This window comes from Pseudophryne corroboree, chromosome 2 (assembly GCF_028390025.1).
Source record: "Pseudophryne corroboree isolate aPseCor3 chromosome 2, aPseCor3.hap2, whole genome shotgun sequence".
Classification (NCBI taxonomy): Eukaryota; Metazoa; Chordata; class Amphibia; order Anura; family Myobatrachidae; genus Pseudophryne; species Pseudophryne corroboree.
Window position 1 is genome coordinate 581068854 of NC_086445.1, and position 271180 is coordinate 581340033.

Below are 271180 nucleotides of genomic sequence, written 5' to 3' on the forward strand. Positions count from 1 at the left end.
TTCTTTATACATACATACTAGTTACGAGTATACTATCTCTTTATCAACCAGTCTATATATTAGCAGCAGACACAGTACAGTGCGGTAGTTCACGGCTGTGGCTACCTCTGTGTCGGCACTCGGCAGCCCGTCCATAATTGTATACTAGTATCCAATCCATCCATCTCCATTGTTTACCTGAGGTGCCTTTTAGTTGTGCCTATTAAAATATGGAGAACAAAAATGTTGAGGTTCCAAAATTAGGGAAAGATCAAGATCCACTTCCACCTCGTGCTGAAGCTGCTGCCACTAGTCATGGCCGAGACGATGAAATGCCAGCAACGTCGTCTGCCAAGGCCGATGCCCAATGTCATAGTACAGAGCATGTCAAATCCAAAACACCAAATATCAGTAAAAAAAGGACTCCAAAACCTAAAATAAAATTGTCGGAGGAGAAGCGTAAACTTGCCAATATGCCATTTACCACACGGAGTGGCAAGGAACGGCTGAGGCCCTGGCCTATGTTCATGGCTAGTGGTTTAGCTTCACATGAGGATGGAAGCACTCAGCCTCTCGCTAGAAAAATGAAAAGACTCAAGCTGGCAAAAGCAGCACAGCAAAGAACTGTGCATTCTTCGAAATCCCAAATCCACAAGGAGAGTCCAATTGTGTCGGTTGCGATGCCTGACCTTCCCAACACTGGACGTGAAGAGCATGCGCCTTCCACCATTTGCACGCCCCCTGCAAGTGCTGGAAGGAGCACCCGCAGTCCAGTTCCTGATAGTCAGATTGAAGATGTCAGTGTTGAAGTACACCAGGATGAGGAGGATAGGGGTGTTGCTGGCGCTGGGGAGGAAATTGACCAGGAGGATTCTGATGGTGAGGTGGTTTGTTTAAGTCAGGCACCCGGGGAGACACCTGTTGTCCGTGGGAGGAATATGGCCGTTGACATGCCAGGTGAAAATACCAAAAAAATCAGCTCTTCGGTGTGGAGGTATTTCACCAGAAATGCGGACAACAGGTGTCAAGCCGTGTGTTCCCTTTGTCAAGCTGTAATAAGTAGGGGTAAGGACGTTAACCACCTCGGAACATCCTCCCTTATACGTCACCTGCAGCGCATTCATAATAAGTCAGTGACAAGTTCAAAAACTTTGGGTGACAGCGGAAGCAGTCCACTGACCAGTAAATCCCTTCCTCTTGTAACCAAGCTCACGCAAACCACCCCACCAACTCCCTCAGTGTCAATTTCCTCCTTCCCCAGGAATGCCAATAGTCCTGCAGGCCATGTCACTGGCAATTCTGACGAGTCCTCTCCTGCCTGGGATTCCTCCGATGCATCCTTGCGTGTAACGCCTACTGCTGCTGGCGCTGCTGTTGTTGCCGCTGGGAGTCGATGGTCATCCCAGAGGGGAAGTCGTAAGCCCACTTGTACTACTTCCAGTAAGCAATTGACTGTTCAACAGTCCTTTGCGAGGAAGATGAAATATCACAGCAGTCATCCTACTGCAAAGCGGATAACTGAGTCCTTGACAACTATGTTGGTGTTAGACGTGCGTCCGGTATCCGCCGTTAGTTCACAGGGAACTAGACAATTTATTGAGGCAGTGTGCCCCCGTTACCAAATACCATCTAGGTTCCACTTCTCTAGGCAGGCGATACCGAGAATGTACACGGACGTCAGAAAAAGACTCACCAGTGTCCTAAAAAATGCAGTTGTACCCAATGTCCACTTAACCACGGACATGTGGACAAGTGGAGCAGGGCAGGGTCAGGACTATATGACTGTGACAGCCCACTGGGTAGATGTATGGACTCCCGCCGCAAGAACAGCAGCGGCGGCACCAGTAGCAGCATCTCGCAAACGCCAACTCTTTCCTAGGCAGGCTACGCTTTGTATCACCGCTTTCCAGAATACGCACACAGCTGAAAACCTCTTACGGCAACTGAGGAAGATCATCGCGGAATGGCTTACCCCAATTGGACACTCCTGTGGATTTGTGGCATCGGACAACGCCAGCAATATTGTGTGTGCATTAAATATGGGCAAATTCCAGCACGTCCCATGTTTTGCACATACCTTGAATTTGGTGGTGCAGAATTTTTTTAAAAACGACAGGGGCGTGCAAGAGATGCTGTCGGTGGCCAGAAAAATTGCGGGACACTTTCGGCGTACAGGCACCACGTACAGAAGACTGGAGCACCACCAAAAACTACTGAACCTGCCCTGCCATCATCTGAAGCAAGAAGTGGTAACGAGGTGGAATTCAACCCTCTATATGCTTCAGAGGTTGGAGGAGCAGCAAAAGGCCATTCAAGCCTATACAATTGAGCACGATATAGTAGGTGGAATGCACCTGTCTCAAGTGCAGTGGAGAATGATTTCAACGTTGTGCAAGGTTCTCATGCCCTTTGAACTTGCCACACGTGAAGTCAGTTCAGACACTGCCAGCCTGAGTCAGGTCATTCCCCTCATCAGGCTTTTGCAGAAGAAGCTGGAGGCATTGAAGAAGGAGCTAAAAGGGAGCGATTCCGCTAGGCATGTGGGACTTGTGGATGCAGCCCTTAATTCGCTTAACAAGGATTCACGGGTGGTCAATCTGTTGAAATCAGAGCACTACATTTTGGCCACCGTGCTCGATCCTAGATTTAAAGCCTACCTTGGATCTCTCTTTCCGGCAGACACAGGTCTGCTGGGGTTGAAAGACCTGCTGGTGACAAAATTGTCAAGTCAAGCGGAACGCGACCTGTCAACATCTCCTCCTTCACATTCTCCCGCAACTGGGGGTGCGAGGAAAAGGCTCAGAATTCCGAGCCCACCCGCTGGCGGTGATGCAGGGCAGTCTGGAGCGACTGCTGATGCTGACATCTGGTCCGGACTGAAGGACCTGACAACGATTACGGACATGTCGTCTACTGTCACTGCATATGATTCTCTCAACATTGATAGAATGGTGGAGGATTATATGAGTGACCGCATCCAAGTAGGCACGTCACACAGTCCGTACTTATACTGGCAGGAAAAAGAGGCAATTTGGAGGCCCTTGCACAAACTGGCTTTATTCTACCTAAGTTGCCCTCCCACAAGTGTGTACTCCGAAAGAGTGTTTAGTGCCGCCGCTCACCTTGTCAGCAATCGGCGTACGAGGTTACATCCAGAAAATGTGGAGAAGATGATGTTCATTAAAATGAATTATAATCAATTCCTCCGCGGAGACATTGACCAGCAGCAATTGCCTCCACAAAGTACACAGGGAGCTGAGATGGTGGATTCCAGTGGGGACGAATTGATAATCTGTGAGGAGGGGGATGTACACGGTGATATATCGGAGGGTGAAGATGAGGTGGACATCTTGCCTCTGTAGAGCCAGTTTGTGCAAGGAGAGATTAATTGCTTCTTTTTTGGGGGGGGTCCAAACCAACCCGTCATATCAGTCACAGTCGTGTGGCAGACCCTGTCACTGAAATTATGGGTTGGTTAAAGTGTGCATGTCCTGTTTTGTTTATACAACATAAGGGTGGGTGGGAGGGCCCAAGGACAATTCCATCTTGCACCTCTTTTTTCTTTTCTTTTTCTTTGCATCATGTGCTGATTGGGGAGGGTTTTTTGGAAGGGACATCCTGCGTGACACTGCAGTGCCACTCCTAGATGGGCCCGGTGTTTGTGTCGGCCACTAGGGTCGCTAATCTTACTCACACAGTCAGCTACCTCATTGCGCCTCTTTTTTTCTTTGCGTCATGTGCTGTTTGGGGAGGGTTTTTTGGAAGGGACATCCTGCGTGACACTGCAGTGCCACTCCTAGATGGGCCCGGTGTTTGTGTCGGCCACTAGGGTCGCTAATCTTACTCACACAGCTACCTCATTGCGCCTCTTTTTTTCTTTGCGTCATGTGCTGTTTGGGGAGGGTTTTTTGGAAGGGACATCCTGCGTGACACTGCAGTGCCACTCCTAGATGGGCCCGGTGTTTGTGTCGGCCACTAGGGTCGCTTATCTTACTCACACAGCGACCTCGGTGCAAATTTTAGGACTAAATATAATATTGTGAGGTGTGAGGTATTCAGAATAGACTGAAAATGAGTGTAAATTATGGTTTTTGAGGTTAATAATACTTTGGGATCAAAATGACCCCCAAATTCTATGATTTAAGCTGTTTTTTAGTGTTTTTTGAAAAAAACACCCGAATCCAAAACACACCCGAATCCGACAAAAAAAATTCGGTGAGGTTTTGCCAAAACGCGTTCGAACCCAAAACACGGCCGCGGAACCGAACCCAAAACCAAAACCCGAAAAATTTCAGGCGCTCATCTCTAGACAGAGCACTCAATTCTAACCCCACACGTCATCTGCTTGTTTATGTATTTAAGTGCGCATGGTACTCCCTTCCCCTCGGTTTAATCCTTTCCCTAAAACAAGTTGTCAAATTCTACTAAGTTGATTATTTCTGTAAGCAAACCACATATTCCTATTACAGTACTTCAGTTTTCACATACACTGTTTCACTTTACCAGGTGTCTTTTCTCATTAGCTATAACTTATAGGTAGCGACCACAATCATAAGCTTCAAGTAAAAACCTGCACAAACCAGTCAGATAGCTTTCTTATATGGAAGGGAGTAGACAAAAACATTAGCAAAAAGAAACAAATAGCCACAAACCTCAAGCTTAACAAACTGACACGGAATCCCTGATACTGAAAGGTAAGTGAACATCTCATTTCAGTATAAATGAATCACTGTCCTATTATACGCCCAATCAATTAAACAGAACAGAAACCTAAAATGTGCTTATACTGTAGATCACGGTCACCGCAGGCCATCGCCAGACATCCCTGTTTCATGTGGTGCTAGACAAATTGCATTGCCAGTAAATAGTCAAAGCTACAACAAGAAGTATATCTTATTCTTATCCTACAAAAAGATAATTTTATTTTTCCCAAATAAGGCTTCCTGTAACATATGGAAGGCATAAGACCTTCGTTGTGTAAGTGGAATTTAATTTTTTTTCTTTTGCCCAACTAGTTATTTTATAATAAACAAAGGCAAAAGCACAAAACTACATTATACAAGAGCAAAAAGACTGGACATTTTACTAGTGTAACTAATTCCATTTAAATATAAGACACAGAAGTAGATTGCATTCACAAATTAAGGTTCAATGAAAATTATTTTTGAACAATTTACAATTTCAACAGTTTAAATTTAAGAATTTAATTCAATTTCAAGAACAAAATCACTTTATTTGCAAAAGTAAATTGCACGGTGAAAAAACTGAATGGAAGATTCTTGATGTAGATCTTGAAATAAGAATCCACGCTCAGTATAGTTTTGAGATCTGTGAGCTGACTTTGCATCCTCTGCTCAGACCTGTTTGGAATATGAATTTGGTTTTCATACATAATATAGAAGACATTAAGGTTGGTTTTGTTGTGACTGCTTTAAATGAGTGATCAAATAAAATTGGAAATCTGGATTGCCACGCAGCATAGTACAGGTAATTAACCTCTTAGAAAAAAAAAATCAGTTTCAAACAGACCAAAGAATAAAACAGATTTGTGAAGCTTTTCCCCATGTACATTTGAAAACATCAAAACTTTAATTAAAAAATATCCAATTAAACAATTTACAATATAGGGAAGATTCCTTCAGGCAATTTTTGATTTTCAGATTCAGCCCATCACATCAATTGTGTATGTATATATATGTAGATAATATATTTATTTCATACATATGCAGCACATGAGATTATTGGATTTATAAGAGTTTTTATTTTATTGTTTGCAATTGATCTGTCCACTCATTATGCATATTTCTAGCAATCATCAGAAAACCTAACACTTTCGTACAAAAAGTTTCTGCAGTTTCTTGGACAAACAGCAAGTTGGACTCCTGACTTGTGCAATTACAAAAGTGACTACTCGCTGAAAGCAGAACCTCAGCAGATAGAATTACTGTGAATTAGAAAATCTGAACAAAATATGGTCTAATTCTGCAGGTCTGAAAACATTTCCTGATACTTTTAAAGTGTTTATTATCAGTCACACCAAAAAAAAACAAAAAACTAAACCAAAAGGCTATATACTGTAGTATGGCAATATTGTAACTGCCATCATAATGGAGTGGTCAGAATTCAGCTTACTTCAAAATTACCATCTTTCATAGTAACACTTATCAAATGTATCAGAGGAGAAATGTGAAGATTATATTTTAAATTGATCTAAAAAGGTAATTTTGTGATCAGAACACTGCAGCCGTAAGTTTTATTGGCAAATTACCAGTGAATTGTACTATTGCATTTGCCGATGCTGAATAAAATTAAAGTGTTTCCGTTCTTTTAATAAACACTTCAGTTAATTAAGCACAGGTAACTGCAAAGGTAATGGGAAGTTAAGGAGCAAAACATTTTGATCAGCTGAAAAAACATGTTGGAGGCTCATATTTAAAATAAGTGTTTTTAAAACCTCAATTTCTTTTTTCTGTGGAAGGAATAATACTTTATGAAGGAACTTCAGGTAATTTAGAATGAGATACAGATCTCTATACGAATGCTGTTTAGGTTTAATCAACACTCTTTAAAAAAAAAAATCCATGATGGTAGCAGCCATTCTAACAAGAGCAATATAATATAATAAAGCTATTTGTCCTAAGTGGTCCAAAATGTTTGCTAAGTTTCTGCCTATTAATTTATGCATGATTGCTTAGAGAAGTGCAGTCCTCAGTGAGCATGTTTTCCAGTCTCCTCACAGGGGGCCTGGTTCAGAGGTGGATGCATTTGCGCTTGTAACTGCATCTTTTTACGCAACAGTACTGCAAAAATCTGCTAATGCTGCAGCCGCTGGAATGTGTACAGACAATACAACTGACTAAGGCCCTCATTCCGAGTTGATCGCTCGCTAACTGTTTTTAGCAGACGTGCAAATGCATAGTCGCTGCCCACAGGGGAGTGTATTTTCGCTTTGCAAGTGTGCGAACGCCTGTGCAGCCGAACTCTGCAAAAACATTTTGTGCAGTTTCAGAGTAGGTCTGAACTTACTCAGCCCTTGCGATCACTTTAGTTTTTTTGGTGCCGGAATTGACGTCACACACCCGCCCTCCAAACGCCTGCATTTTCCCTACCACTCCCAGAAAACGGTCAGTTGACACCCATATACTCCCCCTCTTTCTGCCAATCTTCTTGCAATCGGCTGTGCGTATGGATTCTTCGTTAGATCCATAGCTCAGCAACTATCTGCATTGTACCCGTACGATGCGCATGTGCATTGCAGTGCATATGCATGCGCAGTAGAGACCTGATCGCAGCGCAGCAAAAATCGGCAACTTGCGATCAACTCGGAATGACCCCCTAAGTTTCTACTCCACGGATGCACCATCGGACGTCTGGACAACTCTGAGGTTGCTCTGAATGAGCGTCGGAACTAAGCCCTGTTCTAAAATAAGGACAGGAAATAGGAAGTAGGCTATACATAGATGCTGTAAGGATAGAAATTATACTTCCAGGAATCTCATCAATGAGCAGCATAGTTAGTAAAATATGCTTCCTCTCTAGATAAATGTAGTATTTTTAAAATCAGATTTTTGCACGTCATAATTTAGTAAATTCCATAATACTTAAATGCAATGAAACTCATCAATCAGTTTTTTGCACTTGCCGTATAAGCCATCTGCGCCACAATAATCAGTTTAAAGGTTTGATGAAACCTGGGGAATTTAAGAAAGCTTTGCAAAAAATTTGCTTTTGTGCATTTTGAAATAGGAGGTTTAACATTGCTAGTGTGATCACAGTACAAAGATTTTTCTCAAGTAGTATGTGCAGTAAAAAAAAAAAAAAAAAAAAATGATTCACCCAGCATGTCTATGGAAATAAAATTGTAATTTGAGTTGTTTTTTTGTCCCAAATAAAGCACATCACTAGCCACACAGTGCTTAGTGGTAATCTAGGACACAGAGTTTAAAAGCATTCTGATCAATTTGTTGCTGCCACATGACCTTCAGAAGACGTCGAGATCACTTTTAACATGTTCATTATTATTATTTTTTTTTAAATAGACAATTTTTTATTTAAAAGCAGATTTGATCACTCACATATGCAGTCCAGTCTTGAAATTGTGTTTTTTGCAAGAATCACAAGTCAGATTTTTAGTTTTGTTTTGTTTTAATAGTATACAACCATGTTTGTAAATGGGACAAGGTTGTTTGCAGTGGATTTTTGTTTGGTTTTTCATTTTTTTGTGTTTTTTTGTTTTTGCTAACAGTTTTATTGAAATTGTACATTAACAAGAAAACTGAAATACAGTCACAGAACATACTGCAGAGGCTTCTTGAGACAAAGCCAAACAAACTGGTAGGGCATGTTACTCCCTTCCAAAAAAATAAAATCACAATTAAAAAAAAATACAATAAACCTATATCTAGGAATGCAAAACATACATGACATCTTAAAATGTTTGGTTATAAAGACAACTATTAAAACTACTAGACCACAAGTGTTTACATTTATTTACAGCAAAATCCTATGGCAGAGACTTTAAAGTTAGCCAGAAAAAAAAAGTTTTCTGCACAAACTACTACAAGTTGTCCCCTAAACACTCCAAAACTCGCCAAAGTAAAATAAAAAGACTAGTACCCACCAATAACATAGTAAGTAGGCAAAAATCTAAATTAAGATTTCTGGGATATAAGCCAAAAACAATAGTATCATAATCTAGAAGTCAATGCAAGACTTGTAAGGTATAGAGTATTGACGTTACCTTTCAGAGTGCACATCTTGAGTTTGGGTCCCAGCTTGACTGGAGTGTAAGAAACCCCCCCCCAATTAAAATATTGATCACTGAATCAGTTCATACTTGGTGGACAACAATGGTAATAAAAATAAAATAAAGATATTTACAGTATAGTGATGAGCCTACTACAAATTACAGAAAAATCAATACTGAATCCTGTGTGTGCCTTATGTTTATATATATATAGATGTAGGTGATTGAAAAATGATTATTTTTTTTAGTAGCAGCCTTTCCTACTTCCATTGCTGCCCATAAGAATCCTGATAAAACTCTTGGTTGTCATTACTGTAACCATAGTTACCAGTATAATCACCACCTTGTTGCAAAGGCTGCTGGGCTATGGGTTGGGTCCCCCAATTCTGATTGTTGGTCTGGCGGCGCTTGGAGTCAGGTTGGTTGTACCCATCTGCCTTTCTTTTTCCACCAACATTCCCACCTCTACTTCCACGGTTGCCACGCAAGTTGCGGCCTCGTTGTGGTTGCTGAGAAGGACCACCTCGTCCACCTCTGGATCCTCTAGGAGGGCCCATAGGAGACCCCCTTGGTATATAGTTGGAGCGCCCCCCACGTAAAGGAGGAGCGGATCTGCCTCTAGGTGGAGGAGGTCCACCTCTGCCACCTCTACCTCCTCGCCCTCGCACAGGGTACGCATCATCATACCCATAGTATGGATCGTCATAGCCACCGCGGTAGTCATGGTAATCGTATGCATAATAATCATCATAGTAATCTTCATAGCCATAATAATCTTGGGGATATGAATAGCCGCCTCTGCCTCCACGGCCCCTGCCTCTGCCTGAAGGAGGCATACGAGGAGGGGGATAATAGTAATAATCATCATACCTATGAATATAAACCAAGTATAAGCAAGCAGTTTTCACCTTAAAAAAGAGGAACAAAAAAATAATAATAATAAAACACACATACAACAAATACCAATGCAGTGCTCAAAATAGGTTCTCCTAGTATGGATCTTGCTACGTATTGACAAACTAAAGTATTTGTGCATCCCAGGGAGTATAAAACTAAAGTTATATATTGGCAGTTGGACACAATGGACATATTTCACAGTGTCTTTTCATAGTTACCTTGCTTGACAACTCTCTCATTATTTTTATTATTATTTGCCTGGTTAATTTACTTGAAAGTGTGCCCTTATCCTTACGAAACAATCACAAAGACTAGATATGTGAAAAAAGGAGGTGCTTCCGCAAACACTTCTTAAACAGGACCTAATACAGGTTGAGTGTCCCTTATCCAAAAATCCCACATTTTTGGGTACACTACTGAGATAATGACATTATATATATATATATATATATATATATATATATATATATATATATTTATTTATAATATACATATGTATGTGTCGTTATCTCGGTAGTGGAACAAAAAATGTGTGATTTTGAATTTTGGATAAGGGATACTCAACCTGTATATGTCAGAACATATATCTCAGAACTAGAAGGACATGACTGAATAAGCATGTGGGTTTTCTTTTCTTTTTTTCAAGAGATAGAGGGAGGGATCAAATTATAAGTGTGACCATGATTATTCAGTGAGCATAAAAAGTGAATAAATTACAAAAAAAATTAAAAAGTCCCATAAAAGATTCAGTTACGTATCTACTTCTATGTAGCCGACACTAAATCAAATCTTCTGAAATCCTCAAACTGAACATCTTATCTAATTCAGAGGTGTTCATGGAATGTAGAGTAAACAATTAAAATGTTATTGTTTAATCAGATTTAAAAGCATGCCGCAACGTCCACCAATGTATATATAGGGGTTGTTTTAATTAAGTTGCTGCCACAAGCAAAGGTGGTGCGTTACCCCGGGATAGAAATGCCGGCAAAATCATCTGAACTCATCCCCCTCGCAGGCTGATCTCTTCCCAGATTCATGGAATTTTGTATGTAGCCCAAAGGGCTGCAAACAAAAATCCTTCAGTACCCACGGCCGTGAGTATTTCTCTATTAATTGAATGGCCCCTATAAAAGCTGCCATATTTGAAAATAAATCAATCTATTTAAAATGATATTACCACAATTACAGAAACATTTATACAAATGTGTCCTCCTACATCCTTGCTACAGTAATGTTAAACAGCCCTGGCGTGATTCAGTAGCGACTTTTTCCAGTTTAAATGCATCTAAGTCGCATTGCTATACAAACAAGAACAATCAGCTTATGCTGATTAAAATGATATGCTGCATGCCTATATTTTGTGTGTGACTGCAGCTGTATCTGCATACGAAATGCTACGTTACAGTATGTTCCTGGAAATCACTGTAATGAAGCATTGTATGCAGATACAGCTACAGCTGCACACAGAATAAAGGCATGCCACATATTTTAATCAGCATAAGCTTGTGCATCCTAGTCACACTGCAATGCGTATAAGATGCATTTTCTGCAAAAACAGACACCCGACGTTAGCAGAGTTGCCGGCTGACTCATGCAGGCATCTCCTGCTGCATGGCGTATTGAGGCAAGATATATGAGGACACATCTGTATCTGTTTGTGCATGTTACAAGTCTCTCTTTTAGCCAAGTTTGTTTTACAGTTTAAAAGGAAAGAAAATAACATTTTGACTACTCCTGAAGAACAATTTTATACCAGCAAAAATAGAAAAAAAAAATACTTTTTCCAAATAATCTGTAACAAAAATATATACGTTACGGTAAGAACTTACCGTTGATAACGGTATTTCTCCTAAGTCCACAGGTTCCACAGGATAACAATAGGATATGATGGAGCGACAGTGGATTGGCACCAAACGATCAAAAGCTTTCAGGCCTCATAGCATGCAACGGGCACGTCCATATATCCCCACCCACTGGCTCAGGCAAATCAGTTGTATTCCAAAGCACTAGGCAGGAGCATCATGTAGAGCCCTAATCAGGCGAGAAGAACACACATGCACACCCTTCCATACAAGAAGGAAGAGGTTAGTGAGCAGAAGGTTCCTTAAATCAGGTGCGTCAGGGGATCCCTGTGGAACGTGTGGACTTAGGAGAAATACCGTTATCAACGGTAAGTTCTTACCATAACGTATATTTCTCCGGCAGGGTCCACAGGTTATCCACAGGATAACAATGGGATTTCCCAAAGCAATTTAGTGGTGGGGAAGCTCCTGATTGGACAGGAGAACATTGCGTCCAAATTCAGCGTCATGGGAGGCAAAAGTATCCAAGGCATAATGTCTAATGAATGTGTTAATGGAAAACCATGTGACTGCCTTACATATCTGTTCTGCTGAAGCACCATGTTGTGCTGCCCATGAAGGACCTACCTTACGAGTAGAGTGAGCAGAGACATTAGCCGGAACAGGGAGATCAGTTTGAGAGAATGCTTCTGAAATCGTCATTCAAAGCCATCTTGCCAGCGTCTGTTTAGTAGCAGGCCATCCTCTCTTGTGAAATCCGTTGAGAATGAAGAGAAAATTTGTCTTTCTGATGGCACTGGTACGATCTACGTAGATGCTTAATGCCCAGACCACGTCCAGCGAAGCATCTCCTGCAGAGAGTCCAGATACCTGAAAAGTCAGGACTAATATTTCTTCATTAAGGTGGAATTTAGACAACACCTTAGGAAGATACCCAGACCTAGTTCTAAGAACTGCTTTATCTGGATTAAAAAATCAGAAAATGGGAACAACATGACAGCGCTCCTAAATCTGACACTCTTCTAGCTGATGCCATAGTCAGTCGAAAGACCATTTAAGATCCACTTTATTAAGTGGTTCAAACGGAGCAACTTGCAGAGCTTTGAGGGCTAGACTTAAGTCCCAAGATGCTGGAGGAGGAACAAAAGGAGGTTGAATGCGCAGCATTCCCTGGAAAAAAGTACGCACATCCTGTAAATTGGCAATTTTCTTTTGGAACCATACAGTCAATGCTGATACTTGAACTCTCAAGGAAGCCACCTTCAAACCTTTATCCATTGCTGCCTGCAAGAAAGCCAAGACCCTGGAAACTGAAGGATTTTGGGTCCATACTTCTCTCACTGCACCATTGAACATAGGCCTGCCATATTCCGTGATAAATACGAGCTGAGGAGGGTTTCCTTGTTCTGAGCATTGTTTGAATTACCTGTTGTGAGAATCCTCGACTTCAGGATAGAGGTTTCAAGAGCCACGCCGTCAAAGACAGTCGATCCAGATGTCTGTGATAACAAGGACCTTGCAATAGTAGATCTGGACGTTGAGGGAGCAGAAGTGGAGCATCTATCAACATTCTCTGCAGATCTGTGTACCAATGCCTTCTCGGCCAAGCCGGTGCTATTAGAATCACGGCACCCTTTGCTTGCTTTATTTTCCTCACCACCCTGGGAAACAGGGTGATCGGAGGAAACAGATACGCCAGATGAAAGTCCCATTTCACTGACAAGGCGTCCACAAATATCGCTCTGGGATCCTTTGTTCTTGACCCGTATGCGGGCACTGTTGTTGTTCAGATGGGACGCTATGAGATCCATCTCTGGCAATCCCCACTTGTCTACTAGAGTCTGAAAGACCTCCGGGTGTAACGCCTATTCGCTTGCCTGAATGGCGTGTCGACTTGGAAAGTCCGCTTCCCAGTTTAGGACTCCCGGAACGAATACTGCGGACAAGGCTGGGAGATGGAGTTCTGCCCACTTTAGAATGTGACTTACCTCCTTCATTGCTGTGTGGCTGCGGGTTCCTCCATGATGGTTGAGGTACGCTACTGCCGTTGCATTGTCTGAGCGGATCTGGACTGGTTTTCCTTGAAGAGTATCCTTTGCCTGAATCAGTGCCATGTATATGGCCCGAAGTTTTAACAGGTTTATTGGCAGGCAACTTTCTTCTGTGGTCCATTGTCCCTGGGACCATCATTTTCCGGACACTGCTCCCCAGCCCTGAAGACTGGCATTCGTTGTCAGGATCTCCCAATCTAATATTCAAAAAGGGTCTCCCCTTGTCTAGATAGGATGTCTGTAGCCACCAGGCTAATGACTTTCCTACCTTTACTGGAAGTACCATCGTCTGTTTCTTTATTGTCTGATGTACTCCATTCCATCTGGCCAGAATCAGACGCTGCAGAGGCCTCGAGTAGAATTGTGCATACTCCACCATGTCGAATGTTGACACCATCAAAAACCCATCACTCGCATTGCTGCATGAATTGATACTGTTTGACTGTGTAACAACTCCTGAATCTTTGACTGTACCTTGGATATCCTGTTCCGAGGTAAAAATACTTTCTGCAGACTTGAATCCAGTACAGCCCCCAAGTGAGTCATACGTTGTGACGGAACCAGAGACGACTTTGCCCAATTTATGAGCTACCCGTGCCTCTGCAGACATGTTATTGTCTGTTGGAGATGGCACAGGAGCAATTCCTGTGATTGTGCCAGGATTAAAAGGTCTTCGAGGTATGGAAAAACTCTTATCCCCTGCTTGTGGAGATAAGCTGCCATCACAACCATAATCTTGGTAAATACTTTAAGGGCTGTGGCTAACCCAAAAGGTAGGGCCTGGAACTGAAAATGTTGCTGGAGGATGGCAAACCTGAGATAACACTGATGGGACAGTGCTATAGGAACATGCAGGTATGCATCCTGAATATCCAGGGATACCATATAATCCCCTGGCTCCATGGCCAAAACTATGGAGCTCAACAGTTCCATGTGGAACCTTGGTACCAAAATGTATTTGTTTAGCATTTTGAGATTGAGAATGGGTCGAAAAGACCCATTTGGCTTCTGAACCAAAAACAGGTTGGAGTAAAAACCCTGTCCCCGTTGTGCAGGGGGGTACTGGAATGACTACTCCTGACTGAAGCAATTTCTGAACTGCTTCTCGCAAGGCCCTTGCTTTCTCCTCCACCCGAGACGGGCTGGTGCAGAAGAACCTTCGAGGAGGATGCTTCTTGAAGGGGAAAACATAACCTAGAGATACCGCTTCTTGCACCCATGCATCTGTTGTAGACTGCTGCCAAATCTGTGCAAACTGAAGAAGTCGTCCCCCAGGGGGAGGCCCGCATCATCAGGATGATGGCTTATCTTCTGGTTTGGAAGCTGGCCCTCTGGTAGCCCAATGCTTCTTTGACTTACCAAACTTATTGTATTGGGGCTGCTTACGATCGCTTTTTCCCTTCACTTTACCTTGCGACCGAAAGGGCCTAAAAACTGGACCCTTAAGGGACCTACACACTGCGCGATAGTAATGAAAGACATGAACGATCTCGTTCATTAATGAACAAGATACCGTTCATACCTTTCAGTGTGGAGGCACAAGCGATGAACGATGCACGGCCCCCCGCTCGTTCATCGCTGGTGCCCCGTCACCTGTGCATGCAGGCCAATATGGACGATCTAGTCCATATTTGCCTGCACTTCTATGGAGCCGGGTGACGGGGGTAGTGAAGAAACTTCGCTCCCCCCCCCCGTCACTGCCCGCCCATCGGCCGTATTCGCCGTCCAGCAGCTCGGCGGTGGATTACACAGTGTGTAGGGCCCTTTAGGTTTCGGATTATATGTGAAAGGAAACTTGACCTTCTTGGAGTCTGCTTGCGAGTCCAGAATATCGGTCGATTATTTATGAAAAAGAATATTTCCAGCAAAAGGCAAAGATTCCAAAACGTTTTTGGATTCTGAATCAGCTTTCCACGTACGTAACCAAAGTGCTCTGCGAGCAGCTAATTTTGAGGCTGATGCCCTAGAAGCAATAGTACCCATGTCTATTGTCGGTTCTTCCAAGAATACTGCAGCCTGTTTAATATGAGCTAGGATTTTTGTTCTCTAAAAGCTGAGAAACCATCCTCTTCCAGTGCATCAGCCCAGGCAGCCACTGCCTTTGCCGTCCAAGCTGAAGCTATGGCTGGCCTTTTGACTGCCCCAGACAGAGAAAATATGGTTTTTAGAAAACCATCCACTCTCCTATCCGTGACATTATTTAATGATGTTGAAGGTAAAGGCAATATAGATTTTCGCACTAATCGAATTACATGCGTATCTACTTTAGGAGCCACCTCCCTTTTTAAACAGTCCCCTGCTGGAAAAGGATAATTGGAATCCCACTTTTTGGGAATTCTATATTTTTTTTATTGGGTGTAGCCCAAGCCTCTTCCATGATTTCTGTCAGCTGATCTGACCCTGGAAACGCAGTCTTAACTGCTTTGGGACGTTTAAATACAAGTGCCTTGGTATTTAACACAGGCTCTGCTGAATCCTCTAAGGATAGAATGGCCTTTATAGTTCTAATTAATTCAGCTATATCCACTGAGCCTCTTCCTCCTCTTCGTATGCCGAAGTAGAGTAAATTGAATTTTCATCTTCTGATGAATCATCTTATGTAGCTTGTGAAGGTTTACTTACCATCGGTTTATCAGCTTGTTTCATATGTGAAGCTGCTGGGGAAAATTATATAAGCTGCATGTATGGGTTAATAGTGTACCCCATCACTGGTAAAGAAGCTGTAGGAATTACCCATTCAGCTATACTGGACAAGGTTTGTGCAAACATAGCCCAAGGTGGATCCATCTGTACCTGACGTTGCACTGGGATCTGCCTTGTATTTTGCTGAAAAGCAAAACAATTTGCACATAAACCATACTGAACCAGATCCTGAGAGGATAATACAGTTTTGCAAGACAAATATGATATGAGTGTTGGTGTTACTGTAAGTGTACCTTCGTCACTTTTGCTGCTCTTAGATATGATAAATAATCAGCACTTTCACAGTGTACTACACAATTTGTGACAGTAATCACTTTAACCTTCTAAAGTGATATCAATCTGACCCTACCCTTGCACCGGCATTGAGGATCAGAAGAAACAACTGACAAACATATATTAAAGTCAGCAATCACACTAGCAGTCAGTCACATGTTATATATTAGTCATTTGAGCACATTATCAACTTCAAACACATTTTAAAGTATGTAAGAGTACATAGTACTGAATTCTGTTTTACACAGATCTAACGAATTCAGACGCATTGCGAAGAAAACCACAGTAAATGTACACAGACTCATATGTAATTGGCAAGTAGATAGAAATTTAGTGCTGTATAGCCCGTACTCAGTAGAGTGGGATACAGGGAGACTCACCTCGTTTCCAGGATTGATCAATACGTTAGCAAACGCCGAGTGGATCCAGATGCCACTAGTGTACCCTGTCACTCCGGGAACCTATAGTGAACACAGACGATCAGTGAACAGATGCACCGGTCACACAGTCCATGCTGCGACCGGGTCTACTCGCGGTAGCGCTTAGTGGAACACAGACGCAGCGGCCCATGCTGTGACCGAGTCCCCTTGTGGTAGCGTGTGGGACGGAAGCGAGGAAACAGTTCATGGCGGGAGACTCGGCGGAAACTGGTCATGAACCGGGGGGAGGGGCGACCAGAAGAGCGCCTAACTCCCCCTGCTGACAACCCTAGGGATCGCGGCCTCATACTATTCCTGGTGCCTAAGATCCCTAAGGCCTAGCGCTGATGCACCCGTGGTGGAAGCCGCGTCAGCTACTGTTTGGTAGTCTCCTCCCAATACAGTGTTCATATTCCATCTACTAAGCGGAATCGATGCCTTACCTTCTCTCCGTGCTGCGGCCACAGCCTGGTAACGTCTGCTGCACCTGCCAGTATATCCAACACAGACGCCCGCCAAAACAGCACTGTACTCGTGGGTAAGCATTGTCGCGGCCCAGCGGAGAGTTGTTGGAGCGACTCTTTCTAAGCGTATAAGACGCTGTTAAGAAAAGATCACTCAAAGACTTAGTAAGACTAAAAAATAACATAAGAAAGCTTAGGGCTGCTAAAAGGAACAGCAGCCCTCTGACCATGGTCAGGCTCCTGCCGCACCAAACAAAAAACTGATTTGCCTGAGCCAGTGGGCGGGGATAAATGGATGGGCCCGTTGCATCCTGGGAGGCCTGAAAGCTTTTGTTCGTTTGGTGCCAATTCGCTGTCGCTCCATCATATCCTATTGTTATCCTGTGGATAACCTGTGGACCCTGCTGGAGAAATTCATACATTCAGGAATAGGTCTATAAAATCTGTTAAAACAAATACTAGTGTATTGCACTTATGGGGGGAAAAACCCCAGTACTAAATTTACAAAGAAATCTATCCCAATGAGAAGATTACAGCTTTATTAGGGTTCCATCTATTAGGGGCCTATCAAGCAATTTCTTTATAATTTTATGAATTGTTGCTATGTGCTAACAGAGAACTTTCATCATAGAAATCTCTTGTAGAAGGTTAACTAACGCTGTAAGTCACTGTCCCCATTATCAGCAAAGGGGACTATGGTCTGACCACTATCAGATGGCGTACACTGCTTAAAGCCTATAGAGGCATATTTGCAGTTGAAGAGATTTTGTGACAAAAACTCACTGTGTACACGTGCAGTGTCAGAATCCCTTGAAGAAGTCTTTCACAAATGTGAAAGACTCCTCCGATATGGCTGGATCTAACACTCAGGGATAGCAGTTATTGATTGGTCTTTATCCTAAAAAAATAAGATTTTACTTACCGGTAAATCTATTTCTCGTAGTCCGTAGTGGATGCTGGGGACTCCGTAAGGACCATGGGGAATAGCGGGCTCCGCAGGAGACTGGGCACTCTAAAGAAAGATTTAGTACTATCTGGTGTGCACTGGCTCCTCCCTCTATGCCCCTCCTCCAGACCTCAGTTAAGGAAACTGTGCCCGGAAGAGCAGACATTATAAGGAAAGGATTCTGGAATCTCGGGTAAGACTCATACCAGCCACACCAATCACACCGTACAACTTGTGATACACTTATCCAGTCAACAGTATGAACAACAGGGCATCAACAATGGATGCCAACATAACATAACCCATTATTAAGCAATAACTATGTACACGTATTGCAGAAATTCCGCACTTGGGACGGGCGCCCAGCATCCACTACAGACTACGAGAAATAGATTTACCGGTAAGTAAAATCTTATTTTCTCTGACGTCCTAGTGGATGGTGGGGACTCCGTAAGGACCATGGGGATTATACCAAAGCTCCCAAACGGGCGGGAGAGTGCGGATGACTCTGCAGCACCGAATGAGCAAACTCAAGGTCCTCCTCAGCCAGGGTATCAAACTTGTAGAATTTTGCAAATGTGTTTGAACTCGACCAAGTAGCAGCTCGGCAAAGCTGTAATGCCGAGACCCCTCGGGCAGCCGCCCAAGAAGAGCCCACCTTCCTAGTGGAATGGGCTTTCACTGATTTTGGATGCGGCAACCCAGCCGCAGAATGAGCTGCTGAATCGTGTTACAGATCCAGCAGGCAACGGTTTGCTTTGAAGCAGGAGCACCCAACTTGTTGGGGGCATATAGGATAAACAGCGAGTCAGTTTTCCGGACTCCAGCTGTTCGGGCTACATAAATCTTCAAAGCCCTGACTACATCTAGTAACCTGGAATCCTCCAAGTCACGAGTAGCCGCAGGCACTACAATAGGTTGGTTCAAATGAAAAGATGACACCACCTTTGGCAGAAATTGGGGACGAGTCCGCAATTCTGCCATGTCCATATGAAAAACCAGATAGGGGCTTTTACATGACAAAGCCGCCAATTCTGACACACGCCTAGCCGAAGCTAATGCCAATAGCATGACCACCTTCCACGTGAGATACTTTAGCTCCACGGTCTTAAGTGGTTCAAACCAGTGGGATTTTAGGAAACCCAACACCACGTTAAGATCCCAAGGTGCCACTGGTGGCACAAAAGGGGGCTGAATATGCAGCACTCCCTTAACAAACGTCTGAACTTCAGGAAGAGAAGCCAGTTCCTTTTGAAAGAAAATGGATAGGGCCGAAATCTGGACCTTTATGGATCCCAAATTCAAGCCCATAGTCACTCCCGACTGTAGATAGTGCAGAAATCTGCCCAGTTGGAATTCCTCTGTAGGGGCCTTCCTGGCCTCACACCAAGCAACATATTTTCGCCATAGGCGGTGATAATGCTTTGCCGTCACGTCCTTCCTAGCCTTTATCAGCGTAGGAATAACTTCCTCCGGAATGCCTTTTTCCGCTAGGATCCGGCGTTCAATCGCCATGCCGTCAAACGCAGCCGCGGTAAGTCTTGGAACAGGCAGGGCCCCTGTTGCAACAGGTCCTGTCTGAGAGGCAGAGGCCATGGGTCCTCTGTGAACATTTCTTGCAATTCCGGGTACCAAGGTCTTCTTGGCCAATCCGGAACAATGAGTATTGTTCTCACTCCTCTTCTTCTTACAATTGTCAGTACCTTGGGTATGAGAGGAAGAGGAGGGAACACATAGACCGACTGGAACACCCACGGTGTTACCAGGGCGTCCACAGCTATCGCCTGAAGGTCTCTTGACCTGGCGCAATACCGTTGCAGCTTTTTGTTGAGATGGGACGCCATCATGTCTACCTGTGGCAGTTCCCATCGATTCGTAATCTGAATGAAGACTTCTTGATGAAGTCCCCACTCTCCCGGGTGGAGGTCGTGTCTGCTGAGGAAGTCTGCTTCCCAGTTGTCCACTCCCGGAATGAACACTGCTGACAGAGCGCTCACGTGCTGTTCCGCCCACCGAAGAATCCTAGTGGCATCCGCCATCGCGACTCTGCTTCTTGTGTCGCCCTGGCGGTTTACATGAGCCACCGCGGTGATGTTGTCTGACTGAATCAGCACCGGTTGGTTGCGAAGCAGGGGCTCCGCTTGACTCAGGGCGTTGAATATGGCCCTTAGTTCCAGGATATTTATGTGCAGACAAGTTTCCTGACTTGACCACAACCCTTGGAAGTCTCTTCCCTGAGTGACTGCCCCCCACCCTCGGAGGCTCGCATCCGTGGTCACCAGGACCCAGTCCTGTATGCCGAATCTGCGGCCCTCGAGAAGGTGAGCACTCTGTAGCCACCACAGAAGAGACACCCTGGCCCTGGGGGACAGGGTGATCAGCCGATGCATCTGTAGATGTGATCCGGACCACTTGTCCAGTAAGTCCCGTTGAAAGGTCCTCGCATGGAACCTGCCGAAAGGAATGGCCTCGTATGATGCCACCATCTTTCCCAGGACTCGCGTGCAGTGATGCACCGACACCTGTTTTGGTTTTAAGAGGTCTCTGACTAGAGTCACAAGCTCTTGAGCCTTCTCTGTCGGGAGAAAGACCTTCTTCTGGTCTGTGTCCAGAATCATGCCCAGAAAGGGCAGACGCGTCGTAGGAATCAGCTGCGACTTTGGGATATTCAGAATCCAGCCATGCTGTTGCAACACTTCCTGTGAGTGCGCCACGCTGATCTGCAACTGCTCCCTCGACCTCGCCTTTATGAGGAGATCGTCCAAGTATGGGATAACGGACTCCTTGCTTTCTCAGGATCACCATCATTTCAGCCATTACCTTGGTAAATATTCTCGGTGCCGTGGACAGGCCAAACGGCAACGTCTGGAATTGGTAATGGCAGTCCTGTACCACAAATCTGAGGTACTCCTGATGAGGCGGATAAATGGGGACATGCAAGTAAGCATCCTTGATGTCCAGAGACACCATAAAATCCCCCTCTTTCAGGCTTGCAATGACCGCTCTGAGCGATTCCATTTTGAACTTGAATCTTTTCAGATAATTGTTCAGGGACTTTAAATTTAACATAGGTCTGACCGAACCGTCCGGTTTCGGTACCACAAACATTGTGGAATAGTATCCCTTCCCCTGTTGAAGAAGTGGAACCTTTACCACCACTTGCTGGAGAAATAGCTTGTGAATTGCCGCTACCACTACTTCCCTTTCTATGGGGGAAGCTGGCAGGGCCGATTTTAGGTAACGTTGAGGGGGCATCACCTCGAATTCCAGCTTGTATCCCTGAGACACAATCTGTATAGCCCAGGGATCCACCTGTGAGCGAACCCATTGGTGGCTAAAATTTCGGAGACGCGCCCCCACCGCTCCTGGCTCCACCCGTGGAGCCCCAGCGTCATGCGGTGGATTTAGTGGAAGCCGGGGAGGACTTCTGTTCCTGGGAACTAGCTGTAAGGTGCAGCTTTTTTCCTCTGCCCCTGCCTCTAGCAAGAAAGGAAGCACCTCTGACCTTCTTGCTTCTTTGTGCGTGAAAGGACTGCATTTGGTAATACGGTGCTTTCTTCGGTTGTGAGGGAATATATGGCAAAAAGTTTGACTTCCCAGCAGTAGCTGTGGAAACCAGGTCCGAGAGACCGTCCCCAAACAATTCCTCACCCTTGTAAGGTAACACTTCCATGTGTTTTTTGGAGTCGGCATCACCTGTCCAATGCCGAGTCCACAGGACCCTCCTGTCAGAAATTGACATTGCATTAATTCTAGAGCCCAGTAGGCAAATGTCCCTCTGGGCATCCCTCATATATAGGACAGTGTCTTTTATATGCCCCAGGGTCAGCATAATGGTATCCCTGTCTAAGGTATCCATTTCCTCAGACAGATTATCTGTCCACGCTGCTACAGCACTACACATCCACGCCGATGCAATTGCCGGCCTCAGTAGAGTCCCTGAATGCGTATAAACAGATTTCAGGATACTTTCCTGCTTTCTATCTGCAGGATCCTTTAGGGTGGCCGTATCCTGCGACGGCAGGGCCACCTTCTTAGATAAGCGTGTCAGAGCTTTATCTACCCTAGGGGAGGATTCCCAGCGCACCCTGTCCTCTGGCGGGAAAGGGTACGCCATAAGTAACCTTTTGGAAATCAGGACTTTCTTATCTGGGGAATCCCACGCTCTTTCACATAACTCATTTAACTCATGTGAAGGGGGAAAAGTCACCTCTTGCTTTTTCTCCCCATACATATAAACCCTCTGGTCAGGGACAGGGTTTACCTCTGATATGTGTAAAATATCCTTCATCGCTATAATCATGTAACGTATAGCTTTTGTCATTTTTGGTTGCAATTTTGCATCATCGTCGTCGACACTGGAGTCAGAATCCGTGTCGACATCTGTGTCAACCATTTTGGATAGTGGGCGCTTTTGAGACCCTGAGGGCCTCTGCGCTGTAGGATCAGGCATGGGTTGAGACCCTGACTGGCCCGAGGTATCAGCTTTATCCAACCTTTTATGTAAGGAGTTTACATTATCATTTAACACCTTCCACATATCCATCCAATCAGGTGTCGGCACCGTCGGCGGCGACACGTCAGTCAACTGCACTTGCTCTGCCTCCACATAGCCCTCTTCGTCAAACATGTCGACACACACGTACCGACACACCACACACACAGGGGAAGCTCTAAATGAGGACAGGACCCCCACAAGGCCTTTTGGAGAGACCGAGAGAGAGTCTGCCAGCACACACCCCAGCGCTATATAACCCAGGGATACTTAGTAACTTAGTGTTTACCCAGTAGCTGCTGAATTATGATTTATGCGCCTAAATTTATGTGCCCCCCCTCTCTTTTTTACCCTTCTACCGTGATTCTGCAGGGGAGAGCCTGGGGAGCTTCCTCTCAGCAGAGCTGTGGAAGGAAAATGGCGCTGGTGAGTGCTGAGGAAGAAGGCCCCGCCCCCTCAGCGGCGGGCTTCTGTCCCGCGATTTTGTGTAAAATAAATGGCGGGGGCTCATACATATAACAGTGTGCCACTGTTTATATGCAGCATTCGCCAGGAGGTATCTAATTGCTGCCCAGGGCGACCCCTCTGCGCCCTGCACCCTACAGTGACCGGAGTGTGTGGGTTAGTGTGGGCGCAATGGCGCACAGCTGCAGTGCTGTGCGCTACCTCATGTGAAGACAGGAGTCTTCTGCCGCCCATTTCGATGTCTTCACTTCTGCCGGCTTCTGTCTTCTGGCTCTGCGAGGGGGACGGCGGCGCGGCTCCGGGAACGGACGACAAGGTCAGGTCCTGTGTTCGATCCCTCTGGAGCTAATGGTGTCCAGTAGCCTAAGAAGCGCAACCTAGCCGCAGTTAGTAGGTTTGCTTCTCTCCCCTCAGTCCCTCGTAGCAGAGAGTCTGTTGCCAGCAGAAGCTCTCTGAAAATAAAAAACCTAACTAAAATACTTTCTTATTAGCAGGCTCAGGAGAGCTCACTAAAAGCACCCAGCTCTGTCCGGGCACATATTCTAACTGAGGTCTGGAGGAGGGGCATAGAGGGAGGAGCCAGTGCACACCAGATAGTACTAAATCTTTCTTTAGAGTGCCCAGTCTCCTGCGGAGTCCGCTATTCCCCATGGTCCTTACGGAGTCCCCAGCATCCACTAGGACGTCAGAGAAAAATGTTTATTTAAAAGACGTAGCTTGTAAGGTTTTTGCTGGTATATATAACTTGCATTTGAAGTTCAGTGTCTTTTCAACAATAAGTAATTACTTTTAAAGACTATTTGGGACAATCTGTAATAGTTCAGCACTTTGATTTTTTTTGTAGTTCTGTTTTTAAGTTCACTGAATAAGTGATTACAACATGTTCACTGCAAGCCCTTTTCTCACCATATAAAAGCATGCTGTCAACAAAACTATTGAAATCTGAGCAAGATGATCCAGGTGACTGAGAGTAATACTAGGAGATTAAAGGGATCATGAATATGGCAAGACAGCTAGGGAGACCAATCTAAAACATCTAAGCATCAGGGAGGATATTACCTTATTTCTTATGTATAAAAAAAGAAGTCAGCAGGTAAAGTTCTTAGGAGCTCTATTATTGGAAGGCTTGGGAGATAACTAAGGCAAATGAGAACAGCATGTTTCACAAAGTAAAGATGATTGTGATATTTGGGGTCCAGCAGCTAGTACAGTAGAATGAAGACAACAGAATTCGGTCACCAACAACAAATGGAACAGAACACAACAAGGGCCATTTATAAAACCAAGATAGAAAACTGCAGCGAAAATATTCTCATTACATGATTAAACTACTTTTTTGCAATTACACAGTATTACATGGAATGCATGTCTTCGAGATTGGTGCATCGGCATGGTGCAGAAGTTGGACACTGGATGGTGGAGACCAGGTGGACAGAGATCTTTGTTAAGGGCAAATCAGACACACAAGTTGCCTAGTGTATGAGTTGTTACATATGTGATAAAGCCAGTTCTGATGCCCCCTCACTCATGACTGAAGACCTACATGAAGATAATCCGGACGGAATTGTAAGAGAAAAATAGAACAGGTTGTTCCAAACTATATTTACAAGCTTCGATGTGATGTATTTGCAGGTATAGCTGCAACCCAAACAGGAGATGGGAGTTTTAAAAGACTGAAGTGGGCATGAACTATGAGATGTAATGGGCGTTACAAGAAGGCTCACGTGAAGCAGAAATGAAAGGCTCGTTTTGTAGATCAGAAATGGCAGGTATTATTACTATTTTAATTTTATTTAATTTTTCTGTGTAGAATTTTTTTTTTTTTTTTTTTTTTTTAACAGGTTTGCATGGAATGCACCACATACTCACAAAGTGCCACGAGAAGCTTGTCGTGCTGCCTGACGCTCCTTTCTCTTTTTATCTGGAGGTTTTGCCAGTACTATTTCAATGTCTTCCCCTTCCAGGTCTGTCCCATTCATTTCATCCATAGCCTATGAAGCAAAGTAAAACAAATAAAAGGCATGACTATACAGAAGTACTGTAATAAGGTAAACCTATAGATTGCATTACTGTTATAGCTAAACTAGACTCTGCGTTACCATTATAGCACATAAGTCAGGACCATTAAATCATAGGTATTTGCAGTGTTATCATCTAGTCTCTGATTAGCTGTGACAATCCACTGTATATTTACATAGTGAAAGTAAATGGTGAGTACTAAGTATGGTCAGGCTATCAATGAAAGAGAAACACACAATACTTTATGTGGCCTGTCTGCATAAACAGCTGGAATAACAAGGCATTAAGGGGCCTACACACTAGAAGACATGACCAATGTGAAAGATGAACAATGTGGAAGATGAGCAATTTCCCATGAACTTCCCAGAACCCTGACAAACGAAATTGAGTGTACACACTAAGCAATTTTTCAAACAATTTGAAAAAAGAAAGATATCTTTGGAATTGGCACCTTTTTTTTACATATTTTAATATTTGGGAGGAATTTCTGGATGTGTGGGCAGGGCTGTAGAAGGGGGAACCAATTAAGTTTTTGTTTTTGTTTTTTATCACCCACTGCCTCACCAACTTAATAAAAAAATATATATAATGGGTTCTATTAAAAAAAAGAATATGCATGCATGCATGTATATATATATATATATATATATATATAAAAGAGAGAGAGAGAGAGAGAGAGAGAGAGAGAGAGAGACTTTCAAAAATCCCTGAATTTTGAAAGGTATACAGATATTGCGCATCTTTCTAATTATTCGTTTTTTAAGCCATTTGTCCATAAGGACACTTAAGGGCCGTACACACTAGAAGACATGGCCAATGTGAAAGATAAACAATGTGGAAGATGAGCAATTTCCCTTGAACTTCCCAGAACCCTGACAAACGAAATAGAGTGTACACACTAAGCAATTATTCACACAATTTGAAAGACAAAAGACTGGCACCTTTTTTACATAGTCGAATATTGGGGAGGCATTTCCGGGTGTGTGGGCAGGGCTGTAGAAGGGGGAACCAATGAAGTTTTTTTTTATCACCCACTGCCCCACCAATTTCCACTGTGCCACCAACTTAATAAAAAATTATAATGGGTTCAATGAGATATTATATATATATATATATATATATATATATATATATATATATATATATACACACACATATACATATATAGACCAGAGTGCCCGGCTCTCCCATTAGGACCGCGTTGCTGCACCTCCACAAATAATTGTTACAAAGTCCAAAGGTGCAGCACTCCTAGCGGCTTGAATAAAGGACAACAGCAGGGCATGCATGTAGGCAACGTTTTAATGCTTTTATTGTGGCAAAATACACCTGATGACAATGCCGCAATAAAGGCCTTGAAACGTTTTCTACACGCATGCCCTGCTGTTGTCCTTTATGCAAGCCACTAGGAGTGCCGCACTTTATATAAAAATACTCACTTCTCTGCTAAATGAACTACTCAGGGGATCAAAAAGATTTTGCAGAATCTTTCTAATGACATGTTGTATATATATGAACTCTTCAAACAATTACTGTTTTTGCCAGTCTTGATAAAGACCCATGTGTTGGGTTGAAAAGTTGACCAAAGGTGTATCTGTGAACTGAATTACCCATATATTAAAAAATGTATGAACTTTTGAGTTTTGGAATCTGTGAGTGCCCCTCCACTGAGTGTGGAACCTTGGATTTATATATATATATATATATATATATATATATATATATATATATATATATACACACACACACACACATATATATATTATTTATTAACAGTTTCTTATATAGCGCAGCAAATTCCGTTGCGCTTTACAATTTGAAATAACAATAACAAACTGGGTGATAACAGTCATAGAGGTAGGAAGGCCCTGCTCGCAAGCTTATATATATATATTTGGAACCCATTATAATTTATTTTTTTATTACGTGGTGGCACAGTGAAAATATAATTGGTGGGCGGTGGGTGTAAAAAAAAAAATAGGATTTTAATTACCTGCCGGTAAATCCTTTTCTCGTAGTCCGTAGAGGATGCTGGGGTCTATTTTAGTACCATAGGGTATAGACGGTTCCGAAGAAGACTTCGGCACTTTAAGACTTTTCAACAGTGTGAACTGGCTCCTCCCTCTATGCCCCTCCTCCAGACTTCAGTATAGGAACTGTGCCCGAGGAGACGGACATTCTCGAGAGAGGAATTACTATTAAACTTGTGGCGAGATTCACACCAGCTCACACCATCCATAAACATGTCGGCTAACATGACCTTTAACATAAGTCATGCCAACCAGCATGCATAACGCAACAGCAGCAGCTGTTAACAACTGAACACATGAAAGAATGTGCAGAAAGATAAACGTAATCAGCAGGAAAAATGAGCACTGGGCGGGCGCCCAGCATCATCTACGGACTACGAGAAAAGGATTTACCGGCAGGTAATTAAAATCATATTTTCTCTTAAGTCCTTGAGGATGCTGGGGTCCATTTTAGTACCATGGGGATGTACCAAAGCTCCCAGTACGGGCGGTAAAGTGCTAATGTTCCTGCAGAACTGACTGACCAAACCGTAGGTCGTCAGCAGCCAAGTTGTCAAACTTATAAAACTTAGCAAACGTGTTTGCACCTGAGTAAGTAGCAGCTCGGAAGATTTGTAAAGCCGAGACACCCCGGGCAGCCACCCAGGACGAACCCACTTTCCTTGTAGAGTGGGCTTTTACAGAAGTCGGTAACGGCAATCCTGCCGTGGAATGAGGGTGCTGAACGGTACCCCTGATCCAGCTCGCAATAGTCTGCTTAGAAGCAGGACCCCCAATCTTGTTGGGGTCATAGAGGACAAACAAAGATTCTGTTTTCCTTATCCTAGCCGTTCTTGCAACATAAATCCTCAACGCTCTGACGACATCCAAGGATTTTGAGACGGCTGAGGTGTCAGAAGCCACTGGCACCACCACTGCTTGGTTGATATGAAAAAAAGACACAGCCTTCGGAAGAAAATGCTGACGTGTTCTTAGTTCAGCCCTATCTTCATGAAATATTAAGTAAGGACTCTTGTGTGAGAGAGCTCCTAACTCAGACACCCGTCTGCCTGAGGCAAAGGCCAATAGCATGACCATTTTCCAAGTGAGAAACTTCAACTCTACGTCTTGTAGAGGCTCAAACCAGTCCGATTTAAGGAACTGCAACACCACATTAAGATCCCATGGCGCCGCAGGAAGCACAAAGGGAGGTTGGATGCACAGAACCCCCTTTACGAACGTCTGGACCTCAGGAAGAGAAGCCAATTGTTTCTGAAAGAAAACTGACAAGGACGAAATCTGAACCTTGATAGATTCTAATCTCAATCCAGCATCCACACCCGCCTGTAGAAATAGGAGAAGACGTCCTAATTGAAACTCCACCGCAGGAGACTTCTTGGATTCACACCAAGATACATATTTTCTCCAAATACGATGGTAATGTTTGGACGTTACCCCTTTCCTGGCCAGAATAAGTGTAGGAATGACTTCATTGGGAATATCCTTACGGGTTAGGATCTGGCGCTCAACAAGACATGCCGTCAAACGCAGCCGCAGTAAGTCCTGATAAACTAACAGCTCCTGCTGAAGCAGGTCCTCGCGAAGAGGAAGAGGCCGAGGATCTTCCAGTAATAACTCCTGAAGATCTGGATACCAGGCCCTCCTTGGCCAGTCTGGAGCAACGAGAATTGCTCGAACTCTTGTTCTTCTGATGATCTTGAGAACCTTTGGAACAAGTGGAAGTGGAGGGAACAGATACACCGACTGAAACACCCACTGGGTCACCAGTGCATCCACTGCTATTGCTTGTGGGTCTCTCGACCTGGAATAATATGGCGGAAGCTTCTTGTTGAGACGAGATGCCATCATGTCCACTTGAGGAACACCCCAACGACTTGTTACCTCCACAAAGACTTCTGGGTGGAAGCCCCAATCTCCTGGATGGAGATTGTGTCTGCTGAGGAAGTCTGCTTTCCAGTTGTCCACTCCCGGAAAGAAAATTGCCGACAGAGCTTTTGCATGTCTTTCTGCAAAAAGGAGTATCTTTGTCATCTCTGCCATTGCCGCCCTGTTTTTTGTTTTGCCTTGACGGTTTATGTAAGCTACTGCCGTTACATTGTCTGACTGGATCTGTATGGGACGACCTCGAAGAAGGTGTGCCACTTGATGAAGGCTGTTGTACACAGCTCCCAACTCCAGAATGTTTATGTGAAGGCGAGTTTCTTGACTTGACCATCTTACTTGGAAGCTTTCTCCTTGCGTGACTGCTCCCCATCCTCGGAGACTTGCAAACGTGGTCACCAGGATCCAGGCCTGATCCTGAACCTGCGTCCCTCCAGGAGGTAAGAAATTTGTAGCCACCACAGAAGCGAAATTCTGACTTTCACTGACAAGATTATCCTTTGATGCATGTGGAGATGCGACCCTGACCACTTGTACAGTAGGTCCCATGGAAACGGCCATATTGTAGCGCCTCGTAAGCCGCTACCATTTTCCCCAACAGGCGAATGCACTGATGAATTGATACTGTTCTTGGTCTCAAAAGTTGTTTGACCATGCTCTGGATCTCCTGAGCCTTTTCTATTGGTAGAAATATTCTCTGTACCTCGGTGTCCAGTATCATTCCCAAAAACGATAATCTCATTGTCGGTTCCAACTGGGATTTTGGAAAGTTGATGATCGAACCGTGCTGTTGAAGCACCTTTAGGGATAATGCTATGTTCTGGAGTAGCTTGTCCCTGGATCTCGCTTTTATGAGGAGATCGTTCAAGTATGGAATTATGTTGACTCCTTGTTTTCGAAGGAGAACCATCATCTCCGCCATCACGTTGGTGAATATTCTCGGAGCGGTGCAGAGCTCGAACGGTAAATGTCTGGAATTGGTAGTGGCAATCCTGAACCGCAAACCTCAGGTATGCTTGATGTGGCGGGTAAATGGGGACATGCAAGTAAGCATCCTTGATGTCCACTGGCACCAGAAATTCCTTTTCTTCCAAGCTGGAAATCACTGCTCTCAAGGATTCCATCTTGAATTTGAATCATTTCAAAAAAAGATTCAGAGATTTTAGGATTAAAATCGGTCTGACCGAGCCATCCGGCTTCGGTACCACAAACAGGCTTGAATAAAAGCCTTGGTTCCTTTGTTCGGCAGGACCCAAGGCAATTACTTTGTCTTGACACAATTTGTGTATTGCGTTCAGGACATTTGTGCTGTCTTGAGCAGAAACTGGCAAGGCTGATTTGAAAAATCGGCATGGGGAAGGTCTTGAAATTCCAACTTGTAACCTTGGGATATTATCTGTAAAATCCAAGGATGCAGGTCTGAGCAAAGCCAGACCTGGCTGAAAAATAGTAGACGTGCCCCCACCCGATCGCACTGCCGCAGAGGAGCCCCAGCTATACTGTGGCTTTTGCAGAAGTAGTTGCTGAATTCTGCTCCTGGGAGCCTGAGGGTGTTGTAGGTTTTCTACCTTTTCCTCTCCCCTTTCCTGTGAAAAAAGGGGTAGTTTTAGCCTTTTTGTACTTGTTGGGCCGAAAGGACTGCATAGAATGAGAATTATATACTTTTTTAGCCGGTGCAGCTGCCGACGGCAGAAATGCTGACTTGCCAGATGTTGTAGTTGATATCATGGCATCTAGTTTCCAAAGAGGGCCTCACCACTGTAGGGGAGCACCCAATATTTCTTTTGGACTCAGCGTCAGCATTCCATTGGCGGATCCAGAGCACCCTGCGGCTGAAATCGCCATAGCAGAGGCCCTTGAGCCCAGTAAGCCTATGTCCTTCATAGCCTCAACCAAGTAACCTGCAGAATCTTTGATATGACCTAGAATTTGCAGCATATCATCTTTATCGACCGTGTCAATATTAACAATTAAATTGTCTGCCCACTTTTCCACTGCGCTACCTACCCACGCAGAAGCAATCATGGGACTGAGTAACGTACCCGTAGCAACATAGATGGACTATAAAGTTGTCTCTAATTTGCGGTCAGCAGGTTCTTTTAATGAAGCTGACCCTGGGGCAGGTAAAATGATTTTCTATGACAACCTAGAGACTGAGGTGTCTATCACTGGGGGTGACTCCCACTTACGCCTATCATCTTCAGGGAAAGGGTACGCTATCCTTAGACGGAGGAAAAGTCACCACCTGTTATTTTATTTAATTTAAAAATAGGATTTTAATACCTACCGTTAAATCCTTTTCTCATAGTCCGTAGAGGATGCTGGTGACTCCAAAAGGACCATGGGGTATAGACGGGATCCGCAGGAGACATGGGCACTTTAAGACTTTAATGGGCGTGAACTGGCTCCTCCCTCTATGCCCCTCCTCCAGACTTCAGTTATAGGAACTGTGCCCAGAGGAGATGGAATTTCGAGGAAAAGGATTTTGTTAAACTAAGGGTGAGATACATACCAGCTCACACCACAACACACCATACAACATGGCATTTAACTAAAACCAGGTTACAGCGTGAACCAAAGAGATCAGCAACAGGCTGACCTTAACCGAAACACAACCTTTGTGTAACAAAAGCAATAACCATTAACAAGTACTGCAGAAAAAAGTCTGCACTAGGACGGGCGCCCAGCATCCTCTACGGACTAAGAGAAAAGGATTTACTGGTAGGTATTAAAATCCTATTTTCTCAAACGTCCTGCCGGGGACTCCAAAAGGACCATGGGGTTTATACCAAAGCTCCAGACCGGGCGGGAGCGTGCGGATGACACTGCAGCACCGATTGAGCAAACATGAGGTCCTCATCAGCTAGGGCAGGCCTGGCCAACCTGTGGCTCTCCAGCTGTTGTAAAACTACAAGTCCCATCATGCTTTGCCAGAGTTTTGCTATTAAGGAATGAAAAACCATGGCAGGGCATGCTAGGATGTGTAGTTTCAAAACATCCGGAGAGCCACAGGTTGGCCAGGCCTGAGCTAGGGTATCAAACTTGTAGAATTTTGCAAAAGTGTTTGAACCTGACCAAGTAGCTGCTCGGCAAAGTTGTAACACCGAGACACCCTGGGCAGCCGCCCAAGACGAGCCCACCCTCCTAGTGGAATGGGACTTCACCGATTTCGGTAATGGCAATCCAGCCGTAGAATGAGCATGCTGAATCATATTACAGATCCAGCGTGCAATAGTCTGCTTAGAAGCAGGAGCCCCAACCTTGTTGGAAGCATACAGGACAAACAGCGCCTCAGTTTTCCTAATAAGAGCCGTTCTGGCTACATAAATTTTCAAAGCTCTGATCACATCGAGAGACTTTGACTCAGCCAAGGCTTCAGTAGCCACAGGTACCACAATAGGTTGGTTCATGTGAAACGAAGAAACCACCTTTGGCAGAAATTGTTGACGAGTTCTCAACTCCGCTCTATCTACATGGAAAACCAAGTAGGGGCTTTTGTGAGACAACGCCGCCAACTCTGACACCCGGCTTGCGGACGCCAAGGCCAATAGCATGACCACTTTCCAAGTGAGAAATTTCAACTCAACCTTTTGTAAACGTTCAAACCAATGCGACGTAAGGAACTGTAACACCACGTTAAGGTCCCACTGGGGGCACAAATGGAGGCTGGAAGTGCAGCACGCCCTTTACGAAAGTCTGTACTTCTGAAAGCGAGGCCAATTCCTTTTTGAAAGAAAATAGATAAGGCCGAGACCTGCACTTTAATGGTGCCTAACTTAAGGCTCACATCCACCTCAGCCTGCAAAAAATGGAGAAAACGACCCAGCTGAAATTCTTCCGTAGGCGCCTACTTGGATTCGCACCAAGACACATATTTTCTCCAAATACGCCGTTACCTCCTTTCTAGCTTTCAGTAGAGTGGGGATGACCTCTCCGGGAATACCCTTTTCGAGCTAGGATTTGGCGTTCAACCGCCATGCCGTCAAACGCAACTGCGGTAAGTCTTGGAACACGCACGAACCCTGCAGTAATAGATCCTCTCTTAGAGGAAGAGGCCAGGGATCTCCTATGAGTAATTCCTGAAGATCCGGATACCAGGCCCTCCGTGGCCAATCTGGAACAAAAAGTATCGCCTGAACCCTTGTTCTTCTTATGATCCTTATCACCTTTGGGATGAGAAGAAATGGAGGGAACACATAGACCAACTGAAACACCCACAGTGTCACTAGAGCGTCCACAGCTACTGCCTGAGGCTCCCTCGACCTGGAACAATACGTCGTCTGAAGCTTCTTGTTGAGGCGAGACGCCATCATGTCTATTTAAGGAATTCCCCAACGACCTGTCACTTCTGCAAAGACCTCTTGATGAAGACCCCACTCTCCTGGACGGAGATAGTGTCTGCTGAGGAAGTCTGCTTCCCAGTTGTCCACGCCTGGAATAAAGACCGCTGACAGAACGCTTGCATGTTTTTCCGCCCAGCGAAGAATCTTTGTGGCCTTCGCCATCGCCGCTCTGCTCCTTGTTCCGCCTTGGCGGTTTATGTGCGCCACCGCTGTTATGTTGTCCGACTGAATCAGGATGGGAAAGCTGCGCAGCAGATGTTCCGCTTGTAGAAGGCTGTTGTAGATGGCCCTTAATTCCAGAATGTTTATGTGTAGACAAGCTTCTTGGCTTGACCATTTTCCCTGGAAATTTACCCCCTGTGTGACTGCTCCACAACCTCGGAGACTCGCATCCGTGGTCACCAAGATCCAATCTTGGATCCCGAACCTGCGACCCTCTAGTAGGTGAGAAAGTTGGAGCCACCACAGGAGAGAAATCCTGGCCCTGGGGGACAGGCTGATCTTCCGGTGCATGTGTAGATGGGACCCGGACCACTTGTTCAAGAGGTCCCACTGAAAAGTTCTTGCATGGAACCTGCCAGACGGAATGGTCTCGTAGGCCGCCACCATTTTCCCCAGCACTCGAGTGCATTGATGAATCGACACTCTTGCCGGTTTCAGAAGCTTCTTGACCATGTTCTGGATTTCCAGAGCTTTTTCCAACGGGAGAAAAATTCTCTGTAGTTCCGTGTCCAGAATCATGCCCAAAAACGACAGCCGTATTGTCGGAATCAACTGCGACTTTGGCAAATTTAGGAGCCAGCCATGTTGTTGCAGAACAGTCAGGGAGAGCGCCACGTTTTTTAGCAACTGCTCCTGTGATCTCGCCTTTATCAGGAGATCGTCCAATTACGGGATAATTGTGACCCCTTGCTTGCGCAGGAATACCATCATTTCCGCCATTACCTTGGTGAAAATCCTCAGGGCCGTGGAAAGTCCAAGCGGCAACGTCTGAAATTGGTAGTGACAATCCTGAACAGCGAACCTCAGGTACGCCTGATGTGGAGGATATATGGGGACATGTAGGTAAGCATCCTTTATGTCGACAGACACCATAAAATCCCCCCCCCCCCTCCAGACTGGAGATCACTGCTCGGAGAGATTCCATCTTGAATTAGAATTTTTTTAAATACAGATTGAGGGATTTTAAGTTCAGAATCGGTCTGACCGAGCCATCCGGTTTCGGGACCATGAACAGGGTTGAATAAAACCCTTCCCCCCGCTGTAACGGGGGTACCGCGACAATGACTTGCTGCCGACACAGCTTTTGTATTGCCGCACACACTACCTCTCTTTCCGGAAGAGAAGCTGGCAAGGCCGATTTGAAAAATCGGTGCGGAGGCTAGTCTTGAAACTCCAGTTTGTATCCTTGGGTCACAATTTCCAGCACCCAAGGATCCAAGCCCGAGTGAACCCAGACCTGACTGAAGAGCTGAAGACGTGGACTCCCACAGCGGAGCCCCAGCGTCATGCGGTGGATTTAGCAGAAGCCAGGGAGGACTTCTGCTCCTGGGAGCTTGCCACAGCCGGCGATCTTTTTCCTTTTCCCTTACCTTTAGCAGCAAGGAAAGAGGACCCTCATCCTTTCCTGAATTTATGAGACCGAAAGGACTGCATCTGGTATTGAGGGGTTTTCTTTTGCTGTTGAGGGACAAAAGGCAAAAAGGACGACTTACCCGCGGTAGCTGTAGAAACCAGGTCCGCGAGGCCTTCACCAAACAAAACTTCACCTTTGAAGGGCAGAGCCTCCATAGCCTTTTTAGAATCAGCATCACCATTCCATTGATGCGTCCACAACGCCCTCCTAGCAGAGATTGCCATGGCATTGGCCCTTGAAGCCAAGAGGCCAATATCTCTCGCAGCGTCCTTTAGATAGACAGCAGCGTCCCTGATGTGACCCAGCGTCAAAAGCATGCTTTCCCTATCCAGGGTGTCTATTTCAGATGACAAGTGATCTGCCCACTTTTCAATAGCGCTACTCACCCATGCCACGGCCGGCCTGAGCAGCGTAACCGTAGTGACATAAATAGATTTCAAGGTAGTTTCCTGCTTACAATCGACAGGATCTTTAAGCGCTGCCGTGTCCGGGGACGGTAGCGCCACCTTCTTGGACAAACGCACCAGGGCTTTGTCCACCATAGGGGAGGATTCCCACCGTAACCTATCCACCGAGGGAAATGGATACGCCATAGAAATCCTCCTGGGAATCAGTAGCCTCTTCCCAAGCTTTTTCAAAAAGAGCGTTCAGTTCATGAGAGGGAGGAAACGTTACCTCAGGTTTCTTTCCCTTAAACATACAGACCCTTGTTCTCAGGGACAGCGGGGTCTTCTGTGATATGTAACACTTCTTTTATTGCCACAATCATGTACTGAATACTCTTAGCCACCTTAGGATGTAACTTGGCATCATTATAGTCGACACTGGAGTCGGAATCCGTGTCGGTATCTGTGTCTGCTGTCTGGGTAAATGAACGTTTCTGGAACCCTGAGGGGGTGTGAGATTGTGCCAAAACATCTCCCATGGATTGTCTCCATGCTTGGTTCTGAGCCTCAGATTTGTCCATCCTCTTGTGCAACAAAGCCACACTTGTATTTAAAACACTCCACATCTCTACCCAATCAGCAGTCGGCGGTGCCGACGGATTCACTCCCTCATTCTGTTCAGCCCCCACCACAGCCCCCTCCTGGGAAGAGCATTCAGCCTAAGACATGTCGACACGCGTACAGACACCCACAAACACACTGGGCTATAGGGAACAGACCCACAGTAAGGCCCTTCAGAGAGACAGAGAGGGAGTTTGCCAGTTCACACCCAGCGCCTCACCGGTCTGAAAGAATTAAATAATGCCCTAGACCTATAAGCGCTTTTATATAATAATAATAATCAACACCAAATTGCTGTGCGCCCCCCCCCCCCCCCTTGTTTTTTGCACCCTGTTACTCGTGACAGCAGTGAAGGGCCAGGAGCAGCGTCTCTGCAGCAAGCTGTGGAGATAAAATGGCGCTGGTTAGAGCTGGAGGACGAAGCCCCGCCCCCTCAATGGCGCGCTTGTGTCCCGCTTTTCTTTATACTGGCTGGGGTCTGTATACAGTGCCTATGCACTGTATACCAACTTGCCAGTCTCAGTTAGAGGTTTTATTGCTACCAAGGGCGCCCCCCCTGCGCCCTGCACCCATGTAGTGCCTTGTGTGTGTGGGAGCAATGGCTGCGCGGTACCTCAAGGAAGAACTGCCGCCTCTGAAGTCTTCTTGCTTCTGCTACTCACCCGGCTTCTTACTTCAGGCTCTGTGAGGGGGACGGCGGCGCGGCTCCAGGAACGAACAGCTAGGCTATACCAAGTGATCAGACCCTCTGGAGCTAATGGTGTCCAGTAGCCTAAGAAGCAGAGCTTTTGAACTCACAGAAGTAGGTCTGCTTCTCTCCCCTCAGTCCCACGAAGCAGGGAGCATGTTGCCAGCAGTGCTCCCTGAAAATAATAAACCTAACAAAAGTATTTTTTAGAGAAACTCTGTAGAGCTCCCCTAGTGTGTGACCAGTCTCCTCTGGGCACAGAATCTAACTGAGGTCTGGAGGAAGGGCATAGAGGGAGGAGCCAGTTCACGTCCATTAAAGTCTTAAAGTGCCCATGTCTCCTGCGGATTCCGTCTATACCCCATTGTCCTTTTGGAGTCCCCAGCATCCTCTAGGACGTAGGAGAAATAATCTTTTTCCTCAGGTGGAGGGGTTGTGTCAGCAAATTCCAACACCTCTTTTATAGTGACTATCATACATTGAATGCTCTTAGCCAGTTTGGGATCTACCCCCTTCAAATCTCCAGTGTCGACTTCAGTGTCGGAATCTGTGTCAGTGTCCCTTTGCAGAATTTGGGTCAGAGACCTTTTCTGGGAACTGGAAGGGGTCCCGAGTGGGTGACGTGGAGGAATCAGCAAACAGAGCATCCGCCATATCTGTTGTTCACACTAAGAGAATTTACATATTACTCTGCAGCTTTTCCCCACACAGGCTCAGAATACTCTTGTGCCTCCAAAATGTCTTCCTCTGGGGAACTACTTTCTCTAGACATGATACACGCGTGTACAGTCACACCACTTACACACATGGGAGCTAATGGGGACAGACCTACACTAATGTCTGTCAGAGGAACCCAGAGGGAATTGCCAGTCCACACCACGCGCCCTATATGTATTACATACAATGAATATACATATACACCAAAACAGCGCTTTATATCCAATGTGAAGCCCGCAGACTTCAATAAAATATGTGCTCCCCTCCCCTTCTATAACACCCTGGTACTTGTATCAGCGATGTGTGAGGAGAAGCAGCCAGTAGGATCAGCACTCCGGCGTCTCTGTGAGGAGAAAATGGCGCCAAAAGAGTGTTACAAGCAATTCTGAGGTGAAGCCCCGCTCCCTGTAATGGCGCGGTTCAGCCACAGTAATATTTATACTAGTGGGCATAGTGTACATGAGCAGCTCACATGTATGTACATTTTGCCAGTGAGAATAAGGATTTATCATGTCCCTCAGAGAGCGCGCCCCCCCACCCTGTGTTGAGAGACACGTTGCTGCTGAGAGACACGTTGCTGTGCTGGTAACTTTATGCCGCCATGATGACCGGGGGGCCCCTCTCTGCAGGTCTCCGGTTAATACTCACCAGACTTCTGACTTCTGGCTCTGTTAGGGGGTCGCGGCAGTGCTGTGGGAGTGAGCAGCAGCCAGGCAAGGGCTGTGTTCAGTACCCCTCAGAAGCTAATGGTGCCCTGTCAGCGGAAGCAGAGCCATTAAACTAACTAAGAAGTTGGTTCCTACTCCCCCCCCTAAGTCCCACGAAGCAGGGAAACTGTTGCCAGCAGCTTTTCTGTAAAATAAAAAAACCTAACAAAGTCTTTTTCAGCAAAACTCAGTAGAGCTTTACTGATGTGCAGCCAGTCTCCCGGGCACATTTTCTAAACTGAGGTCTGGAGGAGGGGCATAGAGGGAGGAGCCAGTTCACACTGTTGAAAAGTCTTAAAATGCCGAAGGCTCCTGCGGAACCGTCTATACCCCATGGTACTAAAATGGACCCCAGCATCGTCTAGGACGTAAGCGAAATGTCATTGGTGGGACAGTGGACGGAGATAGTGAGCTCCCGTCAACGGCTCAGCTAGAATGAAGCTGCTGGCGGAGAGGGAGCAGCTGCCGGGGCGGGACGTGGGGGCCGCTGCCGAGGTGGGAGCCAGTGGCGGGAGGGATCTGCTGCCAGGGAAGGTGAGCAATGTCACATTGTGAACATCGCTCATCGTGGCTCCGTATACACTTGCCGTGATGAGCAATGTCACAAGTGACATTGCTCACATTGAGCATGCAGCACCTCCGACCGCCAACCTGCAATCAGCGGATGCGCGCATCATTGATTGGTAGGACCATACACACTAGACGATGTGAACGATTTAGATCGTTCACAATCGTCGGTATCGGCCATATTGGTCAAAATAATCGTCTAGTCTGTATGGCCCTTCACACTTTTATGCAAGTCAATAGTTTGGCATCCTGACATGTTAAGGCTAAATGTTAATTATGATGGGCCATACAGGAATAGCTAACTGTAGTATATTATATATCACCAGCTACAGATTTTATACATTTTAAATGTTAGGGTGCAATGCATTAAAATGTTATGGAGTTTTTTCTGGTAAATACGTCCCCTAGGAAAAATGATGGTATTAGTGATCAAATGCAAATATTGCTTATATAGGCAAGCCTGATAATGTAAGTTTGAAAAATACAGAATGAACTAAAATAGGAAAACATGTAACCAACAATTTTAGGATTGAACAATGGAATTGGATAAATGGCACATCAACAAATACAAGGTAAGGGGGTTGATTTTAAGAAAAATCAGATAAACCGATAAAATTGCCATTTGTTATCTATCCAAAATCACCATGTATAAAAATCACCATGTGTTACGATCTAAAAAATAATTAAAATAAGATTTTAAACCTACCGGTAAATCTTTTTCTCCTAGTCCGTAGAGGATGCTGGGGACTCCGTAAGGACCATGGGGTATAGACGGGCTCCGCAGGAGACATGGGCACTATAAAGAACTTTTAGTATGGGTGTGCACTGGCTCCTCCCTCTATGCCCCTCCTCCAGACCTCAGTTAGAGAACTGTGCCCAGAGGAGATGGACAATATGAGGAAAGGATTTTGTTAATCTAAGGGCAAGATTCATACCAGCCCACACCAATCATACCATATAACCTGGAATATACGCAACCAGTTAACAGTATGAACAAAAAACAGTATCAGTCAAAGACCGATCACAACTGTAACATAACCCTTATGTAAGCAACAACTATATACAAGTCTTGCAGATTTAGTCCGCACTGGGACGGGCGCCCAGCATCCTCTACGGACTAGGAGAGAAAAAGATTTACCGGTAGGTTTAAAATCTTATTTTCTCTTACGTCCTAGAGGATGCTGGGGACTCCGTAGGGACCATGGGGATTATACCAAAGCTCCAGAACGGGCGGGAGAGTGCGGATGACTCTGCAGCACCGACTGAGCAAACGCAAGGTCCTCCTCAGTCAGGGTATCAAACTTGTAGAATTTTGCAAACGTGTTTGAACACGACCAAGTAGCTGCTCGGCAAAGCTGTAATGCCGAGAAGCCTCGGGCAGCCGCCCAAGACGAGCCCACCTTAAACATAGAAACATAGAATTTGACGGCAGATAAGAACCACTTGGCCCATCTAGTCTGCCCCTTTTTTATTTTATCCTTTAGGCAATCTCAACCCTTTTTTAACCTTAATTCTTTGTAAGGATATTCATATGCCTGTCCCAAGCATGTTTAAATTGCCCTACAGTCTTAGCCTCTACCACCTCTGATGGGAGGCTATTCCACTTATCCACTACCCTTTCTGTGAAGTAATTTTTCCTTAAATTTCCCCTGAACCTCCCCCCCTCCAGTCTCAATGTATGCCCTCGAGTTCTAATACTTCTTTTCCTTTGAAGAATGTTTCCCTCCTGAACTTTGTTAAGACCCTTGATATATTTGAAAGTTTCTATCATGTCCCCCCTTTCCCTTCTCTCCTCCAAACTATACATGTTAAGATCTTTTAGCCTTTCCGTGAAAGTTTTGTGATGTAGGCCATGCACCATTTTAGTTGCCCTGTGCAATTGTTCCTAGTGGAATGGGCCTTCACTAAATTTGGTAACGGCAATCCGGCCGTAGAATGAGCCTGCTGAATCGTGTTACAGATCCAGCGAGCATAAGTCTGCTTAGAAACAGGATCGCCAATCCTGTTGGCCGCATACAGGACAACAGAGTCTCTGTTTTCCTAACCATAGCCGTCCTGGCTACATAAATCTTTAAGGCCCTGACTACATCCAGGGACTTGGAGTCCTCCCAGTCCCTCGTAGCCACAGGCACCACAATAGGTTGGTTCATATGAAATGAAGAAACCACTTTAGGCAAAAATTAAGGACGTGTCCTCAATTCAGCTCTATCCGCATGGAAAATCAAATAGGGGCTCTTGTGGGACAAGGCCGCCAATTCTGATACCCGCCTTGCAGATGCCAAGGCCAACAACATGACCACCTTCCACGTGAGAAATTTTAAATCTACTGTTTGAAGAGGTTCAAACCAGTGAGATTTCAGGAAACTCAACACCACGTTAAGGTCCCACGGTACCACTGGGGGCTGGATGCGCAGCACTCCCTTCACAAACGTCTGGACTTCTGACAGAGAAGCCAATTCCCTCTGGAAGAATATAGATAGGGCCGAAATCTGTACCTTAATGGAGCCTAACTTCAGGCCCATATCCACTCCTGTCTGTAGAAAGTGGAGAAACCGACCCAGATGGAATTCTTCCGTAGGAGCCTTCTTGGCTTCACACCAAGATATATACTTCCTCCAAATACGGAGATAGTGCTTTGCTGTCACCTCCTTCCTAGCTTTCATCAGAATAGGGATGACTTTCTCCGGAATACCCTTCCCAGCTAGGATTCGGTGTTCAACCGCCATGCCGTCAAACGTAACCGCGGTAAGTCTTGGAACACACATGGCCCCTGCTGTAACAGGTCCTCCCTGAGAGGAAGAGGCCACGGATCTTCTGTGAGCATTTCTTGAAGATCTGAGTACCAGGCCCTTCGAGGCCAATCTGGAACAATGAGTATTGTCTACACTCTTCTTTGTCTTATGATTCTCAATATTTTTGAGATGAGAGGAAGAGGAGGAAACAAATAGACCGACTGAAACACCCACGGTGTCACTAGGGCGTCTACTGCTACTGCCTGAGGGTCCCGCTACCTGGCACAATACCTCCGAAGCTTCTTGTTGAGGCGTGACGCCATCATGTCTATTTGAGGAATTCCCCAACGACTTGTTATCTCTGCAAAAACTTCATGATGAAGTCCCCACTCTCCCGGATGGAGATCGTGTCTGCTGAGGAAGTCTGCTTCCCAGTTGTCCACTCCCGGAATGAATACAGCTGACAGAGCGCTTACGTGATTTTCCGCCCAGCGAAGAATCCTGGTGGCTTCCGCCATTGCCACTCTGCTCCTTGTCCCGCCTTGGCGGTTTACATGAGCCACGGCTGTGACGTTGTCTGATTGAATCAGAACCGGTAGGTCGCGAAGAAAATTCTCCGCTTGTCGTAGGCCGTTGTATATGGCCCTTAATTCCAGTATGTCGATGTGTAGACAAGCCTCCTGGCTCGACCATAATCCCTGAAAATTTCTTCCTTGTGTGACTGCTCCCCACCCTCGGAGGCTCGTGTCCGTGGTCGCCAGAACCCAGTCCTGAATGCCGAACCTGCGACCCTCTAGAAGGTGAGCACTCTGCAGCCATCACAGGAGAGAAACCCTGGCCCTGGGGGACAGGGATATTTTCTGATGCATTTGTAGATGGGACCCGGACCACTTGTCCAGAAGGTCCCACTGAAAAGTCCTCGCATTAAAACTGCCGAAGGGGATGGCCTCGTAGGCTGCCACCATTTTTCCCAGTACACGAGTGCATTGAAGAACAGACACTCTTTTTGGTTTTAGCAGGTCTCTGACCATGTTCTCGAGATCCTGGGCTTTTTCCAATGGAAGAAAAACCCTCTTTTGTTCCGTGTCCAGAATCATGCATAGGAATGACAGCCGAGTCGTTGGAACCAATTGTGACTTTGGCAGATTGAGAATCCAACCACGCTGTTGCAGCACTTTCAGGGAGAGCGACACGCTCTTCAGCAATTGGTCTCTCGATCTCGCCTTTATCAGGAGATCGTCCAAGTATGGGATAATTGTGACCCCCTGCTTGCGCAGGAGCACCATCATCTCCGCCAATACCTTGGTGAAAACCCTCGGGGGCCGTGGAAAGCCCAAACGGCAACGTCTGAAACTGGTAATGACAGTCCAGTACAGCGAATCTCAAGTACTCCTGATGAGGGGGATAAATAGGGACATGAAGGTATGCATCCTTTATGTCTAGTGACACCATCAAATCCCCCCCTTCCAGGCTGGATATTACAGCACGGAGCGATTCCATCTTGAATTTTAACTTTTTCAAGTACAGGTTTAGGGATTTTAGATTTAAAATGGGTCTGACCGAACCATCCGGCTTCGGGACCACAAACAGGGTGGAATAATACCCTTTTCCCTGTTGGACCTTGACCACCACCTGCTGTTGACACAACATTTGAATTGCAGCTAACACCACTTCCCTCTCCGGGGGTGAAGCTGGCAAGGCCGACGTGAGAAATCGGCGAGGGGGCACCTCTTCGAATTCCAACCTGTAGCCTTGGGAGACAATTTCCATCGCCCAAGGATCCACGTCTGAAAGCATCTAGATCTGGCTGAAAAGTCGAAGGCGTGCCCCCACTGGTGCGGACTCCCTTAGGGGAGCCCCAGCGTCATGCGGTGGATTTTGTAGAAGCCGGGGAGGACTTCTGCTCCTGGGAACTAGCCGAAGCAGGTGTTCTCTTTCCTCTACCCTTACCTCTGGCAAGGAAGGAGGAACCCCGACCTCTTCTGGACTTATGCGACCGAAAAGGTCTGCATCTGATACTGTGGAGTTTTCTTTTGCTGTTGGGGGACAAAAGGTAAAAAGGTAGATTTACCCGCGGTAGCTGTGGCAACCAGGTCCGCGAGCCCCTCCCCAAACAACACTTCACCCTTGTAAGGTAAAACCTCCATATGCTTCTTTGAGTCTGCATCACCCGTCCATTGGCGGGTCCATAGAGCTCGTCTCGCAGAAATCGCCATGGCATTGGCTCTGGAACCCAGCAGCCCAACATCTCTTTGAACGTCCCTCATATATAAGACTGAGTCTTTAATGTGAGCGAAGGTTAATAAAACGGTATCCCTGTCTAGGGTATCAAGGCCAGCTGACAAGGTATCTGTCCATGCTGCAACCGCGCTACATACCCATGCCGATGCTATCGCCGGTCTGAGCAAAGCACCTGTATGCGCATAAATAGACTTTAAAGTAGTCTCCTGCCTGCGAACAGCAGGATCCTTGAGGGCTGCCGTTTCCGGAGACGGTAGCGCCACCTTCTTTGACAGGCGTGTTAAAGCCTTGTCCACCCTGGGAGAGGATTCCCAACGTACCCTGTCCTGTGCAGGGAAAGGATACGCCATAAGAAACCTTTTGGGAATCTGCAATTTTTTATCTGGAGTTTCCCAAGCTTTTTCAAATAACTCGTTAAGCTCATGAGATCGGGGAAAGGTTACCTCAGGTTTCTTTTCCTTATACATGCGAACCCTCGTGTCAGGGACAGAGGGGTCATCTGTGATATGCAAAACATCTTTTATTGCAATAATCATACAGTGAATACTTTTTGCCACCCTTGGGTGCAATTTACCATCATCGTAGTCGACACTGGAATCAGAATCCGTGTCGGTATCCGTGTCTACTATTGGGGACAGGGGACGTTTTTGAGACCCAGATGGGCCCTGTGACCCAGTCCAATCCGAGGATTGACTCCCTGATTTTTCCCTGGACTCAGCTTTGTCCAGTCTCTTATGTAATGAGGCCACACTTGCATTTAACATATGCCACAGGTCCATCCAATCATGCGTCGAAGTTGCCGACGGAGACACACCACTCATCTGCTCCACCTCCTCCTTGGACGAGCCTTCCGCTTCAGACATGCCGACACACACGTACCGACACCCCGACACACACAGGGATATATCTATAGGGGGACAATTCCCCAACAAGGCCCTTTGGAGAGACAGAGAGAGTATGCCAGCCCACACCCAGCGCCAACTGACACTGGAATAAACCCAGACAGCGCATATATATATATATATATATATATCAATGTTATACACTCACTGCGCCAATAATTGTGCCCCCCCCCCCCCTCTTTTCCAGCCCTCCGTCACCGAGTTCAGCAGGGGAGAGTCCGGGGAGGCAGCTTCTCTGCAGCTTCTGTGGAGAATATGGCGCTGTTAGTGCTGAGGGATCAAGCTCCGCCCCCTCCAGCGGTGGGCTTCGGTCCCGCTGTAATTTTCAAAAAAATGGCGGGGGATCTCTACATTTACTGCCCAGCAGCCTAATTGTGCCCTGAAATGCCAGTCCGGAGGTTTATTGCTGCCCAGGGCGCCCCCCCTGCGCCCTGCACCCATCAGTGCCCGTTCTGTGTGTGTAGCGTGTGGGAGCAATGGCGCGCAGCGGTAAAGTCTTCTGCCGCCTTGAAGTCTTCTTTTCTTCTTATACTCACCCGGCTTCTATCTTCCGGCTCTGCGAGGAGGACGGCGGCGCGGCTTCGGGACGAACGGCGAGGGTGAGACCTGCGTTCCGACTCTCTCTGGAGCTAATGGTGTCCAGTAGCCTAAGAAGCAGAGCCTAGCATTTAAGTAGGTCTGCTTCTCTCTCCTCAGTCCCACGATGCAGGGAGCCTGTTGCCAGCAGTGCTCCCTGAAAATAAAAAACCTAACAAAATTCTTTTTCAGAGAAACTCTGGAGAGCTCCTCTGTAATGCACCCTATCTCCTCTGGGAACAAAATCTAACTGAGGTCTGGAGGAGGGGCATAGAGGGAGGAGCCAGTGCACACCCATACTAAAAGTTCTTTATAGTGCCCATGTCTCCTGCGGAGCTTGTCTATACCCCATGGTCCTTACGGAGTCCCCAGCATCCTCTAGGACGTAAGAGAAATATGGATAACCAGACAAACAACTATTTACTAAATGGGGAACATATTTTCATATTATCAATAAAAAACTAAAATGTACACTAATACCAGTAAACTGCCAGGGAAATCCGGCTCAACCCGGGTCCATTCTCTGTGTTCAACCATGGTTACAACCAGGGTTGAGTACCCGGGACTTTGGACCCAGATGGACCTTTTCACACAGAAAAAGAACCCGGGTTAAGCCTGTCTGCCCCCAGCAAATTCCCATGTCCAAATGCTTGCCCCAGGAATTTCATCTCTTGTGCTAAAGCTAGGTTAAAGCCCTCTTGTTTCAAAAGCTAGGTTAAAGCCCTCGCTTCTGTCTGAAAGCAGTATAAAACAATGGAAAAAACAAACAAACAAACAACTAAATGTAGATTTTTGTATATTGATCCACTATTTTAAGCCGGTAATTACACGACATCTGGGGGATAGCAGTCTTCAAATGTGGATGTAAAAGCTAATGGTTAAGTGGAATACCACTGCAATTTAGCAATAAATCTATTTGGAAGAACAATGGATTAGCTACTACATAAATAAAAATGAGTGGAATTATAATTATTGTTTTTCGAGTATGGAGCCACATGTAGCAGACATTCAGAAAAAATAGATTTCTCTCAGAAACAGTTATACTCATTAGAATAAACATCCCCTTGATAATTATCAGAAGTATTCAGAAGTAATAATATAGTTACAGTCTAAAGATGGGCATACTCTATACAATTATCTAGCAGATCTGCCATATCTGGCTGGTTGTAGTGAAAATCTGGTAATGGATGAGAATAAATGACAATCGACCATTTGCTCCAAAACACTGTAAAACGGACAAAAACAGTTGGTCATACAAATTGGTTAAATCTGTGATTTTTCTGAATGAGAGTTTTTTTATGATTTAATTTGGTCTAGAACATATACGGTATTTAAAATGTACTCAAAATCATTTTAGAATTTTTTTTTTTTAAAGTAACATTTGTTAAATATTGTTTGTTTGTTTTTTCCTTTCAAGCGTCGGAACATTGTGATCATCACCATTGGACCATCTCAACATTGATTTCCCCAGGGAACACTCATCTGAGCAGACGCCAGGTACACACCGGCTGGCTGAGGGGAGGGGGCTCATTTACATTACCCATCAGTCGCCGGGTGGGTGGTCAGCAGTAAGACAGACACTAGGGGAGAGGGAAGGGATGCAGAGGGGTCGGAAGGGGTCCCTCTCAGAGTGGAGGCTGTTAGCAGATTATCTTCTAGCAGCCACCCACTGTGTTTCTGGTTGGTTGCATTGTTTGCGACCAGGTCAGATAACGCACAGCCTGGGGTGGTTGCAAATGACGCGACCACGCCAGACAAGTGGTTAACAGTCTTTCTTTTCATTGGTCTAGAAAGGTTAGGATTGCTAAAGAAACAAAATGGAAAGCAGGATGTATATATATGTATATATGTATGTATCATTTGCATTGGCTTCCCCTGTTCTTATGTTAATGTTTTATGTACTGCTATGTTAGGCGGAGTGTGTTTTAGGATTTATCTATGACACTACATCTTATCCTGACATATTAACACTTTAACACCATGTTTATTTACTGTATGTCTCTTGGTTCTGTATTTTCACGTTTGCTGTATGTATTTATGTTTTATAGCCTCCCCCTGTCAGGCAGCACGGCTGTGGACAGCGTCCGCACTTCTGGGCGTCGGGTTGCTGTGGTTACCGCCGGTTCCCGATGATGTCATCATTCGGGCGTCCTGCACTGACCGGAAGTTCCGCGCTGTTCCGTAGCCGAAGACGCCGGCATGGGGACGCTATATAGGTGAGTTTTATGTTCTATGTGTGTTTGTTCGTTTTGTTGCCAGCACCAGCATTACCTGATGAAGGGCCTTGCACGGCCCGAAATGCAGCATTGTAACATGCTTGTGCTTTGAAGCTGGATCATTAAATATCTTTACACCTAGTCCTGGAGTGCCGTGCCTGTCTGGAGCATTTGTTTGTTCGGACCCTACCATGTATGCAATATTTGACAATGGCACCCAGGTAGTTGGATATTAGCAAGAGTGCCGGATTATTTGGATACTTTATTATTGGGGTGACACCCCTATGTATCAAGGCACCTATTGACTTTTAAACTATTTTTTCTACATTTTGGCATTTGTGATTAAGGACCACCATTGGTGGAAATTATTCCTAACATGGAGATCACAGATACGGACAGAGTGGAGGCCGGTCCATCTATTGATACATCATCTCAGATTTGTGACACATTGAGCTTCAGCAAAGCACAGGCTCACCGCATTTTATTTGCTGAGGATTGTGTGCCAGAGGCACTGGACGATACAGTTGACGATGTGTTTAAACAATTGCTACGTTTGAAAAAACGAGAGACGGATTATTTATTGCACGGCTCCACCTTGTCAGATTATTTCAGACAAAAATTGATCCCGCGGGGCTTTCGAGTCCGCAACACCCCGACTATAGGGAGGACCAATCCCGAGTTCTGCCGTCGTTGGATCTCTGTATTAAATAAATGTAGTTTCGACTTGATGCTTCTCGTTATAGAGGAGTCTGGTCGGGAATTACAAGTGGCGAAATCTAAAATCGAAGCTCTTAAAAACTACACATGCAGCGATCATCTCGGACCCGAGCCATGCAGCCACCTGGGCTAAATTGACGCAACAAATAGAGAATCATCGAAAAGAATTGCTCAAATTCAAGAAATCAAAGCTACAGGTGGTCCAAAATGACTATGAGGACTTTCAAGTCTATAGATGGCTGACGGGCACGGATTCCGCTAAGTCTAACTATAGAGCTCAGTCACGCAGCACAAATCGACAACGCCCTGATAAAGATCATTATTCATCTAACAGCGACAGCGACTTTGTGGTCGCAGACTCAGATGATGTTCCTTTAACAAAACGTCCCCCTTTAGGGGCTACCACCAGGGCCAGAGCAGAGGCTGGTCCAAGCCCACGAGACGGGGTGGACAAAGTCAAAGGATCAATAAAAGGAAACAAGTCCAAGAAAAATTGATTTTTAATCTATCTTCAAGACACTTAACATCAGTTGAGGAAGAAGTATTGAATAAAGGACTTTCCTTTGTCCCCACAAATCATCATGACCCCTTTGAGTGGCAGGCCGATATGCATCAGATGAACAGGAAATTACGTTTGAGAGAGTTCTATCAACACACAATCAGTCAACCACAATCTGATCCAGCCAGCCATATTATTCAGAAATATCATATCTCTAAATTTGATCCTATTTCCCACAATGCATCGTTAAAAACGTTCGGACGGTTGTTGGATGACTCAGTTAATAGGTTCATCAGTACCCCACAACCAATTTATAATAATTTATCATATGACCAACGGAAGGCATTGAAAGATCTGGGTCAGGATACATCCATCATAATCCGCCCGGCTGACAAAGGTGAGGGTATTGTACTGCAAGATCGAGTGCAGTACGTTCAGGAGATCATGAGACAATTGGCTTGTACTGACACCTACATGCGATTAGAGAATGATCCGACCATGAGATTTCAGAATGAACTCAATACTATTCTGGACCAGGCGGTCTCAGACAAATTGCTGGATCTGAAGCTCAAGGATGCACTTATCCCGAAGAATCCTATAATTCCTTGCCTATATACACTGCCTAAGGTCCACAAGAGCCTTGTCAATCCTCCGGGCCGTCCCATAGTGTCGGCTAGGGGATCTTTATACCAGCCAACAGCGGAATTTTTAGATTCCCTCCTCCAACCTCACGTGATCACACGACACACTTACCTTAAAGACACCACGACGTTCTTGAAGAAAATCAGAGAGTTTGATGGATTGCCAGATGATACGCTATTATGCACCATGGATGTCACCTCCCTCTATACGTCTATTCCACATAGAGAGGGGTTAGACGCCATGGATAGATTTATTAGTCATCTTGATGTTGAATTTTGTTTGGAAAAAAATTTATTTCTGAAATTATTAGAATTGGTACTTACCAAAAATGATTTCTTGTTCAATGGTAGCTTTTATCTACAGCTAGCGGGCTGTGCCATGGGCAGTAGCGTGGCACCGGCATATGCCAATGTTTTTATGTTCGACCAAGAACAGAAATTAATTTTTGAAAATGCTATATACAGTGACAATATTATTTGGTTCACCAGGTATATAGACGATTTATTTATGCTATGGAAGGGCACTGCTGCCTCGTTTTGTGAAATGGTGCAAAACATTAACCAGATGCCAGGTCCTATAAAATTCACGTTTGTTTGTAAACCTGATCAAATTGATTATTTGGACGTTACAGTCCATTTGAAAAATGGTACATTGAGTACCACTGTATTTTACAAAGACACGGATCGAAATTCACTTCTTGATGCTAGCAGTCATCACCCAGTGGCATTAAAGAAGGGATTGCCCTATTCTCAAATGCTCAGGGTGGCTCGCATCACCAGTAATCCTGCGCAGTTAGATGAGGCCTTAGATAAGGTTGTCAATAAATTTTGCTGTCGGGGATATGACATTAGAGATTTGAGAGTAGCTAAGTCTCGTGTTTTGAGTAAAGATCGGATGAACATACTTCAGGAATCATCTGAGAAGAAGGATGACCATAATAAGTTTATTTGGTCCACGAGATACTCCACTGCCAGCCCGGTCATACCCCGTGCGAGCAGAGCCTTGTGGCCTATAATTAATACAGATAAATCTTTACCGTGCTTTCAGAATACACAGGTCATGACGAGTTACAAACGGGGTCGCAACTTGCGCGACATATTGGTTAAAACTGATATTACCGACTATACTCCCAAACCAGGCATTTTTGGATCGGTCAAAAAACCAGGGTTTTATAGATGCCCTTCCTGCATTACATGCTCAGCTCTAATTACAGGATCAGGGTTTAGTCATCCTGTTACCAAACATAGATTTGACATCAAACAGGTCTTAAATTGCACGACCAGATTTATAATTTATGTTATTATCTGCCCTTGCAAATTAATGTATGTGGGTCTGACTACCCGCACGTTACGGGAAAGAATGGCGTTACATCGCTCGAATATTAGCCAGGCATTAGCGGGTAATGTAAATGAACAACCGGTGTCTAGACATTGTTGTGACAAATTTCATGCATTATCTGAACTTCGCTATCAGATGATTGATCACGTACCGGAATTACCTAGAGGAGGGGATAGGGTTCTAGCCCTACATAGATTGGAGGCTAAGTGGATCATTAGGCTAAATACATTGCAACCTCTAGGACTTAATGAGAAGATCAATTGGAATTATTTACAGTTTAAGTAGTCCTAGTTTAGTGATTCTAGCAATTAGTTAGGATTGGGTGAGTGTTAGTTGGATCCATGGCTTAATGGTTTGTGAGGTACATACAGTATCCACACCGAGGCTATCTATATTTATGTATGTATCATTTGCATTGGCTTCCCCTGTTCTTATGTTAATGTTTTATGTACTGCTATGTTAGGCGGAGTGTGTCTTAGGATAAGATGTAGTGTCATAGATAAATCCTGACATATTAACACTTTAACACCATGTTTATTTACTGTATGTCTCTTGGTTCTGAATTTTCACGTTTGCTGTATGTATTTATGTTTTATAGCCTCCCCCTGTCAGGCAGCACGGCTGTGGACAGCGTCCGCACTTCTGGGCGTCGGGTTGCTGTGGTTACCGCCGCTTCCCGATGATGTCATCATTCGGGCGTCCTGCACTGACCGGAAGTTCCGCGCTGTTCCGTAGCCGCCGGCATGGGGACGCTATATAGGTGAGTTTTATGTTCTATGTGTGTTTGTTCGTTTTGTTGCCAGCACCAGCATTACCTGATGAAGGGCCTTGCACGGCCCGAAATGCAGCATTGTAACATGCTTGTGCTTTGAAGCTGGATCATTAAATATCTTTACACCTAGTCCTGGAGTGCCGTGCCTGTCTGGAGCATTTGCTTGTTCGGACCCTACCATGTATGCAATATTTGACAATGGCACCCAGGTAGTTGGATATTAGCAAGAGTGCCGGATTATTTGGATACTATACTATAATATATATATATATATATATATATATATATATATATATATATATATATATATATATATATATATATATACATATACACACACACACACGCATACACACACACCAGCACATACATACACATAGACAGGCAGACAGACAGACAGACAGATAGATAGATAAAGGCTATTTCACCCACCACAGCAGTAGCAAATACCCTGAGAGATTAGATATGCAAAGAGCAAAGTTCTGAGCTTACATTTTACCACATTATTTATTCAGCAAAAATATATCTGGCCTCACCCTCACTGCAGAGTCTCTCTCCTCAAAGTGTACAAAAGCATAATCCTTCAGTTTCTTCACCCGTTCCAGCTTTCCAAAAACTGAAAAAGCTTTCTCTAGAATCTCTTCAGTTACTGTGGAAGACAGATTCCTCACAAAAAGTACTTTAACCTAAAAGGACAATTCAAGAGTGAAGACCTAAATGATTCTTATGTTATTAGTGAGAGTACAAACTTTATGCTGTATGGGAAGGTTTCAGAGAAAAAGGAATATACATAAATCTTTAGCACTATTTTAAATACTTGCTTTTAATGAAGTGTAAGGCTTGCAAAGTCATGCCCATCCAGACCAGTTCGTAGTAAAAAGTATGAGTCTGTGCAGTGCGTTTTTGTTGGCACGTTTAGCTCCTTTACAGTATTTTTAAAGTATGCTACTCTATACGTCTAGTGGGCTGCACTGATAAGCCAAGTTGTGCTATATTTAGCTAATTGATTCCAATGATCATGTGCACTCACCTAGACTGTAAGTTCTCATGGGCAGGATCCTCCATCCTGTTGTTCTCTCCTTGCACTCAACCTCTCTACAGTGAACCACACCCACATTCACATCACTGATTATTTCTGTCCAGCTTTTCCAAGGCACAGTGTCACTGAGTATTTAATTCCTTGTCATTCACTTACTATCAAATCTTGCCCCTTGTATTGTCTATTTGAACCTTTTTATATTGATTGTGTCTATTTTTTTGTTTCTTGTGGCGCCATATCCAAAAAATACTGCTGCCTGTAGTAAACCATTAAAATGAGTTGGCTATTAAAATAAATAGTACACAAACATGGGTGGACCTTCACATATTTTACCCACATAGAGATACAATTCATATGTGATCAAAGCAGGGAGTCCCCATGATTCCCACCCACTAGCCAATCACAAAAGTTTAGAGAGTTTATTGTAATAAAAGTTAACAACCATGTAGGTTTTATTTACATTTTATAGCTCTGCTTTAGGACCATTATTCTGGTATCCCAATATTATACATTATCCCAAGTATCCACAGATTAGGGGGACACTGTTATGCTTTAACCCTGCATTGCCCATTTTAGTATTTTTAAATTATAAAGTTTATCATATTAATTTTAATAGTTAACTCATTTCAATGGGCTTTCAGCATGTAGAATATTTCCTAGAAATTGTATTGAAATAAAACACGCTATTCCAGTGCGAAGAAACAAAGAAAATCTGTGGCACATGGCTTCTGGATGCACTTGCAAATACAGGCAATGGCTGGCGCATAACAGTGACCACATACGGCGCATAGCACTTGTATTCATTTGCACTTTCGTGCGAGTGGGTAATCATCAACTACAAGTTAAAGAATATTTGAATGAAACAATCAATCACTCACCTTTGCCATTATCTCAGGGTCTGGTTCCTCCACTGGATCTGCCCACTCTACAGTTACTACATTGCTCCAAACCTTCACCTTGCCGCTCATTAATCTACGTCTGGCCTGTGCTGCAGTCTTGTGGTCTTCATACTCTAGGAAGCAAAAGCCACGGTTCTTTTTCTTGTCATCAGGTTGATGGTAGAGAATAACATCTACTAAGCCCTCTGAAACGTACATAAATACTAAATGAGTATTAGAAAAATGTGGTAATATACAGTAGTTAGTGCAGTGATGGCTAACCTTGACACTCCAGCTGTTGTTGAACTACACATCCCAGCATGCCCTGCATCAGTTTTAGATAGGCCAAATTCCAAAACTGTAGCAGGGCATGCTGGGATGTGTAGTTCAACAACAGCTGGAGTGTCAATGTTAGCCATCACTGAGTTAGTGCATTACACACATGTAGAATTGAAAAAAAAAAAATGAAAAAGTAAATTTTTTTCAATCAGGTTCACTTCCCCAAGCATATAAAATGCTGCAGATACAGCACCTGGCTAAACAGAGTTTGATATTAGTACCTGTAACTTTAATGAACTCCTCCAGAATATTTTCCTTAGTTTTATTTTTGGGAATAGAACCGACAAAAAGCCTGTTGTTTGCCACTGAAATGCATACTCCAATGTGTTTGCCAGGGCGGATTTCATAGTTGTCACACTAAAAAGCACCAAAACAAAATGGTATTAAAAAAGGCCTGTACAATGATGAAATATTCATTAGGAGAAATACCGTTATCAATGGTAAGTTTTACCATAAATCCACAGGATCACATTGGGATATGATGACGCAACAGCGAATTTGCACAAATCGGTCAAAGCTTTCAGCCTCCCAGCATGCAACGGGACCGTCCATATATCCCCGCCTCCTGGCTCAGGCAAAATCAGTTGTTTTTCAAAGCTCAAGGCAGGAGCATCATAGAGAGCCCTAATCAGACAAGAAGAACACACATGCACACCCTTCCGTACAAAAAGGAAGAGGTTAGTGAGTGAAAGGATTCTCAAATCAGGTGCGTCAGGGTGGGATCCCTGTGGATACTGTGGACTTAGGAGAAATAACGTTATCAACGGTAAGTTTTACCATATCGAATATTTCTCCGACGGGGTCCACAGGTTATCCACAGGATAACATTTGGATGTCCCAAAGCAATTTAGTGGTGGGGACGCTCCTCACAGGAGAATCCTTCGCCCGAATTCAGCGCTCTGAGAGGCATAAGGTATAATGTCTAATGAATGTGTTAATGGAAGACCATGTGGCTGCCTTACATATCTATTCTACTGAAGAACCACGTCGTGCGGCCCATAATGGTCCTACCTTACGAGTAGAGTGAGCAGACACATTATCCGGAACAGGGAGATCAGGTTGAGAGTATGCTTCTAAAATTGTCATCCGAAGCCATTTCGCCAGTGTCTGCTTATCAGCAGGCCATCCTCTTGTGAATTCCGCAGAGAACGAAGAGAGTCTCTGTATTTCTAATGACACTGGTATGATCCATGTAGATCCTTAAGGCACGGACTACGTCCAACGATGCATCTCCCGCAGAAAGGTCCGGCCGCTGGAAGGCCGGGACTACAATTTCTTTGTTAAGGTGGAATTTAGACACCACTTTAGGAAGATACCCAGATTTGGTTCTGAGAACCGCTCTATCTGGATAAAAAAAATAAAAAATCAGAAATGGAGGGTGACAAAACAATGCCCCTAAATCTGAAACTCTTCTAGCTGAAACAATTGCCAGTATAAAGAGAACTTTAGCTGTCGACCATTTAAGATCCACTCTTTTTAATGGTTCAAATGGGGAAACTTGAAGGGCCTTTAGGACTAACCTTAAGTCCCAAGGCACTGTAGGAGGAACAAAAGGAGATTGAATCTCCAGCATTCTGTAGAAAAAAGTGCGCACATCCTGTAGGTTAGCAATTTTCCTTTTAGAACCATACAGTCAATGCTGACACTTGCACTCTCAAGGAGCCACCCGCAGACCTTAGTCCATTCCTGCCTATAGGAATGCTAAGTCTCTGAAATTCTGAAACCTAAGGTCAAATTTCCAGTCACTGCACTATTGAATATAGGCTTGCCATATTCGGTGATAATTCGAAAAGGAAGGTTTCCTTACTCTGAGTACTTTCTTAAATTACCTGTTGCGAGATCCTCTTGCTTTCAGGATGGAAGTCTCAAGAGCCACGCCATCAAAGACAGTTGATCCAAGTGCTTGTAATAGCAAGGACCACGAGCCAGTAGATCTGGATGTTGAGGTAGTAGGAATGGAGCATCCATCGACATCCTCTGCAGATCTGTGTAACACTGCCTCCTGGAACAAGCCGGAGCTATTAGTATCACAGCACCCTTACCTTGTCTTACCTTTTGCATCCCCCTGGGTCACAGGGCGATTGGTGGAAACACCTAAGTCAGACGAAAGTTCCATCTCACTGACAGGTCATCCACAAAAGTCGCTCTGGGATCTTTTGTTCTTGACCCGTATGCGGAAACTTTGTTGTTCTGATGGGACGCCATGAGAGCTCTCTCTGGTACCCCCATTGTCTACCAGAGTTTGTAAGACCTTGGGGTGTAAAGCCCATTCGTGCATGAATAGCGTGTCTACTGAGAAAATCCGCTTCCCAGTTTAGGACTCCTGGAATGAATTCTGCGGACAAGGCTGGATAATGAAGTTCTGCCCACCTTAACGTGTGACTTACTTTCTTCATTGTGTTTTGGCTGCAAATTCATCCCTGATGGTTGAGGTACGCTACTGCCATTGCAGTGTCCGAGCAGATTTGAACTGGTTTCCCCTGAAGGATGTTCTTTGCCTGAATAAATGCCATATATATGGCCCGAAGTTCCAATATATTTATTGGCAGGCAACTTTCTTCCTTGGTCCCCTGACCCTGGAAACAACTTCTTCCTGACACTGTTACCCAGCCCTGAAAGCTGGCATCCATTGTCAGAGTTTCCCAATCTGATATCCAAAGGTGTCTCCCTTTATCCAGATAGGATGTCTATAGCCACCAGGATATTGACCTCCTCTCTTCCAGAGGAAAAACCATAATCTGCGCTTTTATTGTCTGATGAAAACCATTCCACTTGGAAAAGATCAGACGTTGCAGATGTACCGAGTGGAACAGAGTACACTCCATCATGTCGAATGTCAACACCATCAATCCCATCACAAGCATTACCGCGTAAATCATAGGTCTGCAAACTCGGTCCTCATTACCCCACACAGTGCATATTTTGCAGGTCTCCTCACAGAATCACAAATGAAATAATTAACTCCACCTGTGGACCTTTTAAAATGTGTGAGTAATTAATACACCTGTGCACCTGCTGGGTTACATGCAAAACATGCACTGTGTGGGGTAATGAGGACAGAGTTTGCAGACCTATGGCGTAAATGGATACCGTTTGACTGTGTAGCAACTCCTGAATCAATAAATGAATTTTGGATATTTTGTTCACAGGTAAAATTACTCTGAATACCAAATTCCAACACAGACCCCAAGTGAGTAATCCGTTGTGACAGAACCAGAGATGACTTTGCCCAATTTATGAGTCAATCGTGTCACTGCAATCAAGCATTTGTCTGTTGCAGTCGACACTGAAGCCATTCCCGAGATTGTACCAGGATTAATCAGTCGTTGCGGTATGGAAATCCTTATCCCCTACTGACTAGATAAGATGCCATTACCACCATATTTTTGGTAAATACTCCGGGAGCTGTGGCCAGTTCAAATGTTAGGACCTGAACTGAAAAATGCTGCTGGAGGATAGCAACTTAAGTTAGCGTTGATGGGACAGTGCTATAAACGGGTTCACTACGATCTGCCGGCGGCCGGCCTCCCTGCGACCAGCATACCGGCGCCGGGAGGCCACCCGCCGGCTTACCGACAGTGTGGCGAGCGCAAATGAGCCCCTTGCGGGCTTGCTGCGCTCGCCACGCTACGGGCACACTATTTTATTCTCCCTCCAGGGGGGTCGTGGACCCCCACGAGGGAGAATAAGCGTCGGTATGCCGGCTGTCGGGCTCCCGGCGCCGGTATGCTGGTCGTCGGGCTCCCGGCGCCGGTATGCTGGTCGCCGGGAGCCCGACCGCCGGCATACTGAAGACCACCCCTATAAACACATGTAGGTAAGCCTCTGGATATCCGGGAATACCATAAAAACCTCCAGCTCCATAGCAAAATAATGGAACATAAAAGTCTCCATATGAACCCGAGGCACCCAACCGTATTATTCAGCACTTTGAGATCGAGTATGGGCCGGAACGACCCATTTGGCTTCTGGACTAGAACCAGGTTGTAGTATGTGCAGGAAGAACTGGAATTATCACTCCTGACTGAAGCAACTGCTTAACTGCCTCTTGCAAAGCTCTGGCCTTCGTTTCCACTGAAGACGGGCTGGTTCAAAAAAAACTTTTGAGGAGGGTGTTTCTTGAAAGCAAATGCATAACCGTGAAATACCACTTCTTGCACCCAGGCATCTGTGGTAGACTGCTACCAAATCTGTGCAAACTGAATAAGTCCTCCAGTAGTCCAATGCTTTTTAGTCTTACTAGACTTGTTGGATTGGTACTGTTTGCCATAATCCTTTTTGTGTGGAAGGAAACTTCACTTTCTTGGAGTCTGCTTCTGACTCCAAAACAATGTTGAATTCTTTACCAAAAAGAATATCTCCAGTAAAAAAGGCTAACACTCCAGAACCTTCCTGGATTCTGAGTCAGCTTTCCATGTGCGTAGCCAAACCGCTCTGCGAGCTGCTACTGCTGAAGCTGATGCCTGAGAGGCAATTGTACCCATATCCAAGGCCGCTTCCATAAACATCGCCGCCTGTTTGATATGTGCAATATGGGATTTTTGCTCTTTAGATGCTATTGAAAGATCTTCCTCCAATGCATCAGCCCAGGCTGCCACTGCTATCGCCATCCAGGCTGAAGCCATGGCTGGTCTTATGATTGCCCAAGACAAGGAAAAAATAGTTTTTAGAAAACCATCGACTCTCCTCTACGTGGCATCATTTATTGATGTTGAAGGCAGAGGTAATGTAGATTTTTGCACCAATCTAATGACATGTGTATTTACTTTGGGAGCCACCTTCCTTCCTAAACAGTCCCCAGCCGGAAGAGGATAATTGGAACTCCATTTCCTTGGAATTCTAACTTCTTACTGGGCGCAACCCAAGCCTCTTGCATAATTTCCGTCAGCTGATTTGACCCAGGAAACTCAACCCTAACTGTTTTGGGACGTTTAAACACAGGTGCCTTAGTTTTTAACAAAGGCTCTGCTGCCTCTTCTAAGGACAGAATGGCTTTCATAGCACTATTTAAGCTCAGGTATGTCCACTGAGCTGAGGCCTTCCTCCTCGTCTCTGTGTGCAGACCTGAAGTGCGATGAGTCCTCATCCTCCGACGAGTCCTTATCTGAAACATGTGTAGACTATGAAGAGGTTGTATCATGTCTATGTGATTTACATACCACCGGCCTATGTTGAGAGGCTGCCAATTCCTGTGCTTGATGTGATAATACCCCAGGAGGAATGATGCATGTAAGGGTTAAAAGGGTGACCTAGATAATGTCTGTGCAAAAGTAGCCCATGGGGGTTCAACTTGAACCTGTGCTTGCCTCTGCTTTTTTAAGAGGCTTCAGTGAAAGCTAAAACAAATTTGCACATAATCCATTTTGAACCAGATCCTGAGAGGTTAACCTAGCTTCGCATGACAAACATTAAATGAGAGTTGGTGCTGCTGTGGAAGTGTATTTTCCTCACCCTTGCTGCTCTTCTACATGTAAAATAAATCACACACCCGTACAGTGTTACTACACAATTTGTGACTGTAATCACTTTAAATTTTGTTAGTGACACACAATCCGACCCAACCCTGCTTTGCACCTGCACTGAGTATCGAAATACACAGAAAAACTGACAGAATTATAGTAAAATCAACAATCACACTAGGAATCAGTCACAGGTTATACATTAGTATAATAAGCAATATGAGCACATAATCAACTACAAATACATGTCAAGTATGTGGGAGAAACATATCACTGCATTACCTTATATAGGAGTTTTAACCATATTCCGTCACACAGCGAAAGAAAACAGCGGCAATAGTTTACAAACTCATATGCATCAAGCACTTATCCAACTATTCGTACTCAAAGGTAGATAGAGACTTAGTGCTGTATTACCCGGCTCAGGAGCGTGGGATACAGGGAGACTTCACCCCACTTCCAGGATCGATCAATACGTTAGCGAACGCTGAGTGTATCCAGACGCTAATAGTGTACACACTCACCCCGTGAACCTACAGTGAACACAGACGCCCAAGTGAATACTGACGCATCACTCACACAGCCGCCTGTGCTATTACTGGGTCCTTTTAGATAAACAGCATCTCAGACGGAAGCGGGAACTCAGTTCATGGCGGGAGACCCGGAGAAAACTGGTCATGAACCGGGAGGAGGGATGACCAAGGGAGCATCTGACGCCCCACTACTGACATCAACCCTATGGATCGCGGCCTCATACTACCCCTGGAGCCTATGATCCCTAGGGCCTAGCGCTGGTGCACCTGAGGTGGCGGTAGCGTCAGCGACTGTTTGGTAGTCTCCACCCAAAACAGTGCGGCTGTGTCAGTGTTCCCCCTCTAAGCAGAACCGATGCCTTACCTTCTCCCCGTGTTCCGGCCACAGCCTGGTAACGTCTGCTGGACTTGCTAGTACATCCTACACAGACGCCCGCTGAAACAGCACTGTACACGTGGGTAAGCGTTGTTGCAACACGGCGTGGAGTTGTTGGAGCGACTCTAAGGTACGTCTAAGATGCTTTTTTAGACAAGATCGCTCAAAAAAATATAAGACTATAAAAATAAAATAAAAAAAGCTTAGGGCTGCTAAAAACCAGCCCATTAACCATGGTCCAGCTCCTGTCGCAACAAACAAAATACTGATTTGTCTGAGCCAGGAATATATGGACGGGCCCGTTGCATGCTGGGAGGCCGAAAGCTTTGACCGATTGGTGCAAATCCGCTGTCGCATCATTATATCCCAATGTTCTCCTGTGGATAACATGTGGACCCCGCCGGAGAAAGGCTACTACAAATAAAAACGTATGAATCATGTAAGAGCTACTAATATTCACAAGCTTATCAGAACTGAACGTAGTTTAGGATCTCAGAGAGCCAGCCTGTGTATACAGTATTATACACTAATTCACAGCGGCCAGTATATAGATTAGGTGAATTTACTTTCTTAGCTGCTATATTAGTTTAACATTAAACCTGGATCATTAATATGCACTGGTGCAGGATTTTTCATGCAAGCATATAAAGGGTTAATAGCTTGGAAGCTTATCTGTTTTTTTTTGTTAAGCACATGCATGCATGTATGGATATAGGGCCTAATTCAGACTTGATTGCTAACCCAATGGTTAGCTATAGGTGAAGGAGGTAATTATAGGTCACTGAAATATATACCTACATGGACACACATTGAGATACTAAACTTAGAGAACGGTTTTATTAATATATGTGTGTGCTTTATTTGAGAAGCAAGACTCATTTCTATAATAACAAACACTTACCGTGGGTACACAACTACAGCGACGGGGATTCGCTCCGACGTCGGAACAAATTCCCGACAGCCCTAGATTGTGTGTACACACTGGGGCGATGCTAATGGTGGTCGGAACAAACATGTACCGCCCTCCATTAGCATAATACAGGACGCTAGCGACAACGCTTGGTTTTATGTGCAGCACATAGAACCAAGCGTCCATCACTAGCGGCCGCACGCAATCATGCATACACACTGAGCGTCGTAGGCAAAATGACGTTACGAAATGGCATTTTGTGCAGACATCGCTCTAGTGTATACCCAGTTTTATTAACAACTATAAAGAGACTGCCTTATTAACAACTATATGTGCTCAATAAGAAAGCTAGACAAGCTTCTATGCTATTAACCCAGTGACTAATGACTATGGGGATTATTCAGAGTTGTTAGCAAACCCAAAAAGTAAGCAATTGGACAAAACCATGTTGCACTGCAGATGGGACAGATGTAACAAGTGCAGAGAGAGTTAGATTTGGGCAGGGTGTGTTCTGAAATCTAAATTGCAGTGTAAAAATAAACCAGCCAGAATTTTCCCTGCACAAAAACAAAATAACCCACCCATATCTAACTCTCTCTGCACGTTATATCTGCCACCCCCCCCCCCCCCTGCAGTGTAACATGGCTTTGCCCAATTGATAACTTTTTTGGTTTGCCTACAACTGTGAATAACCCCCTATATCCATACATGCATGTGCTTGACTAGAATGCCAAGCGTCCATGCTAGTAACCCTTTATATGCTTGCATGAAAAATCCTGCATCAGTGCATATTAATGATCCAGGCTTAATGTTGAAACGAATATAGCAGCTAATGAAGTAAACTGACCTTGGATTTTTGCTGGTTTTTTAATATTTTTATAAAGATTTTATCATTATATGAATTTATTTAGTTTTAATTAGTGTATAATATTGTATGGGTGTTTTTTTTTTGTTACAATAAACTACCGGCTTTCTAGCGCTTTTTTTTTCTCTTTTGAGTGTAGTGTATGGAATGGGAATACACTTCAAAAATTAACTAAACACTTTCACCTGGCAAAGTGAATCAGCAACTGACTGCCCACCAACAACCCAACATAGCCGCATTTTCGTGCACCCCACAGTTTGACAACTACTTCATTAAACCCAAACTATTTCTCTTTTGCAATAAACAAACATGGGTGCCCACATCACTGGTGTTCTGCCTGACGCCAAAACGCCACTGACTGAATGCACGGTGATAACTTTGTGGGTAATTCCAAGTTGATCGCATCTGGAAATTTTTTAGCAGTTGGGCAAAACCATATGCACTGCAGGGGGGGGCAGATATAACATTTGCAGAGAGAGTTAGATTTGGGTGGGTTATTTTGTTTCTATGCAGGGTAAATACTGGCTGCTTTATTTTTACACTGCAATTTAGATTGCAGATTGAACACACCCCACCCAAATCTTTCTCTCTCTGCACATGTTATATCTGCCTCCCCTGCAGTGCACATGGTTTTGCCCAATTGCTAACAAACTTGAAGCTGCGATCAACTCAGAATTACCCCCTTTCTTCATGATATTGCTAGTTGGGTCTAACAATTGTCTTTCTTCATGATATTGCTAGTTGGGTCTAACAATTGGCTTTCTTCATGATATTGCTAGTTGGGTCTAACAATTGGCTTTCTTCATGATATTGCTAGTTGGGTCTAACAATTGGCTTTCTTCATGATATTGCTAGTTGGGTCTAACAATTGGCTGCCAAAAGGTGCACGATCACTATTTACTGCGAGTCAGGTGCCTCACAGCTCACTGGCAACTTAAAAGACACAACTTGAAATGAAATAGGATGACTTTACATACGTCAAAGGTTTTATATTGACTGCCCCCACAAGTGCACTTATGACATGCATATGATATTCATTACCTTGATTAAGGGCCTAATTCAGATCTGATCGCAGCAGCAAATTTGTTAGCAAATGGGCAAAACCATGTGCACTACAGGTGGGGTAGATTTAACATGTGCAGAGAGAGTTAGATTTGGGTGGGTAAATAACGGCTGCTTTATTTTTACACTGCAATTTCGACTTCAGTTTGAACACACCACACCCAAATCTCTCTCTGCACATATTATATCTGCCTCCCCCTCCCCCCCCCCCCCCCATGCAGTGCACATGGTTTTGCCCATTTGCTAACAAATTTGCTGCTGTGATCAGATCTGAATTAGGCCCTAAATGTATTGTAAAGAAGAAGTTGAGATCAATTCTTTGGGGGCAATTCAACAGTTTTCTTTCAGAGCGCTGACAGCACCCAGACAGGCTAGGTTTAACTACATTAACCTGACCAAAGTGCTGGGCGCAAAGCGGAAAAGTGCCATTTGCATGCTTGAAGGGGTCACTTCGCACATTTCAGCTCACCAGCACAGGGCTGAAATGTGTCTCCCCACAGCTCAGCGTGCCCAAACAGAGCAAAAAATGAATTGCTTTGTTGGACGCCATCTAGTGGCAGCCGCGGGAAGAAACAATTGAATTCCCCCCTTTGACTTAGAGATATTTAAAAAAAGAAAGAAATGTCTAAACAGAATAGCTATCTGGCGTTTTAAGTGCTTTCTATTTATAGATGCAAAAACATAACCAGCACTTACCAATTTAACAGCCTCCTGAGCTCCATTTTTGTAACAGAAAGTTATAAAGGCATAACCCCTATTTTGTCCAGAGAGAGGATCCATCATAAGACGAAGATCCCAGATGGGGCCTGCTTTTTCAAAAAGAGGTACTAACTCATCCTCATACAAGTCTCTAGGTATCTTGCCAACAAAAACCTGTTAAAAAAATTAAGGCATACGATTAGAAAACATCTTTCAAAATGAGGGGGAGGGGGGGGAATTAAACAATAAATAAAAAAAATATCTAATTATACTATTCTAATAACCTATGCACTGGTAGATTTACACTTGGTTAATATAAGCAGAGAAATAAAAGTCAAGAACAAAAGTACCCCACTGCGAAAGTGAAGCAAAGTGCTAATATTCATGACAAAATACACACAGACCTCTGTACCGATGCCAGGCTGCGTGCAAGGGGATACAGACTCTGGAGGAGGTCCACCATATTTTCTTTGACCTGTAGTTACATCCAAGCTGTATCCAGTTCTCTCCAATAATGCCTGAAGGGAAAACACGTCACATGTAATGTCAATCAAAATATCAAACATTTAAAAAACAAAATAAAAACACATATTTGGTGGTTATCGCAAAATAGTAACCCTTAAAAAGTACATGACCCATGCATTGGCTGCATAAAGTCTAACGGCAAACTTTAAAAAAAATCGTTAGTAATAATAAATACCATCTCTCCTGATCGTCAGCAAAGCACTGATAACGTTCCTTAGAGATTCTGGTGCATGAAGACACAAAACCATTATGCAGTTGCTTCACATTCATACGACAATTAACCCGTACAGCCACATCCTAAAGTTGCTCTATCATAGTGAGATCTTGTAACTGTGGAAGCTTTAGAGGTACACTGAACTCTTTGTCCTGTCTGTGGAACTAGCATGATATTTATTAATTAACAGTTTCTTATATAGCGCTGCATATTCCGCTGCGCTTTACAATTGAGGCAACAGTAAAAGAACAAAAACTGGGTAATAAAAGACAGACTAGAAGAAAGAAGGCCCTTTAAGCAAGTTTACAATCTATAGGGAAATAAGCATTGATACACAAGGATAGGCGCTACCTATTGCATAATGGTCCTGCCAGGTTGCAAAGGTTCTTAATGGGTTGTATGATATGATCACCCAGTAATGTTGGTCAAGTGTCAGGAGGATGTTAAAGTGAAGAAAGACAACATATGTGAGGTTGTGTGTGGACTGTACAGAAAGGATATAATTAGATAGGAGACATTGAAGGTTACGATGGGTGGGCCCGAAATCGTATGCTTTGTGACATGGCATGCTATCCTGCTGTATAGTAGCCATTAGTCTGTGAGCATAAATGGATGCACACAATCAGCAACATTACTCAGGAAGGCTTTGGATTTAAACAATGCTCACTTTGTATTAACAAAACTAATATGTGCAATGACAACATTCCCCACACCATTACATAACCACATGACATAATAGCGGATTATACTCACTGATAATTCAATTTCTGCAAAGTACTCCATGACAGCCATTAATCTGGGATAATAACTCATTCTCAGGATAGAGACAGGCACTCAAAGGTTGACCAGCCACCTGGTGCAAAATTTACTAAAAAGTTCAATTTCGGTGATTCAAGGGATTTGGCATTCTGTTTCAATTTGATTGCAACTCGATTTGGGGTCAACAGAATCACTGAAGCCCAAATCGAATGTCAAATCGATTCTAAAGGCAGATTTAACTCATATCCCAATAGAAACCGAATTTCTGAAAAAATAGGATTTTGGTACTTACCAGGTAAATCCTTTTCTTTGAATCCATAGGGGCACTGGAGTACTCTTGGGACATGGACGGCTTCCGCAGGAACAAGGCACTGAATAATTAAATTTAGAACTCTCCTCCCCTCCATATCCCAGAGTACCTCAGTGTTTTTTACTGAGCCGAACAGGAGCTATAGAGAGGTTGACAATGGAGAAGTACATATAACATAACGGACAACAATAAAGTTGACACATAACGTTACTGACAACTATACAGTTGGCACTATAACCGATAGAACTTGAAACTTTGAACCAGTCGGTGAGAATATGTTACCATAAGATCCCCTGAACTTACCACAAACCAGGTAAAACTGCTCTGGGTGGGCGTCCAGTGCCCCCTATGGATTCAAAGAAAAGGATTTACCTGGTAAGTACCAAAATCCTATTTTCTTTTTCATCCACTAGGGGTCACTGGAGTAATCTTGGGACGTACCAAAGCTTCCCCCGTGGGCGGGAGAGCAGTTTGGCACCTGTAACACTAGGCGGCCAAAGCTAGATGCTGATGCCGCAAACGTATCAAACTTGTAAAAGCGCACAAACGTGTGCACTGATGACCACGTAGCCGCACGGCAAAGCTGCGTCGTAGAAGCCCCACGACCAGCTGCCCACGAAGTTCCCACAGAACGTGTGGAATGAGCTGTAACTGATGTAGGCGGCTGTAACCTAGCATGAAGGTAAGCCTGACGAACGGTCAGTTTAATCCATCTGGATAAGGTCTACTTAGAAGCTGGCCAACCCATCTTGGCAGCATCATAGAGAACAAACAACGTATCCGTCTTACGAACTGTAGACGTTCGGGATACATAAACTCGTAATGCGCGTACCACATCCAAGGTTCCAGAATTTACTGTCAACACAGGAACTACTATTGGTTGATTGATGTGAAAAGATAACACTACCTTTGGTAAGAAAACGGGATTCGTCCGAAGTTCCGCTCTGTCATCATGAAACACCAAATACGGTGGCTTGCATGACAAGGCCCCCAAATCTGAAACACGCCTTGCCGAAGCTAAGGCTAGTAGAAAAACTGTTTTCCAAGTGAGAAACTTAATATCCACTTGTTGTAAGGGTTCAAAATATGAGGACTGTAAGAAATCTAAAACCAGATTCAAGTCCCATGGCGCTGTAGATGGAATGAATGGAGGCTGTACTCTGAGGACACCTTGCAGAAAAGTGTGTACCGATGGCAATAGAGCCAATCGTCTTTGAAAGTAAATTGACAACGCAGATACCTGCACCTTTGTGTAGATAAACGCAGTCCTCCATCTAACCCCGTCTGTAGAAATAACAAAAGACGGGATAACTTGAAAGATGATGTCGGAAACTTCCGAGCTTCACACCAACCTATGTAGGCACGCCAAATTCTGTAATAATGAGCTGCCGTAACCGGCTTCCTAGCTCGTAACATGGTTGGTATAACCGAATCTGGAATGCCCTCTTTTCTTAAGAGGGAGGTCTCAACAGCCACCCCGTCAAATGCAGCCGCGCTAAATCGGGGTAAAGGAACGGACCCTGTTGTAACAGGTCCGGACGTAGTGGGAGCGGCCTAGGATAGTCTGCGAGTAGTCCGCGGAGATCCGAGAACCAAGCTCTCCGAGGCCAATGAGGCGCCACTAGTATGACCGTGGCGGACTCTCTTTTGATCCGTTTTAGAAACAGAGGGAGCAGCGGAAACGGTGGAAACAGATACACAAGGCTGTACGGCCACGCAATGGTGAGAGCATCCACCGCCACTGCCTTTGGATCTCGCGTTCTGGACACATACTGGGGCGTTTGGTGATTGTGGCGAGATGCCATCAGGTCCACTTGAGGGTAACCCCACCTCTGGACCAACATGTGAAACACTTCTGGATTTAATGCCCATTCTCCTGGATGAAAATCCCGCCGGCTGAGATAATCCGCCTCCCAGTTGTCCACTCCCGGAATGAACACTGCCGACAATATCACTTGGTGATGCTCGGCCCAACTGAGGATTCGAGCTACTTCCCGCATTGCCATGCGGCTTCTCGTTCCTCCTTGTTTGTTGATGTATGCGACCGCCGTTGCATTGTCTGACTGCACCTGGACAGTCTGAGACCGAAGCATGTGCACTGCTTGTCGTAGCGCATTGTAAATTGCCCGGAGTTCCAGGACATTTATAGACAGCAATCTTTCGTAATCCGCCCAGAGACCCTGGAGATGACAATTTTGAACTACAGCTCCCCAACCTCTGAGACTCGCGTCCGTCGTTAGAACTATCCAATTCCAGGCGCCGAACCGTTTCCCTGCGGTTAGATTGTGTACTTTGAGCCACCAGAGTAGACACTCTGGGCCGTGACGACAATCTCACCCTGTGGTGAATCTGCAGATGCGAGCCCTACCACTGTGCGAGCACATCCAGTTGAAAAGGACGTGAGTGAAATCTCCCAAACTGAAGTGCTTCGAAAGTCGCCACCATTGTGCCTAAGAGGCGAATGCACAAAATGTACAGAGACTGTGCGTGGCTTGAGCACTAATTGTACCAGATGACGAATGACCTGTACTTTCTGTTCTGGTAGGTAAATTCTTTGATTTACCGTATCGAGAATCATACCTAGGAATTGAAGTCGTTGAGACGGAATCAGATGTGATTTCTTGAAGTTGACAATCCAACCGTGCTGAACAAGTACATTGTACGTCAGCAACGCATGTTGGAGGAGCATCTGTTGAGACGGAGCTTTGATGAGCAAATCGTCCAAGTACGGAACTATTATCACTCCCAGGGATCTGAGATGAGCTATCATCACAGACATCACCTTGGTGAATACCCGAGGCGCTGACGAGAGGCCAAACGGTAGAGCCTGACTTGTTGCTACAAGGAGAACAGAAAAAACACTAAGGTACTCTGGGATATGGAGGGGAGGAGAGTTCTAAATTTAATTATTCAGTGCCTTGTTCCTGCGGTAGCCGTCCACATCCCAAGAGTACTCCAGTGACCCCTAGTGGATGAAAAAGAAACATCAATGTTTTCCCATAGAACAACAATGAAATCCCCAAATTTACTAAAGTTCTATTTGTAATCGAACTCAAATCTCCAAATGATTAGAATGATCTTACACATTCGATTTTGGCTTCTAAACCCATTGTAAAGTTAGGAAATTGATAGTGATGACATTATAAGTAGAGATGAGCGCCGGAAATTTTTCGGGTTTTGTGTTTTGGTTTTGGGTTCGGTTCCGCGGCCGTGTTTTGGGTTCGACCGCGTTTTGGCAAAACCTCACCGAATTTTTTTTGTCGGATTCGGGTGTGTTTTGGATTCGGGTGTTTTTTTCAAAAAACCCTAAAAAACAGCTTAAATCATAGAATTTGGGGGTCATTTTGATCCCAAAGTATTATTAACCTCAAAAACCATAATTTACACTCATTTTCAGTCTATTCTGAATACCTCACACCTCACAATATTATTTTTAGTCCTAAAATTTGCACCAAGGTCGCTGTGTGAGTAAGATAAGCGACCCTAGTGGCCGACACAAACACCGGGCCCATCTAGGAGTGGCACTGCAGTGTCACGCAGGATGGCCCTTCCAAAAAACCCTCCCCAAACAGCACATGACGCAAAGAAAAAAAGAGGCGCAATGAGGTAGCTGACTGTGTGAGTAAGATAAGCGACCCTAGTGGCCGACACAAACACCGGGCCCATCTAGGAGTGGCACTGCAGTGTCACGCAGGATGGCCCTTCCAAAAAACCCTCCCCAAACAGCACATGACGCAAAGAAAAGAAGAGGCGCAATGAGGTAGCTGACTGTGTGAGTAAGATAAGCGACCCTAGTGGCCGACACAAACACCGGGCCCATCTAGGAGTGGCACTGCAGTGTCACGCAGGATGGCCCTTCCAAAAAACCCTCCCCAAACAGCACATGACGCAAAGAAAAAAAGAGGCGCAATGAGGTAGCTGACTGTGTGAGTAAGATAAGCGACCCTAGTGGCCGACACAAACACCGGGCCCATCTAGGAGTGGCACTGCAGTGTCACGCAGGATGGCCCTTCCAAAAAACCCTCCCCAAACAGCACATGACGCAAAGAAAAAAAGAGGCGCAATGAGGTAGCTGACTGTGTGAGTAAGATAAGCGACCCTAGTGGCCGACACAAACACCGGGCCCATCTAGGAGTGGCACTGCAGTGTCACGCAGGATGTCCCTTCCAAAAAACCCTCCCCAAACAGCACATGACGCAAAGAAAAAAAGAGGCGCAATGAGGTAGCTGTGTGAGTAAGATAAGCGACCCTAGTGGCCGACACAAACACCGGGCCCATCTAGGAGTGGCACTGCAGTGTCACGCAGGATGTCCCTTCCAAAAAACCCTCCCCAAACAGCACATGACGCAAAGAAAAATTAAAGAAAAAAAGAGGTGCAAGATGGAATTGTCCTTGGGCCCTCCCACCCACCCTTATGTTGTATAAACAGGACATGCACACTTTAACCAAACCATCATTTCAGTGACCGGGTCTGCCACACGACTGTGACTGAAATGACGGGTTGGTTTGGACCCCCACCAAAAAAGAAGCAATTAATCTCTCCTTGCACAAACTGGCTCTACAGAGGCAAGATGTCCACCTCATCATCATCCTCCGATATATCACCGTGTACATCCCCCTCCTCACAGATTATCAATTCGTCCCCACTGGAATCCACCATCTCAGCTCCCTGTGTACTTTGTGGAGGCAATTGCTGCTGGTCAATGTCTCCACGGAGGAATTGATTATAATTCATTTTAATGAACATCATCTTCTCCACATTTTCTGGATGTAACCTCGTACGCCGATTGCTGACAAGGTGAGCGACGGCACTAAACACTCTTTCGGAGTACACACTTGTGGGAGGGCAACTTAGGTAGAATAAAGCCAGTTTGTGCAAGGGCCTCCAAATTGCCTCTTTTTCCTGCCAGTATAAGTACGGACTGTGTGACGTGCCTACTTGGATGCGGTCACTCATATAATCCTCCACCATTCTTTCAATGGTGAGAGAATCATATGCAGTGACAGTAGACGACATGTCCGTAATCGTTGTCAGGTCCTTCAGTCCGGACCAGATGTCAGCATCAGCAGTCGCTCCAGACTGCCCTGCATCACCGCCAGCGGGTGGGCTCGGAATTCTGAGCCTTTTCCTCGCACCCCCAGTTGCGGGAGAATGTGGAGGAGATGTTGACAGGTCGCGTTCCGCTTGACTTGACAATTTTCTCACCAGCAGGTCTTTCAACCCCAGCAGACTTGTGTCTGCCGGAAAGAGAGATCCAAGGTAGGCTTTAAATCTAGGATCGAGCACGGTGGCCAAAATGTAGTGCTCTGATTTCAACAGATTGACCACCCGTGAATCCTTGTTAAGCGAATTAAGGCCTCCATCCACAAGTCCCACATGCCTAGCGGAATCGCTCCGTGTTAGCTCCTCCTTCAATGTCTCCAGCTTCTTCTGCAAAAGCCTGATGAGGGGAATGACCTGACTCAGGCTGGCAGTGTCTGAACTGACTTCACGTGTGGCAAGTTCAAAGGGCATCAGAACCTTGCACAACGTTGAAATCATTCTCCACTGCGCTTGAGACAGGTGCATTCCACCTCCTATATCGTGCTCAATTGTATAGGCTTGAATGGCCTTTTGCTGCTCCTCCAACCTCTGAAGCATATAGAGGGTTGAATTCCACCTCGTTACCACTTCTTGCTTCAGATGATGGCAGGGCAGGTTCAGTAGTTTTTGGTGGTGCTCCAGTCTTCTGTACGTGGTGCCTGTACGCCGAAAGTGTCCCGCAATTCTTCTGGCCACCGACAGCATCTCTTGCACGCCCCTGTCGTTTTTTAAAAAATTCTGCACCACCAAATTCAAGGTATGTGCAAAACATGGGACGTGCTGGAATTTGCCCATATTTAATGCACACACAATATTGCTGGCGTTGTCCGATGCCACAAATCCACAGGAGAGTCCAATTGGGGTAAGCCATTCCGCGATGATCTTCCTCAGTTGCCGTAAGAGGTTTTCAGCTGTGTGCGTATTCTGGAAAGCGGTGATACAAAGCGTAGCCTGCCTAGGAAAGAGTTGGCGTTTGCGAGATGCTGCTACTGGTGCCGCCGCTGCTGTTCTTGCGGCGGGAGTCCATACATCTACCCAGTGGGCTGTCACAGTCATATAGTCCTGACCCTGCCCTGCTCCACTTGTCCACATGTCCGTGGTTAAGTGGACATTGGGTACAACTGCATTTTTTAGGACACTGGTGAGTCTTTTTCTGACGTCCGTGTACATTCTCGGTATCGCCTGCCTAGAGAAGTGGAACCTAGATGGTATTTGGTAACGGGGGCACACTGCCTCAATAAATTGTCTAGTTCCCTGTGAACGGCGGATACCGGACGCACGTCTAACACCAACATAGTTGTCAAGGACTCAGTTATCCGCTTTGCAGCAGGATGACTGCTGTGATATTTCATCTTCCTCGCAAAGGACTGTTGGACAGTCAATTGCTTACTGGAAGTAGTACAAGTGGGCTTACGACTTCCCCTCTGGGATGACCATCGACTCCCAGCAGCAACAACAGCAGCGCCAGCAGCAGTAGGCGTTACACGCAAGGATGCATCGGAGGAATCCCAGGCAGGAGAGGACTCGTCAGAATTGCCAGTGACATGGCCTGCAGGACTATTGGCATTCATGGGGAAGGAGGAAATTGACACTGAGGGAGTTGGTGGGGTGGTTTGCGTGAGCTTGGTTACAAGAGGAAGGGATTTACTGGTCAGTGGACTGCTTCCGCCCAAAGTTTTTGAACTTGTCACTGACTTATTATGAATGCGCTGCAGGTGACGTATAAGGGAGGATGTTCCGAGGTGGTTAACGTCCTTACCCCTACTTATTACAGCTTGACAAAGGCAACACACGGCTTGACACCTGTTGTCCGCTTTTCTGTTGAAATACCTCCACACTGAAGAGCTGATTTTTTTGGTATTTTCACCAGGCATGTCAACGGCCATATTCCTCCCACGGACAACAGGTGTCTCCCCGGGTGCCTGACTTAAACAAACCACCTCACCATCAGAATCCTCCTGGTCAATTTCCTCCCCAGCGCCAGCAACACCCATATCCTCCTCATCCTGGTGTACTTCAACATCTTCATCTTCAATCTGACTATCAGGAACTGGACTGCGGGTGCTCCTTCCAGCACTTGCAGGGGGCGTGCAAATGGTGGAAGGCGCATGCTCTTCACGTCCAGTGTTGGGAAGGTCAGGCATCGCAACCGACACAATTGGACTCTCCTTGTGGATTTGGGATTTCGAAGAACGCACAGTTCTTTGCGGTGCTTTTGCCAGCTTGAGTCTTTTCAGTTTTCTAGCGAGAGGCTGAGTGCTTCCATCCTCATGTGAAGCTGAACCACTAGCCATGAACATAGGCCAGGGCCTCAGCCGTTCCTTGCCACTCCGTGTGGTAAATGGCATATTGGCAAGTTTACGCTTCTCCTCCGACAATTTTATTTTAGGTTTTGGAGTCCTTTTTTTACTGATATTTGGTGTTTTGGATTTGACATGCTCTGTACTATGACATTGGGCATCGGCCTTGGCAGACGACGTTGCTGGCATTTCATCGTCTCGGCCATGACTAGTGGCAGCAGCTTCAGCACGAGGTGGAAGTGGATCTTGATCTTTCCCTAATTTTGGAACCTCAACATTTTTGTTCTCCATATTTTAATAGGCACAACTAAAAGGCACCTCAGGTAAACAATGGAGATGGATGGATACTAGTATACAATTATGGATGGACTGCCGAGTGCCGACACAGAGGTAGCTACAGCCGTGGACTACCGTACTGTGTCTGCTGCTAATATAGACTGGTTGATAATGAGATGTAGTATGTATAAAGAAGAAAGAAAAAAAAAACCACGGGTAGGTGGTATACAATTATGGATGGACTGCCGAGTGCCGACACAGAGGTAGCTACAGCCGTGGACTACCGTACTGTACTGTGTCTGCTGCTAATATAGACTGGATGATAATGAGATGTAGTATGTATAAAGAAGAAAGAAAAAAAAAACACGGGTAGGTGGTATACAATTATGGATGGACTGCCGAGTGCCGACACAGAGGTAGCTACAGCCGTGGACTACCGTACTGTACTGTGTCTGCTGCTAATATAGACTGGATGATAATGAGATGTAGTATGTATAAAGAAGAAAGAAAAAAAAAACCACGGGTAGGTGGTATACAATTATGGACGGACTGCCGAGTGCCGACACAGAGGTAGCTACAGCCGTGGACTACCGTACTGTACTGTGTCTGCTGCTAATATAGACTGGATGATAATGAGATGTAGTATGTATAAAGAAGAAAGAAAAAAAAAACACGGGTAGGTGGTATACAATTATGGATGGACTGCCGAGTGCCGACACAGAGGTAGCTACAGCCGTGGACTACCGTACTGTGTCTGCTGCTAATATAGACTGGTTGATAATGAGATGTAGTATGTATAAAGAAGAAAGAAAAAAAAAACCACGGGTAGGTGGTATACAATTATGGACGGACTGCCGAGTACCGACACAGAGGTAGCTACAGCCGTGGACTACCGTACTGTACTGTGTCTGCTGCTAATATAGACTGGATGATAATGAGATGTAGTATGTATAAAGAAGAAAGAAAAAAAAAACCACGGGTAGGTGGTATACAATTATGGACGGACTGCCGAGTGCCGACACAGAGGTAGCTACAGCCGTGGACTACCGTACTGTGTCTGCTGCTAATATAGACTGGTTGATAATGAGATGTAGTATGTATAAAGAAGAAAGAAAAAAAAAACCACGGGTAGGTGGTATACAATTATGGACGGACTGCCGAGTGCCGACACAGAGGTAGCTACAGCCGTGGACTACCGTACTGTGTCTGCTGCTAATATAGACTGGTTGATAATGAGATGTAGTATGTATAAAGAAGAAAGAAAAAAAAAACCACGGGTAGGTGGTATACAATTATGGACGGACTGCCGAGTGCCGACACAGAGGTAGCTACAGCCGTGGACTACCGTACTGTACTGTGTCTGCTGCTAATATAGACTGGATGATAATGAGATGTAGTATGTATAAAGAAGAAAGGAAAAAAAAAACCACGGGTAGGTGGTATACAATTATGGACGGACTGCCGAGTGCCGACACAGAGGTAGCTACAGCCGTGGACTACCGTACTGTGTCTGCTGCTAATATAGACTGGTTGATAATGAGATGTAGTATGTATAAAGAAGAAAGAAAAAAAAAACACGGGTAGGTGGTATACAATTATGGACGGACTGCCGAGTGCCGACACAGAGGTAGCTACAGCCGTGGACTACCGTACTGTACTGTGTCTGCTGCTAATATAGGCTGGATGATAATGAGATGTAGTATGTATAAAGAAGAAAGAAAAAAAAAACCACGGGTAGGTGGTATACAATTATGGATGGACTGCCGAGTGCCGACACAGAGGTAGCTACAGCCGTGAACTACCGTACTGTGTCTGCTGCGACTGGATGATAAATAATGATATAAAAAATATATATATATCACTACTGCAGCCGGACAGGTATATATTATATAATGACGGACCTGCTGGACACTGTCTGTCAGCAGAATGAGTTTTTTATTTTATAGAATAAAAAAACACCACACAAGTCACACGACGTGTGTTTAACTTTTACAGGCAGACATTCACAATACAATATAGTATACTATATACTGGTGGTCAGGTCACTGGTCAGTCACACTGGCAGTGGCACTCCTGCAGAAAAAAAGTGTGCACTGTTTAATTTTTTAATATGTACTCCTGGCTCCTGCTATAACCTAACTGCTCCCCAGTCTCCCCCACAATTAAGCTGTGTGAGCACAGTCAGATATTATACATAGATGATGCAGCAGCACACTGGGCTGAGCACAGATATGGTATGTGACTGAGTCACTGTGTATCGTTTTTTCAGGCAGAGAACGGATTATATTAAATAATATAAAACTGCACTGGTGGTCACTGGTCAGTCACTAGTATAACTAACTAATACTATCAGCAAAATTCTGCACTCTCTGTCTGAGTACTCCTCCTAAGCTCCAGTAAATGAAGTGTCACTGTCTCACTCTCACTCTCCTATCTATTTCTTCTCTAAACGGAGAGGACGCCAGCCACGTCCTCTCACTATCAATCTCAATGCACGTGTAAAATGGCGGCGACGCGCGGCTCCTTATATAGAATCCGAGTCTCGCGATAGAATCCGAGCCTCGCGAGAATCCGACAGCGTCATGATGACGTTCGGGCGCGCTCGGGTTAACCGAGCAAGGCGGGAAGATCCGAGTCGCTTGGATCCGTGTAAAAAAAGCTGAAGTTCGGGCGGGTTCGGATTCCGAGGAACCGAACCCGCTCATCTCTAATCATAAGTACCCAAAAACACACAGGGCAGTGTGGAAGTAGCAAAAATCGATGCCCAAGGCTAAAGTATGTTGTGTACATGACTGAGAAAACCCTGGAGGACCAATCTGAGAACCATCAGCAGCTTCATAAGTTGAAAAGAGCACATATTTATACTTATAGACTTAAAAAAAAAAAAAAAAAATAGGATTTTAATACCTACCGGTAAATCCTTTTCTCCTAGTCCGTAGAGGATGCTGGGGACTCCAAAGGGACCATGGGGTATAGACTGGATCAGCAGGAGACATGGGCACACTAAAAAGACTTTGACTGGGTGTGAACTGGCTCCTCCCTCTATGCCCCTCCCCCAGACCTCAGTTATAGGAACTGTGCCCAGGAGAGACGGACATTTAGTGGAAAGGATTTTTGTTAAACTAAGGGCGAGAAACATACCAGCCCACACCACAACTGGATTAGCAGGAAACCAGATAACAGCATGAACTAACAACAGCAACAAGCTGAATATAACTAATACACAAACCTCGTGTAACCGAAAATAACCAGTATCAATACAAATGCAAGGAACAGTCCGCACTGGGATGGGCGCCCAGCATCCTCTACGGACTAGGAGAAAAGGATTTACCGGTAGGTATTAAAATCCTATTTTCTCTTACGTCCTAGAGGATGCTGGGGACTCCAAAAGGACCATGGGGTCTATACCAAAGCTACAGACCGGTCGGGAGAGTGCGGACGACTCTGCAGCACCGATTTAGCAAACATGAGGTCCTCATCAGCCAGGGTATCAAACTTGTAGAACTTAGCAAAAGTGTTTGAACCCGACCATGTAGCTGCTCGGCAAAGTTGAAGTGCCGAGACCCCTCGGGCAGCCGCCCAAGATTAGCCCACCTTCCTAGTAGAATGGGCCTTTACGGACTTCGGCAACGGTAGCCCAGCCAAAGAATGAGCGTGCTGAATCGTATTACAAATCCAGCGTGCAATAGTCTGCTTAGAAGCAGGATTTCCAATCTTGTTGGAGGCATACAAGACAAACAGAGCCTCTGTTTTCCTAGTAAGAGCCGTTCTGGTGACATAAATTTTCAAAGCTCTTACAATATCAAGACATTTTGGGACTGCCACAGGTAACACAATAGGTTGCTTTATGTGAAACGAAGAAACCACCTTCGGCAGAAATTGTTGACGAGTCCTCAATTCCGCTCTATCCACATGAAAAATCAAATATGGGCTCTTGTGAGACAAAGCCGCCAACTTGGACACTCGTCTGGCAGACGTCAAAGCCAAAAGCATGACCACTTTCCAAGTGAGAAACTTTAACTCAACCTTACGCAAAGGTTCAAACCAGTGAGACATAAGAAACTGCAACACCACTTCAAGATCCCACGGCGCCACGGGTGGCACAAATGGAGGATGGATATGCAGCACCGCCTTCACGAAAGTCTGAACCTCAGGAAGGACGGCCAATTCTTTTTGAAAGAAAATAGACAAAGCCGAAATCTGCACTTTGATGGAACCCAATTTCAGGCCTGCATCCACGCCTGACTGCAAAAAATAAGAATTTACTTACCGATAATTCTATTTCTCGGAGTCCGTAGTGGATGCTGGGGTTCCTGAAAGGACCATGGGGAATAGCGGCTCCGCAGGAGACAGGGCACAAAAGTAAAGCTTTTACAGGTCAGGTGGTGTGTACTGGCTCCTCCCCCTATGACCCTCCTCCAGACTCCAGTTAGGTACTGTGCCCGGACGAGCGTACACAATAAGGGAGGATTTTGAATCCCGGGTAAGACTCATACCAGCCACACCAATCACACCGTACAACTTGTGATCTAAACCCAGTTAACAGTATGATAACAGAGGAGCCTCTGAAAGATGGCTTCCTAAACAATAACCCGAATTAGTTAACAATAACTATGTACAAGTATTGCAGATAATCCGCACTTGGGATGGGCGCCCAGCATCCACTACGGACTCCGAGAAATAGAATTATCGGTAAGTAAATTCTTATTTTCTCTATCGTCCTAAGTGGATGCTGGGGTTCCTGAAAGGACCATGGGGATTATACCAAAGCTCCCAAACGGGCGGGAGAGTGCGGATGACTCTGCAGCACCGAATGAGAGAACTCCAGGTCCTCCTTTGCCAGGGTATCAAATTTGTAAAAATTTACAAACGTGTTCTCCCCTGACCACGTAGCTGCTCGGCAGAGTTGTAATGCCGAGACCCCTCGGGCAGCCGCCCAAGATGAGCCCACCTTCCTTGCGGAATGGGCCTTAACAGATTTAGGCTGTGGCAGGCCTGCCACAGAATGTACAAGTTGAATTTTGTTACAAATCCAACGAGCAATCGACTGCTTAGAAGCAGGTGCACCCAACTTGTTGGGTGCATACAGTATAAACAGCGAGTCAGATTTTCTGACTCCAGCCGTCCTTTAAATGTATATTTTTAAGGCTCTGACAACGTCCAACAACTTGGAGTCCTTCAAGTCGTCTGTAGCCGCAGGCACTACAATAGGCTGGTTCAGGTGAAACGCTGATACCACCTTAGGGAGAAAATGCGGACGCGTCCGCAGCTCTGCCCTATGTCGAATGGAAAATTAAATAAGGGCTTTTATAAAACAAAGCCGCCAGTTCAGATACTCTCCCGGCCGAAGCCAGGGCCAGTAACATAGTCACTTTCCATGTGAGATATTTCAAATCCACATTCTTTAGTGGTTCAAACCAATTGGATTTGAGGAAATCTAAAACTACATTTAGATCCCACGGTGCCACCTTAGGCACCACAGGAGGCTGTATATGCAGTACTCCTTTGATAAAAATCTGGACCTCAGGGACTGAGGCCAATTCTTTTTGGAAGAATATTGATAGGGCCGAAATTTGAACCTTAATAGATCCCAATTTGAGACCCATAGACAATCCTGATTGCAGGAAATGTAGGAAAACGACCCAGTTGAAATTCCTCCATCGGAGCACTCCGCTGCTCGCACCACGCAACATATTTTCGCCAAATACGGCGATAATGCTTCGCGGTGACTTCCTTCCTTGCCTTTATCAAGGTAGGAATGACTTCTTCTGGAATGCCTTTTCCTTTTAGGATCTGGCATTCAAACGCCATGCCGTCAAACGCAGCCGCGGTAATTCTTGAAAAAGACAAGTACCCTGCTGAAGCAGGTCCCTTCTCAGAAGTAGAGGCCACGGATCGTCCGTGACCATCTCTTGAAGTTCCGGGTACCAAGTCCTTCTTGGCCAATCCGGAGCCACTAGTCTTACTCCTCTTTGCCGTATAATCCTCAATACCTTTGGTATGAGAGGCAGAGGAGGAAACACATATACCGACTGGTACACCCAAGGTGTTACCAGCGCGTCCACAGCTATTGCCTGCGGATCTCTTGACCTGGCGCAATACCTGTCCAGTGTTTTGTTGAGGCGAGACGCCATCATGTCCACCATTGGTTTTACCCAACGGTTTAATAGCATGTGGAAAACTTCTGGATGAAGTCCCCACTCTCCCGGGTGAAGGTCGTGTCTGCTGAGGAAGTCTGCTTCCCAGTTGTCCACGCCCGGGATGAATACTGCTGACAGTGCTATCACGTGATTCTCCGCCCAGCGAAGGATCCTGGCAGCTTCTGCCATTGCCCTCCTGCTTCTTGTGCCGCCCTGTCTGTTTACATGGGCGACTGCCGTGATGTTGTCCGACTGGATCAACACCGGTCTTCCTTGAAGCAGAGGTTCCGCCTGGCTTAGAGCATTGTAGATTGCTCTTAGTTCCAGAATGCTTATGTGAAGAGACTTTTTCAGGCTCGACCACACTCCCTGGAAATTTCTTCCCTGTGTGACTGCTCCCCAGCCTCTCAGGCTGGCCTCCGTGGTCACCAGGATCCAATCCTGCATGCCGAATCTGCGGCCCTCCAATAGATGAGCCTCCTGCAACCACCACAGAAGGGATACCCTTGTCCTCGGCGACAGGGTTATCCGCAGGTGCATCTGAAGATGCGACCCTGACCATTTGTCCAACAGATCCCTTTGCATGGAATCTGCCGAAAGGGATTGCTTCGTAAGAAGCTACCATTTTTTCCCAGGACTCTTGTGCATTGATGTACAGACACCTTTCCTGGTTTTAGGAGGTTCCTGACCAGGTCAGATAACTCCTTGGCTTTTTCTTCGGGAAGAAAAACCTTTTTCTGAACTGTGTCCAGAATCATCCCCAGGAACAGCAGACGAGTTGTCGGCATTAATTGGGATTTTGGAATATTCAGAATCCATCCGTGCTGCTTTAGCACCTCTTGAGATAGTGCTAAACCCATCTCTAGCTGTTCTCTGGACCTTGCCCTTATTAGGAGATCGTCCAAGTATGGGATAATTAATACGCCTTTTCTTCGAAGAAGAAATATTATCTCGGCCATTACCTTTGTAAAGACCCGAGGTGCCGTGGACAAACCAATCGGCAGCGTCTGAAACTGATAGTGACAGTTTTGTACAACGAACCTGAGGTACCCCTGGTGTGAGGGGTAATTGGAACGTGGAGATACGCATCCTTGATGTCCAAGGATACCATAAAGTCCCCTTCTTCCAGGTTCGCTATAACTGCTCTGAGTGACTCCATCTTGAACTTGGACTTCTTTATGTACAGGTTCAAGGACTTCAGATTTAGAATAGGCCTTACCGAGCCATCCGGCTTCGGTACCACAAAAAGAGTGGAATAATACCCCTTCCCTTGTTGTAGAAGAGGTACCTTGACTATCACCTGCTGAGAATACAGCTTGTGAATGGCTTCCAAAACCGTCTCCCTTTCTGAGGGGGACGTTGGTAAAGCAGACTTCAGGAAACGGCGAGGTGGCTCTGTCTCTAATTTCAACCTGTACCCCTGAGATATTATCTGCAGGATCCAGGGATTTACCTGCGAGTGAGCCCACTGCGCGCTGTAATTCTTGAGACGACCGCCTACCGCCCCCGAGTCCGCTTGCGAAGCCCCAGCGTCATGCTGAGGCTTTTGTAGAAGCCGGGGAGGGCTTCTGTTCCTGGGAAGGAGCTGCCTGTTGCTGTCTCTTCCCTCGTCCTCTGCCTCGTGGCAGATATGAATAGCCCTTTGCTCTCTTATTTTTAAAGGAACGAAAGGGCTGCGTTGAAAAGTCGGTGCCTTTTTCAGTTGGGGAGTGACTTGAGGTAGAAAGGTGGATTTCCCGGCCGTAGCCGTGGCCACCAAATCCGATAGACCGACCCCAAATAACTCCTCTACGCATCGCCTGTCCACTGTCGTGTCCATAAAGCTCTTCTGGCCGAAATGGACATAGCACTTACCCGTGATGCCAGTGTGCAGATATCTCTCTGTGCATCACGCATATAAAGAAATGCATCCTTTATTTGTTCTAACGACAGTAAAATATTGTCCCTGTCCAGGGTATCAATATTTTCGATCAGGGACTCTGACCAAACTACCCCAGCACTGCACATCCAGGCAGTCGCAATAGCTGGTCGTAGTATAACACCTGCATGTGTGTATATACCTTTTTGGATATTTTCCATCCTCCTATCTGATGGATCTTTAAGTGCGGCCGTCTCAGGAGAGGGTAACGCCACTTGTTTTGATGAGCGTGTTAGCGCTTTGTCCACCCTAGGAGGTGTTTCCCAGCGCTCCCTAACCTCTGGCGGGAAAGGGTATAAAGCCAATAACTTCTTTGAAATTAGCAGTTTTTTATCGGGGCACCCCACGCTTCATCACACACGTCATTTAATTCTTCTGATTCGGTAAAAACTACTGGTAGTTTTTTCACACCCCACATAATACCCTGTTTAGTGGTACCTGTAGTATCAGCTAAATGTAACATCTCCTTTATTGCCAAAATCATATAACGTGTGGCCCTACTGGAAAATACGGTTGCTTCGTCACCTTCACCACCGGAATCAGTGCCTGTGTCTGGGTCTGTGTCGACCGACTGAGGCAAGGGGCGTTTTACAGCCCCTGACGGTGTTTGAGGCGCCTGGACAGGCACTAATTGAGTGTCCGGCCGCCTCATGTCGGCAAACGACTGCTTAAGCGAGTTGACGCTATCCCGTAATTCCACAAATAAAGGCATCCATTCTGGTGTCGACCCCCTAGAAGGTGACATCCTCATATTTGGCAATTGCTCCGCCTCCACACCAATAACGTCCTCATACATGTCGACACACACGTACCGACACACAGCAGACACACAGGGAATGCTCTATACGAAGACAGGACCCACTAGCCCTTTGGGGAGACAGAGGGAGAGTCTGCCAGCACACACCAAAAAGCGCTATATATGACAGGGATAGCCTTATGATTAAGTGCTCCCTTATAGCTGCTTTTATATTAATATATTGCCATTTATTTTGCCCCCCCTCTCTGTTATACCCTGTTTCTGTAGTGCAGTGCAGGGGAGAGACCTGGGAGCCTTCCTGACCAGCGGAGCTGTGACAGAAAATGGCGCCGTGTGCTGAGGAGATAGGCCCCGCCCCTTTTCCGGCGGGCTCGTCTCCCGCTATTTAGTACATTTAGGCAGGGGTAAATATCTCCATATAGCCTCTGGGGCTATATGTGAGGTATTTTTAGCCTTTTTAAAGGTTTTCATTTGCCTCCCAGGGCGCCCCCCCCCCAGCGCCCTGCACCCTCAGTGACTGCCGTGTGAAGTGTGCTGAGAGGAAAATGGCGCACAGCTGCAGTGCTGTGCGCTACCTTAAGAAGACTGCAGGAGTCTTCAGCCGCCGATTCTGGACCTCTTCTTGCTTCAGCATCTGTGAGGGGGCCGGCGGCGTGGCTCCGGTGACCATCCAGGCTGTACCTGTGATCGTCCCTCTGGAGCTTCATGTCCAGTAGCCAAGAAGCCAATCCATCCTGCACGCAGGTGAGTTCACTTCTTCTCCCCTCTGTCCCTCGTTGCAGTGATCCTGTTGCCAGCAGGAATCACTGTAAAATAAAAAACCTAAGCTAAACTCTCTAAGCAGCTCTTTATGAGAGCCACCTAGAATTGCACCCTTCTCGGCCGGGCACAAAAATCTAACTGGAGTCTGGAGGAGGGTCATAGGGGGAGGAGCCAGTACACACCACCTGACCTGTAAAAGCTTTACTTTTGTGCCCTGTCTCCTGCGGAGCCGCTATTCCCCATGGTCCTTTCAGGAACCCCAGCATCCACTTAGGACGATAGAGAAAATGGAGGAAACGACCCAAGTGAAACTCCTTCGCAGGAGCTGCTTTGGACTCACACCACGACACATACTTTCTCCAAATACGGTGATAATGTTTCGCCGTGACCTCCTTCTTAGCCTTAAGGAGAGTGGGGATGACCTCCCCGGGAATACATTTCCGAGCTAGGATTTGGCGTTCAACTTCCACGCCGTCAAACGCAGCCGCGGTAAGTCCAGAAACACGCATGACCCCTGCAGTAACAGGACCCCTCTTAGAGGAAGTGGCCAGGGATCTTCCACTAGTAATTCCTGAAGATCCGGATACCAGGCTCTCCGTGGCCAATCTGTAGCGACGAGTATAGCCTGAACCCTTGTTCGTCTTATGATCCTCAACACCTTGGGAATGAGAGGAAGCGGAGGGAACACATACACCGACTGAAACACCCACGGAGTCACCATGGCGTCCACTGCACAGGCCTGGGGGTCCCTCGACCTGGAACAATACTTCGGAAGCTTCTTGTTGAGGCGAGACGCCATCATGTCTATCAGAGGAAGTCCCCAACGCCTTGTCACTTCTGCAAATACCTCTTGATGAAGAGCCCACTCTCCTGGATGGAGAACGTGTCTGCTGAGGAAGTCTGCTTCCCAGTTGTCCACACCCGGGAGGAAGACTGCTGACAGAGCGCTCACGTGCTGTTCCGCCCAACGGAGAATTCTTGTGGCTTCCGCCATTGCCGCCCTGCTCCTTGTCCCGCCTTGGCGGTTTACGTATGCCACCGCTGTTATGTTGTCCGACTGGATCAGGACAGGGAGACCGTGAAGAAGGTTCTTCGCTTTCAGGAGGCCGTTGTAAATGGCTCTCAACTCGAGAACATTTATGTGGAGACAAGATTCCTGGCTTGACCATTTTCCCTGGAAACTTCTTTCTTGCGTGAATGCGCCCCAGCCTCGGAGACTTGCATCTGTGGTCAGCAGGACCCAGTCCTGGATTCCGAATCAGCGTCCCTCTAGAAGGTGAGAAATCCTGGCCCTGGAAGATAGACTTATTTTCCGGTGCATGTGCAGGTGAGACTTGGACTATTTGTTCAGCAGATCCCACTGAAACACCCGGGCATGAAACCTGCCAAACAGAATGGCTTCGTAAGCAGCAACCATCTTCCCTAGCATTCGAGTGCATTGATGAATCGACACTCTTGTCGGTCTCAGAAGCTCCTTGACCATGGTCTGTATTTCAAAAGCTTTGTCCTCCGGAAGAAACAAACATTCTCCTTAGCTCCGTGTCTAGGATCATGCCCAGGAAGGGCAGTCGAGTTGACGGGATCAACTGAGAATTTGGCAAATTTAGAATCCAACCGTGATGTCGCAGAACAGACAGGGAGAGTTCCACATTTCTTAGCAATTGTTCTTTTGAGCTCGCCTTTATCAGGAGATTGTCCAAGTACGGGATAATTGTGACCCCTTGCTTGCGAAGGAGTCCCATCATTTCTGCCATAACCTTGGTGAAAACCCTCGGGGCCGTGGAAAGCCCAAACGGCAACGTCTGAAATTGGTAATGACAATCCTGCACCGCAAATCTCAGGAAGGCCTGATGAGGAGGATATATCGGGACGTGTAAGTAGGCATCCTTTATGTCAACTGACACCATAAAATCCCCCACTTCTAAGCTGGAGATCACAGCTCGAAGAGATTCCATCTTGAACTTGAAAGTTTTCAAGTATGGATTGAGGGATTTTAGGTTCAGAATCGGTCTGACCGAGCCGTCCGGCTTCGGCACCACAAAGAGGCTCAAACAGAACCCTTTCCACCGCTGGAACGACGGAACCGGCACAACGACCCTCTGTTGACACAGCTTTTGTATCGCAGCATTTACTACTACTCTTTCTAGAAGAGAAACTGGAAGGGCGAGGGGGAATCTCCTGAAACTCCAGTTTGTACCCTTGGGACACTATGTCTAAAACCCAAGGATCCAGGGCCGATTGAAACCAGACATGACTGAAGAATCGGAGATGGCCCCCCACCGGCACGGACTCCCGCAGGTGAGCCCCAGCGTCATGCGGTGGACTTGGTAGAGGCGGGGGGGGAGGGGGGGGACTTTTGGTCCTGGGCGCCGGACACTGCAGGCGACCTCTTTCCCCTTCCTCTACCCTTTAAAGCGAGGAAGGACAAGCCCCTTCCTCTTTTGTTTTTATTAGGCCGAAAGGACTGCATCTGCTGATGGGGCACCTTTTTCTGTTGTGTGGGAACATAAGGAAGAAAAGATGACTTACCCGCAGTAGCGGTAGACACCAGGTCAGCAAGGCCATCACCAAACAAGACACTACCTTTAAAGGGGAGAGCTTCCATATTTTTCTTGGAGTCGGCATCAGCATTCCATTGATGAATCCACAGCACCCTCCTGGCCGAGACCGCTATGGCATTGGCTCTTGATCCCAAGAGGCCAACATCCCTCGCCGCATCCTTTAGGTAATCTGCAGCATCCTTGATATAGCCAAGAGTCAAAAGAATGTTATCCTTATCAAGGGTATCCATATCAGAAGTCCAATTATCAGCCCACTTAGCAACAGCACTACTCACCCATACCGACGCCACAGCAGGTCTGAGCAATGCACCAGTATTACCGAAAATGGTCTTCAATGTCGTCTCCAGCTTGCGATCTGCCGGATCCTTGAGAGCAGCCGTGTCAGGGGACGGTAGCGCCACCTTCTTGGACAATTGGGACAGAGCCTTGTCGACATTGGGAGACGACTCCCATTTCTCCCTGTCATCAGAGGGGAAAGGATATGACATAAAAATTCTCTTGGGAATCTGCCACCTCTTGTCCGGCGACTCCCAAGCCTTTTCACAAAGAGCGTTCATTTCATGAGAGGGGGGAAACTTCGCCTCAGGCTTTTCCCCTTTAAATAAGCAAACCCTTATGTCTGAAACAGCAGGTTCCTCAGAGATATGTAAAACATCTTTAATAGCCACAATCATGTACTGAATACTCCTAACTACCCTTGGGTGTAAAGTAGCCTCATTGAAAACGACATCGGAATCAGAGTCCGTGTCGGTATCTGTATCTACCATCTGGGTAAATTAACGTTTTTGTGACCCTGAGGGGGTCTGTACCTGAGCCAAAGCGTCCTCCATGGATTTCCTCCATGTTTGTGTCTCAGAATCAGATTTATCCAGCCTCTCAGACAATAAAAGCCACATTTGCATTCAGTGTGCTCAACATATTCACCCAATCAGCAGTCGGCTGTGCCGACAGAGTCATTCCCAAATCCTTTTCTGCGCCTCTCGTAACTTCCTCCAGGGAGGAACACTCAGCCTCAGACATGTCGACACGTAGTACCGACACATCCACACTCACACCGATCAAATTAAGGGGACAGACCCACAGGGAAGCCTGCAGAGAGAAACACAGAGGGAGTATGCCAGCTCACATCCCAGCGCCCATATACTACAAAGCAATAATATATGTGGTTAGCGCTGCCATATAACAATAAAAAGCACCACAGGTGGGGGTTGTGCTTACAGCCCAACACCGTGCAGGACGTTTGCCATTTGCCAGAGAACACCAAGATTGGCAAATTCGCCACTGGCGCCCTGTGCTCTTCACAGATTAAAGCAGGTTCTCACTGAGCACATGTGACAGACGTGACAGAGTCTGGAGACGCCAAGGAGAACGTTCTGCTGCCTGCAACATCCTCCAGCATGACCGGTTTGGCAGTGCGTCAGTAATGTGTGGGGTGGCATTTCTTTGGGGGGCCGCACAGCCCTCCATGTGCTCGCCAGAGGTAGCCTGACTGCCATTAGGTACCGAGATGAGATCCTCAGACCCCTTGTGAGACCATATGCTGGTGCGGTTGGCCCTGGGTTCCTCCTAATGCAAGACAATGCTAGACCTCATGTGGCTGGAGTGTGTCAGCAGTTCCTGCAAGACGAAGGCATTGATGATATGGACTGGCCCGCCCGTTCCCAAGACCTGAATCCAATTGAGCACATCTGGGACATCATGTCTCGCTCCATCCACCAACGCCACGTTGCACCACAGACTGTCCAGGAGTTGGCGGATGCTTTAGTCCAGGTCTGGGAGGAGATCCCTCAGGAGACCATCCACCACCTCATCAGGAGCATGCCCAGGCATTGTAGGGAGGTCATACAGGCACGTGGAGGCCACACACACTACTGAGCCTCATTTTGACTTGTTTTAAGGACATTACATCAAAGTTGGATCAGCCTGTAGTGTGTTTTTCCACTTTAATTTTGAGTGCGACTCCAAATTCAGACCTCCGTGGGTTAATAAATTTGATTTCCATTGATAATTTTTGGGTGATTTTGTTGTCAGCACCTTCAACTATGTAAAGAACAAATATTTCATTCATTCAGATCTAGGATGTGTTATTTTAGTGTTCCCTTTATTTTTTTGAGATATATATATATATATATATATATATATATATATATATATATATATATATATATATACACACACACACACACATACATACATACATACATATCAGAGTGCCCGGCTCTCCCATTAAGACCACGCTACTGCTCCGGGTGCCTCCACGAATAATAGTCACAAAGACCAAAGGTGCAGCACTCCTAGCGGCTTGAATAAAGGATAACAGCAGGGCATGCGTGTTGACAACATTTCAATGCCTTTATTGCGGCAAAAAAAAACTGTTGATAATGTCGCAATAAAGGCATTGAAACTAAGTCTACACGCATGCTCTGCTGTTGTCCTTTATTCAAGCTGCCAGGAGTGACGCACCTTTGGACTTTATATAATAATAATATTATATATACACACACACACACATACATACACAGATAGATAGATATATATATATATATACATACACATACACACACACACACACACATATATATTTATAATTTTGAACCCATTATAATGGTTAGGGGAGGAGAGCAGCCACTGACGGGGAGGAGAGCAATGTCACATCGTGAACATCGCTCATCGCGGCGCCGTACACACATGCCATGATGAGCGATGTCACAATTGACATTGCTCATGCTGCACGGGCGACCGCCAACCTGCAATCAACGAGCGCGAGTGCTCGCATCGTTGATTGCAGGACCATACACATTAGACGATGTGAACGAACATATTGTTCACAATCGTCTGTATCAGCCATATTGGGCAAAACAATCGTCTAGTGTGTATGGCCCTTTCGAGCAGAGATAGATATATGTATATATATATATATATATATATATATATATATATACACACACACATACGCACACACACATGCAGGGATGGGGCATGCGCAGAGCAGGCAGAGTTTTCAGATAACCGAAAAGACTACCAGCAGGAACTTCGCAGGAACGACGAGTAATGCAACTGCTGTCCCTGACCAGTTTTTGCTGAATAAAAATGAATACCTACCTGTAATTCCTTTTCTCCGTAGGGGATACTGGGATGGTAAGAGTTACCATGGGGTATAGATGGGGTCCATTGGAGCCATGGCACTTTAAATTCTTCAGTGTGCTGGCTCCTCCCCTCTATGCCCCTCCTGGAGACACAGTCTAGGAAAACTGTGCCCGAGGAGATGGACATACTTTGAGAGGAGGAAAATAGTTAAGAAAAAAGTGGTGAGATACGAACCAGCACATAACGCAACAAGAGGATAGCGGCACTAACCACAACTTAAAACTAGGGACAGAGACAGCAGATCCAAAACAGCAAACACACAACTACTCTTGCAGGAAAATTCGAAGCACAGAGGCCCAGTGTCCCCTACGGACTAGGAGAAAAGGAAATACCGGTAGGTATTGAATTCCTATTTTCTCTCACGTCCTAGGCGATATTGGATGGGAAGACTGACCATGGGGATGCCCCAAAGTTCCCAGAATGGGTGGGAGAGTGCAGAGACCCCTGCAAAACAGCAATCAAACAGAAGGTCTTCGGAAGCCAAGGTATCGAACTTGTAACATTTCACAAACGCGTTCGAACCAGACCAAGTGGCTGCTCGGCATAACTGCAAAGCTGAGACACCACGGGCAGCAACCCAGGAAGAACCCACCAACCTTGCGGAGTGAGCCTGAACAGAACTCAGAAGCGGCAAGGTAACCGAAGAATAAGCCTGTTAGACAGTCATCCGGATCCAACGAGCAATGGACTGCTTTGAAGCAGGAAATCCAATCTTTGTAGCGTCATAGAGAACAAAAAGTGAATCATATTTCCGGTGACAAGCAGTTCTCTTGACATAAATCCTCAAAGCTCAAACCACCTCCAAGGATTTTGAGGAAACGAACGAGTCAGATAACACAGGAACAACAATCGGTTGGTTGATGTGAAATGCTGACCCCACTTTAGGCAGAAACCGCGGGCGAGTCCTGACCTCCGCTCTATCCTCGAGAATCACCAGGATAAGGCCCCCAATTTCGAAACACATCTCCCCGAGGCCAAGGCCAACAACATGAAAGTCTTCCAAGTCAAATATTTCAAGACCACCCGATGCAAAGGTTCAAACCACTCTGATTGCAGAAAGGTCAGGACCAAGGGGAGATCCCACAGTGCCGTGGGAGGAACAAAGGGTGGTTGAATACGAAGGACACCTTTTAGGAGAACTGTTTTTGGAAGAAAATAGACAAGGCCGAGATCTGAACCTTGATGGATCCCAAACGAAGGCCTGCATCCACACCTGCTTGCAGGAAGAGCAAGAACCTTCCCAGATGAAAATCCACAGTGGAGTACTGTCGACCCTCACGCCAGGAGACATACTTCTTCCAGATGCGGTGGTAATGCTTAGATGTGACCACCTTCCGAGCTTGGACCATAGTTGAGAGAACCTTTCTAGGAATCCCTATTCTGGCTAAAATCTTCCTCTCAACTTCAATGCAATCAAACGTAGCAGTGGTAAGTCTTGATAGACGAACGGCCCTTGCAGAAGTAGATCTTCCTGAAGTGGCAGAGGCCAGGGCTTGTCAAGGGACATGGCCAGGAGGTCCGCATACCAGGCCCGGCGAGGTCATTCCGGAGCAATGAGAATTGCCTGCATGCTTTCCCTTTTTAGTATTTTTAAGACCCCTGGGATCAGAGTATTCTGAGGGAACAGACATATGAACTGGTATGTCCACGATGCAGACACGGCATCCATAGCTGCAGCCTGTGGATCCCTAGTCTTGGAGCAGTACTAACGCAGCTTCTTGTTGAGACAAGAAGCCATCATGTCGATGAGCGGGCAGCCCCACTGCTGAACCAACAGCTGAAACACTTGCGGGTGAAGATCCCACTCCCCCGGGTGCAGATTGTGTCTGCTGAGGAAGTCCGCTTCCCAATTGTCCACTCCCGGGATGAATATGGCCGACATGGCCTTGGCGTTGCTTTCTGCCCAGAGGAGTATTCTGGACACCTCTCGCATTGCGGCCCTGCTTCTTGTCCCTCCGTGTTTGTTTATGTATGCCACTGCCGTGGCGTTGTCCGACTGGACTTGTATGGCCTGATGGTGGTGGACAGCAGAGGCTTGGAGAAGGGCATTGTAAATCAGTGACCACCGTGACCTACATCTCTGAAACTGAGCGGTGATCACCATCCCTGAAACAGAGCACCCTGGGTCAAAGCACCTCAGCCATGGAGGCTCGCATCCGTTGTTAACAGAACCCAAGTTTGAATTCCGAAGCGATGACCCTCTACCAGGTGGGAGATCTGTAACCACCAAAGCAGCAAAACCCATGCTCATGGTGACAGGGAAATCCATTGGTGCATGTGCAGGTGGGAGCCAGACCATTGGTTCAGCAGATCCACCTGGAAAGGACGGGCATGAAAACTTCCATACTGGATTGCCTTGTACGAGGCTGCCATCTTGCCCAACAGTCGGATACAGAGATGCACTGAAATTTTCGAATGTTTCAGAACGGAACAGCACCACTGATTGAATTGTTAAGGCCTTGTCCATAGGAAGGAATACCTTCTGAGACACAGTGTCCAGGATCATCCCCAAGAACTGTAGTCTCTGTGATGGTACCAGGTGTGATTTCTGTAGATTTAGAATCCACCCGTGATCCGTCAGAAGCCGTGTAGTCAGGGCGATGCTTTCCAACAACCGTGCTTTGGATACAGCCTTGATGAGAAGAGCGTCCAAGTATGGAATGATATTCACACCCTTTACGCGGAGTTGTAGCATCATCTCCGCCATCACCTTCGTGAACACCCGAGGTGCCGTGGATAGGCCAAAGGGAAGGGCTCGGAACTGGAAGTGACCTTATAGTAGTGCAATCCTGAGGAAAGCCTGATGAGGCAGCCATACTGGGATGTGAAGGTACGCATCCTTCATATCCAGGGATACCAGGAATACCCCACTTTCAGGCCTGAAATCACCACTCTGAGGGATTCCATCTTGAATTTGAATACCCGAAGGTATGGGTTCAGAGATTTGAGGCTCAACACCAGCCCGGCCGAACCGGACGGTTTCGGCACCATGAACAGGCTGGAATAAATGCCTTTGTTTCTAAGTAGAGGGGGAACTGGAACAATGACCTGCATTTATTGAAATCGTTGGATGGCCTCTAGCAAAGTAACCTTGGACACAGCTGAAGCTGGTAAGCCTGACCTGAAGAATCTGTATGGAAGGAGCTGTTGAAACTCCAACCGGTACCCTTGGGAGGCAAGGTCTCTCACCTAAGGATCCCGGCAGGATTCCGCCCAACCACTTGAGGAGAGTACCAACCTGAACTTCCCCCTGTGGTCGAGGACAACTATCAAGCGGAGGGATTGGCAGAGGTAGAGCCTGAATTTTTACGCAAGGAACCAGCAGCCGCTGATCTGCATGTTTAACCTCAGTTTCCTTGAGCTGCGTTGGAAGCACCTCTAGCTCTGTCACTAAATCTGGCAACACGAAAGGACTGGAGAGAGGGACCGGGATAGGAACGTCTGGCCGGAGGGGCCGCTGACGGCAGATAGGTGGATTTACCGGCAGTTGCTTGTGAAATCAACTTATTTAATTCTTCTCCAAAGAGAGCCTGTCCTGTAAAGGGAAGGTTTTCAACACTCTTTTTTTTGGAATCGGAGTCTGCCGTCCACTGTCGCAGCCAGAGTCCTGTGTGCCAACACAGCCATAGCTGTGGAGCGTGAGTTGATAATGCCAATCTCCTTGCCTCACTCGTGAAATTAGCCGAATCCTGAATACGTTGCAGGAGAGTTAGTAACTCATCTTGAGGCATGGTATCAAAAACCTCTTTTATGTTACCAGACCATTTCACAATGGCCCTTGATATCCAACCACAAGCAATGGTGGGTGTCTGTGCGACTCCCACTGCAGTGTAAATGGATTTGAGTGTAGTCTTAATTTTACGGTCAGCAGAGTCTTTTAAGGCGATAGCACCAGGCACAGTTGGGGGGGGGGGGGGATTCCCATACGTTTCTATCCTCAGGGGGGAAAGGGAAGGAGTTTAGCAACCACTTAGGGGTTTGGAATTTCTTATCAGGATTAACCCACGCATCTTTGAAAACTGTGTTTAGTTCCTTAGAGTCCGGAAAGGTGGCAGTAGATTCTTGTTTTACATTACAAAACGATTCCTCCTCAGGTTCTGCCTCCTTATCAGGGATAGTCAGGACCTCCCTGATACAGTAGATAAGTGCTTCCACCCCCTGAGACAGAGTACTGTCTCCTGCATCAACCTCCACTTAGACTGGAGCACATGGGGCAGGGTTGATTTCTGTGAAACCAGCAGAGGGGGTTGGGAGATAGGTCTGAGATCAGAAGTCTGAACAAGAAAATCATCCATAGATTTCTTAAACACTGGTCTTACCTGCCTGGCAGTAGCCAGTTCAGATGATATGTTAGACATCATCCCTTTTATTGAATCCAGCCACTCAGGTTCCTGTGTGCTGCTTCCTTGTGCAGGCAGACTGCACTGTGCACACAGCAAAGAGCCCCCTGGAGAGGGAGAAAAGTTAGTGCTACAAGACTGACAAACAATCTTTTTGGCAGACATGCTTATACAGCAGAACACACACACATGAGCAGTGAAATAACACAGAGACCCAGTGTAAGCCTGGATGGAGTGAGACAGAGAGGGAGAGAACCAACACACCGATTGCCTCTATCAGCTAAAGCAGTGCTTTGCCAGGCAGCAACTAGAGCCTTAATAAGGTAACGAGTTTGTCATATGTATATATACACACACACACACACACACACACACACACACACACACACACTATATATCGCTCCCTCCCCCCCCTTCTATAAACCCCCAGGTACCAGTTACAAGGTGCTTTGAGGGTTCTTGGAGGAGCAGTGCTTTCCTGCATGCAGCCAGTAGTATGATGAAGCAGGAAATGGTGCCACTGAGCTGCTGGTCCTGCTCTCCGGGAAGCAAAATACAATTTTGAAGAAAACTCTCAGAGAATGTACCCAGCTCCTTGGACACATTTTTCTAAACTGATTCTGCAGGAGAGGCATAGAGGGGAGGAGCCTGCACACTGTAGAATTTAAACTGCCATAGCTCCAATGGATCCCATCTATACCCCATGGTAACTCTTACCATCCCAGTATCCCATAGGACATGAGAAAAATATTATGTTGATAATATTTGGGACAATTCTGCACTACTGCTGAATACAGATCTTAGTTCCACATTTCTCTTGAAAAGGCCTCAATATCTTTTCCCAGACCACATCTCTAAAGCAGCTGAGCCATATTGTAATGGATTAAAAGGCTCATTAGGAGCATCCAACCAGAAGCATGTCCTATTGTCAGTTTTTTTGATTGTTTGTTTGTTATTTTTTTGATCGAGTCTGCACTGCAGTGTGAAACCAGTGATGCCATTCCACCACAGACTGAGGCTCCATGAGGCTCATTGCCGGGTAACAGAATGTGAGGTAAGTCATATGCAACATAGAAAAACAAACAGCCCTACTCTAACCTGGAAACAGGAAAAAAAAGACAAGGGGGAAGATGAGCTAAGCTATATGCACAAGGTAATTTAGGTAATCCAGTTCTGAAGTTCTTGTATCTATCCTGAGAATGGTTTATTAACCAAAAGTAATGGCTGCCATTGATGAGTCAAGAAAATAAGATTTTACTCACCGGTAAATCTATTTCTCGTAGTCCGTAGCGGATGCTGGGGACTCCGTAAGGACCATGGGGAATAGACGGGCTCCGCAGGAGACAGGGCACTCTAAGAAAGAATTAGGACTACTGGTGTGCACTGGCTCCTCCCTCTATGACCCTCCTCCAGACCTCAGTTAAGGAAACTGTGCCCGGAAGAGCTGACATTACAAGGAAAGGATTTTGGAATCCAGGGTAAGACTCATACCAGCCACACCAATCACACCGTATAACTTGTGATAACCATACCCAGTTAACAGTATGAACAACAACAGAGCATCAAACAAACGGATGCCAACATAACAGAACCCTTAAATAAGCAATAACTATATACAAGTATTGCAGAAGAAGTCCGAACTTGGGACGGGCGCCCAGCATCCACTACGGACTACGAGAAATAGATTTACCGGTGAGTAAAAGCTTATTTTCTCTAACGTCCTAGTGGATGCTGGGGACTCCGTAAGGACCATGGGGATTATACCAAAGCTCCCAAACAGGCGGGAGAGTGCGGATGACTCTGCAGCACCGAATGGGCAAACACAAGGTCCTCCTCAGCCAGGGTATCAAACTTGAAGAATTTTGCAAAAGTGTTTGAACCCGACCAAGTAGCTGCTCGGCAAAGCTGTAATGCCGAGACCCCTCGGGCAGCCGCCCAAGAAAAGCCCACCTTCCTTGTGGAATGGGCTTTCACTGATTTTGGATGCGGTAATCCAGCCGCAGAATGAGCTTGCTGAATCGTGTTACAGATCCAGCGAGCAATAGTTTGCTTTGAAGCAGGAGCACCCAGCTTGTTGGATGCATACAGGATAAACAGCGAGTAAGTTTTCCTGACTCCAGCCGTTCTGGTTACATAAATCTTCAAAGCCCTGACTACATTTAGCAACTTGGAATCCTCCAAGTCACGAGTAGCTAGCAGGAACCACAATAGGTTGGTTCAAATGAAAAGATGACACAACCTTCGGCAGAAATTGCGGACGAGTCCGTAATTCTGCCCTGTCCATATGGAAAACCAGATAGGGGCTTTTACATGACAAAGCCGCCAATTCTGACACACGCCTAGCCGAAGCTAAGGCCAATAGCATGACCACTTTCCACGTGAGATACTTTAGCTCCACGGTCTTAAGTGGCTCAAACCAGTGAGATTTCAGGAAACTCAACACCACGTTAAGATCCCAAGGTGCCACTGGTGGCACAAAAGGGGGCTGAATATGCAGCACTCCCTTTACAAATGTCTGAACCTCAGGAAGTGAAGCCAGTTCCTTTTGAAAGAAAATGGATAGAGCCGAAATCTGGACCTTTATGGACCCTAATTTTAAGCCCATAGTCACTCCTGACTGTAGGAAGTGCAGGAACCGGCCCAGCTGGAATTCCTCTGTAGGGGCCTTCCTGGCCTCACACCAAGCAACATATTTTTGCCATATACGGTGATAATGTTTTGCTGTCACGTCCTTCCTAGCCTTTATCAGCGTAGGAATAACTTCATCCGGAATGCCTTTTTCCGCTAGGATCCGGTGTTCAACCGCCATGCCGTCAAACGCAGCAGTGGTAAGTCTTGGAACAGACAGGGCCCTTGTTGCAACAGATCCTGTCTGAGAGGCAGAGGCCATGGGTCCTCTGTGAGCATTTCTTGCAGTTCCGGGTACCAAGTCCTTCTTGGCCAATCCGGAACAATGAGTATTGTTCTCACTCCTCTTTTTCTTACGATTCTCAGCACCTTGAGGATGAGAGGAAGAGGAGGAAACACATAGACCGACTGGAACACCCACGGTGTTACCAGGGCGTCCACAGCTATCTCCTGAGGGTCTCTTGACCTGGCGCAATACCTTTGTAGCTTTTTGTTGAGGCGGGATGCCATCATGTCCACCTGTGGCAGTTCCCATCGATTTGTAATCTGTGTGAAGACTTCTTGATGAAGTCCCCACTCTCCCGGGTGGAGGTCGTGCCTGCTGAGGAAGTCTGCTTCCCAGTTGTCCACTCCCGGAATGAACACTGCTGACAGTGCTTGCACGTGATTCTCTGCCCAACGAAGAATTCTGGTGGCTTCCGCCATCGCCACCCTGCTTCTTGTGCCGCCCTGGCGGTTCACATGAGCCACTGCGGTGATGTTGTCTGACTGAATCAGCACCGGTTGGTTGTGAAGCAGAGGCTCCGCTTGACTCAGGGCGTTGTATATGGCCCTTAGTTCCAGGATATTGATGTGCAGACAAATCTCCTGACTTGACCACAGCCCTTGGAAGTTTCTTCCCTGAGTGACTGCCCCCCATACTTGGAGGCTTGCAGCCCTCTAGAAGGTGAGCACTTTGCAGTCACCACAGAAGAGACACCCTGGCCCTGGCGGATAGGGTGATCAGCCGATGCATCTGAAGATGCGATCCGGACCACTTGTCCAACAGGTCCCACTGAAAGTTCCTCGCATGGAACCTGACGAAGGAAATGGCTTCGTATGACGCCACCATCTTTCCCAGGACTCGCGTGCATTGATGCACCGACACCTGTTTTGGTTTTAAGAGGTCTCTGACCAGAGTCACGAGCTCCTGAGCCTTCTCCGCCGGGAGAAACACCTTCTTCTGGTCCATGTCCAGAATCATGCCCAGGAAGGGCAGACGCGTCGTAGGAAGCAGCTGCGACTTTGGAATATTCAGAATCCAGCCGTGCTGTTGCAACACTTCCTGAGAGTGTGCTACGCTGATCAGCAACTGCTCTCTGGACCTCGCCTTTATGAGGAGATCGTCCAAGTATGGGATAATTGTGACTCCTTGCTTTCGTAGGAGCACCATCATTTCCGCCATTACCTTGGTAAATATTCTCGGTGCCGTGGACAGACCAAACGGCAACGTCTGGAATTGGTAATGGCAGTCCTGTACCACAAATCTGAGGTACTCCTGATGAGGCGGATAAATGGGGACATGCAGGTAAGCATCCTTTATGTCCAGAGACACCATAAAATCCCCCTCTTCCAGGCTTGCAATTACCGCTCTGAGCGATTCCATCTTGAACTTGAACCTTTTCAGGTAAATGTTCAGGGATTTTAAATTCAATATGGGTCTGACCGAACCGTCCGGTTTCGGTACCACAAACATTGTGGAATAGTAACCCCTTCCCTGTTGAAGAAGGGGAACCTTTACCACCACCTGCTGGAGATATAATTTGTGAATCGCCGCTAACACTACCTCCCTTTCTATGGGGGAAGCTGGCAGGGCCGATTTGAGGAAGCGGTGAGGGGGCATCACCTCGAATTCCAGCTTGTATCCCTGAGACACAATCTGTATAGCCCAGGGATCCACCTGTGAGCGAACCCACTGGTGGCTGAAATTTCGGAGACGCGCCCCCACCGCTCCCGGCTCCACCTGTGGAGCCCCAGCGTCATGCGGTGGATTTAGTGGAAGCCGGTGAGGACTTCTGTTCCTGGGAACTAGCTGTATTGTGCAGCTTCTTTCCTCTACCCCTGCCTCTGGCAAGAAAGGACGCACCTCTGACTTTCTTGCCCTTTTGTGATCGAAAGGACTGCATTTGGTAATACGGTGCTTTCTTAGGCTGTGAGGGAATATATGGCAAAAAATTTTACTTCCCAGTCGTAGCTGTGGAAACTAGGTCCGAGAGACCGTCCCCAAATAATTCCTCACCCTTATAAGGTAAAACCTCCATGTGCTTTTTTGAGTCGGCATCACCTGTCCATTGCCGAGTCCACAGGACCCTTCTGGCAGAAATCGACATTGCATTTATTCTAGAGCCCAGTAGGCAAATGTCCCTCTGGGCATCCCTCATATATAGGACAGCGTCCTTTATATGCCCCAGGGTCAGTAAAATAGTATCCTTGTCCAAGGTATCCAGTTCCTCAGACAGAGTATCTGTACATGCCGCTACAGCACTACACATCCAGGCCGACGCAATTGCCGGCCTCAGTATGGTACCTGAATGTGTATAAACAGACTTCAGGATACCTTCCTGCTTCCTATCCGCAGGATCCTTTAGGGAGGCCGTATCCTGTGACGGCAGGGCCACCTTCTTAGATAAGCGTGTCAAAGCTTTGTCTACCCTAGGGGATAACTCCCAGCGTAACCTGTCCGTTGGCGGGAAAGGATACGCCATAAGCAACCGTTTGGGAATCTGCACTTTCCTATCAGGAGAATCCCAAGCTTTTTCACATAAATCATTTAACTCATGTGAAGGGGGAAAAGTCACTTCTTGCCGTTTTTCCCCAAACATATAAACCCTCTTGTCAGGGAGAAATGTGCAATACATCCTTCATTGCTATAATCATGTAGCGGATGGCTTTAGCCATTTTAGGCTGCAACTTTGCATCATCGCCATTGACACTGGAGTCAGAGTCTGTGTCGATATCTGTGTCAACAATCTGGGATAGTGGGCGCTTCTCAGACCCTGACAGCCTCTGCGCTTTAGGATCAGGCATGGGTTGAGACCCTGACTGTCCCAAGGCTTCAGCTTTATCCAACCTTTTATGCAAGGAGTTTACATTATCATTTAACACCTTCCACATATACATCCAATCAGGTGTCGGCGCCGTCGGCGGAGACACCACATTCAACTGCACCTGCTCTGCTTCCACATAGCCTTCCTCGTCAAACATGTCGACACAATCGTACCGACACACCACACACACAGGGGATGCTCTATTTGAGGACAGAACCCCCACAAGGCCTTTTGGAGAGACAGAGAGAGAGTATGCCAGCACACACCCCAGCGCTATATAACCCAGGAATTACACAGTAACTTAGTGTTTACCCAGTAGCTGCTGTATTTATGATTATTGCGCTAAATTAATGTGCCCCCCCTCTCTTTTTACCCTCTTGTTACCGTGAGTCTGCAGGGGAGAGCCTGGGGAGCTTCCTCTCAGCGGAGCTGTGGAGAGAAAATGGCGCTGGTGAGTGCTGAGGAAGAATCCCCGTCCCCTCAGCGGCGGGCTTCTGTCCCGCGATTTTGTGTAAAAAATGGCGGGGGCTCATGCATATATACAGTGCCCAGCTGTATATATGCTGCTTTTTGCCAGGAGGTACTCAATTGCTGCCAAGGGCGCCCCCCCCTGCGCCCTGAACCCTACAGTGACCGGAGTGTGTGGGTTAGTGTGGGAGCAATGGCGCACAGCTGCAGTGCTGTGCGCTACCTCATATGAAGACAGGAGTCTTCTGCCGCCGATTTTGACGTCTTTTTGCTTCACCCGCCAGCTTCTGTCTTCTGGCTCTGCGAGGGGTGACGGCGGCGCGGCTCCGTGAACGGACGACCAAGGTTAAGTTCCTGTGTTCGATCCCTCTGGAGCTAATGGTGTCCAGTAGCCTAAGAAGCGCAACCTAGCCGCAGTTAGTAGGTTTGCTTCTCTCCCCTCAGTCCCACGTAGCAGAGAGTCTGTTGCCAGCAGATCTCTCTGAAAATTAAAAATCCTAATAAAATACTTTCTTATTAGCAAGCTAAGGAGAGCTCACTAAAGTGCACCCAGCTCTGTCCGGGCACAGATTCTAACTGAGGTCTGGAGGAGGGACATAGAGGGAGGAGCCAGTGCACACCAGTAGTCCTAATTCTTTCTTAGAGTGCCCTGTCTCCTGCGGAGCCCGTCTATTCCCCATGGTCCTTACGGAGTCCCCAGCATCCACTAGGACGTTAGAGAAAACAAATTACTCACCCCCAGCGAGTTTTCTGATAAACCTAAATTAACTAAAGAGTGGAGAAAACCAAACCACAAATAAGAGTTTACACTATACAAATAATTACCTTAATCTTTCCTTCATCTGGAGCCTTGACACTTTCCTGGGTCTTGTTCCCCTGCTTTTCCCTCTGCCTGTAGGTTTTCATGACGCCAGTATGACTGAGCTTCTGCGCTGAAAAAGTAACAAGTCGATGACTTACTGGCTCCAACATTGTTACGGTTGTATGCACAAAGGGCCTGATTCAGCATGGATTACAATAGCAACATTTTTCTCTAATGGGCAAAACCATGTGCACTGCAAGTAGGGTAGATGTACTATGTGCAGAGATAGTTAGATCTGGGTGGGTTATATTATTTCTGTGCAGGGTAAATACTGGCTGCTTTATTTTTACACTGCAATTTAGATTTCAGTTTGAACAAACCCTACCAAATCTAAATCTCTCTGCACATGTTACATCTGCCCCCCTGCAGTGCACATGGTTTTTCCCATGCTGAATCAAGCCCATAATATGGGATTCTGTCTTATGCACACAAATATAATGCTCACTATTTATACAGCCAAGCCAACCACTTTTCTCAATAAAAAATAAGATTTTACTTACCGATAAATCTATTTCTCGTAGTCCGTAGTGGATGCTGGGACTCCGTAAGGACCATGGGGATATAGCGGCTCCGCAGGAGACAGGGCACAAAATAAAAGCTTAAGGATCAGGTGGTGTGCACTGGCTCCTCCCCCTATGACCCTCCTCCAAGCCTCAGTTAGGATACTGTGCCCGGACGAGCGTACATAATAAGGAAGGATATTGAATCCCGGGTAAGACTCATACCAGCCACACCAATCACACCGTACAACTTGTGATCTGAACCCAGTTAACAGTATGATAAACGCAAAGGAGCCTCTGAAAAGATGGCTCACAACAATAATAACCCGAATTTTTGTAACAATAACTATATACAAGTATTGCAGACAATCCGCACTAGGGATGGGCGCCCAGCATCCACTACGGACTACGAGAAATAGATTTATCGGTAAGTAAAATCTTATTTTCTCTGACGTCCTAGTGGATGCTGGGACTCCGTAAGGACCATGGGGATTATACCAAAGCTCCCAAACGGGCGGGAGAGTGCGGATGACTCTGCAGCACCGAATGAGAGAACTCCAGGTCCTCCTCAGCCAGGGTATCAAATTTGTAGAATTTAGCAAACGTGTTTGCCCCTGACCAAGTAGCTGCTCGGCAAAGTTGTAAAGCCGAGACCCCTCGGGCAGCCGCCCAAGATGAGCCCACCTTCCTTGTGGAATGGGCTTTTACTGATTTTGGCTGTGGCAATCCTGCCACAGAATGTGCAAGCTGAATTGTACTACAAATCCAACGAGCAATCGTCTGCTTAGAAGCAGGAGCACCCAGCTTGTTGGGTGCATACAGGATAAACAGCGAGTCAGATTTTCTGACTCCAGCCGTCCTGGAAACATATATTTTCAAGGCCCTGACAACGTCAAGCAACTTAGAGTCCTCTAAGTCCCTGGTAGCCGCAGGTACCACAATAGGTTGGTTCATGTGAAATGCAGAAACCACCTTAGGTAGAAATTGAGGACGAGTCCTCAATTCCGCCCTGTCAGAATGAAATATCAAGTAAGGGCTTTTATATGATAAAGCCGCCAATTCTGACACACGCCTGGCTGAAGCCAAGGCTAACAGCATCGACACCTTCCATGTGAGATATTTTAAGTCCACAGTGGAAAGTGGTTCAAACCAATGTGACTTTAGAAAACTCAACACCACATTGAGATCCCAAGGTGCCACTGGAGGCACAAAAGGAGGCTGTATGTGCAGCACCCCTTTTACAAATGTCTGAACTTCAGGTACTGAAGCCAGTTCTTTCTGGAAGAAAATCGACAGGGCCGAAATTTGAACCTTAATGGACCCTAATTTTAGGCCCATAGACAGTCCTGTTTGCAGGAAATGAAGGAAACGACCCAGTTGAAATTCCTCTGTAGGGGCCTTCTTGGCCTCACACCACGCAACATATTTACGCCAAATGCGGTGATAATGTTTTGCGGTTACGTCCTTCCTGGCTTTGACCAGAGTAGGGATGACTTCTTCTGGAATGCCTTTTTCCCTCAGGATCCGGCGTTCAACCGCCATGCCGTCAAACGCAGCCGCGGTAAGTCTTGGAACAGACAAGGCCCCTGCAGTAGCAGGTCCTTTCTTAGAGGTAGAGGCCACGGTTCGTCCGTGAGCATCTCTTGAAGTTCCGGGTACCAAGTCCGTCTTGGCCAATCCGGAACCACGAGTATAGTTCTTACTCCTCTCCTTCTTATGATTCTCAGTACTTTTGGTATGAGAGGCAGAGGAGGGAACACATACACTGACTGGTACACCCACGGCGTTACCAGAGCGTCCACTGCTATTGCCTGAGGGTCCCTTGACCTGGCGCAATATCTGTCCAGTTTTTTGTTTAGACGTGACGCCATCATGTCCACCTTTGGTTTTTCCCAACGGTTTACAATCAGGTGGAAGACTTCTGGGTGAAGTCCCCACTCTCCCGGGTGAAGGTCGTGTCTGCTGAGGAAGTCTGCTTCCCAGTTGTCCACTCCCGGAATGAATACTGCTGACAGTGCTATCACATGATTTTCCGCCCAGCGAAGAATCCTTGCAGCTTCTGCCATTGCCCTCCTGCTTCTCGTGCCGCCCTGTCTGTTTACGTGGGCGACTGACGTGATGTTGTCCGATTGGATCAACACCGCCTGACCCTGAAGCAGAGGTTTTGCTTGACTTAGGGCATTGTAAATGGCCCTTAGTTCCAGAATGTTTATATGAAGAGACGTTTCCAAGCTTGACCACAGGCCCTGGAAATTCCTTCCCTGTGTGACTGCTCCCCAGCCTCTCAGGCTGGCATCCGTGGTTACCAGGATCCAATCCTGAATGCCAAATCTGCGGCCCTCTAGTAGATGAGCACTCTGCAGCCACCACAGGAGAGACACCCTTGTCCTTGGCGACAGGGTTATCCGCTGATGCATCTGCAGATGCGATCCGGACCATTTGTCCAGTAGATCCCACTGAAATGTTCTTGCATGGAATCTTCCGAATGGAATCGCTTCGTAAGAAGCCACCATTTTCCCCAGGACCCTCGTGCACTGATGCACTGAGACCTGTCCTGGTTTTAGGAGGTTCCTGACTAGCTCGGATAACTCCCTGGCCTTCTCCTCCGGGAGAAACACCTTCTTCTGGACTGTGTCCAGAATCATTCCTAGGAACAGTAGACGTGTCGTTGGAATCAGCTGCGATTTTGGAATATTTAGAATCCACCCGTGCTGACGTAACACTATCTGAGATAGTGCTACTCCGACTTCTAACTGTTCCCTGGATCTTGCCCTTATCAGGAGATCGTCCAAGTAAGGGATAATTGAAATGCCTTTTCTTCGTAGAAGAATCATCATTTCGGCCATTACCTTGGTAAAGACCCTAGGTGCCGTGGACAATCCAAACGGCAGCGTCTGAAACTGATAATGACAGTTTTGTACTACAAACCTGAGGTACCCTTGGTGAGAAGGGTATATCGGGACGTGGAGATAAGCATCTTTGATGTCCAGAGACACCATATAGTCCCCTTCTTCCAGGTTCGCTATCACTGCTCTGAGTGACTCCATCTTGAATTTGAACCTTTTTATGTAAGTGTTCAAGGATTTCAGATTTAAAATTGGTCTCACCGAGCCGTCCGGCTTCGGTACCACAAACAGCGTGGAATAATACCCCTTTCCTTGTTGCAGGAGGGGTACCTTGATTATCACCTGCTGGGAATACAGCTTGTGAATGGCTTCTAGAACTGCCTCCCTGTCGGAGGGAGACTTTGGTAAAGCAGACTTCAGGAAACGATGAGGGGGAAACGCCTCGAATTCCAGTTTGTACCCCTGCGATACTACCTGTAGAATCCAGGGATCCACTTGCGAGTGAGCCCACTGCGCGTTGAAATTTTTGAGACGGGCCCCCACCATATCTGAGTCTGCTTGTAAAGCCCCAGCGTCATGCTGAAGACTTGGCAGAAGCAGGGGAGGGCTTCTGCTCTTGGGAAGCGGCTGCATGGTGCAGTCTTTTTCCTCTTCCTCTGCCCCGGGGCAGAAAGGAGTGGCCTTTTGCTCGCTTGTACTTATGGGAACGAAAGGACTGAGATTGAAAAGACGGTGTCTTTTTCTGCTGATGTGGAGTGACCTGGGGTAAAAAGGTGGATTTTCCAGCCGTTGCCGTGGCCACCAGGTCCGATAGACCAGCCCCAAATAACTCCTCCCCCTTTATACGGCAATACTTCCATGTGCCGTTTGGAATCCGCATCCCCTGACCACTGTCGCGTCCACAACGCTCTTCTGGCAGAGATGGACATAGCACTTACTCTTGATGCCAGGGTGCAAATATCCCTCTGTGCATCACGCATATATAATAATGCATCCTTTAAATGTTCTATAGTTAACAAAATATTGTCCCTATCCAGGGTATCAATATTCTCAGTCAGGGAATCCGACCATGCGACTCCAGCACTGCACATCCAGGCTGAGGCGATTGCTGGTCGCAGTATAACACCAGTATGTGTGTATATACTTTTTAGGATATTTTCCAGCCTTCTATCAGCTGGTTCTTTGAGGGTAGCCGTATCAGGAGACGGTAACGCTACTTGTTTAGATAAACGTGTGAGCGCCTTATCTACCCTAGGGGGTGTTTCCCAACGCGCCCTAACCTCTGGCGGGAAAGGATATAATGCTAATAATTTTTTAGAAATTAGCTGTTTTTTAATCGGGAGAAACCCACGCTTTTTCACACACCTCATTTATTTCCTCTGACTCAGGAAAAAATATTGGTAGTTTTTTCTCACCCCACATAATACCCTTCTTTGTGGTACTTGTAGTGTCAGAAAGGTTCAATGCCTCTTTCATTGCCGTGATCATGTAACGTGTGGCCCTACTGGACATTACGTTTGTCTCGTCACCGTCGACACTAGACTCAGTATCTGTGTCAGGGTCTGTGTCGACCCACTGAGGTAACGGGCGTTTTAGCGCCCCTGACGGTGTCTGAGACGCCTGGACAGGCACTAACTGATTTGCCGGCTGTCTCATGTCGTCAACAGTTTTTTGCAAATTGCTGACATTATCACTTAATTGTTTAAATACAATCATCCAGTCAGGTGTCGACTCCCTAGGGGGTGACATCACCAACGCAGGCAACTGCTCCGCCTCCACATAATTTTCCTCCTCATACATGTCGACACACGCGTACCGACACACAGCACACACACACCGGGAATGCTCTGATAGAGGACAGGACCCCACTTAGCCCTTTGGAGAGACAGAGGGAGTCTGCCAGCACACACCCAGCGCTATATATATATATACAGGGATAACCTTATATAAGTGTTATTCCCTTATAGCTGCTGTTAATTATTGTTATTTGCTGCCAACAATGCCCCCCCTTCTCTTTTTTACCCTGATTCTGAAGCAGGACTGCAGGGGAGAGTCAGGGAGCCGTCCTTCCAGCGGAGCTGTGAGGGAAAATGGCGCTTGTGTGCTGAGGAGATAGGCTCCGCCCCTTCACGACGTCCTTATCTCCCGCTTTTTTGTGTAAAATGGCAGGGGATTAAAATACATCCATATAGCCCAGGAGCTATATGTGATGTATTCTGTTTTGCCACCTAAGGTATTCTGTTATATTGCGTCTCAGGGCGCTCCCCCCCCAGCGCCCTGCACCCTCAGTGACCGGAGTGTGAAGTGTGCCGAGAGCAATGGCGCACAGCTGCGGTGCTGTGCGCTACCTTAGTCTGAAGACAGGATGTCTTCTGCCGCCGATTTCACCGGACCTCTTCGTCTCTTCTGGCTCTGTAAGGGGGACGGCGGCGCGGCTCCGGTGACCCATCCAGGCTGAACCTGTGATCGTCCCTCTGGAGCTAGTGTCCAGTAGCCTAAGAAACCCGATCCACTCTGCACTCAGGTGAGTCCGTTTCTTCTCCCCTTAGTCCCACGATGCAGTGAGCCTGTTGCCAGCAGGACTCACTGAAAATAAAAAAAAACTAACTAAACTTTTATTCTAAGCAGCTCAGGAGAGCCACCTAGATTGCACCCTTCTCGGCCGGGCACAAAAATCTAACTGAGGCTTGGAGGAGGGTCATAGGGGGAGGAGCCAGTGCACACCACCTGATCCTTAAGCTTTTATTTTGTGCCCTGTCTCCTGCGGAGCCGCTATATCCCCATGGTCCTTACGGAGTCCCAGCATCCACTAGGACGTCAGAGAAAAAAAGTATATTAATATTTTATTAGTTACAATCTGTCATTTATAGCCTGCAGGTAGAGAGAGAGAGAGCACTGTATCACACGGTTTCATAGGAAACCCTTCTAAGCTGTTCACTGTAAAAAGCAGGCAATGTGAAAGATGACAAATAAAAAAACAAAAATGGGGGCATATGTATAAAAAAATTGCAGAGTTGTCGCAAATATTTACATCGCAGCTGAGATAATCATTTTTAACATGGATTATCCTCACTATGTACTAAATGTTTCTTACAGAGACATCGAGATATCGTCGGAGTCTTTCACATTTTTGCAAGGGAGGAAGTGTTAGGGCCCATACACACTAGGCGATTTCGAGCTGAGAGCAGGTCACTTTTGGTGTGTTGAGCTGCTTTCAGCTCAAAGCCGCCCAGTGTGTATGGACAAGCGATGAGCGGTGATGCGCGCTCCGCTTCATCGCTGGCGGACGCCGTTCATCTACTGGTATTACCAGTAGATGAACGGCGGGGTGAGCGGCTTTCCATAGCGTTCTGCTATGGAAAGCCACTCACCGTTGGTGACATCGCTGGGCAGGGGGGAAATACACACCGAGCGCTTTTCAGTCCAGCGATGTCAGCGATCATCGCTATGTATACACGCGGGGCAAAAACGCCCAGTGTGTATGGACCTTAAGATCTATCTATAGGCATAAAGCATTGACACCACTTGAAAATGGGGTACTTCAATCGGGCAAACTCTAATAAGCTTCGCTATTTTGAGATTGGTACATATGACTTAGACCTTAGTCTCGAATTGATAATAATGAGGACTGCGGGTAATTAGTGAAATCTCTTGCATTATATGTTGTTACATAGTGGTGATGTTACAGGCTGGGGGACGGTATAGGGCGGCAGTAAGCCCTGGTCCACCGCTGAGCCGCCTTTTTCTCAACCCGTCTCTGGCCTGCCTGTGTCCTACCTCCCAATCCCACCTTCCAAGGCCCACATGACTCTTCTTCACTGCCCATCTGCATCCTCCATCTGACACTGCCTCCCCCTCCTACTTGAATTTTGAGCCTTTGCTAGAACTCTGGCAGGCAGTAGAATATTTGAAGTGTGGTGATTTATCATTTGATCTGACCACAACATGTTCCCTATCACATGGACACAAATACGCATTAGGGTTAGTGGTGTAGCCAGAACTTTGAGGGCCGCAGCGCAAAACTCTGAAGGGGCCCCTGTCCCAATGCTTCTAGAGACACCTCTCAGCAGCAGTTGTTACTGTTAAGCCCCATAACAGTGCCCTAGTTCATATTAGGTCACATTGCAGGGCTACCAGTACAAACTATGTAACACAGCACTCCCAACTCATATTATGGCAGACAATGTACCCATTTCATATTATGCCACATTAGAGTGTCCCCAGTTCATATTATGTAACATTATAATGCGCTCCAGTTCATTTTATACCACATTACAATGAACAGGCCCAGAAGCATACCTAGAAAAACTGCAGGCACCAAGGAAAAGGCTGTAAGGACCGTTATGTATAACCAATAGTGAAAAAATAGGATTTTAGTACCTACCGGTAAATCCTTTTCTCCTAGTCCGTAGAGGATGCTGGGGACTCCAAAAGGACCATGGGGTATAGACGGGATCCGCAGGAGCTTGGGCACACTGAAAAGACTTTGACTGGGTGTGAACTGGCTCCTCCCTCCACGCCACTCCTCCAGACCTCAGTTATAGGAACTGTGCCCAGGAGAGACGGACATTTTGAGGAAAAGATTTTTGTTCAAACTAAGGGCTAGAACATACCAGCCCACACCACAAACATACCGTACAACTGGAGTAACAGTAAACAGTATGAATTTAACTACAGCAACAAGCTGAACCAACAAATACACAACCCGTGTGTAAACCAATGCAACTAATAAGAATACACTGCAAGTAACCGTCCGCACTGGGATGGGCGCCCAGCATCCTCTATGGACTAGGAGAAAAGGTTTTACCGGTAGGTACAAAAATCCTATTTTCTCTTACGTCCTAGAGGATGCTGGGGACTCCAAAAGGACCATGGGGTCTATACCAAAGCTCCAACATGGGCGGGAGAGCGCGGACAACTCTGCAGCACCGATTGAGCAAACATGAGGTCCTCCTCAGCCAGGGTATCAAACTTGTAAAACTTAGCAAAGGTGTTTGAACCCGACCACGTAGTTGCTCGGCAAAGCTGAAGTGCCGAAACCCCTCGAGCAGCCGCCCAAGATGAGCCCACCTTCCTGGTAGAATGGGCCTTCACTGATTTCGGCACCGGTAGCCCAGCCGAAGAATGAGCTTGCTGAATCGTACTACAAATCCAGCGTGCAATAGTCTGCTTCGAAGCAGGATGACCAATCATGTTGGAAGCATACAGGACAAACAGCGCCTCTGTTTTCCTGGCCACCACCGTTCTGGCGACGTAGATCTTCAAAGCTCTCACAACATCCAGAGACTTTGGAACTGCCACAGCATCTGTAGCCACAGTTACCACAATAGGTTGGTTAATGTGAAACGAAGAAACCACCTTCGGCAGAAATTGTTGACGCGTCCTCAATTCCGCTCTATCCGAATGGAAGATCAAGTACGGACTCTTGTGAGATAAGGCCGCCAACTCAGACACCCGCCTGGCAGATGCCAGAGCCAACAGCATGACCACCTTCCAAGTGAGAAATTTTAACTCAACCTAACGCAAAGGTTCAAACCAGGAAGACATAAGAAACTGTAAGACCACGTCAAGATCCCATGGTGCCACCAGGGGCACAAACGGAGGATGGATATGCATCACTCCCTTCACAAAAGTCTGAACCTCAGGGAGAACAGCCAATTCCTTCTGAAAGAAGATAGATAAAGCCGAAATCTGCACCTTGATGGAACCCAATTTCAGGCCGGCATCGACGCCTGCCTGCAAAAAATGGAGAAACCGACCCAAGTGAAATTCTTCCGCAGGAGCAGCTTTAGCCTCACACCACGAAACATACTTTCTCCAAATACGGTGATAATGTTTCGCCGTAACTTCCTTCCTCGCCTTAATGAGAGTGGGAATGACCTCCCCGGGAATACCTTTCCAAGCTAAGATCTGGCGCTAAACTTCCATGCCGTCAAACGCAGCCGCGGTAAGTCTGGAAACACGCATGGTCCCTGCAGTAACAGGTCCTCTCTTAGAGGGAGTGGCCAAGGATCTTCCACAAGTAATTCCTGAAGATCTGGATACCAGGCCCTTCTTGGCCAATCTGGAACGACAAGAATCGCTTGCACTCTTGCTCGTCGAATAATTCCCAGTACCTTTGGAATGAGAGGAAGCGGAGGGAACACATACTCCGACTGAAACACCCACGGGGTTACCAGGGCGTCCACTGCACTGGCTTGGGGGTCCCTTGACCTGGAACAATACCTCGGAAGCTTCTTGTTGAGGCGAGACGCCATCATGTCGATCAGCGGAGTTCCCCAACGCTTCGTCACTTCTGCAAATACCTCCTGGTGAAGAGCCCACTCTCCCGGATGGAGATCGTGTCTGCTGAGGAAGTCTGCTTCCCAGTTGTCCACTCCCGGTAGGAAGACTGCCGACAGGGCGCTCACGTGCTGTTCCGTCCAGCGAAGGGTTCTTGTGGCCTCCCGCCATAGCCGCCCTGCTCCTTGTTACGCCTTGACGGTTTATATGCAACACCGCTGTTATGTTGTCCGACTGTATCAGGACAGGCCGACCCTGAAGAAGGCTTCTTGCTTGTAGCAGGCCGTTGTAAATGGCTCTTAACTCGAGAACATTTATGTGGAGACAAGATTCCTGGAGCGACCATTTCCCCTGGAATTTTCTTCCCTGGGTGACTGCGCCCCAGCCTCGGAGACTTGCATCTGTTGTCAACAGGACCCAATCCAGGATACCGAATCGGCGCCCTCCTAGGAGGTGAGAACTTTGTAGCCACCACAGGAGAGAAATCCTGGCCCTGGGAGTTAGACTTATCTTCCGGTGTATGTGCAGGTGAGACCCGGACCACCTGCTCAGCAGATCCCACTGAAACACCCGGGCATGAAACCTGCCAAACGGAATGGCTTTGTACGCCACAACCATCTTCCCCAGAACCCAAGTACATTGATGAACCGACACACTTTTCGGCCTCAGAAGCTCCCTGACCATCGTCTGCAGTTCCAGAGCTTTGTCTTCCGGAAGAAACACCTTCCGTAAGCCCGTGTCCAGAATCATGCCCAGAAAGGGCAACCGAGTGGTCGGAATCAACTGAGACTTTGGCAAATTTAGCAGCCAACCGTGTTGTCGCAGAACGGACAGAGACAAATTCACATTTCTCAGCAACCGTTCCCTGGACCTCGCCTTTATCAGGAGATCATCCAAGTACGGGATAATGGTAACCCCTTGTTTGCGAAGGATAACCATCATTTCTGCCATGACTTTGGTGAAAATCCTCGGGGCCGTGGAAAGCCCAAACGGCAACGTCTGAAATTGGTAATGAGAATCCTGTACCGCAAACCTGAGGAAAGCTTGATGCGGAGGATATATCGGGACATGTAAGTAGGCATCCTTTATGTCGACTGACGCCATAAAGTCCCCCCCCCCCCCCTTCTAGGCTGGAAATCACAGCTCGAAGAGATTCCATCTTGAACTTGAAAACCTTCAAGTATGGATTGAGGGACTTTAGATTCAGAATAGGTCTGACTGAACCGTCCGGTTTCGGTACCACAAAGAGGCTCGAGTAGAACCACTCCCACCGTTGGGACGGGAAAACGGGAACAATGACCCTCTGTTGACACAACTTTTGTATTGCTGCCTTCAACACCTCCCTGTCCGGAAGAGACACTGGTAAGGTCGAAATGAAAAACCGGTGAGGGGGCACCTCCTGAAACTCCAGCTTGTATCCCTGAGATACTGTATCTAGGACCCAAGGATCCAGGCCTGATCGAACCCAGACCTGACTGAAGATCTGCAGACGGCCCCCCACTGGTCCGGACTCCCCCAGGGAAGCCCCAGCGTCATGCGGTGGACTTGGTAGAGGCATGGAAGGACTTTTGGTCCTGGGCGCCTGATACTGCAGGCGACTTTCTTCCCCTTCCTCTACCCTTTGAAGCGAGGAAGGACGAACCTTTTCCACGCTTGTATTTATTGGGACGAAAGGACTGCATCTGCTGATGTGGTGTCTTTTTCTGTTGGAGCGCTACCGCTGTGCTGTACCTCGTTACTGAAGTCTTCTACCTCGTTACTGAAGTCTTCTGCCGTCACTGAAGTCTTCTGCCTTCTGCATACTCACCCGGCTTCTTTCTTCTGGCTTCTGTGAGGGGGTTGATGGCGCGGTTCCGGGAACAAGCAGCTAGGCGCACCAAGTGATTCAACCCTCTGGAGATAATGGTGTACAATAGCCTAAGAAGCAAAGCCCTTAAACTAAGTAGAAGTAGGTCTGACTTCTCTCCCCTCAGTCCCACGATGCAGGGAGCCTGTAGCCAGCAGGTCTCCCTGAAAATAAAAAACCTAACAAAGTATTTTCCAGAGAAACTCAGGAGAGCTCCCCTAGTGAGTGTCCAGTCAGTCCTGGGCACAAAGTCTAACTGAGGTCTGGAGGAGGGGCATAGAGGGAGGAGCCAGTTCACACCCAAAGTCTTTTCAGTGTGCCCAACCTCCTGCGGATCCCGTCTAGGACGTAAGAGAAATGTATTTAACACATATAATTTGACAGGGAAGGTGGGCCCCCCTCAGGCAGGGAAGGTTGCCACTCTCAGCCCTGGGCGACATAGCAGCTGACCTCCCTGTACCTATGGTAGCTATGCCCTTGTATATAACACATGTAACTGACAGGGAAGGTGGCCTTTCTTAGCTCTGGGCCCCACAGCAGCTGCACTCCCTGCACCTATGGTAGCTATGGCCTTGACTAGGGTTCATTTTAAGAAGTCAATTCATCTAGCAATACTTTTTTTGTAGTGTAGGAGAAAACCGGGTCACCGCAGGAAAACCACGTAAAACGCTTGGAGAACATAATAAGTCAATACAGATAGGCCATGAAAAGGAATTGAATTCATGATGTGAGGCAGTAATGCGAGACACTGCACCATCCGTGCTTTCCATACAGAAGTTTAAACTTGCACACAGAAATAGCATTCAAAGGCCAGATAAATAATCAATTAGCATAAAGGTGTAAATTACTGTGTGGAACAATAAAGTCTCTCAGACACTTTTTGGCAAGCACGGTGTATGGCACTGTATGTAGGGTAGTTTCACCAATGAAACCTCCACAGCTACTTGAATTCGCAGCTGATGTAAAAGAATTGGGCCCAATGCAAACTTATGGTAATAAATCCAGAGACGGTAAGGCCTTGTGCCTGGGTGATATTTAAACTCAATAGTACAAAACAGCAGCAGTTGTTGGAGTGTGACTGCTTAGTGCAGTGGTTCCCAAACTCGGTCCTCAAGGCAACCTAGCATTCCAGGTTAAAAGGATATCCATGATTAAGATCAGATGACTAAACTAGTACCTTAGTCAGCATGATTATACTATCTGTGTACAAACAAAACCCGTAATCGTCTGACTGATGTCTGGCGATTCCTCAATCCTACCTACATTCCATGTACACAGCTCATTTTTACGTATTAATTATCTTCTCATAACTAATGCTTTAGTGTCCTCAGCTGGCAGATATTTAGGACATCGTCATTTCAGATCATGTCAATGATACTTACTTGGCTTAGCCCTTCTGACCGCCTTTGGTTTTCCCCTAATCCAAAGACTATAAAGTATTTCTGCACTCTCATTGAGCTGAATTTCTTAACTACATGACACTCAACTATGTATGGACAAAATGATCACAGTATCATACATAACAGAATGAGGGACACCTTCAATTTCCCTAAGCAGTAAGGCAATGGACATTTTGAATTGGGCAATGCAAAGGGACATTTTCCTAAGGGTAAATTTACATGCCTAAAAGACTTTACGGATAACCCTGGACAAAGAGGCATTAAAGAATACTGGCTTCAGAAAATCTATTTGCCAATCCCACACATACACAGAACTCTAGTTTTTAAACCATAATATGATTGAAGCTAACACGGAAGATAGATAATTACTTGGATGGTTCTGAGCATCCTTATGCCATTCTGCAGATACTGAAAGGAATAGGAACCTCAAATAATTATAGTGTACCCTGAATTTCTCCACTGACTAGTTCCAGGGCACCAGAGATCTTGTGGACAATTGCCTCGCTGCATGTGGATGGCAACAAAACGGGGGGCCTGATTCAGGTTTGTTAGCAAAGCAATAAAGTAAACAACTGGGTAATACCATGTTGCACTGCAGGTGGGGTAGATGGAACGTGCAGAGAGATTTAGATTTTGGGTGGGTTATATTGTTTCTGCGCAGGGTAAATACTGGCTGCATGTACATGTAGCCCAGAAATGTTAGACAGGTTTATTTTTACACTGCAATTTAGATTTCAGTTTGAACACACCCTACCCAAATCTAAATCTTTCTGCACGTTACAACTGCCCTACCTGCAGTACAACATGGTTTTGGCCAGTTGTGTGCTTTTTTGGGGGACACTGTGCAGAATTCAATTTATGCAGCTAAACCCGTCTTCTATGGACACAATAGAAATGCAAAAAAAGATCAACTGAATATTGACCCACGATTTCCTGTCACTTTAGACGGGAGATCAGGCGCGATATAACAACTGAATTCCGCCCACTGTGTATGCCCGATATGCGGGTGCCCGCGGTCGCTAGCGATGTTGTAAAGGTTTGATGTGCTGCACATCAAACCTGATAATATTGCTACCGACAACATGTATGGAACAGCGACTGTTTCACTCTTCATTAACATCGCTCAGTGTGTACCTAGAGTGTCGCCCTCATCTACCAGGAGTGGCGATTTCTTGGGCTTGGTCGAGATGTTTATCTCAGGCTGTGACGCAGCATTGGGATCGCAAATGCAGCAAGGAAGTGTTTAACACCTCCCACTGTATTTGCATTTTTAGCGATTGCATTTGCGAAGTTGAAGTCTCGATCATGGCAGCACAATCTGAGAATTTTTGCAATTCGTAACCAAATCCCCAAATTTTTACCTGAAAAATTGGATTTTGGTACCTACCGGTAAATCATTTTCTCCGATTCCACAGGGGACACTAGAGCTTACGCTGGGGGATGGCACATATTTATTTATAAAAGTGTGTAGCTCCTCCCTCTCTAGTGCCCATCATCCCCCAGTTTGAAAAATGTAGACGAGAGATGGAACATAGAAAGGATGAACCAGGAGAACACACAGAAAGAACAAACAGGTCAAACTCCAAAAACTATTTACAGGAAGCAGGTGAGAGCTGTGGAGGGCGTCCAGTGTCGCCTGTGGAATCAAAGAAAAGGATTTACCAGTAGGTACCAAAATCCCATTTTCTGTTTCATCCACTAGGGGACACTGGAGCTTACGCTGGGGATTAACCTTGGGTTGGAGAGCTCTGAGGAACCTGCAACACTAATGGCCGAAGCTACAAACCTGTCAAACCAATGAAACTTAATAAAAGTATTAGAAGACCAATTGGCCACCCACCAAAGTTGCAGGGTAGAAGCACCCCGAGGTGCCGCCCAAGACACACCCACCGATCTGGTGGAATACTCTACAATAGAAGATGGAGGCTGAAGGCCCTTGTTGACATATGCCTGCCGGATGGTTAGGCAAATCCAACTCGCTAAGTCTGTTTGGAAGCCAGACAGCCCGATGGGCAGCGTCATACAACACGAAGAGCGTGTCAGATTTCCGTAAGGTAGCTGTCCGAGCGAAATAAATGCGCGAGGCCCGTAACACATCCACAGTACAGGAATGACCAGAAACCTCTTGAAAAACCAGAACTACAATAGGTTGATTTATGTGAAAAGCTGACACTACCTTCGGCAAGAAGGAAGCCTGGGTACGAAGTTCCGCTCGGTCCTCGTGGAAGACAAGGTATGGAGGTTTGCATGACAGGGCACCCAATTCTGAGATGCGGCGAGCAGACGCCAGTGCCAATAAAAGAACAGTCTTCCAGGTGAGAAACTGAATGTCCACATCCTCCAATGGTTCAAACGTGGATGACTGAAGGAAGGACAACACCAAATTCAAATCCCATGGTGCTGTAGGTGGAACAAAAAAGAGGCTGGAGTCTAAGCGCTCCCTGTAAGAACGTCTGTAGTTCCAGGAAAAGGGACAGACAACGTGGGGAAAAAAATGGATAGAGCAGAAATCTGGACCTTCAAGGAACCTAAACGAAGACAAGCATCTAATCCGTGTTGAAGAAAAAGCAACAATCTGGATAGTCGAAAAGATGTGGAAGGGATTTGTTGACCGGGACACCAGGCAACATAAGAGCGCCAGATGTTGTGATAACGAGCCGCCGTGACCGGTTTCCTGGCCCGTAACATGGTAGGAATGACAGAATCCGAAATACCCCTACGTCTTAGAATAGCGGTTTCAACAGCCACCCCATCAAACGCAGCTGCAGTAAGTTGGGGTGTAGAAAAGGACCTTGACGGAGAAGATCTGTCATGAAGAGTGGAGGCCACCGTTCACCTGCCAGAAGAAGTTGAAGATCCGAAAACCAGCTTCTCCAAGGCCAGTCCGGCGCTACCAGAATGATCCTGATTCAATCCCCAGATTGAAATTCCAGGGATCGTGAGTGCATCCACTGCATCTCTCGTTCTGGACACATACCTTGCTAGTTGATGGTTCAAACGGGACGTCATGGGGTCGATTTAAGGACATACCCACCTTTGAACGAGACTCTGGAACACCTACGGGTTTAGTGCCCACTCTCCCGTATGAATGTCCTGGCGACCTCCCAGTTGTCTACTCCTGTGATGAACACAGCAGACAGAATCACCCAATTTGTCTCAGACCATTTCAAAATCCGAGATGCCTTCCACTTAGCCATGCGACTGCAGGTTCCGCCCTGTCTGTTGATGTACCCAACAGCCATTGCATTGTCGGATTGTACACGAACTGGACGAGTCCGAAGACATTGGCAAGCTGCCGTTGGCACGTTGTAGATTGCCCTGAGTTCGAGGATGTTTATGGGTAACTGGTTTTCCTGGGTCGGCCACCTTCCTTGAAAGTGATAATCTCGGACCATATCGCACCCCAACCTCTGAGACTCGCGTCTGTCGTCAGAATAGTCCCTCCAGATTCCAAAACAACGTCCCGCCATCAGGTTGTTGATCTGTAGCCACCAAAGAGACAGTCTTGTCCGAGGAGATAAGTGGACCCGATTATGTAGTTGGAGATGAGAGCCCAACCATTGAGCTAGAAGGGCTAGTTGGAACGGTCGGGAGTGGAAACGGCCTAGCTGCAGTGCTTTGAATGCAGCCACCATCGTCCCTAACAATCTCATACAAAAGGTGCAGCGATTCCCATTTAGATTGTAGACCAACTGGACCATCCGACGGATGTCTTGAGCTTTGCCCACTCGCTATAGGTTCGCGTTGAGAATCAACCCCAGAAAGCGAAGACGCTGCGTCGGGGTCAGCTGAGATTTCAACGATGCATGCTCCAGAAGAGTCGTCTGCATTGGTGCCTTGATTAACAATTCGTCCAAATAAGGAACAATGATTACACCCAAGGACCGTAGGTGGGTGATCATCAGCGACATGACCTTGGTGAAGATTTGGGGTGCCGATGAGAATTCGAACAGCAGGGCTCGAAACTGATAATGTTCCTGCAAGATGGCAAACTGCAGATAGGCCTGATGCAGTTCCTAAATTGGGGTGTGCAGGTACGCATCCTTTATATCCAACGAGACCAGATACTCCTCTGGTTCTAAGTTCGCTATTACAGTTTGTATTGACTCCATTTTGAAATGCTAGGTACTCATTTTAGAACTACAAGTTTAGAATCAGTCTGACAGATCCATCTGGTTTGGGAACCACAAAGATGTTTGAGTAGAATCCTCGACCCCTCTGATGTAATTGGACTGGTATCAATATCAGTGATAAAAGAAGGGATTGAATAGCGTTCTGTATCACAGCTGCCTTGTCTGTGGACGGTGGAAGTCCCGTTGTAAAGAATCAGTTTGGAGGGAAAATGGAGAAATCTATTCTGTACCCTGACGACACTAAACGATAAATCCAAGGATCCGATGATGAGTGTGTCCAAACTCAATGGAATATCAGTAGATGTGCACCCACCTGTGGAGCCCCCAGGTGGGTTGGTAACCCTTCATGCCACTTGTTTTTCGATCGTCTTGGTCGCTGGACGACCACCTCTGGCTCGGTCTCCTCTGTTTTGGGAAGAAAATCCTCTACCTCTCCCACGAAAGGTCTGTTGAGGCCGAAAAGACTTAAAGGAAGTGCTCGTATAGGGACGTCTGGCAGGCGGAGGAGCAGATGGTAAAAAAGTGGATTTGTCCCCGGTAGCTTGAGAAATCTATTTGTCCAACTCCGGTCCGGACATAATATCACCTGTAAATGGGAGAACTTCAGCTGATTTCTTTGATTCAGTTCCGTATGCCAAGATCGGAGCCACAAAGTACGCCATGTGGAAACAGCAGAGGCAGAGATCCTAGAACTGATTAGACTGATGTCTTTGGCGGCTGTAGCTAAGTAACCTGCTGATTCACGTATGTATTCAGCAATGACCCTCAGGTCGGACCTAAATACACCGGAGTCTAACCCATTGCTCAGTTCCTCTGCCCACTTGACAATGGCAGTGTTAACCCATGCGCTTACCAGAGTGGGCCTGAATTAGACCCCCGCGGCAGAGTAAGTGGACTTAAGAGTAGCCTTGAGTCTGCAGTCCGATGCGTTCTTAGGAGAAGTGGCTCCTGGTACAGGAAAAGTCGTCTTCTTGGACAGTCTAGATACTGACGCATCCACTGGCGGAGGATTCTCCCACTTACCCATCATGGACACTTGAAAAGCATAGTGAGAGAGAAACTTCCTGGTTTCCATGCCATCACCAGGTGGTCATGTAATTGTTGAGAAAAAGGAAATACCACCACAGACTGCTGTTGTACTCCGAAAAACTGGAATTCCTTTGGTTCGGGTACAGGGTCCTCTGGAAAATAGAGTACCTTTTTTTACTGCCAGAATCAGAGGTTCTACGCCCTGGGCACCAGAGTCTGTATCTTGTACTGGTTCCTCCAGAACTTCCGCCAATTCGCCTTCCTCCACGTTGTCATGTTTTTGTTCCTCGTCTGAATCATCACACTGAAGAATCGCAGGAAGCGGGCGTTTCTGCCGAAGGAAAGAATTAGTAAAAGGTCTGCTAGAAGACTCGATAAACGTATGAAGGCCCTCCATGGACTTTGCTAAGTCCTTAGCCCAGGCCGGTTCTGACTTACAGGACTCGGGCAATTCTGCAGATAAAGCCGCCACGGAACCAGTCAGAACTGACACCCACGGTGGAGTGTTAGAAACTTGATCAGACTTATGCGAGTCAGACATTAAACATGACTCGCACAAGGTAGAGGGTTACCTTGTGGATTTTAAAGAGTAAACTTAGAGTTGCACTGAGTACAGGAAAAGAGCTTCTGAGAAGTCTTTGTTTTTGACCTGCTCATCATGCTTTAGAATACACACACAGGTAAAACAGTACACACAGACACACTTGAAAGGTGTTATAGTGCTTAGAGAAAACAGAGACTAGAAAATGTTGTGGAAGTAGAGGGAGGGACAATCCACCCCAAATTCCCTGTCTCCACCAACCAGTCTAACACCCCAACGACCACACGACCTTTAGAGTGAGGGATGTTCCAAGTTGGTAGGAGACTTGACAACTCAGCCTTGTAAAATAAGCTGTGTTGGTTCTGTCTCTGCTGTCGTTAGCAGGCTTTCACGTGTGCTCAGCCTGCATGGAGGCGAGGTACAGGATAGAATGAGGCGGCATGCTGCAAACAGCCTGTGTAAAATTCTGTGCAGCACAATACTCTCTGCATGCTTGTGCTTGGCGCCCTTAGTGTGAAGTACAACCCCCTCCCCTGCACATAAAGTAATTAAGTGAATGGCCGCTGTGTAAACGAAATACTATGCCGCCTAACATAAGATGGTAAGCGACAACTATAAAGACGTGACATATTTATCTCAACTAGTTTAGGAGTACTGTTCAACTGGATATATAAAAAAAATCCCACAAAAATAGAGAAAATCAAAGCAAATAAATAATTTTGTATGGTTAGTAAAATAATGTATCAGTGTATAGAATTCATATATTATTTCCCAGAACAGTTTTAATTGCATTGCTTCTTATTAATGGGTTGTAGAAGATACTACTTAGGGTTCCCAAAACAGAACGTTCATAAAAGGTACCCTTTATCAGTCAGTACCTCAAGTCTTCATATATACCTTTCACACCGCACAAATAACCCGGTATCGACCCACGGTCAGCGTGCGGTATGAAAGCGTCAACTCCGAATTCCCGGGTCATCTGACCCGGTAATTCAACCCAGGTTATAAACAGTGTTATTCCCGGGTTGAATACCGGGTCAGTGGCTGCATAAACGGATTCCCGGGCCGATATGACCCGGGACCCGTTTACTAGATAGGGAGAGGCAGTGTGGAGATGAGCTAATCTCCCAGCACCGGCTTCACCTCCGCCCCCGCCGCTATGGCAAACGACCCGTCATATTGCCGGGTTGGACAGCCAGCGAAGGGATAGGGAGAGTCTCCAATGCCGGATTCCACCCGGGAAGGACCAGTTTCCAATTCCCGGGTGGGATCCGGCATTGGAGATGTGAAAGGGGTAATAGTTTGCAGTCACCAGCTTGAAAATTACTCACATTGTTTTGCCTTATTAAGCATATCAGAGAAAAGGAGATTTATGGTAGACTTAACATAGTTAAATCTTTTTCTGCAAGGTACACTGGTTTCCACAGGGAATACATTGGCGTGCAGAGTTCGATCTTGATCCAGAGGCACCAACAGGCTAAAGCTTTGACTGTTCCCAGGATGCATTGCATGGCCTCCTCTATAACCTCGCCTCCAGACAATGGAGCTCAGTTTCGTTAACCAGTCCAACGCAGTAGCAGGTAAAAGAGAAGGCAAATGTCAGTCACATTGGGGCTCATTCAGAGTTGATCGCTCGCTAGCAACTTTTTGCAGCATTGCGATCAGGTTAAAACTCTGCAAAACTGCTCATGCGTATGCATCGCAATGCGCAGGCGCTCCGTACGGGTACAAAGAGGATCGGTGCTGGGCGATGGATTTAACGAAGAATCCATTAGCACAGCCGATCGCAAGGTGACTGATAGAAAGAGGGCGTTTATGGGTGTCAACGGACCGTTTTCTGGGAGTGTTTGCAAAAACGCATGTGTGTCCAAGCGTTTACAGGGCGGGTGTCTGACGTCAATTCCGGAAACAAAAAAGACTGAAGTGATCGCAGCGGCTGAGTAAGTCCAGAGCTACTCAGAAACTGCAAAAAACTTTTTAGTGCCGTCGACTGCAAAAGAGTTCGCACACTTGCAAAGCGAAAACACACTAACAGCACAGCAAAAGTTGCTAGCGAGCGAACAACTGGGAATGACCCCCATAGATCCACACTCTCACGACAGGAGAAGGGACCAGCGGCTAATGCCGTACAAACCCAAAGAAGCTAAGTGCGTCATGGTGGGAGCCCTGTGGAACCTAGTGTACCACGCAGAAAGAGACTTAACTATTACCATAAATCTCCTTTTCTGCAGCGGGGTACACTGTGTTCCACAGGAAATACATTGGGGATGTCCTAAAGCAGTTCCTCATAAGAGGGGAAGCACTGTAGCGGGCACAAGAACCCGGCGTCCAAAAGAAGCATCCTGGGAGGCAGAAGTATCAAAGGCATAGAACCTGATGAACATGTTCACCGAGGACCACGTAGCTGCCTTACACAATTGTTCAGTGGACGCGCCTCTGTGGGCAGTCCGAGAAGGTCCAACAGACCGAGTAGAATGGGCCATGATAGCAGCAGGAGCAGGAAGACCAGCCTGCGCATAAGCTTGTGCAATCACCATTCTAATCCATCTGGCCAAGGTTTGCTTATTCACAGGCCAGCCACGTTTGTAAAAACCAAAAAAGTACAAAAAGGGTATCTGATCTCCTGAGAAAGGCAGTCCTCTCCACGTAAATACGGAGAGCCTGTACCACATCCAAAGACCGCTCTTTGGAGAACAAACCAGAAGAGATAAAAGCCGGAACCTCGATCTCTTGGTTAAGGTGAAAAGATGACACCACCTCGGGCAAATAACCCGGGCGAGATCGAAGAACTGCCCGGTCACGGTGAAAGATCAGAAAGGGCAGATGACAGGACAAAGCTCTTAAGTCCGACATACTCCTAGCAGAGGCAATAGCCAGCAGAAACACAACCTTAAGCGTAAGATATTTAAGGTCCACAGACTCAAGAGGTTCAAATGGAGACACTTGTGGAGGGCATTCAAGACAACAGACAGATCCCATGGAGCCACAGGAGGGATATAGGGAAGCTGAATCCGTAAAACGCCTTGAGTGAAAGTATGAACATCAGGAATAGACGCAATCTTCCTCTGAAACCACACCGACAAGACAGAGTTATGAAACTTGAGGGAGGCCAGACAAAGGCCTAAGTCTAGGCCTTGTTGCAGAAAAGCCAAAAGTCTGGAAGTTCTGAAATTTTATGCATCATAATTCTTAGCAACACACCAGGTGAAGTAAGAATTCCAGACCCAGTAATAAATCTGTGGATTGCAGGCCTTCAACATAGTTTGGATAACCGCCTCGGAGAATCCTTTGGCCCTCAGAAGTGAGGCTTCAAGAGCCACTCCGTCAAAGCCAGTCTGGCCATGTCCGGGTAGACACAAAGGCCCTGAACGAGGAAGTCTGGGCATTGAGGAAGTAGAAGAGGACGCTCGATTGATAAACCCCGCAGGTCTGAGAACCAATGACGTCTGTGCCACGCTGGAGCAACTAGAAGTAGTATTCCTACTTCTTGCTTGAACTTCCGTGGTACCCTGGGCAGGAGTGACACTGGAGGGAACACACATGGCAGCCGAAAGTTCCATGGAATTGCTAGGGGGCGTCCATGAATACTGCTTGAAGATCCCTTGTCCTTGATCCGAAGACCGGAACCTTGTGATTGTGTCGAGACGCCAATCAGGTCTACATCTGGTAAGCCCCACTTGTCAACTAGGAGTTGAAAGACTTCCAGATGAAGACTCCACTCTCCGACGTGCACATCCTGACGTTGAGGAAATCCACTTTCCAGTTGAGGACTCCAGGAATGAACACCGCCGATATTGCTTGCAGATGGTGTTCCTCCCAATGAAGGATTTTTGATACTTTCGTCATTTCCGTGCAGCTTTGAGTGCCGCCTTGATGAGAGTGTTGCTTTAACACCGCGCCCCTACCCAGCAGACTGGCGTCCGTTGTCAGTAGGACCCAGTTGGAGATCCAGAAGGGAAGGCCCCTGCTCAACCGTTGGTCCTGTAGAAACCAGCTCAGTGACAAACGAACCTCCGGAGTCAAGGAGATCATTTGAGACCTGATCCGATGAGGCAGGCCGTCATACTTGGCAAGGATTAACCGCTGCAGGGGGCGGGAATTAAATTGAGCGTACTCTACCATGTCGAAAGCCGACACCATGGGGCCTAGTACTTGCATCGCAGAGTGTATCGACACTCTTGGGCGAGAAAGGAAGTACCTGAACATGTCCTGAAGTTTTAGGACTCTCTCTGGAGACAGAAACAGTCTTTGGCTGTGTGTGTCCAGTAGTGCTCCCGGGTGCATCAAGCTCCGAGCAGGGACCAGCAAGGACTTTTTCCAGTTGATGAGCAACCCGTGGGCTTGTAGGTATTAGACAGTCAGTTCCAGATGACGGAGGAAAACATCTTGGGAGCTTGCCAGGATCAGCAAGTCATCCAGATACGGCAGGATCCTGATTCCCTGACAGCGGAGTAGGGGCGTCATCACGGCCATGATCTTGGTGAAGATACGAGGGGCTGTGGCCAGTCCAAATGGCAGAGCCTGGAATTGATAATGTAGGTTGCCAATAGCAAACCGCAGATATTGCTGAAGCGATATGGCAATTGGTATATGCAGGTAAGCATCCTGTATGTCTAGGGATACCATATAGTCTTCGTGTTCCATGGCCAGTACAATAGAGCGCAGAGTTTCCATACGGAATTTGGACAGTCACAAATTTGTTCAACGATTTGAGGTTGAGTATTGGCCGGAAGGACCCATTGGGTTTCGGGACTAGAAACAGGGTCGAATAATATCCCCTGCCTCTCTGGGACAGAGGTACAGGCACTACCACTCCAGTGTCCAGATGGAATCGCACAACCAGGTGTAGAGCTTGCGCTTTCAACAGATCCGAAGGAATAACTGTCATGCAGAACTGGCGAGGCGGACGTCTCTTGAAAGAGACAGTGTACCCGTGAGAGACAACTTCCCGCACCCAGGGGTTTGAAGTGGTCCTTAACCAGACCTGGGCGAATTGCAGAAGTCGGCCTCCCACCCTGGGATCCCCCAGGGTGAGGCCCTGCTCGTCATGCAGCAGGCTTGTCTTGTTTGGAAGCAGGTTGACGGGCAGCCCAGGATTGTTTAGGTTTGGGCTTAGTAGTTTTGGTAGCACAAGCCTGTCTCGGGTATGCCTGACCCTTTGCTTTTCCTGGAGGTCGAAAGGAACGAAAAGTGGTACTCTTAGCCTTCGGTGCAGAAGGATTAGTACTTGGGAAAAACAGTCTTCGCAGTCGCCAAGTCAGTCACAATCTTGTTCAGATCCTCCCCAAATAGGATGTCTCCCTTAAAAGGGAGCACCTCCAAGGTGTTTTTGGAGTCCAGGTCCACCTTCCAGGACCTCAAATTCAGAATTCGGCGAGCCAGTATAGACGTAGTAGACGCCTTGGCCGTCATTACACCTGCATCAGAGGACGCCTCTTAAATATAGTGGGAGGCACTGTTAATATGAGACAGATATTGTCTGGCAGTGTCAGAAAATAAGAATTTACTTACCGATAATTCTATTTCTCATAGTCCGTAGTGGATGCTGGGACTTCCGTAAGGACCATGGGGAATAGCGGCTCCGCAGGAGACTGGGCACAAAAAGTAAAAGCTTTAGACTAGCTGGTGTGCACTGGCTCCTCCCCCTATGACCCTCCTCCAAGCCTCAGTTAGGATACTGTGCTCGGACGAGCGTACATAATAAGGAAGGATTTTGAATCCCGGGTAAGACTCATACCAGCCACACCAATCACACTGTACAACCTGTGATCTGAACCCAGTTAACAGTATGATAAACGTAGGAGCCTCTGAAAAGATGGCTCACAACAATAAACAACCCGATTTTTTTTGTAACAATAACTATATACAAGTATTGCAGACAATCCGCACTTGGGATGGGCGCCCAGCATCCACTACGGACTATGAGAAATAGAATTATCGGTAAGTAAATTCTTATTTTCTCTGACGTCCTAGTGGATGCTGGGACTTCCGTAAGGACCATGGGGATTATACCAAAGCTCCCAAACGGGCGGGAGAGTGCGGATGACTCTGCAGCACCGAATGAGAGAACTCCAGGTCCTCCTCAGCCAGGGTATCGAATTTGTAAAATTTTGCAAACGTGTTTGCCCCTGACCAAGTAGCTGCTCGGCAAAGTTGTAAAGCCGAGACCCCTCGGGCAGCCGCCCAAGATGAGCCCACTTTTCTTGTGGAATGGGCTTTAACAGATTTTGGCTGTGGCAGTCCTGCCACAGAATGTGCAAGCTGAATTGTACTACAAATCCAACGAGCAATCGTCTGCTTAGAAGCAGGAGCACCCAGCTTGTTGGGTGCATACAGGATAAACAGCGAGTCAGATTTTCTGACTCCAGCCGTCCTGGAAACATATATTTTCAGGGCCCTGACTACGTCCAACAACTTGGAGTCCTCCAAGTCCCTAGTAGCCGCAGGCACCACAATAGGTTGGTTCATGTGAAACGCTGAAACCACCTTAGGGAGAAATTGAGGACGAGTCCTCAATTCTGCCCTGTCTGAATGAAAAATTAGGTAAGGGCTTTTATATGACAAAGCCGCCATTTCTGAGACACGCCTGGCTGACGCCAGAGCTAACAGCATGACCACCTTCCATGTGAGATATTTTAATTCCACAGTGGTGAGTGGTTCAAACCAATGTGATTTTAGGAACCCTAAAACTACATTGAGATCCCAAGGTGCCACTGGTGGCACAAAAGGAGGTTGTATATGCAGTACCCCCTTGACAAACGTCTGAACTTCAGGCAATGAAGCCAGTTCTTTCTGGAAGAAGATCGACAGGGCCGAAATTTGAACATTAATGGATCCTAATTTTAGGCCCATAGACAGTCCTGCTTGCAGGAAATGCAGGAAACGACCCAGTTGAAATTCCTCTGTGGGGCCTTCTTAGCCTCACACCAGGAAACATATTTTCGCCAAATGCGGTGATAATGTTTCGCAGTTACATCCTTCCTGGCTTTGATCAGGGTAGGGATGACTTCATCTGGAATGCCTTTTTCCATCAGGATCCGGCGTTCAACCGCCATGCCGTCAAACGCAGCCGCGGTAAGTCTTGGAACAGACAAGGTCCCTGCTGGAGCGGGTCCTTTCTTAGAGGTAGAGGCCACGGGTCCTCCGTGAGCATCTCTTGCAGTTCCGGGTACCAAGTTCTTCTTGGCCAATCCGGAGCCACGAGTATAGTCTTCACTCCTCTCCTTCTTATGATTCTCAGTACTTTTGGAATGAGAGGCAGAGGAGGGAACACATACACCGACTGGTACACCCACGGTGTTACCAGAGCGTCCACCGCTATTGCCTGAGGGTCCCTTGACCTGGCGCAATATCTGTCCAGTTTTTTGTTGAGACGGGACGCCATCATGTCCACCTTTGGTTTTTCCCAACGGTTTACAATCACTTGAAAGACTTCTGGGTGAAGTCCCCACTCCCCCGGGTGGAGGTCGTGTCTGCTGAGGAAGTCTGCTTCCCAGTTGTCCACTCCCGGAATGAACACTGCTGACAGTGCCACCACATGATTTTCCGCCCAGCGAAGAATCCTTGCAGCTTCTGCCATTGCCCTCCTGCTTCTTGTGCCGCCCTGTCTGTTGACGTGGGCGACTGCCGTGATGTTGTCCGATTGGATCAATACCGACTGACCCTGAAGCAGAGGCCTTGCTTGACTTAGGGCATTGTAAATGGCCCTTAGTTCCAGGATATTTATGTGAAGATACGTTTCCATGCTTGACCACAAGCCCTGGAAATTTCTTCCCTGTGTGACTGCTCCCCAGCCTCTCAGGCTGGCATCGGTGGTCACCAGCATCCAATCCTGAATGCAGAATCTGCGGCCCTCTAGAAGATGAGCACTCTGTAACCACCACAGGAGAGACACCCTTGTCCTTGGAGATAGGGTTATCCGCTGATGCATCTGAAGATGCGATCCGGACCATTTGTCCAGCAGATCCCACTGAAAAGTTCTTGCATGGAATCTTCCGAATGGAATCGCTTCGTAAGAAGCCACCATTTTTCCCAGGACTCTCGTGCATTGATGCACTGACACTTGGCCTGGTTTTAGGAGTTTCCTGACTAGCTCGGATAACTCCCTATCCTTCTCCTCCGGGAGAAACACCTTTTTCTGGACTGTGTCCAGAATCATCCCCAGGAACAGTAGACGTGTTGTTGGAATCAGCTGTGATTTGGGGATATTTAGGATCCACCCGTGCGGACGTAGCACTACCTGAGATAGTGCTACTCCGACCTCTAACTGTTCCCTGGACCTTGCCCTTATCAGGAGATCGTCCAAGTAAGGGATAATTAAGACGCCTTTTCTTCGAAGAAGAATCATCATTTCGGCCATTACCTTGGTAAAGACCCGTGGTGCCGTGGACAATCCAAACGGCAGCGTCTGAAACTGATAATGACAGTTTTGTACCACAAACCTGAGGTACCCTTGGTGAGAAGGGTAGATTGGGACATGGAGATAAGCATCTTTGATGTCCAGAGACACCATATAGTCCCCTTCTTCCAGGTTCGCTATCACTGCTCTGAGTGACTCCATCTTGAATTTGAACCTTTTTATGTAAGTGTTCAAGGATTTTAGATTTAAAATTGGTCTCACCGAGCCGTCCGGCTTCGGTACCACAAACAGCGTGGAATAATGCCCCTTTCCCTGTTGTAGGAGGGGTACCTTGATTATCACCTGCTGGGAATACAGCTTGTGAATAGCTTCCACTACCGCCTCCCTGTCGGAGGGAGACGTTGGTAGAGCAGACTTCAGGAACCGGCGAGGGGGAGACGTCTCGAATTCCAATTTGTACCCCTGTGATACTACCTGCAGGATCCAGGGGTCCACTTGCGAGTGAGCCCACTGCGCGCTGAAATTCTTGAGACGGCCCCCCACCGTGCCTGAGTCCGCTTGTAAGGCCCCAGCGTCATGCTGAAGACTTGGCAGAAGCGGGGGAGGGCTTCTGCTCCTGGGAAGAGGCTGCCTGGTGCAGTCTCTTTCCCCATCCTCTGCCCCGGGGCAGAAATGAGTGGCCTTTTGCCCGCTTGCCCTTATGGGGACGAAAGGACTGAGTTTGAAAAGACGGTGTCTTTTTCTGCTGAGAGGTGACCTGGGGTAAAAAGGTGGATTTTCCAGCCGTTGCTGTGGCCACCAGGTCCGATAGACCGACCCCAAATAACTCCTCCCCTTTATACGGCAATACTTCCATATGTCGTTTGGAATCCGCATCACCTGACCACTGTCGCGTCCATAACGCTCTTCTGGCAGAAATGGACATCGCACTCACTCTAGATGCCAGGGTGCAAATATCCCTCTGTGCATCTCGCATATATAGTAATGCATCCTTTAAATGCTCTATAGTTAATAATATACTGTCCCTATCCAGGGTATCAATATTTTCAGTCAGGGAATCCGACCAAGCCACTCCAGCACTGCACATCCAGGCTGAGGCGATTGCTGGTCGCAGTATAACACCAGTATGTGTGTATATACCTTTTAGGATATTTTCCAGCCTTCTATCAGCTGGTTCCTTAAGGGCGGCAGTATCGGGAGACGGTAACGCTACTTGTTTTGATAAGCGTGTGAGCGCCTTATCTACCCTAGGGGGTGTTTCCCAACGCGCCCTAACCTCTGGCGGGAAAGGGTATAGTGCCAATAATTTATTAGAAATCAGCAGTTTTTTATCGGGGGAAAACCACGCTTTATCACACACCTCATTTAATTCATCTGATTCAGGAAAAACTACTGGTAGTTTTTTCACACACCACATAATACCCTTTTTTGTGGTACTTGTAGTGTCAGAAATATTCAATGCCTCCTTCATTGCCGTGATCATGTAACGTGTGGCCCTACTGGACATTACGTTTGTCTCCTCACCGTCGACACTGGATTCAGTATCCGTGTCTGGGTCTGTGTCGACCATCTGAGGTAACGGGCGTTTTAGCGCCCCCGACGGTGTCTGAGACGCCTGAACAGGCACTAATTGATTTGCCGGCTGTCTCATGTCGTCAACAGTTTTTTGCAAAGTGCTGACACTGTCACGTAATTCTTTAAATACGACCATCCAGTCAGGTGTCGACTCCCTAGGGGGTGACATCACTAACACAGGCAATTGCTCTGCTTCCACATCATTTTCCTCCTCATACATGTCGACACAATCGTACCGACACCCAGCACACACACAGGGAATGCTCTGAAAGAGGACAGGACCCCACGAGCCCTTTGGGGAGACAGAGGGAGAGTTTGCCAGCACACACCAGAGCGCTATATATATATACAGGGATAACCTTATGTAAGTGTTACTCCCTTTATAGCTGCTGTTTTATATTAGCTGCCAATAGTGCCCCCCCTCTCTTGTTTTACCCTGATTCTGTAGCAGGACTGCAGGGGAGAGTCTGGGAGCCTTCCTTCCAGCGGAACTGTGAGGGAAAATGGCGCTTGTGTGCTGAGGAGATAGGCTCCGCCCCCTTCACGGCGGCCTTTTCTCCCGCTTTTTTTAGGAAAACTGGCAGGGGTGAAATGCATCCATATAGCCCAGGAGCTATATGTGATGTATTTCTTTAGCCATATAAAGTTTAAACATGTTTTATTGCTTCTCAGGGCGCTCCCCCCCAGCGCCCTGCACCCTCAGTGACCGGAGTGTGAAGTGTGCTGAGAGCAATGGCGCACAGCTGCAGTGCTGTGCGCTACCTTATCTGAAGACAGGAACGTCTTCTGCCGCCGATTTCTCCGGACCTCTTCGCTCTTCTGGCTCTGTAAGGGGGCCGGCGGCGCGGCTCCGGGACCCATCCAGGCTGAACCTGTGATCGTCCCTCTGGAGCTAATGTCCAGTAGCCAAGAAGCCCAATCCACTCTGCACGCAGGTGAGTTCGCTTCTTCTCCCCTTAGTCCCACGATGCAGTGAGCCTGTTGCCAGCAGGACTCACTGAAAATAAAAAAACTATTTAAACTTTTACTTCTAAGCAGCTCAGGAGAGCCACCTAGCATGCACCCTTTTCGTTCGGGCACAAAAATCTAACTGAGGCTTGGAGGAGGGTCATAGGGGGAGGAGCCAGTGCACACCAGCTAGTCTAAAGCTTTAACTTTTTGTGCCCAGTCTCCTGCGGAGCCGCTATTCCCCATGGTCCTTACGGAAGTCCCAGCATCCACTAGGACGTCAGAGAAATATCCTGAGGTAGCTCTTCCTCTAATGCTTGAAACCATAATTCAATTCCTTTTGCAGCCCAGGAGGCTGCTATAGTGGGCCTATGTACAGCACCGGTAAGGGAGTAAATAAGAATTTACTTACCGATAATTCTATTTCTCATAGTCCGTAGTGGATGCTGGGGACTCCGAAAGGACCATGGGGAATAGCGGCTCCACAGGAGACTGGGCACAAAGTAAAAGCTTTAGGACTAGCTGGTGTGCACTGGCTCCTCCCCCTATGACCCTCCTCCAAGCCTCAGTTAGGATACTGTGCCCGGACGAGCGTACACAATAAGGAAGGATTTTGAATCCCGGGTAAGACTCATTACCAGCCACACCAATCACACCGTACAACTTGTGATCTGAACCCAGTTAACAGCATGATAACAGAAGGAGCCTCTGAAAAGATGGCTCACAACAACAATAACCCGATTTTTGTAACAATAACTATGTACAAGTAATGCAGACAATCCGCACTTGGGATGGGCGCCCAGCATCCACTACGGACTATGAGAAATAGAATTATCGGTAAGTAAATTCTTATTTTCTCTAACGTCCTAGTGGATGCTGGGGACTCCGAAAGGACCATGGGGATTATACCAAAGCTCCCAAACGGGCGGGAGAGTACGGATGACTCTGCAGCACCGAATGAGAGAACTCCAGGTCCTCCTCAGCCAGGGTATCAAATTTGTAGAATTTAGCAAACGTGTTTGCCCCTGACCAAGTAGCTGCTCGGCAAAGTTGTAAAGCCGAGACCCCTCGGGCAGCCGCCCAAGATGAGCCCACTTTCCGTGTGGAATGGGCTTTTACAGATTTTGGCTGTGGCAGGCCTGCCACAGAATGTGCAAGCTGAATTGTACTACAAATCCAACGAGCAATCGTCTGCTTAGAAGCAGGAGCACCCAGCTTGTTGGGTGCATACAGGATAAACAGCGAGTCAGATTTTCTGACTCCAGCCGTCCTGGAAACATATATTTTCAGGGCCCTGACTACGTCCAGCAACTTGGAATCCTCCAAGTCCCTAGTAGCCGCAGGCACCACAATAGGTTGGTTTAAGTGAAATGCCGAAAACACCTTAGGGAGAAATTGAGGACGAGTCCTCAATTCCGCCCTGTCCGAATGGAAAATCAGATAAGGGCTTTTACAGGATAAAGCCGCCAATTCTGACACGCGCCTGGCCCAGGCCAGGGCCAACAGCATGACCACTTTCCATGTGAGATATTTTAACTCCACAGATTTAAGTGGTTCAAACCAATGTGACTTTTGGAATCCAAAAAAAAAAAAACTACATTGAGATCCCAAGTGCCACTGGAGGCACAAAAGGAGGCTGTATATGCAGTACCCCTTTTACAAACGTCTGAACTTCAGGGACTGAAGCTAGTTCTTTTTGGAAGAAAATTGACAGGGCCGAAATTTGAACCTTAATGGACCCCAATTTCAGGCCCATAGACACTCCTGTTTGTAGGAAATGTAGGAATCGACCTAGTCGAATTTCCACCGTTGGGCCTTACTGGCCTCGCACCACGCAACATATTTTCGCCAATTGCGGTGATAATGTTTTTGCGGTTACATCCTTCCTGGCTTTGATCAGGATAGGGATGACTTCATCCGGAATGCCCTTTTTCCTTCAGGATCCGGCGTTCAACCGCCATGCCGTCAAACGCAGCCGCGGTAAGTCTTGGAACAGACAGGGTCCTTGCTGGAGCAGGTCCCTTCTTAGAGGTAGAGGCCACGGATCCTCCGTGAGCATCTCTTGAAGTTCCGGTTACCAAGTCCTTCTTGGCCAATCCGGAGCCACGAATATAGTGCTTACTCCTCACCATCTTATCAATCTCAGTACCTTGGGTATGAGAGGCAGAGGAGGAAACACATACCCTGACTGGTACACCCACGGTGTTACCAGAGCGTCTACAGCTATTGCCTGAGGGTCCCTGGACCTGGCGCAATACCTGTCGAGTTTTTCCCAACGGTTTATAATCCTGTGGAAGACTTCTGGGTGAAGTCCCCACTCTCCCCGGGTGGAGGTCGTGCTGAGGAAGTCTGCTTCCCAGTTGTCCACTCCCGGAATGAATACTGCTGACAGTGCTATCCCATGATTTTCCGCCCAGCGAAGAATCCTTGCAGCTTCTGTCATTGCCCTTCTGCTTCTTGTGCCACCCTGTCTGTTTACGTGGGTGACTGCCGTGATGTTGTCCGACTGGATCAACACCGGCTGTCCTTGAAGCAAAGGTCTTGCTAAGCTTAGAGCATTGTAAATGTCCCTTAGCTTCAGGATATTTATGTGAAGTGATGTCTCCAGGCTTGACCATAAGTCCTGGATATTCCTTCCCTGTGTGACTGCTCCCCAGCCTCGCAGGCTGGCATCCGTGGTTACCAGGACCCAGTCCTGAATGCCGAATCTGCGGCCCTCTAGAAGATGAGCACTCTGCAACCACCACAGGAGGGACACCCTTGTCATTGGTGACAGGGTTATCCGCTGATGCATCTGAAGATGCGACCCGGACCATTTGTCCAGCAGGTCCCACTGGAAAGTTCTTGCGTGGAATCTGCCGAATGGGATTGCTTCGTAGGAAGCCCCCATTTTACCCAGAACCCTTGTGCATTGATGCACTGAGACTTGGCTCGGTTTGAGGAGGTTCCCGACTAGCTCGGATAACTCCCTGGCTTTCTCCTCCGGGAGAAACACCTTTTTCTGGACTGTGTCCAGGATCATCCCTAGAAACAGAAGACACGTCGACGGAACCAGCTGCGATTTTGGAATATTGAGAATCCAATCGTGCTGCCGCAACACTATCTGAGATAGTGCTACACCGACCTCCAACTGTTCCCTGGATCTTACCCTTATCAGGGAATCGTCCAAGTAAGGGATAACTAAAATTCCCTTCCTTCGAAGGAACATCATCATTTCGGCCATTACCTTGGTAAAGACCCGGGGTGCCGTGGACCATCCCTACGGCAGCGTCTGAACTGATAGTGACAGTTCTGTACCATAAACCTGAGGTACCCTTGGTGAGAAGGGTACATTTTGACATGAAGGTAAGCATCCTTGATGTCCCGAGACATCATGTAGTCCTCTTCTTCCAGGTTCGCAATCACTGCTCTGAGTGACTCAATCTTGAATTTGAACCTCTGTATGTAAGTGTTCAAAGATTTTAGATTTTAGAATCGGTCTCACCGAGCCGACTGGCTTCGGTACCACAATAGTGTGGAATAATACCCCGTTCCCTTTTGCAGGAGGGGTACCTTGATTATCACCTGCTGGGAATACAGCTTGTGAATGGCTTCCAAAACTGCCTCCCTGTCAGAGGGAGACGTCGGTAAAGTCGACTTTTGGAAACGGCGAGGGGGAGACGTCTCGAATTCCAATATGTACCCCTGAGATATTACCTGAAGGATCCAGGGGTCTACTTGCGAGTGAGCCCACTGCGCACTGAAATTCATTGAGAACGGGCCCCCACCGTGCCTGAGCTTGTAAAGCCCTAGCGACATACTGAGGGCTTGGCAGAGGCTGGAAAGGGTTTCTGTTCCTGGGAACTGGCTGATCTCTGCAGCCTTTTTCCTCTCCCTCTGTCACGAGCAGAAAAGAGGAACCTTTTGTCCGCTTGCCAACAAAGGACTGCGCCTGATAATACGGCGTCTTATTTTGAGAGGCGACCTGGGGTACAAACGTGGATTTCCCAGCTGTTGCCGTGGCCACCAGGTCTAAAAGACCGACCCCAAATGTCCCCTTTCAAAGGCAATACTTCCAAATGGCGTTTGGAATCCGCATCACCTGACCATTTTACTGGTAGAATTGGACAACGCACTTATACTTGATGCCAGTCGGCAATTATTCCGCTGTGCATCATGCATATATAGAAATGCATCTTTTAAATGCTCTATAGGCAATAATATACTATCCTTATCTAGGATATCAATATTTCCAGTCAGGGAATCCGACCATGCCAACCCAGCACTGCACCTCCAGGCTGAGGCGATAGCTGGTCGCAGTATAACACCAGTATGTGTGTAAATACCTTTTTTTGGATAACCTCCTGCTTTCTATCAGCAGGATCCTTAAGGGCGGCCATCTCATGAGAGGGTAGAGCCCTTGTTCTTACAAGCGTGTGAGCGCCTTATCCCCCCTAGGGGGTGTTTCCCAATGCATCCTAACCTCTGGCGGGAAAGGGTATGCAGCCAATACTTTTTAAGAAATTATTAATTGTTATCGGGGGGAAACCCACGCATCATCACACATTTTATTTCTCAGATTCAGGAAAACTACAGGTAGTTTTTCCCTCACCGAACATAATACCCCTTTTTTTGGTGGTACTCATATTATCAGAAATGTATAAAACATTTTCCATTGTCTCAATCATGTAACGTGTGGCCCTACTGGAAATCACGGTTGTCTCTTCACCGTCGACACAGGAGTCAGTATCCGTGTCGGCGTCTGTATCTGCCATCTGCCTGACGGCCTATGAGACGTCTGGACAGGCACAAGCTGAGTAGCCGGCTGTCTCATGTCAACCACTGTTTTTTTATATAGAGCTGACACTGTCACGTAATTTTCAACAGTACATCCACTCAGGTGTCGACCCCCTAGGGGGTGACATCACTGTTACAGACACTCTGCTCCGCCTCCACATCATTTTCCTCCTCATACATGTCGACACACACGTACCGACACCCAGCACACACACAGGGAATGCTCTGATAGAGGACAGGACCCACTTAGCCCTTTGGGGAGACAGAGGGAGAGTTTGCCAGCACACACCAGAGCGCTATATATGTATAGGGACAACCTTACAATAAGTGTCTATCCCTTATAGCTGCTTATATCTGTTATTTTGCCAAATAAGTGCCCCCCTCTCTTTTTTACCCTGTTTCTGTAGTTGCAGGATGCAGGGGAGATTCTGGGAGCCTTCCTACCAGCGGAGCTGTGTGGGAAAAATGGCGCTGTGTGCTGAGGAGATAGGCCCCGCCCCCTTCACGGCGGGCTCTTCTCCCGCTTTTTACTGGAAAACTGGCAGGGGTTAAATACATCCATATAGCCCAGGAGCTATATGTGATGTATTTTTCGCCAACTAAGGTAAATTCATTGCTTCCCAGGACGCCCCCCCCCCCCAGCGTCCTGCACCCTCAGTGACCGGAGTGTGAAGTGTGCTGAGAGCAATGGCGCACAGCTGCAGTGCTGTGCGCTACCTTATGAAGACAGGAAAGTCTTCTGCCGCCGATTTATGGACCTCTTCTTGCTTCAGCATCTGTAAGGGGGCCGGCGGCGCGGCTCCGGGACCCATCCATGGCTGGGCCTGTGATCGTCCCTCTGGAGCTAATGTCCAGTAGCCTAAGAAACCCAATCCACTCTGCACGCAGGTGAGTTCGTTTCTCTCCCCTAAGTCCCTCGATGCAGTGAGCCTGTTGCCAGCAGGTCTCACTGAAAATAAAAAACCTATTTAAACTTTTACTCTAAGCAGCTCAGGAGAGCCACCTAGATTGCACCCTTCTCGTTCGGGCACAAAATCTAACTGGGGCTTGGAGGAGGGTCATAGGGGGAGGAGCCAGTGCACACCAGCTAGTCCTAAAGCTTTTACTTTGTGCCCAGTCTCCTGCGGAGCCGCTATTCCCCATGGTCCTTTCGGAGTCCCCAGCATCCACTAGGACGTTAGAGAAAATAGACTTCAGGCATCCCTCCACACGCTTATCCATCAGTTCCCTCAGTGAGGTGACAGGCAGAGTAGATGACACCACAAGACGGGCGACATGAGAGTCCACCGGCGGGTGATTTTCCCACTTGTTACTCAACTCTGCAGGGATAGGCTAGCGAGCTAGCATCTTTTTAGATAGGGAGAATTTCTTTCCTGGAGAAGACCAGGATTCCTGACGTATGTTGATTAAGTGGTCAGAGTGTGGCAAGACTACCTTAGTAACCTTCTGACGTTTGAACTTCTCAGGTTTCTTAGACGCAGTAGTGGGATCTACCTCATCATCAATTTGTAGAATCAGCTTAATAGCCTCCACTAGGTCAGGAACATCAACCTGAGTTGTAGGTTCCTCGTCAGAAGCAACTGTATCAGTGTCTGACGGATCAGTATATTCCCCATCCACATCAGTAGAATTATCTGAAATATTAGTGAGTTGTGAGGAGGAAGCGGCCCGCCTAAATGACCCCTTGACCCCAGAGGGACGTGGGGTAGACTTTTGTATCACCAAAGATTGATTTAATTTTTGTATCTGGGTAGACAGAGTGTCCGCCGAGGGCGGATTAACTACAGGACAATATGTGGCTGCAATGGCACAGGAGGACCCACAGGGGGCGTAAGACGTGTCACAAGCGTATTCAGCATACTTGAGAACGCTGCCCAAGGTGGTTCCTGATTAGCCATAGGGGCTGCGGGCTGACTGGGAGATGTATGGCACCCAGTACACGAACCATCCGTTAAAACTTCCCCCTCGGGTAAATCCGTGGTGCAAGCATTGCATAATGCAGAAGCATACGCGGATTTCCCGCCCTGTGTGGCAGACATTATAGGGAATGTAGCCGTAGAGCGTAACAGTACAATATAGCCAGACAAATACAATACCTGCAAATAACCCCCTGATGTGACCGTAAATACAGGACACAAACAGAGAATTAAAGCAGTATGAGGTGACTGAAATACACAGTAAAACACACAAAACAGTATATACTGTGTAGCACTATATAAGAGACCCTGACGCACCTAGCCCCCCAGGGTACAGAACACAGTGATAGCAATAAGTGTAAAGTGCGATACACGAGAATGAAATCCACACAGCAGCTACAGGCACACTCAGTCACAAGCACATTGCAGAAATTACTTCAGACAAACAATAAAACTGCACTGGATTAGTAAAACTACATATTACAGGTTGAGTATCCCTTATCCAAAATGCTTGGGACCAGAGGTATTTTGGATATCAGATTTTTCCGTATTTTGGAATAAATGCATACCATAATGAGATATCATGGTGATGTTACCTAAATCTAAGCACAGAATGCATTTATGTTACATATACACCTTGTACACACAGCCTGAAGGTCATTTTAGCCAATATTTTTTATAATTTTGTTCATTAAACAAAGTGTGTGTACATTCACACAATTCATTTATGTTTCACATACACCTTATACACAGCCTGAAGGTCAATTAATACAATATTTTTAATCACTTTGTGTATTAAACAAAGTTTGTGTACATTGAGCCACCAAAAAACAAAGGTTTCACTATCTCACTCTCACTCAAAAAAGTCTGTATTTCGGAATATTTGGATACTCAACCTGTATGTATGTATGTATGTATGTATGTATGTATGTATGTATGTATGTATGTATGTATGTATGTATGTATATATATATATATATATATATATATATATATATATATATATATACACACACATATACACACATACATACATACATAATATATATATATATATATATATATATATATATATTTATATTATATAGAACAATGCACAGTAGATACTGGATGTATATCTCAGAATACTTGTACTATTCAGGTAGAAGTATACTTGTTCTTAACTAACACTGTCTAAAATGACACGTAGAATACGTAAGTGACTGTAAACGCACAGCACTGATGAGGCAGGTGGATTTACAGAGAGCCCTGCAGTCCCGGAGATCAGCCGCAGCTACTTGTGTAAAAATGGCACCAAAATCTCTGTCGGAGTGAGGGAGAGTGAGAAGCAGCTCCAGGGCGGGGACACCTGCAGTAGATGGCGCCTGGAGCTGGGGGAGGGGCTACAGGTCAAGCACCTTATTCCCTATGCTGGTCCTCACCACCGGGTACTGTGGAGCCTAGTTAAAAGAATTTTTGTGAAATCCAACCTGTGCTCCCTGCCCTGGTGGATATAGTGGGGTTCCTGTACGGCCACAGTGTCCTCGCCAGCGTCGCGGTCCAGATGGGGGACCCTCTTACCTCCTTCCAAAGAAGCAGCCACGCGATCCCGGAGAGCGCCAGCAGCGTGTGCCTGGAAACCAGGGCGCCTCCGCCGCAAGTACCACTATGTGGCCACTATGTTGAAACAATGGGGGAAATTTACTAAGCTCCCGATTTTGACCGAGATGCCGTTTTTTCATCAAAGTGTCATCTCGGTAATTTACTAAGCACTAATCACGGCAGTGATGAGGGCATTCGTAATTTTTTGCAAGTTCAGGTAAAAAATTACGAATGAATACACCATCGGTCAAAACGCGGCTGTTTAAGTATGAATCTCGGTCATTTACTAAGAAGTGCAAAGCAAAAAAAGAACAAACACTGCCGTGAAAAATTACAACTCGTAAAAAAGTGCTAAAAAAAAACAGACCTGCTTTTTTTATTCGTGATTGGATAGGCATGCACGGATCCATGAGATCCGTGCATGTATATCAGTGGGAAGGGGTGGGAAAGTGCTTATTTTTTCAAAAAAAATTGCGTGGGGTCCCCCCTCCTAAGCATAACCAGCCTCGGGCTCTTTGAGCCGATCCTGGTTGCAAAAATATGGTGAAAAAAATGACAGGGGTTCCCCCATATTTAAGCAACCAGCATCGGGCTCTGCGCCTGGTCCTGGTCCCAAAAATACGGGGGACAAAAATGAGTAGGGGTCCCCCGTATTTTTAAAACCAGCACCGGGCTCCACTAGCTGGACAGATAATGCCACAGCCGGGGGTCACTTTTATATAGTGCCCTGCGGCCGTGGCATCAAAAATCCAACTAGTCACCCCTGGCCGGGGTACCCTGGGGGAGTGGGGACCCCTTCAATCAAGGGGTCCCCCCCCCCAGCCACCCAAGGGCCAGGGGTGAAGCCCGAGGCTGTCCCCCCCCATCCAATGGGCTGCGGATGGGGAGGCTGATAGCCTTTGTTGTAAAAGAAAATATATTGTTTTTAGTAGCAGTACTACAAGGCCCAGCAAGCCTCCCCCGCATGCTGGTACTTGGAGAACCACAAGTACCAGCATGCGACGGAAAAACGGGCCCGCTGGTACCTGTAGTACTACTACTAAAAAAATACCCAAAAAAAGACAAGACACACACACCGTGAAAGTATAATTTTATTACATACATACACACATACATACATACTTACCTTAAGTTCCCACGCAGGTCGGTCCTCTTCTCCAGTAGAATCCAAGGGGTACCTGTTGAAGAAATTATACTCACGAGATCCAGGGGTCCAGGCTCCTCGGCAAATCCAGGGTTAATCCACGTACTTGAAAAAAAAAAAAAACGGTGTCCCGAGCCACGAACTGAAAGGGGACCCATGTTTGCACATGGGTCACCTTTCCACGAATGCCAGAAAGCCACTCTGACTTCTGTCTAAGTGGGTTTCTTCAGCCAATCAGGGAGCGCCACGTTGTAGCACTCTCCTGATCAGCTGTGTGGTCCTGTCCTCACTGACAGGCAGCACACGGCAGTGTTACAATGTAGCGCCTATGCGCTACATTGTAACCAATGATGGGAACTTTCAGCTCAGCGGTGACGTCACTTTAGGTCAACCGCAGGGCAGAAAGTTCCCATCATTGGTTACAATGTAGCGCATAGGCGCTACATTGTAACACTGCCGTGTGCTGCCTGTCAGTGAGGACAAGAGCACACAGCCGATCAGGAGAGTGCTACAACGTGGCACTCCCTGATTGGCTGAAGAAACCCACTTAGACATCAGTCAGAGTGGGTTTCTGGCATTCGTGGAAAGGAGTCCCATGTGAAAACATGGGGCCCCTTTCAGTTCGTGGCTCGGCTTTCCGTTTTCTTATTTTATGCAAGTACGTGGATTACCCCTGGATTTCCCGAGGAGCCTGGACCCCTGGATCTCGTGAGTATAATTTCTTCAACAGGTACCCCTTGGATTCTACTGGAGAAGAGGACCGACCTGCGTGTGAACATAAGGTAAGTATGTATGTATGTTTGTGTGGATGTATGTAATAAATCTTTACTTTCACGGGGTGTGTGTCTTGTCTTTTTTTGGGTATTTTTTTAGTAGTAGTACTACAGGTACCAGCGGGCCCGTTTTTCAGTCGCATGCTGGTACTTGTCGTTCTCCAAGTACCAGCATGCGGGGGAGGCTTGCTGGGCCTTGTAGTACTGCTACTAAAAACAATATCTTTTCTTTTACAACAAAGGCTATCAGCCTCCCCATCCGCAGCCCATTGGATGGGGGGGGACAGCCTCGGGCTTCACCCCTGGCCCTTGGGTGGCTGGGGGGGGGGGACCCCTTGATTGAAGGGGTCCCCACTCCCCCAGGGTACCCCGGCCAGGGGTGACTAGTTGGATTTTTGATGCCACGGCCGCAGGGCACTATATAAAAGTGACCCCCGGCTGTGGCATTATCTGTCCAGCTAGTGGAGCCCGGTGCTGGTTTTAAAAATACGGGGGACCCCTACTCTTTTTGTCCCCCGTATTTTTGGGACCAGGACCAGGCGCAGAGCCCGATGCTGGTTGCTTAAATATGGGGGAACCCCTGTCATTTTTTTCCCCATATTTTTGCAACCAGGATCGGCTCAAAGAGCCCGAGGCTGGTTATGCTTAGGAGGGGGGACCCCACGCATTTTTTTTTATTATTTTACAGTGTTTAATTAAAAAAAAAAAAAAACCCCAGCACGGATCACACCGATCCGGCCGAGATTGATTGTAAAAAAAGTCGGCAGTGTTTTGCTAATCACTGCCGTAAAAATAGGTAAAAAACCACGAATGACATCGACATCGGAAGAAAAGAAAAACCCGAATACGACAGCTTAGTAAATCCATCGTAATCAATTCAAAAAGTTGCAGTTTTACACTGTCGATGTCATTCGTGATTGAACTTTGACCTGAATCTGGAAAATACGAATCTTAGTAAATTTACCCCACTGTATCTAAGGCCAGTGATTTTGTCTTAAATTCCATACGCTGTATGCAAATGATTGCTGTTAATGCTACCTCACATTGTTTACAGCATACGGGTTGCCATAACAACTGGTTTTGACGTGTGGTGCGCTGATGCGCACTGACGTCATCCTGCTGCGCCAGCACTCCGGAGCGGTCTCCCGCGCCGGAGAACGCGGCCAATTGTGTTTGCAGTCTTGGTGGGTGATAAGGGATATAAGGTAAGCATGTTTTGTCTATGATTGTATTTCTGACAAAAATCCTTAAAGGATTGAAACGTTGATGTACAATGCTGTGTCCGTGATTCCTTTTACCAAGAGTTTGAGAGTGCCACACCTTTGCTATTCTACATTCTACATTGTGAGGGCACCAAAACCAGTTTCTTTATTCAGGTGGAGTGCCGGGTTACTGGAAATATTTATTGGTTCATTTCTTGCTATGTGAACAGGACCAAGGCACCCTCACTATTAGTCTGTCCCTTAAGAATAATTGCTTGGACTGTTTGGTTGTAGCCCAGCTTGGTATTATTGTATTTGTACCTTGCAGAGTGGCTTGCACTTGCACTTTACTTATTAAATATTGCACACGAATTGCACGTTTTGCACAATATTTTGACACTTGATTATAACGGATTGGTCTGCTATTTTTGGTGATTCATTATGGCAGAATCAGCTGAAGCTGGTGATGATCATTTTAACCCAATGCTACTACCGCTACATGAGACAGATTGTATTCTCCATCAGGAACATATGATTGATCAGATGTGTCTGTCCAACAATATTATTTATCGTGACCTATTGAACCTGAAAAAGAAAGATCGATTTCCATCTCCACAGAGTCTCCGTAAGCGATTATTATCGCAATAAAAAGATCCCAAGAGGATTTAGGGTTTGTGACTGTCCTACTATTGGACGCTTTGATCCTGCATTCTGCAAAAAATGGATCAGCATCATGAACAAATGTTCGTTCGACCTCATGCTATTAGTCATTGAGCAGTCTAAAAAGGAATATATCAGCATCCAAGGCAGAATCCTAGAGTTTGAATCTAAGCATAACTCTTGTTTACAAACCGACCCTGAGATTGATTGGCTGGGCAAGCTTGGAAATCAATTAACCATCTATAAAAGGGACATTCTAAAATTTAAACTTGAGAAACTCCAAAAGGTCAACCTTAACTATGAACACCATCAGGTGTATAGGTGACTGATGGGCAATAACAATACAGGCTCAAGGGTTTTAGAACGTAAACCCTTCTTTCACAGAAATCGCTACCCGAAAGGGAATCTTGATATGGATTCCTCTCAGGATGGAAACAGCACAGCAAGAAAAACTGATAAATCTAAGACCACCCGTAAAAACAAAAACAAAGCAATTATCCCTTTAGTGGCAGCTGCCAGAAACAGGGGCAGACTAGACCCAGATGATTTAATAGGTGAGAGGGCCAAAATAGGAGAAAAAAATCCAGGCACGAAACCACCAATTCAATCCAGGAAATAATTTTTAATCTTTCCTCATTTGATTAAGTTATCTAAAGGACTAAAGGGGGGTACTCGCGGGAGAGATGTGTGCTGAGCGATCTTAACACAGACCGCTCAGCACACATCTCTCTCCCCGCTCAGCACAGCGCGATGTGCTGAGCGAGGGGGAAAGCCGACGGGGGGCCGCTCACTTCACACAACGGTGAAGTGAGCGACCTGCTAGATTGAGCCTGCATGCAGGCTCAATCTAGCACCGGCGATAGCGATGCGCGGTGCCGCGCATCGCTATCGCTGGGGGGCATACACACGGCAGATCCGTGCTTAAAATCTAAGCAATCTAGCAAGATTGCTTAGATTTTAAGCACAGATCTCTCCGTGTGTACCCCCCTTAACGTTTATTCCGTTATCTGCATTTAATGACTTCAATTGGCAAACAGAAAAATTCTGTCTACAGAGACAATTAAGAGTTAAAGATTTTTCATTAAAAAAAGAAGCTTGTGCACCACCAGCCTCCAAGATGAATATACAGTGTACCGCCTCAATTGCGACGTTTACAGAAGAAATCCAATTTTGATCCACCGTCTAATAATGCGTCTATAAAAACCGTGGTACGCCTTCTGGATCAGGAAGTGTCCTTGAATATTAAGAATACCAATGCACCACATCCCAACTTAAATGTATTGGAACATGAAGCAATCAAATCTTTGTATTTAAATCAGCAATTAGTTATTCACCCTGCAGACAAGGGGGATGGGGTTGTGCTTCAGGACCACTGTGACTATAATGCTGAGATTGATCAGCAATTGGAGGATATGACTAACGAGTCCTCCGAGAGACATTCATTTAGCAAGAGATGTGAAAGTCATAGGGGTATATGCAATTGTGGTCGAATTCCCGAAATTGTCGAATTTCGGGTCATTTTCGACCAAAAAAAAAAATTCCCCTATGCAATCCAGTGCTTTCCGACCAAAAAACGGACTTTCAAAATTCGACTTTTTGAAATTCGAATTTTTGCAAATTCGACTTTTCTGCAATGATACAAGTGCTGCAATTCGACCAAAGCATATTCAATTCAAGTTTTGAAATTCGACAGCAGTGCTTTTAGACAGCAAATTCGTCATTTTCAATCCGCCACACTTTGGAGGGTGAAAACAAATAAAAAAATTTGAAACATGTTTTTTTTAGTGTTTTTTTTTTTTGGGAATAGCAGATCTATTTATATTAGAAGGGATTAGGTACTTTTTTTTTTTTTTTGGGAGGCACAAATATTATTTATATATTTTTTAAAATATTATTTTTTTTATTTTTTTTATTTTTATGCTGGAAGGGTAAAATCATAAAAAAAAAATGGCGTGGGGTCCCCCCTCCAAAGCATAACCAGCCTCGGGCTCATTGAGCTGGTCCTGGTTCTAAAAATGCGGGGGAAAAATTGACAGGGGATCCCCCGTATTTTTAAAACCAGCACCGGGCTCTGCGCCTGGTGCTGGTGCCAAAAATACGGGGGACAAAAAGAGTAGGGGTCCCCCGTATTTTTAACACCAGCATCGGGCTCCACTAGCTGGACAGATAATGCCACAGCCGGGGGTCACTTTTATGCCGTGCCCTGCGGCCGTGGCATTAAATATCCAACTAGTCACCCCTGGCCGGGGTACCCTGGGGGAGTGGGGACCCCTTCAATCAAGGGGTCCCCCCCCCCCCAGCCACCCAAGGGCCAGGGGTGAAGCCCGAGGCTGTCCCCCCCCATCCAATGGGCTGCGGATGGGGGGGCTGATAGCCTTTGTGATAATAAAAAGATATTGTTTTTTCCAAAAGTACTACAAGTCCCAGCAAGCCTCCCCCGCAAGCTGGTACTTGGAAAACCACAAGTACCAGCATGCGGGAGAAAAACGGGCCCGCTGGTACCTGTAGTACTACTGGGAAAAAAATACCCAAATAAAAACAGGACACACACACCGTCGACAGTAAAACTTTATTTCATACGTCGACACACACATACTTACCTATGTTCACACGCCGACATCGGTCCTCTTCTCCATGTAGAATCCACGGATACCTGTAAAGAAAAGTTCAAAATACTCACCTCAACCATGGTCCAGAGATAAATCCACGGACTTGGCAAAATAAGAAAACGCAAATACCCGCACCAAAAACGGACTGAAAGGGGTCCCATGCTGACACATGGGACACCTGTCCACGAATGAGACCTGTCAGTGACAGCTGTCACTGACAGGTCTCTAAGCCAATCAGGAAGCGCAACTTCGTTGCGCTCACCTGATTGGCTGAGCGCTGTCTGCACTGTGACAGCGCATCGCACAGCTCCCTCCATTATATTCAATGGTGGGAACTTAGCGGCTAGCGGTGAGGTCACCCGCCGGTCAGCGGCTGACCGGCGGGTGACCCCACCGCTACCCGCAAAGTTCCCACCATTGAAAGTAATGGAGCGGCTTTGCGATGCGCTGTCACAGTACAGACAGCGGACAGCCAATCAGGTGAGCGCCACGGAAGTAGCGCTTCCTGATTGGCTGAAGGGACGTCAGTGACAGGAGTCACGTGATGTCCCGGCATTCGGGAGAAAGGGGTCTTATGTGAAAACATTGGACCCCTTTCTAGTCCGGTATGGATCGGTGTTCGGTTTGTTTTTTTGCCAAGAACGTGGATTTACCTCTGGACGTGGATGTACCTCTGGACGCTGGAAGGTGAGTATAATTTTTTCACAGGTACCCTCGGATCGTCGGCGACCATGGCAGTCGGCGTGTCAACATAGGTAAGTATGTGTGTGTCGGCAGTATGTAATAAAGTTGTACAAGTCACGGTGTCTGTGTCCTGTTTTTATTTGGGTATTTTTTTTCCAGTAGTACTACAGGTACCAGCGGGCCCGTTTTTCTCCCGCATGCTGGTACTTGTGGTTCTCCAAGTACCAGCTTGCGGGGGAGGCTTGCTGGGACTTGTAGTACTAATGGAAAAAACAATATCTTTTTATTATCACAAAGGCTATCAGCCCCCCCATCCGCAGCCCATTGGATGGGGGGGGGACAGCCTCGGGCTTCACCCCTGGCCCTTGGGTGGCTGGGGGGGGGGGACCCCTTGATTGAAGGGGTCCCCACTCCCCCAGGGTACCCCGGCCAGGGGTGACTAGTTGGATATTTGATGCCACGGCCGCAGGGCACGGCATAAAAGTGACCCCCGGCTGTGGCATTATCTGTCCAGCTAGTGGAGCCCGATGCTGGTGTTAAAAATACGGGGGACCCCTACTCTTTTTGTCCCCCGTATTTTTGGCACCAGCATCAGGCGCAGAGCCCGGTGCTGGTTTTAAAAATACGGGGGATCCCTGGCCAATTTTTCCCCTGCATATTTAGAACCAGGACCAGCTCAAAGAGCCCGAGGCTGGTTATGCTTTGGAGGGGGGACCCCACGCCATTTTTTTTTCGGGTTTTTCACGTTTTTTCCCGTTTTTTAAAATCGCGGCAAAATCCGCCAAATCGGCCGATTTTCGCCCGCGATTCTGGCGAATCCGTTTTTCATTGAATATGGTGAATCCCGGCAGGCACCTGCCGGGATTCACCTGGCGAATTTGGTCGAATTAAAAAACGGCGATAATTGCCGCGAATTCGACCGCAATTGCATATACCCCATAGATGATTCCATTTTTTATATACTGCAGCCAAAATTTCCACTCATGCCCCTACTATATACACGTCCCAAGATTTTGCAAGAGTGCCGCACCTTCGCTATTCTACATTGTGAGGGCACCAAAACCAGTTTCTTTATTCAGGTGGAGTGCCGGGTTATTGGAGAGTGTAGATAGATAGATAGATAGATAGATAGATAGATAGATAGATAGATAGATAGATAGATAGATAGATAGATAGATAGATAGATAGATAGATAGATAGATAGAACAGAGCAAGAAAATTGTGGGTCCCAGGGACCCCTCACTTTAACAGGTTGGGGTCCTACTCCACTATTTTTGGGTCCCATCACATATTATGTGATATGAGAGCAGGCACAGAGGGGGTTGGGGACAGACAGTACTGGGGGTTTGGAGGTGGTAAGGGTATATAGAGGTTTGGGCAGTACTAAGGAAAAGGAGGGGGATAGGGGCAGGCAATACTGGGAGCATGGAGGGGAAAAGCAGTTGGGGCAGTGCTGTGGGCAAGGAGGGGGGGTATCCAGTCTTTAGGTCGACCACTGTTTACTCAAGCATTTCCATAATGTCCCCTTAGTATCTACATGCTTCTGTATTTTATGAAAAGCTTTTCTGTACTTCATGGTTTCTGTACTATATTATGCTATGATAAACTAATATATAACTAAAAATAAGATTTTAATATCTACCAGTAAATCCTTATCACGTAGTCCATAAGGGATATTGGGGACACATTGTAGCAACGACCCATGGGTAGCAATGACCTTTTTGGAAAAGCCCTTGTGAGCTAGGATGTTCCACTCAAATTCCATGCCATCAAACGAAGCCGCCGTAAGTCCGGGTAGATGAACGGTCCTAGTTGAAGAAGGTCCCTTCTTAGCGGCAGAGGCCAAGGGTCTTCTACAGACATGCCCAGAAGTTCTGTGTACCTATCTCTCTGGAGCAATCAGGATTACCTGAACCACTTGATGTCTGATCCTCTTGAGCACCCGCGGGATCAACGGAATTGGAGGAAATAGGTAGACCAGCCGATATGACCAAGGCATCGACAGCGCTCGCTTGAGGATCCCTGGTTCGCAAGCAAAAGCAGCGAAGCTTCTTGTTTAGGCGAGACGCCATCATATCGATTTGTGGGTAACCCCACTGGTCGATGATCTGCTGAAACATCTGAAGGTGTAGCCCCCCACTCTCCTGGGTGGAGATCGTGACGACTCAGGAAATCCGCTTCCCAGTTGTCCACTACCGGAATGAAGATTGCGGACAGTGCTCTTGCATTTCTTTCTGCCCAGAGGAGTATCCTTGACACTTCTCGCATGCAGGTCCTGCTTTTTGTCCCTCCTTGCCGATTGATGTACGCAACCGCTGTGGCGTTGTCCGACTGAACCTGGATCGCCCGATCCTTGAGCAGAGGAAAGGCCTGAATAAGAGCATTGCAGATTGCCCGAAGTTCCAGAATGTTAATCGGAAGTAGGGCTTGGTGGGCAGACCACCTGCCCTGGAACTGATCCCCTTGGGTGATAGCACCCCATTCTCTCAGACTTGCATCCGTCGTGAGGAGGATCCAATCCTGAATCCCGAAGCTTCGGCCTTCCAGGAGGTTGGAAGACTGCAGCCACCACAGGAGTGAAATCCTGGCCTGAGGTGACAGTTGAATTACCCGGTGCATCTGAAGATGTGAACCGGACCACTTGCTCAGGATATCCAATTGAAATGTTCTGGCGTGGAACCTTCCATACTGGATTGCCTCGTACGAGGCCACCATTTCTCCCAACAATCTTCTGCAAAGATGGATGGATATTTGAACAGGTTGGAGAACCATGCGGACCATCTCCTGGAGTGTTCTCGCTTTGTCCTCTGGTAGGAACACTTTCTGTGCCATAGTATCCAGGAACATTCCCAGGAACAGGAGCCGCTGAGATGGCTCCAAGTGGGACTTCTGTAAATTATGGATCCACCCATGGTGAGACAGAAGCTGGATAGTGCGATCTATAGGGAGCAATAAAAGCTCCCTGGATTTTGCCTTTATCAGGAGATCGTCCAAGTAAGGGACAATCGTGACCACCTGGACTCGGAGCTGGGACAATCGTGACCCCCTGGACTCGGAGCTGGAATATCATCTCTGCCATCACCTTCGTGAACACCCTCAGAGCTGTAGACAGGCCAAAGGGTAACGCCTGGAACTGGTAGTGAGCATTCAGCAGGGCAAACCTCAGATAAGCCTGATGAGGAGGCCAAATAGGGATATGGAGATAGGCATCCTTGATATCCAGGGATACCAGGAATTCCTGTTATTTCAGACCTGCAATCACTGCTTACAAAGATTCCATCATGAACTTGAAAACCTTTAGGTAAGGGTTCAAGGACTTCAGATTCAAAATGGGTCTTACCGACTCGTCTGGTTTCGGCACTATGAACAGATTGGAGTAGTAACCTTGCCCTTGTTGTTGCAGTGGTACTGGAACAGTGACTTGTGACTGAGCCAACTTGTTGATGGCCAGCAGCAGCGTAGCCCGCGTATCCTCCAAAGCTGGTAAGCTTGATTTGGAAAACCGTTGGGGGAAGAACACCGTCGAACTCCAGCTTGTATCCTTGAGACATGAATTCTCTGACCCAGGCATCCTGGCAGGAACTTTCCCAGATGTGGCTGAAGTGACGTAAGAGAGCTCCCACCTCGAGATCCCCTCTGGGTGGGCATGCACAGTCATGCTGAGGTTTTAGTGGAAGCTGAACTGGTGTTCTGTTCCTGAGAGCCGGCAATGGCTAGTTTGATAGGCTTGCCTCTGGTACCTCTAGCCGCATTGGAGGCACCTCTGGCCCTAAAAATCTGGTGGACCAAAAGGACTAAGTAGACGGCCCTTCTAGCTTGTGGTGCCCCAGAGGCGAGAAATGTGGATTTCCCAGCAGTAACCATAGAGTTCCACGCATCCCGTTCTCCCCTGGAGAGCCATTCCCCTGAAAAGGGAAGAGAAACCACATTGTGCTTGTATTCTGCGGCCACAACCCACTGACGCAACCACAAGGCCCTGCGCGCTGACACTGCCATAGCAGTGTTCCTAGCATTGACATTGCCTATCTCCTTAAGAGAGTCACACAGGACGCGTGCAGTTTTGAATGTGTTTTAGGAGAGTCACTCTAGTAATCAGGGACATATCCCCTGAGAGGCCCTCCTGAATCTGAGTAGCCCACGTATGAATGGCATGGGTCATCCAGCAACCTGCAATAACCGGTCTCTGTGATACATCTGCCCTAGCAGCCAGGTCTGCAGCAGCCTGCTGTAATTGCTGAGTTATATGGGCATTTGCAGTGAGCTGAGATGACATATCAGACATCATAGTTTTGATAGCACTTAGCCAGGAAGGCTCTGGACCCTCCCCCACAGCCTCCTCAATGATTTGTGAGGACTGACTGCATTGTTCACATGAAATGGAGCCAGATGATAGAGGGGAAATCTGGTGTTACACACACTGCATAACTTCTGGTTTACCATGATTGCAGTAACAATACAGCCACACACTTTCACACAGACAAGTATAATGCAAGCCTGCCCCTACTGTATGTGAGGGGGAGACAGAGAGAAGGCACCAGCACACCCAAACTACCTAGCCCCAGTGAGGCTGGTAGTTGTATTCAGTGAAACACTGTATATGTTATATTACAGAAATATATATTCCCCATGGGACACAGAATCTGCACAATAGCGGCTCTCCCCCTAAGATACACCCTGTACCAAGTTTCCAGCGTGTTCCCGCTTGTCTGGAGGAGCTGTGTGTGCCTGCTGTTGCTGTATGCAGAGGAAGGCGCCAAAATTCAGCTGAGCCTGCTCTGAGGAAGCTCCGCCCCCTGTATTGGCTCCGGAGCTTCAGGGTTATTTATACTGGCAATGCCTCCCAAAAGGTGTAAAAACAGAGGATTTTAATTCCTACCGGTAAATCCTTTTCTCCTAGTCCGTAGAGGATACTGGGCACCCAGCCCAGTACGTACTTTACCTGCAGTTGTTATTTTGTTAAAAATGTTTCAGCACGGTTGCTATAATGTTCATGCCCGTTGGTATGTATTTTGTTGAATGCCTTGTGTGCAGCATGGTTGAAGTGTGAGCTGGTATGAATCTCACCATTAACTTAAAAGTAAATCCTTTCCTCGAAATGTCCGTCTCCCTGGGCACAGTTATTATACTGAGATCTGGAGGAGGGGCATAGAGGGAGGAGCCAGTTCACACTCTGAAAAAGTCTTAAAGTGCCCATGGCTCCTGCGGAACCGTCTATACCCCATGGTACTGAAGTGGACCCCAGTATCCTCTAGGACGTATGAGAAACAGAACATAACTGAAAGTTTTCACTAAACCACTGCCAGTGTTCACAGGGGCTATAGCCCCCCCCCCCCCCTCCCCCTTCCAAGAGGGTCCCGTATGCCTCCCCTACATGTCAGCCGCATCTTGGACGGGGCCCTCGGTTTGTACTCACCACCGATGTTACCTTCATGCTAATGTCAGGGGTGTGCGGCGTGCTGCGATTGAGACAGCCAAGGTGCAGTGCCTCGCTAAACAAACGGTGTTCCTGCAGCGGGGAAGCGGCTCTGACACCTCGCAAGGCCGGTGACCGCAACTCCCTCCCTAACTCCCACGGTGCAGGTATGCTGTTGCCCAAACAGCATATCGAAAATAACAAAGATTGAAAATAAACTGAAGAAAAACTCTCTGGAACTGCAGAGTGTGCATTCTCTCCTGAGGGCACGGTTTTCTAAACTGCCTGTTGGAAGGGGCATAGAGGGGAGGAGCCAGCACACCAAGTTGAAGAAATTTAAAGAGCACTGGCTCCTTTGGACCCCGTCTATACCCATCGTACTAATGTGTCCCCAATATCCCTTATTGGTGCTAGAGAAATTATTTATATGTAAGCTAGAACAAGAATTGTTCTTTGTCAATGAGTCTATTGGTCAGGTTGTCAAAATGTTCCTTTCGATACATATAGAGGACATCTTTATAAAGTGGGAAGATGCAAAGGAATCCTTTGAGCAAGCCATGCAATGGGTTAATACCCAAGATGATCTAATTAAATTCACGTATCAGTGTCATCAACAAGAGAACCACTATCTGGATGTACATGTTTCATTAGATGTTGATCTGAATATTGTAACGTCTATCTATCACAAACCTACGAACAAAAACACAATTCTGGAAGCAAACAGGCATCATCCGGAAACCATCAAGTGGGGTCTCCAATATTCCTAATTTTTAAGAATTGTATGTATCTGCAGCGATCAGGAATATGCTAAACTACAAATGAAAAACAGGTTTAATAAAATCTTACAAAGGGATATCATCCTAAGAAATTAAGTTACTAGGAATAAAGCTTTGGCAGTGTCTCAACAAGCACTGACGTCATCCAATAAAAAAAGCACAGAAGGATGTTATTATTTGGACACAGGTTTTTAACACCGTCAACAAACTACTAAATTCTAAAACTCACCAGATCTGGTCTGTGATTACCAAGGATAAAAACTCACGTTGTTTAAATCTACAGTAATATTGTCCTCCTTTAAACGAGGGGAAAAATTTATTAGGGACTCTGTGGTCCATAACGACATTTCTAATTTCAGACCAACAAGACCTAAACACGGAAACCTGGCAACTTTAGGTGCACAGGATGCACTACTGGCAGTTGTCTTGAAATAGGAGATACGTTCCAACATCCCAGATCTGGTAAATACTTCTCAGGTAAATACCCAGTAACTTGTGCTACATTGTACATTGGCCCTCATTCCGAGTTGTTCGCTCGGTAATTTTCTTCGCATCGCAGCGATTTTCCGCTAATTGCGCATGCGCAATGTTCGCACTGCGACTGCGCCAAGTAAATTTGCTATGAAGATTGGTATTTTACTCACGGCATTACGAGGTTTTTTCTTCGTTCTGGTGATCGGAGTGTGATTGACAGGAAGTGGGTGTTTCTGGGCGGAAACTGACCGTTTTATGGGAGTGTGTGAAAAAACGCTGCCGTTTCTGGGAAAAACACGGGAGTGGCTGAAGAAACGGGGGAGTGTCTGGGTGAACGCTGGGTGTGTTTGTGACGTCAAACCAGGAACGACAAGCACTGAACTGATTGCACTGGAAGAGTAAGTCTCGAGCTACTCAGAAACTGCACAGAGAAATCTTTTCGCAATATTGCGAATCTTTCGTTCGCAATTCTGCTAAGCTAAGATTCACTCCCAGTAGACGGCGGCTTAGCGTGTGCAATGCTGCTAAAAGCAGCTTGCGAGCGAACAACTCGGAATGAGGGCTATTGTGTATTACATCAAGTGCCCCTGTGGTCTCTTATATGTGGGCAAAAGCATTCGCAAATTCAAGGAACATATAGCCCTCCACCGGTCAAGTATACGAGCTGCGATTGAAGGGAAAGGAACAGAACAACCTGTCGCTAGACATTTCCGGGATCACCAACACCATCTTGCTTCGATTCGTTATAAAAATAAGATTTTAAACCTACCGGTAAATCTTTTTCTCGTAGTTCGTAGAGGATGCTGGGGACTCTGTAAGGACCATGGGAATAGACGGGCTCCGCAGGAGACATGGGCACTTTAAGAAAGAATTTAGGTTCTGGTGTGCACTGGCTCCTCCCTCTATGCCCCTCCTCCAGACCTCAGTTAGAGAAACTGTGCCCAGAGGAGACGAACAGTACGAGGAAAGGATTTTGTAAATCCAAGGGCAAGATTCATACCAGCCACACCATTCACACCGTATATCATGGAATATATGAACCAGTCAACAGTATGAAACAAAACCAGTATCAGTCCAAAACTGATTCAACTGAAACATAACCCTTATGTAAGCAACAACTGTATACAAATCTTGCAGTATGTCGTCCGCACTGGGACGGGCGCCCAGCATCCCCTACGGACTACGAGAAAAAGATTTACCGGTAGGTTTAAAATCTTATTTTCTCTTACGTCCTAGAGGATGCTGGGGACTCCGTAAGGACCATGGGGATTATACCAAAGCTCCAAAACGGGCGGGAGAGTGCGGATGACTCTGCAGCACAAAATGAGCAAACATTAGGTCCTCATCGGCCAGGGTATCAAACTTGTAGAATTTTGCAAAGGTGTTTGAATCCGACCAAGTTGCTGATCGGCAAAGCTGTAAAGCCGAGACACCCCGGGCAGCCGCCCAAGAAGAACCCACCTTCCTAGTGGAATGGGCCTTTACCGAATTCGGTAACGGCAATCCAGCCGTAGAATGATCCTGCTGAATAGTGTTACAGATCCAGCGAGCAATAGTCTGCTTAGACGCAGGAGCACTAACCTTGTTGGCAGCATACAGGATAAACAGAGCCTCTGTTTTCCTAACTCGAGCCGTTCTGGCCACATAAATTTTCAATGCCATGACCACATCCAGGGATTCGGAATCCTCCACGTCCCTTGTAGCCACAGGCACCACAATAGGTTGGTTCATATGAAGAAACCACCTTAGACAAAAATTGGGGACGAGTCCGCAACTCGGCTCTATACATATGGAAAATCAGATAAGGGCTTTTGTGAGACAAAGCCGCCAACTGATACTCGCCGCGCCGAAGCCAAGGCCAACAACATGACCACTTTCCAAGTGAGATACTTTAATTCAACTGTTTGAAGCGGTTCAAACCAGTGAGACTTAAGGAACCGTAACACCACATTAAGGTCCCATGGTGCCACTGGAGGCACAAAAGGAGGCTGGATATGCAGCACCCCTTTCACGAAAGTCTGGACTTCTGGAAGAGAAGCAAATTCCCTTTGAAAGAAAATGGATAGGGCCGAAATCTGAACCTTAATGGAGCCTAACTTTAGGCCCAAATTCACTCCAGTTTCCAGGAAGTGAAGAAAACGGCCCAGATGGAATTCTTCCGGAGGAGCAGTCTTGGCTTCGCACCAAGACACATACTTCCTCCAGATACGGTGATAATGTTTCGATGTCACCTCCTTTCTTGCCTTTATTAGAGTAGGAATGACCTCTTCCGGAATGCCCTCTTCCGCTAGGATCCTGCGTTCAACCGCCATGCCGTCAAACGCAGTCGCGGTAAGTCCTGGAACAGACAGGGCCCTTGTTGTAACAGGTCTTCCCTGAGAGGAAGAGGCCACGGATCTTCTGAGAGCATTTCCTGTAGATCCGGATACCAGGCCCTTCAAGGCCAATCTGGAACGATGAGAATCGCCTGAACCCCTCTTCGTCTTATGATTCTCAGTATCTTTGAGATGAGAGGAAGAGGAGGGAACACATAGACCGACTGGAACACCCACGGTGTCACCAGCGCATCCACTGCAAACGCCTGAGGGTCCCTTGACCTGGCGCAATATCTCGGAAGTTTCTTGTTGAGGCTTGAAGCCATCATGTCTATTTGAGGCAGACCCCACTGACTTACAATCTCTGCGAAGACTTCCTGATGAAGTCCCCACTCTCCTGGATGTAGATTGTGTCTGCTGAGGAAGTCTGCTTCCCAGTTGTCTACTCCCGGAATGAAGACTGCTGTCAGAGCGCTTACATGACTCTCCGCCCATCGAAGAATCTTTGAGGCTTCTGCCATTGCCACTCTGCTCCTTGTGCCGCCTTGGCGGTTTACATGAGCCACTGCTGTGATGTTGTCTGACTGAATCAGAACCGGTAGACCTTGAAGTAAGGTCTGCGCCTGACGAAGGCCGTTGTATATGGCCCTTAATTCCAGAATGTTGATGTGTAGACAAGCCTCCTGGCTTGACCACAGACCCTGGAAGTTTCTTCCCTGTGTGACTGCTCCCCATCCTCGGAGGCTCGCGTCCGTGGTCACAAGAACCCAGTCCTGGATTCCGACCCTGCGACCCTCTAGAAGGTGAGCACTCTGCAGCCACCACAGGAGAGATACCCTAGCCCTGGGGGACAGGCGGATCATCTGATGAATCTGTAGATGTGACCCGGACCACTTGTCCAGAAGGTCCCACTGAAAAGCTCTGGCATGGAACCTACCGAATGGAATGGCCTCGTAAGACGCCACCATTTTTCCCAGCACCCGCGTGCAGTGATGTACAGACACCCTGTCTGGCTTCAACAGGTCCCTGACCAAGTCCTGCAGTTCCTGGGCCTTTCCGTCGGGAGAAAGACCCTCTTTTGTTCCGTGTCCAGAATCATGCCTAAGAAAGGCAATCTGGTTGTTGGAACCAACTGTGACTTTGGCAGGTTTAGAATCCAACCGTGTTGTTGTAACACCCTCAGAGAGAGTGATACTTTGACCAGCAACTGTTCTCTCGATCTCGCTTTTAATCAGGAGATCGTCCAAGTATGGGATAATTGTGACCCCCTGCTTGCGCAGGAGCACCATCATCTGCGCCATTAATTTGGTATAAATTCTCAGGGCCGTGGACAGCCCAAACGGCAACGTCTGAAATTGGTAGTGACAATCCTCCACCACAAATCTCAGGAACGCCTGATGAGGTTGATAAATGGGGACATGAAGGTATGCATCCTTTATGTCTAGAGAAACCATATAATCTCCCTCTTCCACACTTGCAATGACCGTCCTGAGCGACTCCATCTTGAACTTGAACCTCTTTAAGTATAGGTTTAAGGATTTTAAATTTAGAATGGGTCTGACCGAACCGTCCGGTTTCGGGACTACAAACAGGGTTGAGTAATAGCCCATCCCCTGCTGCAGCAGAGGAACCTTGACCACCACTTGTTGGAGACACAATTTTTGAATTGCTGCCAAAATTACCTCCCTCTCTGGGGAAGAAGTCGGCAGTGCCGATTTGAAAAACCGGCGAGGGGGCACCTCTTCGAATTCCAGCTGGTACCCCAGGGAAACAATGTCTATTGCCCAAGGGTCCACCTGAGAATGAATCCAGACCTGGCTGAAAAGACGAAGACGTGCCCCCACCGGAGCGGACTCCACCCGCGGAGCCCCAGCGTCATGCTGTGGATTTAGTAGAGGCCCGGGAGGACTTTTGATCCTGGGAACTGGCTGTAGTTGGCAGCTTTTTCCCCTTGCCCTTACCTCTGGCAAGAAAGGAAGATCCCCGAGCCCTCTTGGATATATGCGGCCGAAAGGACTGCATCTGATTAATGTGGCGTTTTTCTTAGGCTGTGAGGAAAATAAGATTTTACTCACCGGTAAATCTATTTCTCGTAGTCCGTAGTGGATGCTGGGACTCCGTAAGGACCATGGGGAATAGCGGCTCCGCAGGAGACTAGGCACAACTAAAGAAAGCTTTAGGACTACCTGGTGTGCACTGGCTCCTCCCACTATGACCCTCCTCCAGACCTCAGTTAGGATACTGTGCCCGGAAGAGCTGACACAATAAGGAAGGATTTTGAATCCCGGGTAAGACTCATACCAGCCACACCAATCACACCGTATAACTCGTGATACTATACCCAGTTAACAGTATGAAATACAACTGAGCCTCTCAACAGATGGCTCAACAATAACCCTTTAGTTAGACAATAACTATATACAAGTATTGCAGACAATCCGCACTTGGGATGGGCACCCAGCATCCACTACGGACTACGAGAAATAGATTTACCGGTGAGTAAAATCTTATTTTCTCTGACGTCCTAAGTGGATGCTGGGACTCCGTAAGGACCATGGGGATTGTACCAAAGCTTCCAAACGGGCGGGAGAGTGCGGATGACTCTGCAGCACCGAATGAGCAAATTGTAGGTCCTCCTCAGCCAGGGTATCAAACTTGTAGACTCTTGCAAAAGTGTTTGAACCCGACCAAGTAACAGCACGGCAAAATTGTAAAGCCGAGACCCCTCGGGCAGCCGCCCAAGAAGAGCCCCTTTCCTCGTGGAATGGGCTTTTACAGATTTAGGGTGCGGCAGTCCAGCCGCAGAATGCGCAAGCTGAATCGTGCTACAGATCCAGCGAGCAATAGTCTGCTTAGAAGCAGGAGCACCCAGCTTGTTGGGTGCATATAGGATAAATAGCGAGTCAGTTTTCCTGACTCCAGCCGTCCTGGAAACATTTTTCAGGGCCCTGACTACGTCCAGTAACTTGGAATCCTCCAAGTCCCAAGTAGCCGCAGGCACCACAATAGGTTGGTTCACATGAAACACTGATACCACCTTAGGAAGGAATTGGGAACGAGTCCTCAATTCCGCCCTATCCATATAAAAAATCAGATAACGGCTTTTGCATGATAAAGCCGCCAATTCTGATACACGCCTGGCCGACGCCAAGGCCAACAGCATGACCACTTTCCACGTGAGGTATTTTAGCTCCACGGATTTAAGTGGCTCAACCCAATGCGACTTCAGGAAATCCAACACCACGATGAGATCCCACGGTGCCACTGGAGGCACAAACGGGGGCTGACTATGCAGCACTCCCTTAACAAAAGTCTGAACTTCAGGCAGTGAAGCCAGTTCTATTTTGGAAGAAAATCGATAGAGCCGAAATCTGGACCTTAATGGAACCCAATTTTAGGCCCATAGTCACCCCTGACTGTAGGAAGTGCAGAAATCGACCTAGCTGAAATTCCTCCGTTGGGGCCTTCCTGGCCTCACAGCACGCAACATATTTCCGCCATATGCGGTGATAATGGTTTGCGCTCACTTCTTTCCTAGCTTTAATTAGCGTAGGGATAACTTCCTCCTGAATGCCCTTTTCCTTCAGGATCCGGCGTTAGACCGCCATGCCGTCAAACGCAGCCGCGGTACGTCTTGGAACAGACAGGCCCCCTGCTGCAGCAGGTCCTGTCTGAGCGGCAGAGGCCATGGGTCCTCCGAGATCATTTCTTGGAGTTCTGGGTACCAAGCTCTTCTTGGCCAATCCGGAACAATGAGTATAGTTCTTACTCCTCTCCTTCCTATTATTCTCATTACCCTGGGTATGAGAGGCAGAGAAGGGAACACATACACCGACTGGTACACCCACGGTGTTACCAGAGCATCCACAGCTATCGCCTGAGGGTCCCTTGACCTGGCGCATTATCTTTTTAGCTTTTTGTTGAGGCGGGACACCATCATGTCCACCTGTGGCCTTTCCCAACGGTGTACAATCATTTGGAAGACTTCTGGATGAAGTCCCCACTCTCCCGGGTGGAGGTCGTGTCTGCTGAGAAAGTCTGCTTCCCAGTCGTCCACTGCGGGAATGAATACTGCTTTCAGTGCTAACACATGATTTTCCGCCCATCGGAGAATCCTTGTGGCTTCTGCCATCGCCATCCTGCTTCTTGTGCCGCCCTGTCAGCTTACATGAGCGACCGCCGTGATGTTGTCTGACTGGATCAGCACCGGCCGGTGTTGAAGCAGGGGTCTAACCTGACTTAGGGCATTGTAAATGGCCCTTAGTTCCTGAATATTTATGTGTAGGGAAGTCTCCTGACTTGTCCATAGTCCTTGGAAGTTTCTTCCCTGTGTGACTGCCCCCCAGCCTCGAAGGCTGGCATCCGTGGTCACCAGGACCCAGTCCTGTATGCCGAATCTGCGGCCCTCTAGAAGATGAGCACTCTGCAGCCACCACAACAGCGACACCCTGGCCCTTGGAGACAGGGTTATCCGCCGATGCATCTGAAGATGCGACCCGGACCACTTGTCCAACAGATCCCACTGGAAGATCCTTGCATGGAACCTGCCGAATGGAATTTCTTCGTAAGAAGCTACCATCTTTCCCAGGGCTCGCGTGCATTGATGCACCGACACCTGTATTTGTATTAGGAGGTCTCTGTCCAGAGACGACAACTCCTTGGACTTCTCCTCCGGGAGAAACCCATTTTCTTGTTCTGTGTCCATAACCATACCCAGGAACAGTAGACGCGTCGTAGGAACCAGCTGCGACTTTGAAATATTCAGAATCCAGCCGTGCTGTTGTAGCACTTCCCAAGATAGTGCTACTCCGACGAACAACTGCTCCCTGGACCTCGCCTTTATAAGGAGATCGTCCAAGTACGGGATAATTATTTCGGCCATTAACTTGGTAAATACCCTCGGTGCCGGGGACAGACCAACGGCAACGTCTGGAATTGGAAATGACAAACCTGTACCACAATTTTGAGGTACTCCTGGTGAGGAGGGTAAATAGGGACATGCAGGTAAGCATCCTTGATGTCCAGTGATACCATGAAATTTTCCAGGCTTGCAATAATCGCCCTGAGCGATTCCATTTTGAACTTGAACCTTCGTATATAAGTGTTCAAGGATTTCAATTTTAGAATGGGTCTCACCGAACAGTCTGGTTTCGGTACCACAAACATTTTGGATTAGTAACCCCGGCCTTGTTGAAGGAGGGGTACCTTGATTTCACCTGCTGGAAATACAGTTTGTGAATTGCCGCCAGTACTACCTCCCTTTTCCGAGGGCAGCAGGCAAGGCTGATGTGAGGTAACGGCGAGGGGGAGTCGCCTCGAACTCCAGCTTGTATCCCTGTGATACTACTTGCAGAACCTAGGGATCCACCTGTGGGCAAGCCCACTGGTCCCTGAAGTTCCCGAGACGCGCCCCCACCGCACCTGTCTCCACCTGTGGAGCCCCAGCGTCATGCGGTGGACTCAGAGGAAGCGGGGGAAGATTTTTGATCCTGGGAACTGGCTGTCTGGTGCAGCTTTTTCCTTCTTCCCTTGTCTCTGTGCAGAAAGGAAGCGCCTTTGACCCGCTTGCTATTCTGAAGCCGAAAGGACTGTACCTGAAAATACGGTGCTTTCTTAGGCTGTGAGGAAACCTGAGGTAAAAAAATTTCTTCCCAGCTGTTGCTGTGGATACGAGGTCCCAGAGACCATCCCCAAACAATTCCTCACCCTTATAAGGCAGAATCTCCATGTGCCTTTTAAAGTCAGCATCACCTGTCCACTGCCGGATCTCTAATACCCTCCTGGCAGAATGGACATTGCCTTAATTCTGGATGCCAGCCGGCAAATATCCCTCTGTGCATCCCTCATATATAAGACGACGTCTTTAATATGCTCTATGTTAGCAAAATATTTTCTCTGTCTAGGGTATTAATATTGACAGGGTATTAGACCACGCTGCAGCAGCACTATTCATGCTGAGGCAATTTCAGATCTCAGTATAGTACCTGAGTGTGTATATACAGACTTCAGGATAGCCTCCTGCTTTTTATCAGCAGGCTCCTTCAAAGTGGCCGTATCCTAAGACGGCAGTGCCACCTTTTTTGACAAACGTGTGAGCGCCTTATCCACCCTAGGGGATATCTCCCAAAGTGACCTATCCTCTGGCGGGAAAGGGTACGCCATCAGTAACTTTTTAGAAATTACCAGTTTCTTATCGGGGGAACCCACGCTTCTTTACACATTTCATTCACTCATCTGATGGGGGAACAAAACACTGGCTGCTTTTTCTCCCCAAACATAAAACCCCTTTTATGTGGTACTTGGGTTCATGTCAGAAATGTGTAACACATTTTTCATTGCCGAGATCATGCAACGGATGTTTCTAGTGGATTGTGTATATGTGTCAATCTCGTCGACACTGGAGTCAAACTCCGTGTCGACATCTGTGTCTGCCATCTGAGGTAACGGGCGTTTTTTGAGCCCCTGATGGCCTTTGAGACGCCTGGGCAGGCGCGGGCTGAGAAGCCGGCTGTCCCACAGCTGTTATGTCATCCAGCCTTTTATGTAAGGAGTTGACATTGTCGGTTAATACCGTCCACCTATCCATCCACTCTGATGTCGGCCCCACAGCGGGCGACATCCCATTTATCGGCCTCTGCTCCGCCTCCACGTAACCTTCCTCATCCAACATGTCGACACAGCCGTACCGACACACCGCACACACACAAGGAATGCTCTGACTGAGGACAGGACCCCACAAACTCCTTTGGGGAGACAGAGAGAGAGTATGCCAGCACACACCAGAGCGCTATATAATGCAGGGATTAACACTATAACTGAGTGATTTTTCCCCCAATAGCTGCTTGTATACACATATTGCGCCTAAATTTAGTTCCCCCCCCTCTCTTTTTAACCCTTTGAGCCTGAAAACTACAGGGGAGAGCCTGGGGAGCTGTCTCCCAGCTGCACTGTGAAGAAAAAATGGCGCCAGTGTGCTGAGGGAGTTAGCCCCACCCCTTTTTCGGCTGACTTTTCTGCCGCTTTTTTCAGGAATTCTGGCAGGGGTAATTTATCACATATATAGCCCTGGGACTATATATTGTGATGATTTGCCAGCCAAGGTGTTTATATTGCTGCTCAGGGCACCCCCCCCAGCGCCCTGCACCCATCAGTGACCGGAGTGTGAGGTGTGCATGAGGAGCAATGGCGCACAGCTGCAGTGCTGTGCGCTACCTTGTTGAAGACCGAGGTCTTCTGCCGCCGATTTTCCGGACCACTTCTTGCTTCTGGCTCTGTAAGGGGGACGGCGGCGCGGCTCCGGGACCGAACGATCGAGGTCGGGTCCTGTGTTCGATCCCTCTGGAGCTAATGGTGTCCAGTAGCCTAAGAAGCCCAAACTATCTCCAGTCAGGTAGGTTCGCTTCTTCTCCCCTTAGTCCCTCGCTGCAGTGAGTGTGTTGCCAGCAGATCTCACTGTAAAATAAAAAACCTAAAATATACTTTCTTTCTAGGAGCTCAGGAGAGCCCCTAGTGTGCATCCAGCCCAGCCGGGCACAAGATTCTAACTGAGGTCTGGAGGAGGGTCATAGTGGGAGGAGCCAGTGCACACCAGGTAGTCCTAAAGCTTTCTTTAGTTGTGCCCAGTCTCCTGCAGAGCCGCTATTCCCCATGGTCCTTACGGAGTCCCAGCATCCTCAAGGACGTCAGAGAAACATAAGGTAAAAAGTTTGATTTACCTGCAGTAGCTGTGGAAACTAGGTCCGCGAGACCTTCCCCAAACAACTCCTCACCCTTGTAAGGTAAAACCTCCATATGCCGTTTTGAGTCGGCATCACCCGACCACTGTCGGGTCCACAGTACTCGCCTGGCAGAAACTGCCATAGCGTTCGCTCTGGACCCCAGTATGCCTATATCCCTCTGAGCCTCTCTCATATAAAGGACCAAATCCTTAATATGACCCAGGGTCAATAAGATAGAATCCCTATCCATTGTATTCATATCAGTAGATAAGGTATCTGTCCACGCTAGTACAGCACTACAAACCCAAGCCGCCGCTATCGCCGGTCTGAGTAAAGTACCGGTATGCGTGTAAATTGACTTTAAGGTAGTTTCTTGCTTGCGATCAGCAGGATCCCTGAGGGCAGCAGTATCCTGCAACGGCAGCGCAACCTTTTTGGACAGGCGCATCAACGCTTTATCCACCCTTGGGGATGATTCCCACCGTATCCTGTCCTTGACCGGGAAAGGATACGCCATAAGAATCCTTTTGGGAATCTGCAGCTTCTTGTCTGGAGTTTCCCAAGCACTTTCAAATAACTCATTTAATTCAAAAGAAGGTGGAAAAGTAACCTCAGGCTTCTTTTCTTTAAACATGTGGATTTTCGGATTAGGCACCGCGGGGTCATCTATAATATGCAGCACATCCTTAATAGCAATAAATAAGAATTTACTCACCGGTAATTCTATTTCTCGTAGTCCGTAGTGGATGCTGGGAACTCCGTAAAGACCATGGGGAATAGACGGCTCCGCAGGAGACTGGGCACATCTAAAGAAAGATTTTGGACTATCTGGTGTGCACTGGCTCCTCCCCCTATGACCCTCCTCCAAGCCTCAGTTAGGACACTGTGCCCGGAAGAGCTGACACAATAAGGAAGGATTTTGAATCCCGGGTAAGACTCATACCAGCCACACCAATCACACCGTATAACTCGTGATAGGAACCCCGGTTAACAGTATGATAACAAAAGCCTCTGAACAGATGGCTCGCAATAATAACCCGATTTGTATAACAATAACTATTTACAAGTATTGCAGACAATCCACACTTGGGATGGGCGCCCAGCATCCACTACGGACTACGAGAAATAGAATTACCGGTGAGTAAATTCTTATTTTCTCTGACGTCCTAGTGGATGCTGGGAACTCCGTAAGGACCATGGGGATTATACCAAAGCTCCCAAACGGGCGGGAGAGTGCGGACGACTCTGCAACACCGAATGAGAGAACTCCAGGTCCTCCTCAGCCAGGGTATCAAATTTGTAGAAATTTGCAAACGTGTTTGCCCCTGACCAAGTAGCAGCTCGGCAAAGTTGTAAAGCCGAGACCCCTCGGGCAGCCGCCCAAGATGAGCCCACCTTCCTTGTGGAATGGGCTTTTACAGATTTAGGCTGCGGTAGTCCTACCGCAGAATGCGCCAGCTGAATAGTGCTACAAATCCAGCGCGCAATAGTCTGCTTAGAAGCAGGAGCACCCAGTTTGTTGGGTGCATACAGGATAAACAGCGAGTCAGTTTTCCCGACTCCAACCGTCCTGGAAACATAAATTTTCAGGGCCCTGACTACGTCCAGTAACTTGGAATCCTCCAAGTTCCCAGTAGCCGCAGGCACCACAATAGGCTGGTTCAAGTGAAACGCTGATACCACCTTCGGGAGAAACTGAGGACGAGCCCTCAATTCTGCCCTATCCATATGGAAAATCAGATAAGGGCTTTTAAAGGACAAAGCCGCCAATTCTGACACACGCCTGGCCGAAGCCAGGGCCAACAGCATGACCACTTTCCACGTGAGATATTTCACATCCACAGTCTTAAGTGGTTCAAACCAATGTGATTTCAGGAACTCCAAAACCACATTGAGATCCCAAGGTGCCACTGGGGGCACAAAAGGAGGCTGAATATGCAGAACTCCCTTGACAAAAGTCTGAACTTCAGGCAGGGAAGCTAGTTCTTTCTGGAAGAAAATCGACAGGGCCGAAATCTGGACCTTAATGGACCCCAATTTGAGGCCCAACGTCACCCCTGCTTGTAGGAAATGCAGGAATCGACCCAGTTGAAATTCCTCCGTTGGGCCTTCCTGGCCTCACACTAAGCAACATATTTTCGCCAATGCGGTGATAATGTTTTGCGGTGACATCCTTCCTGGCTTTGATCAGGGTAGGGATGACTTCCTCCGGAATGCCCTTTTCCTTCAGGATCCGGTGTTCAACCGCCATGCCGTCAAACGCAGCCGCGGTAAGTCTTGGAACAGACAGGGCCCCTGCTGCAGCAGGTCCTGTCTGAGCAGCAGAGGCCAAGGGTCCTCTGAAAGCATCTCTTGAAGTTCCGGGTACCAAGCTCTTCTTGGCCAATCCGGAACCACGAGTATAGTTTTCACTCCTCGCCTTCGTATTACCTTGGGAATGAGAGGCAGAGGAGGAAACACATAAACCGACTGGTACACCCACGGTGTTACTAGAGCGTCCACAGCGATCGCCTGAAGGTCCCTTGACCTGGCGCAATATCTCTTTAGCTTTTTGTTGAGGCGGGACGCCATCATGTCCACCTGTGGTCTTTCCCACCGGTTTAACAGTATTTGGAAGACTTCTGGATAAAGTCCCCATTCTCCCGGGTGGAGGTCGTGCCTGCTGAGGAAGTCTGCTTCCCAGTTGTCCACTCCCGGAATGAACACTGCTGTCAGTGCTAACACATGATTTTCCGCCCATCGGAGAATTCTTGTGGCTTCTGCCATTGCCCTCCTGCTTCTTGTGCCGCCCTGTCTGTTTACATGGGCGACCGCCATGATGTTGTCTGATTGGATCAGTACCGGCTGGTTCTGAAGCAGGGGCCTTGCTTGGCTTAGGGCATTGTAAATGGCCCTTAGCTCTAGAATATTTATGTGAAGCGAAATCTCCTGATTTGACCACAGTCCTTGGAAATTTCTTCCCTGTGTGACTGCCCCCCAGCCCCGAAGGCTGGCATCCGTGGTCACCAGGACCCAGTCCTGTATTCCGAATCTGCGGCCCTCTAGTAGATGAGCCCTCTGCAGCCACCACAGCAGCGACACCCTGGTCCTTGCCGACAGGGTTATCCGCTGTTGCATCTGGAGATGGGACCCGGACCATTTGTCCAACAGGTCCCACTGGAAAGTCCTTGCGTGGAACCTTCCGAATGGAATTGCTTCGTACGAAGCTACCATTTTTCCCAGGACTCGCGTGCATTGATGTACCGACACCTGTCCTGGTTTTAGGAGGTCTCTGACTAGAGATGACAACTCCTCGGCTTTTTCCACTGGAAGAAACACTTTTTTCTGGTCTGTGTCCAGAATCATTCCCAGGAACAGAAGACGTGTCGTCGGGACCAGCTGTGACTTTGGAATATTGAGAATCCAGCCGTGCTGTTGTAGCACTTCCCGAGAAAGTGCTACCCCCACTACCAACTGTTCCTTGGACCTCGCCTTTATCAGGAGATCGTCCAAGTACGGGATAATTAAAACTCCCTTCTTGCGAAGGAGTATCATCATTTCGGCCATTACCCTGGTAAAGACCCTCGGTGCCGTGGATACCCCAAACGGCAGCGTCTGGACTGATAGTGACAGTCCTGTACCACAAATCTGAGGTACTCCTGGTGAGGGGGGTAAATGGGGACATGTAGGTACGCATCCTTGATGTCCAGGGAGACCATGTAATCCCCCTCGTCCAGGCTCGCAATAACCGCTCTGAGCGATTCCATCTTGAACCTGAACCTTTTGATATAAGTGTTCAAGGATTTTAAATTTAAGATGGGCCTCACCGAACCGTCCGGTTTCGGTACCACAAACATTGTGGAATAGTAACCCTTTCCTTGCTGAAGGAGTGGTACCTAGACAATCACTTGCTGTGAATACAGTTTCTGGATAGACACCAACACTGCCTCCCTGACAGAGGGAGTTGCTGGTAAGGCGAATTTTAGAAAACGGCGGGGGGGGGGGGACGTCTCTAATTCCAGCCTTTACCCCTGAGATACTACTTGAAGGATCCAGGGATCCACCTGTGAGAGAGCCCACTGTGTGCTGAAATTTCTGAGACGGGCCCCCACCGTACCCGGGTCCGCCTGTGAAGCCCCAGCGTCATGCTGTGGACTTACCGGACGCGGGGAAGGACTTTTGCTCTTGGGAACTGGCTGTATGCTGCAGCTTTTTCCCTCTACCTTTGCCTCTCGGCAGAAGGGATGCGCCTCGAGCCCTCTTGTGTTTATGGGGCCGAAAGGACTGTACTTGATAATACGGTGCTTTCTTTTGCTGTGGGGTAGCCTGTGGCAAAATGTCGATTTCCCAGCCGTAGCTGTGGAAACGAGGTCTGAAAGACCATCCCCAACAGTTCCACCCCTCATCAAAATATTGTCCCTATCCAGGGTATCAATATTATCCGACAGGGAATCTGACCACGCAGCAGCAGCACTGCACATCCATGCTGATGCAATCGCTGGTCGTAATATAATGCCCGTGTGTGTATATATAGCTTTTAGGGTAGCTTCCTGCCTTCTATCAGCTGGATCCTTTAGGGCGGCCGTATCCGGAGACGGTAGTGCCACCTGTTTTGATAAACGTGTAAGCGCTTTATCTACCCTAGGGGATGTTTCCCAACGTGACCTATCCTCTGGCGGGAAAGGGTACGCTGCCAATAACCGTTTAGAAATTATCAATTTCTTATCGGGGGAAGTCCAGGCTTCCTCACACACCTCATTTAAATCCTCAGATGCAGGAAAAACTACTGGTAGTTTTTTCTCACCGAACATAATACCCTTTTTTTGTGGTACCTGGGGTACTATCAGAAATGTATAATACATTTTTCATTGCCTCAATCATGTAACGGGTGGACCTGTTGGAGGGTACACTAGTCTCATCGTCGTCGACACTGGAGTCGGTATCAGTGTCGACATCTGTGTCTGTCATCTGAGGTAGCGGGCGTTTTAAAGCCCCTGATGACATTTGAGACGCTGGAACAGTCACAAGCTGAGTAGCCGGCTGTCCTATGTCGTCAAACCTTTTATGTAAGGAGCTGACACTGTCACGTAATTCCTTCCATAAGTCCATCCACACAGGTGTCGACCCCTCAGGGGGTGACAACACATTTACAGGCATTTGCTCTGCCTCCACATCATTTTCCTCATCATACATGTCGACACAGCGGTACCGACACACAGCACACACACAGGGAATGCTCTGACAGAGGACAGGACCCCACAAAGCCCTTTGGGGAGACAGAGGGAGAGTATGCCAGCACACCTCCACAGGGATATCACCTATAAAGAGTGTTTTCCCCATATAGCTGCATATATATATTATACTGCGCCTAAATTTGTGCCCCCCCCCCCCCTCTCTTTTTTACCCTTTCTGTAGTGCAGGACTGCAGGGGAGAGCCAGGGAGCGATCCTTCCAGCGAAGCTGTGAGGGAAAATGGCGCCAGTGTGCTGAGGGAGATGGCTCCGCCCCTTTTTCGGCGGACTTTCTCCCGCTATTTTAATATTTCTGGCAGGGGTTAATATACACCTATATAGCCTCTGGGGCTATATATGGTGTCCGTTTGCCAGCCAAGGTGTTATTTATTGCTGCTCAGGGCGCCCCCCCCCAGCGCCCTGCACCCATCAGTGACCGAAGTGTGTGGTGTGCATGAGGAGCAATGGCGCACAGCTGGAGTGCTGTGCGCTACCTTGGAGAAGACAGAAGTCTTCAGCCGCCGATTTTCCGGACCTTCTTGCTTCTGGCTCTGTAAGGGGGACGGTGGCGCGGCTCCGGACGACGAGGTCGGGTCCTGTGTGCGATCCCTCTGGAGCTAATGGTGTCCAGTAGCCTAAGAAGCCCAAGCTACCACCACTTAGGTAGGTTCGCTTCTTCTCCCCTTAGTTCCTCGGTGCAGTGAGCCTGTTGCCAGCAAGTCTCACTGTAAAATAAAAAACCTAAATTATACTTTCTTTCTAGGAGCTCAGGAGAGCCCCTAGTGTGCATCCAGCTCAGCCGGGCACAGAAATCTAACTGAGGCTTGGAGGAGGGTCATAGGGGGAGGAGCCAGTGCACACCAGATAGTCCAAAATCTTTCTTTAGATGTGCCCAGTCTCCTGCGGAGCCGTCTATTCCCCATGGTCCTTACGGAGTTCCCAGCATCCACTAGGACGTCAGAGAAATCATATAATGAATACTCTTTGCCAATTTTGGCTGCAACCTCGCATCATCATAATCGACACTGGATTCAGAATCCGTGTCGGTATCTGTGTCAACTACCGGGGAAAGTGGGCGTTTTTGAGACCCAGAAGGCCCCTGTGACGTAGGGAAAGGCAGGGTATGACCCTCCGTACTGTCCCTGGATTCTGCTTTGTCCAAACGTTTGTGCAATAAATTAACATTTGCATTTAAAATATTCCACATTTCCATCCAGTCGTGTGTCGGTGTTGCCGACGGAGACACCACACTCATACACTCCACCTCATCCCTAGGAGAGCCTTCGGCATCAGACATGCCGACACACACGTACTGACACACCACACAGTGGCGGGCTTCGGTCCCGCTTTTTCTTTAAACTGGCGGGGGTCTGAAATAATACAAAAATTTTTGTATGTACCCATTGCCAGTGTCGAGGTCCACATTGCTGCCCAGGGCGCCCCCCCCTGCACCCAACAGTGTCCGCTGTGTGTGTGTCTATGGGAGCAATGGCACGCAGCATTACCACTGCGCGTTACCTCACTGAAGATCTGATGTCTTCTGCTGCCTTTGAAGTCTTCTGCCTTCCTTTACTCACCAGGCTTCTATCTTCCGGCTCTGCGAGGAGGACGGCGGCGCGGCTCCAGGACGAACCGCTAGGGGAGACCTGCGTTCTGACTCCCTCTGGAGCTAATGGTGTCCAGTAGCCTAAGAAGCAGAGCCTAACATTTAAGTAGGTCTGCTTCTCTCCCCTCAGTCCCACGATGCAGGGATCCTGTTGCCAGCAGGCTCCCTGAAAATAAAAACCTAACAAAATACTTTTTTACAGGAAGCTCAGGAGAGCTCCCTGTAGTGCACCCAGTCTCCTCTGTGCACAGTATTAAACTGAGGTCTGGAGGAGGGGCATAGAGGGAGGAGCCAGTGCACACTCATACCGAAAGTTCTTTTTAGTGCCCATGTCTCCTGCGGAGCCCGTCTATTCCCCATGGTCCTTACGGAGTCCCCAGCATCCTCTAGGACGTAAGAGAAATTATAGATTGGGTGCCCCCAAGCTGCGAGGTAGTGATAGAGGAAGAATTTTGCTTCAAAAAGAAGCAAGATGTATCCATACACTACGTTCCAACCCCTAGGACTGAATAAAACCCTGAGCTTTAATTGCTTCCTGTGATGCCTTTTCACTAGTAACGGTCATATCAGCTACTTGCTTTAGTCTATTATCACCTCTTTGTAGGAAGGACGCTGGTGGGCTTAAGTAAAACATTTTTTTTTCTATTGACAGCGGCATCCCATCCATCATAATCCTGACAGCCCTTCATGTAGCCTCCTAATCCTCATCTTTTCGCTCCCCTAACCCTCCCTTGTGGGTGCCTAACCCTAACCCTCTCCCTCCCTTCCCAGCTGCCTAAACCTAATCCTCCCCGCTAGGTGTCTAACCCTAACCCTCCCTCCCTGGTCCCTAACGTTCCCGTGCATGCACCATAAGCCTAACCCTTCTGCTGCCTAAACCTAACCTCCCCCCACCCCCTGCGGCAAAACGGCAGCGTGTCCAGCTGTTAAGACGATCAGTATTTTGACGCCGGCATCCCGTTTGGGGTCGGTATATTGACACCGGGATTGTGTCCTCCCTCTGAGCTAATTGCTTCCCCCCATATGGACACATGCTGTAATTTGATACATTGTCTTCTGTAGTCCATTACCTGTGTCACCTCTTAAGCACTTCGCCACCTTGGTTTAAGTTGTGTATATTGTTGCTTGGTTATGGCGACGTACTATAGCCGGCCATGCCAACCCAGCCGTACCACCACGGGCTCCGCAGGACACATGGGCACTTTAAGAAAGAATTTAGGTTCTGGTGTGCACTGGCTCCTCCCTCTATGCCCCTCCTCCAGACTTCAGTTAGAGTTTATACCAAAGCTCCCAAACGTGCGGGAGAGTGCGGATGACTCTGCAGCACCGATTGAGCAAACACAAGGTCCTCCTCAGCCAGGGTAACAAACTTGTAGAACTTTGCAAAAGTGTTTGAACCTGACCAAGTAGCCGCTCGGCAAAGCTGGAATGCCGAGACCCCTCGGGCAGCCGCCCAAGAAGAGCCCACCTTCCTAGTGGAATGGGCCTTAACTGATTTTGGCAGCGGCAATCCAGCCGCAGAATGAGCCTGCTGGATCGTGTTACAGATCCAGCGAGCAATAGTTTGCTTTGAAGCAGGAGCACCAAGCTTGTTGGATGCATACAGGATAAACGACAACTCTGTTTTCCTGACCCTAGCCGTTCTGGCTACATAAACCTTCAAAGCCCTGACCACATCAAGTAACTCGGAATCCTCCAAGTCAGTAGTAGCCACAGGCACCACAATAGGTTGGTTTATATGAAAGGATGAAACCACTTTCGGCAGAAATTGTGGACGGGTCCGCAATTCTGCTCTATCAGCATGGAAAACCAGATAGGGGCTTTTATGTGACAAAGCCGCCAACTCTGACACACGCCTAGCCGAAGCCAAGGCTAATAGCATGACCACCTTTCACGTGAGATATTTCAACTCCACCGTTTTGAGTGGTTCAAACCAGTGGGATTTCAGGAAACTCAACACCACGTTAAGATCCGAAGGTGCCACTGGAGGCACAAAAGGGGGCTGAATATGCATCACTCCCTTTACAAACGTCTGAACTTCAGGTAGAGAAGCCAACTCTTTTTGAAAGAAAATGGATAGGGCCGAAATCTGGACCTTAATGGAACCCAATTTTAGGCCCAAATTCCCTCCGGACTGTAGGAAGTGAAGGAAACGGCCCAGCTGGAATTCCTCCGTAGGAGCATTCCTGGCCTCACACCAAGCAACATATTTTCGCCATATACGGTGATAATGTTGAGCCGTCACGTCCTTCCTAGCCTTTATCAGCGTAGGAATGACCTCATCCGGAATGCCTTTCTCTGCTAGGATCCGTCGTTCAACCGCCATGCCGTCAAACGCAGCCGCGGTAAGTCTTGGAACAGACAGGGCCTCTGTTGCAACAAGTCCTGTCTTAGAGGAAGAGGCCACGGGTCCTCTGTGAGCATTTCTTGCAGATCTGGATACCATGTCCTTCTTGGCCAATCTGGAACAATGAGTATTGTTCTCACTCCTCTTTTTCTTATTATCCTCAGCACCTTGGGTATGAGAGGAAGAGGAGGAAATACATAGACCAACTGGAACACCCACGGTGTCACCAGGGCGTCTACAGTTAGAGCCTAAGGGTCTCTTGACATGGCGCAATACCTCTGTAGCTTTTTGTTGAGGCGGGACGCCATCATGTCCACCTGTGGCAGTTCCCACCGACTTGTAATCTGTGCGAAGACTTCGTGATGAAGTCCCCACTCTCCCGGGTGTAAGTCGTGTCTGCTGAGGAAGTCTGCTTCCCAGTTGTCCACTCCCGGGATGAACACTGCTGACAGTGCGCTTACGTGATTCTCCGCCCAGCGAAGAATTCTGGTGGCTTCCGCCATCGCCACTCTGCTCCTTGTGCCACCTTGGCAGTTTACATGAGCCACTGCGGTGATGTTGTCTGACTGAATCAGAACCGGTTGGTCGCGAAGTAGGGTCTCCGCTTGACGTAGGGCGTTGTATATGGCCCTTAGTTCCAGGATGTTGATGTGAAGGCAAGTCTCTTGACTTGACCACAGACATTGGAAATTTCTTCCCTGTGTGACTGCACCCCAACCTCGGAGGCTCACGTCCGTGGTCACCAGGACCCAGTCCTGTATGCCGAATATGCGGCCCTCGAGAAGGTGAGCGCTCTGCAGCCACCACAGGAGTGATACCCTGGCCCTGGGGGATAGGGTGATTAACCGATGCATCTGAAGATGTGATCCGGACCACTTGTCCAGTAAGTCCCATTGAAAAGTCCTTGCATGGAACCTGCCGAAGGGAATGGCCTCGTATGATGCCACCATCTTTCCCAGGACACGAGTGCAGTGATGCACTGACACCTGTTTTGGTTTTAATAGGTTCCTGACCAGTGTCATGAGTTCCTGAGCTTTCTCCATCGGGAGATAAACCCTTTTCTGGTCTGTGTCTAGAATCATGCCCAGGAAAGGCAGACGAGTCGTAGGAATCAACTGCGACTTTGGAATATTTAGAATCCAGCCGTGTTGCCGTAACACTTCCAGAGAAAGTGCTACGCTGATCAGCAACTGCTCTCTTGATCTCGCTTTTATGAGGAGATCGTCCAAGTATGGGATAATTGTGATTTCTTGCTTCCGCAGGAGTACCATCATTTCCGCCATTACCTTGGTAAATATTCTCGGTACCGTGGAGAGACCAAACGGCAACGTCTGAAGTTGGTAATGACAATCCTGTACCACAAATCTGAGGTACGCCTGATGAGGTGGATAAATGGGGACATGAAGGTATGCATCCTTTATGTCCAGAGACACCATAAAATCCCCCCCTTCCAGGCTTGCGATGACCGCTCTTAGCGATTCCATCTTGAACTTGAACCTTTTCGGGTATATGTTCAGGGATTTTAAATTCAATATGGGTCTGACCGAACCGTCCGGTTTCGGGACTACAAACATGGTCGAATAATAACCCCTTCCTTGTTGAAGGAGGGGAACCTTGACCACCACCTGTTGAGGATACAATTTGTGAATTGCACTTAACACTATTTCCCTCTCGTGGGGGGAAGCTGGCAGGGCCGATATGAGGTATCGGTGAGGGGGCATCTCCTCGAATTCCAGCTTGTATCCCTGAGACACAATATCTATTGCCCAGGGATCCAACTGGGAGTGAACCCACTTCTGGCTGAAATTTCGAAGACGTGCCCCCACCGGGCCTAGCTCCGCTTGTGGAGCCCCAGCGTCATGCGGTGGATTTTGTAGAGGCCGGGGAGGACTTCTGTTCCTGGGAACTAGCTGTGTTGTGCAGCTTCTTTCCTCTGCCCCTGCCTCTGGCAAGAAAGGACGCACCTCGGACTTTGTTTTTCTGTGATCGAAAGGACTGCATTTGATAATACGGTGCTCTCTTAGACTGTGAAGAAACATATGGCAAAAAATTTGACTTTCCAGCAGTAGCTGTGGAGACCAGGTCCGAGAGACCCTCCCCAAACAATTCCTCACCCTTGTAAGGTAAAACCTCCATATGCCTTTTTGAGTCGGCATCACCTGTCCATTGCCGAGTCCACAGGACCCTTCTGGCAGAAATTGACATAGCATTTATTCTAGAACCCAGTAGACTAATGTCTCTTTGAGCATCTCTCATATATAGGACAGCGTCTTTAATATGCCCCAAGGTCAACAATATAGTATCCTTGTCTAAGGTATCAATTTCCTCAGACACGGTATCCGTCCATGCTGCTACAGCACTACACACCCAGGCCGACGCGATCGCCGGCCTCAGTAAGGTACCTGAATGTGTATAAATGGACTTCAGGGTAACCTCCTGTTTGCAATCCGCAGCATCTTTGAGGGTAGCCGTATCCTGTGACGGCAGGGCTACCTTCTTGGATAAGCGTGTTAAAGCTTTGTCCACCTTAGGGGAGGATTCCCAGCGTAACCTGTCTGTTGGCGGGAAAGGATACGCCATAAGGATCCTTTTGGAAATCTGCAGTTTTTTATCTGGAGATTCCCAAGCCTTTTCACATAACTCATTTAGCTCGTGTGAGGGGAGAAAGGTTACCTCCGGCTTCTTTTCCCCATACATATGTACCCTCTTGTCAGGGACTGGGATTTCCTCTGTGATGTGCAACACATCCTTAATTGCTATAATCATATAACGGATGGATTTAGCCAATTTTGGCTGTAACTTTGCATCATCGTAATCGACACTGGAGTCAGAATCCATGTCGGTATCTGTGTCAACAATTTGGGATAGTGGGCGCTTCTGAGACCCTGGCGGCCTCTGCGACATAGGAACAGGCACTGGTTGGGACCCTGACTGTCCTGAGGCTTCAGCTTTTTCTAACCTTTTATGCAAGGAATTAACATTATCATTTAAAACCTTCCACATATCCATCCAATCAGGTGTCGGCGCCATCGGCGGAGACACCACATTAATTTGCTCCCGCTCTGCTTCCACATAGCCTTCCTCAGACATGTCGACACAAGCGTACCGACACACCACACACACAGGGAATGCCCTTTTTGAAGACCGTTCCCCCACAAGGCCCTTAGGAGAAACAGAGAGAAAGTATGTTTAACTTTTGCCAAAAGTGGTCCCAAATGCTGCCCAGGGCGCCCCCCCCCCCCCTGCGCCCTTACAGTGACCGGAGTATGTGTAGGTGTGTGGAGCAATGGCGCACAGCTGCAGTGCTGTGCGTTACCTCAGTGAAGAACGTAGACTTCTGCCGCCTGTGAAGTCTTCTTTGCTTCTCATACTCACCCGGCTACTGTCTTCCGGCTCTGCGAGGGGGACGGCGGCGCGGCTCTGGGATCGGACGGCGAGGGTGAGATCCTGCGTACGATCCCTCTGGAGCTAATGGTGTCCAGTAGCCTAAGAAGCAGGACCTAGCTTCAGAGAGTAGGGCTGCTTCTCTCCCCTCAGTCCCACGATGCAGGGAGTCTGTTGCCAGCAGAGCTCCCTGAAAATAAAAAACCTAACAAAATACTTTCTCTCAGCAAACTCAGGAGAGCTCACTGAAAAGCACCCAGCTCGTCTGGGCACAGTATCAAACTGAGGTCAGGAGGAGTGGCATAGAGGGAGGAGCCAGTGCACACCAGAACCTAAATTCTTTCTTAAAGTGCCCATGTCTCCTGCGGAGCCAGTCTATCCCTATGGTCCTTACGGAGTCCCCAGCATCCACTAGGACATTAGAGATATATATATATATTATATATATATATATATATATATATATATATATATATATATATATATATATATATATATACACATATATACACACACACACAAAGTAGTGTCCACACTCACGTGTTTAGAGAAGCTTGCTGGGGTGGCATCCAAATAGATAGGAACAAAGTTCCATTCCAACACAAATCCAATAGAAAAGCAGGAGCACTCACCAGTCTTCAAGGTAGCAAAAAGATTTTTATTCAGGTCATCAGTGCAGAAATGTTTCGGTCTGTATGTAGACTCTTGACAAGGGTCTACATACAGACCGAAACGTTTCTGCACTGATGACCTGAATAAAAATCTTTTTGCTACCTTGAAGACTGGTGAGTGCTCCTGCTTTTCTATTGGAGATATAGATATAGATATATATATATATATATATATATATATACACACACACACACACACATATATATATATATATATATATATATATTTAACTTGAATAGGTGCTGCAAATGATAGACGTCTGTATCATGGAAAATAGCTCTTTGTCTCCTCATGGATTTCTGAGCTATTTTAACATTGGCCTGTGTCATGCCGAGGAGAGAATGCTTTGGTGTCACGTAACATTGGAAAATTTTGCTTCAGTGGTGGCTCTATAATTATATACAGGTTGAGTATCCCATATCCAAATATTCCGAAATAAGGAATATTCCGAAATACGGAATTTTTTAGTGAGAGTGAAATAGTGAAACCTTTGTTTTCTGATGGCTCAATGTACACAAACTTTTTTGTTTAATACACAAAATTATTACAAATATTGTATTAAATGACCTTCAGGCTGTGTGTATAAGGTGTATATGAAACAGAAATGCATTCTGTGCTTAGACTTGGGTCCCATCACCATGATATCTCATTATGGTATGCAAGTATTCCAAAATACGGAATAATCCGATTATATCCAAAATACTCCTGGTCCCAAGCATTTTGGATAAGGGATACTCAATATGTATGTATGTATGTATGTATGTATGTATGTATGTATGTATGTATGTATGTATGTATATTTATATATACACACAAATCTAGAAAACTATTTGTGGCGCAGTAAAAAAAAAAGTTATATAGGCTTGTGAGGTACCGTACAAAAAGAAAAAATATATATATTTTTAAGTTATTATGACCTGGTAACTAGAATTCTATGGACTTGAAGAGGTTCTACAGATTAAGGGGTACATTTACTAATAGGTGGCTTTAGAAACCTGCCAAATCTCAGCATGTTTAAGCTCAAAATATAAAATGGAAATGGTATTAAGAGAAAATCACTGTTTACATAAATACACTGTGCTCTCCAAAATGCCAAATTCTACATGTAGGTGTAATAACAATAGGGTAAGCCCTGTGAAGCTTATTTTGAAAAGTAGGCAACATTATCACATCACGAGGGGACCTCTGTGTTTATTGATGCCAGGATGGTGGATATGTGGGATGGTATCAGGATCCCGGCAGTCAAAATACTGACAGCGGCAACCCCACGCTCAGGATCCCGACACCAAGGTAGTAAGTTGACTAGACCAAATTCCCGAACCCCCCTAATCCTCCTTACCTGCAGCCTGACTTTAACCATTCCCACAAACTAAACCTAACCCTCCCTCCCCCGACTTAATAGTATAGAGTGGCAACACACCTTGATCGGGACTCCGGCGTTCGGGATCCCAGTCCCGGATCCCCTCAGATATCTGAGCATTAGGAATACCATCTTTGGCCTTAAAACTATGTAGTATAGGGAGTTATCGTCTGGTAATAACCAGACAATAACTACTAAAGGGTCAGAAACTGTTTGAAAGAGCAGACTCCTCTCTTTCAAACAAATGTGCCCCGGAGTGTGTAGGCCAGGAAAGTGGATATCTGGCATTCTGAATTCCCCCCACAGTCTAATAATGCTAAAGGTGTGTACACATGGTGAGATTTGGGCTAACCCAGATTCTCACTATGCGACAGGGACCAATTCGGTATCGCAAGCACATAATGACTGTGCTTGCGATCCTGACTATGTGCGATTTTGGCTAAGAGTCAATTTTTACTATCTTTTCTACAAGATAGTCAAAATTGACTTGCCTGCACAGTCTATCTATGCTTGCGATGCCGACCGTGCACCTTTCACCTTGCAATCTGCACTAACTTTTCTTACGATTTTAACTATATAGTCAAAATCGTAAGAATATATCTCACCATGTGTACACACCATTAGGCCTTAGGTGAATTAATGATCTGATAATAATGCACTCACATACAGATGGACAAAAATGTGTCCATAAAGGTTTCTTTAAATCCTCAAGCAACAATCTATGTTTCCATGAAAATCTACACTCTCAGACCCTCTCCTCAAACACCATATGAAAAAAAAATTGCCAATAGCGAAACTAAAAAAACCAAAGTAGATGAAAGAGTTTGTCAAAATGCAATCACATGAAGGTAAAGTTAAAATGGTTCATCAAGGCATCTTTAAAACCATTGGCAAAATGTAATATAGTGTTCCTTCTAGGCTGTTTCAGCAGGGTGGCGCACCCTGCCCATTTTTGAAATGTGAAAAAGCACCCTGCCCTTTTTCAGTGCACCCTGAAGGATCATAAAATCCCCCACAGAATGCAACAGTCAGAGTGCATGTTACAATGTAGTAGTTTACTCATTGCCCACCTCTGAAATTGGAACAATATCTATCCTCAGCTAAATGGATGGCAGAGGAGGGACTATAAGTGGCATCACTGCTGTGGCTGCCGGCATAACACAGCACTCTGCTAAAGCATGCCTTAATAGCAAAACTGTGGCAGGGCCTGCTGGGACGTGTAGTTGAAGACCCATGGCTTATAGTATTTGCCTAGTAGAACAGACTTAATTTTTACCTATATATTAGAACCCTCTGCTTAACATTTCTATTTTATACCACAAGGATTATAACTACTTCAGCACTGGAGGAGACAGTTATTATTATCTACTTATTATGAATATGCTACAGCCGTTCTTTCAAGAAGACTGGGCATATAAAGTATTTTTCTCAGTACAGATGTTGGGTGTTACATGGGTGCTTTATATGTATGTAGAGGTATATGATACATTAAGGGTAAAATATATGTATAAAAACTAAACACATATGCACTGTGCATTGTGCGAAAAGCGTCACAATAAAAATGTGCCCTCCTCACTGATCAGCACCCTGCCCTAAAATAATCCTAGAGTGAACACTAGTAATAGCATCCGAGTTCCGAAGGTGCGGGAATTTTGTGCGCGTCTACCAGTTTGTTTTTAAACGGCATTCATTTACAAGACTAAATCAGGTTGGATTTGCCTCGTAAAACATTACTGCTTTAATAAAACAGGCAGACTCACACAAAATTTCCGCACCTACGGAACTCAGAGGCTATTACATTAAGCCGCATATGTTGCAGAATCTGGATGATGTAATACCGCGTAAAATGTACCTCTTCAGTCACACTTATGACAACATATGCAGGTTACAGTATGTCAGCAGAAGTAATGTTTTACATGCTTGGGAAAAAAAATAAGAATTTACTTACCGATAATTCTATTTCTCATAGTCCGTAGTGGATGCTGGGGACTCCGTAAGGACCATGGGGATAGCGGCTCCGCAGGAGACTGGGCACATCTAAAGAAAGCTTTAGGACTACCTGGTGTGCACTGGCTCCTCCCCCTATGACCCTCCTCCAAGCCTCAGTTAAGATACTGTGCCCGGACGAGCGTACACAATAAGGAAGGATTTTGAATCCCGGGTAAGACTCATACCAGCCACACCAATCACACCGTATAACTTGTGATCTAAACCCAGTTAACAGTATGATAACAGAGGAGCCTCTAGAAAAGATGGCTCACTACAACAATAACCCGATTTAGTTAACAATAACTATGTACAAGTATTGCAGACAATCCGCACTTGGGATGGGCGCCCAGCATCCACTACGGACTACGAGAAATAGAATTATCGGTAAGTAAATTCTTATTTTCTCTGACGTCCTAGTGGATGCTGGGAACTCCGTAAGGACCATGGGGATTATACCAAAGCTCCCAAACGGGCGTGAGAGTGCGGATGACTCTGCAGCACCGAATGAGAGAACTCCAGGTCCTCCTAAGCCAGGGTATCAAATTTGTAGAATTTAGCAAAACGTGTTTGCCCCTGACCAAGCAGCTGCTCGGCAAAGTTGTAAAGCCGAGACCCCTCGGGCAGCCGCCCAAGATGAGCCCACTTTCCGTGTGGAATGGGCTTTTACAGATTTTGGCTGTGGCAGGCCTGCCACAGAATGTGCAAGCTGAATTGTACTACAAATCCAACGAGCAATAGTCTGCTTAGAAGCAGGAGCACCCAGCTTGATGGGTGCATACAGGATAAACAGCGAGTCAGATTTTCTGACTCCAGCCGTCCTGGAAACATATATTTTCAGGGCCCTGACAACGTCTAGCAACTTGGAGTCCTCCAAGTCCCTAGTAGCCGCAGGCACCACAATAGGTTGGTTCAGGTGAAACGCTGAAACCACCTTAGGGAGAAACCGAGGACGAGTCCTCAATTCCGCCCTGTCCGTATGGAAAATCAGATAAGGGCTTTTACAGAATAAAGCCGCCAATTCTGACACGCGCCTGGCCCAGGCCAGGGCCAACATCTTTAAGTGGTTCAAACCAATGTGACTTTTGGAACCCAAAAACTACATTGAGATCCCAAGGTGCCACTGGAGGCACAAAAGGAGGCTGATTATGCAGTACCCCTTTTACAAACGTCTGCACTTCAGGGACTGAAGCTAGTTCTTTCTGGAAGAAAATTGACAGGGCCGAAATTTTAACCTTAATGGACCCCAATTTCAGGCCCATAGACACTCCTGTTTGCAGGAAATGTAGGAATCGACCCAGTTGAAATTCCTCCGTCGGGCCTTACTGGCCTCGCACCACGCAACATATTTTCGCCAAATGCGGTGATAATGTTTTGCGGTTACATCCTTCCTGGCTTTGATCAGGATAGGGATGACTTCATCCGGAATGCCTTTTTTCTTCAGGATCCGGCGTTCAACCGCCATGCCGTCAAACGCAGCCGCGGTAAGTCTTGGAACAGACAGGGTCCTTGCTGGAGCAGGTCCCTTTTTAGAGGTAGAGGCCACGGATCCTCCGTGAGCCTCTCTTGAAGTTCCGGGTACCAAGTCCTTCTTGGCCAATCCGGAGCCACGAATATAGTGCTTACTCCTCTCCATCTTATAATTCTCAGTACCTTGGGTATGAGAGGCAGAGGAGGGAAAACATACACTGACTGGTACACCCACGGTGTTACCAGAGCGTCTACAGCTATTGCCTGAGGGTCCCTTGACCTGGCGCAATACCTGTCGAGTTTTTTGTTGAGGCGGGACGCCATCATGTCCACCTTTGATTTTACCCAACGGTTTATAATCATGTGGAAGACTTCTGGGTGAAGTCCCCATTCTCCCGGGTGGAGGTCGTGTCTGCTGAGGAAGTCTGCTTCCCAGTTGTCCACTCCCGGAATGAATACTGCTGACAGTGCTATCACATGATTTTCCGCCCAGCGAAGAATCCTTGCAGCTTCTGCCATTGACTGCTTCTTGTGCCACCCTGTCTGTTTACGTGGGTGACTGCCGTGATGATGTCCGACTGGATCAACCCGGCTGACCTTGAAGCAGAGGTCTTGCTAAGCTTAGAGCATTGTAAATGGCTCTTAGCACCAGGATATTTATGTGAAGTGATGTCTCCAGGCTTGACCATAAGCCCTGGAAATTTCATCCCTGTGTGACTGCTCCCCAGCCTCGCAGGCTGGCATCCGTGGTCACCAGGACCCAGTCCTGAATGCCGAATCTGCGGCCCTCTAGAAGATGAGCACTCTGCAACCACCACAGGAGGGACACCCTTGTCCTTGGTGACCGGGTTATCCGCTGATGCATCTGAAGATGCAACCCCGACCATTTGTCCAGCAGGTCCCACTGGAAAGTTCTTGCGTGGAATCTGCCGAATGGGCTTGCTTCGTAGGAAGCCACCATTTTTCCCAGAACCCTTGTGCATTGATGCACCGAGACTTGGCTCGGTTTTAGGAGGTTCCTGACTAGCTCGGATAACTCCCTGGCTTTCTCCTCCGGGAGAAACACCTTTTCTGGACTGTGTCCACAATCATCCCTAGGAACAGAAAACGAGTCGTCGGAACCAGCTGCGATTTTGGAATATTGAGAATCCAACCGTGCTGTCGCAACACTACCTAAGATAGTGCTACACCGACCTCCAACTGTTCCCTGGATCTTACCCTTATCAGGAGATCGTCCAAGTAAGGGATAACTAAAACTCCCTTCCTTCGAAGGAATATCATCATTTCGGCCATTACCTTGGTAAAGACCCAGGGTGCCGTGGACCATCCAACGGCAGCGTCTGAAACTGATAGTGACAGTTCTGTACCACAAACCTGAGGTACCCTTGGTGAGAAGGGTAAATTGGGACATGAAGGTAAGCATCCTTGATGTCCAGAGACACCATGTAGTCCCCTTCTCTTGAATTTGAACCTCTGTATGTAAGTGTTCAAAGATTTTAGATTTAAAATCGGTCTCACCGAGCCGTCCGGCTTCGGTGCCACAACAGTGTGGAATAATACCCCTTTCCCTGTTGCCGGAGGGGTACCTTGATTATCACCTGCTGGGAATACAGCTTGTGAATGGCTTCCAAAACTGCCTCCCTGTCTGCTTGTAAAGCCCCAGCGTCATGCTGAGGGCTTGGCAGAGGCGGGAGAGGGCTTCTGTTCCTGGGAACTGGCTGATTTCTGCAGCCTTTTTCCTCTCCCTCTGTCACGGGGCAGAAATGAGGAACCTTTTGCCCACTTACCATTATGGGAACGAAAGGACTGCGCCTGATAATACGGCGTCTTCTTATGTTGAGAGGCGACCTGGGGTAAAAACGTGGATTTCCCAGCTGTTGCCGTGGCCACCAGGTCTGAAAGACCGACCCCCAAATAACTCCTCCCCTTTATAAGGCAATACTTCCATATGCCATTTGGAATCCGCATCACCTGACCACTGTCGTGTCCATAACCCTCTTCTGGCAGAAATGGACAGCGCACTTACTCTTGATGCCAGTCGACAAATATCCCGCTGTGCATCACACATATATAGAAATGCATCTTTTAAATGCTCTATAGGCAATAATATACTGTCCCTATCTAGGGTATCAATATTTTCAGTTAGGGAATCCAACCACGCCAACCCAGCACTGCACATCCAGGCTGAGGCGATTGCTGGTTGCAGTATAACACCAGTATGTTGTGTAAATACATTTTAGGATACCCTCCTGCTTTCTATCAGCAGGATCCTTAAGGGCGGCCATCTCAGGAGAGGGTAGAGCCCCTGTTTTGACAAGCGTGTGAGCGCTTTATCCACCCTAGGGGGTGTTTCCCAACGCACCCTAACCTCTGGCGGGAAAGGATATAATGCCAATAACTGTTTAGAAATTATCAGTTTTTTTATCGGGGGAAACCCACGCTTCATCACACACCTCATTTAATTTCTCAGATTCAGGAAAACTACAGGTAGTTTTTCCTCACCGAACATAATACCCCTATTGGTGGTACTCGTATTATCAGAAATGTGTAAAACATTTTTCATTGCCTCAATCATGTAACGTGTGGCCCTACTGGAAGTCATATTTGTCTCTTCACCGTCGACACTGGAGTCAGTATCCGTGTCGGCGTCTGTATTTGCCATCTGAGGTAACGGGCGCTTTAGAGCCCCTGACGGCCTATGAGACGTCTGGACAGGAACAAGCTGAGTAGCCGGCTGTCTCATGTCAATCACTGTCTTTTGTAAAGAGCTGACACTGTCATGTAATTCCTTCCAACAGTTCATCCACTCAGGTGTCGACCCCCTAGGGGGTGACATCCCTATTACAGGCAATTTGCTCCGCCTCCACATCATTTTCCTCCTCATACATGTCGACACAAACGTACCGACACACAGCACACACACAGGGAATGCTCTGATAGAGGACAGGACCCCACTAGCCCTTTGGGGAGACAGAGGGAGAGTTTGCCAGCACACACCAGAGCGCTATATATATATATATATATATATATATATACACACACAGGGATAACCTTATATAAGTGTTTTTCCCCTTATAGCTGCTGTATTGTTTATACTGCGCCTAATTAGTGCCCCCCTCTCTTTTTTAACCCTTTCTGTAGTGTAGTGACTGCAGGGGAGAGCCAGGGAGCTTCCCTCCAACGGAGCTGTGAGGGAAAATGGCGCCAGTGTGCTGAGGAGATAGGCTCCGCCCCTTTCTCGGCGGCCTTTTCTCCCGTTTTTCAGTGTAATCTGGCAGGGGTTAAAATTCATCCATATAGCCCTGGGGGCTATATGTGATGTATTTTCGCCAGCCAAGGTGTTTTTATTGCTGCTCAGGGCGCCCCCCACTAGCGCCCTGCACCCTCAGTGACCGAAGTGTGAAGTGTGCTGAGGAGCAATGGCGCACAGCTGCAGTGCTGTGCGCTACCTTGGTGAAGACAGGATGTCTTCTGCCGCCGATTTTCCGGACCTCTTCTTGCTTCTGGCTCTGTAAGGGGGCCGGCGGCGCGGCTCTGGGACCGGACTCCATGGCTGGGCCTGTGTTCGATCCCTCTGGAGCTAATGGTGTCCAGTAGCCTAAGAAGCCCAATCCACTCTGCACGCAGGTGAGTTCGCTTCTTCTCCCCTTAGTCCCTCGATGCAGTGAGCCTGTTGCCAGCAGGTCTCACTGAAAATAAAAAACCTAAAACTAAACTTTTCACTAAGCAGCTCAGGAGAGCCCCTAGTGTGCACCCTTCTCGTTCGGGCACAAAAATCTAACTGAGGCTTGGAGGAGGGTCATAGGGGGAGGAGCCAGTGCACACCAGGTAGTCCTAAAGCTTTACTTTTGTGCCCAGTCTCCTGCGGAGCCGCTATTCCCCATGGTCCTTACGGAGTTCCCAGCATCCACTAGGACGTCAGAGAAATATAACACGTCCTAGAGGATGCTGGGACTCCGTAAGGACCATGGGGATAGACGGGCTCCGCAGGAGACATGGGCACTTTAAGAAAGACTTTGACTCTGAGTGTGCACTGGCTCCTCCCTCTATGCCCCTCCTCCAGACCTCAGTACACATTGGTAAATTCAGTGCCCAGAGGAGATGGGTGCACTGCAGGGAGCTCTCCTGAGTTTCCTGCTAAGAAAGTATTTTAATTAGGTTTTTATTTTCAGGGAGCCTGCTGGCAACAGACTCCCTGCATCGTGGGACTGAGGAGAGAGAAACAGCCCTACTTCTCTGAGTTTCAAGGTTCCGTTTCTTAGGCTACTGGACACCATTAGCTCCAGTGGGAGGCGGAACACAGGTCTCACCCTGGAGTTCGTCCCAGAGCCGCGCCGCCGTCCTCCTCGCAGAGCCAGAAGATAGAAGCCGGGTGAGTATGAGAAGTAAGAAGGCTTCAAAGGCGGCAGAAGACTTCGTGATCTTCACTGAGGTAATGCACAGCACTGCAGCTGTGCGCCATTGCTCCCATACACCTCACACACTCCGGTCACTGTAAGGGTGCAGGGCGCAGGGGGGGCGCCCTGGGCAGCAATATAAACCTCTATTATGGCATAGACACATATATACATGTACAGCTGGGCACTGTACATGTATATAAAGAGCCCCCGCCATGTTTTTGAATAATTTGAGCGGGACAGAAGCCCGCCGCCGAGGGGGCGGGGCTTCTCCCTCAGCACTCACCAGCGCCATTTTTCTCCACAGCACAGCGCTGAGAGGAAGCTCCCCGGACTCTCCCCTGCTTACTGAGGTGACAGTGGGTTTTTCAAGAGGGGGGGGCACATAATTGGCGAAAAACATGTTGTTATTTCAGCGCTACTGGGGAAACATTCTGTGTTTTGCCTGGGTTATATAGCGCTGGGGTGTGTGCTGGCATACTCTCTGTCTCTCCAAAGGGCCTGGTGGGGAACTGTCTTCAGATAAAAGCTTCCCTGTTTGTCTGGGGTGTGTCGGTGCGTGTGTGTCGACATGTATGAAGTGGAAGGCTAACCTAAGGAGGAGGGGGAGTGTATGAATGTCAGATCTCCGTCGGCAGCGCCGACACCGGACTGGATGGAGATGTGGAATGTCTTGAGTGCTAGTGTAAATTTATTACACAAGAGATTAGACAAGGCTGAGGCTAGGGAACAGTCAGGTAGTCAGACCATGCCTGTCCCTGTGTCACCGGGACCTTCCGGGTCTCAGAAGCGCACATTGTCCCAAATAATGGACACAGATACCGACACGGATTCAGACTCCAGTGTCGACTATGAGGAGGCAAAATTACAGCCAAAAGTGGCTAAGGGCATTCGATATATGATTATTGCAGTAAAAGATGTTTTGCATATCACAGAGGAACCCCCTGTCCCTGACAAGAGGGTACACATGTATAAAGAGATGAGCGAGCTGTGCGAAAAGGCTTGGGAATCTCCAGACAAGAGGCTGCAGATTCCCAAAAGGATTCTTATGGCGTATCCTTTCCCGCAAACGGATAGGATACGATGGGAGTCTTCTCCTAAGGTGGACAAGGCTTTAAACACGTTTATCAAAGAAGATAGCGCTGCCATCCCAAGATACGGCTACCCTCAAGGATGCTGCTGATCGCAGACAGGAGGTTACCATGAAGTCCATTTACACATATTCAGGTACAATTCTTAGACCGGCAATGGCGTCGGCCTGGGGTTGTAGTGCTGTCGCAGCATGGACAGACTCCTTATCTACGGAAATTGAGACCCTAGATAAGGATACCATTTTAATGACCCTAGGGCATATAAAAGATGCTGCGTAATATATGAGGGATGCTCAAAGAGACATTTGTTTGCTAAGTTCCAGAATAAACGCTATGTCTGTTTTTGCTAGGCGAGTCTTATGGACCTGACAGTGGACGGGTGATGCCGACTCAAAGAGGCATATGGAGTCTTTGCCTTACAAAGGTGAGGAGTTATTTGGAGAAGGCCTCTCGGACCTCGTCTCCACAGCTACGGCAGGTAAATCAAATTTTTTGCCTTATGTTCCCTCACAGCCTAAGAAAGCGCCTCATTATCAAATGCAGTCCTTTCGTTCGAATAAAAGCAAAAGAGTACGAGGATCGTCCTTTCTTGCCAGAGGTAAGGGCAGAGGAAAAAAGCTGCACACAGCTAGTTCCCAGGAACAGAAGTCCTCCCCTGCCTCTGCAAAATCCACCGCATGACGCTGGGGCTTCCCTGGGGGAGTCCGCTCAAGTGGGGGCACGTCTTCGACTTTTCAGCCACATCTGGGTTCATTCACAGGTGGATCCCTGGGCAATAGAAATTGTTTCTCAGGGATACAAGCTGGAATTCGAAGAGGTGCCTCCTCGCCGGTTTTTCAAATCGGCTCTACCTGCGGCTCCCTCAAAGAGGGAGTTAGTGTTGAATGCAATACAAAAATTGTATCTTCAACAGGTAGTAGTCAAGGTTCCTCTACTGCAGCAAGGAAAGGGTTATTACTCAACCCTGTTTGTGGTTCCGAAACCGGACGGTTCGGTCAGACCCATTTTGAATTTAAAATCCCTGAACCTATACTTGAAAAGGATCAAATTCAAGATGGAGTCGCTCAGGGCGGTCATCGCCAGCCTGGAAGGGGGGGATTTTATGGTTTCCCTGGACATAAAGGATGCATACCTTCATGTTCCAATATTTCCTCCTCATCAGGCGTTCCTGAGATTTGCTGTACAAGATTATCAATAACAATTTCAGACGTTGTCGTTTGGGCTTTCAACGGCCCGAGGATTTTCACCAAGGTAATGGCGGAAATGATGGTGCTCCTGCGCAAGCGAGGTGTCACAATTTTCCCATACTTGGACGATCTCCTCATAAAAGCGAGATCTCGGGAGAATTTACTGGACAGCGTGGCGCTGTCTTTGAAGGTGTTACAGCAACACGGCTGGATTCTCAATATCCCGAAGTCATAGTTGGTTCCTACGACGCGTCTGACCTTCTTGGGCTTGATTCTGGACACAGACCAGAAGAAGGTTTTTCTTCCAATGGAAAAAGCTCAGGAACTCAGGACTCTGGTCAGGAACCTATTGAAGCCAAAACAGGTGTCAGTGCATCACTGCACTCGAGTCCTGGGGAAAATGGTGGCATCGTACGAAGCCATTCCCTTCGGCAGGTTCCATGCGAGGACCGTCCAATGAGACCTACTGGACAAGTGGTCCGGGTCACATCTACAAATGCATCAGAGGATCATCCTGTCCCCCAGAGCAAGGGTGTCACTCCTGTTTTGGCAGCAGAGTGCTCACCTTCTAGAGGGTCGCAGGTTTGGCATTCAGGACTGGATCCTGGTGACCACAGACGCAAGTCTCCGAGGTTGGGGAGCAGTCACACAGGGAAGAAATTTCCAAGGTCTTTGGTCGAGTCTAGAGACTTGTCTCCACATCAACATCCTGGAGTTGAGGGCCATATACAACGCCCTAATTCAAGCGGAGGCATTACTTCGCGACAAACCAGTTCTGATTCAGTAGGACAATGTCACAGCAGTAGCTCATGTAAACCACCAAGGCGGCACAAGGCGGAAGTCACCAGGATTCTTCGCTGGGCGGAAAATCATGTAAACGCACTGTCAGCAGTGTTCATTCCGGGAGTGGACAACTGGGAAGCAGACTTCCTTAGCAGACACGACCTGCATCCGGGAGAGTGGGGACTTCATCAGGAAGTCTTCGCGCAGATCACAGGTCAGTGGGAACTGCCCCAGATAGACATGATGGCGTCAGGTCTCAACACAAAGTTAAAAAGGTATTGCGCCAGGTCAAGAGATCGCCCTGGTGACACTGTGGGTGTTTCGGTCGGTCTATGTGTTTCCTCCACTTCCTCTTATACCCAAGGTGTTGAGAATAATAAGACAAAGAAGAGTGAGAACAATCCTCATTGTTCCAGATTGGCCACGTAGGACTTGGTATCCGGATCTACAGGACTTGCTCACAGAAGATCCGTGGCCTCTTCCTCTAAGACAAGACCTGCTGCAGCAGGGGCCCTGTCTGTTCCAAGACTTACCGCGACTGCGTTTGACGGCATGGCGGTTGAACGCCGGATCCTAGCGGAAAAAGGTATTCCGGATGAGGTCATTCCTACGCTAATAAAGGCTAGGAAGGACGTGACATAAAAACATTATCACCGAATATGGAGAAAATATATGTTTCTTGGTGTGAGGCCAGGAATGCTCCTACGGAGGAATTCCATCTGGGTCGTCTTCTTCACTTCCTGCAAACTGGAGTGAATTTGGGCCTAAAATTAGGCTCCATAAAAGTTCAGATTTCGGCCTTATCCATTTTCTTTCAAAAGGAATTGGCCTCTCTACCTGAAGTACAGACTTTTGTAAAGGGAGTACTGCATATTCAGCCTCCTTTTGTACCTCCGGTGGCGCCTTGGGACCTTAACGTGGTGTTAAGTTTCCTTAAGTCACATTGGTTTGAACCACTCAAAACGGTGGAGTTAAAATATCTCACTTGGAAGGTGGTCATGTTGTTAGCCTTGGCTTCGGCTAGGCTAGTTTCGGAATTGGCGGCTTTATCACATAAAAGCCCCTATCTGGTTTTCCATATGGATAGAGCGGAGTTGCGGACCCGTCCTCAATTCCTACCTAAGGTGGTCTCATCCTTTCATATGAACCAACCTATTGTCGTGCCTGTGGCTACTCGTGACTTGGAGGATTCCGAGTCCCTTGATGTGGTCAGGGCTTTGAAAATTTACGTGTCCAGAACGGCTAGGATCAGAAACACAGAAGCACCGTTTGTCCTGTATGCAGCCAACAAGGTTGGCGGCCCTACTTCAAAGCAGACTATTGCTCGCTGGATCTGTAACACGATCCAGCAAGCGCATTCCACGGCAGGATTGCCGTTACCAAAATCGGTTAAGGCCCATTCCACTAGGAAGGTGGGCTCGTCTTGGGCGGCTGCCCGAAGGGTCTCGGCACTACAGCTGTGCCGAGCTGCTACTTGGTCAGGGTCAAACACCTTTGCAAAGTTTTATAAGTTTGATACCCTGGCTGAGGAGGACCTCATGTTTGCTCAATCGGTGCTGCAGAGTCATCCGCACTCTCCCGCCCGTTTGAGACCTTTGGTATAATCCCCATGGTCCTTACGGAGTCCCAGCATCCTCTAGGATGTTAGAGAAAATAAGATTTTAAACCTACCGGTTAATCTTTTTCTCGTAGTCCGTAGAGGATGCTGGGCGTCCGTCCCAAGTGCGGACTACTTCTGCAATACTGAATGAGCTTGCTGAATCGTGTTACAGATCCAGCGCGCAATAGTTTGCTTTGAAGCCGGAGCACCCAGTTTGTTGGGTGCATGCAGGATAAACAGCGAGTCAGTTTTCCTGACTCCAGCCGTCCCGGCTACATAGATTTTCAAAGCCCTGACTACATCAAGTAACCTGGAGTCCTCCAAGTCCCGAGTAGCCGCAGGCACCACAATAGGCTGGTTCAAATGAAACGCTGATACTACCTTAGGGAGAAAGTGGGGACGAGTCCTCAACTCTGCCCTGTCCATATGAAAGATCAGATATGGGCTTTTACATGACAAAGCCGCCAATTCTGACACACGCCTAGCTGAAGCTAAGGCCAACAGCATGGATTGTGGGCGGAAGCCCAAGCGAGCACGGGAGAATATAGAAACGCCACACAGTTAGGGCCATGGTGGGAGTTAATCCCATGATCTCAGTGCTGTGGCAGTAATGCTAACCATTACAATGTCCGTGTTGCCCAACATTGCGGCGCTAACTGCACAGTTACTTTCCCCTCAGTTACTCGATTTTGTAATGTTTAATGCTATACAGGAATATGACACAGATTAATTGTTTCTAGCAAATATATATTGTCACTATAATATTTCAATTAATTGCGTAGAATTGTTTTAACGTTATACTAATACTATAAATAAATAATAAGATTTTACTTACCGATAAATCTATTTCTCGTAGTCCGTAGTGGATGCTGGGACTCCGTCAGGACCATGGGGAATAGCGGCTCCGCAGGAGACAGGGCACAAAATTTAAAAGTTTGACCACTAGGTGGTGTGTACTGGCTCCTCCCCCTATGACCCTCCTCCAAGCCTCAGTTAGGATACTGTGCCCGGACGAGCGTACACAATAAGGAAGGATTTTGAATCCCGGGTAAGACTCATACCAGCCACACCAATCACACCGTACAACTTGTGATCTGAACCCAGTTAACAGTATGACAAACGTAGGAGCCTCTGAACAGACGGCTCACAACAATAACAACCCGATTTTTTTGTAACAATAACTATGTACAAGTACTGCAGACAATCCGCACTTGGGATGGGCGCCCAGCATCCACTACGGACTACGAGAAATAGATTTATCGGTAAGTAAAATCTTATTTTCTCTGACGTCCTAGTGGATGCTGGGACTCCGTCAGGACCATGGGGATTATACCAAAGCTCCCAAACGGGCGGGAGAGTGCGGATGACTCTGCAGCACCGAATGAGAGAACTCCAGGTCCTCCTTAGCCAGGGTATCAAATTTGTAGAATTTTACAAACGTGTTCTCCCCTGACCACGTAGCTGCTCGGCAGAGTTGTAATGCCGAGACCCCTCGGGCAGCCGCCCAAGATGAGCCCACCTTCCTTGTGGAATGGGCCTTGACAGATTTAGGCTGTGGCAGGCCTGCCACAGAATGTGCAAGTTGAATTGTGCTACAAATGCAACGAGCAATCGTCTGCTTAGAAGCAGGAGCACCCAGCTTGTTGGGTGCATACAGTATAAACAGCGAGTCAGATTTTCTGACTCCAGCCGTCCTTGAAATATTACTTTCCATGTAAGATATTTCAAATCCACCGATTTGAGTGGCTCAAACCAATGGGATTTGAGAAAATCCAAAACTACATTAAGATCCCACGGTGCCACTGGGGGCACAACCGGGGGCTGTATATGTAGTACTCCTTTTACAAAAGTCTGGACTTCAGGAACTGAAGCCAATTCTTTCTGGAAGAAAATCGACAGGGCCGAAATTTGAACCTTAATGGACCCTAATTTGAGGCCCATAGACAATCCTGTTTGCAGGAAATGTAGGAATCGACCCAGTTGAAATTCCTCCGTCGGGGCCTTCCTGGCCTCACACCACGCAACATATTTTCTCCAATGCGGTGATAATGTTGTGCAGTCACCTCCTTCCTGGCTTTTACCAGGGTAGGGATGACCTCTTCCGGAATGCCTTTTTCCCTTAGGATTCGGCGTTCAACCGCCATGCCGTCAAACACAGCCGCGGTAAGTCTTGGAATAGACACGGTCCCTGCTGAAGCAGGTCCCGTCTTAGAGGTAGAGGCCACGGATCTTCCGTGAGCATCTCCTGAAGTTCCGGGTACCAAGTTCTTCTTGGCCAATCCGGAGCCACGAGTATCGTTCTTACTCCCCTTTGCCGTATAATTCTCAGTACTTTTGGTATGAGAGGCAGAGGAGGAAACACATACACTGACTGGTACACCCATGGTGTTACCAGAGCGTCTACAGCTATTGCCTGAGGGTCTCTTGACCTGGCGCAATACCTGTCCAGTTTTTTGTTGAGGCGGGACGCCATCATGTCCACCATTGGTCTTTCCCAATGGACCACAATCATGTGGAAGACTTCTGGATGAAGTCCCCACTCTCCCGGGTGCAGATCGTGTCTGCTGAGGAAGTCTGCTTCCCAGTTGTCCACTCCCGGGATGAACACAGCTGACAGTGCTAACACATGATTTTCTGCCCAGCGGAGAATCCTTGCAGCTTCTGCCATTGCCCTCCTGCTTCTTGTGCCGCCCTGTCTGTTTACGTGGGCGACTGCCGTGATGTTGTCCGACTGAATCAACACCGGCTGACCATGAAGCAGAGGTTTTGCCAGGCTTAGAGCATTGTAGATTGCTCTTAGCTCCAGTATATTTATGTGAAGAGACGTCTCCAGGCTTGACCACACGCCCTGGAAGTTTCTTCCCTGTGTGACCGCTCCCCAGCCTCTCAGGCTGGCATCCGTGGTCACTAGGACCCAGTTCTGTATGCCGAATCTGCGGCCCTCTAACAGATGAGCACTCTGCAACCACCATAGCAGAGACACTCTTGTCCTTGTGGACAATTTTATCCGCTGATGCATCTGCAGATGCGATCCGGACCATTTGTCCAGCAGATCCCACTGAAAAGTTCGTGCATGGAATCTGCCGAATGGAATCGCTTCGTAAGAAGCTACCATTTTTCCCAGGACTCTTGTGCATTGATGCACAGATACTTTTCCTGGTTTTAGGAGGTTCCTGACTAGATCGGATAACTCCCTGGCTTTCTCCTCCGGAAGAAATACCTTTTTCTGAACAGTGTCCAGAATCATCCCTAGGAACAACAGACGTGTCGTCGGGATCAGTTGGGATTTTGGAAAATTCAGAATCCACCCGTGTTGTTGGAGCACTACTTGGGTTAGTGCTACTCCGACCTCCAGCTGTTCTCTGGATCTTGCCCTTATCAGGAGATCGTCCAAGTAAGGGATAATTAAGACGCCTTCTCTTCGAAGAAGGATCATCATTTCGGCCATTACCTTGGTAAAGACCCGGGGTGCCGTGGACAATCCAAACGGCAGCGTCTGAAACTGATAATGACAGTTTTGGACCACGAACCTGAGGTACCCTTGGTGTGAAGGACAAATTGGAACATGAAGGTAAGCATCCTTGATGTCCAAGGACACCATAAAATCCCCTTCTTCCAGATTTGCTATCACTGCTCTGAGTGACTCCATCTTGAACTTGAATTTTTGTATGTACAGGTTCAGAGATTTTAGATTTAGAATCGGTCTTACCGAGCCGTCCGGCTTCGGTACCACAAATAGCGTGGAGTAATACCCCTGTCCCTGTTGTAGGAGGGGTACCTTGACTATCACCTGCTGAGAATACAGCTTTCGAATGGCCTCCAATACCGTCGCCCTGTCGGAGGGAGACGTTGGCAAAGCAGACTTTAGGAAACGGCGAGGAGGGGACTTCACGAATTCCAACCTGTAACCCTGAGATACTACCTGCAGGATCCAGGGGTCCACCTGCGAGTGAGCCCACTGTGCGCTGAAATGTTTGAGGCAACCCCCCACCGCCCCTGAGTCTGCTTGTAAGGTCCCAGCGTCATGCTGACGCCTTTGTAGAAGCCGGGGAGGGCTTCTGCTCCTGGGAAGGAGCTGCTTGTTGCAGTCTCTTACCCTTTCCTTTGCCTCGGGGCAAATAGGAATGTCCTTTTGCTCGTTTGTTCTTATAGGAACGAAAGGACTGCGGCTGAAAAGCCTGCGGCTTTTTCTGCTGGGAGGTGACCTGGGGTAAAAAGGTGGATTTTCCGGCCGTTGCCGTGGCCACCAGATCCGATAGACCGACCCCAAATAATTCCTCCCCCTTATACGGCAATACTTCCATATGTCGTTTGGAATCCGCATCACCTGACCACTGGCGCGTCCATAAACTTCTTCTGGCAGATATGGACATCGCACTTACTCTTGATGCCAGAGTGCAAATATCCCTCTGAGCATCTCGCATATAAAGAAATGCATCCTTTAACTGCTCTATAGTCAGTAAAATACTGTCCCTATCCAGGGTATCAATATTTTCAGACAGTGACTGCGACCAAGCCACGCCAGCACTGCACATCCAGGCTGAGGCGATTGCTGGTCTCAGTATAACACCCGTATGTGTGTATATACTTTTTAATGTATTCTCCAGCCTCCTATCAGCTGGATCCTTGAGGGCGGCCGTATCAGGAGACGGTAACGCCACTTGCTTTGATAAGCGTGTGAGCGCCTTATCCACCCTAGGAGGTGTTTCCCAGCGCGCCCTAACCTCTGGCGGGAAAGGGTATAATGCCAATAACTTCTTTGAAATTAGCAGTTTTCTATCTGGGGTAACCCACGCTTCATCACACACTTCATTCAGTTCCTCTGATTCAGGAAAAACTATCGGTAGTTTTTTCACACCCCACATAATACCCCTTTTTGTGGTACTTGCAGTATCAGAGATATGCAAAGCCTCCTTCATTGCCGTGATCATATAACGTGTGGCCCTACTGGAAAATACGTTTGTTTCTTCACCGTCGACACTGGATTCAGTGTCAGTGTCTGGGTCTGTGTCGACAAACTGAGGTAAAGGGCGTTTTACAGCCCCTGACGGTGTCTGAGACGCCTGGACAGGTACTAACTGGTTTGCCGGCTGTCTCATGTCGTCAACCGACTTTTGTAGCGTGCTGACACTATCCCGTAATTCCATAAACAAAGCCATCCATTCTGGTGTCGACTCCCTAGGGGGTGACATCACCATTACAGGCAATTGCTCCGCCTCCACGCCAACATCGTCCTCATACATGTCGACACACACGTACCGACACACAGCAGACACACAGGGAATGCTCTGATAGAAGACAGGACCCCACTAGCCCTTTGGGGAGACAGAGGGAGAGTTTGCCAGCACACACCCAAGCGCTATAAATATATATAGGGACAACCTTAATAAGTGTGTTCCCTTTATAGCAGCTCAAATATTATAAATATCGCCAATAAGTGCCCCCCCTCTCTGTTTTTACCCTGTTTCTGTAGTGCAGTGCAGGGGAGAGTCCTGGGAGCCTTCCTCGCAGCGGAGCTGGGCAGGAAAATGGCGCTGTGTGCTGAGGAGAATAGGCCCCGCCCCCTTTTCGGCTGGCTTCTTCTCCCGGTTTTTTTGGAACCTGGCAGGGGTTAAATACATCCATATAGCCCCAGGGGCTATATGTGATATATTTTAGCCAGAATAGGTATATTACATTGCTGCCCAGGGCGCCCCCCCCAGCGCCCTGCACCCTCAGTGACCGCTGGTGTGAAGTGTGCGGAGAGCAATGGCGCACAGCTGCAGTGCTGTGCGCTACCTCATGAAGACTGAGACGTCTTCTGCCGCCGGTTTCTGGACCTCTTCTCTATTCGGCATCTGCAAGGGGGTCGGCGGCGCGGCTCCGGTGACCCATCCAGGCTGTACCTGTGATCGTCCCTCTGGAGCTAGTGTCCAGTAGCCTAAGAAGCAAATCCATCCTGCACGCAGGTGAGTTCACTTCTTCTCCCCTAAGTCCCTCGTTGCAGTGAGCCTGTTGCCAGCAGGACTCACTGAAAATAAAAAACCTAACAAACTTTTTCTAAGCAGCTCTTTAGGAGAGCCACCTAGATTGCACCCTGCTCGGACGGGCACAAAAACCTAACTGAGGCTTGGAGGAGGGTCATAGGGGGAGGAGCCAGTACACACCACCTAGTGGTCAAACTTTTAAATTTTGTGCCCTGTCTCCTGCGGAGCCGCTATTCCCCATGGTCCTGACGGAGTCCCAGCATCCACTAGGACGTCAGAGAAAAGAATTTACTTACCGATAATTCTATTTCTCGTAGTCCGTAGTGGATGCTGGGGACTCCGTCAGGACCATGGGGAATAGCGGCTCCGCAGGAGACAGGGCACAAAAGTAAAAGCTTTAGGATCAGATGGTGTGCACTGGCTCCTCCCCCTATGACCCTCCTCCAAGCCTCAGTTAGGATACTGTGCCCGGACGAGCGTACACAATAACCCAGTTAACAGCATGATAACAGCGGAGCCTCTGAAAAGATGGCTCACAACAATAATAACCCGATTTTTGTAACAATAACTAAGTACAAGTATTGCAGACAATCCGCACTTGGGATGGGCGCCCAGCATCCACTACGGACTACGAGAAATAGAATTATCGGTAAGTAAATTCTTATTTTCTCTGACGTCCTAAGTGGATGCTGGGGACTCCGTCAGGACCATGGGGATTATACCAAAGCTCCCAAACGGGCGGGAGAGTGCGGATGACTCTGCAGCACCGAGTGAGAGAACTCCAGGTCCTCCTCAGCCAGGGTGTGCCCCTGACCAAGTAGCTGCTCGGCAAAGTTGTAAAGCCGAGACCCCTCGGGCAGCCGCCCAAGATGAGCCCACCTTCCTTGTGGAATGGGCATTTACATATTTTGGCTGTGGCAGGCCTGCCACAGAATGTGCAAGCTGAATTGTACTACACATCCAACTAGCAATCGTCTGCTTAGAAGCAAGAGCACCCAGTTTGTTGGGTGCATACAGGATAACAGCAAGTCAGTTTTCCTGACTCCAGCCGTCCTGGAAACCTATATTTTCAGGGCCCTGACAACATCTAGCAACTTGGAGTCCTCCAAGTCCCTAGTAGCCGCAGGTACCACAATAAGCTGGTTCAGGTGAAACGCTGACACCACCTTAGGGAGAAACTGGGGACGAGTCCGCAGCTCTGCCCTGTCCGAATGGACAATCAGATATGGGCTTTTGTGAGACAAAGCCGCCAATTCTGACACTCGCCTGGCCGAGGCCAGGGCCAACATCATGGTCACTTTCCATGTGAGATATTTCAAATCCACAGATTTGAGCGGTTTAAACCAATGTGATTTGAGGAATCCCAGAACTACGTTGAGATCCCACAGTGCCACTGGAGGCACAAAAGGGGGTTGTATATGCAGTACTCCCTTGACAAACTTCTGGACTTCAGGAACTGAAGCCAATTCTTTCTGGAAGAAAATCGACAGGGCCGAAATTTGAACCTTAATGGATCCCAATTTGAGGCCCATAGACACTCCTGTTAGCAGGAAATGCAGGAATCGACCGAGTTGAAATTTCTTCGTGGGGCCTTCCTGGCCTCACACCACGCAACATATTTTCGCCACATGTGGTGATAATGTTGTGCGGTCACCTCCTTCCTGGCTTTGACCAGGGTAGGAATGACCTCTTCCGGAATGCCTTTTTCCCTTAGGATCCGGCGTTCAACCGCCATGCCGTCAAACGCAGCCGCGGTAAGTCTTGGAACAGACATGGTACTTGCTGAAGCAAGTCCCTTCTTAGCGGCAGAGGCCATGAGTCCTCTGTGAGCATCTCTTGAAGTTCCGGGTACCAAGTCCTTCTTGGCCAATCCGGAGCCACGAGTATAGTTCTTACTCCTCTACGTCTTCTAATTCTCAGTACCTTAGGTATGAGAAGCAGAGGAGGGAACACATACACCGACTGGTACACCCACGGTGTTACCAGAACGTCCACAGCTATTGCCTGAGGGTCTCTTGACCTGGCGCAATACCTGTCCAGTTTTTTGTTCAGGCGGGACGCCATCATGTCCACCTTTGGTTTTTCCCAATGGTTCACAATCATGTGGAAGACTTCCGTGTGAAGTCCCCACTCTCCCGGGTGGAGGTCGTGCCTGCTGAGGAAGTCTGCTTCCCAGTTGTCCACTCCCGGAATGAACACTGCTGACAGTGCTATCACATGATTTTCCGCCCAGCGAAGAATCCTTGCAGCTTCTGCCATTGCCCTCCTGCTTCTTGTGTCGCCCTGTCTGTTTACGCGGGCGACTGCCGTGATGTTGTCCGACTGGATCAGCACCGGTTGACTTTGAAGCAGAGGTCTTCCTAGGCTCAGAGCATTGTAAATTGCCCTTAGCTCCAGTATATTTATGTGGAGAGAAGTCTCCAGACTTGACCACACTCCTTGGAAATTTCTTCCCTGTGTGACTGCTCCCCAGCCTCTCAGGCTGGCATCCGTGGTCACCAGGACCCAGTCCTGAATGCCGAATCTGCTGCCCTCTAGTAGATGAGCACTCTGCAGCCACCACAGAAGAGACACCCTTGTCCTTGGAGACAGGATTATCCGCTGATGCATCTGAAGATGCGATCCGGACCATTCGTCCAGCAGATCCCACTGAAAAATTATTTCGTGAAATCTGCCGAATGGAATCGCTTCGTAAGAAGCCACCATTTTTCCCAGGACTCTTGTGCATTGATGCACTGACACTTGGCCTGGCTCTAGGAGGTTCCTAACTAGCTCGGATAACTCCCAGGCTTTCTCCTCCGGGAGAAACACCTTTTTCTGGACTGTGTCCAGAATCATCCCAAGTAACAGCAGACGTGTCGTCGGAATCAGCTGCGATTTTGGAATATTTAAAAACCACCCGTGCTGTCGTAGAACTACTTGAGATAGTGCTACTCCGACCTCCAACTGTTCTCTGGACCTTGCCCTTATCAGGAGATCGTCCAAGTAAGGGATAATTAAGACGCCTTTTCTTTGAAGAAGAATCATTTCGGCCATTACCTTGGTAAAGACCCGGGGTGCCGTGGACAATCCAAACGGCAGCGTCTGAAACTGATAGTGACAGTTCTGTACCACGAACCTGAGGTACCCTTGGTGAGAAGGGCAATTTGGGACATGGAGGTAAGCATCCTTGATGTCCAGGGACACCATATAGTCCCCTTCTTCCTAGTTCGCTATCACTGCTCTGAGTGACTCCATCTTGATTTGAACCTTTGTATGTAAGTGTTCAAAGATTTCAGATTTAGAATAAATCTCACCGAGCCGTCTGGCTTCAGTACCACAAATAGTGTGGAATAATACCCCTTTCCTTGTTGTAGGAGGGGTACTTTGATTATCACCTGCTGGGAATACAGCTTGTGAATTGTTTCCAATACTGCCTCCCTGTCGGAGGGAGACGTTGGTAAAGCAGATTTCAGGAACCTGCGAGGGGGAGACGTCTCGAATTTCCAATCTGTACCCCTGGGATACTACTTGTAGGATCCAGGGGTCCACTTTTTCTGCTGAGATGTGACTTGGGGTAAAAAGGTGGATTTTCCAGCTGTTGCCGTGGCCACCAGGTCCGATGGACCGACCCCAAATAACTCCTCCCCTTTATACGGCAATACTGCCGTTTGGAATCTGCATCACCTGACCACTGTCGTGTCCATAAACATCTTCTGGCAGACATGGACATCGCACTTACTCTTGATGCCAGAGTGCAAGTATCCCTCTGTGCATCTCACATATATAGAAATGCATCCTTTAAATGCTCTATAGTCAATAAAATACTGTCCCTGTCAAGGGTATCAATATTTTCAGTCAGGGAATCCGACCAAGCCACCCCAGCGCTGCACATCCAGGCTGAAGCGATCGCTGGTCGCAGTATAACACTAGTATGTGTGTATATACTTTTTAGGATATTTTCCAGCCTCCTATTAGCTGGCTCCTTGAGGGCGGCCGTATCTGGAGACGGTAACGCCACTTGTTTTGATAAGCGTGTGAGCGCCTTAATTTTCTATCGGGGGAGACCCACGCATCATCACACACTTCATTTAATTTATCCGATTCAGGAAAAACTACAGGTAGTTTTTTCACACCCCACATAATACCCTTTTTTGTGGTACTTGTAGTATCAGAAATATGTAACACCTCCTTCATTGCCCTTAACATGTAACGTGTGGCCCTAATGGAAAATACGTTTGTTTCTTCACCGTCGACACTGGAGTCAGTGTCCGTGTCTGTGTCTGTGTCGACCGACTGAGGTAATGGGCGTTTTAAAGCCCCTGACGGTGTTTGAGACGCCTGGACAGGTACTAATTGGTTTGCCGGCCGTCTCATGTCGTCAACCGACCTTGCAGCTTGTTGACATTATCACGTAATTCCCTAAATAAGCCATCCATTCCGGTGTCGACTCCCTAGAGAGTGACATCACCATTACAGGCAATTGCTCCGCCTCCTCACCAACATCGTCCTCATACATGTCGACACACACGTACCGACACACAGCACACACACAGGGAATGCTCTGATAGAGGACAGGACCCCACTAGCCCTTTGGGGAGACAGAGGGAGAGTTTGCCAGCACACACCAAAACGCTATAATTTTACAGGGACAACCTTATATAAGTGTTTTCCCTTATAGCATCTTAATATGTAATAATATCGCCACAAAAATGCCCCCTCTCTCTGTTTTAACCCTGTTTCTGTAGTGCAGTGCAGGGGAGAGCCTGGGAGCCTTCCCACCAGCAGTTCTGTGAGGGAAAATGGCGCTGTGTGCTGAGGAGAATAGGCCCCGCCCCCTTTTCGGCTGGCTTCTTCTCCCGTTTTTCTGACAACCTGGCAGGGGTTAAATACATCCATATAGCCCCAGGGGCTATATGTGATGTATTTTTAGCCAGCATAGGTACTTTCATTGCTGCTCAGGACGCCCCCCCCAGCGCCCTGCACCCTCAGTGACCGTTGGTGTGAAGTGTGCTGAGAGCAATGGTGCACAGCTGCAGTGCTGTGCGCTACCTTAAGAAGACTGGGAAGTCTTCAGCCGCCGATTTCTGGACCTCTTCTCTCTTCAGCATCTGCAAGGGGGTCGGCGGCGCGGCTCCGGTGACCCATCCAGGCTGTACCTGTGATCGTCCCTCTGGAGCTAGTGTCCAGTAGCCTAAGAAGCCAATCCATCCTGCACGCAGGTGAGTTCACTTCTTCTCCCCTAAGTCCCTCGATGCAGTGAGCCTGTTGCCAGCAGGACTCACTGAAAATAAAAAACCTAACAAAACTTTTACTCTAAGCAGCTCTTTAGGAGAGCCACCTAGATTGCACCCTTCTCGGCCGGGCACAAAGATCTAACTGAGGCTTGGAGGAGGGTCATAGGGGGAGGAGCCAGTGCACACCACCTGATCCTAAAGCTTTTACTTTTGTGCCCTGTCTCCTGCGGAGCCGCTATTCCCCATGGTCCTGACGGAGTCCCCAGCATCCACTTAGGACGTCAGAGAAAAATAGATATTTTGGCAAATATTGGTACACACAATAAGTTAAGCTGTGTACACACTAGCTGATATATCGAATGTGTATACCCTTGATAGGTCTGTAAATGACGTTGTTTACAGACATATCACAACATGCAGCACAGCCGATGGCCCATATATCTGCTGTATGTACGGGCAGTCTGCAGACCTCCTGTACACTTGCTGCAAAAGTGACAGATATCACAACTGGACTAGCACATGTAAGTGCACACCCAGTCGTGATGTCAGGCACAAAATATCGATCTGACGATTGCATGATGATATGAGTAGAGGCCGGAAGCAGGCAGAGGAAGCTGCCCAGCTGCTCTGTTTGTGTTTAATAACATAATTGGGATGTCCAGGGAGCATCCTCTGCCTACTTCCCAAGCCACGAGGCATGCAATTGCAGAGTAGTGTGGCGCCAGATCATCAGTTTCTATCAGCATGGGGGGCAGATGGCCCCCTGGCTTAGCCTCTCCCTGTCATACACAAACATGATTATAGTTTTGCTCTGTAGACCCTTTCAGGAGCTCTACTAAACAAATGATTTGCCCCTTCACTGCAGAGGTTCAAATTGGGGTTAGGACTTAAAATAATTGATGGAAGGGGAGAGTTTGATGACCTCAACTTGCCAGGGCTGCAAGTCCCACCCCTCCAGGCAGTAAATTACAGGAAAATGCAAAGGCCAAAACTTGGGGAAGAGAGCATTACCATGGTTTTATGCCCCCAATTTGCAAGGCAATGTCATTTGAAAGGGTGTAGTCCCTCATTGGTTATTTATGGCCGTCACCATAGTGTGATAATAGGAAACTTGTATATGAATCATATACTGAAAAACAGTGTTGAGTCATAATATATTTAATATCTGCCCTGCATTACTGTATGTTATCTGAAAACCCCCCCAAAAAACATCTGCTGTAAAAAGTGTTAAGAGGCTCATGCTTCTACAGACCAGTTCCCTGTTTTGGCAATCAAAAATGCTGATTGACAGACATCAATGATCGGCAATCCCTCAGGGAATTGGCAAAATACAGCATGTTAAAAATTCCTGACTCATTGATCCCGATAATTCGATGACTTGTAACATGGTAGATTTCCCTACACCCCCTGCTCAGGCATTGGCAGAAAAGGGAATAACCCCTACAGCTGTCTGATGTATGGACCCTGTTGTTTTTTTCCCCCTGCCAAATGCTTCAGTTGAGACACTTGACAGGCTCTATGGTGTGTGTGTGTGTGTATGTATAATAAGATTTTAAACCTACCGGTAAATCTTTTTCTCGTAGTCCGTAGAGGATGCTGGGACTCCGTAAGGACCATGGGGATAGACGGGCTCCGCAGGAGACATGGGCACTTTAAGAAAGACTTTGACTCTGGGTGTGCACTGGCTCCTCCCTCTATGCCCCTCCTCCAGACCTTAGTTAGAGAAACTGTGCCCAGAGGAGATGGACAGTACGAGGAAAGGATTTTAGTTAATCCAAGGGCAAGATTCATACCAGCCCACACCATTCACACCGTATAACTTGTGTTAAAATTACCAGTTAACAGTATGAAAAACAACATAGTTTCGGTCCAAAACCGATGAAACTATAACATAACCCTTATTTCTCTGACGTCCTAGTGGATGCTGGGAACTCCGTAAGGACCATGGGGAATAGACTGGCTCCGCAGGAGACAGGGCACTCTAAAAGAAAGATTAGGTACTATCTGGTGGTGCACTGGCTCCTCCCTCTATGCCCCTCCTCCAGACCTCAGTTAGAATCTGTGGTCTAGCTGGATGCACCTAGTGGGCTCTCCTGAGCTTGCTAGAAAAGAAAGTATTTGTTAGGTTTTTTATTTTCAGTGAGATCTGCTGGCAACAGACTCACTGCTACGTGGGACTGAGGGGAGAGAAGCAAACCTACCTGCTTGCAGCTAGCTTGTGCTTCTTAGGCTACTGGACACCATTAGCTCCAGAGGGTTCGAACACAGGGCCTGACCTCGTTCGTCCGTTCCCGGAGCCGCGCCGCCGTCCCCCTTGCAGAGCCAGAAGACAGAAGAGAACGATGAAAACGGCGGCTGAAGACTCCTGTCTTCATTAAGGTAGCGCACAGCACTGCAGCTGTGGGCCATTGCTCCCACAGCACACCACACACTCCGGTCACTGTAGGGTGCAGGGCGCTGGGGGGGGGGGGCGCCCTGGGCAGCAATTATAATACCTTTTGGCACAAATTATACACATAATACAGTCTGGCACTGTATATGTGTGCAAACCCCCGCCATTAAGTCACAAAAAATGCGGGACAGAAGCCCGCCGCTGAGGATGCGGGGCCTTCTTCCTCAGCACACCAGCGCCATTTTCCCTTCACAGCTCCGCTGGAAGCAGCTCCCCAGGCTCTCCCCTGCAGTATCTGGATACAAGAAGGGTAAAAAAAAAAGAGAGGGGGGGGCACTTAAATTTAGGCGCAAATAAGATAAGTAAGCAGCTATTGGGAAAAATATCTTATTACAGTGTACATCCCTGTGTTATATAGTGCTGTGGTGTGTGCTGGCATACTCTCTCTCTGTCTCCCCAAAGGACTTTGTGGGGTCCTGTCCTCAGTCAGAGCATTCCCTGTGTGTCTGCGGTGTGTCGGTACGGCTGTGTCGACATGTTTGATGAGGAGGGTTACGTGGAGGCGGAGCAGGGGCAGATTAGTGTGGTGTCGCCCCCGACGGGGCCGACACCTGATTGGATGGATATGTGGAAGGTCTTAACCGACAGTGTCAACTCCTTACATAAAAGGTTCGATGACGCAGCAGCCTTGGGACAGCCGGGGTCTCAGCCCGCGCCTGCCCCGGCGACTCAGAGGCCGTCAGGGGCTCATAAACGCCCTCTGGCTCAGATGGTAGACACAGATGTCGACACGGAGTCTGACTCCAGTGTAGATGAGGATGAGACAAATGTACAGTCTACAAAGGCCATCCGATGCATGATTACTGCAATGAAAGATGTATTGCACATTTCTGACGTTAACCCGGTTACCACCAAGAGGGGTATTATGTTTGGGGAGAAAAAGCAGCCAGTGACTTTTCCCCCATCTGATGAATTAAATGATTTGTGTGCAGAAGCGTGGAGTTCCCCTGATAAGAAACTAGTGATTTCTAAGAGGTTACTGATGGCGTACCCTTTCCCGCCAATGGATAGGTTACGTTGGGAAACATCCCCTAGGGTGGACAAGGCGCTCACACGCTTATCTAAAAGGGTGGCACTGCCGTCTCAGGATACGGCCGCCCTAAAGGAGCCTGCGGATAGAAAGCAGGAAGCTATCCTGAAGTCTGTGTATACACACTCTGGTACTCTAATGAGACCTGCTATTGCTTCAGCCTGGATGTGTAGTGCTGCAGCAGCATGGACTGATACCCTGTCAGACAACATTGATTCCCTCGACAGGGATACTATTTTGCTAACCATGGAACATATAAAAGACGTCGTCTTATATATGCGGGATGCCCAGAGGGACATTTGCCTGCTGGCATCTAGAATTAATGCAATGTCCGTTTCTGCCAGGAGAGTATTATGGACTCGGCAGTGGACAGGTGATGCTGATTCTAAAAAACACATGGAGGTTTTGCCTTATAAGGGTGAGGAATTGTTCGGGGACGGTCTCTCGGACCTCGTATCCACAGCAACAGCTGGGAAGTTGACTTTTTTACCTCAGGTTCCCTCACAGCCTAAGAAAGCACCGTATTATCAAATGCAGTCCTTTCGGCCTCAGAAAGGCAAGCGGGTCAGAGGCGCATCCTTTCTGGCCAGAGGCAGGGGTAGAGGAAAGAAGCTGCACCAGGCAGCCAGTTCCCAGGAACAAAAATCCTCCCCTGCTTCCATAAGTCCACCGCATGACGTTGGGGCTCCACTGGCCGAGCCAGGTGCGATGGGGGCGCGTCTCCGAAACTTCAGCAACCAGTGGGTTCGTTCACGAGTGGATCTCTGGGCTGTACAAATTGTATCTCAGGGATACAAGCTGGAGTTCGAGGCGTCTCCCCCTCGCCGTTACCTCAAATCAGCCTTGCTAGCTCCTCCAAGGGAAAGGGAGATCGTACTGGCGGCAATTCACAAGCTGTACCTCCAGCAGGTGATAATCAAGGTCCCCCTCCTTCAACAGGGAAGGGGTTACTATTCCACAATGTTTGTGGTACCGAAACCGGACGGTTCGGTGAGACCCATTCTAAATTTAAAATCCTTGAACACTTATATAAAGAAGTTCAAGTTCAAAATGGAATCGCTCAGGGCGGTTATTGCAAGCCTGGAAGAGGGGGATTTTATGGTGTCGCTGGACATCAAGGATGCTTACTTGCATGTCCCCATTTACCCACCTCACCAGGAGTACCTCAGGTTTGTGGTACAGAACTGTCATTACCAATTCCAGACGTTGCCGTTTGGTCTGTCCACGGCTCCGAGAATATTTACCAAGGTAATGGCCGAAACGATGATACTCCTTCGAAGAAAGGGAGTTATAATTATCCCGTACTTGGACGATCTCTTCATAAAGGCGAGGTCCAAAGAGCAGTTGTTGGTCAGCGTAGCACTCTCTCAGGAAGGGTTGCAACGGCACGGCTGGATTCTGAATATCCCAAAGTCGCAGCTGATTCCTACGACGCGTCTGCTTTTCCTGGGAATGATTCTGGACACAGAACAGAAGAAGGCGTTTCTCCCGGAGGAGAAGGCCCAGGAATTGTCATCTCTGGTCAGGGACCTCCTGAAACCAAAACAGGTGTCGGTGCATCACTGCACGCGAGTCCTGGGAAAGATGGTGGCTTCTTACGAAGCAATTCCCTTCGGCAGGTTCCATGCAAGGATCTTTCAGTGGGATCTGTTGGACAAATGGTCCGGATCGCATCTTCAGATGCATCGGTTGATCACCCTGTCCCCAAGGGCCAGGGTGTCTCTGCTGTGGTGGCTGCAGAGTGCTCATCTTCTCGAGGGACGCAGGTTCGGCATACAGGACTGGGTCCTGGTGACCACGGATGCAAGCCTCAGAGGATGGGGGGCAGTCACTCAGGGAAGAAACTTCCAAGGACAGTGGTCAAGTCTGGAGACTTCTCTACACATAAATATATTGGAACTAAGGGCCATCTACAACGCCCTGAGTCAAGCAGAGCCCCTGCTTCAAAACCAATCAGTACTGATTCAGTCAGACAACATCACGGCGGTCGCCCATGTAAACCGCCAGGGCGGCACAAGAAGCAGGATGGCAATGGCAGAAGCCACAAGGATTCTTCGATGGGCGGAGAATCACGTGCTAGCACTGTCAGCAGTGTTCATTCCGATAGTGGACAACTGGGAAGCAGACTTCCTCAGCAGGCACGACCTCCACCCGGGAGAGTGGGGACTTCATCAAGAAGTCTTCACACAGATTGTAAATCGTTGGGAACTGCCACAGGTGGACATGATGGCGTCCCGCCTCAACAAAAAATAGCTGTGGACGCACTAGTGACACAGTGGGTGTACCAGTCGGTTTATGTGTTCCCTCCTCTTCCTCTCATACCCAAGGTACTGAGGATAGTAAGAAAGAGAGGAGTAAGAACTATACTCATCGTTCCGGATTGGCCAAGAAGAACTTGGTACCTAGAACTACAAGAAATGATCTCAGAGGACCCATGGCCTCTGCCGCTCAGACAGGACCTGCTGCAGCAGGGTCCCTGTCTGTTCCAAGACTTACCGCGACTGCGTTTGACGGCATGGCGTTTGACGGCATGGCGGTTGAGCGCCGGATCCTGAAGGAAAAGGGCATTCCGGAGGAAGTCATCCCTACGCTGATTAAAGCTAGGAAGGAGGTGACCGCAAACCATTATCACCGCATATGGCGAAAATATGTTGCGTGGTGTGAGGCCAGAAGGGCCCCAACGGAGGAATTTCAGCTGGGTCGATTTCTGCACTTCCTACAGTCAGGGGTGACTATGGGCCTCAAATTAGGTTCAATTAAGGTCCAGATTTCGGCTCTGTCGATTTTCTTCCAAAAAGTACTGGCTTCACTGCCTGAAGTTCAGACGTTTGTTAAAGGAGTGCTGCATATTCAGCCCCCTTTGGGCCTCCAGTGGCACCTTGGGATCTCAACGTGGTGTTGGATTTCCTTAAGTCACATTGGTTTGAGCCACTTAAAACCGTGGAACTAAAATATCTCACGTGGAAAGTGGTCATGCTGTTGGCCTTGGCTTCGGCCAGGCTTGTGTCAGAATTGGCGGCTTTGTCATGTAAAAGCCCTTATCTGATTTTCCATATGGATAGGGCGGAATTGAGGACTCGTCCCCAATTTCTTCCTAAGGTGGTATCAGCTTTTCATTTTAACCAACCTATTGTGGTGCCTGCGGCTACTAAGGACTTGGAGGATTCCAAGTTGCTGGACGTAGTCAGGGCCCTGAAAATCTATATTTCCAGGACGGCTGGAGTCAGGAAAACTGACTCGCTATTTATCCTGTATGCGCCCAACAAGCTTGGTGCTCCTGCTTCAAAGCAGTCTATTGCTCGCTGGATATGTAGTACGATTCAACTTGCACATTCTGCGGCTGGACTGCCGCATTCTAAATCTGTAAAAGCCCATTCCACGAGGAAAGTGGGCTCTTCTTGGGCGGCTGCCCGAGGGGTCTCGGCTTTACAACTTTGCCGAGCTGCTACTTGGTCGGGTTAAAACACATTTGCTAAATTCTACAAGTTTGATACCCTGGCTGAGGAGGACCTTGAGTTTGCTCATTCGGTGCTGCAGAGTCATCCGCGCTCTCCCGCCCGTTTGGGAGCTTTGGTATAATCCCCATGGTCCTTACAGAGTTCCCAGCATCCACTAGGACGTCAGAGAAAATAAGAATTTACTCACCGGTAATTCTATTTCTCGTAGTCCGTAGTGGATGCTGGGCGCCCATCCCAAGTGCGGACTGTCTGCAATACTTGTATATAGTTATTGCCTAACTAAAAGGGTTATTGTTTAGAGTAGGGGTGGGCAAAATACGGCCCGAGGGCCGGATGCGGCCCGCGAACCGATCCTGCCCGGCCCGCTGCCTCCCACCTGCATGCAATGACAAGCGGCCCGACAGGGCCGCTTGTCATTGTCCCGGCCAGCTTCCAGCCCAGGTCACCAGCAGCGGCTGCGAGCTGATGCCTGCGGCAGCACGGCTCTGTTGCCGCAGCCGGCACTATGTGATCTCTCCCCCTTCTCCGTCAGCGCAGCTCCTCCTCCCCCTGCTATTCTCACTCACCCAGCCAGCCAGGCGAAGCTCCGCCTCTGAGACAGGGGGAAGGACTGCTTTGCCGTGTGGAGAATGGTGGGCTCTCAGTAGCAGGGGTCTCTCGGGGCATGTGTCCTGGGCCCCCCACCTTTAATGGGAAATCCCTGATTATCAGAAAGAAGGAGGAAGTAGTGTCCCTGCAGGGGGCGGGGCTATCCAGCACGGAGCACAGCCCTGATGCTCCTGCACTTTATTATGAATGGCAGGTAGGATGATGGGCTTCCAAAGAAGTCAAAGTTTTCATGCAGTGACAGTCTTTCATTTAAGGTATGAGGGACCATAAATTATATTATGTCTGTGTAACTGTAAATGATAATGTGCCTGTAACTCTGTGTATGTGTCTGTATATGTATATGTCTCTGTGTAACTCTATATGTGTCTATAGCTCTGTATATGTGTCTATAGCTCTGTATATGTGTCTATAGCTCTGTATATGTGTCTGTAGCTCTGTATATGTGTCTGTAGCTCTATATGTGTCTGTAGCTCTATATGTGTCTGTAGCTCTATATGTGTCTGTAGCTCTATATGTGTCTGTGTAACTCTACGTATACTGTATGTCTGTAACTCTGTATATGTGTCTGTGTAACTCTGTATATGTGTCTGTGTAACTATGTATATGTAACTCTGTATATGTGTCTGTGTAACTCTGTATATGTAGCTCTGTGTATGTGTTGGATCAGTATGATTCACCGCCACTTGGGATCCCGTCGTTCAAAATAACGACGCTGGGATCCCGATATCTCGAAACTGACAGGGGTGAGTAAGGGGTGTTCTCCCTTCTTCCCAACGCCCTAACCCTCCCTCCCCGCAACCTAACCCTAACCTCCTCCCTTGGTGCCTAACCCTAACCACCCCCCATGGCTGCCTAAACCTAGGGCCCTTCCCCCAGTAGCCTAACCCTAACCCTCCGAGGGCGGTGCCCAACCCTAACCTCCACTCCTCGCAGCCTAACCCAAACCCTCCCCCCACCCACAGTGTGTAAAAGAGAGCTCTACCTGCTGTAATGTGTGTAAGTGACGCTACTGTGTGGCATCATTTAAATAATGGAGACTATTGTGCAGCCTAATATGAATCTGTATGATTTTTTGGACACGCCCCTTCCACACAAGCCACGTCCCTATATTTTTGGCGCATGGAGGGGGGGGGGGCTGCTATTTTGTGTGCGGCCCTCGAATACTGACAGGAAAGTGTCAAGTGGCCCCTCAGCTGAAATAATTGCCCACCCCTGGTTTAGAGCCATCTGTTGAGAGGCTCAGTTATTTTTCATACTGTTAACTGGGTATAGTATCACGAGTTATACGGTGTGATTGGTGTGGCTGGTATGAGTCTTACCCGGGATTCCAAAATCCTTTCCTTATTGTGTCAGCTCTTCCGGGCACAGTATCCTAACTGAGGTCTGGAGGAGGGGCATAGAGGGAGGAGCCAGTGCACACCAGGTAGTCCTAAATCTTTCTTAGTTGTGCCCAGTCTCCTGCGGAGCCGCTATTCCCCATGGTCCTTACGGAGTTCCCAGCATCCACTACGGACTACGAGAAATAGAATTACCGGTGAGTAAATTCTTATTATTTGGAATGGCAAGATGGAAGGAGTGAGTGGGTAACATTAGATGACAATTGCGCTTACTAATTTTCAAAAATTTTGGGCGATATTCAACTGTTACATAGCACCCAATCTCCATTCTAAAGTGACAGGAGATTGCAGGGCGATATTCAGTTGATCTTTTGTATCGCCCTGATCGCGCCCATAGAGGTCAGGTTTAGCTGCGTAAAGCAGCTAAACACGGTCAAAGGGCCGGGTGAAGTCGCAAAAAGTACTGTTTGGGCGCGCAAACAGGTCACTTTTCGCGCATTTCAGCTCGCCACCCTTGGGGGGTGTGAGCTGAAATGCAGATGCTGGCAGCCTTCGTGCCCAGACAGAGCTACAATTAAATAGCTCTATTGGACGCCATCTAGTAGTAGTGAAGCTATACAAATATATGGGGGAATTCAGACCTGGTATATGATTTTTTTGGTGTTAGCAAGTGTTATATTTGGTTATAGTTGTTAGCCAACAATTATTTTGATATATTTAATTGCCTACTTAAGCCACACCAACAACAGACACACCAAACAGAGATTTTGTCACACCCATTTTTCCGTTGCAGGTGCTAGTAGAAAAGACAGAGCCATTCGCCCTGTGTGTCCCCGTCTGAAAGTTGCCGTTCAGCCCCTGATGTATATTGTTACTGACAAGAAGTAATTCTAGCAATTATTGGGGTCGATTCAATTCTCTGATAGTTGAATAGCGCCGGGAATTAGCTCCCGTCGCTATTCAATTCAACTCAAGTTAAGTTAAGTCAGCGAATGCCCGTTCTCCCGGTCTTAACAGGTTGATTTGTCGGGAGAACGGGCATTCTCCGACTTATCTCCCCGCCGCGATGCTGGTACTTGACAGAATCAGCCTCGCGGCGACACTTTTGTTGGATTTCCTCTCGCATCCCCCGAGGGTGAAAGAAGAATTCCCGACAATTGAGTGTCACTTGGCGCTGTGTTGAATAGCACCGGGAGCTAATTCCCGGCACTATTCAACTGTCAGAGAATTGAATCGACCCCATTGTATTCAATAAAGTTCTGTAAAATGTGTCATACCATAAGCGCGATTTGTCTCACATATGTCCTTGTATTCACAGACACAGCCACTGATAAACCAATCCTTTGCATGCTGGTAATCAAGTATGCAGACATACTAAGGAGATTATAGAAGGCCTCCTTATGCTGTACCATAAGAGTTTTGGGAAATGTATACGCAGTAAACAAACCTCCACTGTAAAAAAAATTCTGGTGCATAGCTTCTCAAACAATCAGGCCTTTGCCATAAGCTGTGTATCTTATTGTCTTCCTTATATTGTCAAGGTAATACTACCTTAGAAAGAAAATGTCACTGACTACACGTTCATAGGGTTGGCGATTCAATTAGCTTTGGTTAATGCTATTCAATGGGGTCAATTCTATTCGGCAACTAAAGAATAGCGCCGGGAATTAGCTCCCGACGCTATTCAATTCAGCTAAAGTTAAGTCGGCGATGTCCCGTTCTCGCCGACTTAACAGGTAGTTTTGTCGGGAGAACGGGCATTCTCCGACTTAACTACCCAGCGCCAGGCTGATTCCGACAGAATCAGCCTTGCGCCGGCCGCGAGGCAGCCCTTTTGTCGGGTTTCTTCTCTCATCCCCCGGGGATGAGAGAAGAATTCCCGACAATTGCGGGCAACTAGTAGCAGAATTGAATAGCGTCGGGAGCTAATTCCCGGCGCTATTCTTTAGTTGACGAATAGAATTGACCCCAATGGCTCCCACCACAACTAGCGGATTTCTGCTTGCACCCTCAATACACTGATTTCTGAAGCCCCATAGAAATTGGTTCACATAGCAATTGACAGCTACTTTTTGGCACAAGTTTAAAACTAAAGTAACCAAGATGAAATGGTCAATGAATAATGAAGGACAGATATCCCCACACATCCTTCCAAGTGTTAAGGAGTGTCGCAGGGAGCACTTGAATGCCACCAATTTTCAGCAAAAAAAATAAGATTTTACTCACCGGTAAATCTATTTCTCGTAGTCCGTAGTGGATGCTGGGACTCCGTAATGACCATGGGGATTAGCGGCTCCGCAGGAGACTGGGCACAACTAAAGAAAGCTTTAGGACTACCTGGTGTGCACTGGCTCCTCCCACTAAGACCCTCCTCCAGACCTCAGTTAGGATACTGTGCCCGGAAGAGCTGACACAATAAGGAAGGATTTTGAATCCCGGGTAAGACTCATACCAGCCACACCAATCACACCGTATAACTCGTGATACTATACCCAGTTAACAGTATGAAATATAACTGAGCCTCTCAACAGATGGCTCAACAATAACCCTTTAGTTAGGCAATAACTATAAACAAGTATTGCAGACAATCCGCACTTGGGATGGGCGCCCAGCATCCACTACGGACTACGAGAAATAGATTTACCGGTGAGTAAAATCTTATTTTCTCTGACGTCCTAAGTGGATGCTGGGACTCCGTAAGGACCATGGGGATTATACCAAAGCTCCCAAACGGGCGGGAGAGTGCGGATGACTCTGCAGCACCGAATGAGCAAACTCTAGGTCCTCCTCGGCCAGGGTATCAAACTTGTAGACTCTTACAAAAATGTTTTAACCCGACCAAGTAACAGCTCGGCAAAGTTGTAAAGCCGAGACCCCTCGGGCAGCCGCCCAAGAAGAGCCCACTTTCCTCGTGGAATGGGCTTTTACAGATTTAGGGAGTGCGGCAGTCCAGCCGCAGAATGTGCAAGTTGAATCGTGCTACAGATCCAGCGAGCAATCGTCTGCTTAGAAGCAGGAGCACCCAGCTTGTTGGGTGCATACAGGAGAATAGCGAGTCAGTTTTCCTGACTCCAGCTGTCCTGGAAACATATACTTTTCAGGGCCCTGACTACATCCAGTAACTTGGAATCCTCCAAGTCCCAAGTAGCCGCAGGCACCACAATAGGTTGGTTCACATGAAAAACGGATACCACCTTAGGAAGGAATTGGGAACGAGTCCTCAATTTCGCCTTATCCATATAAAATACAGATAAGGGCTTTTGTATGACAAAGCCGCCAATTCTGATACACGCCTGGCCGACGCCAAGGCCCACAGAATGACCACTTTCCACGTGAGGTATTATAGCTCCACGGATTTAAGTGGCTCAACCCAATGCGACTTCAGGAAATCCAACACCACGTTGAGATCTCACGGTGCCACTGGAGGCACAAACGGGGCTGACTATGCAGCACTCCCTTAACAAAAGTCTGAACTTCAGGCAGTGAAGCCAGTTCAATTTTGGAAGAAAAATCGATAGAGCCGAAATCTGGACCTTAATGGAACCCAATTTTAGGCCCATAGTCACCTCTGACTGTAGGAAGTGCAGAAATCGACCTAGCTGAAATTTTTCCTTTGGGGCCTTCCTGGCCTCACAGTACGCAACATATTTCCGCCATATGCGGTGATAATGGTTTGCGTTCACTTCTTTCCTAGCTTTAAATAGCGTAGGGATAACTTCCTCCGAAATTCCCTTTTCCTTCAGGATCCGGCGTTCAACCGCCATGCCGTCAACGCAGCCGCGGTACGTCTTGGAACAGACAGGCCCCCTGCTGCAGCAGGTCCTGTCTGAGCGGCAGAGGCCATGGGTCCTCTGAGATCATTTCTTGGAGTTCTGGTTACCAAGCTCTTCTTGGCCAACCCGGAACAATGAGTATAGTTCTTACTCCTCTCCTTCTTATTATTCTCATTACCCTGGGTAAGAGAGGCAGAGAAGGGAACACATACACCGACTGGTACACCCACGGTGTTACCAGAGCGTCCACAGCTATCGCCTGAGGGTCCTTGACCTGGCGCAATATCTTTGTAGCTTTTAGTTGAGGCGGGACGCCATCATGTCCACCTGTGGCCTTTCCCAACGGTGTACAATCATTTGGAAGACTTCTGGATGAAGTCCCCACTCTCCCGGGTGGAGGTCGTGTCTTCTGAGAAAGTCTGCTTCTCAGTTGTCCACTCCGGGAATGAACACTGCTGACAGTGCTAACACATATTTTTCCGCCCATCGGAGAATCCTTGTGGCTTCTGCCATCGCCATCCTGCTTCTTGTGCCGCCCTGTCGGTTTACATGAGCGACCGCCGTGATGTTGTCTGACTGGATCAGCACCGGCCGGTGTTGAAGCAGGGTCTAGCCTGACTTAGGGCATTGTAAATGGCCCTCAGTTCCAGAATATTTATGTGTAGGGAAGTCTCCTGACTTGTCCATAGCCTTGGAAGTTCCTTCCCTGTGTGACTGCCCCCCAGCCTCGAAGGCCGGCATCCGTCGTCACCAGGACCCAGTCCTGTATGCCGAATCTGCGGCCCCCTAGAAGATGAGCACTCTGCAGCCACCACAACAGCGACACCCTGACCCTTGAAGACAGGGTTATCCGCCGATGCATCTGAAGATGCGACCCGGACCACTTGTCCAACAGATCCCACTGGAAAATCCTTGCATGGGACCTGGCGAATGGAATTTCTTCGTAAGAAACTACCATCTTTCCCAGGGCTCGCGTGCATTGATGCACCGACACCTGTATACGTATTTGGAGGTCTCTGTCTAGAGACAACAACTCCTTGGACTTCTCCTCCGGGAGAAACCCTTTTTATCCTGTTCTGTGTCCAGAACCATACCCAGGAACAGTAGACGCGTCGTAGGAACCAGCTGCGACTTTGGAATATTCAGAATCCAGCCGTGCTGTTGTAGCACTTCCCGAGATAGTGCTACTCCGACAAACAACTGCTCCCTGGACCTCGCCTTTATAAGGAGATCGTCCAAGTACGGGATAATTATTTCGGCCATTACCTTGGTAAATACCTCGGTGCCGGGGACAGACCAACGGCAACGTCTGGAATTGGTAATGACAATCCTGTAGCACAATATTGAGGTACTCCTGGTGAAGAGGGTAAATAGGGACATGCAGGTAATCATCCTTGATGTCCAGTGATACCATGAAATTCTCCAGGCTTGCAATAATCGCCCTGAGCGATTCCATTTTGAACTTGAACCTTCGTATATAAGTGTTCAAGGCTTTTAATTTTAGAATGGGTCTCACCGAACCGTCTGGTTTCGGTACCACAACATTTTGGAATAGTAACCCCGGCCTTGTTGAAGGATGGGTACCTTGATTTCACCTGCTGGAAGTACAGCTTGTGAATTGCCGCCAGTACTACCTTTCTCCGAGGGCAGCCGGCAAGGCTGATGTGAGGTAACGGCGAGGGGGAGTCGCCTCGAACTCCAGCCTGTATCCCTGTGATACTATTTGCAGAACCTAGAGATCCACCTGTGGGCAAGCCCACTGGTCCCTGAAGTTCCCGAGACGCGCCCCTACCGCACCTGTCTCCACCTGTGGAGCCCCAGCGTCATACGGTGGACTCAGAGGAAGCGGGGGAAGATTTTTGATCCTGGGAACTGGCTGCTGGTGCAGCTTTTTTCCTTCTTCCCTTGTCTCTGTGCAGAAAGGAAGCGCCTTTGACCCGCTTGCTTTTCTGAAGCCGAAAGGACTGTACATGAAAATACGGTGCTTTCTTAGGCTGTGAGGAAACCGGAGGTAAAAAAATTTCTTCCCAGCTATTGCTGTGAATACGAGGTCCCAGAGACCATCCCCAAACAATTCCTCACCCTTATAAGGCAGAATCTCCATGTGCCTTTTACAGGCAGCATCACCTGTCCACTGCCGGGTTTCTAATACCCTCCTGGCAGAATGGACATTGCATTAATTCTGGATGCCAGCCGGCAAATATCCCTCTGTGCATCCTTTATATATAAGACAACGTCTTAAATATGCTCAATGTTAGCAAAATATTATCCCTGTCTTAGCGTATTAATATTATCTGACAGGGTATCAGACCACGCTGCAGCAGCACTATTTTATGCTGAGGCAATTGCAGGTCTCAGTATATAACCTGAGTGTGTAAATACAGACTTAAGGATCGCCTCCTGCTTTTTATCAGCAGGTTCCTTCAAGGTGGCCGTATCGTAAGACGGCAGTGCCACCTTTAAACAAACGTGTGAGCTCCTTATCCACCCTAAGGGATATCTCCCAACGTGACCTATCCTCTGGCGGGAAAGGGTACGCCATCAGTAACTTTATAGAAATTACCAGTTTCTTATCGGGGGAAACCACGCTTCTTTACACACTTCATTCATTCATCTGATGGGGGAACAAAACACTGGCTGCTTTTTCTCCCCAAAAATAAAACCCCTTTTATGTGGTACTTGGGTTCATGTCAGAAAATGCGTAACACATTTTTCATTGCCGAGATCATGTAACGGATGTTCCTAGTGGATTGTGTATAGGTCTCAACCTCGTCGACACTGGAGTCAGACTCCGTGTCGACATCCGTGTCTGCCATCTGAGGTAACGGGCGTTTTTTGAGCCCCTGATGGCCTTTGAGACGCGTGGGCAGGCGCGGGCTGAGAAGCCGGCTGTCCCACAGCTGTTACGTCATCCAGCCTTTTATGTAAGGAGTTGACATTGTCGGTTAATACCTTCCACCTATCCATCCACTCTGGTGTCGGCCCCACAGGGGGCGACATCCCATTTATCGGCCTCTGCTCCGCCTCCACGTAACCTTCCTCATCCAACATGTCGACACAGCCGTACCGACACACCGCACACACACAGGGAATGCTCTGACTGAGGACAGGACCCCACAAAGTCCTTTGGGGAGACAGAGAGAGAGTATGCCAGCACACACCAGAGCGCTATATAATGCAGGGATTAACACTATAACTGAGTGATTTTTCCCCAAATAGCTGCTTGTATACATATATTGCGCCTAAATTTAGTGCCCCCCCTCTCTTTTTAACCCTTTGAGCCTGAAAACTACAGGGGAGAGCCTGGGGAGCTGTCTTCCAGCTGCACTGTGAAGAGAAAATGGCGCCAGTGTGCTGAGGGAGAAGCTCCGCCCCTTTTTCGGCTGACTTTCTCCCGCTTTTTCTGGAATACTGGCAGGGGTAATTTTACATCTATATAGCCTCTAGGACTATATATGATGTAGATTTGCCAGCCAAGGTGTCATATATTGCCCTCAGGGCGCCCCCCCCCCAGCGCCCTGCACCCATCAGTGACCGGAGTGTGAGGTGTACATGAGGAGCAATGGCGCACAGCTGCAGTGCTGTGCGCTACCTTGGTTTAGACCGAAGTCTTCTGCCGCCGATTTTCCGGACTCTTTATGCTTCTGGCTCTGTAAGGGGGACTGCGGCGCGGCTCCGGGAACGAACACCAAGGTCGGGTCCTGCGGTCGATCCCTCTGGAGCTAATGGTGTCCAGTAGCCTAAGAAGCCCAAACTACCACCTGTTAGGTAGGTTCGCTTCTTCTCCCCTTAGTCCCTCGCTGCAGTGAGTCTGTTGCCAGCAGATCTCACTGTAAAATAAAAAAAATAAGAATTTACTTACCGATAATTCTATTTCTCGTAGTCCGTAGTGGATGCTGGGGACTCCGTAAGGACCATGGGAATAGCGGCTCCGCAGGAGACAGGGCACAAAAGTAAAAGCTTTAGGATCAGGTGGTGTGCACTGGCTCCTCCCCCTATGACCCTCCTCCAAGCCTCAGTTAGGATACTGTGCCCAGACGAGCGTACACAATAAGGAAGGATTTTGAATCCCGGGTAAGACTCATACCAGCCACACCAATCACACTGTACAACCTGTGATCTGAACCCAGTTAACAGCATGATAACAGCGGAGCCTCTGAAAAGATGGCTCACAACAATAATAACCCGATTTTTGTAACAATAACTATGTACAAGTATTGCAGACAATCCGCACTTGGGATGGGCGCCCAGCATCCACTACGGACTACGAGAAATAGAATTATCGGTAAGTAAATTCTTATTTTCTCTGACGTCCTAAGTGGATGCTGGGGACTCCGTAAGGACCATGGGGATTATACCAAAGCTCCCAAACGGGCGGGAGAGTGCGGATGACTCTGCAGCACCGAATGAGAGAACTCCAGGTCCTCCTCAGCCAGGGTATCAAATTTGTAGAATTTTGCAAACGTGTTTGCCCCTGACCAAGTAGCAGCTCGGCAAAGTTGTAAAGCCGAGACCCCTCGGGCAGCCGCCCAAGATGAGCCCACCTTCCTTGTGGAATGGGCATTTACATATTTTGGCTGTGGCAGGCCTGCCACAGAATGTGCAAGCTGAATTGTACTACACATCCAACTAGCAATCGTCTGCTTAGAAGCAAGAGCACCCCGTTTGTTGGGTGCATACAGGAAAACAGCAAGTCATTTTTCCTGACTCCAGCCGTCCTGGAAACATATTTTCAGGGCCCTGACAACATCTAGCAACTTGGAGTCCTCCAAGTCCCTAGTAGCCGCAGGTACCACAATAAGCTGGTTCAGGTGAAACGCTGACACCACCTTAGGGAGAAACTGGGGACGAGTCCGCAGCTCTGCCCTGTCCGAATGGACAATCAGATATGGGCTTTTGTGAGACAAAGCCGCCAATTCTGACACTCGCCTGGCCGAGGCCAGGGCCAACAGCATGGTCACTTTCCATGTGAGATATTTCAAATCCACAGATTTGAGCGGTTTAAACCAATGTGATTTGAGGAATCCCAGAACTACGTTGAGATCCCACAGTGCCACTGGAGGCACAAAAGGGGGTTGTATATGCAGTACTCCCTTGACAAACTTCTGGACTTCAGGAACTGAAGCCAATTCTTTCTGGAAGAAAATCGACAGGGCCGAAATTTGAACCTTAATGGACCCCAATTTGAGGCCCATAGACAGTCCTGTTTGCAGGAAATGCAGGAATCGACCGAGTTGAAATTCCTCCGTGGGGGCCTTCCTGGCCTCACACCATGCAACATATTTTCGCCAAATGCGGTGATAATGTTGTGCGGTCACCTCCTTCCTGGCTCTGACCAGGGTAGGGATGACCTCTTCCGGAATGCCTTTTTCCCTTAGGATCCGGCGTTCAACCGCCATGCCGTCAAACGCAGCCGCGGTAAGTCTTGGAACAGACATGATCCTTGCTGAAGCAAGTCCCTTCTTACTATCTCTTAAAGTTCCGGGTACCAAGTCCTTCTTGGCCAATCCGGAGCCACGAGTATAGTTCTTACTCCTCTCAGTCTTATAATTCTCAGTACCTTGGGTATGAGAGGCAGAGGAGGGAACACATACACCGACTGGTACACCCACGGTGTTACCAGAGCGTCCCAGCTATTGCCTGAGGGTCTCTTGACCTGGCGCAATACCTGTCCAGTTTTTTGTTCAGACGGGACGCCATCATGTCCACCTTTGGTCTTTCCCAACGGTTCACAATCATGTGGAAGACTTCCAGATGAAGTCCCCACTCTCCCGGGTGGAGGTCGTGCCTGCTGAGGAAGTCTGCTTCCCAGTTGTCCACTCCCGGAATGAACACCGCTGACAGTGTTATCACATGATTTTTCGCCCAGCGAAGAATCCTTGCTGCCATTGCCCTCCTGCTTCTTGTGCCGCCCTGTCTGTTTACGTGGGCGACTGCCGTGATGTTGTCCGACTGGATCAGCACCAGTTGACTTTGAAGCAGAGGTCTTCCTAGGCTCAGAGCATTGTAAATACCCCTTAGCTCCAGTATATTTATGTGGAGAGAAGTCTCCAGACTTGACCACACTCCTTTGGAAATTTCTTCCCTGTGTGACTGCTCCCCAGCCTCTCAGGCTGGCATCCGTGGTCACCAGGACCCAGTCCTGAATGCCGAATCTGCTGCCCTCTAGTAGATGAGCACTCTGCAGCCACCACAGAAGAGACACCCTTGTCCTTGGAGACCGGATTATCCGCTGATGCATCTGAAGATGCGATCCGGACCATTCGTCCAGCAGATCCCACTGAAAAATTCTTGCGTGAAATCTGCCGAATGGAATCGCTTCGTAAGAAGCCACCATTTTTCCCAGGACTCTTGTGCATTGATGCACTGACACTTGGCCTGGTTCTAGGAGGTTCCTAACTAGCTCGGATAACTCCCTGGCTTTCTCCTCCGGGAGAAACACCTTTTTCTGGACTGTGTCCAGAATCATCCCTAGGAACAGCAGACGTGTCGTCGGAATCAGCTGCGATTTTGGAATATTTAGAATCCATCCGTGCTGTCGTAGAACTACTTGAGATAGTGCTACTCCGACCTCCAACTGTTCTCTGGACCTTGCCCTTATCAGGAGATCGTCCAAGTAAGGGATAATTAAGACGCCTTTTCTTTGAAGAAGAATCATCATTTCGGCCATTACCTTGGTAAAGACCCGGGGTGCCGTGTACAATCCAAACGGCAGCGTCTGAAACTGATAGTGACAGTTCTGTACCACGAACCTGAGGTACCCTTTGTGAGAAGGGCAAATTTGGACATGGAGGTAAGCATCCTTGATGTCCAGGGACACCATATAGTCCCCTTCTTCCTGGTTCGCTATCACTGCTCTGAGTGACTCCATCTTGATTTGAACCTTTGTATGTAAGTGTTCAAAGATTTCAGATTTAGAATAGATCTCACCGAGCCGTCTGGCTTCAGTACCACAAATAGTGTGGAATAATACCCCTTTCCTTGTTGTAGGAGGGGTACTTTGATTATCACCTGCTGGGAATACAGCTTGTGAATTGTTTCCAATACTGCCTCCCTGTCGGAGGGAGACGTTGGTAAAGCAGACTTCAGGAACCTGCGAGGGGGAGACGTCTCGAATTTCCAATCTGTACCCCTGGGATACTACTTGTAGGATCCAGGGGTCCACTTGCGAGTGAGCCCACTGCGCGCTGAAACTCTTGAGACGACCCCCCACCGCACCTGAGTCCGCTTGTACGGCCCCAGCGTCATGCTGAGGACTTGGCAGAAGCGGTGGAGGGCTTCTGTTCCTGGGAAGGGGCTGCCTGCTGCAGTCTTCTTCCCTTTCCTCTACCCCTGGGCAGATATGACTGGCCTTTTGCCCGCTTGCCCTTATGGGGACGAAAGGACTGAGGCTGAAAGACGGTGTCTTTTTCTGCTGAGATGTGACTTGGGGTAAAAAAGGTGGATTTTCCAGCTGTTGCCGTGGCCACCAGGTCCGATGGACCGACCCCAAATAACTCCTCCCCTTTATACGGCAATACTTCCATGTGCCGTTTGGAATCTGCATCACCTGACCACTGTCGTGTCCATAAACATCTTCTGGCAGACATGGACATCGCACTTACTCTTGATGCCAGAGTGCAAATATCCCTCTGTGCATCTCTCGTATATAGTAATGCATCCTTTAAATGCTCTATAGTCAATAAAATACTGTCCCTGTCAAGGGTATCAATATTTTCAGTCAGGGAATCCGACCAAGCCACCCCAGCGCTGCACATCCAGGCTGAGGCGATCGCTGGTCGCAGTATAACACCAGTATGTGTGTATATACTTTTTAGGATATTTTCCAGCCTCCTATTAGCTGGCTCCTTGAGGGCGGCCGTATCTGGAGACGGTAACGCCACTTGTTTTGATAAGCGTGTGAGCGCCTTATCCACCCTAGGGGGTGTTTCCCAACGCGCCCTAACTTCTGGCGGAAAAGGGTATAACGCCAATAATTTTCTATCGGGGGAAACCCACGCATCATCACACACTTCATTTAATTTATCTGATTCAGGAAAAACTACAGGTAGTTTTTTCACACCCCACATAATACCCTTTTTTGTGGTACTTGTAGTAACAGAAATATGTAACACCTCCTTCATTGCCCTTAACATGTAACGTGTGGCCCTAATGGAAAATACGTTTGTTTCTTCACCGTCGACACTGGAGTCAGTGTCCGTGTCTGTGTCGACCGACTGAGATAATGGGCGTTTTAAAGCCCCTGACGGTGTTTGAGACGCCTGGACAGGTACTAATTGGTTTGCCGGCCGTCTCATGTCGTCAACCGACCTTGCAGCGTGTTGACATTATCACGTAATTCCCTAAATAAGCCATCCATTCCGGTGTCGACTCCCTAGAGAGTGACATCACCATTACAGGCAATTGCTCCGCCTCCTCACCAACATCGTCCTCATACATGTCGACACACACGTACCAACACACAGCACACACACAGGGAATGCTCTGATAGAGGACAGGACCCCACTAGCCCTTTGGGGAGACAGAGGGAGAGTTTGCCAGCACACACCAAAACGCTATAATTTTACAGGGACAACCTTATATAAGTGTTTTCCCTTATAGCATCTTAATATGTAATAATATCGCCACAAAAATGCCCCCCCTCTCTGTTTTAACCCTGTTTCTGTAGTGCAGTGCAGGGGAGAGCCTGGGAGCCTTCCCACCAGCAGTTCTGTGAGGGAAAATGGCGCTGTGTGCTGAGGAGAATAGGCCCCGCCCCCTTTTCGGCTGGCTTCTTCTCCCGTTTTTCTGACAACCTGGCAGGGGTTAAATACATCCATATAGCCCCAGAGGCTATATGTGATGTATATTTAGCCAGCATAGGTACTTTCATTGCTGCCCAGGGCGCCCCCCCCAGCGCCCTGCACCCTCAGTGACCGTTGGTGTGAAGTGTGCTGAGAGCAATGGCGCACAGCTGCAGTGCTGTGCGCTACCTTAAGAAGACTGGGAAGTCTTCAGCCGCCGATTTCTGGACCTCTTCTCTCTTCAGCATCTGCAAGGGGGTCGGCGGCGCGGCTCCGGTGACCCATCCAGGCTGTACCTGTGATCGTCCCTCTGGAGCTAGAGTCCAGTAGCCTAAGAAGCCAATCCATCCTGCACGCAGGTGAGTTCACTTCTTCTCCCCTAAGTCCCTCGTTGCAGTGAGCCTGTTGCCAGCAGGACTCACTGAAAATAAAAAACCTAATAAAACTTTTACTCTAAGCAGCTCTTTAGGAGAGCCACCTAGATTGCACCCTTCTCGGCCGGGCACAAAAACCTAACTGAGGCTTGGAGGAGGGTCATAGGGGGGAGGAGCCAGTGCACACCACCTGATCCTAAAGCTTTTACTTTTGTGCCCTGTCTCCTGCGGAGCCGCTATTCCCATGGTCCTTACGGAGTCCCCAGCATCCACTTAGGACGTCAGAGAAACCTAAATATACTTTCTTTCTAGGAGCTCAGGAGAGCCCCTAGTGTGCATCCAGCTCAGCTGGGCACAAGAATCTAACTGAGGTCTGGAGGAGGGTCTTAGTGGGAGGAGCCAGTGCACACCAGGTAGTCCTAAAGCTTTCTTTAGTTGTGCCCAGTCTCCTGCGGAGCCGCTAATCCCCATGGTCCTTACGGAGTCCCAGCATCCACTTAGGACGTCAGAGAAAATACAGTATTTTAAAATAGTTCAGACTGTGTCACAGTGAAACTCGTCACCATTAATTACAGCATATAATATTTTGCAAGCTGAAATAGTCTTATGCGACTGTTGGGACCTCTCTCCTTCACAATCTTCTGGACATTGTTATTTTCTGTCTGGAAAAGCACAGCATTCATGCTCTCCCATGTGATTCCACCAATATGGTCCCACTTTAGAACGTCACCTTAGAAACACTATCCAAAACTGGCATTATAAAGATGAAGATTAATAATGACATTAACACATTTAAATATACTTGGTGAAGATAGAGAGATAATATACTAAATCCCATAGCTTGCTGTTCTATCCTCTAATTACATCTGTACATTGACTCAGCACAGCATGCTACCCATAGGAAACAACTGCAGATAATATTCTCAAGAGATAGGTGTAAAACGTAGGGATAATACAAAAAATAAATATGCTTTTTAGGACATAACATATACTAATGGAGTGGAATTGGGAAAGGTGAAGATTTAATTGTAAATTAGGTTCTCACCAGGGATATAGTTAATGTGCTGATAGATGAGAATAGTAAAGGCTCCCTAGTCTTAATTTCTTGGCCATCGTACATAATAATTTACACCACCTAAGGCCTGGGTTACGTTCAATACAAAATTGCAACAAGGAGATGGTAGAAGACCCTTTCTCACAAAAACTTAAAACCTACAGAGAATTTGGCAACATTGTTTTTAGATCAATTTGAATATTTTCAGTAATTCAATTTATATAGAGAAATCTCCGAGTAACCATGGAATCCCATTTTACCAAAAAGCTTTGCTAAAAAGTGCAGCAGGAGAATTTGACTGTGGAGCGCGATAAACTATATCCATTGAGGGGAAGCTCAAAGACAGGCATTTAAAACACATTTATACTTGATAACTATCTTACAAAGCAATACTACCAGATGAGAGTTAAGAAGACGTGACAATAATAACACTATGACATACGTACACATGCTATAGTACACTTGTTCAATGTATCATGTATGGGTACTGTGGTACTGCTGTTCTAGATCAGTGGTTCCCAACCGCGGCCCTCAAGTACCCCCAGCAGTTCATGTTTTCCAGGTCTCCTCACAGGATTGCAAGTGCAATCATTAGCTCCACCTGTGGGTCTCTTAAAATGTGTCAGTGAGTAATGAATACACCTGTGCACCTGCTGGGAAAACACAAACTGTTGGGGGTACTTGAGGACGGAGGTTGGGAACCACTGGTTTAGATGAAGTGTTACTGTACAGCATACTTGCCTACCTGACCCTCTCCATGAGGGAGAAAATGCTCTGTTCCTGGACTTTCCTGGTAATGTATGATTGCCATCACCTGTGGTGAGCTAGTTAATTGATAAGAAAGGTGTTTCACCACAGGTGATGGCAATCATACAATGCCAGGAAAGTCCAGGAACAGAGCATTTTCTCCCTCATGGAGAGGGTCAGGTAGGCAAGTATGCTGTACAGGTGGTCTAGTGGTAAACATCACCACATTTATGACAGGTATGCAACACTGCCCTACAGATTTGGCAGACTCGTAGATTTTTATCCACGGAGTTTCAAAGCATTACATGACCAAGGCACCCGAAACAGCTTCTGACCCCATACTGCCCCACTCGATTACTGCGATCTGTAGATGAAGGACTTTTAGCAGTACCTAGAATCTACCGTAATTCATCTGGGGGTCGAGCTTTTAGTCATGCGGCTCCGACTCTATGGAACTCACTTCCCCGCACAGTGCGAGAGGCCCCAACTATAGAATCCTTCAAAAGTAGACTCAAGACTTTTCTGTTTACTCAAGCATTTCTATAATGTCCCTTTTAGTATCCTCATGCTTCTGTATTTTATGAAAATGTACTTCATTATTTTCTGTACTATATTATGCTACGTATCTGTTAAGCGCCTTGAGTCCTATTGGAGAAAGAGCGCTATATAAATAAAATTATTATTATTATTATTATTATCAAAATCATATTCCACTGAGCACTGTGCAATGTTATGGATGTTAAGCCTCAGAGAATAAGCATTTGCATAGTGTACTCCCTTACATATGACAAAGGTGCAACTCTCACACATCATTGGGGGTGTAATGTAATAGTGCATACTGTTACCCATTTTATTTAAAAATAAATAAGACATAAAAGCGAGCACGTACGTAACAGACACAGGCAATGTGTTACTCTTGCTGCTGGCAGTGATTGGCAGCAGCTCATTATCAGCAGCAACACGCCTACTACTACTGCAGCCCCCAGCTACCGCGGCCGGCGGCGCCCTGGTGCACGCTGCAATAGCGAGCAGAGACGGGGCGGGAGGTGATGCTATATTCCCGGTTCCCAGGGATCATCACACTTACCCTAATGATGACAAACCGCAGCCCCTGCACTGTACGGGAAAGATGGCGCCTCTCCCCCCTCTGGCCACGCCTCCTTCTCCCGTACTCGACAGCCAATCACAGCGCCTATGTACGGGGTCGTAAATATCTTACAGCAGGGGCTTTTCAATTTGGCCGGGGTTGGGATCAACGGTCGGGAATTGAGATGAACGGAAGCGAGCAACAATAATACTGGGCAGGAACGTTACGAGCCCGGGAGCTGCTGCTGCGTGATACGGGCCGTGTGTGTAGTAGGTGGCGGCAGTGTGGCCTCACTGTAACCAATCAGCCGGCCCGGGCTCATGTGACACAGACAATGCTCAGCTGCAGCCCTCGGTGTGATGCTGTCTGTAATCACACTGTATGTACCTGTGTCAGGCTACATGAGCTGATGAGTTCAGAAAGTGTAAATTATTCCTATGAAAAATACCATATTGGTAAAGCCATTTACTGGAAGTGTTTCTAATGGCCTTTAAACACCAAGATAATCTGTAGTCTCATAGTTATTTTGTACATTGCTAGGGTGCTTATTCGTGTTTCATCAGCACCTTCAGTACTTAAAGTGGTCCTAGAGAGGTGGTGGAACTCACCACCCCCCAGCCTCCACGCAATAAGGGTATTGCGAGCGCTGCAAAAAAAGGGGGCGTGGTCACACAATAGTAATAATGCCCACAGTAGTAGCAACCCTAATACACATAATGCCGACAGCAGTAGCGCCCCTTTCTCTAACGTCCTAGTGGATGCTGGGAACTCCGAAAGGACCATGGGGAATAGCGGCTCCGCAGGAGACTGGGCACAACTAAAAGAAAGCTTTAGGTCACCTGGTGTGCACTGGCTCCTCCCACTATGACCCTCCTCCAAGCCCCAGTTAGATCTTTGTGCCCGGCCGAGCTGGATGCACACTAGGGGCTCTCCTGAGCTTCTAGAAAGAAAGTATATGTTAGGTTTTTTATTTTACAGTGAGACCTGCTGGCAACAGGCTCACTGCACCGAGGGACTAAGGGGAGAAGAAGCGAACCTACCTGCTTGCAGCTAGCTTGGGCTTCTTAGGCTACTGGACACCATTAGCTCCAGAGGGATCGACCGCAGGCCCGTCCTTGGTGTTCGGTCCCGGAGCCGCGCCGCCGTCCCCCTTACAGAGCCAGAAGCAAGAAGAGGTCCGGAAAATCGGCGGCAGAAGACATCAGTCTTCACCAAGGTAGCGCACAGCACTGCAGCTGTGCGCCATTGCTCATACACACTTCACACTCCGGTCACTGAGGGTGCAGGGCGCTGGGGGGGGCGCCCTGAGCAGCAATAATAAGACCTTGGCTGGCAAAATAATCACAATTTCTCTAACGTCCTAAGTGGATGCTGGGGACTCCGTCAGGACCATGGGGTTTAGCGGCTCCGCAGGAGACAGGGCACAATAATAAAAGCTTTAGGATCAGGTGGTGTGCACTGGCTCCTCCCCCTATGACCCTCCTCCAAGCCTCAGTTAGATTTTTGTGCCCGGCCGAGAAGGGTGCAATCTAGGTGGCTCTCCTGAGTTGCTTAGAATAAAAGTTTAAGTTAGGTTTTTTATTTTCAGTGAGTCCTGCTGGCAACAGGCTCACTGCTACGAGGGACTTAGGGGAGAGAAGTAAACTCACCTGCGTGCAGGATGGATTTGCTTCTTAGGCTACTGGACACCATTAGCTCCAGAGGGAGTCGGAACACAGGTCTCACCCTGGGGTTCGTCCCGGAGCCGTGCCGCCGACCCCCCTTGCAGATGCCGAAGTTGAAGAGGTCCAGAAACAGGCGGCAGAAGACTTTCAGTCTTCATAAGGTAGCGCACAGCACTGCAGCTGTGCGCCATTGTTGTCAGCACACTTCATACCAGCGGTCACTGAGGGTGCAGGGCGCTGGGGGGGGCGCCCTGGGCAGCAATGTATTATACCTTTTTTCTCTATCGTCCTAGTGGATGCTGGGGTTCCTGAAAGGACCATGGGGAATAGCGGCTCCGCAGGAGACAGGGCACAAAAGTAAAGCTTTCCGATCAGGTGGTGTGCACTGGCTCCTCCCCCTATGACCCTCCTCCAAGCCAGTTAGATTTTTGTGCCCGGCCGAGAAGGGTGCAATCTAGGTGGCTCTCCTAAAGAGCTGCTTAGAGAAAGTTTAGCTTAGGTTTTTTATTTTACAGTGAGTCCTGCTGGCAACAGGATCACTGCAACGAGGGACTTAGGGGAGAAGAAGTGAACTCACCTGCGTGCAGGATGGATTGGCTTCTTGGCTACTGGACATCAGCTCCAGAGGGACGATCACAGGTACAGCCTGGATGGTCACCGGAGCCTCGCCGCCGGCCCCCTTGCAGATGCTGAAACATGAAGAGGTCCAGAATCGGCGGCAGAAGACTCCTCAGTCTTCTAAAGGTAGCGCACAGCACTGCAGCTGTGCGCCATTTTCCTCTCAGCACACTTCACACGGCAGTCACTGAGGGTGCAGGGCGCTGGGAGGGGAGCGCCCTGGGAGGCAAATGAAAACCTATTTGGCTAAAAAATACCTCACATATAGCCTCCGGGGCTATATGGAGATATTTAACCCCTGCCAGAATACACTAAAGAGCGGGAGACGAGCCCGCCGGAAAAGGGGCGGGGCCTATCTCCTCAGCACACAGCGCCATTTTCCTTACACAGCTCCGCTGGTCAGGACGGCTCCCAGGTCTCTCCCCTGCACTGCACTACAGAAACAGGGTAAAACAAGAGAGGGGGGGGCAAAATAGTGGCAAAAATTATATTATAAAAGCAGCTATACAGGGAGCACTTATTATAAGGCTATCCCTGTCATATATAGCGCTTTTGGTGTGTGCTGGCAAACTCTCCCTCTGTCTCCCCAAAGGGCTAGTGGGGTCCTGTCTTCTTTAAGAGCATTCCCTGTGTGTCTGCTGTGTGTCGGTACGTGTGTGTCGACATGTATGAGGACGATATTGGTGTGGAGGCGGAGCAATTGCCAAATATGGGGATGTCACCTCCTAGGGGGTCGACACCAGAATGGATGCCTTTATTTATGGAATTACGGGATAGTGTCAACACGCTAAAGCAGTCGTTTGTCGACATGAGACGGCCGGACAATCAGTTAGTGCCTGTCCAGGCGCCTCAAACACCGTCAGGGGCTGTAAAACGCCCTTTGCCTCAGTCGGTCGACACAGACCCAGACACAGGCACTGATTCCAGTGGCGACGGTGACGAATCAACCGTATTTTCCAGTAGGGCCACACGTTATATGATTTTGGCAATGAAGGAGGCGTTACATTTAGCTGATACTACTGGTACCACTAAACAGGGTATTATGTGGGGTGTGAAAAAACTACCTATAGTTTTTCCTGAATCAGAAGAACTAAATGATGTATGTGATGAAGCGTGGGTTGCCCCCGATAAAAAGATGCTAATTTCAAAGAAGTTATTAGCTTTATACCCTTTCCCGTCAGAGGTTAGGGCGCGCTGGGAAACACCTCCTAGGGTGGATAAGGCGCTCACACGCTTATCTAAACAAGTGGCGTTACCCTCTCCTGAGACGGCCGCACTTAAAGATCCAACAGATAGGAGGATGGAAAATATCCAAAAAAGTATATACACACATACAGGTGTTATACTACGACCAGCTATAGCGTCAGCCTGGATGTGCAGTGCTGGAGTAGTTTGGTCAGAGTCCCTGATTGAAAATATTGATAACCTGGATAGGGACAATGTTTTACTGTCTTTAGAGCAAATAAAGGATGCATTTCTTTATATGCGTGATGCACAGAGGGATATCTGCACACTGGCATCACGGGTAAGTGCTATGTCCATTTCGGCCAGAAGAAGTTTATGGACGCGACAGTGGTCAGGCGATGCGGACTCAAAACGGCATATGGAAGTTTTGCCGTATAAAGGGGAGGAGTTATTTGGAGTCGGTCTATCAGATTTGGTGGCCACGGCTACAGCCGGGAAATCCACCTTTTTACCTCAAGCTACTCCCCAACAGAAAAAGACACCGACTTTTCAACCGCAGTCCTTTCGTTCCTTTAAAAACAAGAGAGCAAAGGGATATTCATATCTGCCACGAGGCAGAGGAAGGGGGAAGAGACACCAACAGGCAGCTCCTTCCCAGGAACAGAAGCCCTCCCCCGCTTCTACAAAAGCCTCAGCATGACGCTGGGGCTTCTCAAGCGGACTCGGGGGCGGTGGGCGGTCGTCTCAAGCATTTCAGCGCGCAGTGGGCTCACTCGCAGGTAGATCCCTGGATCCTGCAGATAATATCTCAGGGGTACAGGTTGGAACTAGAGACAGATCCGCCTCGCCGTTTCCTGAAGTCTGCTTTACCAACGTCCCCCTCCGAAAGGGAGACGGTTTTGGAAGCCATTCACAAGCTGTACTCTCAGCAGGTGATAGTCAAGGTACCTCTTCTACAACAGGGAAAGGGGTATTATTCCACTCTATTTGTGGTACCGAAGCCGGACGGCTCGGTAAGACCTATTCTAAATCTGAAGTCCTTGAACCTGTACATAAAGAAGTTCAAGTTCAAAATGGAGTCACTCAGAGCAGTGATAGCGAACCTGGAAGAAGGGGACTTTATGGTGTCCTTGGACATCAAGGATGCGTACCTCCACGTTCCAATTTACCCCTCACACCAGGGGTACCTCAGGTTCGTTGTACAAAACTGTCACTATCAGTTTCAGACGCTGCCGTTCGGATTGTCCACGGCACCTCGGGTCTTTACAAAGGTAATGGCCGAGATGATGATTCTTCTTCGAAGAAAAGGCGTATTAATTATCCCATACTTGGACGATCTCCTAATAAGGGCAAGGTCCAGAGAACAGCTAGAGAGGGGATTAGCACTGTCTCAGGAAGTGCTAAAACAACACGGCTGGATTCTGAATATTCCAAAATCCCAGTTAATGCCGACAACTCGTCTGCTGTTCCTAGGGATGATTCTGGACACGGTTCAGAAAAAGGTTTTTCTCCCGGAGGAAAAAGCCAAGGAGTTGTCCGAGCTTGTCAGGAACCTCCTAAAACCAGGAAAGGTGTCTGTACATCAATGCACAAGAGTCCTGGGAAAAATGGTGGCTTCTTACGAAGCAATTCCATTCGGCAGATTCCATGCACGAATTTTCCAGAGGGATCTGTTAGACAAATGGTCAGGGTCGCATCTTCAGATGCACCAGCGGATAACCCTGTCTCCAAGGACAAGGGTATCTCTTCTGTGGTGGTTGCAGAGTGCTCATCTATTGGAGGGCCGCAGATTCGGCATACAGGATTGGATCCTGGTGACCACGGACGCCAGCCTGAGAGGCTGGGGAGCAGTCACACAAGGAAGAAACTTCCAGGGAGTGTGGACGAGCCTGGAAACGTCTCTTCACATAAACATTCTGGAACTAAGAGCAATCTACAATGCTCTAAGCCAGGCAGAACCTCTGCTTCAAGGAAAACCGGTGTTGATCCAGTCGGACAACATCACGGCAGTCGCCCATGTGAACAGACAGGGCGGCACAAGAAGCAGGAGTGCAATGGCAGAAGCTGCAAGGATTCTTCGCTGGGCAGAGAATCATGTGATAGCACTGTCAGCAGTGTTCATCCCGGGAGTGGACAACTGGGAAGCAGACTTCCTCAGCAGACACGACCTTCACCCGGGAGAGTGGGGACTTCATCCGGAAGTCTTCCACATGCTGGTAACCCGTTGGGAAAGACCAATGGTGGACATGATGGCGTCTCGCCTCAACAAAAAACTGGACAGGTATTGCGCCAGGTCAAGAGATCCGCAGGCAATAGCTGTGGACGCGCTGGTAACGCCTTGGGTGTACCAGTCGGTGTATGTGTTTCCTCCTCTGCCTCTCATACCAAAAGTATTGAGAATTATACGGCAAAGAGGCGTAAGAACGATACTAGTGGTTCCGGATTGGCCAAGAAGGACTTGGTACCCGGAACTTCAAGAGATGATCACGGAAGATCCGTGGCCTCTACCTCTAAGGAGGGACTTGCTTCAGCAGGGTCCCTGTCTGTTTCAAGACTTACCGCGGCTGCGTTTGACGGCATGGCGGTTGAACGCCGGATCCTAAAGGAAAAAGGCATGCCAGAAGAAGTCATTCCTACTTTGATTAAAGCAAGGAAGGAAGTAACCGTGCAACACTATCACCGCATTTGGCGAAGATATGTTGCGTGGTGCGAGGATCGGAGTGCTCCGACGGAGGAATTTCAACTGGGTCGATTCCTACATTTCCTGCAATCAGGATTGTCTATGGGTCTCAAATTGGGATCTATTAAGGTTCAAATTTCGGCCCTGTCGATTTTCTTTCAAAAAGAATTGGCTTCAGTTCCTGAAGTCCAGACTTTTGTTAAGGGAGTGCTGCATATACAGCCTCCTGTGGTGCCTCCAGTGGCACCGTGGGATCTCAATGTGGTTTTGGAATTTCTAAAATCTCATTGGTTTGAACCACTAAAAAAGGTGGATTTAAAATATCTCACATGGAAAGTGACCATGTTACTAGCCCTGGCTTCGGCCAGGAGAGTGTCAGAACTGGCAGCTTTATCTTACAAAAGCCCATATCTGATTTTCCATTCGGACAGGGCAGAACTGCGGACTCGTCCGCATTTTCTCCCTAAGGTGGTGTCAGCATTTCATCTGAACCAGCCTATTGTAGTGCCTGCGGCTACAAGTGACTTGGAGGACTCCAAGTTACTGGACGTTGTCAGAGCATTAAAAATATATATTGCAAGGACAGCTGGAGTCAGAAAATCTGACTCGTTGTTTATATTGTATGCACCCAACAAGATGGGTGCTCCTGCGTCTAAGCAGACGATTGCTCGTTGGATCTGTAGTACAATCCAACTTGCACATTCTGTGGCAGGCCTGCCACAGCCTAAATCTGTAAAGGCCCACTCCACAAGGAAGGTGGGCTCATCTTGGGCGGCTGCCCGAGGGGTCTCGGCATTACAACTTTGCCGAGCAACTACGTGGTCAGGGGAGAACACGTTTGTAAAATTTTACAAATTTGATACTCTGGCTAAGGAGGACCTGGAGTTCTCTCATTCGGTGCTGCAGAGTCATCCGCACTCTCCCGCCCGTTTGGGAGCTTTGGTATAATCCCCATGGTCCTTTCAGGAACCCCAGCATCCACTAGGACGATAGAGAAAATAAGAATTTACTTACCGATAATTCTATTTCTCGGAGTCCGTAGTGGATGCTGGGCGCCCATCCCAAGTGCGGATTATCTGCAATAATTGTACATAGTTATTGTTAACTAATTCGGGTTATTGTTAAGAAGCCATCTTTCAGAGGCTCCTCTGTTATCATACTGTTAACTGGTTTTGATCACAAGTTGTACGGTGTGATTGGTGTGGCTGGTATGAGTCTTACCCGGGATTCAAAATTCCTCCCTTATTGTGTACGCTCGTCCGGGCACAGTACCTAACTGGCTTGGAGGAGGGTCATAGGGGGAGGAGCCAGTGCACACCACCTGATCGGAAAGCTTTACTTTTGTGCCCTGTCTCCTGCGGAGCCGCTATTCCCCATGGTCCTTTCAGGAACCCCAGCATCCACTACGGACTCCGAGAAATAGAATTATCGGTAAGTAAATTCTTATTTTATGGCTAAAATACATCACATATAGCCCTTGAGGCTATATGGATGTATTTAACCCCTGCCAGATCTCACAAACTCCGGGAGAAGAGCCCGCCGTTTTAGGGGGCGGGGCCTATTCTCCTCAGCACACGGCGCCATTTTCCTGCTCAGCTCTGCTGTGAGGAAGGCTCCCAGGCTCTCCCCTGCACTGCACTACAGAAACAGGGTTAAAACAGAGAGGGGGGGCACTTATTTGGCGATATGATTACATATGTGAAAATGCTATAAGGGAAAACACTTGTATAAGGGGTTGTCCCTGTATAATTATAGCGTTTTTGGTGTGTGCTGGCAAACTCTCCCTCTGTCTCCCCAAAGGGCTAGTGGGGTCCTGTCCTCTATCAGAGCATTCCCTGTGTGTGTGCTGTGTGTCGGTACGTGTGTGTCGACATGTAGGAGGACGATGTTGGTGAGGAGGCGGAGCAAATTGCCTGTATTGGTGATGTCACTCTCTAGGGAGTCGACACCGGAATGGATGGCTTATTTAGGAATTACGTGATAATGTCAACACGATACAAGGTCGGTTGACGACATGAGACGGCCGGCAAACAAATTAGTACCTGTCCAGGCGTCTCAGACACCGTCAGGGGCTTGTAAAAACGCCCATTTACCTCAGTTGGTCGACACAGACACAGACACGGACACTGACTTCAGTGTCGACGGTGAAGAAACAAACGTATTTTCCTTTAGGGCCACACGTTACATGTTAAGGGCAATGAAGGAGGTGTTACATATTTCTGATACTACAAGTACCACAAATAAGGGTATTATGTAGGGTGGGAATAATCTACTTGTAGTTTTTCCTGAATCAGATAAATTAAAGTGTGTGATGATACGTGGGTTTCCTCCGATAGAAAATTATTGGAGGTATACCCTTTCCCGCCAGAAGTGAGGGCGAGTTGGGAAACACACCTTAGGGTGGATAAGGCGCTCACGCTTATAAAAACAAGTGGCGTTACCGTCTCCAGATACGGCCGCCCTCAAGGAGCCAGCTGATAGGAAGCTGAAAAATATCCTAAAAAGTATATACACACATACTGGTGTTATACTACGACCAGCAATCGCCTCAGCCTGGATGTGCAGCGCTGGGGGGGCTTGGTCGGATTTCCTGACTGAAAATATTGATACCCTTGACAGGAACAATATTTTATTGACTATAGAGCATTTTAAGGATGCATTTCTATATATGCGAGATGCGCAGAGGGATATTTGCATTCTGGCATCAAGAGTAGATGTGATGTCCATATCTGCCAGACGATGTTTATAGACACGACAGTGGTCAGGTGATGCAGATTCCAGACGGCACATGGAAGTATTGCCGTATAAAGGGGCGGTCCATCGGACCTGGTGGCCATGGCAACAGCTGGAAAATCCACTTTTGTTACCCCAAGTCACATCTCAGCAGAAAAGGACACAGTCTTTTCAGTCTCAGTCCTTTCGTACCCATATAGGCAGGCGGGCAAAAGGCCAGTCATATCTGCCCAGGGTTAGAGGAAAGGGAAGAAGACTGCAGCAGGCAGCCCATTCCCAGGAACAGAAGTCCTCCACAGCTTCTGCCAAGTCCGCAGCATGACGCTGGGGCCATACAAGCGGACTCAGGTGCGGTGGGGGGTCATCTCAAGAGTTTCAGCACGCAGTGGGCTCACTCGCAAGTGGACTCCTGGATCCTACACGTAGTATCCCAGGTGTACATTGGAAATTCGAGACGTCTTCCCCTCACAAGTTCCTGAAGTCTGCTTTACCAACGTCTCCCTCCGACAGGGAGGCAGTATTGGAAAAAAATTCACAGGCTGTATTCCCAGCAGGTGATAATCAAAGTACCCCTCCTACAACAAGGGAAGGGGTATTATTCCACACTATATTGTGGTACTGAAGCCAAACGGCTCGGTGAGATCTAAAAGATTTGAACAATTACATACAAGGGTTCAAATCAAGATGGAGTCACTCAGAGCAGTGATAGCGAACCAGGACGATATGGTGTCACTGGATATCAGGGACGCTTACCTACATGTCCAAATTTTGCCCTTCTCACCAAGGGTATCTCAGGTTCGTGGTACAGAACTGTCACTATCAGTTCAGACGCTGCCGTTTGGATTGTCCACGGCACCCCGGGTCTTTACCATGGTAATGGCCGAAATGATGATTCTTCCTAAAAAGAAATATGGACGCTTTCCTGATAAGGGCAAGGTCCAGAGAACAGTTGGCGGTCGGAGTAGCACTATCTCAAGTAGTTCTACGACAGCACGAGTGGATTCTAAATATTCCAAAATCGCAGCTTTTTCCGACGACACGTCTAATGTTCCTAGGAATGATTCTGGACACAGTCCAGAAAAGGATGTTTTCTCCCGGAGAAGAAGGCCAGGGAGTTATCCGAGCTAGTCAGGAACCTCCTAAAACCAGGAAAAGTATCAGTGCATCATTGCACAAGGGTCCTGTGAAAAATGGTGGTTTCTTACAAAGCGATCCCATTCGGTAGATTTCACGCAAGAACCTTTCAGTGGAATCTGCTGGGAAAATGGTCCGGATCGCATCTTCAGATGCATCAGCGGATAACCCTGTCTCCAAGGACAAGGGTGTTTTCTTCTGCGGTGGCTGCAGAGTGCTCATCTATGGAAGGGCCGCAGATTCGACATTCAGGACTGGGTTCTGGTGACCACGGATGCCAGCCTGAGTGGCTGGGGAGCAGTCGCACAAGGAAAAAATTTCCAGGGAGTGTGATCAAGTCTGGAGACTTCTCTCCACATAAATATACTGGAGCTAAGGGCAATTTACAAGGCTCTAAGCTTAGCAAGACCTCTGCTTCAAGGTCAGCCGGTATTGATCCAGTGGGACAACATCACGGCAGTCGCCCACGTAAACAGACAGGGCAGCACATGAAGCAGGAGGCAAATGGCAGAAACTGCAAGGATTCTTCGCTGGGCGAAAAATCATGTGATAACACTCTCAGCAGTGTTAATTCCGGGAGTGGAAAACTGGGAAGCAGACTTCCTCAGCAGGCATAACCTCCACCCGGGAGAGTGGGGACTTCAGCGGGAAGTCTTCCACATGATTGTAAACCGTTGGGAAAAACCAAAGGTGGACATGATGGCGTCCCGCCTGAACAAAAAACTAGACAGATATTGCGCCAGGTCAAGGGACCCTCAGGCAATAGCGGTGGACGCTCTGGTAACACTGTGGGTGTACCAGTCAGGGTATGTGTTCCCTCCTATGCATCTCATACCAAAAGTACTGAGAATCATAAGAAGGAGATGAGTAAGAACGATACTCGTGGTTCCGGATGGGTCAAGAAGGACTTGGTACCCGGAACTTCAAGAGATGCTCACGGAAGAACCGTGGCCTCTACCTTTAAGAGAGGACCTGCTCCAGCAGGGGCCTTGTCTGTTCCAAGACTTACCGCGGCTGCGTTTGACGGCATGGCAGTTGAACGCCGGATCCTGAAAGGGCATTCCAGATGAAGTCATCCCTACCCTGGTCGAAGCCAGGAAGGATGTAACCGCAAAACATTTTCACCGCATTTGGCGAAAATATGTTGCGTGGTGTGAGGCCAAGAAGGTCCCTACAGAGGAATTCCAACTGGGTCGTTTCCTACATTTCCTGAAAACAGGACTGTCTATGGGCCTAAAATTAGGGTCCATTAAGGTTCAAATTTCGACCCTGTCGAATTTCTTCCAGAAAGAACTGGCTTCAGTGCCTGAAGTTCAGACGTTTGTAAAAGGGGTACTGCATATACAGCCTCCTTTTGTGCCCCCAGTGGCACCTTGGGATCTCAATGTTGTTTTGAGTTTCCTAAAGTCACATTGGTTTGATCCACTCACCACTGTGGAATTAAAATATTTCACAGGGAAGGTGAAGATTCTATTAGCCCTGGCTTCAGCCAGGCGTGTGTCAGAATGGGCGGCTTTATCATATAAAAGCCCTTACTTAATTTTTCATTCTGACAGGGCAGAATTGAGGACTCGTCCTCAATTTCTCCTTAAGGTGTTTTCTGTTTTTCACATGAACCAACCTATTGTGGTACCTGCGGCTACTAGGGACTTGGAGGACTCCAAGTTACTTGACGTTGTCAGGGCCCTGAAAATATATGTTTCCAGGACGACTGGAGTCAGAAAATCTGACTCTCTGTTTAGCCTGTATGCACCCAACAAGATGGGTGTTCCTGCTTCTAAGCAGACGATTGCTCGCTGGATTTGTAGTACAATTCAGCTTGCACATTCTGTGGCAGGCTTGCCACAGCCAAAATCAGTAAAAGCCCATTCCACAAGGAAGTGGGCTCATCTTGGGCGGCTGCCGAGGGGTCTCGGCTTTACAACTTTGCCGAGCTGCTACTTGGTCAGGGGCACACCCTGACTGAGGAGGACCTGGAGTTCTCTCATTCGGTGCTGCAGAGTCATCCGCACTCTCCCGCCCGTTTGGGAGCTTTGGTATAATCCCCATGGTCCTGACGGAGTCCCCAGCATCCACTTAGGACGTTAGAGAAAATAAGAATTTACTTACCGATAATTCTATTTCTCGTAGTCCGTAGTGGATGCTGGGCGCCCATCCCAAGTGCGGATTGTCTGCAATACTTGTACATAGTTATTGTTACAAAAATCGGGTTATTCTTGTTGTGAGCCATCTTTTCAGAGGCTCCTTCGTTGTTATCATACTGTTAACTGGGTTCAGATCACAGGTTGTACGGTGTGATTGGTGTGGCTGGTATGAGTCTTACCCGGGATTCAATATCCTTCCTTATTATGCACGCTCGTCCGGGCACAGTATCCTAACTGAGGCTTGGAGGAGGGTCATAGGGGGAGGAGCCAGTGCACACCACCTGATCCTAAAGCTTTTATTATTGTGCCCTGTCTCCTGCGGAGCCGCTAAACCCCATGGTCCTGACGGAGTCCCCAGCATCCACTACGGACTACGAGAAATAGAATTATCGGTAAGTAAATTCTTATTATATAGTCCCAGAGGCTATATATGTGATAAATACCCCTGCCAGAATCCATAAAAAAGCGGGAGAAAAGTCAGCGAAAAAGGGGCGGAGCTATCTCCCTCAACACACTGGCGCCATTTTCTCTTCACAGTGCAGCTGGAAGACAGCTCCCCAGGCTCTCCCCTGTAGTTTTCAGGCTCAAAGGGTTAAAAAGAGAGGGGGGCACTAAATTTAGGCGCAATATTGTATATACAAGCAGCTATTGGGGAAAATTCACTCAGTTATAGTGTTAATCCCCACATTATATAGCGCTCTGGTGTGTGCTGGCATACTCTCTCTCTGTCTCCCCAAAGGGCTTTGTGGGGTCCTGTCCTCAGTCAGAGCATTCCCTGTGTGTGTGCGGTGTGTCGGTACGGCGGTGTCGACATGTTTGATGAGGAGGCTTATGTGGTGACGGAGCAGATGCCGATAAATGTGATGTCGCCCCCTGTGGGGCCGACACCAGAGTGGATGGATAGGTGGAAGGTATTAACCGACAGTGTCAACTCCTTACATAAAAGGCTGGATGACGTAACAGCTCTGGGACAGACGGCTTCTCAGCCCGCGCCTGCCCAGGCGTCTCAAAGGCCATCAGGGGCTCAAAAACGCCCGCTCCCTCAGATGGCAGACACAGATGTCAACACGGAGTCTGACTCCAGTGTCGACAAGGTTGAGACATATACACAATCCACTAGGAACATCCGTGACTTGAGCCCGGCAATAAAAAATGTGTTACACATTTCTGACATTAACCCAAGTATCTCTAAAAATGGTTTTTATGTTTGGGGAGAAAAAGCAGGCAGTGTTTTGTTCCCCCATCAGATGAGTGAATGAAGTGTGTGAAAAAGCGTGGGTTCCCCCGATAAGAAACTGGTAATTTCTAAACAGTTACTGATGGCGTACCCTTTCCCGCCAGAGGATAAGTTACGCTGGGAGATATCCCCTAGGGTGGATAAGGCGCTCACACGGTTGTCAAAAAAGGTGGCACTGCCGTCTTAGGATACGGCCACTTCGAAGGTACCTGTTGATAAAAAGCAGTTGGCTATCCTGAAGTCTGTATTTACACACTCAGGTACTAGACTGAGACCTGCAGATCGTGCTGCTGCAGCGTGGTCGGTGACCCTGTCAAACAGGGAGACTAGTTTGCTAACATATGAACATATTAAAGACGTCGTCTTATATATGAGGGATGCACAGAGGGATATTTTGCCGGCTGGCATCCAAAATTAATGTAATGTCCATTCTGTCAGGAGGGTGTTAGAGACCTGTCACTGGACAGGTGATCCTGACTTTAAAAGGCGCATAGAGATTCTGCCTTATAAGGGTGAGGAATTATTTGGGGATGGTCTCTGGGACCTCGTATCCACAGCAACAGCTGGGAAGAAAAAAATTTTTACCTCAGGTTTCCTCACAGACTAAGAAAGCACTGTATTATCAGGTACAGTCCTTTCGGCTTCAGAAAAGCAAGCGGGTCAAAGGCGCTTCCTTTCTGCATAGAGACAAGGGAAGAGGGAAAAAGCTGCACCAGTCAGCCAGTTCCCAGAATCAAAATTCTTCTACCGCTTCCTCTGAGTCCACCGCATGACGCGGGGGCTCCACAGGCGTAGCCAGGTACGGTGGGGGGCCGCCTCAAAAATGTCAGCGATCAGTGGGCTCGCTCACAGGTGGATCCCTGTTTCCTTCAAGTAGTATCTCAGGGGTACAAGCTGGAATTCGAGATGTCTTCCCCCCGCCGTTTCCTCAAATCTGCCTTGCCGACAACTCCCTCAGGCAGGGAGGCTGTGCTAGAGGCAATTCACAAGCTGTATTCCCAGCAGGTGATAGTCAAGGTGCCCCTACTTCAGCAAGGACGGGGTTACTATTCCACACTGTTTGGGGTACCGAAACCGCACGGTTCGGTGTGACCCATTTTATATTTAAAATCCTTGAACACATACATAAAAAATTCAAGTTCAAGATGGAATCGCTCAGGGCGGTTATTGCAAGCCTGGACGAGGGGGATTACATGGTATCCCAGGACATCAAGGATGCTTACCTGAATGTCCCCATTTACCATCCTCACCAGGAGTACCTCAGATTTGTGGTACAGGATTGCCATTACCAAGTCCAGACACTGCCGTTTGGACTGTACACGGCACCGAGGGTGTTTACCAAGGTAATGGCCGAAATGATGATACTCCTTCGAAAAAAGGGAGTTTTAATTATCCCGTACTTGGACGATCTCCTTATAAAGGCGAGGTCCAAGGAGCAGTTGTTAGTCGGGGTAGCACTATCTCGGAATATGCTACAACAGCACGGTTGGATTCTAAACATTCCAAAGTCACAGCTGGTTCCTACGACACGTCTACTGTTCCTGGGGATGGTTCTGGACACAGACCAGAAAAAAGTGTTTCTCCCGGAGGAGAAAGCCAAGGAGCTGTCATTTCTAGTCAGAGACCTCCTGAAGCCGAAACAGGTATCGGGGCATCATTGCACGCGAGTCCTGGGAAAAATGGTAGCTTCCTACGAAGCAATCCCATTCGGCAGGTTCCATGCAAGAGCTTTTCAGTGGGACCTGTTGGACAAGTGGTCCGGATCGCATCTTCAGATGCATCGGCTGATAACCCTGTCTCCAAGGACCAGGGTATCGCTACTGTGGTGGCTGCAGAGTGCCCTTCTTCAAGAGGGCCGCAGGTTCGGCATACAGGACTGGGTCCTGGTGACCACGGATGCCAGCCTTTGAGGCTGGGGGGCAGTCACACAGGGAAGAAACTTCCAGGGACTTTGGTCAAGTCAGGAGACTTCCCTACACATAAATATTCTGGAACTGAGGGCCATTTACAATGCCCTGAGTCAGGTAAGGCCTCTGCTTCAAAACCAGCCGGTACTGATCCAATCAGACAACATCACGGCAGTCGCCCATGTAAACCGACAGGGCGGCACAAGAAGCAGGATGGCGATGGCAGAAGCCACAAGGATTCTCCGATGGGCGGAAAATCACGTGTTAGCACTGTCAGCAGTGTTCATTCCGGGAGTGGATAACTGGGAAGCAGACTTCCTCAGCAGACACGATCTACACCCGGGAGAGTGGGGACTTCATCCAGAAGTCTTCCAACTGATGGTAAACCGTTGGGAAAGGCCACAAGTGGACATGGTAGCGTCCCGCTTAAACAAAAAACTAGATAAATATTGCGCCAGGTCAAGAGACCCTCAGGCAATAGCTGTGGACGCTCTAGTGACACCGTGGGTGTATCAGTCGGTTTATGTGTTCCCCCCTCGGCCTCTCATACCAAAGGTACTGAGAATAATAAGAAGGCGAGGAGTAAGAACGATACTCGTGGTTCCGGATTGGCCAAGAAGAGCTTGGTACCCAGAACTTCAAGAAATGATATCAGAGGACCCATGGCCTCTACCGCTCAGACAGGATCTGCAACAGCAGGGGCCCTGTCTGTTCCAAGACTTACCGCGACTGCGTTTGACGGCATGGCGGTTGAACACCGGATCCTAAAGGAAAAGGGCATTCCGGAGGAAGTCATTCCTACGCTGATTAAAGCTATGAAAGAAGTAACCGCAAATCATTATCACCGTATTTGGCGAAAATATGTTGCGTGGTGTGAGGCCAGGAAGGCCCCAACGGAGGAATTTCAGCTGGGTCGATTTCTGCATTTCCTACAGTCAGGAGTGACTATGGGCCTAAAATTGGGTTCCATTAAGGTCCAGATTTCGGCTCTGTCGATAAAGAACTGGCTTCACTGCCTGAAGTTCAGACTTTTGTAAAGGGAGTGCTGCATATTCAGCCCCCTTTTGTGCCTCCAGTGGCACCTTGGGATCTCAACGTGGTGTTGAGTTTCTTCAAATCACATTGGTTTGAACCACTTAAAACCGTGGATCTAAAATATCTCACGTGGAAAGTGGTCTTGTTATTGGCCTTGGCTTCGGCCAGGCGTGTCTCAGAAATGGCGGTTTTGTCATGTAAAAGCCCTTATCTGATTTTCCATATGGATAGGGCGGAATTGAGGACTCGTCCCCAGTTTCTCCCTAAGGTGGTATCAGCTTTTCACTTGAACCAACCTATTGTGGTGCCTGCGGCTACTAGGGACTTGGAGGATTCCAAGTTACTGGACGTAGTCAGGGCCTTGAAAATTTATGTTTCCAGGACGGCTAGAGTCAGGAAAACTGACTCGCTATTTATCCTGTATGCACCCAACAAACTGGGTGCTCCTGCTTCTAAGCAGACTATTGATCGCTGGATTTGTAGCACAATTCAGCTGGCGCATTCTGCGGCTGGACTGCCGCATCCTAAATCTGTAAAAGCCCATTCCACAAGGAAGGGGGCTCATCTTGGGCGGCTGCCCGAGGGGTCTCGGCTTTACAACTTTGCCGAGCTGCTACTTGGTCAGGGGCAAACACGTTTGCAAAATTCTACAAATTTCATACCCTGGCTGAGGAGGACCTTGAGTTCTCTCATTCGGTGCTGCAGAGTCATCCGCACTCTCCCGCCCGTTTGGGAGCTTTGGTATAATCCCCATGGTCCTTTCGGAGTTCCCAGCATCCACTAGGACGTTAGAGAAAATAAGATTTTACTCACCGGTAAATCTATTTCTCGTAGTCCGTAGTGGATGCTGGGCGCCCATCCCAAGTGCGGATTGTCTGCAATACTTGTACATAGTTATTGTTAACAAAAGGGTTATTGTTGAGCCATCTGTTGAGAGGCTCAGTGTTTTCATACTGTTAACTGGGTATAGTATCACGAGTTATACGGTGTGATTGGTGTGGCTGGTATGAGTCTTACCCGGGATTCAAAATCCTTCCTTATTGTGGCAGCTCTTCCGGGCACAGTATCCTAACTGAGGCTTGGAGGAGGGTCATAGTGGGAGGAGCCAGTGCACACCAGGTGACCTAAAGCTTTCTTTTAGTTGTGCCCAGTCTCCTGCGGAGCCGCTATTCCCCATGGTCCTTTCGGAGTTCCCAGCATCCACTACGGACTACGAGAAATAGATTTACCGGTGAGTAAAATCTTATTTTTACAGTGCCCACAGTAGTAGTGCCCCTTATGTAATGTCCACTGTACTGGTAGTGCCCTTATATAGAGCCCATAGTAGTGGTGCCTCTTATGCAATGCCCCCAGTAGTAGTGCCCCTTATGTCCCCAGGAGTGATGCCACTTATGAAGTGCCCCCTTCACAATGCCCTCATTAGTAGTGTCGCCTGTAGTAATGCCCCCAGTCGTTTAGCCCATGTAGTAATGCCCCCTTGTAGTTTAGCCCCCCTGTAGTAATGCCCCCAATAGTTTAGCCCCCAGTAGTAATGCACCACTGTAGTTATGTCCCCAGTAGTAATGCGCCCCTGTAGTTTGCCCCCAGTAGTAATGCGCCCCTGTAGTAATGCCTCCAATAGTTTAGCCCCCAGTAGTAATGTGCCCCTGTAGTTATACCCCCAGTAGTTAGCCCCTGTAGTTTAGCCCCATGTAGTTTGCCCCAAGTAGTAATGCCCCCAGTAGCTTGCTCCCAGTAGATTGCCACCAGTAGTTAGCACCCTTGTAGCTTGCCCCCTGTAGAATGCCCCCTGTGGTTATCCCCCTGTAGATTGCCCCCAGTGGTTAGCCACCTATAGCCGCGCTGCTAATAGTCACACATGTTTTTGTTTTTTTTAAATCCACCATACTTACGGAGCCCCGCTCCCGCGTCCGACCGCTGTGATCTCCTGGCGTCCAGCTCCCCAGCACTATGAGAGAGACGTCATGACGTCTCTCTCATAGCGCGCACTGAGCCGGAAGCCGGAGCTCAGTACTGAGCTCCTGCCGCCGGCTTCCGCTATGCAGGGAGAGCCGGGTGCCGCTGGTAACAAAATCGCAGCGGGGGCCCAGCATCTCCCTGTGCGGCGCCGGCACACATCGGGTGAGGTGAGCCGGAGGAGGTGGAACTGCGTTCCGTCTCCAAGTGGAACTGACGGAATGCAGTTCCGCCCCGTTCCGGCTCACTTTAACCCCTGAGCAACTTCAGCTAAAAGTCCATTACCTCATTTACTAAAACTACCTCTAAACATGACCCTCTCCAGGAGGGACAGAATACTCTAGTCCTGGACTTCCCTCTTAATGTATGATTGCCATCATCTGCTCTGAAACGCCTTTCTTATCCAGTAACCTGTTCAAAACAGGTGCCCGGGAATCATAAATTAGGGTGGTCTTCAGTATGCCGACTGACGGGATCCCGGCGCACAGTATACCGGCGCCGGGATCCCGACAGCCGGCATACCGACACTTATTCTCCCTCGTGGGGGTCCACGACCCCGCTGGAGGAAGAATAAAATAGCGTAGTGCGCCACCGTGCCCGTAGCGTGGCGAGCGCAGCGAGCCCGCATGGGGCTCATTTGCGCTCGCCACACTGTCGAAAAGCCGGCGGTCGGGCTCCCGGCGCCGGTATGCTGGTCGCCGGGAGCCCGACCGCCGGCATATTGTAGTGAACCCCATAAATTAAGAGAGAAGTCCAGAAGCAGAGCATTGTGTCCCTCCTGGAGAGGGTCATGTTGGGAGGTATAGTTAAGGTGTGTAGAGACTATTGAACAGGTGGCATATGCAAGATTAGCATTCATCAGCCAAAGTATAACACATTACAAAATGATTTACTTAATTAAGTTCTTTTGTTTGAATGTTTTCTTTTTATTGCATACAAATAATAGTATCTTATGGCCCATACACACTATGCAATATCGTTCACAATCTGAACGATATTGTTCAGTCCTAAATTATATTGCATAATGTGTATGCATGTTCCAACGTACGATGCACACTCCCGCGGGTACGGTAGCATGCAACGTCGTACATCAGACTGCATGCAGTCTTGATGAGGCGATATTGTGGGGTGTACTATGGTATGCCGGCGGCCGGGCTCCCGGCGACCAGCATACCGGCGCAGGAAGCCCGACTGTCGGCATACCGACAGCGTGGTGAGCGCAAATGAGCCCCTTGCTCGCTCGCTGCGCTCGCCACGCTGCAGGCACGGTGGCGCGCTACGCACAACACGCTATTTATTCTCCCTCCAGGGGGGTCGTGGACCCCCACGAGGGAGAAAAACTGTCGGTATGCCGGCTGTCGGGATTCCGGCGCCGGTATACTGGGCGCCGGGATCCCGACAGTCGGCAACCTGAAGACCACCCGATATTGTGTAGTTTTAAACTCCAGTGATGACTTTGTTTCTAGACATCGTTTGTAGTGTGTACACACAATCCGATCTGATATGATATCTTAAACAATATCATACAATATTGTATCGTATGGGATCGCATAATGGGGGGTAATTCCAAGTTGATCGCAGCAGGAATTTTGTTAGCAGTTGGGCAAAACCATGTGCACTGCAGGGGGGGCAGATATAACATGTGCAGAAAGAGTTAGATTTGGGTGGGTTATTTTGTTTCTGTGCAGGGTAAATACTGGCTGCTTTATTTTTACACTGCAAATTAGATTCCAGATTGAACACACCCCACCCAAATCTAACTCTCTCTGCACATGTTATATCTGCCTCCCCTGCAGTGCACATGGTTTTGCCCAACTGCTAACAAAATTCCTGCTGCGATCAACTTGGAATTACCCCCAATGTGTACATGCCATTAGTGCGGTGCTCTTCCCTGAGACTCCCATCAATCCATCTGCGTACACATTAGTACATATTTATTTAATAAGACTGCTAAGAACTGACCATACACTGTAAAATGATAGCTTGTATCAATGTATGAGCCCAATATTGCAGCATGTTGCCCCATAAAAACCATTGTTAAGATAATTTTCCATTATGGCAGAAAATGTAGTTAGAAGACAGCAGCTGTTGGCCTATATACTGTCTCTGACAGGGACAGGTCACAGTCAGCTGGGAGGGGATTAAACCCTTTGACCTGAGATATGAAAAGCTTAATCTTGTACAATTGTGGCCAGATTTTACAATGATTCTTTCAACACATCAGTGGAGGTGCAGGATCATCTGATTAGTGGCCACAGAACTAAACGGGGGTAATCACGGAGCAATCGCTGCTTAAAATCTAAGCAATCTGACTAGATTGCTTAGATTTTAAGCCTGATCGCTCCGTGTGTACCCCCTACAGCGATAGCGATGAGCAGCCCGCAGGGTGAAATGAGCGTCCCCCGCCCCCCGTCTCCCCCCGCACGCTCAGCACACATCGCGCTGTGCTGAGCGGCAGGAGAGATGTGTGCTGAGCAGTTCGCTCAGCACACATCTCTCCCGCATCGCCCAGTGAGTACTGGCCTTAAGGGGGATATCTAATTAGCTCCAGTAATACATTGGGTGCGAAAACCTTATGTTAATCGTGATTTCTCTGACGTCCTAGTGGATGCTGGGAACTCCGTAAGGACCATGGGGAATAGCGGCTCCGCAGGAGACTGGGCACAAAAGTAAAAGCTTTCTGACTAGCTGGTGTGCACTGGCTCCTCCCCCTATGACCCTCCTCCAAGCCTCAGTTAGATTTTTGTGCCCGAACGAGAAGGGTGCATGCTAGGTGGCTCTCCTGAGCTGCTTAGAGTAAAAGTTTAAATAGGTTTTTTATTTTCAGTGAGTCCTGCTGGCAACAGGCTCACTGCATCGTGGGACTAAGGGGAGAAGAAGCGAACTCACCTGCGTGCAGAGTGGATTGGGCTTCTTGGCTACTGGACATTAGCTCCAGAGGGACGATCACAGGTTCAGCCTGGATGGGTCCCGGAGCCGCGCCGCCGGCCCCCTTACAGAGCCAGAAGAGCGAAGAGGTCCGGAGAAATCGGCGGCAGAAGACGTTCCTGTCTTCAAATAAGGTAGCGCACAGCACTGCAGCTGTGCGCCATTGCTCTCAGCACACTTCACACTCCGGTCACTGAGGGTGCAGGGCGCTGGGGGGGAGCGCCCTGAGACGCAATAAAACACTGTAAAAACCTTATATGGCTAAAGAAATGCATCACATATAGCTCCTGGGCTATATGGATGCATTTAACCCCTGCCAGTTTTCCTGAAAAAAGCGGGAGAAAAGGCCGCCGTGAAGGGGGCGGAGCCTTTCTCCTCAGCACACAAGCGCCATTTTCTTTCACAGCTCCGCTGGAAGGACGGCTCCCTGACTCTCCCCTGCAGTCCTGCTACAAGAATCAGGGTAAAACAAGAGAGGGGGGGCACTATTGGCAGCTAATATAAAACAGCAGCTATAAAGGGAGAAACACTTATATAAGGTTATCCCTGTATATATATATAGCGCTCTGGTGTGTGCTGGCAAACTCTCCCTCTGTCTCCCCAAAGGGCTCGTGGGGTCCTGTCCTCTATCAGAGCATTCCCTGTGTGTGTGCTGGGTGTCGGTACGATTGTGTCGACATGTATGAGGAGGAAAATGATGTGGAAGCAGAGCAATTGCCTGTGTTAGTGATGTCACCCCCTAGGGAGTCGACACCTGACTGGATGGTCGTATTTAAAGAATTACGTGACAATGTCAGCACTTTGCAAAAAACTGTTGACGACATGAGACAGCCGGCAAATCAATTAGTGCCTGTTCAGGCGTCTCAGACACCGTCAGGGGCGCTAAAACGCCCGTTACCTCAGATGGTCGACACAGACCCAGACACGGATACTGAATCCAGTGTCGACGGTGAGGAGACAAACGTAATGTCCAGTAGGGCCACACGTTACATGATCACGGCAATGAAGGAGACATTGAACATTTCTGACACTACAAGTACCACAAAAAAGGGTATTATGTGGGGTGTGAAAAAACTACCAGTAGTTTTTCCTGAATCAGATGAATTAAATGAGGTGCGTGATAAAGCGTGGGTTTCCCCCGATAAAAAACTGCTGATTTCTAATAAATTATTGGCACTATACCCTTTCCCGCCAGAGGTTAGGGCACGTTGGGAAACACCCCCTAGGGTAGATAAGGCGCTCACACGCTTATCAAAACAAGTGGCGTTACCGTCTCCTGATACTGCCGCCCTCAAGGAACCAGCTGATAGAAGGCTGGAAAATATCCTAAAAGGTATATACACACATACTGGTGTTATACTGCGACCAGCAATCGCCTCAGCCTGGATGTGCAGCGCTGGAGTGGCTTGGTCGGATTCCCTGACTGAAAATATTGATACCCTGGATAGGGACAGTATATTATTAACTATAGAGCATTTAAAAGATGCATTACTATATATGCGAGATGCACAGAGGGATATTTGCACCCTGGCATCTAGAGTGAGTGCGATGTCCATTTCTGCCAGAAGAGCGTTATGGACGCGACAGTGGTCAGGTGATGCGGATTCCAAACGACATATGGAAGTATTGCCGTATAAAGGGGAGGAGTTATTTGGGGTCGGTCTATCGGACCTGGTTGCCACGGCAACGGCTGGAAAATCCACTTTTTTACCCCAGGTCACCTCTCAGCAGAAAAAGACACCGTCTTTTCAAACTCAGTCCTTTCGTCCCCATAAGGGCAAGCGGGCAAAAGGCCACTCATTTCTGCCCCGGGGCAGAGGAAGGGGAAAAAGACTGCACCAGGCAGCCTCTTCCCAGGAGCAGAAGCCCTCCCCCGCTTCTGCCAAGTCTTCAGCATGACGCTGGGGCTCTACAAGCGGACTCAGGCACGGTGGGGGCCCGTCTCAAGAATTTCAGCGCGCAGTGGGCTCACTCGCAAGTGGACCCCTGGATCCTGCAGGTAGTATCACAGGGGTACAAATTGGAATTCGAGACGTCTCCCCCTCGCCGGTTCCTGAAGTCTGCTCTACCAACGTCTCCCTCCGACAGGGAGGCAGTATTGGAAGCTATTCACGAGCTGTATTCCCAGCAGGTGATAATCAAGGTACCCCTCCTACAACAGGGAAAGGGGTATTATTCCACGCTGTTTGTGGTACCGAAGCCGGACGGCTCGGTGAGACCAATTTTAAATCTAAAATCCTTGAACACTTACATAAAAAGGTTCAAATTCAAGATGGAGTCACTCAGAGCAGTGATAGCGAACCTGGAAGAAGGGGACTATATGGTATCTCTAGACATCAAAGATGCTTATCTCCATGTCCCAATCTACCCTTCTCACCAAGGGTACCTCAGGTTTGTGGTACAAAACTGTCATTATCAGTTTCAGACGCTGCCGTTTGGATTGTCCACGGCACCACGGGTCTTTACCAAGGTAATGGCCGAAATTATGATTCTTCTTCGAAGAAAAGGCGTCTTAATTATCCCTTACTTGGACGATCTCCTGATAAGGGCAAGGTCCAGGGAACAGTTAGAGGTCGGAGTAGCACTATCTCAGGTAGTGCTACGTCAGCACGGGTGGATTCTAAATATCCCAAAATCACAGCTGATTCCAACAACACGTCTACTGTTCCTAGGGATGATTCTGGACACAGTCCAGAAATAGGTGTTTCTCCCGGAGGAGAAGGCCAGGGAGTTATCCGAGCTAGTCAGGAACCTCCTAAAACCAGGACAAGTGTCAGTGCATCAATGCACGAGAGTCCTGGGAAAAATGGTGGCTTCTTACGAAGCGATTCCATTCGGAAGATTCCATGCAAGAACTTTTCAGTGGGATCTGCTGGACAAATGGTCCAGATCGCATCTTCAGATGCATCAGCGGATAACCCTATCTCCAAGGACAAGGGTGTCTCTCCTGTGGTGGTTACAGAGTGCTCATCTTCTAGAGGGCCGCAGATTCGGCATTCAGGATTGGATGCTGGTGACCACGGATGCCAGCCTGAGAGGCTGGGGAGCAGTCACACAGGGAAGAAATTTCCAGGGCTTGTGGTCAAGCATGGAAACGTCTCTTCACATAAATATCCTAGAACTAAGGGCCATTTACAATGCCCTAAGTCAAGCAAGGCCTCTGCTTCAGGGTCAACCGTTATTGATCCAGTCGGACAACATCACGGCTGTCGCCCACGTAAACAGACAGGGCGGCACAAGAAGCAGGAGGGCAATGGCAGAAGCTGCAAGGATTCTCCGCTGGGCGGAAAATCATGTGATAGCACTGTCAGCAGTGTTCATTCCGGATTGCGCCAGGTCAAGGGACCCTCAGGCAATAGCGGTGGACGCTCTGGTAACACCGTGGGTGTACCAGTCGGTGTATGTGTTCCCTCCTCTGCCTCTCATACCAAAAGTACTGAGAATCATAAGAAGGAGAGGAGTAAGAACTATACTCGTGGCTCCGGATTGGCCAAGAAGAACTTGGTACCCGGAGCTGCAAGAGATGCTCACGGAGGACCCGTGGCCTCTACCTCTAAGAAAGGACCTGCTCCAGCAGGGACCTTGTCTGTTCCAAGACTTACCGCGGCTGCGTTTGACGGCATGGCGGTTGAACGCCGGATCCTGAAGGAAAAAGGCATTCCAGATGAAGTCATCCCTACCCTGATCAAAGCCAGGAAGGATGTAACCGCAAAACATTATCACCGCATTGGGCGGAAATATGTTGCGTGGTGTGAGGCCAAGAAGGCCCCTACAGAGGAATTTCAACTGGGTCGTTTCCTACATTTCCTGCAAACAGGACTGTCTATGGGCGTAAAATTAGGATCCATTAAGGTTCAAATTTCGGCCCTGTCGATCTTCTTCCAGAAAGAACTGGCTTCAGTACCTGAAGTTCAGACGTTTGTCAAGGGGGTACTGCATATACAGCCTCCTTTTGTGCCTCCAGTGGCACCTTGGGATCTCAATGTGGTTTTAGGGTTCCTAAAATCACATTGGTTTGAACCACTCACCACTGTGGAATTAAGATATCTCACATGGAAGGTGGTCATGCTATTAGACCTGGCATCAGCCAGGCGTGTCTCAGAATTGGCGGCTTTATCATATAAAAGCCCTTACCTAATTTTTCATTCAGACAGGGCAGAATTGAGGACTCGTCCTCAATTTCTCCCTAAGGTGGTTTCAGCGTTTCACATGAACCAGCCTATTGTGGTACCTGCGGCTACTAGGGACTTGGAGGGCTCCAAGTTGCTTGACGTAGTCAGGGCCCTGAAAATATATGTTTCCAGGACGGCTGGAGTCAGAAAATCTGACTCGCTGTTTATCCTGTATGCACCCAACAAGCTGGGTGCTCCTGCTTCTAAGCAGACGATTGCTCGTTGGATTTGTAGTACAATTCAGCTTGCACATTCTGTGGCAGGCCTGCCACAGCCAAAATCTGTTAAAGCCCATTCCACAAGGAAGGTGGGCTCATCTTGGGCGGCTGCCCGAGGGGTCTCGGCTTTACAACTTTGCCGAGCAGCTACTTGGTCAGGGGCAAACACGTTTGCTAAATTCTACAAATTTGATACCCTGGCTGAGGAGGACCTTGAGTTCTCTCATTCGGTGCTGCAGAGTCATCCGCACTCTCCCGCCCGTTTGGGAGCTTTGGTATAATCCCCATGGTCCTTACGGAGTTCCCAGCATCCACTAGGACGTCAGAGAAAATAAGAATTTACTTACCGATAATTCTATTTCTCGTAGTCCGTAGTGGATGCTGGGCGCCCATCCCAAGTGCGGATTGTCTGCAATACTTGTATATAGTTATTGTTACAAAAAAATCGGGTTTATTGTTGTGAGCCATCTTTTCAGAGGCTCCTACGTTTATCATACTGTTAACTGGGTTCAGATCACAAGTTGTACGGTGTGATTGGTGTGGCTGGTATGAGTCTTACCCGGGATTCAAAATCCTTCCTTAATATGTACGCTCGTCCGGGCACAGTATCCTAACTGAGGCTTGGAGGAGGGTCATAGGGGGAGGAGCCAGTGCACACCAGCTAGTCAGAAAGCTTTTACTTTTGTGCCCAGTCTCCTGCGGAGCCGCTATTCCCCATGGTCCTTACGGAGTTCCCAGCATCCACTACGGACTACGAGAAATAGAATTATCGGTAAGTAAATTCTTATTTTTTCCCGATGTTTCACCAAGTTATTTTTACAGGCTATCCTAATAAATCGTCTATAAAAACAATGCCCTTTCTCCCGAAACCTATGTGTTTTCGTGAGAAACAGCCATTTTTCGCATGACAACGGGGCTGTTTCAGGGGATTTGGTTTCGCCTGACTCAAAATCACTAATAACTGCGGCGACCTCTAGTGTCGCTTGCCCGCCACAGCAGCGGCAGGCTGGGACTGCAGGGAGGGTGCTGTGGCCCAGGAGCCAGCACTTGGCGCTCAACCACGGCGGTGAAGCCGGGGAAGCGCCGTGGCCCAAATGCCCCATCTTCCCCCGCCCACGGTCACATGGGGAGCGGTCATGTGACCGGAGGGAGACGGCTATGCAGTGCTGCATCGGGAGCTGTCAGGAGCCAGCACCCGATGCAGCATCAGGTAATCCCCTGTCTTCCTAAAGACTTGCAAAAACATAAATAAATGCATCTAATGGGATCAGTGTACTAGCCGGTCGATGCAAGCATCAGCAAGTCTACCCGATTTATTACTGGACCAATCATTTAAAAGGCAAAACCAGGTTGGTTTTGCTTTTTAAGTCACTGTACCTTTAAAACATCGAGCAGACTCACTGGAAACTTGTAGATGCCTGTATCGCACATTACATTTACCCCAATATATACAAAGCAAACACCTCCTTTGTATGGCTCAACACTTCACTAGGGATGGAACATCAATGAAAACATCGGTGGAACCTTTGTTATTAACATACTGTAGGTCAAAAACTCATGTTTAGACCAAAACATTGGTTCAGAAACGCCAATAGTTTCCAATCTTTCTCCTTATTTGAAGTAAACTAGCAACATAACAACACTCAAGCAAGGAATTTGCACACCAGTCAGTCCTTGTGAGCTATAAATAACAGTGCTATTTATGTGAACCTTTGTCAATAATAACTTTCAGTTAAAATCCCTGTGTGTATAAAGCACACATTGCTCAGCATGCCATACGTGAGACTTGAGAACCAAACCTCATGTATTGCAGTCAGTCACCTAACTTGGGTAATTCCAAGTTGATCGCAGCAGGAAATTTTTTAGCAGTTGGGCAAAACCATGTGCACTGCATGGGGGGGCAGATATAACATGTGCAGAGAGAGATTTGGGTGTGGTGAGTTCAATCTGCAATCTAAAATGCAGTGTAAAAATAAAGCAGACAGTATTTATCCTGCACAGAAACAAAATAACCCACCCAAATCTAACTCTCTCTGCAAATGTTATATCTGCCCCCCCCTGCAGTGCACATGGTTTTGCCCAACTGCTAAAAAATGTCCTGCTGCAATCAACTTGGAATTACCCCCTTAACACGACCTGTTCGCTACTATAAATCTAGTAATTGTAACTATATGAAGCCAGTTGAAAATGTCAGTTAAAACCATTGCAGCTAGGCAGATCTATGTAATGTACAGCTCACACTACAAAGATCTGCTTAGCTGCAATGGTTTAAACGAGATGGGTTCCAAATGCCGGCAGTCAAAATACAGACGCGGCATCCCGACGATGAGAATCCTGACAGGGGTAAGGCAAGTATACTTATCTTTCGCCAGTGCCCCCCTAACCCTCCCTTCCCGCAGCCTAAACCTAATCCTGCCATCCTCTCCCCCAGGGTAACCCTGTGCCTAATTCAGGCCTGATCGCAGCATCATAATTGTTCTCTAATGGGCAAAACTATGTGCAGTGCAGGTGGGGCAGATATAACATGTGCAGAGAGAGTCAGATTTGGGTGGGGTGTGTTCAAACTGAAATCTAAATTGCAGTGTAAAAATAAAGCAGCCAGTATTCACACTGCACAGAAACAATATAACCCACCTAAATCTAAATCTCTCTGCACATGTTATATCTGCCCCCCCTACAGTCCACATGGTTTTCCCATTAGAGAACAATTTTACTGCTGTGATCAGGTCTGAATTAGACCCCCTATCCCTCCCCGGTGGTGGCTAACCTAACACCCCCCCTTCCCACAGCCTAAACCTAACCCTCCCCCACCACACACCTGCAGCATAACCATCCCAAGGGGTGCCTAGCCCTAACCCTGCCTCCTGCGGCCCGGCAAACACTAGTTTGGGATTCCTGTGGTCGGGATTCCGTTGCTGGGATTGTGTAACTAGTTGGGGTGCGGATGCCGGCATTCCTATCAGTGTTGGGATTCCAGTGTCAGCATTTCGACTGCTGGGATCCCAACCGCCGGGATCCTGACCGGATCCCATTTAAACAAGGGGTTCTCAACCACTATCCTCAAGTACCACTATTAGGCCCTGTTTTTAAGAATTTTTGTCTGTGAAACCAAGTGGAATAATTACTAACCCAGCAACATAGTTTAGCTCATCAGTGCATGATTAAAAAAAATCTCAAAACATGATCTACTGGTGGTACTTGAGGTTATGGAGTTGAGAACATCTCTTGTTTAAACTAACTAGCAGTTACAATGACAAGGCTTCTTACAGTATGCACAGAGGGATCAAATAGATAACTGTTAAATGTCTGACTGAGGTTGAGAGATTGAGTCAGTGTATGTTATGTTGATAATTGTTTGTTTTAAAGGGTTGGGTATGAAATGTCGGCAATCGGGATGCCGGTGGTCAGGAGACTGACAGCAGCATCCCGACAGTTGAAATCCCAACAAGGGCCGCTAAGTAGTCTAACACTCCCCTTACCATACTTACTCTAACCCTCACATTTAGCTGCCTAACCCTAACCCTCCGCAAACTAACCACCTCGGGTGGAGCTTAACCTCCTAACCCCCCTCCCTGCACCCTAATCATCACCCCCTCCAGTGATGCCTAACCTTAACCCCCCCTACCCACAGCCTAAACCTAATCCTAAATCCCACAGGGGACACCTAAACCTAACCCCCCCTTCCCCCCCATGCCCGGCATAATACTTACCTGCCCCGCTGTCTAGACGGTCAGGATTCGGCGTCTGTGTCCTTGTCCCTTTCAGGATTCTGACATAGACATTCTGGCGTGTGTCAGGATTCCGGCGCCGGTATCTCATGCACTGGGATCCCGACCATCGTGATTGTAACTGCATCCTGTTTTAATTGATGGGGGAATTGACTAAAGGGTCGCATAACTCCTGTATGATCATGCCTGACTTTATCACCCCAATATATTGATAGAACATCAGGAACAAAACATGCCATGGTGAGGAAATATTTGATCCTCAGCATTGCAAGTTTGGTCATTTGAAACCAATCCATTAATGTTTCCAATGAAACATTTGATTTGATTCCTATCCCTAAACTTTACCTTCTACATTGGCATGATGCAAGCCAGAGGTAAGCAATAGTATCCAATAATGGTGCTAAAACATTAAGACGTATTGGTGTTTGATTTCCCATCTTGGATTAAAAGGACTTACATTTATCATCCTACCAGTGTGGATTTATTTGCAAGGCTTAGCAACTGTAACAGTATTACACTATTACCCCTTTCAGACTTAAAACCTGGGAAATTGCTGGATCTATTAGCCGGCAAATTCCCGGGTCTCAGTCCTACCCTGGTATAGAGCAGGGACGGGGTCGTTTCCATTCACACTTACCAAAATCCCGGGTTGATACGCTGGGTATACACTAGATGATGTGGCTGTCAGCTGATGGGATGGCTGATGTAATGATACATCGGCGTATCGTACACACTGAACGACAAAGCGCACAATCGAGCCCTATATAGTTCAGTGGCCACTTACAAGAGCATTGTGTCCCTGATGATATCTTCGAATCAGTCTGAATTGCAGGCAGATCAGAAGACGCGATGAATGACGTGTGGGAGCGCACAATAGTGTGTACACACTGGCTGATGTGCATGATATATCTGTCTGATCTGCTGGATTGTACAATATATCGTCTAATGGGGTGGTCTTCAGGTTGCCGAATGTCGGGATCCCGGTGCGCCGGAATCCTGACACCCGGCATACCGACACGTATTCTCCCTCGTGGGGGTCCACGACCCCCCTGGAGGGAGAATAAATAGTGCGGCGCGCGTAACGAGCCCGCAAGGTGCTCAATTGCGCTTGCCACGCTGTCGGTATGCCGGCGGTCGGGCTCCCGGCGCCGGTATGCTGGTTGCCGGTTGTCCGGCCGCCGGCATACCATACTACACCCGTTTACAAGAGTAAGTACCACATTTTTTGCATAAAACAATTTTTAATGTTTTTTTTTACAAATAAATATGTTTCAACCAGAATACGTATTATGCTGCTATTTCCCTATTTTTTGCATTCACTTTGTGAAAAAAATAAGAATTTACTTACCGATAATTCTATTTCTCGGAGTCCGTAGTGGATGCTGGGGTTCCTGAAAGGACCATGGGGAATAGCGGCTCCGCAGGAGACAGGGCACAAAAAAGTAAAGCTTTACTAGGTCAGGTGGTGTGCACTGGCTCCTCCCCCCATGACCCTCCTCCAGACTCCAGTTAGGTACTGTGCCCGGACGAGCATACACAATAAGGGAGGCATTTTGAATCCCGGGTAAGACTCATACCAGCCACACCAATCACACCGTACAACTTGTGATCTAAACCCAGTTAACAGTATGACAACAGAAAGGGCCTCTTAAAGATGGCTCCTTAACAATAACCCGAATTAGTTAACAATAACTATGTACAAGTATTGCAGATAATCCGCACTTGGGATGGGCGCCCAGCATCCACTACGGACTCCGAGAAATAGAATTATCGGTAAGTAAATTCTTATTTTCTCTATCGTCCTAAGTGGATGCTGGGGTTCCTGAAAGGACCATGGGGATTATACCAAAGCTCCCAAACGGGCGGGAGAGTGCGGATGACTCTGCAGCACCGAATGAGAGAACTCCAGGTCCTCCTTTGCCAGGGTATCAAATTTGTAAAATTTTACAAACGTGTTCTCCCCCGACCACGTAGCTGCTCGGCAGAGTTGTAATGCCGAGACCCCTCGGGCAGCCGCCCAAGATGAGCCCACCTTCCTTGTGGAGTGGGCTTTTACAGTTTTAGGCTGTGGCAGGCCTGCCACAGAATGTGCAAGTTGAATTGTGTTACAAATCCAACGAGCAATCGACTGCTTAGAAGCAGGTGCGCCCAACTTGTTGGGTGCATACAATATAAACAGCGAGTCAGATTTTCTGACTCCAGCCGTCCTTGCAATGTATATTTTTAAGGCTCTGACAACGTCCAACAACTTGGAGTCCTCCAAGTCGCTAGTGGCCGCAGGCACCACAATAGGTTGGTTCAGATGAAATGCTGATACCACTTTAGGGAGAAAATGCGGACGAGTCCGCAGTTCTGCCCTATCCGAATGGAAGATTAGATAAGGACTTTTATAAGATAAAGCCGCCAATTCAGATACTCTCCTGGCAGAGGCCAGGGCTAGTAACATAGTCACTTTCAATGTGAGATATTTCAAATCCACCTTTTTCAATGGTTCAAACCAATGGGATTTGAGGAAATCTAAAACTACATTTAGATCCCACGGTGCCACCGGAGGCACCACAGGAGGCTGTATATGCAGTACTCCCTTGACAAAAGTCTGGACCTCAGGGACAGAGGCCAATTCTTTTTGGAAGAATATTGACAGGGCCGAAATTTGAACCTTAATGGATCCCAATTTGAGACCCATAGATAATCCTGATTGCAGGAAATGTAGGAAACGACCCAGTTGGAATTCCTCCGTCGGAACCCTCCGATCCTCGCACCACGCTACATATTTTCGCCAAATGCGGTGATAATGTTTCACGGTGACTTCCTTCCGTGCCTTAATCAAGGTAGGAATGACTTCTTCTGGAATGCCTTTCCCTTTTAGGATCTGGCGTTCAACCGCCATGCCGTCAAACGCAGCCGCGGTAAGTCTTGAAAAAGACAGGGACCCTGCTGTAGCAGGTCCCTTCTCAGAGGTAGAGGCCACGGTTCGTCCGTGAGCATCTCTTGAAGTTCCGGATACCAAGTCCTTCTCGGCCAATCCGGAACCACTAGTATTGTTCTTACTCTTCTTTGCCGTATGATCTTCAATACCTTTGGTATGAGCGGCAGAGGAGGAAACACATACACTGACTGGTACACCCAAGGAGTTACCAGTGCGTCCACAGCTATTGCCTGTGGATCTCTTGACCTGGCGCAATATTTGTCCAGTTTCTTGTTGAGGCGAGACGCCATCATGTCTACAATTGGTCTTTCCCAACGGTCTATTAACATGTTGAAGACTTCTGGATGTAGACCCCACTCTCCCGGATGAAGATCGTGTCTGCTGAGGAAGTCTGCTTCCCAGTTGTCCACGCCCGGGATGAACACTGCTGACAGTGCTATCACGTGATTCTCCGCCCAGCGAAGAATCTTGGCAGCTTCTGCCATTGCACTCCTGCTTCTTGTGCCGCCCTGCCTGTTTACATGGGCGACCGCCGTGATGTTGTCCGACTGAATCAACACCGGCTTTCCTTGCAGGAGAAGTTCCGCCTGGCTTAGAGCATTGTAGATTGCTCTTAGTTCCAGAATGTTTATGTGAAGAGACTTTTCCAGACTCGTCCATACTCCCTGGAAGTTTCTTCCTTGTGTGACTGCTCCCCAGCCTCTCAGGCTGGCGTCCGTGGTCACCAGGATCCAATCCTGAATGCCGAATCTGCGGCCTTCTAATAGGTGAGCCTTCTGCAACCACCACAGAAGTGACACCCTTGTCTTTGGTGACAGGGTTATTCGCAGGTGCATCTGCAGATGCGACCCTGACCATTTGTCCAACAGATCCCTTTGGAATATTCTTGCATGGAATCTGCCGAATGGAATTGCTTCGTAAGAAGCCACCATTTTTCCCAGGACTCTTGTGCATTGATGTACTGACACTTTCCCTGGTTTTAGGAGGTTCCTGACCAGATCGGATAACTCCTTGGCTTTTTCCTCTGGAAGGAAAACCTTTTTCTGAACCGTGTCCAGAATCATTCCTAGGAACAGCAGACGAGTTGTCGGGATTAAATGGGATTTTGGAATATTCAGAATCCACCCGTGTTGTCTTAGCACCTCTTGAGATAGTGCTAAAGCTGTCTCCAGCTGTTCTCTGGACCTTGCCCTTATTAGGAGATCGTCCAAGTATGGGATAACTAATACGCCTTTTCTTCGAAGAAGAATCATCATCTCGGCCATTACCTTGGTAAAGACCCGAGGCGCCGTGGACAATCCGAACGGCAGCGTCTGAAACTGATAGTGACAGTTTTGAACAATGAACCTGAGGTACCCCTGGTGTGCGGGGTAAATCGGAACGTGTAGATACGCATCCTTGATGTCCAAGGATACCATAAAGTCCCCTTCTTCCAGGTTCGCTATCACTGCTCTGAGTGACTCCATCTTGAACTTGAACTTTTTTATGTAGAGGTTCAAGGACTTCAGATTTAGAATAGGCCTTACCGAGCCATCCGGCTTCGGTACCACAAATAGAGTGGAATAATACCCCTTTCCTTGTTGTAATAGGGGTACTTTGACTATCACCTGCTGAGCGTACAGCTTGTGAATGGCTTCCAACACCCTCTCCCTTTCGGAAGAGACGGTTGGTAAGGCAGACTTCAGGAAACGATGAGGAGGATCCGTCTCTAATTCCAACCTGTACCCCTGAGATATTATCTGCAGGATCCAGGGGTCTACCTGCGAGTGAGCCCACTGCGCGCTGTAATTTTTGAGACGGCCCCCCACTGTCCCCGAGTCCGCTTGAGAGGCCCCAGCGTCATGCTGAGGTTTTTGCAGGAGCCGGGGAGGGCTTCTGTTCCTGGGAAGGAGCTGCCTGTTGGTGTCTCTTCCCTCTTCCTCTGCCTCGTGGCAGGTACGACAAGCCCTTTGCTCTCTTATTTTTGTAGGAGCGAAAAGGCTGCGGTTGAAAGGTCGGTGCCTTTCTCTGTTGGGGAGTGACTTGAGGTAAAAAAGTGGATTTCCCGGCAGTAGCCGTGGCCACCAAGTCTGATAGACCAACTCCAAATAACTCCTCCCCTTTATACGGCAAAACCTCCATGTGACGTTTTGAATCCGCATCGCCTGTCCACTGTCGTGTCCATAAGGCTCTTCTGGCTGAAATGGACATAGCACTCACCCGAGATGCCAGTGTGCAAATATCCCTCTGTGCATCACGCATATAGATAAATGCATCCTTTATTTGTTCTAACGACAGTAAAACATTGTCCCTATCTAGGGTATCAATATTTTCAATCAGGGATTCTGACCAAACTACTCCAGCACTGCACATCCAGGCAGTTGCTATAGCTGGTCGTAGTATAACACCTGCATGTGTGTATATATTCTTTTGAATAACTTCCATCTTTCTATCTGATGGATCCTTAAGTGCGGCCGTCTCAGGAGAGGGTAACGCCACTTGTTTGGATAAGCGTGTGAGCGCCTTGTCCACCTTAGGGGGTGTTTCCCAGCGCGCCCTAACCTCTGGCGGGAAAGGGTATAATGCCAATAACTTTTTTGAAATTATCAACTTTTTATCAGGAGCAACCCACGCTTCATCACACACGTCATTTAATTCTTCTGATTCAGGAAAAACTGTTTGTAGTTTTTTCACACCATACATAATACCCTGTTTTACGGTATCTGTAGTATCAGCTAAATGTAACGTCTCCTTCATTGCCAAAATCATATAACGTGTGGCCCTACTGGAAAATACGTTTGAATTTCTACCGTCGTCACTGGAATCAGTGCCCGTGTCTGGGTCTGTGTCGACCGACTGAGGCAAAGGGCGTTTTACAGCCCCTGACGGTGTTTGAGGCGCCTGGACAGGCATTAATTGATTGTCCGGCCGCCTCATGTCCTCAACTGACTGTTTAAGGGAAGATAAACCATCACGTAATTCCACAAATAAAGGCATCCATTCTGGTGTCGACCCCCTGGGGGGTGACATCTGCATATTTGGCAATTGCTCCGCCTCCACACCAATATCGTCCTCATACATGTCGACACCACGTACCGACACACACCGCAAACTCACAGGGAATGCTCTAATGAAGACAGGACCCACTAGCCCTTTTGGGGAGACAGAGGGAGAGTCTGCCAGCACACACCACAAAGCGCTATCTATACAAGGGATATCCTTATATTAAGTGCTCCCTTATAGCTGCTTTAATATATATATATATAGCCATTAATGTGCCCCCCCTCTCTGTTTTACCCTGTTTCTGTAGTGCAGTGCAGGGGAGAGACCTGGGAGCCGTTCTGACCAGCGGAGCTGTGACAGAAAATGGCGCCGTGTGCTGAGGAGATAGGCCCCGCCCCTTTTTCGGCGGGTTCTTCTCCCGCTATTTTTCCAGTCAGGCAGGGGTTAAATATCTCCATATAGCCCCTATGGCTATATGTGAGGTATTTTTAGCCTTGTATAAGGTTTATATTTGCCTCTCAGAGCGCCCCCCCCCAGCGCTCTGCACCCTCAGTGACTGCCCAGTGAAGTGTGCTGAGAGGAAAATGGCGCACAGCTGCAGTGCTGTGCGCTACCTTATGAAGACTGAGGAGTCTTCAGCCGCCGTTTTCCGGACCTCTTCACGCTTCAGCATCTGCAAGGGGGTCGGCGGCGCGGCTCCGGGACCGGACTCCACGGCTGGGCCTGTGTTCGATCCCTCTGGAGCTAATGGTGTCCAGTAGCCAAGCAGCAAATCCACTCTGCATGCAGGTGAGTTTACTACTTTCCCCCTAAGTCCCACGTTGCAGTGATCCTGTTGCCAGCAGGACTCACTGTAAAGAAAAAAAAAACCTAAACTAAACTTTCTCTAAGCAGCTCTTTAGGAGAGCCACCTAGATTGCACCCTTCTCGTTCGGGCACAAAATCTAACTGGAGTCTGGAGGAGGGTCATGGGGGGAGGAGCCAGTGCACACCACCTGACCTAGTAAAGCTTTACTTTTTTGTGCCCTGTCTCCTGCGGAGCCGCTATTCCCCATGGTCCTTTCAGGAACCCCAGCATCCACTTAGGACGATAGAGAAACTTGCATGATAGAGAAATTTGGTGGTCATCTTTGAAATCAGCATGCCAAAAACCATCTGAATCAGTTGTCAAATTGCAAACAATTTTCATTTACCTCAATTTTTGCAAGCCTGTGCTATTAGCAAGCTCCTAGGATGGAGCATTAAGTAAATACAAAGCAATGAAAATATAAAAAAAATTACTATTCAGAAAATATACTGTAAACGTCCTGAGTCATCATGGAGACTAGCCACAGGCCATAAAGGAGTTAATACAGTTAAACCCCTTTTATGCAGAGTATAATGCAATCAGTAAGTTTACAATGCAAGCGCTGGTGTGATCAGCCTGCAAATAATAGATTGATAATGCCGTGCTGTATAGGTAGCAAATATATGAGCTGAGTAGCAGTGTGATAGCCTGTTATTGCACATAAGAAAAATATAGTAAGAAAGTTGACTTTGAATGAGTAGACAAAATAGAAGTCTCTCACGCAAATATGCTCTGTGTGGAGTCTATGGGGGTCATTCCGAGTTGATCGCAGCCAGCAACTTTTTGCTGCTGCGATCAACTAGCCCACGCCTATGAAGGAGTGTATTTTAGCTTAGCAGGGCTGCGATCGCTTGTGCAGCCCTGCTAGGCTAAAAAAATTTCAAGCAGAACATGACTAGCCCTGGACATACTTACCCTGTGCGACGATCTATGCGATGCTGGAGCCGGCTTTGACGTCAGACATCAGCCCTCCGTTCTCCTGGACACGCCTGCGTTTTCTTCTCCACTCACCGAAAACGGCAGCCAACGGTCCGGATCCGCTCAGGAACGCCTTCTTTCTGTCAATCTTCTTGCGGTCAGCTCTGCAACCGCTTTCATCGTAGAGCACGACAGGGGTCGCCGGGCAACGACGCGTGTGCGCAGTGCGGCCGCCGCGCATGCGCATTCCAGACCCGTTCGCACCACAACAGAAACCGCTGCGTGCGAACGGGTCAGAATGACCCCCTATGTTCACTAAATTGGTGTTAGAAGGGTCAGGTGGAACTGAATGGCAGACCCTGCTCTAAAAAGCAGAATTTGCAATCCTTATTGAATAGGGTACAATATACCAAAACAGTCAATAAAATGCGCTGAATACATTCAAATATGGTAATCCTCAGATAGACAACGGCGTATCATTCAGAGTAACCTGGCATATAAATGAACTCAAAAAATAGGATTTTAATACCTACCGGTAAATCCTTTTCTCTTAGTCCGTAGAGGATGCTGGGGACGCTTCAAGAACTATGGGGTATAGACGGGATCCGCAGGAGACATGGGCACTTTAAGACTTTGAAAGAGGTGTGAACTGGCTCCTCCCTCTATGCCCCTCCTCCAGACTCCAGTTATAGGAACTGTGCCCAGGGAGACGGACATTTCCAGGAAAGGATTTATTGTTAACTAAGGTGGGACATACACCAGCTCACACCTCAAACACGCCGTACAACATGGCATTTAACAGAGAAACTCCAGTCAACGGCATGAACAACCTCAGCAACAGGCTGACCATAACGTAACACAACCCGTGTGTAAACATAACTAATAACTGCAGATAGAGTCCGCACTGGGACGGACACTCAGCATCCTCTACGGACTAAGAGAAAAGGATTTACCGGTAGGTATTAAAATCCTATTTTCTCATACGTCCTAGAGGATGCTGGGGACGCTTCAAGAACCATGGGGTTTATAACAAAGCTCTAGAATGGGCGGGAGAGTGCAGATGACTCTGCAGCACCGATTGACCAAACATGAGGTCCTCATCAGCCAAGGTATCAAACTTGTAAAATTTTGCAAAAGTGTTTAAACCCGACCAAGTAGCTGCTCGGCAGAGTTGTAATGCCGAGACTCCGCGGGCAGCCGCCCAGGATGAGCCCACTTTCCTGGTAGAGTGGGCCTTCACTGATTTTGGTAACGGCAATCCAGCCATAGAATGAGCATGCTGAATCGTATTGCAGATCCAGCGCGCAATAGTCTGCTTTGAAGCAGGCGTTGCAATCTTGTTGGCAGCATACAGGATAAACAGAGCTTCCGTTTTCCTAAGTGGAGCCGTTCTGGCGACATAAATCTTCAAGGCCCTGACAACATCGAGAGATTTTGACTCCTCGAAGGTGTCAGTAGCCACTGGTACCACAATAGGCTGGTTCATGTGGAACGATGAAACCACCTTCGACAGAAATTGTTGACGAGTCCTCAACTCCGCTCTATCCTCATGGAAGGTTAAATAAGGACTCTTGTGAGACAAAGCCGCTAACTCAGACACCCGCCTTGCGGATGCTAAGGCCAATAGCATGACCACTTTCCAAGTGAGAAATTTCAACTCAACCTTCTGTAAAGGTTCAAACCAATGTGATTGAAGAAAATGCAACACCACGTTAAGATCCCATGGTGCCAGTGGGGGCACAAATGGAGGTTGGATGTGCAAAACTCCTTTCACGAAAGTCTGAACTTCTGGAAAGGAGGCCAATTGATTCTGAAAGAAAACCGATAAAGCCGAAATTTGTACCTTAATCGAGCCTAACTTTAGGCCCGCATCCACACCTGCTTGCAGGAAATGGAGAGAACGCCCTAGCTGAAATTCTTCCGTAGGAGCCTTCTTGGATTCACACCAAGCCACATATTTTCTCCAGATACGGTGATAATGTTTAGACATTACTCCTTTTCTAGCCTGAAGAAGTGTGGCAATAACTTCACTGGGAATACCCTTTTGGGCTAGGATCCGGCGTTCAACCGCCAAGCCGTCAAACGTAGCCGCGGTAAGTCGTGGTACACGCATGGCCCCTGCTGTAACAGATCCTCTCGTAGAGGAAGAGGCCAGGGATCTTTTATGAGTAATTACTGAAGATCTGGATACCAAGCCCTCCTTGGCCAGTCCGGAGCAATGAGGATCACCTGAACCTTTGTTCTTCTTATGATCTTTACCACCTTTGGAATGAGTGGCAGCAGAGGAAACACGTACACCGACTGAAACACCAATGGTGTTATTACCAGCGCGTCCACCGCTATTGCTTGAGGGTCCCTCGACCTGGAACAATATCTCTGAAGTTTCTTGTTGAGGCGAGACGCCATCATGTCTATTTGAGGAATTCCCCAAAGACTTGTCACTTCTGTGAAAACCTCTTGATGAAGACCCCACTCTCCTGGATGGAGATCGTGTCTGCTGAGGAAGTCTGCTTCCCAGTTGTCCACTCCTGGAATGAAGATTGCTGGCAGAGCGCTTGTATGTCTTTCCGCCCAGCGGAGACTTTTGTGGCCTCTGCCATTGCCGCCCTGCTCTTTGTTCCGCCCTGGCGGTTTATGTGCGCTACTGCTGTTATATTGTCCAATTGTATTAGGATGGGCCGGTTGCGAAGAAGACGTTCCGCTTGAAGAAGGCCGTTGTAAATGGCCCTTAACTCCAGAACGTTTATGTGTAGACAAACTTCCTGGCTTGACCATTTTCCCTGGAAGGTTTCCCCCTGTGTGACTGCTCCCCAGCCTTGGAGACTCGCATCCGTGGTTACTAGGATCCAGTCCTGAATCACGAACCTGCGTCCCTCTAGGAGGTGAGAGCTGTGCAGCCACCACAGGAGTGAGATTCTGGTCTTGGAGGATAGGATTATTTTCCGGTGTATGTGCAGATGGGATCCTGACCACTTGTCCAACAGGTCCCACTGAAACACCCTGGCATGGAATCTGCCAAATTGAATGGCCTCGTAGGCCGCCACCATCTTCCCCAGCATCCGAGTGCATTGATGAATTTATACTCTCGCTGGTTTCAGAATTTGTTTGACCAAACTCTGAATTTCCAGAGCCTTCTCTTCTGGAAGAAAAACTCTCTGTAATTCCGTGTCCAGAATCATTCCCAAACACAACAGCCGCTTCGTCGGATTCAACTGTGACTTTGGCAGGTTTAGGAGCCAACCATGTTGTTGCAGAACTGTCAGGGAGAGAGCAATGTCCTGCTCCAGCTTGTCTATGGATCTCGCCTTTATCAGGAGATCGTCCAGGTAAGGGATAATTGTGACTCCTTGCCTGCGAAGGAGAACCATCATTTCCGCCATTACCTTGATGAAAATCCTCGGAGCCGTGGACAGACCAAACAGCAGCGTCTGAAATTGGTAATGACAATCCCGAGTAGCAAACCGCAGGTAAGCCTGATGCGGAGGATATATGGGGATGTGTAAGTAGGCATCCTTTATGTCGACCGACACCATGAAATCCCCTTCCTCGAGACTGGAGATCAATGCTCGGAGAGATTCCGTCTTGAATTTGAATTTTCTTAGGTAAAGATTGAGGGATTTTAGGTTCAGAATTGGTCTGACAGAGCCGTCCAGCTTCGGGACCCCAAACAGGTTTGAATAAAAGCCTTCTCCCTGTTGTGCCGGGGGAACCCTGACAATGACTTGATTCCGACACAACTTTTGTGTTGCATCACATACTACCTCCCTGTTTGGAAGAGAAGCTGGTAAGGCTGATTTGAAAAACGTCGAGGGGGTACGTCTTGAAACTCCAGTTTGTACCCCTGGGACACTATTTCTAAAATCCACGGGTCTAGGGCCGAACGAGCCCAGAAATGACTGAAGAGCTTGAGACGTGCCCCCATCGGTGCGGACTCCTGCAGAGGAGCCCCAGCGTCATGCGGTGGATTTGGCAGAAGCCGGGGAGGGCTTCTGCTCCTGAGAACCTGCCACGGCCGCAGATCTTTTACCTTTTCCTCTTCCTCTATTAGCAAGGAAGGAATAACCTCAGCCTTTTTTGTATTTATTTGGCCGAAAGGACTGCATCTGCAAGTGGTGCGCTATCTTTTGTTGTGGAGGAACATAAAGCAAAAATTACGACTTACCCGCGTTAGCCGTAGATACCAACTCAGCGAGACCTTCACCAAACAATACACCACCTTTATACGGTAGAGACTCCATAGCTTTCTTAGAGTCAGCATCAGCATTCCATTGATGAATCCACAATGCCCTCCTAGCTGAGACTGCCATGGCATTGGCCTTTGATCCCAAGAGGCCAATATCTCTCGCCGCTTCCTTTAGGTAGGCTGCAGCATCTCTGACATAACCTAGCATTAAAAGGATGGTATCCCTATCCAGGGTATCTATATCAGATGACAAGTTATCTGCCCACTTTTTGATAGCACTACTCACCCACGCAGATGCAATAGCTGGTCTGAGTAGTGTACCTGTGGTGACGTAAATGGATTTTAGCGTATTTTCCTGTCTACGATCTGCAGGATCCTTAGGGGCTGCCGTGTCAGGAGACGGTAAAGCCACCTTTTTAGACATGTGACAGCGCCTTGTCCACAATGGGAGGTGACTCCCACTTATCTCTATCCCCAGAGGGGAACGGATACGCCATTTGGATCCTTTTGGGAATCAGAAACTTTCTGTCAGGATTTTCACACATTTTTTCAAAAAGGGTATTCAGTTCATGAGAGGGAGTAAACGTTACCTCAGGTTTCTTTCCCTTATACATACAGACCCTAGTTTCAGGAACAGCAGGGTCCTCGGAGATATGCAACACATCTTTTATTGCCACAATCATGTACTGAATGCTCTTTGCCAATTTTGGGTCTAATCTGGAATCACTATAGTCGACACTGGAGTCAGTGTCCGTGTCGGTATCTGTGTCTGCTAACTGAGCAAACGAATGTTTATGTGAACCCGAGGGGGTCTGGACCTGTGATAACACATCCTCCACAGATTTTTTTCCATACCTGGTTCTGAGACTCAGATTTATCTAATCTCTTATTAATAAGAGCCACATTAGCATTCAAAGCATTCAACACATTTACCCAGTCAGGAGTCGGCGGGGCCGACACGGTCACTCCCACAGCCATTTCTGCCCCCAGTTTCCTCCTGGGAAGAGCACTCCGCCTCAGACATGCCGACACACCTGTACCGACACCCACAGACACACTGGGCCAAAAGGGGGACAGATCCACAGTAAAGCCTGTCAGAGAAACACAGAGGGAGTTTGCCAGTTCACAACCCAGCGCCTATCCCGGTTCTGAAACCTTAATATATAATGCCTCAGACCCTGCAGCGCTTTATAAACACTTCATTTAGCACCAAATTTGCTGTGCCCCCCCCCCCCCCCCCATTTTGCACCCTGTTACTTGTATATAGCAGTGGTGAGGAAGGACCAGCGTCTCTGCAGCTCTGGAGAGAAAATGGCGCCGATGAGAGCTGTGAGGGCTAAGCCCCGCTTCAGTCCGCTGTTTTTTAAACTAATAATGCTGGCGGGGGTAAGAATTTAGTGCCAAGGCACTTCAATTTCACTCTGCCAGCATGAAAAGAGGTTTTTAATGCTGCCCAGGGCGCCTTCCCCCCCCCCCCCCTCCGCTCTGCACCCTGTAGTGCCGCTGTGTATGGGATCATGGCGCGCAGCGCGATCGCTGTGCGGTACCTCAGAAGCCGTCACTGAAGTCTTCTATCTTCTTCTACTCGCCTGACTTCTGGCTCTGCAAGGGGGGTGACGGCGGGCTCTGGGAGTGAACCCCTAGGCGTACCTAGTGTTCCAAACCCTCAGGAGCTGATGGTGTCCTGTAGCCAAGAAGCAGAGCCTTTAAACTCCCTAGAAGTAGGTCTGACTTCTCTCCCCTAAGTCCCACGATGCAGGGAGACCGTTGCCAGCAGCCCCCCTGAACATAAAAAAACTAACATAAAGTCTTTTCCGAGAAACTCAGTAGAGCTCCTCAGTTGTGCATCCAGTCTGCCTGGGCACAGATTCTAAACTGGAGTCTGGAGGAGGGGCATAGAGGGAGTAGCCAGTAAACACCCCTTTCAAAGTCTTAAAGTGCCCATGTCTCCTGCGGATCCCATCTATACCCCATGGTTCTAATGGTGACCCCAGCATCCTCTAGGACAGGGGTGGGGAACCTCCGGCCCGCGGGCCGTATACGGCCCGCGAAGCCGTTTGGTCCGGTCCACCAGCTTGTGTCAGTGAGACACGCTGCCGCTCAGTCCGGCGGCAGCGTGTCTCAGCTGTCAGAACAGGGAGATGGAGGAGAGCGCGGCTGTCGAGTGGGAGCGGCGGCGTGTAGTACTTCAAACCAGCCGCCGGTCCGTGAGCCAATCAGAGCACGCGGACCGGCAGCCAATCAGGAGCCGCGGCTGCCGTTCCGCGAGCTCTGATTGGCTCTCGAACCGGCGGCTGATTTGAAGTACTACACGCCGCCGCTTTCACCCGACAGCCGCGCTCTCCTCCGTCCACGGTAAGCAGCACGGAGGGGAGGGGGGAGGGCATCTGTATACCTGGCACTGTGGGGGAATCTGTATACCTGGCACTGTGGGGGCATCTGTATATCTGGCACTGTGGGGGCATCTGTATACCTGGCACTGTGAGGGGCATTTGTAGACCTGGCACTGTGGGGGCATCTGTATATCTGGCACTGTGGGGGCATCTGTATACCTGGCATTGTGGGGGCATCTGAATACCTGGCACTGTGGGGGCATCTGTATACCTGGCACTGTGAGGGGCATTTGTATACCTGGCACTGTGGGGACATCTGTATACCTGGCACTGTGGGGGCATCTGTATACCTGTCACTGTGAGGGGCATTTGTATACCTGGCACTGTGGGGGAATCTGTATACCTGGCACTGTGGGGGCATCTGTATATCTGGCACTGTGGGGGCATCTGTATACCTGTCACTGTGAGGGGCATTTGTAGACCTGGCACTGTGGGGGCATCTGTATATCTGGCACTGTGGGGGCATCTGTATACCTGGCATTGTGGGGGCATCTGAATACCTGGCACTGTGGGGGCATCTGTATACCTGGCACTGTGAGGGGCATTTGTATACCTGGCACTGTGGGGACATCTGTATACCTGGCACTGTGGGGGCATCTGTATACCTGTCACTGTGAGGGGCATTTGTATACCTGGCACTGTGGGGGCATCTGTATACCTTGCACTGTGGGGGCATCTGTATACCTGGCACTGTTACCTGGCACTGTGGGGGCATCTGTATACCTGGCACTGTGAGGGGCATCTGTATACCTGGCACTGTGAGGGGCATTTGTATACCTGGCACTGTGGGGACATCTGTATACCTGGCACTGTGGGGGCATCTGTATACCTGTCACTGTGAGGGGCATTTGTATACCTGGCACTGTGGGGGCATCTGTATACCTGGCACTGTGGGGGCATCTGTATACCTGGCACTGTGAGGGGCATCTGTATACCTGGCACTGTGGGGGCATCTGTATACCTGGCACTGTGGGGGCATCTGTATACCTGGCACTGTGGGGGCATCTGTATACCTGGCACTGTGGGGGCATCTGTATACCTGGCACTGTGAGGGGCATTTGTATACCTGGCACTGTGGGGGCATCTGTATATCTGGCACTGTGGGGGCATCTGTATACCTGGCACTGTGGGGGCATCTGTATACCTGGCACTGTGAGGGGCATTTGTATACCTGGCACTGTGGGGACATCTGTATACCTGGCACTGTGGGGGCATCTGTATACCTGTCACTGTGAGGGGCATCTGTATACCTGGCACTGTGGGGGCATCTGTATACCTGGCACTGTGAGGGGCATCTGTATACCTGGCACTGTGGGGGCATCTGTATACCTGGCACTGTGGGGGCATCTGTATACCTGGCACTGTGGGGGCATCTGTATACCTGGCACTGTGGGGGCATCTGTATACCTGGCACTGTGAGGGGCATTTGTATACCTGGCACTGTGGGGGCATCTGTATATCTGGCACTGTGGGGGCATCTGTATACCTGGCACTGTGGGGGCATCTGTATACCTGGCACTGTGAGGGGCATTTGTATACCTGGCACTGTGGGGACATCTGTATACCTGGCACTGTGGGGGCATCTGTATACCTGTCACTGTGAGGGGCATTTGTATACCTGGCACTGTGGGGGCATCTGTATACCTGGCACTGTGGGGGCATCTGTATACCTGGCACTGTTACCTGGCACTGTGAGGGGCATCTGTATACCTGGCACTGTAAGGGGCATCTGTATACCTGGCACTGTGAGGGGCATTCGTATACCTGGCACTGTGGGGACATCTGTATACCTGGCACTGTGGGGGCATCTGTATACCTGTCACAGTGAGAGGCATTTGTATACCTGGCACTGTGGGGGCATCTGTATACCTGGCACTGTGGGGGCATCTGTATACCTGGCACTGTGAGGGGCATCTGTATACCTGGCACTGTGGGGGCATCTGTATACCTGGCACTGTGGGGGGCATTTGTATACCTGGCACTGTGGGGGCATCTGTATACCTGGCACTGTGGGGGCATCTGTATACCTGGCACTGTGAGGGGCATTTGTATACCTGGCACTGTGGGGGCATCTGTATACCTGGCACTGTGGGGACATCTGTATACCTGACACTGTGGGGGGCATTTGTATACCTGGCACTGTGGGGGCATTTGTATACCTGGCACTGTGGGGGCAATTGTGGATCTGGCACCGCACTATTGGGGGCATATGTGTATCACGTCCCATTTTAACTGGCCACACCCATTTTTTTGCACACACGGTACCTCTAAGGGGCAGACCTACTGGGGGGCAGGGTAATTTTTTAAGTTGAGAATTTTTGTATGGCCCCCGAAGGATTTTATAAATATCCAAATGGCCCTCGGTAGAAAAAGGTTCCCCACCCCTGCTCTAGGACGTATGAGAAATAGGGTATAACATACAAAAAGTGATAGTAGCAAATCTCAGTCATTAGTAAAGCATAAGTCACGTATCCTGGCACAGAATTAGTATGCTCTTTATACACACTCTTTAGAGAGCATATTGATCCCTTAGAAATCTGCAAGTGAAAAAATAGCAAACAGCTGGGTCTTAATTGTCAATGTTAAAGCGTTGGGTATGAAATGCCAGCATTTGGGATGGCGGTGGTCAGAATACCGACATGGGAAAGGTAAGTATACTTGCCCCGCTAACCCTCCCTACCAGCAGTCTAACCCAAACCATCCCCGGTAGCACTTAAACCTCCCCCCCCTCACACACACACTTCCCACAACCTGTGCCTAATCCTCCCTCCCCCGCAGCCTATCCCTCCCTGGGGGTGCCTAACCCTAACTCCTCCTTCCTGCAGCCTAAACCTAACTCCTCTCCTCGCAGCCTAAAACTAAACACACACACGCGTGACTTACCTCTCTGGTGGCCCGGCATATGCTCGTTTGGGATCCAGGCTGTCCGAGTGGTGGACCTTGTGTGGGTGCCGGCTTTCCAAGCAGTGCGGGATTCCAGTATCAGCATTCCAACTGCCGGGATCCCGACAGCCAGGATCCTGACTGGATCCCGGACAGGCAGCAGTCCGGTTGTTACCTCACTGATGGGTAGATGTATTAATGCACAATATAGGGGAGAAGTGGTATTGGCGCATATTATGTGTGGGGGGTGGTTGTGCCTGTCATTATCAGCACTGCTATCTTTAAGGTAGCACGCCATTTTGCTGGGCAATGTATGAATGGACAGTGGCCCTGGCCACTGCTACAGCTATTGACTTCGACAGCTGCAGCCATCGTTGCCACATACACAGCACTATCCCTGGCTGACTGATCCGACAGCCAGGGATTGTGCATACACAAAAAAATAAAGTTTTTTGGGGGGT

General features: G+C 47.8%; 1 protein-coding gene across 2 annotated transcripts; it reads right to left on the reverse strand.

Annotated features, from left to right (window-relative positions):
• Positions 1-8105: 8105 nt before the first annotated feature.
• Positions 8106-224498, reverse strand: HNRNPR (heterogeneous nuclear ribonucleoprotein R). 2 transcript variants are annotated; one of them, XM_063954493.1, is made up of 9 exons: positions 224246-224498; positions 99730-99836; positions 64035-64148; positions 63628-63804; positions 53948-54083; positions 53388-53593; positions 52007-52156; positions 25110-25231; positions 8106-9595 (listed from the first exon to the last, which is right to left on the reverse strand). In XM_063954493.1, the coding sequence occupies exons 2-9, from the start codon at positions 99808-99810 to the stop codon at positions 8986-8988; spliced, it is 1596 nt and encodes a 531-aa protein (XP_063810563.1). In that variant the 5' UTR covers positions 99811-99836; positions 224246-224498; the 3' UTR covers positions 8106-8985. The 2 variants fall into 2 exon arrangements, with proteins under 2 accessions (XP_063810563.1, XP_063810562.1); XM_063954492.1 differs by lacking the exon at positions 224246-224498 and adding an exon at positions 222858-222962.
• Between the last annotated feature and the right edge of the window lie 46682 nt (positions 224499-271180).

Coding starts and splice junctions, on each gene's coding strand:
- HNRNPR (XM_063954492.1), bottom strand. Junction 53,594..53,947: donor GGAGTTCATTAAAGTTACAG/GTACTAATATCA, acceptor TGTACGTTTCAG/AGGGCTTAGTAGATGTTATT. Junction 9,596..25,109: donor CAAGCTTCTCGTGGCACTTT/GTGAGTATGTGG, acceptor TTATATTCATAG/GTATGATGATTATTACTATT.